Source organism: Podarcis bocagei (assembly GCF_964188305.1).
Source record: "Podarcis bocagei genome assembly, chromosome: 1".
In the NCBI taxonomy this organism is placed as follows: domain Eukaryota; kingdom Metazoa; phylum Chordata; class Lepidosauria; order Squamata; family Lacertidae; genus Podarcis; species Podarcis bocagei.
In genome coordinates this window covers 128600276-128836487 of record NC_138125.1, presented here as the reverse complement: position 1 = coordinate 128836487, position 236212 = coordinate 128600276, and the positions used below count along the sequence as shown (strand labels likewise).

At 44.0% G+C, this 236212-nt stretch overlaps 7 protein-coding genes and 1 long non-coding RNA gene across 14 annotated transcripts; 4 read left to right on the top strand and 4 right to left on the bottom strand.

The window, feature by feature from the left end:
- Nucleotides 1-1992: 1992 nt before the first annotated feature.
- On the top strand, nucleotides 1993-60757 carry AOX1 (aldehyde oxidase 1). The gene is made up of 36 exons (XM_081195568.1): nucleotides 1993-2171; nucleotides 3986-4043; nucleotides 6682-6778; nucleotides 8927-9035; nucleotides 10364-10490; nucleotides 10760-10821; nucleotides 11778-11864; nucleotides 13177-13257; nucleotides 14271-14415; nucleotides 15271-15363; nucleotides 15528-15679; nucleotides 15839-15932; nucleotides 17823-17932; nucleotides 18464-18648; nucleotides 20083-20245; nucleotides 21177-21269; nucleotides 23019-23188; nucleotides 24435-24561; nucleotides 25773-25895; nucleotides 26624-26720; nucleotides 27600-27724; nucleotides 28829-28962; nucleotides 31946-32033; nucleotides 33707-33793; nucleotides 35182-35373; nucleotides 36656-36883; nucleotides 38396-38491; nucleotides 40708-40836; nucleotides 42166-42240; nucleotides 49439-49491; nucleotides 50652-50766; nucleotides 52335-52400; nucleotides 52919-53107; nucleotides 56501-56668; nucleotides 56946-59461; nucleotides 59801-60757. Exons 1-35 carry the CDS (start codon nucleotides 2100-2102, stop codon nucleotides 56997-56999), a joined length of 4044 nt encoding a protein of 1347 aa, XP_081051694.1. The 5' UTR covers nucleotides 1993-2099; the 3' UTR covers nucleotides 57000-59461; nucleotides 59801-60757.
- A 4853-nt stretch (nucleotides 60758-65610) lies between these two features.
- Nucleotides 65611-143256, top strand: LOC308587852 (aldehyde oxidase 4-like). Of its 2 annotated transcripts, XM_081195682.1 has the most exons (36): nucleotides 65611-65777; nucleotides 67839-67896; nucleotides 70665-70761; nucleotides 75592-75700; nucleotides 77186-77312; nucleotides 78004-78065; nucleotides 79488-79566; nucleotides 79597-79634; nucleotides 82343-82423; nucleotides 83622-83766; nucleotides 85128-85220; nucleotides 87514-87665; nucleotides 89997-90090; nucleotides 91945-92054; nucleotides 94364-94548; nucleotides 95514-95676; nucleotides 97076-97168; nucleotides 99669-99838; nucleotides 101579-101693; nucleotides 103717-103836; nucleotides 106420-106516; nucleotides 109290-109414; nucleotides 112304-112437; nucleotides 113305-113392; nucleotides 113847-113933; nucleotides 117089-117280; nucleotides 122501-122728; nucleotides 125464-125559; nucleotides 125808-125936; nucleotides 127799-127873; nucleotides 129577-129629; nucleotides 130242-130356; nucleotides 132729-132794; nucleotides 133928-134116; nucleotides 134873-135040; nucleotides 142274-143256. In XM_081195682.1, the coding sequence occupies exons 1-36, from the start codon at nucleotides 65724-65726 to the stop codon at nucleotides 142325-142327; spliced, it is 4041 nt and encodes a 1346-aa protein (XP_081051808.1). In that variant the 5' UTR covers nucleotides 65611-65723; the 3' UTR covers nucleotides 142328-143256. The 2 variants fall into 2 exon arrangements, with proteins under 2 accessions (XP_081051808.1, XP_081051809.1); XM_081195683.1 differs by having other exon boundaries at nucleotides 65618-65777; nucleotides 79488-79634.
- LOC308582269 lies at nucleotides 106945-140410 on the bottom strand. The gene is made up of 2 exons (XR_014005592.1): nucleotides 140323-140410; nucleotides 106945-108569 (listed from the first exon to the last, which is right to left on the bottom strand). It is a non-coding gene; the product is annotated as an uncharacterized lncRNA (long non-coding RNA).
- A 1734-nt stretch (nucleotides 143257-144990) lies between the features above and the next one.
- Nucleotides 144991-161865, top strand: BZW1 (basic leucine zipper and W2 domains 1). 3 transcript variants are annotated; one of them, XM_081181599.1, is made up of 12 exons: nucleotides 144991-145150; nucleotides 148395-148468; nucleotides 152642-152818; nucleotides 154603-154697; nucleotides 155230-155295; nucleotides 155692-155827; nucleotides 156436-156545; nucleotides 156649-156819; nucleotides 158220-158366; nucleotides 160118-160256; nucleotides 161203-161325; nucleotides 161422-161865. In XM_081181599.1, the coding sequence occupies exons 2-12, from the start codon at nucleotides 148405-148407 to the stop codon at nucleotides 161451-161453; spliced, it is 1260 nt and encodes a 419-aa protein (XP_081037725.1). In that variant the 5' UTR covers nucleotides 144991-145150; nucleotides 148395-148404; the 3' UTR covers nucleotides 161454-161865. The 3 variants fall into 3 exon arrangements, with proteins under 3 accessions (XP_081037725.1, XP_081037724.1, XP_081037723.1); XM_081181598.1 differs by having other exon boundaries at nucleotides 145006-145146; XM_081181597.1 differs by lacking the exon at nucleotides 144991-145150 and adding an exon at nucleotides 145411-145566.
- A 1584-nt stretch (nucleotides 161866-163449) lies between these two features.
- On the bottom strand, nucleotides 163450-173906 carry CLK1 (CDC like kinase 1). The gene is made up of 13 exons (XM_081180978.1): nucleotides 173734-173906; nucleotides 170661-170818; nucleotides 170132-170357; nucleotides 168732-168822; nucleotides 168302-168368; nucleotides 167721-167837; nucleotides 167242-167408; nucleotides 166998-167092; nucleotides 166786-166915; nucleotides 166318-166400; nucleotides 165598-165677; nucleotides 163839-163929; nucleotides 163450-163744 (listed from the first exon to the last, which is right to left on the bottom strand). Exons 2-13 carry the CDS (start codon nucleotides 170816-170818, stop codon nucleotides 163601-163603), a joined length of 1449 nt encoding a protein of 482 aa, XP_081037104.1. The 5' UTR covers nucleotides 173734-173906; the 3' UTR covers nucleotides 163450-163600.
- A 2118-nt stretch (nucleotides 173907-176024) lies between these two features.
- Nucleotides 176025-187437, bottom strand: PPIL3 (peptidylprolyl isomerase like 3). Its single transcript, XM_081184006.1, has 7 exons — nucleotides 187328-187437; nucleotides 184777-184850; nucleotides 181862-181936; nucleotides 179857-179950; nucleotides 176945-177012; nucleotides 176575-176693; nucleotides 176025-176357 (listed from the first exon to the last, which is right to left on the bottom strand). The coding sequence occupies exons 2-7, from the start codon at nucleotides 184777-184779 to the stop codon at nucleotides 176231-176233; spliced, it is 486 nt and encodes a 161-aa protein (XP_081040132.1). The 5' UTR covers nucleotides 184780-184850; nucleotides 187328-187437; the 3' UTR covers nucleotides 176025-176230.
- NIF3L1 (NGG1 interacting factor 3 like 1) lies at nucleotides 187401-200797 on the top strand. 2 transcript variants are annotated; one of them, XM_081182195.1, is made up of 8 exons: nucleotides 187435-187523; nucleotides 188648-188723; nucleotides 189370-189813; nucleotides 192010-192175; nucleotides 194960-195086; nucleotides 197333-197471; nucleotides 199220-199303; nucleotides 200465-200797. In XM_081182195.1, the coding sequence occupies exons 3-8, from the start codon at nucleotides 189387-189389 to the stop codon at nucleotides 200647-200649; spliced, it is 1128 nt and encodes a 375-aa protein (XP_081038321.1). In that variant the 5' UTR covers nucleotides 187435-187523; nucleotides 188648-188723; nucleotides 189370-189386; the 3' UTR covers nucleotides 200650-200797. The 2 variants fall into 2 exon arrangements, with proteins under 2 accessions (XP_081038320.1, XP_081038321.1); XM_081182194.1 differs by lacking the exon at nucleotides 188648-188723 and having other exon boundaries at nucleotides 187401-187523.
- Nucleotides 200798-202248: 1451 nt separating this feature from the next.
- ORC2 (origin recognition complex subunit 2) lies at nucleotides 202249-223806 on the bottom strand. Of its 3 annotated transcripts, none has more exons than XM_081174297.1 (17): nucleotides 223669-223806; nucleotides 222070-222176; nucleotides 221124-221261; nucleotides 220775-220861; nucleotides 218564-218656; nucleotides 216570-216601; nucleotides 214961-215021; nucleotides 212232-212416; nucleotides 210766-210864; nucleotides 209260-209369; nucleotides 207549-207681; nucleotides 206897-206993; nucleotides 205463-205609; nucleotides 204854-205025; nucleotides 204118-204179; nucleotides 203443-203561; nucleotides 202249-203016 (listed from the first exon to the last, which is right to left on the bottom strand). In XM_081174297.1, the coding sequence occupies exons 2-17, from the start codon at nucleotides 222158-222160 to the stop codon at nucleotides 202933-202935; spliced, it is 1710 nt and encodes a 569-aa protein (XP_081030423.1). In that variant the 5' UTR covers nucleotides 222161-222176; nucleotides 223669-223806; the 3' UTR covers nucleotides 202249-202932. The 3 variants fall into 3 exon arrangements, with proteins under 3 accessions (XP_081030423.1, XP_081030425.1, XP_081030424.1); XM_081174299.1 differs by having other exon boundaries at nucleotides 214961-215018; XM_081174298.1 differs by having other exon boundaries at nucleotides 223689-223804.
- Between the last annotated feature and the right edge of the window lie 12406 nt (nucleotides 223807-236212).

The window sequence follows — 236212 nt, the reverse complement described above, 5'->3', positions numbered from 1 at the left end:
GTATAGATAATCCTGTATTCCTGTCCCCTACATAATAGCACGTGCCACTAGGTAAAGGTAAAGGACCACTGACAGTTAAGTCCAGTCGCAGACAACTCTGGGATTGTGGCGCTCATCTCGCTTTACAGGCTGAGGGAGCTGGCGTTTGTCCGCAGACAGTTTTTCCAGGTCATGTGGTCAGCATGACTAAGCTGCTTCTGGCGCAACGGAACACCGAAACTAGAGCAGTGCACGGAAACGCCGTTTGCCTTCCCGCCGGAGCGGTATCTATTTATCTGCTTGCACTTTTTGGCGTGCTTTTGAAGTGCTAGGTTGGCAGGAGCTGGGACCGAGCAACGGGAGCTCACCCCGTCGCGAGGATTCAAACTGCCGACCTTCTGATCAGCAAGCCCAAGAGGCTCAGTGGTTTAGACCACAGTGCCACAAAAAAACAAAAACAACAACAACAACAGAGGAATAAGAAGGCCAAAAAGTGTGCCTTAAGTGTCTCAAAATGGGGATCGGGAGGAAAATGTAGTGCTTATCATACTGATGTTTCAGGCACTATGCAATAGGTGTTCATAACACACTTGTTTTCTGAGAAAGCTTTGCTTTTAATTTCCCCCAACCCAGGAACGCTCCCAGTGAGCTTTTTACCATGGGAAAAGCTGTGGCCTGCAGTGATTGAGCCAGTGCCCAACATGAATATACACATGGAAATGAATGGCTGTATGGCAGGAATGTTGTTTCTAGGTAGCCTGGGGGCCTGAGCCCTGAGCCTTTTCTGCCAGACCCTAGATCTCCTGTCCCGTTAAACTTATTTTAGAAAACAAAAAACTTTGATGGCAGGGCGGTTGGACACACTGGAAACCACATAGCTGGGGATACCCATCCATGCACCATCTTAATTTATCCAGAGAAATATACAGTCCTGGGTGGAGTAGGGAAGAGATGTGTGTGAAAGTGGCTGAGAAACACAGAGAAGGCATGTTAAGAGGAGCAGCGCACATGTGATGCAGGGGTGATAGCAAAACACAGTAACCAATAAATCAGCATAAACTAGTCCGAGAAATTGTAGAGTTAAGGGGTCAGCCATATCACACCTGGGAGTGAGTATCATCACATGCGTTGCTCGTGATCATACTGGTTTTAAATAACTTAGTGTGGGTTGGCCTTCAGTTAACATAATTTAAGTCTGTGGGTTTCATTGGGTCTACTGTAGGATGACAAAAAGACATAGGCGCCGACTCCATGGGGCTTGAGGGGGCCCGAGCCCCCTCAAAAATTCGTTTGGGGGGGCTCCGCCCCCCAATAATCTCGGGCGCCCCTCCAGCAGAGCGCCATCGCCGCCCCTCCCCCAGCCCAAAATGCACAGGGTCGGGCTGCATGCCTCCTGCCCTCCCTCCGGAGCAAAAGCTCCACCCAATTTCCTTTGGAGCTGATTAATAGGCGCAGCACGCTCTCCCCTATTCGCTCACGAGGAGGCGGTGCCACTTTATTTGCATATTCATGAGCTTATTTATTATTCATGAGCTTTCCCGGCCCCCCCCCCCAATATTTTTTATAAGTCCGCGTCCCTGATAAAAGTTGAATATCACCCACTATCTTGAAGACAGATATTAAGAATATCATATCCCAGATAGAATTGCATGAGGCTTCTTGGATGGCTGAATTTATCAGGCTGTAATTTGGAGGAGGATTGGGGCATGCAACTAATTAGCAAGGAAGTGCCACGAAGCATGCGTTTATCCAGTGGTTTTCCCTCGTTACTGTGAAAAGGCAAAGACGATGTCGTCCCACATCCAGAGTTAAGGAGAAGGGCTGTTAGGAATTAAATTACAGGAAATTGAGCTTTTTCTTCCGAAACGAAGTGTTCTGCACCGGGATAACTGGAAGATCGGGGATGCTATGGCTAAGCGGCGACCAAAAAACTTTTCCTCTGCAAGAGAAAAATGTCCTTACCCCCCCCCTCTAAGGCGGAAGGGGGAGGCTAGGGCTGAAGCCTCAAAGCCACGCCTCGCACTCATGTTTCATGTTGTTGAATTCACAATCAGTCCTTACTCTCCTTCACGACCTGCTGCTCCTGTTTCCTCGCTCAGTTGCTATCCCTCTGTGCTGCGATGTCTGTCCCAGCAACAGAACGAGCAGAAAGGGCTTCAGACGATCTGATTTTCTACGTGAACGGCAAAAGGGTAAGTGGGAATCGAGCTCCCCGAGGACGCAGGAACAGCTGCTTGGGGGTATTTCCTGCTCTGACAGTGCAGCTTGAAGTGTAGCAAAAGGAAACTGCCTGTACTGTACTGCCCTCTGCTTCCGATTAGAGGGTCCCAGTATAGTAGATAAACCCCCTTTACCCCTCTTCTAACAAGACGTTTGCATTCTGCGTATTAACCCAAACGGCAGAATTGCTTCCCTGCCTCCGGCCCTAGGGAAAAACACAGCGGCAAATTACGTAAAAACCCTGGAAGGTTTGCATTTCACGTGCTTTGCAGGTTGAAACTATAGACACCTTTGCTCAGAAGTGAATTCCTCTGGCTACGGTAGGAGTTACTGCTAAGCAAGTGCGCAGCTTAAGAGTCTCGTTGATATTAAGAAAAGGGAGTCAAAACTCTCGGCAGTCAATCCTATTTATAAAATGCCAGACTATAATGTGTAGGGTATAGCTATACTGTACAAATATCCTTTCGAGTGTTGGAATATTGCAGGAAATTCACCCCCCATTCTCCAGCGCAATAAACTCACAGTGCCAAGGGTGTGCATATTTACTAACTGGAAACAAGCAAGGGCATTTAGATTTTTTTTAAACATACGGAGACTTTTAACATACTGGCTGATAGGCGTGCAATAAATAAATAAATGTTACACCTCCGCTGCCTCGGAATCCCAGATTTTTGGACTAAATCCCAGCTTTTGGGACTCTTGGGAGGGGAGAGTGCTGTTGTGCTCTTGTTCAGATTGCAGACTTCCCACGGGCAACTGGTCAGCCCCTGTGACCCAGATGGGCCATGGGCGTGATCCAGCAACTCTTAAGTTTCAAGAGCATTCTTGGATAATGCTCGTTGATGTTAGTTTCACCTCTATATCTTCCTTCCATTTTATTAACTTTGTCATTTTAATTTCGTTTTTTAAAAGGCCCTTCTATACACTTCTGCAACATACTACCACAGTGTGGACTAGTTTGCTGGTTTTAATTTTAAAAGCACTGCCTTTCGATCTTGATTTTTAAAAGCATTTCCTCACTGCCAATGCTGTTCTCTCAAGCCATCACTACTCATCTGATTTCCTTTACAAAAATTAAAAAAGCAGTTTAGCTACCCACTATGGAAAAAAAGGGATGTGGGTGGTGCTGTGGGTTAAACCACAGAGCCTAGGACTTGCCGATCAGAAGGTCGGCGGTTTGAATCCCCATGACGGGGTGAGCTCCCGTTGCTCTGTCCCAGCTCCTGCCCACCTAGCAGTTCGAAAGCATGTAAAAGTGCAAGTAGATAAATAGGTACCGCTTCGGTGGGAAGGTAAACGGCATTTCCGTGCGCTGCTCTGGTTCGCCAGAAGCGGTTTAGTCATGCTGGCCACATGACCCGGAAGCTGTACGCCGGCTCCCTCGGCCAATAAAGCGAGATGAGCGCCGCAACCCCAGAGCCGGCCACGACTGAACCTAATGGTCAGGGGTCCCTTTACCTTTTTATGGAAAACAAAACAAAAACAAAAAACCTAGCCCCTGTGTCAGGGAACCTTTGATACTGAACTACGATTCACATAATCCCTGACCCATTGATGGTGCTTCTTGGGACTTATGAAAGTTGTAGTTCAGCAACATCAGGAGCACTATAGGTTCTCCAACCTTGGTCCAGATCTGAGCCTACCTATACCTACATTTCCCAGAAGCCTTAACTAAACTACAGTTCCCAGGATTCTTTTGGAGTAGCCACATCTATTAAATGTGGTACAGGAGTGCTTTAAATGTGTGCTGTGGGTATGACTATCTGGTTTTCACCCCCCTCTGCAGGTAGTGGAGAAGAATGCCGACCCTGAGCAGACATTGCTGCCTTATCTACGGAAGATACGTATCCTTCTTCCGCTTGTGGCAGCCCAGAATCAAGTCAACTGTTTCTACCACGTTTTTCACTCATCTCCTGTTCTTTCTCACTCTCTCGCCAGTGTGGTGTAGTGGTTAAGAGCGGTAGTCTCGTAATCTGGGGAACCGGGTTCGCGTCTCCGCTCCTCCACATGCAGCTGCTGGGTGACCTTGGGCCAGTCACACTTCTCTGAAGTCTCTCAGCCCCACTCACCTCACAGAGTGTTTGTTGTGGGGGAGGAAGGGAAAGAAGATTGTTAGCCGCTTTGAGACTCCTGAAGGGGAGTGAAAGGCGGAATATCAAATCCAAACTTCTCTTCTTCTTCTTCTTCTCCTCACACTTCTTCACACACACCAAACAAATATGTCATTAAGCCTCCCAGTGCTTCCTTTTTTAAAACCAAAATGCAGGCTCAGGGAAAGGAGTCTGCATATTTGCTTTCCAAATATTTGTGTTGTTGAATGTTCACATTTAAAAGACATTCTAGTGGTTAGAGAGTCTAGCCAACACAGGAGTTCTAGTCACATGTTCCAATGCTTGTGAAGGGAACTATACCAAGTAATTTTGCTTCCCCACATCACGTGCCAAGTAACACGCCATCCTCTGTGCCTACAGTCAGAACATAGAGACATGATCTGGAACTCTGAGCACCTTGTGCACACAGCTGTAAACACAAAGGTCATGCGCTGAAGGCATGAGACAAGTGAGCAAAACATATTCACCTAGGACTATTGCATCGGCTGCACAGGGCTACTGGAACCAGCTTCATTTGGACACTGTCAACAACTTCATCTGCCTGTATATTTTGTAGTACCATATTAGAAGGGGAGGGGGAGAAAATGAGGGTTAATTCAGTTTTCCGAGGGTCTAGCATTTGGCAGCTTGAAAGAATAATGGAAGATTACTGTACATGCATTTAGATAATTTTGTATCCCAGTTCTTTGGCTTAATTCAGTTGATGTGGCATTAAATTTATGCGGTTTTGTACTGACTGACTGTAAAGTTTTATAGCTAGTCTGTGACCAGCCTGTGAACCACACGATAAACATAGAAAGGAAATGGAGGGAGGATGCTTTGTGTATTACATGAAATCCTTTCTATATCAAAAGTCAAGAACATGAAGCACTGAGCAATGCGCGTCTTGAAAAGAAGTTGTAATTTATAGTGCCTTCAGAATTTTTGTCAGTTATATAAATGTGAAAATTTCCATGTTATAACATTGCTCAATCACTTCAAATTAATCTAGATGTCTTCAAATTATGCACGGTTTATACTAGGAACCCAGTGTTATTTAACATAAACTTTCCTTTTGTTTTTAGTGCTGGAGAGATTGCACCCATTTTGGACTGCTGGTCATTTTCTTAAGTCTGATGATATGATTGGATTTTATGCTTGGATTAATGATTTCAAACAACATATAAGCCTCTGTTATGAAAATGGAATTGCTTCTTTTTGTTCTGTAGCGCTCATTGGTTTGTAGCCTACCGATAATCTTTCCTGCAACAAATCAACTTTTGCACTTCTATTATTTTAATTGTACCTCATTTAACTCTTTAGCACTGACTTTCCCAGAATAAACTCGAGGGAGGAATCCACTGAATCATCACTTTGGAAACACTTGTTTTCAGAAGTGATGGTCTCCATCTCTAACACAGTTTGAAAACCTTGCAGTCCAATGAAATGCGTGCTTACTCTGCAGTAAGTTTTTCTTAGTTCAGTGACACGTACTTCCAAGTAAGTGCATGATATTACATCCTTAGTTTGGAAAACACAAACTTCTGCTTGTCACAAAAGTAACCCATGAATTTCAGTGGGTTCCTTTGGACTGGTCATCATCTCTCAACCTAGCCTATGTGGCAAGTTTGTAATGAGAATAGCATTAGGACTGGGTCATATGACACCCTGAGCTTCTGGGAGGAATTGTGAAATAAAAGTGCAATCAACCAACCCAAAACAGATACAGTACCCTCTTTAGGCCCAGGAAAGGTCAGTATTGCAATCTGAGAGTGTGCCCCCAGGCTTCTAATCTTGAAATAATCTATGGGTGGGGATGTATGTAATCTGGATTTTAAAAATTCTGCTTCAAGGCAGAATTCCTGCACGAAAGAGAGCTAAATTATGCAGTTGCACAAATGAAATTTATAATTACTTTTATTGTGTTATTTATTCTGCTCTAGTCGTGGGAATATAGAGAACACTAAAGTCCCTCGCTGCTGACTACAATCCTACTGAGTCCCACATCCCAACTTTGGATAGTTAACTGGCTATTGCCCCCATTTTTTAAAGCAACCTCCCTTCATAGCCATAAGGGTTCCCAGATAATATGCTTGTACCTTTTAATGTGTATTGCCATAGGACAAGGATGGGGAAACTGACCCTCAGGATGTTGGTGGACTACAAGTCACATCAGCACCAGCCAGCATGGCCAGTGTTCAGGGCTGATGAGTGTTGTGTAGTCCAGGAACATCTGGAGGACCAATGGGTCCCTGTCCATGTCTTGTTATATGTAGATGGGGTAAGACAAGTTTGTCCCAGGAGCAATGGTGTTCCAGGTTAAAGCAGACAGAAAATTTGTGTAGTTGTGCTCCAGCACGAAACATTTCCTCCTTAACTGCAGCTTTTTCAGTCCGTCTTACAGGTACCAAGTATGGCTGTGGTGGAGGCGGATGTGGTGCATGCACTGTGATGATCTCAAGATATGAGCCTGTCGCTAAGAAGATTGTGTATCCTTTTGAGCCAAGAGACTGGTAAACTGCACATTGCAACCGTCTTCCTCAGATGAGGAATATTGTTGGTTAAGTATGTTTATAGCTGTGCCATGATCGCCATGTCAGGGACTTGAAACCTGTAGCCCTCCAGGTGTCATTGGGCTTCCAACTCCCATCAGCCCAGGCTAGTATTGTCAATGGAAAGTAAATGCTCATGACTCTATATAGGTGATCGTCAATTTCAGCTTCAGTGATCTTTACATACCGTATTTTTTGCCCCATAGGACGCACCGGCCCATAGGACGCATCAAGTTTTTTAGGGGGGAAATAAAGGGGGAAAAAATTATTTCCCCCCCAGGTGCTTGTGGGGCCGGCAGCGGGGAGAAGCTCTCTTCTCCCCGCAGCCCACCTTCAGATCAGGTCCAGGGACAGCGGGGAGACGCGCTGCGCCTCCCAGCTGTCCCTGGAGCTTGTGGGGCAGGCAGCGGGGAGAAGCACTCTTCTCCCCGCCGCCCGCCTTCAGATCAGGTCCGGGGACAGCGGGGAAAAGCGCTGCGCCTCCCAGCTGCCCCGGAGCTTGCGGGGCAGGCAGCGGGGAAAAGCGCTCTTCTCCCCGCCGCCCGCCTTGAGATCAGGTCCGGGGACAGCGGGGAGACGCGCTGCGCCTCCCAGCTGTCCCCAGAGCTTGTGGGGCAGGCAGCGGGGAGAAGCGCTCTTCTCCCCGCCGCCCACCTTCAGATCAGGTCCGGGGACAGCGGGGAGACGCGCTGCGCCTCCCAGCTGTCCCCGGAGCTTGCGGGGCAGGCAGCGGGGAGAAGCACTCTTCTCCCCGCCGCCCGCCTTCAGATCAGGTCCGGGGACAGCGGGGAGACGCTTATTTCCCCCCCAGGAATTATTTCCCCCCCAGGAATTATTCCCCCCCCCAGGTGCTTGTGGGGCCGGCAGCGGGGAGAAGCACTCTTCTCCCCGCCGCCCGCCTTCAGATCAGGTCCGGGGACAGCGGGGAGACGCTTATTTCCCCCCCAGGAATTATTTCCCCCCCAGGAATTATTTCCCCCCCAGGTGCTTGTGGGGCCGGCAGCGGGGAGAAGCTCTCTTCTCCCCGCAGCCCACCTTCAGATCAGGTCCAGGGACAGCGGGGAGACACGCTGCGCCTCCCAGCTGTCCCCGGAGCTTGCGGGGCAGGCAGCGGGGAGAAGCACTCTTCTCCCCGCCGCCCGCCTTCAGATCAGGTCCGGGGACAGCGGGGAGACGCGCTGCGCCTCCCAGCTGTCCCCGGAGCTTGCGGGGCAGGCGGCAGGGTCTCCCCGCCGTCAGCCTCCAAACCACTTCGGGAGACAGCGGGATGGCGGCGTTCCGCCTCCCTCTGTCCCCTGACCTTGTGGGGCTGGCGCTGGGGCTCTCCTGAAACCTGGAGAGCGAGAGGGGTTGGTGCGCACCGACCCCTCTCGCTCTCCAGGCTTTAGCGAAAGCCTGCATTCGCCCCATAGGACGCACACACATTTCCCCTTCACTTTTGGAGGGGGAAAAGTGCGTCCTATAGGGCGAAAAATACGGTACTACTTTTCCGTATTATGCTGGAGGATGTTTATGGGAAAGTGACAGAAGTATAATACAAAACAAACAAACCCAGAAACAATTGAGCTACAGTAGCTCAGTGCATAAATACAGGCGGTGACAATTTTAGGCAGTTCCAACCTAAATGTTTGAGGGACACGGGTGGCTCTGTGGGTTAAACCACAGAGCCTAGGACTTGCCAATCAGAAGGTCGGTGGTTCGAATCCCTGCGACGGGGTGAGCTCCCTGCTCCTACCAACCTAGCAGTTCGAAAGCATGTCAAAGTGCAAGTAGATAAATAGGTACCGCTCCAGCGGGAAAGTAAATGGTGTTTCCGTGCGCTGCTCTGGTTCACCAGAAGCGGCTTAGTCATGCAGGCCACATGACCCGGAAGCTGTCCGCCGGCTCCCTCGGCCAATAAAGCGAGATGAGCGCCGCAACCCCAGAGTCAGTCACGACTGGACCTAATGGTCAGGGTCCCCTTTACCTCTTAACCTAAGTGTTTAATTTTAAATATATTTGTAATTATAATGCACACAAATAATAGAGGCAAATAATATACTTATAATAAATGCTAAACATACCTATTTTCCTTTACAATCCAAGTCATTATTCAGCCAATGCATGCTTGATTCCCATATGTTCATTGCATGGCAGTGCAGTCATCACTGTAGAAGGAATTGGAAATACAGAAACCAGGATTCATCCAGTTCAGGTAAATGCATGCTGTAACTTGTGGGAGATTTTTTATTTACTCCTTGTACATTTCAGCAACCAGCAGTGCTGTGAATATTTATTGGGAACTGTCCAATTCATGAACACGGTTGCAGAGGGCCGAGTATGGTGCAGTTAAGCCTGCACCCAGACTATTAGAGCACATGCACATGTGAAAATGGCTACAGCCATTCCAGTTGTATCATAGCTAAGTACATTTTAATACATCAGTCCATGGCACCAATCCAGAAAAACATCCAGCTTTGCAGGTTACTCTTGTCCAGAATATACAGAAGCTCCAGCCATTCATTCACGAAGGAAAAGAAAACATTGTGTTTTATTACAATGTTGCAGTGAAGGCAAACATACCAATGAGAGATCCTCACAATATACAAGTCTCCCCTGAGAGTGCATGCCTGTGTACACGCATGTGCACACACATACATACATCATGGTCATTTTGCTAATTTAAAATAACTTGTGGCTGAACTTTTTGTCCTTCGAGAGATGGGTAAAAATGTTTTTGTTTTATTTTACTTTAATTTTGTTGAATCAGTCTCACGTTTTTTCCAACATGAAGCTCAAGGCAGCGTACATAAAGTTTCTCCAGGCAGCCTTCTCTACAGGCTCTGACCTGACCTACTTAAACTCAGTAAGGTGGCTGCAATCTTCCCCCTCAAACCATGCCCAGGGGCTTTCCTAAGACCAATGGTGGACGACTACGATCTTTGTATTTTAGCTCTTGCTTTGTGATTTTATTATGGGGTTGTTATTTTTTAATGTGGGATTTAAACTCTTGTTGCCTGTTTCAAATTGCTTTTCTGATGTTGTAGGCTGCCTTGAGGGGATTCTTGGGTCTGATGTTGCAAACTATAAGTCAAGTCCTAAGTATCAGACAGGACTACTCTCATGTGCAATACATATGCAGCACTCCTGAGCTTTCTGCTTTTTTCCACTTCATCTGCCACTTGAGGCCACTTGTTGGCTCCCTGTTTTAGAATAAACAAAGCTAATATGGTGCCTTCCAGATATCACTGGAACTACCAACTCGCATTAGCCCAGGCCAGCTTGGCCAGTAGTCAGGAATGATGGGAGCTGTAGTCCAACAAGGTCTGGAAGGTACCACATTGCCTACTCGTGTTTTACAACAGCAATCGACTCATGTGCTGTCGCAGCAACACATGCAGGTTCCATAAGCAATAAGCCAAGCTATGGTGACCTTTATAACATTTCAGGTTCAACTCCTGCATGAATCATGAGCAGGCATTCATTTAAAATATCTGAATAAGAGAATGTGGTAATCCTGCAGCAGGTTTTCCATTGTCCCAGGAACGGATTGCTAAAAGTCATGGCTCTCAGTGTGGCTTCTGCACCCCTGGAATGGTGATGTCGATCTACTCTTTGCTGCGCAACCAGATGGAACCCACGTCGGATGAAATGATGGAAGCTCTCGCTGGTAAATAGTTTGAAGATAATTTTAAACTCTGAATTGTTTTATGCTGCTTTTATCCTCTGCTTCTTAATTTGTATTTATATTAGATTTAAAAAAAATAATCTCAACATTTCATTGCTGCTGTTTCATGTGTAAGTTGCCCTGCAGATTTTTTTTTTTAAGGGTAGCATTAAAATTTGTTATGTGAGTTTTATTTTTTAAAAAAACTACAGTTGTGGTTTGGGTCTTCTTATCTTGAAGAAATAACCTTATCTGTTTTATTGTTTAATTAGGTAATTTATGTCGCTGCACAGGTTACAGACCTATTATTGACTGTTGTAAAACCTTCTGTAAGGTAAGTGTGTGTGTGTGTGTGTGAGAGAGAGAGAGAGAGAGAGAGAGAGAGAGAGAGAGGGAGAGGTGGTCTGTTCATCTGGTTCTCTTATTTCCATTTGGTATTGCTCTCTGTGACGTAATTCTGCATTCACAGATTTTGGGATAAAGGGCATAGCTTAGTGGTGAAGCATTTGCATTTTATGCAGAAGGTATCGGGTTTAATCCTCGGCATTGCTAGGTTGTGCTAGGAAGGACTCTTGTTCAAAATCCTGGAGAGATGCTGCCAGTTAGTGTAGAGTAGTGTTCTAAGATGGAACGATGATCTGACACAGCTTCCTATGATCTACAGAAAAAAGGCCATGCACGACTATGAGATGGATTGCTGATTATAAAACGAATGTATTGTTACATGCCTCCCCAATTTCCTAGTGGTGCAAGATTCCATGGGTTCCAGGCACTTACCCTGGATCCATGTTTCCTTTTGGAAATTAGGCACAGTGTAGACTGTGGGGTCTTTATGACATATGACATAAGGCATATTTACACATATATGCAACCTTGAGGCTACAGTGGAGGGGCTCCCAGCATTACACTTCAAGAAAGTCTTGCTTTTGAATTCAACCTGGGATTCGCACATGGTTCTGACCCTCTCTTTCAGTGGTTTCATTGTACATGCTTAAATTGCTCCCATTGACTGTTTAACTGAAAATGTATTGTGCCTTTTCTTTTTTCTTTATAAAAAGAAAAGAGAATTGAGGTGGTTGTGGGGCTGAATTCCATGCCCAATACCAAAATTGTTTCTGGCAATTCAGTTGCAGAACTATTAATATATACATAGATACATGAATACAATTTGGAGGGGCAGTTCCATTATTAGCTAAAATAAAAGTTCAGTCTAAGGCCTTTTTGGATTAATGGAAGCCATTCCACTTTTTGCTAATATCCATATTTCTCTTTACTGAATTTCGTATTTAGGAATCCTCTTGTTGCCAAAATAAAGTTTCTGGGGATTGTTGCTTGAATCAAAAAGATTATTTACCTTCACCAACTAATGAAAAAAAGGTAAGTTATTTGATTAACACACTCCCCCTTTCCTATTTTTGTTTGTTTGATTGTAACAATTGTTGGTGGCAAGAACAAAATCAGTATAAAAAGAGAATTCCTGTATGCCAAGATTCACGTTTGGGGCAGGTAGTATTTGGAGACAGAACCCCAGCAGAGACTGAAAATCACAAAATATGCAGCAAAGCGGGGAAATACATGGTGTTAGACCTTTAAAATATGCCCTTGTGAGTCCCTTCCATAGTTGCTCTCTTCCCCATCATAGAAAAAGACTACAAATTTGGTAAGTTAAATGGTTTACTTACAAACTCTCCAAAGATCAGGTTCATGTGCTTTTTCGTACATCTGTCAGAAAACACAGGAAGTGAAACTAGGCCTAGTTACAGTGGTGAAAGTTCCTTAATTATTGGTATAAGAACACAAAAAAGGCTTGTTAGAGCAGTGTTTCCCAACCTTTTTTGGGCAAAGGCACACTTGTTTGATGAAAAAAATCTCGAGGCACACCACCATTACAGCCCCGTGATGTCAGCGCGCAGCGTCACGCCGGGAGGGACGCACGAAAGTGTAAGTTTCAATTTTTTTTCCTCCCCCTTGCCGGGGAACCTCCAAGCTTTGGGGGTGGGGAGGAGGCAGCAAAGTGAGGCAGGAAGGAGAGCGCGGCTTGGCTGGGTGAGCTTTGGCAGGGAATGAGAGCCGCGAGGCGGGCGCTGCGGACGGAGGCGCTGCCCGCCGAGCTCGCAGGCAGCCAGGCAGGCAGACGGCGAGAGCCCCACGCTGGGCGGCCTCTCCTCGCCGCCCCGCCTCTCGCCGCCCGACTCGCCCGCCTCCCTCCAGGCAACATCTCGCGGCACACCAGGCAACATCTCGCGGCACACTAGTGTGCCGCGGAACAGTGGTTGGGAAACACTGTAGAGCCATGTAGCTAAGCTTCAGCAATTGTTAGCCTCTTCACGAGCTTCTCAGGTGGACTGGGCTAAACAAAGGCCACTGTTCACGTAGAAGAGAATGATTCAGGTTAAACCCAAGAGCCAGAGAAAGTAAGTAGATGGAATAGGCAAAGACCCATAGCACTTTTTCCTGCCACTGTATAATTGAATGAACCATAGCCACCCTAATATGAGATGATAGCCTTATGGTAATAAAGGCCAATAACAATATGAGATGATAGCATAACACAGTCACAGTGATAAATGCCAGTTCTTCGGGGCAAAGTCTGAAATCTACCCAACTTAATATTCAGTTTTGAAAATACACACTCTTGTTGATTTCAATGGAAATCCACACATTTGTGTACTGTCTTTCTCTTTTTAAGATTTGCACAGCACTATTTTCTGCAGAAGAATTCCAGCCATTGGATCCCACTCAAGAACTAATATTTCCACCAGAACTCATAGTAAGAAAAATTAGCATACATACAGCATGTTGTCTTGCAGCTTAGAGCCAATTTCCACTATCATTTTAATGTGGTGATATTTGGGCTACTGGGTGAGTCGTGAACACTGAATTTGTGAAGAAGCAACCTTGTTCTGTCCCACGGGTCCAAATACAGACTAGGGCGAAAGTTTGCCTGATGCCCCACAGCACCCTGTTGCAGGGATTCCAAAGAAAGATGCACAGAAGGCCAGAGCGATCGGCTCTAGTGCTTTAAATAAATCAAGAGACTTGCAGCAGTGCAATGCAAGGTTCCTTGCCACCGCACCTCAGGGCAGATGTTGTAGGGGCAAACACCATGGCATTGTCCATGACGGGCCATTTGTATATGAGTTACTTATACAAAAAGCAAGCTATGTAAGCTGGCAGCAATAGCCCAATTAACCATCCCTGGCTTAGAGACCTGTTCCCCACTTCCATCCATCTCTCAGATATGGGGGTGGCTGACAGGCAGGCAGAGTGAGGAGTCTCCCCTCTCCCAACTAACTGAACCAAAACTAAGGTTTCAGAGCTTCAAAACAAACAGAAAATCATGTGTGATTTCATTTTACAGCTCCCATCAATTAGTTATATTGACTACCAAGATCGTGTTTACAGGCCTTTGGGGACATTTGGTTCTATACACAACCAGCTCTGATAGCTTTACTGTGTGCCCTGATTGTAGAATGCCTTACTAATATAAAGCTGAAGTTAGGCTGAACTTAGCAACTGGTGAACCATCCTTTTGACCTGAGTTGGAGCAGCTGGCCAAACGCTTTGCCAACATTGGGGTTTCCCATCCAATAGCTTATCTACAACTCCCCATACCTAAAATTTGTCCTAAGGCTACCAGTGTGGTAGGGCAGCAGCGCTTAACTGACCTCCCACCATCCATGTTGCTGTAGTGTCCTGGGAAGGAGAGGGGCAAGGTCAGTGCAGTTCAAACGCACTCCAAAGCATATCAAACCTCTGAATCTGATACTGTTTTCCCTACAGAAAATGGCTGAAGATCAGACACCACAAACTCTTGTTTACCATGGAGAAAGGACTGCGTGGATTTCTCCTGTAAATCTAAATGAACTTCTGGAACTGAAAGCCGAGCACCCCCAGGCACCTCTTGTAGTAGGCAATACTGCTGTGGGTATGTAGATTCCATACATAAAGGAGCAGCTCCCCCACTATGAGCTATTGAAAGTCAGCTCCTGGTTAAAGTGAGATGATTTGTAGGTGATCTGTCTGTAGGCCATGGTTTCATGGAGCTGCTGTGATATATTCTTTCTGTAGAATTTCGGTATATCCTGTTACTGTAATACCAGTATATGTATCACTGCGCGCCTTGTTTTGTGGCCCTTCGTTTGCAGTGATCAAATCTGCGAACTCACATGGTGGGATTTTTTTCTGTGGGAACAGCTTTTCATTTAAAATAGTCTGCCAAGGAAATTCTGTTTGGCCCAGAATACACCCACACCTATACATACGCAACACCTTTTACCAGCAGTAAGTTTAGTCTCTGGTTACTGTGGTACATTTAATCTTATGGTGCATTAAAGTGCAGCATTTTTATGTTATTGGATTTTCTCTACAGTGGTACCTCGGGTTACATACGCTTTAGGTTACATATGCTTCAGGTTACAGCATCTGCTAACCCAGAAATATTACCTCGGGTTAAGAACTTTGCTTCAGGATGAGAATAGAAATCGTGCTTCAGCAGCGCAGCGGCAGCAGGAGGCCCCATTAGCTAAAGTGGTGCTTCAGGTTAAGAACAGTTTCAGGTTAAGAACAGACCTCCAGAACGAATTAAGTTCTTAACCCGAGGTACCACTGGACTTTTAAAACATTCTCTAGATTGTTACTAGCTTTAGAGTACTTCACATCCCATCTGTGAGTAGGAGAAGTGGCTCACAATTTTTATAAACAAATATTTTCAAAGGTTTAAATTGCAATCAAACAACATTCCCCTTCCTCCTCATTTTCACTGTTATCTTCTGCCCTTTAGGACCTGATATGAAATTTAAAGGTGTATTTCATCCGCTTATCATCTCGCCCACTAGAATATTGGATCTGTATGTTGTGGAACACACAGAAGATGGTCAGTAAACTTTGTTTTCTATCTTTGCGCCCTGCTATCAGTATTAAGAGCAGTGGGATCAGTTTGAAAGTGCACACTGCATTAAATGATTATTTTTCCCCCTTGATGAGCTCTGAAAAAGCAGTTCCAGCATGTGTTTTACTCCTGTGTTTTACTCTTTTCAGGACTAATTCTGGGAGCTGCGTGTAGCCTGACTGCAGTGAAAAACATCCTGACAGATGCAGTCTCAAAACTTTCAGCAGAGAAAACCAAGATATTCTCTGCTCTTTTGCAACAATTAAAAACTCTGGGTGGACAGCAGATCCGAAACGTGGCTGTATGTTTCCTTAATTGAAACATTTTTACAAATTTTATCTTGGATTACTGTTAACTGAGAAACAAATATTTTCCAGTTTAATTTGTTAACGTTGATATTTCAAGTGTTTCGTTTTTGTGTGTCGAAACTGCATTTTTCCTCCCCTTTTTTTGTTTTTAGTCCTTTGGAGGAAATATCATAAGCAGAAGTTCAACATCTGACATCAATCCCATTCTAGCAGTGAGCAACTGTATCCTCAATGTGGCATCGCAAGGTAGGACCAAATGCATTCTCAGTTTTCCATCACACTTGGTATTATCCAAACCTTCCAAATCTCTTTTATGTATTTGGAACACATTGTAGGTCCCTGGGAAGCCAGCTGCAGGCCTGTGCCCTTGAGGGAGCTAGGGTTAAGGCTGTGGCTATGATAGTTGCTTGTGAGGATATTTCTTTCTTTCTTTCATTGGCACAGGGAGTGTAAGCTGTGTAGCGCAATCCTATACATGTCTACTCAGAAGTAAGGCCCATTGAATTCAATGGGACTTTCCCCAGGTGAATTTGTATGGAGTTGCAGCCTTCATCATATTTTTGTTCTTTTCACTCTAAACCCTTTCTCAATAAGGAACTCTAAGGTGCCAGTGTATTCTTTTTACAAATAAGCAAATATCACAGTAAGGATTGGAATGAAGATCCTATTACAGTGGTACCTTTGGTTACGAACTTAATTCATTCCAGAGGTCCGTTGTTGTTTTTTTATAAAATATTTATTAAAGTTTCAGAAAAAGTCAGAGGTCCGTTCTTAACCCGAGGCACGCTTTCACTAATGGGGCCTCCTGCTGCCGCCGCGCCGCTGGCACATGACTTCCGCTCACATCCCGGGGCAAAGTTTGCTACTAGGAGCATCTACTTCCGGGTTAGCGGAGCTCGTTACCCAAAGCATTTGTAAGGAGGACAGTACGTAACCCAAGGTTCCACTGTATTTCACTCTAAGGCCTTTGATAAATTCATTCATTAACTAGCTGAGTTTCTTGCTGCCTGCTTATCCTACTAAGGGCATGTTTTTGATGCCCACATCAGCTTTCTTTTTAGGGTAAATAGCAGCATTTGTGGACAAGAGAGGTGATTTTCATCAGAACCATATCATGGCAGGGGATGGGGGTGGGACCCCTCCACCTGTAGTCCTAACCTGAATCAGGGTCTCCTGCGGTTGTGGTGCACACAACTGTGAAGGCCCATTTAATGCAATGTGTAGTTTGGCACAGCAATGCTTTGTATGTTACATTAAGAAAGGCGCAGTATGCTATCTTACAAACCAGGCTTAGTTGGAGAGCCAGTGTGGTGTAGTGGTTAAGAGCGGTAGACTCGTAATCTGGTGAACCGGATTCGCTTCCCCGCTCCCCCACATGCAGCTGCTGGGTGACCTTGGGCTAGTCACACGTCTCTGAAGTCTCTCAGCCTCACTCACCTCACAGAGTGCTTGTTGTGGGGGAGGAAGGGAAAGGAGATTGTGAGCCGCTTTGAGACTCCTTCGGGTAGTGGTAAAGTGCGATATCAAATCCAAGCTCCACTGTGCAAAATCTCATGGGCAAGGCACACTTCTGTTATGATGAGAAGACTTGTGTGGCAAGTATGCACACATGTTTCTGGTTGTTTGCATATGTTCTTTGCAAAGCAGTTTGTGGAACGTTGGAAGTTGCTGGACATTGGTCCAGCTAGCTCAGTGTTGCTAATACTGACAGGCAGTGACTCTTCAGGGTTTGGACAGGGGTCATTTGCAGCTCTACCAGGAGATGCCAGAGACAGAATCTGGGGCCTTCTGCAAGCAAAGCAGATGCTCTACTACTGAGCTATGGCCCTTACTGTGTAACATCCTTGCACCCTTACAAGTTTAGGTAGATATATTAAAATGCAAAGGTGTGAGACTCCCAAAAGCATTCCGACTTTGCTCTGGCACACTTCTTTAATAATTATAGGGGGGTGAAGAGAAAGTGATCGCTCCTGCCACCTAAGCAAGAAAGCCAACAGAATTGCTTTGAGTTTCTGCAACCTACATGCATAGCTAGTCCAGAATTTTCCATGTCAGCCAAGCCAAAATGATCACTCTGTGATCTCTTTACAGTGCTTAGTATTTATTTTCAATTTGTATGTTAATGTTCTCTGTTAGGGAGGCTGCGACAGATTCCTTTCAGTGACCTTTTTGCTGATGGACTTGGAAACAATACCCTGGAACCAGAGGAGATCCTAGTGTCTGTTAAAATCCCACATTCCAGGAAGGTCAGTGGTCTTTCCTTTTCCTTTAAGATTGGTAATTATTAAAAAAAGTTAGATGACAATCCACAACGTGCATACTTTGGCAAATGTCAGTGTTTTTGCCACATTCAGATTGGTTTGGGACTGGAACATGATACATTCATAAATACGTGAACAGTCGTAAATGGGGACCGCAAGGGCAAAGTTCTTTCTTAATGGGACTGCCAATCCTTGCCCAGAGGCTATGCCTCTTGCTTCAGGAGCTCCAGGGCTTTGAACCATCTGTAGTGCGGACCCTGCTCTCCCCATACTCTATTCAGCTTGCTGTGAAAAATAGGAATCAAACTGTATGTAGGGGAGAATATATAGCAGTAGCCTCCAAATTTAATCTAAGGCACAAAGGCGGTCTGCAACTGCTATAAGAGGAATACAGCCTTTTAAACTTAGATTTGAATACGATCCAGGGGAGAAATTAGGAAAAACAAAGGTGGCATTTCAAAAGGTTGTAGCCCAACTAATCTCTCTTTTTTTATTCTGATTCCTGTCCCTTTCCAGGGTGAGTTTGTCGCAGCGTTTCGACAAGCTCCGAGGCGGGAAAATGCTTTACCTATTGTTACAGCAGGGATGAGGGTTGCCTTTGAAGAAGACTGCAACATCATTAGGGACTTGCGCATCTGTTACGGAGGTGTTGGCTTCACTACAGTTGCCGCCAAGCAAACATGCCAGGCGCTCATTGGAAGGTACTATATGATTTCCTGTAACATTGACACCTTTTAGACTGAAAGTTCACCCCAATGGTAGCAATTTCCAAAGGAAGAGGAAATAGATAAACTGTGAGTTCTCAAATCCTAAAATCATATTGTTGCCGGATAAATGTTCGACATGCAGCAATTAAATGGCCAAATTACTGTTTATATAAAATAGGTTGTAAGAATATTTCAGACCTTATTGTTCTTCAGAATTCCTTTTGGATTAAGCAACACAATGGAACTATCTTTACTTTTCCATTCTGTTCGTCTTTGATCACACAAACTCACAAGTGGGCAAGCAGTTCAGTACCAAGAGTTAAACAAGTTCTGCCCTCTTGTGAAATCATTTTGTATTTTCTACACATTTTAAGCATTTTAAATTTATGATGTATTTTTTTAAAAATACATCATGCATGATGCATGCATGCAATGTTTAATGATTGTCAGTTGCCTTGAGTATGTTAGCAGCTATTTCTAAATTTACATCTGTGCATATAAGTTAGCATATGCCATTACTTCCTGTGCTCTTAGGGTAGATTCACAGAAATTAATGGACCTAACTTAGTCAAGTTCATTAATTTCAGTGGGTCTGCACTGAATAAAACAGTTGAATACCATACTTAGTTAATGAAGTTGTCACTGTTTGCATTAACTAGATTTGGTGGACAGGCTATACTTATTCTAGTCTAGTCTTATTTTGAAATGGAACCGAAGAAACAGTCATTAAAAGAGTTGAAAAACATATGCAGCCTGACTCCTTGGTTCTAGCCCTCTACGATTGTTCTGACCTCCAAATTTACCACAGTAGTCAGGAGGGCTAGCTACATAGGTCTTTAAAAAGTTAAACTGGAGTTCGTACAGTTTTAAACAGGAACACCTTGGGATGGGGGTCCTTTTTGTAAGCTGTATATTGTGCACATCTTCTTTAACCAAAATACAGAAATCAGATCCACTTACTTCCTAGCAAAGGAAGATACTCATAACTAAGGCACCCCAAAATATCAATCCACACTGGAATAGTGAATCTGTTTCCTTGATGTACAATAACAGTGTGCTGCAGAATGCATGTTTTAAGTCTTTCCCCCACTAAGAATCTAATTTTACTGAGATAGCCCGTTGGAATAAAAACTTCATGATCAAAACTCTGGGCACTATTTTTGTGCTAGTGTAAGGCGATTTTTCCTCCCATGTATGCTTTGCTCTGTCTCCAAATCTGTTCTGTGGGGTTGAGTGAAACCCTTCCCCCAGACAGATTTAGGGAAAGGGGAGAGATGTGCTATGCTGAATACAGTCCTGTGCATTTAGAGCTGTGTTCCTATAGGAAATGAATAGTAAGGATACAACTACTGTTGTTCTAATAGTAGATATGCAACTACTGTTTAGTTTGCCTGCTTACTGAGTATATATAATTATTTATTTTTCCAGACCTTGGGATGGGCAGATGCTGGATGAAGCTTGCAGAGCGGTCCTCAAAGAAATTATTCTCCCAAGTTCAGCTCCAGGTGGTAAAGTGGAGTACAGAAGAACTCTCATTGTTAGTTTCATCTTCAAATTCTACTTGGAGGTGTTGCAGTCACTGAAGATAATGGTAATTTTGATTTGCATTGATCCCTGTGACCAGCCTGATTCATAAACCGTTTAAAGCCAAAGTGTTGGGTAAATGACATTAGCATGCCTGGATGCCTACATAATTCAGTTCCATTTCTGGGTGGAATTGAAGGGAGCAGTCTCAGGGTGAGCAGCCTACCAAGTGATTTTAGAAGCTGCGTCTCAATCTGCCTAGTTCTTGTCTTGGGAGTATTTTTATTTATAATTTCTAGATGTTGGAAGGTGAATGTAATAGATGTTGAGCCTGGAATTCACTAAACTATATAATGCATTTGGTTTGTTTATATTCCATGCTGCATTTGCTTCTGATAGCATCTGGAGGAAGGGGAAGTCTTGAGACTATGTTTTGCCCCAGGTTACGTCTCTATGGCTCTGCTACTAGATCAGACCAAAGGTCCCTCTAAGTCTGACATCCTCTTCTCACAGTGAACCATGAGGTGCCTATAAAAAGAGGAGACCCACTATTCTTCCACACATGCTTGCACATATCCTTATTTTTGGATTCTGTCCCTTTTCGCAAGGAGCATGGTATAGTTTATTTTTAAACATTCAAAAACTTATTTAACTGAATTACATTTACAGTGGTATCTCGGGTTAAGTACTTAATTCATTCCGGAGATCCGTTCTTAACCTGAAACTGTTCTTAACCTGAAGCACCACTTTAGCTAATGGGGCCTCCTGCTGCTGCTGCGCCGCCGGAGCACAATTTCTGTTCTCATCCTGAAGCAAAGTTCTTAACCCGAGGTACTATTTCTGGGTTAGCAGAGTCTGTAACCTGAAGCGTATGTAACCCGAGGTACCACTGTTATTGTGTATGGGGAGGTGTGTGCCTGTGTGCATGTTAACTTTAGAATTGAGTTTTAATTAAATGTTTCCTTTTTTATAAAATGTGACAAATCATCTTCTTACAGTATCCTACTCAGTATCCTGATATCCCAGATAATTATGCAAGTGCCCTTGAAGGTTTCCATACAAAAATGCCGCAGAGCATGCAAAAGTATCAGGTGAGCAGAATTACTTTAGTACTACCTTATTACACAAAACACATTATTTAAAAACTGTGATTTTGAGGGGTTTTGTAATATCAGGCTTTGACTTCTCTAAGTGTTAAGCTATTGCTGCCTGCTTAGAATTCAATCATTATCTTAGCTTTCTTTGTCAGATCAGTGAGCTTTGTTAGATTACAGATAGGTAGCCGTGTTGGTCTGCCATAGTCAAAATAAAAAAATTCCTTCCAGTAGCACCTTAAAGACCAACTAAGTTAGTTCTTGGTATGAGCTTTCGTGTGCATGCACACTTCTTCAGATACACTGAAACAGAAGTTGCCAGATCCTTCTATATAGTGAGAAGGTGGGGAGGGGTATTACTCAGAAGGGTGGTGGGAATGGGAGATTGGCAGATAGTTGAGATGAGCCTGTTGACGACTCTTAACGACTGTAATAGGTCTTACAGGAAAAGGCAAGGGGTGAGAAGGTGAGAAATGGCTTAGTCATGTATAGTGAGATAAGAATCCAATGTCTTTGTTCAGACCAGGTCTCTCCATGGTTTTAAGTTTGGTAATGAGTTGCAATTCAGCAGCTTCTCTTTCCAGTCTATTTCTGAAATTCCTTTGTAGTAAAACAGCTACTTTGAGATCTTGTATAGAATGTCCTGGGAGATTGAAGTGTTCTCCTACTGGTTTCTCTGTTTTGTGATTCTTGATGTCAGATTTATGTCCGTTTATTCTTTGGCGTAAGGTTTGGCCTGTTTATCCAATATAGAGAGCTGAAGGACACTGTTGGCATTTGATGGCATACACAATGTTAGACGATGAGCAATTAAATAGTCCCGAGATGGTATGTGTGATGTTGTTGGGGCCAGTAATGGTGTTGTCCGGGTGTATGTGGCAGCAAAGTTGGCATCTGGGTTTGTTGCAGGCTCTGGTGCCAGTGTCCGTGTTAAGTCTGGTTGTAGTATTATTGTGGGTTAGGAGTTGTTTAAGATTGGGTGGCTGTCTGTAGGCAATGAAAGGTCTTCCTCCCAGAGCTTGAGAAAGAGAACTGTCATTGTCCAGGAGAGGTTGTAGATCTCTGATGATGCGTTGTACTGTTTTAACTTGGGAGCTGTATGTGATGACTAGAGGTGTTCTGTTATTTTCTTTTTTGGGTCTGTCTTGCAGCAGGTTCTCTCTGGGTATCAGTCTGGCTCTGTTGATCTGTTGTCTAACGACATCTGCTCGGTATTTTAGTTCTGAAAAGGTTTGCTGTAGATCTCTTAGGTGAGAGTCTCTGTCTGTAGAGTTGGAACAGATGCGGCTGTAACGTAGTGCCTGGCTATATACAATGGACTGTTTGGTATGTTAGATTAGTGAGCTATTTCCAAGGTGGAATGAGAGGTGTTCCAGAGAGTCATTGATTTCAGCTTTTTTAGTCTATACATTGAAGGACTATGGAAGCTAAGGGAAACACAGTCTGCTTTCATGCTAGGTAGAAGTCTTGTTCACATGAATGTTATGGTAAAAGTATTAGGTAAAAGTTTGGCACTAGCTTGACTGAAAGAGTTGAACTAAAACATAATGTGGATAAGCCCTGATTTCTCTTCCTTGCAGTTTAGGATGCAGTTTATCTCATTGTGATTGCAATTGGGGGTGGGATGGATTGTTGAAAGGAGAAATAGTTTGCATTAAAAAGGAAAGAAGTTAAAGCAAAGGGTCATCTTGACTTTTTTGTAGTTGATTTGTGGTTTCCTTTTCTTTCTTTCTTTTAATTAAAAAGGATGTGGAGCCAGGACAGCTTCCTCAAGATCCCGTAGGACGTCCAGTCATGCACCAGGCCGGTACTAAACATGCCACAGGGGAAGCTATTTATTGTGATGACATTCGCACCGTTGATGAAGAACTCTTCTTGGCTTTAGTAACCAGTTCTAAACCCCATGCAAAGATTGTGTATGTGCCGCAATATAGAAAATTATATATATATTGTGTGTGTGTGTGTGTGTGTGTGTGTGTGTGTGTGTCATCTGCCCCTTCATGGATCACTGCCTTGTCGTGGCGAAGGGGCTTTAATAACCCCAAGAAGCTAAGAGCTATGCCGTGCAGGGCCACCCAAGACGGACAGGTCATAGCCCAGAGTTTAGCCTAAATGTGATCCACCTGGAGAAGGAACTGGCAAACCACTCCAGTATTTTGCCAAGAAAACTCCACAGACATAAAAAATGGGAAGCTTTGAGAAGAAAGTGAGAGTTTCCAAGGCATGCTCTGGTTCATGGGGTCACGGAGAGCCGAACACAACTAAGACGGCTAAACAACAATATGCCACCTGATCTTATAAGATAAGAAGTTGTGGTGTATAACAATAAATTCAAGTACAATATAACAGAAAACACTGTAAAAACAATACAAAATAAGCATGATGTGGCATGTAATAGCTGCATGTAACCCAAATATAAGGGAGGTACATACTACTACTACTACTACTACTAGCAATAATAATAATAATAATAATAATAATAATAATAATAATAATAATAATAATAATAAATTATTTATTCCCCAGCCACTCTGGGCGGCTTCCAACAAAACACTAAAATACAATAACCTATTAAGCATTAAAAGCTTCCCTAAACAGGGCTGCCTTTAGATGTCTTCTAAAAGTTTGGTAGTTATTTTTCTCTTTGACATCTGGTGGGAGGGCGTTCCACAGGGCAGGTGCCACTACCGAGAAGGCCCTCTGCCTGGTTCCCTGTAACTTGGCTTCTCGCAGCGAGGGAACCGCCAGAAGGCCCTCGCCGCTGGACCTCAGTGTCCAGGCAGAACAATGGAGGTGGAGACGCTCCTTCAGGTATACTGGACCGAGGCCATTTCGGGCTTTAAAGGTCAGCACCAACACTTTGAATTGTGCTCAGAAACGTACTGGGAGCCAGTGTAGGTCTTCACCCCCTTCCCTTCCCTGCCCCCCCCCCCAGTTTCCTTACCAGCCCTGTCTCCATTTCAGTGTCGAAGCGACACATCCCACTGCTTCCCCACCCCAGTCCCATAGCCCCTTTAGTCTTTGCCAGCCCAATGTCTCCTTGGCACATCTCATCCTCATTCTGCCACGTACCTCCTTTTCTCCCCGCCCTTGTCCCAGCAACCTATGAATAATTGTTTCTGCTCTTATTGTTAGTTAACTTGCTTGCACTACTTCTTGCAGATCTATTGATTCTTCAGAAGCTCTCAAGGTGTCAGGGGTAGTTGATATCATTTCTGTTCAGGATGTCCCAGCGACTAATGAGTTCTACAACTATGATGTCCCAGATATTGTGTTTGCCAGAGAAAAGGTATGCCACGTTTAATCATCAACAGTTCATAGTTATTTAAACTATTTATTTTAATTTTGTTAATTTAAATAAGAATTGACTCATTCTCCATTGTATATATACTTTGTTTTTTGTTTGAATATTTCTTTCTGTTGCATTATTATTTAAGTGTTCACTGATTTGTCTCACTTTTTATCTCTCTAATATTCCCCTGCCAGGGACAGTGTGTGACAGTTTCTTGACTGGGCTTCATTCACAGAGTACTTTTTCACACTGTCTCTCAGTTCATGCCTGGCTAATGAAAGTAAAGTGTGGGACAATTGGGAAAAGTGCAGCTTTCAACTAGCTCTTGAAACTATGCAGATCCCACAGTTTGGTTTGTGCACCAAACCAGCAAACCACTGACTTGCTCCGTTAATTATACAAGTTAGTTGTGCATCAGTGTGGAGCCAATATTGAACCAACATATATATTTGTGCTGAGGTTTAGGATACACACTTTTTTATATAAAAAAAGAGATAACTTTGAATATGTATGTAGAGTAAGCCCACTATTTACACAGGGGTTAAATTCTGGGGATAACTACTAAAACCAAAATCATGTATAGTCTAACACGCTGGGGGACTCAGCTATACAGCTGCAAATAAAACTTTTAAGTGCAATATACAATGTGTTTGGATTGGATTTGGATTTGATATCCCGCCTTTCACTCCCCTTCAGGAGTCTCAAAGCGGCTAACAATCTCCTTTCCCTTCCTCCCCCACAACAAACACTCTGTGAGGTGAGTGGGGCTGAGAGACTTCAAAGAAGTGTGACTGGCCCAAGGTCACCCAGCAGCTGCATGTGGAGGAGCGGAGACGCGAACCCGGTTACCCAGATTACGTGACTACCGCTCTTAACCACTACACCACACTGGCTCTCATGTGACACTAGATGGCGATGGTGAGCCTTATGGAAAAATCAATATATTTTTAAAAACGCTTTTTTAAAAAGCATTTTCAGAATGGTTTTTATGTGTGTGTGGATTCCACCTGGGTTCAATGGCAGGTGGGGTCGTCAAAGCCATTTCTCCCAGAATTCTGCCCCCTTTTTATTTTTAAAATTACCACATGCATAAAGCTGAATACACACTAGTTAAATGTGTGTAAATTGTGGGCTTACTGCAGTTTCATCAGCTTTCTGTGGAACATGTGTGTCCAAAAGTTAAGACACTGGTTTTCTCTGGTTTTCAGGTGACTTGTGTGGGCCAGATTGTCTGTGCAGTGGTAGCAGATTCAGATGTTCATGCTAAACAAGCAGCTGCAAAAGTGAAAATACAGTATGAACTTCAAGAACCTGTGATCCTGACCATTGAGGTAAAGAACAGCCTTTTCTTAACTGCTGCTGTGATAAAAGCTATTTATTTGTACTACTAGTTATTTCTATTAAAATTCCAGGTGTCTGATTCAGTCCACAACCCAGTTAAATCAAATTACATTGATTTAAAATAATCTAGTCCCATTGTAGGGCTAAGTAGGCCTACAACCAGATATTCGGATTTTACTAATTTCCATATTGGCAGTCAGTCTGTTATAACAGAAGAACCAAAGAGTCCTGTGGCACTTTAAAAACCGGGACATCTTATGATGGTATAAGCTTATTGTGCCCTAAGCTTTGTTGCACTCTAGTAAACAGAAGCTTATGCCATAATTGACTTGGTTAATCTTTCTCTTTTTTTATTACTTTTATATTGATTTTCAAAAACAAAACAAATTTAAATAAAACTTTAACTTTAACATTCAACCTTTTTTATCTTCTTATTTACCCTGCGCAATTTTGCGCCCGGACTTCCCTCCTTCCCTGCTTTGGTTTTCCCAATTTAGACTTGGTTAATCTTTCAAGTGTCACAATACTCGTTGTTGCTTCTGATTTTACTGCTCCACAGCCTGCCCTGTAAATTGTGTATTTGGGCATGTCTATATTAAATATTCACAATGCATAAAAGTTTAAATATCATGGCTTTCCCTCAAGGGGTGCTGGCAGTTTGTTCAAAATAAACAGGTAGGGTTCTGAGCTTAGGTGTATGTCTCTTCTGTTGCTGCAGGAGGCAATAGAGCACAATTCATTCTTTGAACCACAGAGAAAACTGGAACGAGGAAATGTGGAGGAAGCATTTAAAGTCGTCGACCATGTACTTGAAGGTAAATCTCAGCCTGCTGATTCAAAACCTTACCGTGAAAGCCACAGAACAGACACCCCACCATTTGCAGCAGGTGTGGGGAACATTTGGCCCTCCAGATGTTGCTGAACTGAGACTTCCATCAGCCACAGCAAGCGCTGCCAGTGACGATGGGCGCTGGAAGCTCAGCAACACCTGGAAATCTAAAGTCTCCTTGTACCTGATCTACACCCCACTCATCAGTGCACTTGGACTGAACACAATACAAATCCATGCCTCCCAAACTTGCGAATATACAGTGGTACCTCGGGTTACATACGCTTCAGGTTACACACTCCACTAAGCCAGAAATAGTGCTTCAGGTTAAGAACTTTGCTTCAGGATAAGAACAGAAATCGGGCTCCGGCGGCCCGGCGGCAGCAGGAGGCCCCATTAGCTAAAGTGGTGCTTCAGGTTAAGAACAGTTTCAGGTTAAGTACGGACCTCCGAAACGAATTAAGTACTTAACCCGAGTTACCACTGTAGTTAATGCACCATACAATGTCAGAAACAGCTATTTGTTCGATTTGAATATATACCTTGTCAGAATGCAGGTGCTTAACCCTAATTCTCACACAGGCAATAATTTGTAACTTCTGCATACAGGCAGACTTTTAAAGATTAGTTGTGCCTCATAATTTCTGCCATACAGAAGTGCAACATCTGCATCCTTTCTTACTGGTGCCCTTTATTATACTAGGCGGTTTGAGGCTTGGCATTTCTAAGATTGCAAAAATGAACATTTGTCTACAGTTATGCACAATGCAGTGTGGTTTTTCATCCACTTTCTTCCCAGTCTCAAAGAAAGCCAGGCTGCACACTTTTGGATGTACTGATTTAAGATGTTCTCTTTTTGAAACAGGCGAGATCCATGTTGGCGGACAGGAGCACTTTTATATGGAGACTCAGAGCATTCTTGCTGTTCCAACAGGAGAGGATAAAGAAATGAACTTGTTTGTGTCCACCCAGCATCCAGCATTTGTACAGGTTAAGAGAGCTATCTCATAACATGTTGCACAAGTGACAGCCATGTTCTCTGTGTCTTAAAGCCCTACGTTTATTGGGCTCAGCATATCACTTCCTCTCTTATGGGCTCCCACTGATATTTTGCTGCTACCTGGAAATCAGGATGCTACCCTGGAGAGGAGCTCCAGAATGGGCTCTTTCTTACACCTGCCGCCCGGCGCGCGGGGCACCCTTAAGCAGAGCGCCCCTCGCGCTGGGCAGACATCCACAGCGTCGCGAGCCCTGCGGGAACTCCCACAGGGCTCCCCACGCTGCGGATAGCAGCCTGCCGCCCGGCGCACAGGCCGCCCTGAAACAGAGCGCCCCGCGCGCCGGGCAGACATCGGCTAGCCCCACAAGCTCGGGGGACAGCTGGGAGGCGCAGCGCCGCCATACTGCTGTTCCCCAACCTGGTTTTGGGGGGGAAATAAAGGGGGAAAAATTTCCTTTATTTCCCCCCCAAAAAACTAGATGCGTCCTATGGGACGGAGTGTCCTATGGGACGAAAAATACGGTAAATTGCTTTCCGCAGGTAGGAAACAATAGACTCACATAAGCCTTCAGCTATGATTAATTTGCACTTATCAATCAATCTTTATTTTTATTTTTTTTATAAAATATTTATTAAGATTTAAAAAAAAAATTACAAAATAGACAGAAAAAGGGAAAAAAGGAAAATACAAAATAAAAATGGTTAAAAACAATTCAGTCCTTCCATCACATATTATCATTTGCTTATTTCCCAGACCTCCTCACGCCTCCCATTTCTGTATTCCAATTCAAATTTTTAATTCAGCAAATCCCTTATCAATCATTCTTTATTACGGTCCAGAGACCCAAAAAAATTGCAATTTGATTGAATTTGCATTTATAGCAAAGCTGGTGCCTTACCTGATTCGGCTAATGTTCAACTACTTTTGGAGAAGATTTAGGAGAAAAACAACAACCAGCCTCTGAAGTATTTCTGTTGGTCCAATATTTAGAAAGGGGTTTTTTTTCCCCTTTTACTTTTTTAATCTATGTGTTATCCCAAATTTGAGACACCTCTGATTGTACCGGCATAATAAAATATTTGGTTTTGTGCAGGAAATGGTGGCCTCCTGTTTAGGCATCTCAAGCAACAGGATCATGTGTCATGTGAAACGAATCGGAGGGGCTTTTGGTGGAAAACTGTTGAAAACAAGTCTTCTGGCATGTGTTGTTGCTGTGGCAGCTAAGAAGTAAGTGTGTATGTGTGCGTATATATACGATAGCTCATGAAGTTGTCTGTCAAAGCAGTGGAATTGGAGGGGATGGGAAATGAAATAATGAATAAGGCGAGTGAAACATCCATCCCATTTTCAGATGCTAATTGGAACACAGTCAACAAGCTTTTAGAAATTGAACGTATCTATTTTGATATTTAAAGTAGTATTGGATGGATTTAAATGCCAGGAAGGAATTGTCATAAAACTCTTGGCAAATGTAGAGGAGGTGTATATGGTTTCCCATGCTGTGCTGAGACCAACAGAGCTTCTGTTGAGACTGTAGCATTGTGACTCATTGAAATAGATAATGACAGGATGTCTATTGCAGCCCAAAGCAATGGGCTGTTGTGCAAGTGGTTCCTATCTCGAAGAAAGGCTGTGTTTTGGATACAAAGCCACCATTTCAGATTTTAGTGGCAAGAGATATATTTCACTGGTGCTGGACATCCTCATCTAAGGATAAAACTAAATTTGAAAAAGCTGTGTATGTTAAGAGGTTTTGTTGTGATTACTTTTTTTGTACCTCATAAAATATAGCCGTGTTACCAAGGTGAGATCAATTGGCCTTACAGTGGTGCCTCGCAAGACGAAATTAATCTGTTCCGCGAGCCTCTTCGTCTAGCGGTTTTTTCGTCTTGCGAAGCAACCCTATTAGCGGCTTAGCGGATTAGCGCTATTAGCGGTTTAGCGGCTATTAAAGGCTTAGCGGCTATTAAAGGCTTAGCGGCTATTAAAGGCTTAGCGGATTAGCGGCTAAAAGGCTATTAGCGGCTATTAAAGGCTTAGCGGATTAGCGGCTAAAAGGCTATTAGCGGCTTAGCGGCTTAGAAAAAGGGGGGAAAGTGGAAAAAAATCGGAACACTTGCAAGACGTTTTCGTCTTGCAAAGCAAGCCCATAGGGAAAATTGTCTTGCGACGCAGCTCAAAAACGGAAAACCCTTTCGTCTAGCGGGTTTTCCATCTTGCGAAGCAGCTCAAAAACAGAAAACCCTTTCGTCTAGCGGGTTTTCCGTCTTGCGAAGCATTCGTCTTGCGGGGCACCACTGTATTCTTTTTTTAAACAAAGGGATTTATACTTTTTGCTGTAGCTGCTAACTACATAGGCCAGGGGTAGCCAGTGCGACGACTTCCAGAGGTTTTGGGCTACCATTCCCATCACCATAAATGATAGTTAATGTTGGGATTTCACATTGCAAGTCTGTTCATGTTTACTGAGAAGGAAGCCACATTAAGGGACTGGGGCTTGCTCCCTGATTAAGTTTTTCATTTTATTAAAAAAATAACATACTTATTCAGCTCATTTAATTTAAAGGTTTTGTCTCCTCTGGATTTCAGCCATGATAATAGCTATTCTCTGTGCGTGTGCGCTTGGTATGCGCGGGATCAGTACTGGAACTATTTCCTTAGATGGTAGCATGTGAATAAAATGCTGAAACATGCTCAGAGTTGGAAAGACAAGCATCCAAAGAATTGCTGAAGCATTTATTTGCTGCATTTATATTCCACACCAGAAGCACTATAGAGTTCCTGGGGCAGTTTACAATTTTTTTAAAAATGCAGTGTCATACAATATGATAGGAACGTTGCCAAATTAAAAAGAACAGCACAGTGAAAACAGCAAAAGACTCCAGTGAATACAACCTCAAAGGAGCACAGTAGCTTAAAAGCACAACACTTAGCAGTCTGAAAAGTTAAGTACTTGAACACTCTAGGCTATAATATGGTTTTCTTAGAGCAATACTAGATGGAATGTTAGACACATTGTCTGTCATGGGGTCCCTACACCCTTTTAAATAGCAGCTGGCAGGGAGTGAAGCTGCTGTTTCTTCCCCGGAGGTGCAAATCTGTAAATATTAGCTGGGCTGGTGGTGGAAAAAGCCATAGGGAAAGGGGTTAAGCCAAATCACCTCCACACACAATGGATACTATCAAAAAGAAAAGGGACCTACAGATGGCAGCAGGCAGATCCACACCATACATTAAAAGCACATAAAGTGCCCATTTAAAGCACGTGGCTCCCCCCCCCCAAAGAATCCTGGGAGATGTAGTTTGCTAAGGGCCCTGAGAGTTGTAGCTCTGTGATGGGGAAACTTCATTTCCCAGGGTTCTTTGGTGGAAGACATGTGCTTTAAATGTGTGTTGAATGTTCTTTAAATACAGTGGTACCTCGGGTTACAGACGCTTCAGGTTATAGACGCTTCAGGTTACAGACTCCCCCAGGTTACAGAGGCCCCATTAGCTAAAGTGGTACCTCAGGTTAAGAACAGTTTCAGGTTAAGAATGGACCTCTGGAACAAATTAAGTTCATAACCCAAGGTACCACTGTATATGGTATGGCTCTGCCCAACATGTTTAACATCACAACTAGTTTGGTGATAGTATAGCTCCCTTCCCGTTTGATCCATTGCCTATAGTTCAAGTATATGGTAGTAGTTTATGTGGTAGCAGTTATTATGAACATGGAGCAGGGGTTTGGTTATTCTAGATGAATAAACATGGATCACATGTGTCTGTCTGCCATATGATGTGCAGGAGGCTCCTAAGAAAATGTTAAGCTACATTATCATAAAAGTAGGCGTCAAAGGGGCGTTTTAGGCTTGGTTACATAGAATGCTTTTATTACAAACTTAGAAAATAAAACATGCTTCTCAAAGATCACAAATTACACTTTCACATCTGTGCAAAAAACTCTCTCTCTCTCTTCCTACTTCAGTTTCCATTCACAGCCACCACTGGTGTGAACAGCTTGTTTTGAACTTAAAGAGCTCTCTCCTTTTCCTTGCATCTTTCCTCTGATATCTCCCACATTCTACAGAAACCTGAAATCTGTTTGATGATTACATAAGTATTGCAGTGGCACTCAGTGAGTTTTGCCGCCCGAGGCAGTAGTTTGAATTGCCTAGTAGGTTGGGCCAACGTTCAGTCACTCTCTACTTAGCTATTTTTTTGTTTTCAGGACAGGCCATGCAGTTCGCTGTGTTCTAGACAGAAGCACTGACATGTTAATCACCGGAGGCCGTCACCCAACCATCGGCAAATATAAAGTAAGCAGCAGAATTAACCTGTGTGTCAGAATTTTTTTCTGCTTCTCATCTTGCAAATAAATGTGTACATAGAACAATGCACTTGCATCAATTGTGAATGCCACACATGTAGCATGATACCTCAGAGGCTGAGCTGTGAAAGTAGAAAGTCACAGGCTCACATTACTAGAGGTCCTTCAGTCCTCTTCAAACTTTGTTGGCATTCTTCGTTGCACTCAAGTTATGGGAAAGGTATCTACCCACATGTGTTCCCTCACTCATTTGCAACATTCTTCTGCAAATAGCATCTCTCCCATGCGGGCAAGAAACTGCAAAGGCATGCTTGTCAGTTGCCTGGAGAAGGGACTGCACATGTACAAGCATAGTCACATGTGGAGATGTGTGAAGTATCCAAACATGGCAGAGATTGACTCTGCTGCTGCTACATTCAGCTCACACATTCAGGAGCTCCCAGCAAGCCATTATGTCTCAGTTTTTGAAATGGTATGATGAGTAGTGTTCAAAGAGTGTTTGCAAAGAAGATAACTAAGACTTCTAGGTTTATTTGGTGGCTTCTATGAAGGGTTTCCATTCTGAAGGAAATCAGCCCTGATTGCTCACTGGAAAGACAGATAGTGAAGCTGAGGCTCCAATACTTTAGCCACCTCATGAGAAGAGAAGACTCCCTGGAAAAGACCCTGATGTTGGGAAAGATGGAGGACACAAGGAGAAGGGGACGACAGAGGAGATGGTTGGACAGTGTTCTCGAAGCTACCAGCATGAGTTTGACCAAACTGTGGGAGGCAGTGGAAGACAGAAGTGTCTGGCGTGCTCTGGTCCATGGGGTCACGAAGAGTCGGACACAACTAAACAACTAAACAACAACAACAACAACAATGAAGGGTTGGCAAAAGGCTGTTTCATATCTCATTCTTATCATCCAAACGCATTCAATGTATTTGAAGCACCCTGAACCTTATGAAGTGCTATGTAAATGCTTTAAATATTGCCCTATCTTAAAACATCATATTCCTCTTCTCACCTCTCAAAGCAACTTACAAAAGGATATACAGTGGTACCTCGGGTTACATACACTTCAGGTTACACACTCCACTAAGCCAGAAATAGTGCTTCAGGTTAAGAACTTTGCTTCAGGATAAGAACAGAAATCAGGCTCCGGCGGCCTGGCGGCAGCAGGAGGCCCCATTAGCTAAAGTGGTGCTTCAGGTTAAGAACAGTTTCAGGTTAAGAACGGACCTCCGGAACGAATTAAGTACTTAACCCAAGGTAGCACTGTAATTATAATGAAACGACTGGATCTGCCTGTGGTCAACATTGCAGTGAAAATAGGGAAAGATTTGGCCTCATCTTCTGTGTTTATTGCAGGGAAAGCTATCCTTTTAACTGATTGGTTGTTTGTACATACATAATTTTATTTGTATGCCGCCTTTCCACAGTTCAATCCATGCTCAAGGTGACTTACAACATGAAAAAATACATAACTATAAAACAACAAAAGTAAATCACAGGGTCTAAAATAAAGATACGAAAAAAGAACAGCCAGCCCCACTCAAAAACCCCGAACACCCCCCGCAAAGACTATATTTTGCTGCAGTACCATTTAAATAATAGCTAAGTGGAGAGTACCGGGCATTAAGCTCAAAGTAGCCTGTCCTTTCATTGATCCAATTTAGGTTGGCTTCATGAGTGATGGCAGAATCATGGCTTTGGATATCAATTTGTACTTGAATGGAGGATGCACCACTGATGATTCTGTTCTGGTGAGTATGTTTTAACCGGAATGATTTTTCATGTTGTACAATAGGAAAATGAACAAAACACCACCTTCCTATGAGAACAGAGGGGAAAAGGGCAGCTCTTATGAGGAGGAATGCAATTTACTTATGTAGGGTGGTTTTTAAAAAGCCGCTGTTCCCCTAGTTACTGATATTACCCTTGCTGGTACCTTTCCCAGGAAAATCAGAGGCTCACTATGTCAGGTTCCTATTGGAAGACCGGACAAACGCTAGAACATTATCAGTGGCAAAGTTTTTATCAGTGGTTGCAAGAACCAATGATCCCTATCTTTAAGTCTGAACAAAATGCTTGTTTAACCTTGAGGTAGGCTGTCTGAATTGTGCATTGCTTTGTAACGATTTGTTGGGTCTCTGGACCGTAATAAAGATTGATTAATTGATTTACTTATGTAGGGTGATTTTTAAAAAGCCGCTGTTCCCCTAGTTACTATATGTTACATTATCACCTGTCCAGTTGCAGGAGTTCAGTTTACAATGTTTCAACAATGAAATCAGGTTAGATAAAACAAGAAAGGTCAACAATTAAATCCAAAACAAATATACACACAAACCAGTGAAAATGTTCAACTTGCCCAACGGCTTTTTAATATAAATAAATGTATGGTATGGCATTCACCATAAATAGCTGAGCGCAGACAGACTTGGGATATTTTGGCAATGTGCATTTTCCAGAATACACATTAACTACAGCCACACACTACCTGATCTTCATAACAGAAGCTCTAGCATGCATACACCTGAAGGCATGTGGAGGGGCATGGCCCGAGACGTGTGCCATCATTGGGGCATGGCTGGTGCGGTCCGGTTCTCTCCCTGCCCCCCATTTGTAAAAAGAGGCTAGTGTTAATTAGGCCAGGGGAAGCCAACACGGTGCCCTCCACATTCTGTTGGGCTACAACTCCCATCGGCCCCAGCCTTGTGGTAAACACTCGGAGATGGTGGGTGTTGCAACCAAACAACCTCTGGGGAGCAACACGTTGGCTCCATTTAGCAATAGGCATTAGCTTTTATTTGCTTCAGTTGATTGTGGCACATGGAATCTGAACCTTAGCTTCTTTCTTGCCTGTTTGATCCCATTTTCATTTCTGTGCATTGTATTCAGTCCTTTTAACCTCTGCTCAACTTGTTTCAGCAAGAGACCTAGTAGCAGCACAGCACTAACCATCCCAGCTTTTCAGTGTTCTCCTTGCCAAAACAATAATGGAGGCAACAGCTTCAGGAGTTCCTGGAGAGGGGAGTGGGAGTGGTTAATGCCACTATTAGAAGAAGGTCACCCTATGTTGCGAACGGCCCAGTGTTCTCTCATATTGTTGTTATTCTCATGCTCAGCTATTAATGTTCCCCTAATGAAGGTTTCGGAGATAATACTGCTGAAACTGAATAATTCTTACAAGATTCCCAATATCCGAGCTCACGCCCGCGCTTGCAAGACAAACATGCCACCCAACACTGCTTTCCGTGGCTTCGGTTTCCCACAAGGAGGACTCATTACAGAAGCCTGGATAACGCGCGTTGCAGCCAGATGTGGATTATTACCAGAGGAGGTAGATTGGGGCCAGGGAGAAAGAGAAACTGCATGCCTATGGTTCTGAAATTTTAAGAGTGAATGAAAAAGTGCACCTGGTTGCAAAGGGCATTCTGGGAAGAGGTGTGAGAGTGAAGGCTGGGTGTAAGTAGCTTATGCACTCCCAGAAAGAAGAGACCCGAGTACACAGAGGAAATCCTTTTGAGGAGAAAGTGTTAACTTTTGAAGATTTCAGATAAACCAGGGACTGCAAGATACTTTTCACAGGACTTTTGGGAGACTGAACTTTCAGAAAGCCTATCAGAAAGGAGTGTTAGGCTGAGAGGAAATGTAGCTGCGTCAGTAGGAGATAAGAACTTGGCATCTAACATTGGTTTCAGTACCATGAATAGTTTAATTGCCCTCTTGCTTTCTAGTGGTGGGCAGGCTATCAACTCCCTGCTCCCCACTTTTGGGACCCTTTCAGCTGTAAAGGAGCATAAGAAATGGGCTTGTTTGGTTTCTGTATTAATAAGACCTAGATGAAACCCACTTTGAAAAGTTTGCTTTCTTAAATATATTGATCCTGGTCATATAATTAAGTACCCTTGTGTGACTGAATCCTGTTTTTGAGGTGTCCTGAATATTATTGTTACTTGCTTGTATAGATGCTAGCATTAATAATACTTTATGATCTGGTAATACAGTGGTGCCTCGCAAGACGAAAAGAATCCGTTCCGCGAGTCTCTTCGTCTTGCGGTTTTTTCGTCTTGCGAAGCAAGCCCATTAGCGGATTAGCGCTATTAGCGGCTTAGCGGGCTTAGCGGATCAGCTGATAAGCGGTTTAGCGGCTTAGCGGATCAGCTGATAAGTGGCTTAGTGGATCAGCTGTTAAGCAGCTTAGCGGATCAGCTGATAAGCGGCTTAGCGGATCAGCTGTTAAGCGGCTTAGCGGCTTAGGATCAGCTGATAAGCGGCTTAGCGGCTTGGGAAAGGGGGGGGGGAGGAAAAAAACCCCGCAGGAACTCGCAAGACATTTTCGTCTTGCGAAGCAAGCCCATAGGAAATTCGTTTTGCGAAGCACCTCCAAAACGGAAAACCCTTTCGTCTAGCGGGTTTTCCGTCTTCCAAGGCATTCGCCTTGCGGGGCACCACTGTAGTTCAAATGTGGATGTGTGTGTAAAATATAATTAGGCCCAATTCTACCTCTAGGCTGAGAAAAATCTATATAAGGTTTGGCTTTGGGTAAATGCATCTTAACTCCCAAAGCTCATTATGAATGTGGCACCATATTGCAGTTTGTTGAGATACTTGTCTTCCAGATTAGAGAAATAAATATGTACAAAGAAACCGGACAGACAGCTTATAAACAAGAGCTCAAGCCAGAGAACCTCCTCAGATGCTGGGAAGAATGCATGGAGAAGTCTATGTATCACACCAGGAAAGAAGCTGTGAATAAATTCAATAAGGAAAATTACTGGAAGAAAAAGGGGATTGCCATTATTCCCATGACGTTCCCTGTTGGATTTGGCTTACGCTCCCTAGGTCAGGTCAGTTTCTCTGGACACTGTACAAGAAGACAAGCATTGGTCACCTGCCTTTCTTGTTTTTATTTTATTATTATTATTGGCTGTTTTCTGTTTCGTTTTTGAAAAGTGCTCCCTTTCACTGCAGTTCCCACTTGCATGCCCCTTGCCACACAACTTGAAATCTGAGCTACCTTCCCTTACAAGGGCAGACATGCTCCTGATAGGTGTGCCATGGTTGGCAGCAGTGTCAGTTGTAATCCTTTACTGCACTTTGACTGTAGGAGGGCAATACATGGGAGTGGTTTTTATTTATGCCGTCTCCTTTGCAGCTTTCAGTGGTGTATTCTCAAGTTACGACTGACCCCCAAGCAGGCATGGAATTCCCACTAAGCACCATTCTTCCCCCACTGCAACCTTGACTTTCCTATCATCATCATCATCATCATCATCATCATCATCCTTGCATTGCTGGTGAACCATCAACATGGCAGTTTTACTAGCACTGTGTACCACCAGCAGAACAACAACACCGTGCTCAAGACTGCCCCGAGACATTTTGCTGTCCACAAGGACAGTGCGTTTCCAATTCCACATACAGAAATTTGGCAGTGGAAGGTCACTTCAGCACTTCTGAGCAGGCAATGCCCACCACCACACATGAGGACAGCAGACTGGTTTAGGGGTGCAGGCCAGGCTGTGTGTATCTCTGTCCTCCTATACCACTTCTCCCTACCACCCCAGCATCTGCTTGCCTGGGGCAGCTGTTTTCCTCTGCTTAATGCAAGGATGGGGAAATAATTTTTAGCCCTTCTGTCAACCTTCACGGGTGAAGAGGGCCAAAGGCAGAAGCTGACAGAGCAACAAGTGTGAATTTCATCTTTGGACCATTGGCTAGTTTCTACACACCCTTTTCTATCTTCCAAACGAGCAACAGCCAGCGTGGTGTAGTGGTTAAGAGCAGTGGACTCGTAATCTGGTGAACCGGGTTTGATTCCCTGCTCCTCCACATGCAGCTGCTGGGTGACCTTGGGCTAGTCACACTTCTCTGAAGTCTCTCAGCCTCACTCACCTCACAGAGTGTTTGTTGTGGGGGAGGAAGGGAAAGGAGATTGCTAGCCGCTTTGAGACTACTTAGGGTAGTGATAAAGCGGGATATCAATCCAAATCCAAACTCTTCTTATCAGTATTCAAGTGCATATTCCATCAAGGGAGAAGCACTTGTGGAGGGTGTGAAACATGGATGGCTAGGGACTTGTGTTTGGAGAGTGGATGTGGCTTGGGAAAAGTCAGGGCAAGTCCTGGAGGTTTGCATTTGACTCCTTGGCCTGAGGTTGCCAATCCCTGACCTAAGAATAGGGCTAACACTAGTGCAGCAGATTGTAGCAGCAATCCTAACCTTTCACTGCAGAGCGTCTCTTTAAAATATATATATAGCTCTTCACTTTTAGATTGATAAAGACAGCCCAAGTGAAAACATTTCTGCTCGTTTCATGCAGAGTGCAGAGCCAAACTGTTTGTTCTTATTTTATGCAGGCTGCTGCTCTGGTTCATTTGTATACCGATGGGTCCGTGCTTCTGACTTACGGTGGTGTAGAAATGGGGCAAGGGCTCCACACCAAAATGATCCAGGTACTAGGAATTGCTTATCTCTTGCTTATGTGTGCGAATAACAAATTGCTTTAATGAGATTTTCTGCTGATTGACATCTTTCATTTTCTGCTTTAAAAAGATGGCAGCAGTCCATGTTACTTCCTGGCATCTATTTATTAGTTTCAGTGAAGTTATGCCAGATGAAATATAGTGGTCTGATCTCAAGATAAGGGTAATTACAAACCCCAGTTTTAACTGAGGACCCAACCCCCCCGTGGTTTCCAGGAACTGGAAGCATTACTGCCTCTAGCTGTGGCTAATAATGACTGCTCCCCACTTCAAATGGGGGGCGCTTTTTGCGTGGCCACATGCAGCCCCCTGATCCCACACGATTCCGGCAGTTCGGCCTGGTTTCACCTCCCCGAGCTGGATACCTGGAGGTTCCCGCCCCACCTCAGACAGTAAACCAATCCCAGCTGGGGAGGTGTTGCCAGGGGAGTCGACCAGGTAGGGTTGGGACCGCCCTGCACACACAATAGAGGGTGGAACTTACCTGGGAGTCCTCAGTCCCCTGCCCTCCCTCAGTTTATGCCTTCATTTTGCAGGTTAACATCTTCTTTACAGGTATGCGGGCGCTGCTACGGTCATTGATGGTTGCTGTTGAAGGATCAGGAAGGAATTTCCCTGCATTGGCAGGTTTTGCCTTCCCCGTAGCAAAACGTCACAACTTTGGCAGTTTCAGGCCTTGGGCGGAATCCTTTCATCTATCTTCCCTAAATTGGGGGGGGGCGTGAAGCGGTGACCCATGCCCCCCCTGTGGCGGTGATCCCAGGGTTCCCCATTAAAGGGGTTGTTTTGGGGGGAGTCACTGGCCATACGCTGATAGGTTGTCAGTGCTCTCCCCTGCTTTGCAGCGAAATGGGGGGTGGGCTCTCTGGTTAAACATACATTCTCCAGAGCCAGCCCAATCCCCACACTGTTTGGACAACCCTGATGTTCCCCAGATCCCCGGCTGGGGACTGGGAGGGATAAATGCCCAATGCCTATGCCAAGGTCTCCCTACATCTGAAAGTTTAATAAAGTTGTGGCCAATTTTAATCCCATAACATGTCATGAGTCATTATTCCACCCGGGGTTCCGGGGGGGGGGGTCTCCGCCTGGCCACGCAATACTGCCTTTTATTTGCAGTTGGGAAGCCACATTGGGAACAATGAGCTAGTTATGCTTGATGAAAAGATGGACAAACCTGGCTGTTTCTGGTCCGCATTACTTTCACATGCTTTTAGCCATAATTTAATTCTGCTTCAACACTAATCTGCATTGGGGCAATAAGGTTAGTCAGAGAAGATGGTGCCAAGATGTGAAAGTTGCTGAACACTCCCTTAACTGTCTGCAGCATTAAAAGAGGAGGAAAAAAACCAACCCGTCCTGACATCTCTTCACCTACCTTCAGCGTTACTCTAGTTAATATGCAGAACAGCTGTGATTATACGCAAGCAGATTACCGTATTTTTCGCTCTATAAGACGCACCAGACCACAAGACGCACCTAGTTTTTGGAGGAGGAAAACAAGAAAAAAAATATTCTGAATCTCAGAAGCCAGAACAGAAAGAGGGATCGCTGCGCAGTGAAAGCAGCAATCCCTCTTGCTCTTCTGGCTTCTGGGATAGCTGCGCAGCCTGCATTCGCCCCATAAGACACACACACATTTCCCCTTACTTTTTAGGAGGGAAAAAAGTGAGTCTTATAGTGCAAAAAATACGGTAAATAGTTATCAGTTCCTGATACATGTACACGATAAAATAGGCTCTGGCTTCTTTGTATGGTCTATATACAGTAGACATTGTGGAGGAGCTAAACCTTAATCTGATTTCTCCAGCTATACCCCCTCCATGACCATGGGAGTATAATTATTCCATACAGTATTCAGCTGCTGAAAGTGAGGGAATTTGGGTCAATGGCATTTGTTGAGTGTCTTTGTGAATGCCACTGAACCCAAAAAGACCTTTTGCAAGCAGAACTATGAGGTGTAACCCTTTTGTGTGTGTGTGTAAAGGTCTAGGTCAGGCTTCCTCAACCTCGGCCTTCCAGATGTTTCGAGACTACAATTCCCATCATACCTGACCACTGGTCCTGCTAGCTAGGGATCAAGGGAGTTGTAGGCCAAAAACTTCTGGAGGGCCGAAGGTGAGGAAGCCTGGTCTAGGTTGCTGTACTTAAAACAGAATATTGTACGTATTCCTTTCTCATTCTAGGTTGCAAGCCGAGAATTAAAGATGCCAATGTCAAATATTCACTTCTGTGAAACAAGTACGCAGACAGTCCCTAATGCATGTGCTTCAGTTGGATCAATGGGAACGGATGTCAATGGGATGGCAGTGAAGGTAAAATAAGATATTAATCTTCTAGTTAATGCAAAATTCCAAGGTTCCAGCTTCTTGAAAGATATTCATAGGAGCTTACTTCTGTTAGATGATGATGAAATGTATTGATTTTTTTGAAAGACTTTCATACTAAGTGCACAAAAATGCTCAGAAGAAAGCACCACTGACTTCTTGAACACAGGTGCCTGGTTGTGTTTTAGGATTGCAACCTTAAATAACGTATAAACTATAATAATAATAATTTATTATTAAATAATAATGGTTTCCCCAGCCACTCTGGGCGGCTCCCAACTGAATATTAAAAACACAGTACAGCATTAAACATTAAAAACTTCCCTAAACAGGGTAGCCTTCAGATGTCTTTTAAAAGTAAGATAGTTGTTTATTTCCTTGACATCTCATGGTAGGGCATTCCACAGGGAGGGTGCCACTACCGAGAAGGCCCTCTGCCTGGTTCCCTGTAACCTTACTTCTCGCAGCAAGGGACCCAGCAGAAGGCCCTCGGAGCTGGACCTCAGTGTCCGGGCTGAAAGATGGGGGTGGAGACACACCTTCAGGATCTGAGTCCTACTTTCTCTTATTCCCCATACCTTGAGCAACATTGTGTTTTGCAGAGAAGATACACGCTGAGATGGGAAGTGCTGGGAGCTTCATAGATTCATAGAATTGTAAAGTTGAAGGGATCATGAGGGTCATCTAGTCCAACCCACTGCAATGCAATAATCTTGCACCCAATGTGGGGGTCGAACCCAAGGGTTAAGAGTCTCATGCTCTATCCTGCAATGGATTTCAAACAGCTAGGTGGGAATGTACGAATCACAGGAAAAGCATAGGAAACTGCCTTATACCAAGTAAGACATCTGGCCCATTTAACTTAGTTTTGTCTACACTGACCGGGAATGGTTCTCCGGTTTTTCAGGCAAGGCTCTTTATCAGACCTACCTGGCAATGCCAGGGATTGAACCTGGGATGTTCTGCATGCGAAGCAGATACTCCACCACTGAGCTATGGTCCTTACCTGGTGAGCTACAGCACAGAGCATGCAACATCTGGTTAGTGCAAATTTGCCCAATTGGTTGCAGTACAGAAGAAGCCTTAATGAGGTTTAACTGATGCCCTTCCCCTTCTGGGTTGCAAAATTTAAGCTGCTCAGGACTGAATGTGGAGGCTCTTGATTTTTTTGTTGAAATAACCTCTTGGCAATGCCATAGGCTAGTGTTCAATGACTCCTGTGGTGTGAGCAACAGCGCAGCAGCATGGCAAAAACAGAACCCTTTCAATGTCTTACATAGAAATTTTCTTTCTTTGTGCTCCTCCCAATGTCATCAGGATGCCTGCCAGACCCTCCGGAAACATCTTGAGCCCATCATTAGGCAGAACCCTAAGGGCACATGGAAAGAATGGGTAAGATTAGTTCTGTGGTTTCCATGGAAATTCCCAGGGCACATTTTATGTTTTTGCACTCCCTTCAGATCAGAAAGCATCAATTTCTTGCAGCATGGCTAATTATAGTGCTGCTGCATGTAAAACTTTAGCAACTTGTAATTTTGCTCTCTATTCCTGGTATTATATAGTATGATACAGTTACTAGTAATTTCGGCATTGTCAGTCTTTACTTTGTTTTGTTGGGGATCATTTTATATATTTGACATTTTATACATTTATCTATTTTGACCGCTGGCTATTGACCATAACAAAGGGGTTGATTGACTTACAGCAATTAAATAAGAAACACCACAACAGACATTTGACTTGTATTAAATGTTACATGACTTTAGAGCCAAGGCATAACCTCTTGTTTTAACTTGCCTAGCTTACCACAACATGATTAAAGAAAGAAAATGGAATATGAAGAATTTGTGTTTATGCAGGACTTTGCCCCTGCCTTTGGCAAGTTTCTTCATTCAGATTTGTTATTCACACTTTTATAAATGGGCTTGTTTTCTTTTCCACTGTCCCTTAAATTAATGCACTTAGTGCAGAGGAGAGGAATCTTTTTCACACCAAGAACTGCTTTCCCCTGTGGGAAGTGGTGTGCGCAGCAATTATTATAATAATAATAATAATAATAATAATTTATTATTTATACCCCGCCCATCTGGCTGGGCCTCCCCAGCCACTCTGGGCGGCTTCCATAAAAACCAAAAATAAAGTAAAATGTCACACGTTAAAAACTTCCCTGAACAGGGCTGCCTTAAGATGTCTCCTGAATGTCAGATAGTTGTTTATCGCTTTGACATCTGCTGGAAGGGCGTTCCACAGGGCGGGCGCCACTACTGAGAAGGCCCTCTGCCTGGTTCCCTGTAGCTTTGCTTCTCGCAGTGAGGGAACCGCCAGAAGGCCCTCGGCGCTGGACCTCAGCGTCCGGGCAGACTGATGGGGGTGGAGACGCTCCTTCAGGTATACTGGACCGAGGCCGTTTAGGGCTTTAAAGGTCAACACCAACACTTTGAATTGTGCTCGGAAACGTACTGGGAGCCAATGCAGGTCTTTCAAGACCGGTGTTATATGGTCTCGGCGGCCGCTCCCAGTCACCAGTCTAGCTGCCGCATTCTGGATTAGTTGTAGTTTCCGCGTCACCTTCAAAGGTAGCCCCATGTAGAGCGCATTGCAGTAGTCCAAGCGGGAGATAACCAGAGCATGCACCACTCTGGCGAGACAGTCCGCAGGCAGATAGGGTCTCAGCCTACGTACCAGATGGAGCTGGTAAACAGCTGCCCTGGACACAGATTTGACCTGTGCCTCCATGGACAGCTGTGAGTCCAAAATGACTCCCAGGCTGCGCACCTGGTCCTTCAGGGGCACAGTTACCCCATTCAGGACCAGGGAATCCTCCACACCTGCCCGCCTCCTGTCCCCCAAAAACAGTACTTCTGTCTTGTCAGGATTCAACCTCAATCTGTTAGCCGCCATCCATCCTCCAACCGCCTCCAGACACTCACACAGGACCTTCACCGCCTTCACTGGTTCTGATTTAAAAGAGAGGTAGAGCTGGGTGTCATCCGCATACTGATGAACACCCAGCCCAAACCTCCTGATGATCTCTCCCAGCGGCTTCATATAGATGTTAAAAAGCATGGGGGAGAGGACAGAACCCTGAGGCACCCCACAAGTGAGGGCCCAAGGGTCTGAACACTCATCCCCCACCACCACTTTCTGAACACGGCCCAGGAGGAAGGAGCGGAACCACTGTATAACAGTGCCCCCAGCTCCCAGCCCCTCAAGACGGTCCAGAAGGATGCTATGGTCGATGGTATCAAACGCCGCTGAGAGATCCAGCAGAACTAGGAAACAGCTCTCACCTTTGTCCCTAGCCCGCCGGAGATCATCAACCAGTGCGACCAAGGCAGTTTCAGTCCCATGATGAGGCCTGAATCCCGACTGGAAGGGATCCAAATGGTCCGCTTCTTCCAGGCGTGCCTGGAGTTGTTCAGCAACCACTCGCTCAATCACCTTGCCCAGGAATGGAAGATTTGAGACTGGGCGATAGTTGGCCATCGTGGCCGCATCTAAAGATGGTTTTTTAAGAAGCGGTTTAATAACCGCCTCTTTCAGCGGGTCTGGGAAGGCTCCCTCACGGAGGGAAGCATTCACCACCCCACGAAGCCCATCGCCCAGTCCTTCCCGGCTAGCTTTTATAAGCCAGGATGGGCAAGGATCCAGGAGACAGGTGGTTGGTTTCACTCGTCCAAGCAGCCTGTCCACATCCTCGGAGGTAACAGATTGAAATTGATCCCACTCAACTTGACTAGACAGAACTCTAGCACTCTCCCGCCCCGGCCCTGCTCCCACGGTGGAGTCTACTTCTTCCCGAATCTGGGCGATTTTATCTGCAAAAAACTTTGCAAAATCATTGCAGGAGAACATGTGGCCCGTACTGGGCCCCGATGTTGCAGGTGGTTCCGCTAAATTGTGAACCACCTGAAAAAGTCTCCTGCTGCTGTTTTCTGCAGATGCAATAGAGGCGGTGAAGAAATTCTTCTTCGCCGTCGCTATCGCCACTTGGTAGGCTCGACGTTGAGCTCTAACCTGTGTCCGGTCAGATTCGGAATGAGTTATCCGCCACCGGCGCTCTAGCCGTCTCAACGATTGTTTCATTGCCCTCAGATCCGTGGAAAACCACGGGGCTGTCCGGGCTCCATGCAATCGGAGAGGGCGCTTCGGAGCCAAACAGTCAATAGCCCTGGTTAACTCCACATTCCAGCGGGCCACCAGGGAATCGGCTGAAAGGCCATCAACATGGGATAAAGCATCCCCTACCACTCTCTGGAAACCATTTGGATCCATTAAGTGGCGGGGGCGGACCATCCGAATTGGTCCCACCTCCCTGCAGAGGGGATGGGTCGCAGAGAAGTCCAGTTGCACCAGGAAGTGATCTGACCATGGCACTTCTTTCATTTCGCTTTTACTTAGTGTCAGATCACCAACATCCATAGAGGTAAACACCAGGTCCAAGGCATGTCCACGGCTATGGGTTGGGCCAGACTTATTCAGGGACAGCCCCATGGAGGCCATGCTTTCCACGAAGTCCCGAGCGGCCCCTTGTAAGGTCGTGTCGGCATGGATGTTAAAATCCCCTAGGACGACCAGGCTAGGTGTCTCCAGGAGAACATCCGCCACGACCTGAAGCAGCTCGGGCAGGGAATCCTTGGTGCAGCGGGGAGGTCGGTACACCAAAAGGAATCCTGTACTGCCCCTATTGCCCAACTTCCAGAACATGCACTCAGAAAACTGGGTCTTCCCAATAGGACGCCTGGTGCAAACTAATGACTTCCTAAAAATCACTGCAACCCCCCCTCCCCGCCCACGTGACCTGGGTTGCTGTGCGTAAGAGAAACCTGGTGGACAAGCAGCGGCAAGGACAGGCCCATCTGCTTCATCCAACCAAGTCTCTGTTACACATGCCAGGTCAAATCCTCCATCCATGATCAAGTCATGGATGGCAGTGGTCTTACGAATCATTGACCTGGCATTGCACAGCAGCACCTTCAGGTCACGTGGGTATCCCTTGCTGATTCTAGTATCCATCCGGACAGGACCAGACCCGGAGGCAGGGATAGTCCTCAGACAACGACTAAACCTGCCTCCTCTGTAATGACATGGTCTGGTCTTAGCGTAACTCCTCCTCCTACCCGTGATCACTGAGATCGGTTGTCCCAGTGCATCCCCCCCTGTGGAACATGCCCCAGCCATTTTGTGGGCTGGGGCCCACTCCCCGGCAGCCCTGAACCCTCCCCCTAAAAACAAAATAACACCTTAAACAAACAAACAAAACCAATAAAACAATACAAGCAAAAAAATGTAAAAATTACAAAAACATCACAATAAAAAAATAATAATTCCCCAAGCCCAACCAAACATCCATCCCACCCCCACCCCCCACATACAAAAAATCCAAAGAAAATTTTTAAAAAACATTTTAAAAACACTCTGTGCCTCTCCGGCAGTAACAACTGTCCTAGTGAGGCCTGTCAGGCCCCGCCCCGGGCCAGGTGGTAAGTGGCAGGGAGGAGCAGGGCCCTCAGGCACTCACTCAGGGGAGTCTTCCTGGGCAGCAGGCCGCAAGCAGCACACAGTCCTTATGAGGCCCCAGGCCCCGCCCCAAGCCAGATGGTAAGTGGCAAAAGCAGGGCCCACAAGCACTCACTCAGGGAGTCTTCCTGGGCAGCAAGCAGCAAGCAGCACGCAGTCCTTATGAGGCCCCAGGCCCCGCCCCAAGCCAGATGGTAAGTGGCAAGAGCAGGGCCCACAAGCACTCACTCAGGGAGTCTTCCTGGGCAGCAGGCCGCAAGCAGCACGCAGTCCTTATGAGGCCCCAGGCCCCGCCCCAAGCCAGATGGTAAGTGGCAAAAGCAGGGCCCACAAGCACTCACTCAGGGAGTCTTCCTGGGCAGCAGGCCGCAAGCAGCACGCAGTCCTTGTGAGGCCCCAGGCCCCGCCCCAAGCCAGATGGTAAGTGGCAAAAGCAGGGCCCACAAGCACTCACTCAGGGGAGTCTTCCTGGGCAGCAGGCAGCAAGCAGCACGCAGTCCTTGTGAGGCCCCAGGCCCCGCCCCAAGCCAGATGGTAAGTGGCAAAAGCAGGGCCCACAAGCACTCACTCAGGGAGTCTTCCTGGGCAGCAAGCAGCAAGCAGCACGCAGTCCTTATGAGGCCCCAGGCCCCGCCCCAAGCCAGATGGTAAGTGGCAAGAGCAGGGCCCACAAGCACTCACTCAGGGAGTCTTCCTGGGCAGCAGGCCGCAAGCAGCACGCAGTCCTTATGAGGCCCCAGGCCCCGCCCCAAGCCAGATGGTAAGTGGCAAAAGCAGGGCCCACAAGCACTCACTCAGGGAGTCTTCCTGGGCAGCAGGCCGCAAGCAGCACGCAGTCCTTGTGAGGCCCCAGGCCCCGCCCCAAGCCAGATGGTAAGTGGCAAAAGCAGGGCCCACAAGCACTCACTCAGGGGAGTCTTCCTGGGCAGCAGGCAGCAAGCAGCACGCAGTCCTTGTGAGGCTTCAGGCCCCGCCCCAGGCCAGATGGTAAGTGGCAAAAGCAGGGCCCACAAGCACTCACTCAGGGAGTCTTCCTGGGCAGCAGGCCGCAAGCAGCACGCAGTCCTTATGAGGCCCCAGGCCCCGCCCCAAGCCAGATGGTAAGTGGCAAGAGCAGGGCCCACAAGCACTCACTCAGGGAGTCTTCCTGGGCAGCAGGCCGCAAGCAGCACGCAGTCCTTGTGAGGCCCCAGGCCCCGCCCCAAGCCAGATGGTAAGTGGCAAAAGCAGGGCCCACAAGCACTCACTCAGGGAGTCTTCCTGGGCAGCAGGCAGCAAGCAGCACGCAGTCCTTGTGAGGCTTCAGGCCCCGCCCCAAGCCAGATGGTAAGTGGCAAAAGCAGGGCCCACAAGCACTCACTCAGGGAGTCTTCCTGGGCAGCAGGCCGCAAGCAGCACGCAGTCCTTGTGAGGCCCCAGGCCCCGCCCCAAGCCAGATGGTAAGTGGCAAAAGCAGGGCCCACAAGCACTCACTCAGGGAGTCTTCCTGGGCAGCCAATTGGTGTCAATTGGAGTCAATTGGTGTGACTCTTACCTTTGTAAAGGAAACAACATTGCAGCTGCACAAAAGTCACAGGTTTCTGCATCCCCTCCCACCGTTCTGCATGCACAGTTCTCCGTACTTCATCTAGGCAAGCACAGGGTGTTACTACAGCTGAAGGACACATTCCAGGGGGGATATTAGTCTACGGTTTGAGTGGACAAATTAACATTTAAATTAAGAGCAGTGAGGAGGTGAAATGAAGTGCCATATTTTTCGTTCTATAGGACGCACCTGACCATACCTTGTTTTAGAGGGGCAGAACAAGAAAAAAAATTCTCCTCCTCTCTGCTCAGCGCCCCTTCAGTGAAGCAGCAGGAGAAACGGAGCCCCTTCCATTTCTCCTCCCGCTTCACTGAAGGGGCGCTGCACAGCTCCCCCTCTCTGCTGAAGCCGGCAGAGTCTTACTCTCCCAGCTTCAGCAAAAGGAACCGGAAGCCTTCGGAGCGCAGCGCAAGTTTCCACTGCGCTCCAAAGGCTTCAGGGATAGCCACCTGAAGCCTTTGGAGCGCAGCGGAAACTCGTGCTGCGGCTATCCCTGAAGCCTGGAGAGCGAGAGGGGTCAGTGCGCACCAACCCCTCTCGCTCTCCAGGCTTCAGCGAAAGCAACACATAGCCTCCGGAGTGCGGAGGGAGCGCTCCCTCTGCGCTTCGGAGGCTTCGCGTTGCTATCGCTGAAGCCAAGGAGCCTGCATTTGATCCATAGGACACACACACATTTCCCCTTAATTTTTGGAGGGGAAAAAGTGCGTCCTATAGAGCGAAAAATACGGTACTGTAGACACATTTCCAGAAGCTTTATGGCGCATATATAGAAAGCAACTTTTTCCACCACCAGGAAAAAGTTCTCTTTTGCTGGAGGAAAATATACGGCTACTAAGAATCAGGTACAATTTGACTCTTAACTAAGCTAATAAACCTGTGTGTGGTGCTAGTGTGAGCTCATGTACTGGGACGCCTCTCCATAGAAAAAACAACTTGCAACTATCATGTAAGAAAAAACAGCTTTCAATTATCATGTAAGGAAGAAGGCTAGGCCAAACTTCTCCCTGAAACACTAGTTTTCTGGATGGATGGGATTGTTTTATTTGGAGTATTCAGCTACCTGAGCTCCTACCAGCAGTCTTACATCCTCAGTGAAAGCCTCATTTCCACAGTTCTCATATGTGCAACATTCCATTTCAGTCAACTGGAAATACAAATTTTTTCGATTATATTTTAAGTTTCAACATTTTTAACATATACAATCAAAACACAATTTCGTCTTTTCTTTTTGTTGAGTTCCCACCCCATTTTCCATGGAGTTCTTTCTCCCCTTCTGCTGCCCCCTATAGTCTATCTATTAAATCATAACCACAATATTATTGCCTGATTACTTCTGTTACTCATAGCTCAAATCCTGCCCATGAGTTGATCGTCTAGCTGGAAATATTAATAGGAATGTCTTGGTTTTAGCATGGCCATGGTATCTTTTTTTATACAAGATTGCTTTTTGAAGGAATAAACTTACTATGCTTGCTTGTTTTACAGGCCAAAGAAGCTTTTGAGCAGAGTATCAATCTGTCAGCAATAGGATATTTCAGGTACTAGATATTAACTCATGACTTCAAGAAGTGACTGTCAAAAGAGAATTATTGTAATGACTTGCATAACAAGGTAGCTACTGCAGGGATTATGAATGACTTGAGCTGATGCTTTTAGTAGTTGCATATACTGCTTAGACATAAGCATACAGAGAAAAGGGCATGTCATGTCTAGTCTTGTACATGAAGGTCCTGAAGGAGAATGTTAGCAGCAGAGTTAAAGATACACGACTGTGGCCTACTGTTTTGCACTCTATAATGAACCATGCACACTGATGGCACTAAATCGATAAATATTTCAGGGAGGATTCAGAGGATCCTTCTGTGAGTGAAAGGCACTAAGATCCAGCAGATCGTCCTGCTGGAGAAAGATGCATTTTTTTTAACCAGTTGGATAAAGAGGAAGGCTGCCCTGTGCTGCTTCCCAGATGGTTCCACAGACACTCCCAACTCTCCAGAGCCACTTTTCAGGCAAAACTCACCTGTTCTCCCCCTCCCCAACCCACCTCATGGGCTTTCTCATGATCTGCATTCTGCTTACAGTAACAATGGATCCAACCCACTGATCAAGTGGAAGGAATTATTGGTCGCATTCAGAAATTTGTACATTTGGTTAAAAGTGCTGTCAGTGAGTCTGGAGGGGTTTTTTTATGTTTCTGTAAAGGAAAAGTCTTTCCGAATCAGAGAACTCAGGTCAGCGCTGCATTCTGACTGCATCAAGGGAGAATATAATGTGGCAACGATGAGTAGTAGATGATACAGCTTTAAATGAGGAAAAGCCAAATCCATAGATCTATTAACGGGTATTAGCCATTATAGTATTGACTGGCTTTGGGGGAGAAGAATGTTGGGGGCTTTTACCTACATCTCCTGTTGGTGGGGTTCCTGGAGGCCTGGCCACTTCCAGAAACAGAATGCTGAATTAGATGAACATTTGATCTGATCAGCAGGCCTGCTGCTATGTTCTTAAACAACATGATGCATCATCAGAGCAAACATCACATTGCTCCACTGTCATGACCAATTGTACCAACTGAGGGTCCAGCACATCACTGCGATTGTGAGGCTCTTTATTGCTATTTCCCCCTTGTCTCCTTTATTGTTGTTCCCATGCCTGCAAGCATCCCTTACTCTCCAACATACTTTGTTGCTTCTTGCAGAGGTTATGAAGCAAACATGGACTGGGAGAAAGGGGAAGGCCACCCATTTGAATATTTTGTTTTTGGAGCCGCCTGCGCAGAGGTTGAAATAGACTGTCTGACTGGAGACCACAAGGTAAACTGTCAGGTGTCACTTAACAGCTAGTGCAAAAAGCACAGCCAAGTTCCTGTGTAACTAATGAAAGGCTCTTGTGTTTTCTTTGTCGTATTCACTCTAAACAGTTGTTTGCAGTGGACAGCAATAAATCCTGCTGGTTTCTACAAAGCACAGCTACCGTATTTTTTGCTCTATAAGACGCACCAGACCAGTTTTTGGAGGAGGAAAACAAGATAAAAAATATTCTGAATCTCAGAAGCCAGAACAGCAAGAGGGATCGCTGCGCAGTGAAAGCAGCAATCCCTCTTGCTGTTCTGGCTTCTGGGATAGCTGTGCAGCCTGCATTCACTCCATAAGACGCACACACATTTCCCCTTACTTTTTAGGAGGGAAAAAGTGAGTCTTATAGGGCAAAAAATATGGTACATAGTGGTTTCTTGTGTGGATCGAGTTTAAACTCTCCTCCTTCCTCATGCGACTTCAGTAATCCATGATCTGCTGCTATGGCACACGCATGGCAGCTTTGAATGTGAATTCATCCGGGCACTTGTGTTGCAGTAGCCAACAGCCTCCACTTTGCCCTTTTCCCAGCTGTTTTCTTCCAAAGCTGACTGGGCAAAAGCAGGCAGTCATGTGCAGAACCAGACAGCTTTTTATTTAAGTCTTAAAATTTATGAATTCCATTTGCACATGAATTTTCCCAGGGAAGTGGTATAGTGTTTATTGCCACAGAAAGATAAAATTAATACATAGCATTTATATAGCACATAAATGAGTGTAGTCCACTTTGCATATATTGTGTAGTGGTACCTTGGGTTAAGTACTTAATTTGTTCCGGAGGTCTGTTCTTAACCTGAAACTGTTCTTAACCTGAAGCACCACTTTAGCTAATGGGGCCTCCTGCTGCCGCCGTGCCGCCGGAGCCCGATTTCTGTTCTTATCCTGAAGCAAAGTTCTTAACCTGAAGCACTATTTTTGGGCTAGTGGAGTCTGTAACCTGAAGCGTATGTAACCTGAGTTACCACTGTATCTCTAATTTTGGAGGATTCCTGCAGTATTATTCCTTTTTGGTATATGGGAATCTGGCTTTGAGGCTGAAAGGCTGCCCGGTACATTCATAGTTGAAGGAAAATTTTATTTAAAAAAACCAGAAACCTTTATTCAAAAGTTACAGTACATTTTCAATCAGTATATTGGGAGGATTCAAAAGCTGGTATTTGTTGGTTTCTTAGCCAAAGCTCTCTTTCTTAGCCAATACAATGCACCAGCTTTGCTGGCTACTGTTACTTTTTCATTAAAGTGATGTCCACTCTACCTACTTCTAAAAATGAAAGTAGCATCATTGACTTTAATATGGTTTTAGACTGGGGAAAGTATTACAAGATAAGGACTTCAGCCCTAAGCATACTTATAACAAATAAAGTATTGTTAAATTCATTGGGACTTATTTCCCAAAATGAGCCACAAATAGGTCATCTCACACTGGGTACAAATTCTCGATATCCTATCCATAATATTTGGCTCATCTCCTCATGCTTCAGTCCCCCGAATGTAATACAAAGTTACAACCTGTTTTTCATTAACAGAATGTCAAAACAGATATTGTTATGGACATTGGATGCAGCATCAATCCGGCAATGGATATAGGTCAGGTAAGTCCTGAGAATTTCTTCATTTTGCTATGAGGTACTAAATTCACTTCAATTAGAATCATATGATTTAGAAGGCGATCCAACTCCCTGTTCAGTGACAGATACAAAACCCAACAATACAGAAATTCACTGAGCACAGGGTTGGACCTCCTTCCAACTCTTATGATAGAAATGGGTAATTAAAATGTAGCATCTTGCAAAAATGCCCCCCCCCCATTTCAGCTTTGTTAGATGGTGAAATTTAAGAGGAGAGCAAAGAATTGAAATATTTGTGAAAGGCCAGCATTATTCATAGAATTCTGAAAGTCTAATTACAATATTAATGGTAAGGTGTCCAGTTGTCTTTCAGATGTTAGATTTTTCTGCTTGCTTTTATGGTTCATTTGTTCAATTTTAATAATAAATAAATATAATTTTAAAGCTAGCATCGCTTTCAGACAATGTAACAAGAGCTCGGATTAATTTAACACAACAAAGTATATGGAAATCTCACTATAAGCTATACTTCCTCTTGGCAGATTGAAGGTGCCTTTGTCCAGGGCCTTGGACTCTACACAACAGAGGAACTCAAATATTCCCCAGAGGGGGTCCTCTACACACGGGGCCCAGATCAGTATAAAATCCCTGCTGTTTGTGACATTCCAGAACAGATCAGTGTCTCCTTGTTGGCATCTAGCCAAAACCCAACAGCGATCTACTCATCCAAGGTAAGACGATTGAAATCCAAGGTGCAATTCTTCCGTTTCTTTCCTGCTAAACCTAAGTGACCCATATTACTGAAGGAAAAACTGCAGACTTGGAGGGTGGGATGGAAATGATATGAGAGAATAAGTTGTTTTCACTATGAATATCTTGTTACTGTATTATTAATCATGCGGCTGTCATCCATCCCACAGCCATTCAGGCATAAGTGCACTTGAAATCAACAGTGATTAAATGCGGTTGGGTTTATGCCCACATGGATATAATATCAGGAGTGTTTCATTCAGTTTTGTGACATGTTATTGAGCAAGTTGTCTCCCCTAAGACTGAAGTCCTCAACTTCACATTGGAATATTGATTGCAGACCACAATGCAGCAGAGCCAAAAGAAAAATACATGACATACTCCAGTGGGAACCCTTGCTAGGCAATTGTTTCACTGTAGCATGTCCCCCTATCAGGAGAAGAGCAGTCAGTTTTAAGGCATTCCAAGCCCTTCTTCTTCGCCGAAGAATCGATGCTTTTGAATTATGCTGCTGGAGGAGACTCTTGAGAGTCCCATGGACTGCAAGAAGATCAAACCTATCCATTCTTAAGGAAATCAGCCCTGAGTGCTCACTGGAAGGACAGATCCTGAAGCTGAGACTCCAATATTTTGGCCACCTCATGAGAAGAGAAGACTCCCTGGAAAAGACCCTGATGTTGGGAAAGATGGAGGGCACAAGGAGAAGGGGATGACAGGACAAGATGATTGGATAGTGTTCTCGAAGCTACCAGCATGAGTTTGACCAAACTGCGGGAGGCAGTGGAAGACAGAAGTGCCTGGCGTGCTCTGGTCCATGGGGTCATGAAGAGTCGGACACGTCTAAACGACTAAACAACAACAACAACAAAGCCCTTTTTGGAGACATGATAGCAGAACAGGCTATCAAACAATCGGAAATAAGGAATGCAATTTTTACAGTGGCCTAGCCTTCTCTCTGAACTACCCATCAAGGCAGTGGTAGCTAGAAAAACTGTGCCAACTAGCCGAAAACAGTCAGAGCACTGTTATCTACATGCAGCCAAACAGAACACAAGTTATGTCAAACTTCTAGCAAAACTGTCTGATATATGGCTACATTGCAAACAGTCTGCTTAAGAATAAATCAACAAGGAGTTTTAGAAGGAGGTTTCTCTCTGTTTCTTTGATAACACCTGGACAGGAAAGAGCAACGATTTGGGGGCTGCCAAAATAACAATTCTCAAAGAGGTGGACAGAACTTTGAAATTGAATGCAATTAAATGAAGCGGTGCAATGAAAAAACAAAAATAGCTGAAAGAGTACAATATATGGACAAATCTGCACTCCACAGAAAAAAAAGTATCTATTTTCTGACATGAATGAGGTTCGCAGAACCAGAGTCAAAACGTGGAGGGGAAAAACCGGATATGGAATTATGAAAAACATTGATGATGATGAGAGGCAGGACTATGATGTTGAAATCGCTTCGGAATTCAGACCGTGGGAAGCCAAAACAAAAATTATTACAATTTGGAAGACAATTGGACTTTTTTATTTTAGTTTTTTATTTTAATTGGATTTGATATGTTAATTAGATGTTTTTATTGCAAAATTAATAAACGCTTAAAAAAAAAAAACTTCTAGTAAAACAAGGCCAAAAAGCCTAATGGGGGATTAGGCCAGTTACTTGACGGAATGTGACTATAAGGCCTAAATTATCCCTTGCAGACCACACACTTGAGTATTATTATCTGTAGCTCTGCTGGCTGTGCTAACCACCTCTGCTTGTTGATTGGCATCCATCTGTTTTGAGAGACAATGGAGTGCACCTCCAGGGATGAATTCAAACCACTGTGTTAGCAGCACCAAAATGACCTCCCCTTGCACAGGCCTGGTCAGTATGTATGGAGGTCCTGAGCTACGCAGATGGCAAGAGCCTCCCCTTTCAGCCTCACTGATGTGTTCCACAGGAAAGTAGAGCAATACGTTTTGCACCAGCTTGACTGCAGGAGTTGCCGGAAAGAGGCATACTGTACATCCAACCGTTTTAGGGGCTCCACTCTGGATTTGTGCAGGGTTTACTCCTTAGCTTTTTCTTTTTCCAAAGATATCCCACGTGGCATCTTGAGGTCTAGGATCAGTGTTTTCCTTCTCCTAGATGGGCTCCCTTCCCAAGTTGACGAGCCCCTGGGAAAGCACTAATATCAGGTGACGCCAATTGTGTCCATCCACATCTTGATCTCATTGGGCTGACGTTCAAAGGGGCTTTTCACCTTTGGCCTTTTGGATGTAAAAACTGTGGCATGTAAAATGAAACACGTCGTTCCAGGGAACTGGACAGACGTTGCATCTTAGGATAAACACAGACGAGGGGGAGCTATATAGTGGCAACCCAAGCTCAGAAGAGAGGGGCAGAATAATAACAGTTACAGATTCCTAGCCTGTAACATCAGCCAGCTGCATGGGCAATTTGCTCTTCCCACTACCCTCAGCCCTCTAGCACCTGTGATAGGCCACAGTTGCGGCTGCCACCATTTTGGAATATGGTGAGCAATCTTTGTGAACCGACTAGGACACAAGAAAAATATGTTCTTGAATGGCAGCCATGCATTGCTAGCAGAGAGGTGTGGCCTCACATTGTTTGTTTTCATTTTGGTTAGTCTTTAAAAAGCTGCATGTGCACACATGTGGACATAAGCTCATGCTTTCACATATATTTTTAAAGCAACCACTCAGAATAGGTTAAAACCTTTCTAAAATAACCCAGAGTTTGCAGTCAGCATTCTCAGAAAGGCTGCCACAGGACCCTTGTTAGATATACAGCTGTCTCCTTCTCCACAGATGAGCAACAGGTGGGCACCATTGCAATTGTGACACTGTGGACATTGATAAGCCACCCAGTACTGATTTGAGGAGTGCTGTTACTTCTCCTACCATCACTACTCCTCCTTCTTCTCAAAAAGGCAGGGCCACCTACCACCCTTGGAGCTTAGTGGAAAATAAGTGGAAGGACAGAGAATGAGACTAGAACATCCACTCACCACATACCGAATCAGGAAGCCCACTAGTGGCTCCATCGTGAAGGCCCCCTCAAGCTTGGAGCCAGCCCTGAACACAGGGAGGTGTCATGTAGTAGGTTCCTATGGCTTCTCACATCAGCCACATGAAGGTGCTGGCTCATGTAAGGTCTGCCTGCTGGCCCAAGTGAGTCCACAAAGGCTGATGCCACCAAGCTCTTAAGAGTGTGTCAGATGCTGGGTCTTGTTCCCACACAGAGAAAACAAAACAAAACTCATTTCATGTGTGGACAGAGATGCTCCCTGAAAGGTTCTTGATGTGAAATATTTGCTAATGCCTCAACATGATTTCACTGCTTTTGTCTCTGCTTTTGGCAGGGCCTTGGTGAAGCGGCACTTTTCTTGGGGAGCTCTGTATTTTTTGCAATATGGGATGCAGTGGCTGCTGCCAGGAAGGAAAGAGGATTGCCAACAGACTTTGTGTTGAACAGCCCCTTGACTCCTGAACGAGTGCGAATGGCCTGTGGTGACCAATTTACGGAGATGGTAAAGATTTTTAATGCATCTGGTGCCTAATTCTTCTTTCTCTCGTGACTGTCAGGATGAGGAATAGGTTACTCTTAAATTAAAATCAGGACGTAGCATCTTCTGGTCTGTCTGTCCTTAATGGCACCCTAAATCTTTTGTGCCTCCAGTGGTTTCCTCTCGTTGCCTTCAGGTACTGTGAATCAGTTTCACAGAAATCCAAACTGATTTTGCAACAAGCCTTAGCAATGACTCTTTGAGACTGATTGTTCCGTTTACTATTTATTCATTTTTCTAGATCCCAAAGGATGAAAAAAGCAAGTCCACTGTTTCGTGGGAAATCTCCCTTTGAAGAAGAACCAGGAATGTGCAGAAAGTGCCATGAAGTGCTAACTTCTTCAAGTTGACATCTTCCAGTGCTTTATCAACAAATGCAGTTCATTTTAGTTCAGTAGTTGCTTTCTTGTGGGGAATTATATTATATTGCAGGCTTCATATTCATTTACATGAGAGTCTCCTACCATTTTCACACTTTTTGGTACTAGGCTGCTACACTTCAGGGCCTAACCATTTGGTGGTTGTTTCTATCTGCCTTGCTAGGTTCCTAGTGCTAACATACTCCGTCTCCTTCATGGAGCCCCCTCAGCAGATCCAGGGGTCTCCTGCCTCTCTTAACTCATTTGCCAGTCTACTCTCCCTCCTCTCCCAGGGTCCTATTTCACCATTCCCTCCTTTTTTTGGCTACTAAGTTTCCTACAACCTCTAACTACCTTTCCATCCGTCTTCTGCCTCTTTCACACCTCTTTCCCTCAGTTTTTCAAGGTATTACTAAACATTACAGAAAAACATGTGCCAGCCACTAGACATAGCAATCATGTACAGAGTTCCCCCAACTTCAGGCAATATCTAATTCAGCCTTCCCTGACATAGTGAGCCTGAGATGCTTTGGACTACATCTCCCATCATTCCTGACCATTGGTTATAAAATGGCTGGAGCTGAAGGGACTTGGGAGTCCAACAACATCTGGGTTGGCGAAGGCTGATGGTAGCCAAACTTGCCTTGCATCCTCCTCGTCTCATTATGCTGTGTTTTTCCCTGTTCCCACATGCCAGGATTGGCTGCCACTGAGCATCTGCCTACTGCTGCTGTTGTCTTTGAAGTGCGAATCTCAAATTGATCCACTTTATTTACTTTGAACAAGGTCCGTGTTAAAATAAATCTTGAGCTGGTTTTGGCTTTAGGAAACCTACTGTGCAGTGGTGCGCATGAAAGATTGCTCGGGGCATCAGACAACATCCTCAGGGTGTGAGACAGCATTGTTTAATGACTGCTGACTGTTAAAAGGTACAAGGTACATGCCAGGAAGAGTCCCTTTGTGCATCTTAGACGTCTGGTGCATGCATTAACTCCTGTGACGGTTATGTTGTGTAAGATAAGCTGTCTTTCCAGAATATCAAGTACTAGGCAATAAAAAATCTTGCACATTAAAAGATGCATATGCCACTTCCTAAAGCTAGCATGCAGATTATTTCTTGAAAGGCGAAGGAAATAATGTGAGGAGTGATCTGTTGTTTGATTATGTGCCTTGTTATCACACCTTTTTTAACTAGAGCATGGATTAAAATTGATTAAGTATGCAGGTGCACGAGTAATGAAGCCTACAAGTAATATTGCTTCACACTTACCCTGTTACTCTCTGGTGTGTAGCTTTGCCAGGAAGACTGAATCACTTGGCTTGCACTTCACCGAACTTTAATTTATTTTCAGAAGTTTCTCAACAAGTTTAATTAGAGATGTGCAATATATATATATAAATATTCCCTTCCATGCTCATGGGTGATAGAGTGGCAAAGAATTTAATGGGAGGAGGAGGAAGAGGAAGAAGACTAGTTGCACCCATTCCAGCTAAGAGAATTGCAGTTCCTGGGACTCCCAGAGATCCAGAGTTGGTACCCCTCCAAATGTTATTAGATTCCACATGCCACCATACCATATGGTTGGTCTTGGAGACCCCAGGTTCTCCATCTCTGCTGTCACTCACGGTCCTTGTCCTCACACTCTTTTTCCTGGGTTTTGCATTTCACTTAACCGATGCTGTGTATGTGCAGTTGCACCCACGCCCTTGCATGCACCTTGGATCAATATGAAAATGGCAGTGTTGTGAGTTTTCCCCTCTGCGCCATCTGGTACAACTTGTCCTGTATTTTGATGTCATTGAGCAGTGCCTTTCCTTGCTTCACAGGATTGGCTGGTGTGGGCCAGGAAGCACACAGTGTAACAATGTGAGGACGCTGGGCAAATTGTGCTATGCATTATAAAGCTGGAAGAAAGATTCTGTGTTTGGCGGCACCTCCCTTTTTTTGTCCGTTCACCCAAAACAGAACTAAATCTTACAGAGGGCTTCTGGGCGGGGACTTAATGTTGTAAGTAGGTTGTTCAGAAATTACAATTGGGTTGTTCTCAACAGTTTTGGTTTTTTTTAATAAGGAGCCCGCCCCCTGAAGGGTGAATGCAGGTTAAAGGGGGGAGAATATACAGTCTAGCATTTTGATGCCAATGAGATTGTGCAAAAAAACCACACAAGGAACACCCATCAATAAGTACCTGTCTGACAGCAGCCCAAGTACACAGGTGCAGTGATATAATTCCACATCTTTTTGAATCTTGTTTAGAAGAGCAGAAAAAACTGATGATGCGCAGGATGAGAGTTGGAGAAGGTTCAGAAAAGGCAATCAGAATGATCAAGGAGCTGCAGCAGCTTCCCTATGAGGAAAGCATTTTGGACTTTTTCATTTAGAGAGAAGGCAAGTACCGTATATTTCACTCTATTGGACGCAGTTTTCCCCCTCCAAAAATTGAGGGGAAATGTGTGTGCGTCCTATGGAGCAAATGCAGGCTTGTGCCATAGCCGCACGCAACCCCTCCGGCAGGGAGAGGTTGCATGGGGCTAAAGAGGAAGCCAAAGCAGTGAGCGGGATCCATCCCACTGGCTACCTTGGCTTGTGACATAGCCGCGTGCAACCCCTCCGGCAGGCTGTACACTGCTCTTTGGGGCTGGAGGAGGGAAAAGATTCTTTTTATTGATTTCCCCGTCTAAAAACTAGGTGCGCCCTATGGTCCGGTGCGCCCTATGGTGCGAAAAATACGGTAAGTGGTGACATGATAGGATTTTATAAGACTAGGCGTGGCATGGAGAAAGCGGATTGAGAAAATATTTTCTCCCTCATAACACTAGAAACATTCAACGATGCTTATTGAAGTACCTCACGCATAGTTAAGCTCTGGAACCCACTCCCATAAACGGCATGATAGCCACCAACTTGGAAGCCTTTAAAAGAGGATTAAACAAATGTAGAATGCTCTGTCTGTATGGTCAGAAGCAGTATTATTTTGAATACCCGTTGCAGAAGGAGTGAGGGCTTTTATGCTTGGATCCTGCTTGTGTGCTTCTCGCCGGTATCTGCTTGGCCTCTGTGAGAACCGGGTGCTGGACTAAGTGGGCCACTGGCCTCATCCAGCAGGCTCTTTAATGAGAGACTAGCAATTCTGTGCAAAGAAAAATTCAAGAAGTACAGTGCATATCATGCATTGTACTATTGTAATATTGGTAGAAAAATGCAAAAATCTGTTGGCCTGGTTGCATGTAAGGTATTCTACTTCCTGACTTGCTATTTTGCAGGGGGAATTAGACTGCATGTAGCAAATTTGGGTTACGAAATTAAAGTGTATTTGGCACTCTTATGCAACAAACCATACTCCCTCTAAATGACGCTTCTTGTAGTAAGGAAAGTGTAGGGAAGATGCACTGGAAAATGTAGGGTTACAATTGCTTGATGTGATGTACTAGAATTTCCACACAAATCAGTATCAACTAATAGTGTATAACCTCAAGAAATTTTGTGCAAACAAATCAAAATGAATGATAACCTGGTCATCTGTAAGTACCCTAAGTCTGGGAAACGTTTGCTGGTTTAATCAAGCTTGTTAAGGTGATGTGATCACTACAACTGTTGGTATTCATTTCTGCTGAACAAAAGGTCCCATTCTGTTTTAGTGTGGACAGATGTACCTCGGAGTCCTATTACCTAAATAAACTTTGTAAGCTTCCATTTTTTGATCTTTTACTTGAAACCGCCCACAAGTGCTGGGCGTGTTAAGCAGAGGGTGGTTATAGAGTCAAATGTTTCGGAGGAGGAATGAATTATGCACTGTTGATACCTTTTCCCATCTCTGTCAACCCTGATCCTACCGTGGGTATAATCCCAGGAACTACTCAACATGGATAGGTAGTTTCAAGTCACGGAATTGGGGAGGCTAGCTGTTCTGGACAGGGTTGCACTGCCTTTGAAGGGACAGCTGCATAACCTGGAGGTGCTCCTACAGCTGTCTTTGAAGGCTCAAGTGGCCTCCACAAGCAGTGCCTTTTACTATCTCCGGCCGATTTGCCAGCTATTGCCATCCCTGGACATGGAGAGCCATGCCACAGTGATCCAAACACTGCTGGTAACAGGGCCGTAGCTAGGGGGTGGCGAGGTGGGCCCCTGCCAGGGGCGCAGGTGAGGGGGGGCGCAAAATCAGCTGCCAAGACCCTCCGCCGGCCAGCACCCTCTCCAGCCAGTGCTCCCTGCCTGCGGCCAAGCAGGACAAGGAAAAGGGCCCGCACCAACTTCAAAGCCTGCCTACTCTGGAGTCACTCCCCCCTCCTTTCTCACACCCTCCCTCAAGGGTGCCAACTTGAATAAAATACATTGGGGGGGGCGGCAGGTAAGCACCACCCTGTATAATCGACCACAAGAGGGAGCACACAGACACTATTTGAATGGCAATGCCCATTAACTGGGGGGGGCTCCTCAAATATTTTAGGGGGGGTGAAGGAACCTTGGCCCCAAGGAATTGGCTCCCATGCCCTTCTCCCTATTAAAATGGGGTGCTCCCCACTTTATGCGATTTCACTGATGCAGGCAGGGGCCTAGAATGTAACCCGCGCGTAAGTGGGGAGACGCCTATATACCGTCGTCTAGGTCAGCCTTCCCCATCTTGGTGGCCTTCAATCAGAACTCATTACAAAAAAGAATTCACTACAAGGTGAAGTGCATGAGGAATTGAAGGGGGGTGTTGGAGGAGAGGCAGAAAGAAGAGCTAATTTGTTCGTGGCTGGGGGCGCAATCTGGACTGTTCTGCCAGGGGCGCAAGATCACCTAGCTATGGCTCTGGCTGGTAACCTTAGAAGTGGAAAATTGTAATGCACTCTGTGTGGACTGTCCTTGAAGTTCATCATCATCATCAGACCTTTTATTGGCATCACATACAAACATCCATAGCAAATCAACACAGAATTCCTGCCTTCCCAGTGACACAAAACGTTTCTCAAATGAAAGAGGCAAAGCAGTCTAACATTACATCTCTAGGTCTCCAGGGAGGTCAGACGTCTGCAATGTGTTTTGACGACAAAAAACCAGATAAAGATATTTAGCCACTAACTTGGTGAGCTCCTGATTATTCCCCAATAATAGAAAATGTATGACCTCTAACTCTGGTTTCCATTTGGGGATGCAGAGTTGATCTAGGAACTGCTGGCGGAGATCAACATATAGTTTACATTTAAGAACCATATGTGTAAGAGTTTCCACCTGATGGTCTTCACATGGGCAAATTCTTTCTCCTCCCACCATTCCCTATAGGAGGTTTGAAGGATTTGAATTAAACCTGGCCAGCGAAAATGCCCTTTCTTGAGGATTAAACAAAAATTCAAGATAATTGTGGTTAATTTCATATGCCCAAGAAAGTTGAAAGTTACGTGACCAAGGAAAAGAGACAGCGGAAGAAGAATGGAGAAAATTCAAAAGTTACCTTAAGGACTATTATAAACTCAATGAATGTTAGAGTGTTTTGGTTCTTAGGAACAAAGGGATACAGTGACATGAGGTTAGAATATAGAGATGATTAAGAAGACTGAGGCTGGAAGGTAACAACTGGGAGTTGCTATAAAATTATGGACATTGGGATGCAGAAAGGGGGGGTATGGGGAAGTCCCAGAAAAGAGGTTTATGAAAATATGTTACGAAATTATACGTGTATGTTTGTTTTCTTAAGTGTTTGTTTGTTTTTTAAAATTTGTAAAACCAATAAAAATCTTATAAAAAAAAAAAAGAAAGTTGAAAGTTAAGAGGGGAACATGTTTTCTCTGCTGCCGCTGTTAGTTCCTGGCGTTCAATGTCCCACAACCTAGTTTTTATTATAGCCTTGGCAGATGGTGGGGGCATCAATCGCAAAAATTCCACTGACAGCCCAAGTTGCTGTACCTTTATGTTAAACTGTTGTAGTCCTGGGGAAAGAAAGGGATCTAGCAAAACGTCACTAAGGAGAGGATCTTTATCTGTTGTGAGGCAGATGTTTAGCCAGCATGTAAGAAATCTCGCCCAGGCTATGGTCTCTACCCTGTGTTGACCTCCCTCTAGACACAAGGCTGCATAGGGTACACCACATGGGACAGCAAAAATCTTAATAAGGAAAGCTGCCTGCACTCGTTCTACCAGCTGGATAAATCCTGGCAGCCAGACTGGAATTCCGTAGAGCAATTGAGCTATAACTTTGGCGTTGAAGACCTTGAGGGCAGAGGGGATATGCGAATTACCTCCTTATAAAGAAACACATTATGGCTTGCATAGACATCTTATTGGCATTCACCGCCATGCAAGGACCATAGAAGCCTATGATGGAATGTGATTCCCAGGTAGTTGAATTCTAATACCTGCTGGATGGGTTTCCCACCAAATACCCAGCTATAGATTTTGCGTGAATTCCCCAAAACCATTATTTTGCTTTTATCAAAGTTCATGCACAATTTCATTCTGGACAGATAGTCAATACAGGAATTTAACAAACATTTTAGGCCAATTCTTGTCCGTGAAAGCAAAATCATATGTGCATATAGAAGGATGGGAATGCTTGATGCATTGAGTTTTGGGCTGTGGGTATCCACCTGTTTTAGTAAAGAAGCGAGGTCGTTAGGGAAAAGATTAAAAAGAGAGGGAGCGAGTACACAGCCCTGCTTTACTCCTCTGTTTATAATGACAGGATCTGTCATTACATTCCCTGGTGTTGTTCTTATGCGACAGGTGTTCTTTGTGTAAAGCTTTTTGATCAAGTAAAGTCATCTAAGTTCTAGGCCCATTGTCGCCAATTTGGACCATAACAGCCCCCTGTTGACAGTGTCAAAAGCAGCCTTGATATCAAGGAAGGCCACATAAAGACATTCTTTATGAAGCCGCGTGTACAGTGGTACCTCGGGTTAAGTACTTAATTCGTTCCGGAGGTCCGTACTTAACCTGAAACTGTTCTTAACCTGAAGCACCACTTTAGCTAATGGGGCCTCCTGCTGCTGCCGCACCACCGGAGCACAATTTCTGTTCTCATCCTGAAGCAAAGTTCTTAACCTGAAGCACTATTTCTGGGCTAGTGGAGTCTGTAACCTGAAGCATATGTAACCTGAGGTACCACTGTACTTAGTGGCTAAATGAGATAACACCAAACAGTTGCATAAAGTAGATTTCCCTGGTCCTTGAAGTTGATTCAGAAGCTGCAATTAGTGCAGAATGTAGCTGCTATACCTCAACTTGTAGTGGCCTGATGCAAACACACTTTTTAAAAAATGCACTAGCTACCTATATGCATACCAAGAGTGCTTGGTACTGGTTCTCCAGCTGTGGCCTTTCCTGGACAGTGATTCACAGATGGGTAACTTCAAGACTGATCTATTGTAATGTGCTCTGTGTGGAGGTACCACTGAAGTATGAAGAATGCAGATTAGCCACCCAGTACTGATTTGAGGAGTGCTGCTAACACCAATCGGTGTTAAAGAAGGATAGAACTTTTTTTATGTATGCTACAGCAGCAGCAAGAATTCTCATCGCAAAGCATTGGAAGACACAAGATCTACCCACCTTGGAAGATTGGCAGATGCAACTAATGGACTATATGGAGATGGCGGAAATGACTGGCAGAATCCGAGACCAGGGAGAGGAGACGGTGGAGGAAGATTGGAAGAAATTTAAAATTTATTTGCAGAAATACTGTAAAATTCATGAATGTTTAGGACATTGAAATGAACCGCAGGGGCTTTAGCAACAAAGCAAAATGTAAGATTGGACTAACAACAGATAAATTAACAGGATATGAATTTGCTGAATTAATTTTTAAAAAGGGATACAAGAACGGGAGACGTGAGGAAGTCGGGAAAATAAGCTAATTGAAAATGAGAAATTAAGAAAGAGGGAATTTTTGTTTTTTGTTACTATATGTGTTTTTATCTTTTTTCTTTTTCTTTTGATGTGTTTAATGTTTGTATTTTTGTATTGTATTGTTTTTTGTGATTTTGTATTTTCTTTGTCTATGTATGCTTGTCTATTGTGAAAACTTAATAAAATATTTATTAAAAAAAAAATGAAGTATGAAGAATGCAGCAGCTAGGCTTTTCCTGCTGCAAACAATGCTGAGAGAACTGCACTCAATGCTTGTTTGCTTCAAGTTACTTGCATTGGCTTAAAAAGCCTATACAGTTTGGGGCCAGGACACCTGACAGAACTCCTGTTCCTGTACTGACCTGCACATTTGTCATGATCGGCCAGTCTTGCCATCCTTAGGGAAAGCCCACTTCTATGGCAATGTTTGCTGGCATCTCCTCTTTTTGACCTTTCAGTGCCCTGTTCAGTTGAAAAGGGAGACCAGTACAGATAGGCATACTTGCTTAGGACAATCACAATGGTTTCTGTGTCAACCAGTTATTTTGCTTTTTTAAAACAAAACCTTAGGTATAAAAACATCTGCCACCTGCAAGAAACCTTAATTTATTACAGCCATGCATCAAATTTATGATTAGAGAGGAAGAAAAGCAACCCTACAGAGCTCTTCCAACCGATTGTACTCTGGCTCCTCCTCTTCGCCTATATAATTTGTCGCTCGGTTCTGGGCAACACAGACCAAAGCGGTGGTGGAAGCAACTGTAGAATCTGTATCCCCCCCCCCTCCTTTTGCTTAATATCTGACAGCTTTCAAGGTGTGCTTTCATACGGCAGAATGGCTAATCCCCAACAATCGGATGAGCTCATTTTTTTTGTGAATGGAAGGAAGGTAAGGATTTCTTTTAGTACTTTAGTGTGTTTTTAAAAGGGGGGGGGAGGACAAGGGGCACATTCTTGTATCTACAAAGAAGATTTAAAATGTTCTCTAGATGTTATTCATGACCTTACAAATTACACATCTTTCCCCTGCAATCTTCTGTCATTTCAACTTCATTGTTTAGAAGTTGGGAATTTCTTTCTCTATTTCATTGACCACCATTGACTGGGATTGTCAACTGTGTTTATTTCACGTTACTAAATTAAACTTTGCAGACACTTCCTCTAGTGTTTGAATGCCTAGTTCTTACGAAAATGAAAGGGGATGGAGCAACAGCTGTCAGAGCAATGCTGTTGGAAATGTATTAAGCTATTATTATAGCTATAAGCTATAGTAATCGGGTTGCAATACCGTATCACCAAACTTTTAAAAATGAAAATACGACATGAGTTCACTGTGAGTGCCCTACAACAATCTTAAGTAAAAAGTACATTCAGTGAAAGGTTCCCTAATGAAATATAATCAAATAACATTAATATCCCTTCCTGCTAAAAAAAAAAAGAGGTATGCATGCAATTTAACACTTAAAATGCACCCATGTGTTTACTTTCTCTTGTTTTCTCCACTTGAGAACAAAGACAATAAAACATCTCCACTTACAGATATTTCACCCAGAGAGGACGAGGAAATGATTAAAATACATGTGTCATGTTTCTTAGCAACTTGAATTCTGCATTTATAGGAAGAAAACTACTGCATGCACTAATTGTGCTTTGTATACTTTCAACTATAAGTCTAGTATGACATAACTATAAGAGAGGCACTTTGATTTCAGTGGGGGAGAGTTAAGCACATTTGAAACTGTCCTATTGAAATTGTCAGTGTTTAAAAGTGGTTACTTGGCTAAATTGTGCCCTAATTTTTTATTTTTTATTATCAGAAGAAAAGGAAAATAGTGGGTGGCATTGAACTAACATTTAAGTTCATTAATTTTAACATCTGGAAGGCCAAAGGTTCCCTTCAGCTGCTATAAAATATTGTTGCATGCCACCCCAATCTCTGAGCAGTGAGAGATTCCAGAGGTTCAAAGCACTTGCCCAGGGTTTGTGTTTCCTTTTGGAAATGAGGCACAACAGAGAATACGGTGTCTTTATGACATATGGTTTCTTTACACATATATACAACCTTAGCCTATGATGGAGGGGTTCACAACATTAACACCCCAAGAGTGTCCTACTACTCCCATAGCTGCAGCCTTGGATTCAAGCAGAAATCAAACAGAAATCTGCCTCTGGCTTTCGAACCTGCAGCTGTATTTCTAGTTTACATCACAGCTCCAAAAACTCTACATCAAACTCTGGCTTTGTATTCTAACTAACTCTGAGTTGCTATCATTTGCTATCTGGCACACAGCCCCTCTCCTTGCTTTCTTAATGGCCCATTACCTTTCCTTAGTTCTTTTAATGACCCATCACCTGGGCCTCATGAGGAAGTTTGCCTGGGTCCCAGGATTAAGAGTCTGGCACCCATTTTTACATTTCAAGCCTTGATTAAATTCTCACACTTCCTGGATCCAGGAATTACAGGTGCCTGGCACCCACAAATTCATAACAGTACTCATCCATTCATATATTTTATTACTCTTCTGCCTTGTTCTCTACAAATACATCATAGTTAAGCAGAACTTCCAAAAAAGAAAAAAAATATTACAAACCTTATATGTTGGATCCAAATAAAACTAAATGCAAATAAGGGAGAAGGATTTGGATTCCAAATCTTTTTAAAGTGTCTCCAGTATGCAAGTGCTCCCCAAAATGGTTCCCATCATAAATCAAGGCATAAATCAATATTTCAAAAGATGCAATGGGAGCACTCTAGATGCAGAGTAAATGCCTGGGATGCTGAACTCAAGTTCCAGTTTCCCTGTGGTTTGATAAGACCTGCATTGTTGTATCTGAATAAGAGAAACTGAAGAAAAGCGGCATGTGATATTAATTCCTCTCATCAAAAGCATAGGTAATCCTCTTAAGCAAGGCGTATTTTTTGGTTTCTCGACTCTCCTTTCTAATGCAGGTGATAGAGAAATCTGCTGATCCTGAAGAACTGCTGCTTAATTACCTGAGAAAGGGGCGTATCCTTTTAGAGCTCTTGTGTTACATAACTATTCTGTTACCGATTTGAAAAGTTTATTGAGACATATCCTGGGGCTCCCATGTTCAATCAAGTATGAGAGGTATGCAGAACAAGGTACAGGTATAGAACTAGTACTATAAAATACTGGTTGCGTTGCCATTTTTGTTGCCAACCTTCGACTCTGCAAACTGACTTACTTAGGGACTCTTCTAAATCCAGATGGTTCCACCTCTTACATAGCAAAATCAGATCTATTGGTATTGACTTGGAACCCTTGTATAATTCAAGTGAGCGATATATTTATCGCAATATTCAAACCAGATTAAGGGACATTGAAAAACAAAGCATCGAGTCAGCTGTAAATATAATTTACTCCCCCAAGTTCTGTGGTTTAAATACAACAGGTAACAGGGTCACCTATATCTCAAAATTAATAATTCCAGTCCAACACAGAGCCTTTATGTTAGCCCAACTGAACATTTTCCCCTCAGCTTTTGTCAAGGGCAGATATTTAAACATCCCCAGAAATGATAGCCATTGTGGATGCTCTTTGAATATGCTGGACACTGTAGAACATATCCTTTTCTACTCTCCATTGTACAACCAGCTATGCAAACATGTGCCAAAATTACATTTTCTGTGAAAAAATCTTATACTTTGGCAACAGGTTTCTTAAGGTGTTTTTTTACAAGTCCTAGTCTAGAAGCATCCTATTCCACAATTCAATTTTGCATGCATTGGAAAAATAAATAGATATTTTAGAACTAGAAACTTACTAAAACTTAGTGTTCCGGGGCCCGGATCGGGCCCAATCGCCTTCTCAATCTGGCCCGTGGACAGTCCGGGAATCAGCGTGTTTTTACATAAGTAGAATGTGTGCTTTTATTTAAAATGCATTTATTTAAATGCATCTCTGGGTTATTTGTAGGGCTTGCCTGGTGTTTTTACATGAGTAAAATCTGTGCTTTTATTTAAAATGCATCTCTGGGCTATTTGTGGGGCATAGGAATTCATTCACCCCCCCCCAAAAAAAAAATATGGTCCAGCCCCCCACAAGGTCTGAGGGACAGTGGACTGGCCCTCTGCTGAAAAAGTTTGCTGACCCTTGCTCTAGAGTCTACATAATTGAAAAGTTTGCAAATAATATTTTACCAGGACTTGGAAACACTCTGGGGCATAGGATATTGCAAAGCAAAAGTCAATTTATAAAGTGAGATTAATCTCTGCAGTCATACATTTTAATGGAGCAAGCCTGTTTTTCTTGTTAGGACAGTGGTTCACAGAAAATCAGCATGAAATTGAAGTAAGAATAAGCAGAAGTGTTACTTCCAGTAATTATCCCATGAATGGAAATAGTTCCAGACAGGAGCAGCATCCTTTTGCTCCCTCTCAGGTGAAATGGGAAGCTACTGTGTAGCCTCACTTACAAGGCTTGTGTGGTAGTGGTGGCTTCCAGAGAGCACTCGCAAGATTTCACAAGATCTTGCAGAACTCTTGCAGAGATCTCACAAGATCTCACCGGAAGCTACAGCCGCAACCACATGACCCCAGCAGGGACAGGCAGGGCACCTGCAGGGGTGCCAGTACATGGGATTCTGCCACCCAAAGCAGCTGCTTCAGTTTGCCTCATGGGAGGGCCGGCCCCAGTTCCAAGGGATGGGCTACTTGGGCAAAAGATCTGCAGTTTTCCTTCTGATATTGGTGCCCTGCTATGGATGCTTTCTCTAGCTAAAGTAAATTGGCATCCACAAGGAGGAACAGCATCTCTTTGGTGCTACATTCTCTACTGCACTACTGCATTATTCCTCTTGGCTTTTCAAAAGCAAGGACTTCGGGTTTGCACATAACATTAAACCGTGGTTTATTAAACTATGGTTTGTTGTTGACTTACAAACCTAGGTTTGTTTTGATTATGGTTTGACATTATGTGCGAACCAAGCACCCTTTCTCAAACGTGATTTGTTGATTACCTCAGTCCAGCCAGTCACTAAACTACAAAGGCACATGACATGCCACATGAAACAAAACAAGCCATACATAAATATGAATTTCAGAAGAAACTACAACAGAGCAATAGTTACAGCACAATTCTATGCATATGTACGCCTAAGTAAGTCCCACTCTCGGGTCAGTGCATATTACTTCAGTCTTAGGCTCCATTTGCACAATACATTTGAAGTAGGATCATGCCACTTTAACCAGTCATGACTTCCCCCAAAGAATCATGGGAACTGTAGTTTAAGAGTGCTGAGATCCCTATTTCTCTTAAGAAAAACCCTACAGTTCCCAGAGGGAACCCTATTTAAGGGACCTCTATTTCCCCTCAAAAAACTACAGTTCTCTGAGAAGAGGGGTTGTTAACCCACTCTGGGAACCGTAGTTTTCTGAGGGAAATAGGAGTCTCCTAACAACTCTCAGCACCCTTAACAAACTACAGTTCCCAGGATCCTATGGGGGAAGCCATGACAGTTTAAAGCGGTACAATACTGCTTTAAATGTATAGTGCAGATGGGGCCTTTGGCTACATAAAAAGTTAAATTAAAAATATTCATTAAAATGTAGGATTTTTTATTTAAAAAATGTCTTCTCAAACTTAGCTACCATCTTGATAAAGTGCCTTCTCTTTGTTTATTTTCTTTCTCCTCCACCCCATAAAGGATATAAAAAGTAATGTGAAAGACGTCATGCGGGGTGGGGTGGGGGGAATCCAGATATTAAACAAGGAGTCAGCACTTATTTTCCTTAACCCTCCACTGTAACTACAAGTCTGCCTCACAGGAACGAAGTATGGCTGTGGAATTGGAGGCTGCGGGGCTTGCACAGTGATGATATCAACATACAACCCAGACACCAAGAAGATACGGTATCCTTAAGGAAGAGAAAGATGCTTCATGGAGAGAACTGCATCAAAATTTGATGTCATTTTAAAAAAAAAATTCATTTGCCATATATAGCTTTCCCACAAATAATCCCAGGAAATGTTGTTTGATCTGATGGCTAAGAAGAGCATCTGCCACAAAGGTGCAAAAAAGACCTGCTGAATACTTAGAGGCTGTCTGCCTCCATTTTAACTTGCTTCAGACTCCATTTTGTCTCCATTTTAACTTGCTTCAGACTTGACAGTGGTACCGACAGGGGACAGAGAAGGGAGCAGGGGGTGATGAGGGGCAAACTCTGAGGGGAAGAGGAGCATTGGCGGCTGAAATATACTCAAAGTCGAGAGTGGATTTCATGCTCTTTATTCAGCTCCTAGTGGTGAGGAGGAATGAATGTCCCCTCAAAGTATCTGCTTTATATACATTATTTACAGAATGGGCTGCACGTGATTGGCCAATTCCGGAATTCTCCTGTAGGCCAATCAGGTTGTGGATTCACTTCCATCTGGAGCTGGATTGGGTGGCTCCTGCAGACCAATCATACCGCTGCATTGTTCTAGGACCAATCAGACTGCTGCATTTTGGATCCTATTCAACTCAGTACATAACAGCGGCCATGAAGGGTTAAGGGCCCTGCAGGGCGTAATTTTTCTCCTCAGAGCATCAAGGCCCTGCTCAACTAGGCTGCTGCCATGGACAGAATTTAACTTTGCTCCCCCATGCGAGTTTTTGAGGGGTGATTGCGGTCCTTCCTCAGCACTTTACCTGTGTACGTGCCATACCTTTAAAACCCATTCCAAGCACCTCGTTTCCCTCAAAGAATTCTGGGCCCTGTAGCTTGTTAAGGACGGTGGTGAATTGCAGCTCTGTGAGGGCCCAGAATCCTTTGAGGGAAACAATGTGTTTTGAATGCACTTCAAAGTTAAAGGGTGTACGTGGCTTCAGGGGTCCTCCGTTTGGGTGTTGGGCCCTCAGATGTTGTTGGACTAGAACAGGGGTCAGCAAGCTTTACCGGCCATGGGCTGGATCACTCCCACGGAGATCGTCGGTGCGCCGGACTGGAGCAGCGCGATTGCCGGAAATTGCATCTGCGCATGTCCATGGCGCCAGAAATCGCTTCTGCGCATGCCCAGATGCTGGAAATCGCGCCTGCGCAGGATTTGCCTGCAGACTTGCTGAGCAAGCGGCTCAGTTTGCGGGCAGCTTGTGGGCCGGCAAAATGGTCTTCGTGGGCTGCATCTGGCTCCTGGGCTGTCAACATTTCCCTTTTATAAAGGGAAATTCCCTTATTCCGAATAGGATTTTTCTTTCTGAAGTAGACAAGATGGCGGCGCGCATAGACGCTGCGGCTTAGTGCTCTCCCTTAGCGTTTTGCTTTGTTTTTATTATTTTATTATTTTATTTGGTCTGAGTATGTATGGCCGGGCAAGAAAGATTAACAGCAGGCAGATTTACAGCAGGCAAGAACTTCTGAAGGTCGGGTTGCAGTGTGAACAAGCTGTAAGAGCTGATTATTTTCGCCCAGATAACGTTCCTGTGGGAGTAGCCAGGCCGCCGGGCTCTCCATGGATTACTATGCCTCCAGGGAGGAGGCGAAGGCGGCGTAGAGACAGGAGGCAAAGGCGGGGTTGTCGGGCTGGTGTCCTGGTAAGATTACAGAGGAGTCCATCTAAGCCACCACTCCCTAGCATATTTCTTGCTAATGTGAGATCTCTTGCCAACAAGATGGATGAATTGAGGCTGCAGGCAGCAAAGAATAGCCTTGTAAAAGATTGCTGCGTTTTATTTGTCATTGAGACATGGCTTCAACCGTCCATACCAGACACAGCTATTCAGTTGGAAGGCTGTGCGGTACATCGTCAGGACCGAGGCATGGACTTCGGAAAAACCAAAGGAGGGGGGCTGTGTGTATATGTGAACAAATGCTGGTCCAATAATTCTAAGATTGTGGGTAGTCACTGTTCACCGGATTTGGAATATGTGGCTGTTAAATGTAGACCAGTCTATCTCCCTAGGGAGTTCACAGCTGTTATGCTAACTGGCGTGTACGTGCCACCAGATGCCAATGCCAACTTGGCTTTGGGATGCCTACAGAGCCTTATCAGCAGTCAGCAAGACAAGTACCCTGAAGCTGTGCACATCATTGCGGGAGACTTCAACCATGTTGAACTTAAAACAGTGCTTCCAACGCTCTATCAGTATGTGAAATGCCCCACAAGAGGGGATAAGACACTGGATAAAGTTTATTCGAATGTAAATCACGGCTATAGGGCTTTGCAGCTGCCACACTTGGGCCAGTCCGACCATATGTCTCTGTTCCTGGTACCAGCATATATCCCACTCAGGAAACGGGCTCCTAAAATATTAAAATCTGTTAAAATCTGGCCTGAAGGTGCTATTCACCAGCTGCAGGACTGTTTTGAGAGAACCAATTGGGATATTTTCGATCGTTCGGACCTGGAGGAGCACACGGCGTCAGTTCTGTGCTATATCAATCACTGCACAGACACTGTCACAGTAAATAAATCCATCCGGTTTTATCCTAATCAAAAACCCTGGATGAATGGAGAGGTCCAGTGCCTGCTGCGGGAAAGGAACAGGGCTTTCAGGTCGGGCGAGGTGCAGCTTTACAGTGTGGCAAGAGCAAACTTGAAGAGGGGTATTCGACGGGCAAAACTGGATTATAGGCAGAGGATTGAGGATAATTTAAGGAGCAACAACATAAGACAGATGTGGCAGGGGATTCAGCATATTGCCAACTACAAACCTAACCTTGGCGCTGTCGACGGCGACCCTTTGCTGGCGGAGGAGCTTAACCTCTTCTTTGCTCGCTTCGAGAAGGAGCCACCTGAGACGCCGGTATTACAGCCACCAGCCCATAGGGGCCCCTCATTCACTGTAGAGGAGCACGAGGTGAGACAAGTATTGAGGATGGTGAATCCGAGGAAGGCGGCTGGACCTGATGGCATCACTGGAAAGGTGTTGAAGGGCTGTGCGGATCAGCTGGCGAGGGTCTTTACTACGATCTTCAACAAGTCCCTACACCAGTCTATTGTCCCACCCTGCCTGAAGTCGTGAACTATTGTCCCTCTGCCTAAAAATCCACAATCAGTAGTTTGAATGACTACAGACCAGTTGCACTGACTCCAATCATCATGAAGTGTTTTGAGAAACTGGTGCGCCGTCATATTATTTCTTGTCTTCCATCAACTTTTGACAACTACCAGTTTGCATACAGGGCAAATAGATCCACAGAAGACGCTATCACCACCACTCTCCATGCTGCTCTGTCCCATCTGGAGCAGCCGGGGAATTATGTGAGGCTGCTGTTTGTGGATTTTAGCTCTGCTTTTAACACTATCCTCCCCCATAGACTGGTGTCCAAGCTAGAGACGATTGGACTCCCCAACTCCACCTGTCTCTGGGTTTTGGATTTTTTGTCAGAACGTTCTCAGAGGGTTAGAGTAGGGTCACATGTGTCCACAGCCCTTAGCCTTAACACCGGCTCACCACAGGGTTGCGTGTTGAGTCCCCTGCTCTATGCTCTCTATACGTATGACTGTACAGCCATCTACTCCAGCAACAAAATCATCAAGTTTGCTGATGATACTACGGTGGTGGGGCTCATTTCAGGAGGGGATGAGTCCGCCTATCGGGACGAGGTGGAGCGGCTCTGTGTTTGGTGTGGAGAGAACAATCTGGCTCTTAATACGGCTAAGACCAAGGAATTGGTGGTGGATTACAGGGGGGAAAAGGCGGACATTCAGCCCTTGTATATCAACGGGGAACGGGTGGAGAGGGTGGCGGAATTCAGGTTTTTGGGAGTGACTATGGATCAGGGCATGACTTGGAGCGCAAATACCACTGCTCTGGTGAAGAAGGCCCAGCAGAGAATTTATTTCCTCAGACTTTTAAAAAAGAACAATCTGAGTGAGAGACTGCTGGTGTCCTTCTACCGAGGCTCCATAGAGAGCATACTCACATACTGTATTTGTGCTTGGTTCTCCAGTTGTACAGCTAGAGAGAGGAAGGTGCTCCAGAAGGTCATAACCACAGCCCAAAGGATTATTGGTCACCCTCTCCCACCTTTGGAAGAACTGTACGGTTCCCGTTGCCTTAGGAAAGAAACAACATCCTGCAGGATCCATCTCACCCGGGATACAGTCTGTTTGCACTACTGCCTTCTGGCAGGAGGTATAGAAACATCAAGTCAAGGACAAATAGACTGAAAAACAGTTTCTATCCAAGAGCTGTGGCCTTTTTGAATGCTGTAACTCGATAGTGAGATCTGGGAGTTTTTGGGGGTGGGGGTGGGTGTGGTTGGAAGGTGGTTTGTTTGGTTGTTGTTGTTGTTTTGCTTTTACTGTTTTTAAGGGATGGCATCCAATTTCGTTGCACTTGTGCAATGTTGCACTAGTGTAATGACAATAAAGAATCTATCTATCTATCTATCTTTTTAAAAAAGGGAAAAGTTGACAGCTATTACATTGCTGACCCCTGGACTAGAACTTCCATCATCCATGCTGACTGAGGATGATGGAATTGTAGTCTACTAACACCCGGGGCACCCAAGGAAGGTTGAAGAAGACCAGCTCTACGTCACTGTCACACCTTTCAATTGATATACATAGGTTAATGGAGAATGCAGTTTGGGAAAGAATGGGTAGTTCTGGGGTGGGGAGCAACCATTTCGAGTTCTGGTGTCCAGTGCTGCATATTGGATTGTGCTAGCCCCGAGACCATCCGTGGCTAAAAATAGCCCTAGTGGGTTGGGAAAACGTGATTTAGTCTTCAAAATTCTCCTTTACATTTCAAAGACATTATCCAGCCAACTCGTGCCTACTTCCATTATGCCTGTTGTATGGTGCTGCAGTAACTACCGTGGAAGGAGTTGGAACTACAAAAACCAAGCTCCATCCCATTCAGGTGAGAGTAAAATAAGAGATGTTGTCCAAGTTCACTTTGCCCGAGTTTCAAAATATGTAAAAAGCCTGGTGGCCTGTATTGCTTGCCTCCGGTCCAAGGCAAGCACTGCAGCCCCATTGTTCTTCTTGGGCCAGTTTGGGTTTGGACAATCTGGAGAAGAGCTTCTAAATAATAATTATTATTATTTATATGATGCCCATCGGACTGGGTTTCTCCAGTCACTCTAGACGGGTTCCAACAAATTAAAGCACATCCCTACTGTCTCATCTCTCACCCATCCTCACTTTTCCCTCTCCGCTCCTCTTATCCAGCTGCTGGCATTACAGCCTTCCTTCCCTCCCACCCTCCTTCCGTTGGCATGTGTGCCAGCGACCCTGGGGAAATTGCATTTCCCTGCCAAAAAAGGGAAGGAAGAAGAATATCTGCCACAGCAACCAAAATAGAAAATAGGAGATGGAACTTGGGAAATAGTTGGGACCCTGTTATGGTATCAATGACTTCACCAAGAGTATGGCAGGATCTGAAACAGATTGCAACCAAGCTGCTTTCTTCTTCCTAGTAGTAGTAGTAACAGTAGTTGTCATGGTGTCAGTAGCAGAGCCAAATTATGAATCAAGCTTTTGAGAATGGACCACCCATTTCTAGAACTTTTTTCTTTTTCTTTTTGGCCTGTGACTGTCTGGGACTTTGCCAGCTTGGTCACTAGCCCTCCTCCAAAAATGTCGCCAGCTAGGGACGCGGGTGGCGCTGTGGGTTAAACCACAGAGCCTAGGACTTGCCAATCAGAAGGTTGGCGCTTCGAATCCCTGTGACGGGGTGAGCTCCCGTTGTTTGGTCCCTGCTCCTGCCAACCCAGCAGTTCGAAAGCATGTCAAAGAGCAAGTAGATAAATAGGTACCGCTCCGGCGGGAAGGTAAACGGCGTTTCCGTGCGCTGCTCTGGTTCACCAGAAGCGGCTTAGTCATGCTGGCCACATGACCTGGAAGCTGTACGCCGGCTCCCTCGGCCAATAAAGCAAGATGAGCACGCCACCCCAGAGTCGGCCATGACTAGACCTAATGGTCATGGGTCCCTTTACCTTTACCTTAGCTACAGGTAGCATGGATATAGAAGGATGGGGAAAGCTTTTGCTTAATCCTTGAATAGCAGGCTGCTGTCAAATGGTGCCACCCCCTTTAAATGAGACTTAATGCTTCTGATTCAGCAAATTTTAATGGGGTGGGGGGCAGAGTTTGTTAGCAGGAGCCAGGACAGAGTGCCCCATGTCAAAGAACAAAAGCTACAATTGACACTTCAAAACTTCTCCTGCCGCTTCTGTCCTTTGCTACAGCCATGAATTTGGGCACAGGATGCATTTTTTAGTAACTTTACTGAGTAATAGTAATAATAAGGGGGCAAAGGAGATCAGGAAAAGGTAGGATGATAGTCTAGAAGTTAACGTTTCTTTGTATGGACTATCCATTTAGATATGTATTATCATTCCAGGAAAGGCTTGCAAAGTGCCACGGCTCCCAGTGTGGCTTCTGCACTCCTGGGATGGTGATGTCTATGTATTCGCTCTTGAGAAATAACCCCGAACCTACCATGGATCAGATAACTGCATGTCTGGATGGTAGGCTGGCTTTCTCAAAATATCCCCCCCCCCCAAAAAAAACCTGATATGTAAAAATAGTTGTTGTTGTTTTTATTTGAATGTCTTGTAAAATTGCTTAGTTAAGAGTAGGGGTGGGGGAGAAAGTTAAATCAGTTCACATTTAAAGGAGAATTTACCTAATTCTCACTTTCTGAAACAATGCACAAACCGAAACGCAGCCATCTTTTGAAATTCACGCTTCTCTGAATTTTGGAATGCAGTTCTCCAGTCAAGTGGCGTGTACAAAAATGCATGTACAGGAGTAAAGTGTGCCTAGAAATGCAAATATAAGTGAAAATAACATTTAAAAATGCATTATATTCAATAAAATTTCTTTGCAAAAATGTATATATTTAGGAGAAATTCATGCTTAAGGACCGATGAATTTTCACAGGGACTTAACAAAATAATAATCACAAACTGATGCTTAAATGCAGAACACGGAAAAATGGGAAAATGAGAAAATGGGTGGGACTGAAATTGACAAGTTTACCCATCCCTAGTTAGTAGCAGAACACTTACCATATACTTTTGTGTTGCTCTGTTGTTTGGTGTCGTCTGGTGCCTATGTGCACTGAAGGACCATTTCTGAAATGCACATGCATTTTGCTGATGGCTCAGTAGGCTCAGCTTTGATCTATTTATCTCTGTGTCTGATCGTTCCTTCCAGGCAATTTGTGCCGTTGCACAGGATACAGACCTATAGTTGACAGCTTCAGTGCTTTCTCTCCGGTAAGGGAAACAAATAGAAAAAACAAATAATACTGTGTTAAAATTGCTATTTGTTGGTATACACAAAGGCATGGGGCACTTTTGACTCTTCGCCAAAGTGACGTGATAGAGGGTTATAAAATTTTGCTTGGTCTCAGTGGTCAGGGCTCTTTCTCTGTCTCCCAGAGTCATCCCCAAAAGCTGAATAGTGGAAGATTAAGGGAAAGTGTGTATTATTCCCTCTTCACTACCACAATATGTGGAGATGGATGCCAACTTGGATGGCCTTAAGAAGGAATTAGGTAAAGTCACAGAGGATAAGGTTACCAATAGCTGCTAGTCATGATGGCTGTCTATCACCTCCAATACCATGCCTCTGGATGGTATTTAGTGCATATCACGGGTGGCGCTGTGGTCTAAACCACAGAGCCTAGGGCTTGCTGATCAGAAGGTCAGTGGTTCAAATCCCCACAACAGGGTGAGTTTCCATTGCTTGGTCCCTGCTCCTGCCAACCTAGCAGTTCGAAAGCACGTCAAGTGCAAGTAGATAAATAGGTACAACTCCAGTGGGAAGGTAAACGGCGTTTCTGTGCATTGCTCTGGTTCGCCAGAAGCGGCTATCTGCGGACAAATGCCGGCTCCCTTGACCAGTAAAGCGAGATGAGAGCCGCAACCCCAGAGTCATCCGCGACTGGACTTAAGGGGTCTCTTTACCTTTACTTGTTGAAGAACATGAGTTGGAGGGTGCTTCCAGGGAGGGGTATATCTTGTAGAGCCTGTGCTCCTCACGCACACTTTTCAGAGTCTACCTAATGTCCTTGTCAGGCTCTCCTCATCCCTAGTTAATCTGGATTTACCCTTTCTGGGAGAAATCTGGCAATGACCTGTTGAGGGGGGGGGGGCATTCCAGGATATGGTCTAAGGCAGGCATAGGCAAATTCCGGCCCTCCAGATGTTTGGGACTACAATTCCCATCATCCCGGACCACTGGTCCTGTTAACTAGGGATGATGGGAATTGTAGTCCCAAACATCTAGAGGGCTGGCGTTTGCCTATGCCTGATCTAAAGGCACATGAAGCTACCATTTTACTGTAGCTAAGCAGTTCTGAATCTGTTCAGTGCTCGGTTGAGAGACTTCTTCAGAGCCATGTGGATGCCACTCGGGTTCCCTGATGGAAGAAAGGTAGGGTATTAATGTAAGAATATAAATACAACAAACAAGTGCAAACCTATGCATGTTTTCTCAAAAGTTCTCTTAGTATTTTCTAAGCCGCTTGATAGCCTTTGGGGCTAAAGGGCTGGGTGTAAATTCCACAAATGAAAATATAAAGGATCTGGCTGTGTTCCACAGGGCTTGCTTCACCTTGCAGCCTTAAAAACCCATATGCATTGCTTGGAATGGGATAACCCTCTGTAACACTACTGAATGAATTCTTTCTTTAGGAATCCTGCCCGCTGGCAGGGAGTGGGAAATGTTGCATGGATAAAGATGGGAAAGAGAAAGAAGGTAAAGAGAAAGAAGGTAAAGAGAAAGAAGGTAAAGAGAAAGAAGGTAAAGAGAAACACTCGTGTTCCAGAGAAGGAAACCGGGTAAGTGACCACTTTCTAACTCCCACATTTATCACACAATGATTGAACGTGTGTAATCTTTACACAAGTGCCAATGAGTTTATCTTGGTGTTTAAAACTTCCACTTGAAGAAAGCCTTCACACCCTAGTGGAACAGCCTTTCCTGACTTCAAACGGGGAATAGGAGAAACGAAGAATGGAAACAACACAACACAACAAACTAAAATGCTATAATTCAACAATGACAATTCATTGTTTGCAGTTACGTTTCAAAGGTATTCACTCAGTTAAGAATGGATACCAATTATTGGGGGTGGGCTAAGCTGCAGGGGGCCCCAACTCTGTGTACACTACGCTTATCTATAAATCTTCCATTACAGTTCCCCAGCCCTGCTTTACAGAGTCACGTGAAGTCCGAGGAACCAGCAACAATAGAGAGAGATTTTACAAACATCCCAGAATGTGACTGAGCTCAGAAATACGTAGATGCCGATCCATCCTTCAAAGCACCATCTTGCCAGATGGGAGCAAGCTTCAGAGCGATCCCAGCCCTACTCTGAAAGGGAACATAGTTTCCCAGAAAAATAGCAGTGTTTTGACAGAAAGTTGGCACCTGTCTGTCTCGAGCGACAATGGAGTGAGCCTCCGGGGGTGAAGTTAGTGGCACTGAAGTGATCTCCCCGGGGCACAAGCCTGAGCAGGGAGAATGCTGGGAAGTAATTAGTAGTAAATCTTTCTCCAACCCAGGAGTTTATTCAGGTCAACCCAGGATCACAGAGTTTCTACCCAGAGGAGAAACTGTAGTTCCACATTAAACAGTACAAAATACCAGTTCACTGGAACTCTGACGTTTAGTGAGAACTGGATCCATCTTTCAGAAGCAGTGCAAGCTTAATGCGATTTTGCAAAGTTGTGGCAGGGAGGGTTGATGGTATTGTGCTCAAATGTTCCATGGCTGTGGGGCACCACACAACCTCCCCTCCTCTGCCTACCTTTCCAGGTGACAATTAGGTTTGAAAAAAGTCCCGCAGTGGCTCCTTCCAACGGTTTCTAAGCTTAATTGTCACACAGGGGAGTACTAGGGGTTGGAGTCACAGTATGGGAGAGGAGGGTTAACGCTCCCTGTCTGCACTGATCAATACACCCCAAAATCCTATACACACAGGGAATGCAATTTTGCTTGCTAAATCATGCTTCAGAGGTCTAATGAGAGTCTCTGGAGCATTTGGTAATCCTAGAAGGGAGAAGCCAGATCTGTAAAACTTGGAGCGTAAAAACATCACTTTCAGAGGGTGAGGTGGCTTAGCTACCTTCTCATTCACCCAAGTTAAATCTTATTAGACTAGCTCTGACCTGCAGTGGGTATGTACACAGGACGTGTAACGTGATAGGTGAGTGGAAACATTTTCGGTTGTCAGCGTTTCCCTCTACTCTTCTAATACTGTTTTGCAATAAGGCAAGTTTTGGCAAAGAGGATTTATGCCATCTTCATAATCCTTTCATCAGCTTTGTGATGAGTGTGAAGGTCAAGAATGGTTTAAACGGAGCTTGTGTTTCTTACACAACAGTGAAATATAATCACCACACCCTTGTGCAACATTGCAGAGGAAGTTCTAAACCTGCTTAACTATCTGGGTGTTTGCTAAGCAAAATCTTCAATTGGCAGTGGACTACTCTGTAAAGAGCTTTGGTTATTTGTGTTTTAAAATAGGGATTAATGCAATTTGAGGAGAAATGCTTTTCTAATGCGTTTACAAAAAAGAAGAAGAAGAAGAGTAGAGCATGTTATGTTCCAAATAATTAAATGATGGTGACATTGTCCAAACAAAGGTCATCCACAATGTGATTTTATATCCTATCAATCCCAATTTGAGGCCCGCTGAACATATGCCTTGTTAAGTTGTGGGCGAACATATCAGACAACACAGCGATTCTTCAAACAGCTCTTGTTTATTCAGAGGCCAGAACAGAACAGAACTGAAGAGCTCAGTCAGCCTGCTTATATAGAGCTCCGGAACCTCGTAACTGTAGCAACTTTTTAAAACTATCCAATCACTGAACGTCACTTTCGATCCTTCGTTTGCATAACTATCTACAGTATCCCCCCTGTTGGCCCAGGGTGAGAACTTCAGTACATAACATGCCTGATCTGCATTGTCTATGGAGGTCTGCTTCACAAATGCAGGACAACCGAATTGCTCACTTTTCTGAATCATGCAAATCCTTGTAATGTTTACAAAGCATCCCCTCAAAACCATCACCGAAGCACAGATCACCTCTTATGGCCACAGATGTGTTTGGTGATTTGTTGGTGCTTTTGTTGTTCATGAGGATCTGTGCCTTGGATCAATGGTTTTGACTTGCTCGTAAGCACAAGATCTCTGTTGTTGTTGTTTTTTACTATGCTGCCTACCATTGTAAGCTTTAATTTGATGTTGCAAATTCAGGAAGATCCATTTTAATTCTCCTGGGCCTGGCTTTTGCCAATACTATTTTGAACAGCAAATATGTGTGTGACTGAGTTTTGTCTCCTTATGTCTGTATTTGGGTCCAAGGGGAGTGGGGAGAGAAGTAACCAGATGGGGGTGTCGCCTACAGCACTCCCTTAAAAAAACTTTAAATATGGGCTCATGGGCCCCACATTTTTGGCCACTGCTAGTGGTATATTATACCCTTCTTTTCCAGTTCCCATGCATGCTAATATTAAGCCTTCTTTTCTTTTCCTATAGATGTGCTCAGGTCTATGCAAGCCTGAAAGATTTCATCCCATTGACCCAACCCAGGATTATATATTTCCTCCTGAACTAATGGTAGGAGAAATGTGTTCGTGCCTGTTGTGAAGGAGTCTACAATAGACTGTATAAGAGTGTGTGTGTGTGTGTGTGTGTGTGTGTGTGTGTGTGTGTGTGTTTGCATATTGTTACAAAGTTTGCATGCCACCCCTAATATTTGCTGAGTGGTAGCAAGATTCCAGTGGGTTCTAAGCACTCACTCGGGGTTATGTTTCCCCATACAACCCTAACACACTTACCCGACCCTCACCTGCTTACCAGATCTGCCCTGAAAATGCATCCCTCCTTCACTGGGGTTGCCAGAAGGATGAATGGGTTATTTTCCACAATTGCCTGCTCATCATGGACTTCAGTCCTCTTTGTTGTTGTTGTTTAGTCGTTTAGTTGTGTCCGACTCTTCATGACCCCATGGACCAGAGCACGCCAGGCACTCCTGTCTTCCACTGCCTCACGCAGTTTGGTCAAACTCATGTTGGTAGCTTTGAGAACACTGTCCAACCATCTCTTCCTCTGTCGTCCCCTTCTCCTTGTGCGCTCCATCTTTACCAACATCAGGGTATTTTCCAGGGAGTTTTCTCTTCTCATGAGGTGGCCAAAGTATTGGAGCCTCAGCTTCAGGATCTGTCCTTCCAGGGAGCACTCAGGGCTGATTTCCCTAAGAATGGATAGTTTGATCTTGCAGTCCATGGGACTCTCAAGAGTCTCCTCCAGCACCATAATTCAAAAGCATCAATTCTTTGGCGATCAGCCTTCTTTATGGTCCAGCTTTCACTTCCATACATCACTACTGGGAAAACCATAGCTTTAACTATACGGACCTTTGTTGGCAAGGTGATGTCTCTACTCTAGTCCTCTTTACTAGAGTATAAAAAGACAGCTTCTCTGTGAAGTTTTTCTATCGCTGCCACTTCGTCCCCCTTATCAACACTGTTGAAAACTCTCTGAAAATATTTTCTGTTTCTTTCTTACACACTTCTTTTTAAAGCCAAAAATTCCTGTAATTTTTAATTTACCTTAAATCTAATCTCTATGTTGTGGATGCACAAAACAACACCAGCACCATAGTTTCCTACAAAGCTATCCTGGGAAGAGTGCTTAACACTTAACTGTAAGGTGTGGTTCAGGATTAAAGAGGGCTTGGTTCTCCCTGAAACAGCTATGTTTGCATTTTGTTCATCATTGTGCAATACTCTATCCATGTTGCTTTTCCTCACAGAGATTGGCCGAAGAGAGCAAAGGAAAAACTCTGGTTTTCAATGGAGAGAGAACCACCTGGATTTCTCCCGTGTCTCTGCAAGAGCTTGTCAACCTGAAAGCCAACTACCCAGATGCACCTCTTGTTGTAGGAAATACAAGTGTAGGTATGTAAATGCAGCCCTGCTAATCACCCAATCAGCCCAGAGGTCACACAAATCATAGAATTGTGAATGGCTGTGGGTTAAACCACAGAGCCTAGGACTTGCTGATCAGAAGGTCGGCGGTTCGAATCCCCATGATGGGGTAAGCTCCCGTTGCTCGGTCCCCGCTCCTGCCAACCTAGCAGTTCGAAAGCACGTCAAAGTGCAAGTAGATAAATAGGTACTGCCCCGGTGGGAAGGTAAACAGCGTTTCTGTCCGCTGCTCTGGTTCGCCAGAAGTGGCTTAGTCATGCTGGCCACATGACCCGGAAGCTGTACGCTGGCTCCCTTGGCCAATAAAGCGAGATGAGCGCCGCAACCCCAGAGTTGGTCACGACTGGAACTAATGGTCAGCGGTCCCTTTACCTTTACCTTCATGCCACTTTACTAGTCATGGTTTCCTCCAAATATTCTTTGGAACTGTAGAGCTGCAATTACCAGAACCATTAACAAACTACAGTCCCCAGCATTCTTTGGGAGAAGACATGTGCCTTGAAAATATAGTGCGGACGTGATCAAAGTGTGCATAGCATGAGGCAACATGTGCAAGGAAAGCTACTGAAAGGTTAAGATAAAATGAAGCTGCCAGCATGACACCAAAACTTGACATACATCTATATACATGCATATGACTATATCTAGAACAGGGGTCACCAACATGGTGCCCCCAGATGTATTATATGACCAATGACCAGGGATAATGGGAGCTGTATGCCAGCAAGCATCTGGAGGGTAATACATTGGCTATTCCTGGTCTAGGCAATTGACTGTATTAGTAATATCACTGGAAATAGAAGCCTGATGTAGCGGTTGTCAATGCATTGAGTTGTTCATGGATCATGCAGAACACTTCAGGCTAAATCTGGTGATATGAGGTGACTCTAATAGTGAGGAGACTGCTGTTTGCAGAAGAATGATGTAGCAGAATTCAGAACTGGTAGAATGGACTGTAATACTGTAGACGGCAGGTATGGAATCTGATTTTTGAATGCTTGCTGTGTAAAAAACAAAATCTCCCTGTACATAGAAAATTAGCTCATTGGGGAGAAACATTCAAGCTGCCGTGCTAGGTTTAAAGGGGTGTGTGTGTTGTTTTTAATGCATGAGGCTGTTAAAAATGTGATTCTAACCTAGTTTGAGGGACTGACTAGATGTGACAGATATAGAGTGTGCATTGATTGGAGCCAACTCCTAGAGGCTGAGGTCCCTTTGCCCCCCAAATAACATATTTGAGGGGGCTGGTGCCCCCAAAAGTTGTTTCTGCCATCTTGCTTATAGTCCTGCTTTATCTTTCTGATATCTCACTGTGATTTTGTCCCTTTTAGGACTTGACATGAAACTTCTTTCTGTCTATCATCCCGTTCTCCTTCATCCTACTAGGATCCCAGATCTGCATGTTACTGAAGTTGGAGACAACGGTACGTCTCTAAGCAGTCACTGGGGCCAATATTGGGGATTAGTGTTTTAGCTCTTTGGTTGGCAATAAACTGTACTGAAGACAGAGAGCCAGTGTGGTGTAGTGGTTAAGAGCGGTAGTCTCGTAATCTGGGGAACCGGGTTCGCGTCTCCGCTCCTCCACATGCAGCTGCTGGGTGACCTTGGGCCAGTCACACTTCTCTGAAGTCTCTCAGCCCCACTCACCTCACAGAGTGTTTGTTGTGGGGGAGGAAGGGAAAGGAGAATGTTAGCTGCTTTGAGACTCCTTCGGGTAGTGATAAAGTGGGATATCAAATCCAAACTCTTCTTCTTCTTCTGAATGTACTGTACTACACTGATAAATAGTGTATGCATTGCCAATGTGAATATAGGCAAGCGATAATTCTTAACTCGTGGGCTTCACTGAATAAGGTATTGCCTTCATACGTTGAAGGATAGACCTATTGTCCCATACCAATCATGGAACTACAGTGGTGCCTCGCAAGACGAAAAGAATCCGTTCTGTGATTCTCTTCGTCTAGCGGTTTTTTCGTCTTGTGAAGCAAGCCCATTGATGGATTAGCGGATTAGCGCTATTAGCGGCTTTTAGCGGCTTATCTGCTGATCGGATCAGCTGATAAGCGGCTTAGCGGCTTAGAAAAAGGGGGGGAAGGGAAAAAACCCAGCAGGAACTCACAAGACATTGTCGTCTTGCGAAGCAAGCCCATAGGAAATTCGTTTTGCGAAGCACCTCCAAAACGGAAAACTGTTTCGTCTAGCGAGTTTTCCGTCTTGCGAGGCATTCGTCTTGCGGGGCACCACTGTAGTTGTGGCTAGCTTTAAAACAATATGGATTTCAATAGGACTCTGCCCTTATTGACTTTGGCTAGACTGGGGCCATTGTGTCTGGATGGATGGATGCACACATCTTAGAGATACCATTTTCTCACCTATTATTTGCATACATATTTAGCAGGCAATGTTTCACCTGTTATTTTGACGTTATCTACATGGTTTATAAGGCAGGAGATAATACAAACCCAAGATTCACTAGGATGAGGGAGTTAGGATCCTGTTTAGTCAGCTGGTTCCTAGTGCAACCAGGCTATGCTGGTGTGAGCCCCAGATCCTGGGTCAGCTGGAGATCCCCTGGAATAAATCTCTCACCATGGATCAGCTAGCTCAGGTGAGACTGGTAGATCCTACTCTGGCAGAAACTATAAAAAATAGGTGTTATTGGGTAGTTGTGGGAGGATTAATGGTGGAGCCTAACTCCACTCAGTTCTGTCACATGACCTGGCAATCTATGCCAGAAAAAAGGGTGTTGCAAACAAAACTTTATTTTAAAGGCTTGTTTCCACTCTGCCCGGCTTGGGCTAGCTCAGCCAGCAGTAGAGCTGCTCCTGAACAGAGTTTGAAATAGGCGTAATTTACACTTGCCTAGCTTTAGCTGATGTACATTCCACTGGCTTAGTAAATTCCTCCAACTCTGTCTGGCTTCAACCCTATACATGCTCGCCTGGGGGCAAGCCCCACTTAACCCATTTGGATTTACTACTCAGTAAACACGTGGGTGGCGCTGTGGGTTAAACCACAGAGCCTAGGACTTGCCGATCAGAAGGTCGGTGGTTCGAATCCCCACGACGGGGTCAGCTCCCGTTGTTTGGTCCCTGCTCCTGCCAACCTAGCAGTTCGAAAGCACGTCAAAGTGCAAGTAGATAAATAGGTACCGCTCTGGCAGGAAGGTAAACGGCGTTTCCGTGCGCTGCTCTGGTTCGCCAGAAGCGGCTTAGTCATGCAGGCCACATGACCCGGAAGCTGTATGCCGGCTCCCTCGGCCAATAAAGCGAGATGAGCACCGCAACCCCAGAGTCAGTCATGACTGGACCTGATGGTCAGGGGTCCCTTTACCTTTACCTTTAGACATGCACTGGATTGCATATACAGTGGTACGTCGGGTTACAGACACTTCAGGTTACAGATGCTTCAGGTTACAGACTCCGCTAACCCCGAAATAGTACCTCGGGTTAAGAACTTTGCTTCAGGATGAGAACAGAAATCATGCTCCGGCGGCGCAGTGGCAGCATTAGCTAAAGTGGTGCTTCAGGTTAAGAACAGTTTCAAGTTAAGAATGGACCTCCAGAACAAATTAAGTTCTTAACCTGAGGTACCACTGTATCAGTTATTTGCTGCCCCTTATAATGACAAACACCAACTCTGCCTGCGGACTGTGTGGCTGTTTAAAAATGCCCATTTGTGCTCCCCATCCCCCTTGTGAAAATTGCTTGGTTCCAGGGATCTTGATCGGTGCAGCAGTCCATCTTGCCCAACTGAGGGACTTCCTATTAACCATCACCCCAGAACTCCCAATGGAAAAGTCAAAGATTTATGGTGTGCTGCTGAAGCAACTGAGGACCCTTGCTGGAGAACAAATTAGGAATTTGGCGGTAGGTTTCCCACCTTGCTTCCTTTGACCAGGTACAGATAACAACAACAACAGCAGCAGCAACAACAGCAACAACAACAATTTATTTATTGGGTCCCCCCAGCCACTCTGGGCGGCTTCCAACAAAACACTAAAATACAATAGCCTATTAAACATTAAAAGCTGCCCTAAACAGGGCTGCCTTTAGATGTCTTCTAAAAGTTTGGTAGTTATTTTTCTCTTTGACATCTGGTGGGAGGGCGTTCCACCGGGTGGGTGCCACTACCGAGAAGGCCCTCTGCCTGGTTCCCTGTAAGGTTCCCTGTAAGATTACTTCCAGCCATGGCTTCACAGTTCTGCCCTCCATTCTCTCATAAATATTGGCACCCTATCCAATGCTCTGTCTGTACTGCTAAGCCATGGGCTTCCTTCCCCGTTGCTCCAGAACTATCAGGTGGATCACTAAGGGTGAACATTTGGCAATAAAGGAACAGTTATGGGGTGGCGAAGGATGGATACACTTGTCTGTGTGAAGGACCCCACTCTGTCCCTACCATTGCCTGGGTCATTTTTGCTTTTACTCAGCCTTTGGAGGATAGACAACTGGCTGTGTGGTGCCCACTTCTAAACACACAAGATGTTGTCTTAGCGATTCACAAACCCACCTGCCAGTCCAAATCAAAAAGTCCCAACATTAAGGAAACCCAAAGGGAAAATATGAAGAACAGAGGTTCTGACGAACGGATTATTAAAAACGCGTGAGGCAAACAGTGGAAGTCTTTTTTTAAAAATACACTTTATTTGAGGTAGATAAGGACAAGAGGAAATTACACAATTGAATATAAATATAGATGGGAAATGGCTATGTATAGTGAATACTTATCTACTTTTAAAAATTTTCACCTATGATTTTTTTCTTTTACTTCTTTATTTTTTCTTTGTTCTTTTTTCCTTTTTTCTGATATCTTATCTTTCATTTCACTCCTTTATTGTGAATAGCATTTTATAGAGGTATAAATAACTGTAAATATGAAAAGAGACAAAGTATTCTCTAATTTTTTTCCTTGGTTATATGTGTTTTCTTTTTCTTTTGCATTTTCTTTTGTTGTAAATATGTATGTTTTCTAATTTGTACTTAATAAAATTTTAAAAATTTATAAAACAAAAAAAAGTCCCAACTCTCTTACTGACAAGTCAGTGGAGAGATTTGCAAGTCTCTCTTTTTTTAGGGACAAAGGGAAGCACTCAAATGCCTCATTAATACCAAGTCACACAGAGCGGTCAACTCCCATAAGATTTATATATCCCATTGATGTTGTCTCTACATCATTTTCCTCTGTTGTTAATCTCAGTTTTCCAAAGCTGGTTTTCATTTTAAAAAGTAAGGAAAACAAGACATGCATAGTTTGCCCCCCCCCCTCTCCTGTTTAAATAAATAATGATTTTTAAAACTTTGCTGGCTTAAGATCCAGGGCTTGAATCCAGCTGAGGCTGCATACACAATATACCGTATTTTTTGCTCTATAGGACGCACCGGACCATAGGACGCACCAGACCATAGGAGGGGGAAAAGAGGAGAGAAAAAAATCTCCCCCTCTCTGCTCAGCGCCCCTTCAGCGAAGCGGCAGGAGAAACGGAGCCCCTTCCATTTCTCCTCCCGCTTCGCTGAAGGGGCGCTGCGCAGAGAGGGAAAACTGTGCAGCGCCTCTCCAGCGAAGCGAAGCCTGGAGAGCAAGAGGGATCGGTGTGCACTGACCCCTCTCGCTCTCCAGGCTTCAGGCAGAACTCCTGCTGTGCTCGGAAGGCTTGCGGATAGCTGCCTGAAGCCCTTGGAGCGCAGCCTTTGAAGCCTCCGCAGAGCAGCGGGGTGAAGGCACCCCGCTGCCCTGCACAGGCTTTGTGCAGCCATCCCCAAGCTAGAACAGTGAGACGGAGCACTGCACAGCACTCCGTCTCCCCGTTCTGGCTTTGGGCTTAGCTGTGCAGCCTGCATTCACTCTATAGGATGCACACACATTTCCCCTTAATTTTTGGAGGGGAAAAAGTGCGTCCTATAGAGCGAAAAATACGATAACTCTAAAACACATGCTAAGCATATTTCCCTCTTCAAAGAATTCTGGGCACTGTAGTTTGTTAAGGGACACTGGGAATTGTAACTCTGTGACCAGCAAACTACAGCGCCCAGAATCCTTTGAGAGGGGAAATTGGGTTGTTGTTTTTTAACCATTTGAGGGTGTGTGTTTTTTTACAGTCAAGCAGTGTATAAATTTTAAGAAATAATAAATAAAGGATATAATGATAATATAGGTATACCCAATTTAGTAGTAGTAACAGTGATATCATTGTCCATTAGTCTTTAGGAGGACATATTGTGAGCAGAGGATCGACCTGGGATCTGAACCCCGTCCTGGCTGCTGGGAATGCGCTTCTCAATCTGGTATCAACAGGTAAAAGGCAATGTCTCCCATTGCATACATTTCTGCACTGGGTGTTGTTGTTTAGTCGTGTCCGACTCTTCGTGACCCCATGGACCAGAGCACGCCAGGCCCTCCTGTCTTCCACTGCCTCCCGCAGTTTGGTCAAACTCATGTTGGTAGCTTTGAGAACACTGTCCAGCCATCTCGTCCTCTGTCGTTCCCTTCTCCTTGTGCCCTCCATCATTCCCAACATCAGGGTCTTTTCCAGGGAGTCTTCTCTTCTCATGAGGTGGCCAAAGTATTGGAGCCTCAGCTTCAGGATCTGTCCTTCCAGTGACCACTCAGGGCTGATTTCCTTCAGAATGGATAGGTTTGATCTTCTTGCAGTCCATGGGACTCTCCAGAGTCTCCTCCAGCATCATAATTCAAAAGCATCAATTCTTCGGTGATCAGCCTTCTTTATGGTCCAGCTCTCACTTCCATACATCACTACTGCGAAAACCATGGCTTTAACTACACAGACCTTCCTAGTCAGTTGATTCGCTCACCATTTGTATTTGTAACTGTTATTTCATTGTGTACATTTTGATCAAACTATCTGCACTGGGTAGTTTGATCAAAATGTACACAATGAAATAACAGTTACAAATACAAATGGTGAGCGAATCAACTGACTAGGAACTTCTTCTGCTCTTATAAACTGTTAATAAGAAAGCTTTAGACACTTTGATCAACAGTAACATAGCATCTAGTACAGTAAGTTTTTTCCAATGATTTATTGGTAAACATAGATCCTATATTCTTTAAGCAGGGAGCCGGTCCACTGTCTCTCAGAACTTGTGGGGGGCCAGACTATTTTTTTGGGGGGGGGAGGAAATGAACAAATTCCTATGCCCCACAAATAACCCAGAGATGCATTTTAAATAAAAGGACACATTCTAGTCATGTAAAAACACGCTGATTCCTGGACCATCCATGGGCTGGATTTAGAAGGCGATTGGGCCGGATCCGGTCCCCGGGCCTTAGTTTACCTACCCATGCTCTAAGGACTGTGAACTATCTGTTTCTTGATTGAACTGAGAATTATTAGGAGACCCCTACCAGAGCTATAATAATATAATAATAATAATTTATTATTTGTACCCCGCCCATCTGGCTGGGTTTCCCCAGCCACTCTGGGTGGCTTCTACAGAAACCAAAAATACAGTAAAATCACACATTAAAAACTTCCCTGAACAGCTAGCACCTTTAACAAACTACAGCTCCCAGGATACTTTAGGGAAGCCGTGGCTGTAAAAGCGGTACAAGAATGCTTTAAACGGATGATGTGGATGTGATTCAATTTCATAATAGTGGGGAGGGGGCAGGAATAAAATAATATCCTAATAGCAGAAGTCATTTGGAGACTGCAGAATCCTTACTTTCCTTCCTGCTGTTTTGCTCTTACGACTATGATGAGAGAGAGAGGAAACTTACTAACTCATGTTCTGTTACAATGGCAAAATGCAGGGTGGTGTATTATTACATTAAGTCTATGATATATATCATATTGCCCAAGAAGACAATATATAATAATAAACAAGTGGAAGTCCATTGTATTTATCAACGACAAATGCCAACTGACAAGTGTGCAGGTTTGATCTTGCAAAGTTCTGAGCAATACTACCTTGGCTACAAATTGGAAGCATCTGAAATGGCTAGAATTATTTATAGCTGTCAGCACCCTTCATACAAATGTTTCTGTTGGGTAAATCAGCCGTTGAAGAGGGCCAGTTCTGCCTTAGAGCTTGAATAGATGCAGGGGTAATTTTCTCTTGCATGGGACAGATAAAATCAGTATCTGTTAAGAGCTCATTCTCTAAAGACTATTATTTCCTCTATCAGATGGATCACGACAGATTCCCTTGAATGATGAATTCCTTGCGGGCTTGCCACAGGCAGACCTTTCACCAAGAGAGGTCATAGTCTCTGTTTTTATCCCTTTCTCCAAGGAAGTAAGTTGTTTGTTTGTTTGTTTGTTTGTTTGTTTGTTTGTGTCTGTATGTTTTCCTCCCCACCCCTCCAAACACAAGATGCTTTCTGCACCGTGGAACACTTACGTTGGGCAAGACAATATTTGTATCAAAATCTCAACATAAATTAGTCCATGCAGGTACATAAATGACAGGTCAACACATTGCTGGAGAGAGAGGCAACATATTTCCAAATATTCATCTACCAGTAAAAAAATCACATGTAAATTACCTAGGGATCGGTGAAAGACACATTGCTCCCTGTTGCTCATTTATTTGTTTATTATATTTATCATCTGGTTTTCAGTTAGAAAATTGACACCTCAAATAGCCTACACCCTATAACAATTAAAATCCTACACAAATTTCGAAGACAGGACAAAATAGTCATACTTCACTAAATCAATATGCCAATACATAAAAAGCATGTATTGAAAACAGTCAATAAAGCTGCATTTAATAAAATGGGTGGTCTTCTCCAAATATATTCAGGGGTCTGGGAACAGAGAAACCAACATTTTTTAAAAAAATTGTAACTCTTGATTCCCTTTCACTCTCACTTGGATTCAACCTTCCGACTCTACAATTCTATGATTCCGTGATTCTATATTAGCTCTGGAAAGTTCAGATCAGTTTATTTCTTACTAGAATTTGCATATAACAAATTCCTCTAGCATGTCTCGATGTGCACACTCATTAACTTTTGTCCCACTGGGCACATAGGTATTGCAGGTTTCTGAAGAACTACAAAAATATGCTAAACCTGTGAGCAGTGTTGATTGCATATGTGCCATGGGTAGTAATATTGCCTTCACTAGTAAGCAGCCACAGTGCCGTCACCATCTCTGTAGAGCAGCTTTCCTCAACCTGATGCCCTTGAGATGTTGGGCTACAACTCTCATCCCTCACCAGGCTGGTGCTGATGGGAACTGTAGACCAAAACATCTGGAGACTGGGAAAGGCTGCTGTAGATGAATGATATCCAGATTTCTTGGATGGCTGAATGGCCCATGTGATGCCAGAGTTATCAACTCCCTTCTTTAATCCACTCCTATACAGCAAGAATAAAACAACCAAGTGAGGTTGAGTTTGATAGGAAGTATAGTTTATATCAGGCATCTCCAACTCCCAAGAGACAGTAAAAAAAAACAACTAAAAAAAAACTGGTAATGATCTACCCATTGTCATTGCCAAGAGTTGTTGATCTTTTTTTGGGAAGGGATGGTCAGAGTTGTTGAGCAATCTACCTGGAATACCCCTGCGATCTACCGGTAGATCGTAATCTACCATGCCTTTAAATACATGGATATTAACAACCAACCACATGTGCATTGGGACGCGGGTGGCGCTGTGGGTTAAACCACAGAGCCTAGGACTTGCTGATCAGAACGTCAGCGGTTCGAATCCCTGTGACGGAGTGTGAGCTCCCGTTGCTCGGTCCCTGCTCCTGCCAACCTAGCAGTTCGAAAGCATGTCAAAGTGCAAGTAGATAAATAGGTACCACTCCGGCAGGAAGGTAAACGGCGTTTCCGTGCGCTGCTCTGGTTTGCCAGAAGCGACTTAGTTTTGCTGGCCACCTGACCCGGAAGCTATACACCGGCTCCCTTGGCCAATAAAGCAAGATGAGCACCGCAACCCCAGAGTCGGTCACGACTGGACCTAATGGTCAGGGGTCCCTTTACCTTTTTACATGTGCATTGCCCTGTGTATACATGAGCTAGGATGGAAACATCTTCCCAGCGAGTTTATGATGTAGTCTATTGTTTGGCAGATATACGTATGATGACTGAAGGTGGCAATCTGTCAGGGTGAAATTACACATTACATTGTTCATATGCCTTTAAAAAGCACGACTACTTCCATTTTGAAAAAAATCAATTTTGGCACTCCAATCTGGAATAGGTCCTTGATCTAGATCAGGGCCCTGCAATGTCTCACAACAAAATTCTCCCCTGTCTGCTGTTTTACTCCTGAATATGTTTCTTGTAGTAAACTGTACGCATTTAAGGGCAAACAGTTGCTTGGGAAGAGAGCGGTTTTCAGAGGGAAACAGGAGCAGGGCCCAGACTGGGAACACATTCCAGACTGAAGCTTTGCACATGTTATTTCCTTCCAAAATAAAAGTGGCAAGGGTAATCACACTTTTTATAAAGACCACGAATAATGTAACATGTAATTTGACCCTTACTGACTGTTTCACGGAAGGCTCTTTACGTATAATGTCACCCTACAGCTACTAGTATGATGAGGGCAATAAAATAAACCCAATTTCTCCTCCTTGCATCTGCCAGGATGAATTTGTGTCAGCATTCCGGCAGGCTGAGCGACGAAAAAATGCATTGTCTGTGACAAATTCTTCAATGAGAGTCCTTTTCCAGCCAGGCACTGGTGTCATTGAGGACATGGCTATTTTATATGGTGGCATTGGTCCTACCACAGTGAGCGCAAGAAATACCTGTCAGAAGCTCATTGGAAGGTACATTGACTGTAACATTTGACATTATATAGGAATAGCTGTTTCTTGCTTTTGGAAGAGTTTGGGGCAGAATCTAGAAGCTAGGAAAATTAAACTCTCTCTGTACTTAAACCTTGTCTGCAAGTAGTAATGAAAAACTTTTGTTTTTTTAAAGGTGGGCAAATGTCTTCATTTCAAAATTGGTTTGTATCATGTCAGAATGCTGCTCTTAAAAACAAACAAGCAAAAGCACCTCTCCAACATTTCACCAAACCACACTGGAGTGGAAGTGGAGAAGAATTGCAATTTCTGTGAATATGAATTTGGGATAAAATTTCAGAGCACAATTATACATATCAGTTTTCTAGGAATTTTTTTCATTCTGTGGTTCCCGGGAATTGTGGGACTAGATGTCATGTAATTCAGTTCCCTGAACTGTGGCAAGATCATGCAATCATTTTTTCATTTATTACCCAACCTTCTCCCTAGGGTTCCAGGGCAGGTTACAACATGAAAACACCATGTTAAATAAAACAAAACCTTCCACACTCTTATGTATTTGGGTTAAGATTTAGGGAAGTTTTTAATATTTAATGCTGTATTGTTTTAAACACTCAATTGGGAGCTGCCTGGAGTGGCTGAGGAAACTCAGCCAGATGGGCGGGGTATAAATTATTATTATTATTATTATTATTATTATTATTATTATTATTATTATTAAGATGACACAAATCTTAACTGCATCGTTCCTTATTAGTCAAGTCATGACCTATGTACATCTTCATATCCTGCTTATCAGTTCCTGAGAAACCTGAAATGAAATCCCATCTGTTGAGTTTTCTTGTGGCAAAGTGTACTTCGTTATCAAAGTCACTTTAATAAACGCATTTGGAAACCTTTTTCTCCTCACCCCTTCAAAACTCTGCATATACATATCTATCGTTTGCTAAAATAAACTTATTTGGTTGTATTATTTCTCCCCCCAGCAACTGGGATGAAGAGATGCTGAATGAAGCTTGCAGGCTAATTCTTGAAGAAATTATCCTCTCTCCTTCAGCCCCGGGTGCAAAAGTGGAATACAGACGAACCCTGCTTGTCAGCTTCTTCTTCAGATTTTATCTGCAAGTGCTACAAGGTTTAAAGAACATGGTAAATAACACCCCAAAGAACAAAGCAGGCCAATAACTAAGAATGTCACAAAATGGCGCCCAAGCCTTCAGGCTTCTCCAGAGCTCTTCATCAGGCTGGGTATTAAGCAAAGGGGGGGGGAGAGAAAATAATAATCACCCTTCCTATTTGAGTAGAAAGCCTTATACCTTTCCACTCCAGTCTCCAGCAACTCTTCACTCAGTTCCCAAAAGCTATGTGGTATGGGAAATAGCTCTGCTGTAAATCAAGCCGATATTAAAGGCACAAGAGCAAGTCTGGCCTTATTTTGGGGGTAAGCAGTTAGTAACTGAGCTAGGTACATATTCACACGGTGCTTATGGCACACATGCATCTGAATACAAGTGGCTTGCAACACATATAAGAGGGTGCCATTGTCTTGCCTACTTTCCATAGGCACTCTGTTGACCACTATGAGAGCAGAATTCTGGACCAGATGGACCTTTCATCTGATCCAAGAAGGCTTCTCTTGTGTTCACTATAGGTGGATAAGAAATAAACTATCCCTCCTCTTAAAAACAATGTTCCTCCTACTTTCCTGCCTCTACCAAAGATCATTGTTTCCATTAACAATTTTTACACCCCGTTTGTCTTACGTACAGCAGGCTTTTCTTCCTATGTAGAAAAATTGTCTTACGTACAACAGGCTTTTCTTCCTATGTAACAGATGCCATGCTGTTTTCATTCAGCCAGTGCTTCATGTTGGCTCGAATACAACTTTTTACAAAAATTATAAAGTTTGTTAAAATGTTATAAGTGGAGATTTTGCTACATGACTGGAAACCTCCCCCCCCCCCCATGTGGAGAAAGGACACACCAGAAGTAGTTGTGCAAGTCATACAGTGGTGCCCCGCAAGACGAAATTAATTCGTTCCGCAATTTTTGTCGTCTAGCGAATTTTTCATCTTGTGAATCACGAAATCCCATAGGAATGCATTGAAAATCAATTAATGCGTTCCTATGGTCAAAAAAAGTCCAAACAAAGCCAAATTTGGTACAACAACAGTTTATTAACTGCTCTTTAAAGTCACACATACTGTAAAGAGCAGTTCAAAAATTGAAGGGAAAATAAATTAACTTTATAAACAAAACATGTCTTTGTTTTTAGACAAAGGAAACAAAGCCGCGAGACGTTTTCGTCTTGCGAAGCAAGCCCATAGGGAAATTTCATCTTGCGAGGCAAATCGAAAACGGAAAAACCTTTCGTCTAGCGAGTTTTTTGTCTTGCGAGGCATTCGTCTTGCGAGGTACCACTGTATCTTAATTTCAGCACCCTGGTAGTACATATTTGGGCAATGAATTACCATTATATGGTTGCTTGCCCCTGAATAATTTCTTGGGGAAAATTGATGTAATATATAATTAATTTGTCTTCCCACAGAATCCTTCTAAGTATCCTGACTTGCCAAAGAAATACGCCAGTGCTTTAGGCGAGTTCCGTGAGAAACCACCTCAGGGTATGCAAATATACCAGGTCAGTGAGATTGTTTTCATTGCTTTTCATCATCTAACATTAACATTCATGCCAATGCTATCATGTTAACCCACCCTTCTCTAAGTATAATGGGTTGTATTCAACTGAGATCTACCCAGAGTAGGCCCACTGAAATTAATGCTTCTAAGTTACTCATATCCATTAAGTTCAATGGGTCTAGTCTTAGTACTTAGCATGGCTTTCCACCCAGTGAAGGGACACGGGTGGCGCTGTGGGTTAAACCACAGAGCCTAGGACTTGCCGATCAGAAGGTTGGCGGTTCGAATCCCCACGACGGAATGAGCTCCCGTTGCTCAGTCCCTCCTCCTGCCAACCTAGTACTTCGAAAGCACGTCAAGGTGCAAGTAGATAAATAGGTACCGCTCTGGTGGGAAGGTAAACGGCGTTTCCGTGCACAGCTCTGGTTTGCCAGAAGCAGCTTAGTCATGCTGACCACATGACCCAGAAGCTGTACGCCGGCTCCCTCGGCCAATAAAGTGAGATGAGCGCCACAACCCCAGAGTCGGCCACGACTAAACCTAATGGTCAGGGGTCCCTTTACCACCCAGTGATCTGTGACTTAACTAATTGATTAAGTGGTTTACACCAATAAAAATATAAAACAAAGCAATAGAATACAAATCAGGTATAATGAAAACAATTCCTTGACTCCGACACACAGAAGGAAAATCATCATGAAATTGTTGTTCAATTCCATAAAATTCCAGCTGTGAAAAAGCAATAAACAAATCTTCAGCTCAGCCCACCTCCAAAAACTTGCCAGAAGAGGTGTTTCCTAAATGAGTATAGGGAAGCGGCCAGGTGCACCCCAGTGGGGAGTTACATAGATGCAAAGCCACCATTGAAAAGGCCCTTTCCCAGGACCCTGTGCTATGTACTTCTCCCTGCACAGGAACCACTGCAGATCTCAAGGCATGGGCAAGCTGGGATGGGAGCAGTCATTCTCTCAGCTACATGAGACCCGGGTCATTCAGGGATTTAAACAGAAGTGTAAGCACCTTGAATTGGGCCTGGAACTCAGTTGCCAACCAATGTAGCTGTTGTAAAATGGGGGTTAGATGCACTCAAGCCACGGCCCCAACCAGCAACTGGCTGTCGTATTTTGCTCTAATTGCAGTTTATGGACCTTTTTCAAGGGCAGCCCCACAAGAGAGTACAATACAGGCGTCTATGACCGAGAACAATACAGTGGTGCCTCTGGTTACGTACTTAATTCGTTCCAGAGGTCCGTTCTTAACCTGAAACTGTTCTTAACCTAATCCAGTAGTAAATTAGTATACATACAAATAAATAAATCAGATCACCAAAAAACCAGGATCTCAGCAACAAAATGTCAACATGGAACCAGAATATCACTCTAAGGCCAAAGGCCCAGTGAAACAATCCTTTTAAGGAGAGTCAGACAACCTGCAGTATGGAAGCCCATATGAATCTCTTGCAGGGAGAGTTCCACAATCTAGACACTACTGCTAAAAAGATCCTGCCTGATGTCTGTTGGTTTCTGCTTTCCTCACTGTGCAGCAAATGCTTGTCACAAGACAATGTTTACATTCCACAGTCAGAGTTACTGTTGGGTTCCCACATGAATGGGAGACTGGGTGTGACATACACTGGTTTCCTGTTTTTCTCAGTGTTCTCTCGGTTTCTTTGTGTCGAGAGTTGTTGCTTCTCTGCTCTCACAGAGGCAAGATGTATGTTTGTGTGCTCTCAGCATAGCTTGTAAATAAACTTCAGCATGTAGCACATTACCTGCTTATCCTTTCATCTGCGTGACTACGCTCTGCTTGGGCTCAAGATAAGACGAGCCTGTACCAGCTCCAGATGTGCCGGAGCTGGTCAAATCTCACAATGTCACCATTAATTGAACCACTGAAAGTGGTGGGACAGAGAGCAGGGTCTCCACTGGTTATCTTAAGAATTAGGCAGATTCATGAGGTAGAAAGTTGTCCTCCATAATACCAAGGATACTAATTGAAAATGTTTACATATACTAACAGAAAACGTATATTTGGCCAACATGATTTCATAGCTTGACTGGTCCTCCTATATAAGCCAATATGGAATTGAAGCTTTGGGTACAGATAGTAACATGGTACAAGTTCTGGGCCCAACGTTCAGCCTGTACAAATTGAAATACAACCATGTTGTCACCATATAATTTTCGTAGGATTTTCTGAGTAATACTCAGTAAACTAATGAACCGACTGTACAGTGGTACCTTGGGTTAAGTACTTAATTCGTTCTGGAGGTCCGTTCTTAACCTGAAACTGTTCTTAACCTGAAGCACCACGTTAGCTAATGGGGCCTCCTGCTGCCGCTGTGCCACCGGAGCACAATTTCTGTTCTCATCCTGAAGCAAAGTTCTTAACCTGAAGCACTATTTCTGGGTTAGTGGAGTGTGTAAGCTGAAGCATATGTAACTTGAAGCGTATGTAACCCGAGGTACCACTGTATAGTAAATGTCTCTACCATATGACAGGATGTAGACCCTCATCAGCCTCCTCAGGACCCAGTGGGGCGTCCCATCATGCACCAGTCTGGTATTAAACATACCACCGGTGAAGCAGACTATGTCGACGACATGCCTCCAGAGGAAGGGCAGCTCTACATGGCTGTGGTCACCAGCACATGCGCCCACGCAAAGATTCTGTAAGTAACAAGAAGGAATGCGCGTGAGGAAAGTGTGGGAGTAGAACATGGGAAGGAGGACATATTGTAACAGATGCTGACCATGCTTTGAATCTTGGTTTGGTTTACTTCAGGAGTGGGCTGGAATGCAAGTGTGCTTGCAAACGTAGGGGGAAAGAGGAGGGCTTGACATACAGCTCTTTTAAACAAGAGTGGAGTGCTCTGGAAGTGCTAATTCAGTGCATCCAACACACGAGGCTGATATCCACACCCAGTTCTACCATTAGGGACAGTGAGGCAGCTGCCTGAAGCAGCCAATTTGGAGTGTCATGAAAGGGTGGCAAATGGTTTGCTAGTTAATTTATTACAGTGGTACCTTGGGTTAAGTACTTAATTCGTTCTGGAGGTCCGTACTTAACCTGAAACTGTTCTTAACCTGAAGCACCACTTTAGCTAATGGGGCCTCCTGCTGCTGCCGCGCTGCCGGAGCACGATTTCTGTTCTCATCCTGAAGCAAAGCTCTTAACCCGAGGTACTATTTTTGGGTTAGCAGAGTCTGTAACCTGAAGCGTATGTAACCCGAGGTACCACTGTATTGTTGTGTTTAAACTCTCAGGGACAGGGTGCGGGGGGGAGGCGTGCTTGTGGTCTTTTCTGCCTCAAATTACTTGACCAGATGGGCACTCTTCAACTTTATTTGAGAGTGTGGGACAGCACCATTTATTGTCCTGCAAAATGTCTAGGGTAGGGTTACCAGACGTCCCCAGTTCCCTGGAACAGTCCCTGGATTTGCAAATCTATCCCCGGACAAATTCCGTCCCCGGAATGTCCCCAGATTTGCAAATCTGTCCCCGGGAAACGTGGCAGCGGCAGCCTCAGCAGCCCGGAGCCAGCCTGCTAGTGCAGTTGGCTCTGGCTGGCTTCAGGAGCTGCTTGCTGCTTGCTGCCATGGCGCCCACCATTTTTCCTCGCCAGAAGTCCCCATATGATGTGTTGCACACAAAACACATCCTATGGGGACTTATGGGAGGCAAACTGGCGGACGCCCTGGCAGTGAGCAGCTCCTGAAGCCAGCCAGAGCCAACTGCACTACCAGGCTGGCTCCAGGCTCTTGACTACCGCTGCCATTGCCACTGCTGAAGGGTAACCGGGGACGTCCGGCGGTACAGATCTCCTGCCCCCTTTGTTTTGACTGATCAGGGGAGGCTAGGTAGTTGCGGGCGCGCGGCCGTTGCCCACTTTTTAAAAAACTCTGCGGATTTATGTTTCACAGGGTGCAACAAAGGGGCTTTTTACCTTTATACAATATGCATGTGTGCTTAGGCCCAGGATCTTTTGTCTCACCATCCCCACTACTGACTCCCTGTTGCTACTCAGCTTCAAAAAAAAAAAAAAAAAAAAGAGAGAAGGGTTTCTGGATTAATTGAAAAAAATCTGGTAACCACAGGTGGACCCTGACCTGCACATATCAGCTGCCTGCCTGTATTGCAGTTAGGGGTGATTTCACACATATATAGGTACCAGTTAAGATAGTACAAAGAGGTTTTTAAGACTAAATACATTGGGTTGTTTCACTATCTGTTTCCAGCTGCAGAAATACTAGCTGTGCACAACTTAGACAGGTAGGGGGAAAGTGCATGTTTACTTTAGCCCCTGAATGTTTATTTCTTAAAACATTTATTTATTTAATTCATCTGGCCATCATGTTTGATCACTGCGACCCATGGGAACAAAAGTGTTCTATTTATCTCTCCTTTCCAGATCCATTGATGTGTCAGAGGCCTTAGAAGAACCAGGGGTGGTTGCCGTGGTAACAGCAGCTGATATTCCAGGGCATAATGGGGATGGAAAAGAGGAAATTTTTGCTAGCGAAGAGGTATTTTCTGAGCTTTTTGCCTTCCTATCCAACATCTACTCAGAGATAAGCAGGCCTAGAATTGTACCCTAAAAATATCAAAGGCAGACACAGTGGTGCCCCGCAAGACGAATGCCTCGCAAGACGGAAAACTCGCTAGACGAAAGAGTTTTCCGTTTTGGAGGTGCTTCGCAAAACGAATCTCCTATGGGCTTGCTTCGCAAGACGACAATGTCTTGCAAGTTCCTGCGATATTTTCCCCTTTCCCCCCCTTTTTCTAAGCCGCTAAGCCGCTTATCAGCTGATCCGATAAGCCGATAAGCCGCTAATAGCGCTAATAGCGCTAATCCGCTAATCCGCTAATAGGGTTGCTTCGCAAGACGAAAAAACCGCTAGACGAAGAGAATCATAGAACGGATTCTTTTCGTCTTGCGAGGCACCACTGCATTTACAATTCCTTGGGCATGACTAGACCACTAGAACCGAGTTGCTTTGGAGGAAAACGCTAACAAACTTTCAGAGGAAGGAAAGTAATTGCTAGCTGTAGCATCTTTCATCACCATAGCTCCTGGACAGGGAAAGTCAAATAGTGAAAATCTCAGTTCTAGGCAACCCTTAAATGTGCAAGACTCCCCACAGTGTCTGTGTCTGAATCATTGTTTGAAGGATCCATGAATGCAGGATTAAAACATAAATGTATTTTAAAGGCTTGTGTTCAACATAGCACTGAGGCTGAAACTCTGCAAACGTGAAGGTTTTCCTTGTGCAGCAGAAACTCTTCTCCCTCTGCATCCCCCTAAATCCGTCTGGGGACTCCCCCAACCCTCCAGAGCAAATTTGGGGATGGTATGGGGCACACATTGGGGAAGAAGAGGTGAATTCCCATTATGCTGGGACCTTTAGCATATGCACTCTATCATAGAGCTATAACCCTTGGAGATAAGATTCCGCAACTAGAACTCCTTAGACTAACCCTGTATGGTGGGTCAATATTATTAACCCATATATCAGATGGATGTACTGGGCTATTTAAGGCCACCTATTTGGGTATGTGGTAGAGATTACTTTTGAGTTGGGAATTTGAAATTCACTGCCTCTTAGCCACTATCCCATAAAGTTAGACACAAGCCCCAGTCTTCACCCCTTAATTGTCATGAATTTCAAAGGATTGTTTAAAAAAATCAAATGTTTATGTTGGTCCTCAGTCATTCTATATACTTTATATTTTTTGGTCTCCAATATGTATACCCTTTTTAAAAAACAACAACACCCTAGTTACTGAAAGCAAATTACCATATTTTTTGCTCTATAAGACTCACTTTTTCCCTCCTAAAAAGTAAGGGGAAATGTGTGTGCGTCTTCTGGAGCGAATGCAGGCTGCGCAGCTATCCCAGAAGCCAGAACAGCAAGAGGGATTGCTGCTTTCCTCTTGCTGTTCTGGCTTCTGAGATTCAGAATATTTTTTTTATGTTTTCCTCCTCCAAAAACTCGGTGCGTCTTGTGGTCTGGTGCGTCTTATAGAGTGAAAAATACAGTAATTTATCCACTCTTGTATGGAAGTCTTCTGCTTAAACAGATAAACTGGAAGCGCTACATGATGCATGCTAAATACTTCATATTTACTTAAGATAAATGCCACATATATATACTTTACCAGTGGCTTTCATTGGCAAACCTCTGACATATCCACTTGTCAGCTCGTCATTGCAGAGAATTCTGAGGAGTCTTCTAGGGTGGGCCCTCAGTTCAGTTGAGGTCAGAGATTACTAATGGCATGAGACATGCAAATTAGAATATTCCCACCCTTCCTCTGTGCCTGTACATTGAAGAGGAAGGTTGGTAGTGGTAAGCAAGCAATTCACCTTCTGTTACTAATATCCTCACTGTGCTTGAAAAGCTTCCAGAGAACCCGAGGATAGTCTCTGGAACATGGCTTGAAACCCAAAGCCTTAGCATGAAATCTATCGAAGTACATTAAACAACCATGTTGTTGTTGTTCTGTATAGTGAAGCCATTCCATTTCTGTTGGTCGGGTGTCATGCAGGTACTATATATCGGCCACATTATCTGCGGTGTGGTTGCAGAATCCTACGAGTGCGCAAAGCGAGCCAGAAGAAAAGTGAAGATAGAGTACCAAGAACTGGAACTGATCCTGACCATTGAGGTAAGAAATCAGCCTCTCATTTGTGAAGCTTCAAGATGTACATTACTTGCACTCTATCTTAACTATTGGAATAGATAAGAACAGTGCTTTTTTCTGGGGGGACGCATACCCCTAAACATTTTGTGAATCTTTGTACTTTTGTCCATTTACTGTATTCATTTCCCCCGATTTGAACTAGAAAATGGTGATTTTACTGAGTCAAAATGAGAGTACCCATAAACATTTTTTAAGGAAAAAAGCACTGGATAAGAACATTAGAAAAGCCAAGGCAATGCTCCAGCTACTCTAGCATCCTCTTTCCTCCTGCCAGATACAATGGTACCTTGGGTTAAGTACATAATTCGTTCCGGAGGTCCGTTCTTAACCTGAAACTGTTTCTTAACCTGAAGCACCACTTTAGCTAATGGGGCCTCCTGCTGCTGCTGTGCCACCGGAGCACGATTTCTGTTCTCATCCTGAAGCAAAGTTCTTAACCCGAGGTACTATTTCTGGGTTAGCAGAGTCTGTAACCTGAAGGGTATGTAACCTGAAGCATATGTAACCTGAGGTACCACCGTAAAGCCCAAAGTCAGGAATAAAAAAAGCAGCCCTCCATGGCTGATGGCTTCATAATATTCAAAGTTCTCCCAAAGGGCAAGAAAAGGCATCTTGTAAGGTAAAGGTAAAGGGACCCCTGACCATTAGGTCCAGTCGTGACCAACTCTGGGGTTGTGGCGCTCATCTCGCTTTATTGGCCGAGGGAGCCGGTGTACAGCTTCTGGGTCATGTGGCCAGCATGACTAAGCCGCTTCTGGCGAACCAGAGCAGCGCACAGAAACGCCGTTTACCTTCCCGCCAGAGTGGTACCTATTTATTTACTTGCACTTTGATGTGCTTTTGAACTGCTAGGTTGGCAGGAGCAGGGACCGAGCAACGGGAGCTCACCCCATCGCGGGGATTTGAACCGCCGACCTTCTGATCGGCAAGTCCTAGGCTCTGTGGTTTAACCCACAGCGCCACCCGCATCCCTTGAGGCATCTTGTACCTGAGGCAAATAAATAGGATGGCAAACGCACACCTGCATAGGATCTGCATGACCTTTCAGTCTTAAGGATGCTATTAGAACATGCAATACCCTGGTTTGACAGCCTATAGGTTAACACTGATAGCATTCAGATGACCATATCTTAATAAGCTGTGTCGCATTTTGGCTACACCCCTCCCCATCAACCACCCCAAACTCATGCCTCTGTGCAAGCGAACAAACAAGCCAGGAAGGATTTCACCAACTACAGTTCTCCATTTTGTCTGAACCAAGAAACTATGGCATCGGAACAAGTCAGGACATTAAGCCAAACTGTTGTACTGCTTCTTGTCCAGATGAGCTTGAATCATCCAAATATAGCCACTGTGTGCATGTATTTGATGGTTCTGAATTTCAAATTAAAAGGGCTTATTGGCTATGTCCATAAGTATACAGTAGTCTCCTTTCAGTAATGTCAGGATGACAGAGTACATACAAATGTACTTAGAACCAGTGTGGTGTAGTGTTTAAGAGTGGTGGACTCGTAATCTGGTGAACCGGGTTCGATTCCCCGCTCCTCCACATGCAGCTGCTGGGTGACCTTGGGCTAGTCACACTTCTTTGAAGTCTCTCAGCCCCACTCACCTCACAGAGTGTTTGTTGTGGGGGAGGAAGGAAAAGGAGATTGTTAGCTGCTTTGAGACTCCTTCGGGTAGTGATAAAGCGGGATATCAAATCCAAACTCCTCCTCCTCTTAGCATTTTTCGCGTACCTCAGACCGTTTAGTGCACTTTACGTACAGCAGGCGAGGGGAGCCTGTAGCCCTACAGATGTTGTTCGACTCCAACTCCCATCATCTGTAACCATTGGCCATATTGGCTGTTGGGAGTTGGAGCCTAGTGATATCTGAAGGGTCACAGTTCCCCACCCGTGGCATATAGTATCTCAGCAACCTTTAAAACAACCTATAAGATGTCAGTATCATTATCCACATGTGATAGATTGTGGGGTAAGGTGGTTGAGCGATATTGGTTCACTTGAAGACGCCTAGTAAATTCATGGCTGAGGCTCAAAGCTCAACATTCTGATTACTGTGCTACACCTCCAGCTGCTTTCTGGATGAAATATGTTCCCCATTCTCACAGGTACTACTCATGTAATAATACTCACTGTAGATACAACTGTCAAAGAACAATACGAGAATGGGGCTTGAACAGATGGACAAAGAACACCAAATGCCTTCACCATAACACGAAAAAGGGCGGATTTTGGGATGCCTGAGACAGACCAAGCATCTTTTTTAATGTATTTGTTTATTATTTATTTCTGGAGATAGTTCTTTCCCATACAGCACTTTGGACACAGATCTTTCAACAACAGGGATTTGATGAACAGGAAAAGAACCTATTGTTTAGTTTCTGACCAGGCATGAGCCAACTCCTTAGCTAGAGTAAAATCAGTGCAACTATACTGGGAAAGAATATCAGTGCATCTGAAAGAACTGTAAGATGGTAGTGATGAGGACGACACAGTGCTTTGTGTTCTGGGATTTGAATGCTGTGTTTCCTCCTATTTTTCAGGAAGCAGTTAAGCACAAGTCATTCTTGACAGAAGAAAAGAAAATAGAAAGAGGAAACATTACAGAATCGTTTAAGAATGTTGAGAACATCATTGAAGGTAGGGTGCTATCAGTAATGGATGGTGTTCTCGTGACATAGCAGCAAGCAGGTTCAGTCTATCTGTTTGTTGTTGTTTAGTCGTTTAGTCGTGTCCGACTCTTTGTGACCCCATGGACCAGAGCACGCCAGGACCTCCTGTCTTCCACTGCCTCCCGTAGTTTGGTCAAACTCATGCTCGTAGCTTTGAGAAGACTGTCCAACCATCTTGTCCTCTGTCGTCCCCTTCCCCTTGTGCCCTCCATCTTTCCCAACATCAGGGTCTTTTCCAGGGAGTCTTCTCTTCTCGTCTGTCTGTTTAAATTTCATTTAAATTGATCACAGATTGGTATGATTACTGGGTGACAACTGTGCCATGAGCACTCCTTATGCAGAAAACATAGCTGTGTGAATCAGAGATGGGGAAGACTTTCAATTCAGTTCTTCTTCTTCTTTTATTTTATTTTATTAATTACCTTCTAAGGCACCATCTCAAGGTGATTTACACATAAAATAATTTAAAACGGTAAAAACACAAAAACAACAAATACATTTAAAACAAGAGTAAAACCCTAACAAGTGGACACTCGTGGCAAAGATCCATTTATCCATGTCATAGACTGGTTGGATACAGAGGAGTGGTGAGATGAACCAGCTGGGAAGCCACCAAGGCAGGCATCCCCAAACTCCGCCCTCCAGATGTTTTGGGACTACAATTCCCATCATCCCTGACCACTGGTCCTGTTAGCTAGGGATGATGGGAGTTGTAGTCCCAAAACATCTGGAGGGCCGAGTTTGGGGATGCCTGCACCAAGGGAAGAAGGCTCAGAGCCTAGGAAGTGATGGTGGGACAACAACGAGTGGTCAGAGGGAGAAGACTGGGAAGAGGAGGTATTGGAAGCTGAAGAGTAACAGGGTTTAGTGAGTAGGAAGAGTCTGTAGCAGAGAGTCTCTGGCTTGCTGCCCCCCCCCCCCAGCAGCCTGGCTCTGCTGTCCAGGTAAAACACAATACACTTAGATATCTTCACAATAGGGGTGCATGGATCAGTCTACTTTTGGTCTGTGTTAATTCTGCACGTTTTCATTTTTTAAAAAACCCAGTTTTGTTCTTTTTTGTTGTAATCTCTGGTTTAAAAAAACCAACAAAGCAGCATGGAAACTTGTATTTCTGTATGCATTTTCTCACAAAATACACATTTCTAACGTATTTTTGCTCTAAATTCACATTTCTATACAGTGGTACCTCGGGTTAAGTACTTAATGCGTTCTGGAGGTCTGTACTTAACCTGAAACTGTTCTTAACCTGAAGCACCACTTTAGCTAATGGGGCCTCCTGCTGCTGCTGTGCCGCCGGAGCATGATTTCTGTTCTCATCCTGAAGCAAAGTTCTTAACCTGAAGCACTATTTCTGGGTTAGCGGAGTCTGTAACCTGAAGCGTATGTAACCCGAGGTACCACTGTATAGCCTAAAACACATCCACAAATTGCATCATAAAATTGGGAGGTCAAAACCCACAGGATAGCTGACCTTTGTAGGGAACCAATTCCTCAAGCACCCCAGCATTATAAACGGCTCCCTTATTATTCCCAGACATGAAAAACCACCACTCAGATGTAAGCCCTATTGAACTACCAGGAATGAGGATTGCAGCCTATTCTCCCCACTCCCAGTTTTGTAAAATATTTTTATTGTTATTTTCACACAGAAAGAGAAATACTGTAGCCTGAAAAGCTGCATAGCACACCACCTCACCTCCAAGAAGAAGGAGAATTAAAAGTACCGCAGATGCCTCGAAGAGAAAACAGAAACTCAAAGCCTTTCCTAAAGCTAGACAGACACACAGTCGTACCTTGGTTGTTGAACGCCTTGGTACTCAGACGTTTAGGCTCCTGAATACCGCAAACCCGGAAGTGAGTGTTCTGGTTTGTGAACCTTTTTTGGAAGCCAAATGTCCAACAGGGCTTCTGCAGCTTTCATTGAGTGCAGGAAGCTCCTCCAGTTTTTGAACCATTCCGGGAATCAAATGGACTCCCGGAACGGATTAAGTTCGACAACCAAGGTACGACTGTATAAACTCATCAGCTCCCCTCTTGTCCACACCAGTCTAGTCATCTGAGTAGTTTTTCATATTTTGTTTTGTATGGGTCTCTTCTTGGTTTCCCTTCAGTGCCTCTCTACCATCTGTTTCAATCTGTTGAAACATCTGTTGTCAGCTTCGCCTTTGAGCCAGTGCCACCGACTGGGCTCAACCTCTTCAGCCCCGACTGGGCCAGGTGAGCTGGGATAGCACTTCCAGAGAGCTTCCACGCAGGAATCAGGTCTAAGTGCTGTGGACTCACAACTCAGAGCTGTGAGCACCAAACTCACTTCCAAAAGTCAGCGGAGCACAGCAGAGCATGAACCACACGAACGACAGCTTCGAAGAATAACTTCTTTTATTCTCTACAGCTACTGTAAAACTAACTAGCAGACTAACAGGAGACGCTGGACTGCGTGAGTGTTACAGCTGCTTGAGCAGCGACCTTATCTATACACAGATAACACTCAGACTCCCTCTTTGAAGTCAGGCTGGAGCAGAATAAGTAATGAGCAAAATCCGCCCCCTCCTCTCTAAAACACTGTCAGGAGATTCTTGCAATGGGAAGGGGTGAAATATCCTCATCTGTTTGTTGTTCCTGCTTGTCTTAACCATCCCCTTTTATGAATCCTACAGGCTAAGACATGCGATGAAGTGCTGCATAGTATGGTGAGGTACAAATCTAATCAAATTAGCCATGCAATTGTTTTTTAACAGGCGAAATCCATGTCGGAGGGCAGGAGCATTTTTACCTGGAAACAGACAGTGTGTTTGTCGTTCCAAGAAAAGAGGATAAGGAAATGGATATATATACGTCTACCCAATATGGTTCGAAAGTCCAGGTGAGGCAACTCAAGTCCTTGACTGCTAGCGTGGGGAAACTCCACAACTATTTCAGCAGTACACATGAGATGGACCCCACTGGCACAAAAGAGTCTTAAACTGGATGTAATCAGTTGTTGATGTTTGTAATTAAAAACAACAGCATTTGTATTGATACAAAAGTTAGGTGCCACCCCCACTCTGCAAGATTCTGAGGATTCCAGGCACTCGCCCAGGGTCATTGTTCCTTTGGTAGCTGTCATCTTTTATTTCTACACACAAAAATACATATACACACATGCTGAATTTCTGTCTTTCAGCATGTGTATCCATTCTCCATAGACATGCTGCTGTTGTTTGACAGCACAGTGGTATCTCGGGTTAAGAACTTAATTCGTTCTGGAGGTCCATTCTTAACCTGAAACTGTTCTTAATCTGAAGCACCACTTTAGCTAATGGGGCCTCCTGCTGCCGCCACACCGCTGGAGCACGATTTCTTACCTCTCTCGCCCTGACCTAGCCACTGTGATCCACGCGACGGTCACCTCCAGACTGGATTATTGTAACTCGCTCTACGTGGGGCTGCCCTTGAGACTGACCCAGAAACTCCAGCGGGTGCAGAATGCTGCAGTGAGACTCCTTACGGGGGTCTTCGCTGTGAAACCACATTCACCCGGTGCTATACCAGCTGCACTGGCTCCCGGTGGAGTACAGGATCAGGTTTAAGGTGCTGGTTTTAACCTTTAAAGCCCTATACGGCTAGGACCCTCGTACCTACGGGACCGCCTCTCCTGGTATGCCCCACAGAGAAACGTACGGTCTTCAAATACAGTGGTACCTCGCAAGACGAATGCCTCGCAAGACGAAAAACGCGCAAGATGAAAGAGTTTTCCGTTTTTTGAGTCGTTCCGCAAGACGAATTTCCCTATGGGCTTGCTTCGCAAGACGAAACATCTTGCAAGTTCTTGCGAGTTTGTTTCCTTTTTCGTAAAGCCGCTAAGCCGTTAATAGCTGCTAAGCCGCTAATAGCCGCTAAGCCGCTAATAGCCGTGCTTTGCAAGACGAAAAAACCGCAAGACGAAGAGACTCACGGAACGGATTAATTTCGTCTTGCGAGGCACCACTGTGAAAACATCTTGAAGGTCCCAGGCCACAGAGAAGTTAGGCTGGCCTCAACTAGAGCCAGGGCTTTTTCGGCTGTGGCTCCGATCTGGTGGAACACTCTGTCACAAGAGACTAGGGCCCTGCGGGACTTGACATCTTTCCGCAGGGCCTGCAAGACAGAGCTGTTCCACCAGGCCTTTGGCCAGGGCACAGCCGGACTCCCTCCCTCGGCAATCTTTGCGGAGCTCTGGCCCAATGGTTGCCAGTGGCTTGATTTGAATTAATTTTATAATGAGTGATTTTAGAGTGTTGTTTGTGCTGTACTGTTGTACTGTTTTATTGTTGTTAGCCGCCCTGAGCCCGGCTTCAGCTGGGGAGGGCGGGATATAAATAAAAATTATTATTATTATTATTATTCTGTTCTTATCCTGAAGCAAAGTTCTTAACCTGAAGCACTATTTCTGGGTTAGTGGAGTCTGTAACCTGAAGCGTATGTAACCTGAGGTACCACTGTACAGTGGTACCTCAGGATGTGAAAAGGGTCTGTTCCGGAGTCCCGTTCGCATCCTGAACAGAACATAAGACGCGACTGCGCATCTGCACATGTGCGGGTCGTGTTTCGCCGCTTCCGCACATGCGCGTGACATCATTTTGATTGCGCATGCACGAGCAGTGAAACCCAGAAGTAACGCGCTCCGTTACTTCCGGGTCGCGCTCCGTTACTTCTGGGTCGCCATGTAGCGCAACCCGAAAATACTTATCCTGAAGCGTATTTTTCCCGAGGTATGACTGTAGTGGTTCTTTTTCTCCTATTTTGTTGTAACAGAATCTGTCTCCTGCACAAAGCCATCTCAATGATTCCCTACCAGCCAGACTTTTTTGGGGGGAGGCATGTTTTATCCAGAATATACTGGAAATCGTGCAGTGCTTTCAGTTAAAAGATTGGGCTGACAAAAGGTAGGTAAAGGGACCCCTGACCATTAGGTCCAGTCGCGGACGACTCTGGGGTTGCAGCGCTCATCTCGCTTTATTGGCCAAGCGAGCCGGCGTACAGCTTCCGGGTCATGTGGCCAGCATGACTAAGCCACTTCTGGCAAACCAGAGCAGCACACGGAAACGCCGTTTTCCTTCCTGCCGGAGCGGTACCTATTTATCTACTTGCACGTCGTGCTTTTGAACTGCTAGGTTGGCAGGAGCAGGGTTCGAGCAACGAGAGCTCATCCTGTTGCGGGGATTCAAACTGCCGACCTTCTGATCGGTAAGCCCTAGGCTCTGTGGTATGTACAGGAAGTGCAAGGAGATGAAATTAAATACAGTGGTACCTCGGGTTACATACGCTTCAGGTTACAGACTCCGCTATCCCAGAAATAGTACCTCGCATTTAGAACTTTGCTTCAGGATGAGAACAGAAATTGTGCTCCGGTGGCACTGCAGCAGTGGGAGGCCCCATTAGCTAAAGTGGTGCTTCAGGTTAAGAACAGTTTCAGGTTAAGTATGGATCTCTGGAATGAATTAAGTACGTAACCAGAGGTACCACTGCATGCAGTGGCGTAGCGTGGGGGTGCAGGGGGGCCGGCCGCACCGGGCGCAACATCTGGGGGGGCGCGCTTGCACTCGCAGCTCTCTGCCCCTACCTGGCTCACTCACTCTAGGGGGCGCAAATTACTTGCCTTGCCCCGGGTGCTGACAACCCACGCTACGCCACTGACTGTATGTACATCTGGAGTAAATATGCTATTAATGATCTAGGGAAATACTAGGCTTTTTTACAACCTGAAAATGCTTTTATTTTGCTTATTTTGCAGCAAACAGTGGCTTCAGCATTAAATGTTCAAGCCAATAGGATCATGACCCACACAAGGCGAGTTGGCGGAGCTTTTGGGGGAAAGAGTACAAAACCTTCATTTTTTGCCGCAGCTGCAGCAGTTGCTGCACACAAGTAAGTGTTGCAGTTGTCTGTGATTTTACTGAAAGCAACTAAAACGACAAGTGCCTTCTTGATATACAAAACCTCTTACCATAGAATTTTATAGACATTCTGTGTTTTCCAAAAAGCAAAGGCAATGCCCACACAGCTTATGACAGGGCGTGCATGTTTTATAACTCAAAAGCACCAGTCAGCATCTACCGTACTTATTGTTTGCCTCCAGGGGTCAGTATTTTGCAGGAGAGATTCAAGGACATACTAGAAATTAAAGTTAAAGGAACCCCTGACCATTAGGTCCAGTCGCGGACGACTCTGGGGTTGCAGCGCTCATCTTGCTTTATTGGCCGAGGGATCCGGCGTACATGTGGCCAACATGACTAAGCAGCTTCTGGTGAACCAGAGCAGCACATGGAAACGCCGTTTACCTTCCTGCCAGAGTGGTACCTATTTATCTACTTGCACTTTGACGTGCTTTTGAACTGCTAGGTTGGCAGGAGCTGGGACAGAGGAACATGAGCTCACCCCATTGCAGGGTTTCGAACCGCCGATCTTCTGATTGGCAAGTCCTAGACTCTGTGGTTTAGACCACAGCGCCACCCACGTGGTACATACTAGAAATTTGTACAATAAAAGCAGATTAAAGCACCCTGTTGCCCTGGTGCAACTTATGCACTGAAAAGTGTAGAATGAATGGATGCTTAACAGGAAGATGAATAAACACCGAGCAAGCAAATCAGCACGAGTGCTTATTGTCATATAACCTCACTGTAAACAGATCAAAATGCTAAATAAGAGCAGACAAACAGGATGTCTGTGGAGCTATTGGTTCTGCTAACAGCTTACCTTTAAGGTAGCCTAAGTCTTTGTTGTTTGGCTTAGAACTGGCCGCCCGGTCCGTTTTATCATGGAGCGAGATGATGACATGATAATACCTGGAGGTCGACATCCTCTTTGGGGGCAATATAAAGTAAGTAATACTGATTTTTACAAGCTTCAGTGACTTGCAAAACTTCCCCATGCTTTGAACTAGATTTTGCACGTCCACTGGGCTAAGTCCTTGAGGTATCGCTCCCTACTTTTCCCCAAGAGGATTATTTTGACCCAAAAGTATTCATTTATTTATTAAAACACTTTTGGCTTTCCCTTCATTGCAAAATGAGTAACTGTAATATCGACCCCAGACAAGGCACTAATACCTTGCAAAAGTCGGGGTGCATGGTATGGTCAAAAGGGAAATATGTGTGTTGGGCTGTACAGGATAGGTGGCAGGCATCAAGCATCTTTTTAGATTTATCCTTTCCAAGGAAACCTAGTAAGTTAAAAGAAACACCAGTGGTTTCCAAGATAAATTCACACAGTTCAGAGAATAAAGCATGAGTCTGATGTGTCTTAACTACTGCAATACGCTATTGAATTTTTAGGTGGGATTCACGAATGATGGCAAAATCAAAGCTGTTGATCTTTTGTTCTACATAAATGGCGGGTGTACACCTGATGAATCAGAACTGGTAAGTTTTTCCATGGCAGCCCGTTGAATTCGCAAGTGGAAAATGGAATGAGAAAGGGGTACTTCACGCATGACGGGATTTCAGAGTTTGGATCTCATTTCTGACATGAAGTTACTAGGCAGCCTTAAGCAAGACTTTCTCTCGCAGTCACAGCCCTCATTATCAATACAGTCATACCTTGGGTTAAATATGCATTGGGATGAATATTTTCAGGTTGCGCTCTGCAGCAACCCGGAAGTAACGGAGTGCATTACTTCCGGGTTTTGCCGCTCGCGCATGTGCAGACGCTCAAAATGACGTCGCCCGGAAGCGGCGAATTGCGGTACACGCAGATGCGTGGGCATGGGTTGCGTTCGCTTCAGGATGCGAACAGGGCTCCGAAACGGATCCAGTTCGCATCCAGAGGTACCACTGTATGGGATAACAACCAGATTTGAATCATTTTGGTCCATGGTCTCTCTCGGCTTCAGAGCTGCTGATGCATCTCCTTGCCAAGGTTGCAAAGGATGGGGAGCGCTGATACAGCTCTGTGCCAAGGGTGCAAGGGAGCCTAGATATGGCTCTGTACATAGCCTCAATTACAACCATAAGGTGGAATGTGAGGGGCGAGAGGAGTCATTCAACTGAGGCTCTTTTAGAGATTCTTTGGAAGTTTCGGAATGCATTAAGGATGCAGGGAAGGATAAATATATGATGACTGACCCCCCCTTTTTTTTTAGAATATGAAATCCAGCTGATTACCCAGATCTTTCTTCATCCTTAGAAGAAACACGCAGGTTTCTTGATGAGTGGGAAACAGGAACACAGAGAAGCTAGGCAGCTTTTACATTAACAATTTAGGTGGTGGAAAGGTAAAAGGACCCCTGACCATTAGGTCCAGTCGTGGCCGACTCTGGGGTTGCGGCGCTCATCTCGCTTTATTGGCCGAGGGAGCCAGCGTACAGCTTCCGGGTCATGTGGCCAGCATGACTAAGCCGCTTCTGGCAAACCAGAGCAGCACACGGAAACACCGTTTACCTTCCCGCTGGAGCAGTACCTATTTATCTACTTGCACTTTGAGGTGCTTTTGAACTGCTAGGTGGGCAGGAGTAGGGACTGAACAACGGGAGCTCACCCCATCGGGGGGATTCGAACCACCGACCTTTTGATTGGCAAGTCCTAGGCTCTGTGGTTTAACCCACAAGCGCCACCCACGTCCCTTGATTTAGGTGGTGTACTAGGTTCCAAAAAACAGCAACGTTTGAAGCCAGCTTGGGTAGCTTTTTCCTAGTAGCTGGAGAGAATGTCTCCTCACAGAATGAAGTGCCATCTACAGGTGTTTTGAATGTGACGCCCAGAATCAGAGCGTCTCTGCAAATGTAGTAAACAGGATCCTGATACTCTGGAGCATATTTCATTTTCTTGTGATTTTGACATTTATGCCAGAAGACAATTATTAGAGGCCTCACAACTCAATAGGCTGAATTCTATGATACCAACGATTCAGGACCTGCTTTCAGACAGGAATGATCAAATTACTTTAATAGTGGCTGAATGTTTGAGTGCTGTCCATGTAGAAAGACTGGGCCATTATAAAGAGATTTAGTGGTTCTTAATTGATCGGTGATGTGGTAGTGTTGTATTGTATTATTTATGCAAATTGATTTCCTCTGGAGTTAAAGATCTGACTGGACAAACCTTGTTATGCTGAGCTCGTATTTTGCACAATTTGTATATGGTGTCTGTTTGATAATATGTGGTTTGCTATGCCTAATAAAGGATATTTGTAAAGATAGATAGATGATAGATAGATGATAGATAGATAGATTTCCTAAGTACAAAGTCAAGTAACCCTGCTAACAAGACTTATAGTATGGTCTCATGCATATTTAAAATAAAGGTAAAGGGACCCCTGACCATTAGGTCCAGTTGTGGCCGACTCTGGGGTTGCGGCGCTCATCTCACTTTATTGGCCGAGGGAGCCGGCGTACAGCTTCCGGGTCATGTGGCCAGCATGACTAAGCTGCTTCTGGCAAACCAGAGCAGCGCACGGAAATGCCATTTACCTTCCCGCTCGAGCGGTACCTAATTATCTACTTGCACTTTGACGTGCTTTCGAACTGCTAGGTTGGCAGGAGCAGGGACCGAGAAACAGGAGCTCACCCCGTCGTGGGGATTTGAACCGCCGACCTTCTGATCGGCAAGTCCTAGGCTCTGTGGTTTAACCCACAGCGCCACCTGTGACCCTATTTACTGAGAAGTAAATTCCAATTTTGGTGCTGGTGCCCACTTGTGGAATGCCCTCCTCAGAGAGTCTTGCCAGCTGCTGCGCATTTTGTTGTCTTTTCAATGTCAGGTACAGAGCATTTGTTTATGCATTTTGAGCCAATAGCTTTATAACAAAATCCAGAGAAGTGAAAAATCCAAAGTATAATTATGTTGTACTCTGTGGCCAGGAATTGCAAATGAGATCAGTTTGCCTAAAATGCGGACCAAACAAAATTCTCCTCCATCTCTTCCTAGGGCCCTCCAGCTGTTGCTGGATTACAACTCCCCATCTTCCCTGGCCATTGATTTGTCCTTTGTCCATCCAGGGACAACAACATATGGGCAGCCACATGTTCTCCACCCTGCCTTAGAGTCAATAGAACCAGTTAGACCATGGGATAATTCAGACGTTCATCTCTAGGGGCTTGTCCACACTGACCCAAATACAGTAGATGTGAGGGTGAGTCTTTAGTCTTGGAGCTTGTGTTCACACTGGAATGAAAAATGTGAATTTGCACCTGCCTGTTTTGCCTACATTAATAAAGGGATAGCCACATGATGTCCTCCCCATCCCAGTGTTCTACTAAACTTTCCTTCTTTAAATGTGGGTTTATTCAATCCTTGGAAGGTTGGGAAATGGCCAGGATTGGGGGGGGGGGACCCACATTTAAAGTAGGGAAACAATACTGGGATGCAGAGGGTGTTTATGTGGACACCTATACATTAATGGCATGTGTACATTTTACTCCAGTGTAGACAAGCCATTGGATTGCTCTGTGGATAAAGAAATATGGAACCTGACTGTACATGCATCCAGGCGTACGCACAATTCAGTTATTTGCCACATTCAACTCCATAAGACGCAGTACTCGTGATTAACAGGTTTGTTATCTATCCCCATGCATTAGGTAATAGACTACGTTGTGCTAAAGAGTTGCAACGCATATGATATCCCCAACTTCCGAAGCCGTGGATGGGCCTGTAAGACTAACTTGCCGTCGAACACTGCTTTTCGAGGATTTGGATTCCCACAGGCAGCCCTTACTGCAGAAACATGGGTGGCAGCTGTGGCAGATCACCTTGGCTTGCCACATGACCAGGTAAATGAATGACCGATCAGAGGAAGTGCTGAGTGAGGAGCTCTGTACTGTGATTTGGGTACAATACCACGTTATCACGGCAAATCCATGTTCCCAACCCTGCATTTGCAAAAAAATAATAATTGTGAGTCTCCACTTGCAGGAGAGGATTGGCAGAAAGGAGGGGGGCTTAACCCTTACTGTGCCAGCAGATTCTTCCCTCTAAATGCCCCTTCAGGCCACCACCACCACAGCTTCTTTTCAGTTGGCTTATGAAATGTCAAAAAATTAACAAGCGTCTAAATTTTAGACCCCCTTTGAGGCTGTACCAAGCCAGCTGGATCTTCTGCCTCCTCCCCCTACCCCCTGCCACCGCCTGCAATTGTCTCTGGCCATAACCCCCAAACTCCTGACAAATATCAGCCAAGAATGAAAATAAGCTTCAGGTCACACCTGATTCAGTATTTGGATCGTTACTGTTCCTTCTTTGGGGATAAATTTATTCTAATCAGGGACTTTCCCAGATTGTTCCCATTTTGTGGGTGGGATTCAGTCACATACTGGCAAATTCAGGTTATGTGATTAAAGTAGATTTGTGTTTTGTGAACAAAACAAAACAAAAGCTACTCAACATGGGCATAGCCAGGGGTTTAGTTAGGGGAGGAGGCACAACCTGTTAGTTAACTATTTTTTTTAATTTATTTAATTTTTAATTTTTTTTATTTATTGATTTAGGGGAGGCAGCTGCCCCCCCCCCAGCTACACCCATGCTTCCCCCCAAAATTGACTTTTACTGGATGGGAAATTGCCGTGGAAACAATTGCTTGATGCGATGTCATATAACTTCCCTGCAAGCAAATCAGAACGAATGCTCAATAATCAGCCAACATCATATAACCTTGCTGAAAACTTTGTGCAAACAAATCATGGTGAATGCTCAATAAGCAAGTCATCTGCAAGTTACCTGGGATGTTTATTAGAAGAAACTAAATTGTCCATGGTTAAAGATTATACAAACACTCCCTCATGTGGTAAAACTATGGTTTGCAGGCTTTCAAGTCCTACATAAGCCATATCAGAATTAAACCATCCCCTCCCCCTGAAACACTCCAGATCTTTCTGACTCTGTCCTTTACTGAAGTCAACTATTTACTCGAATCTAATGTGCACCTTTTTTGGCCAAATTACATTGTGAAAATTAAGGTGTGCATTAGATTCAATGGCACATTTACAGTAGCCAGCAAATACGTTTTTTGGTTTCAAGGTTCTGAAAACTGAGGTGCTCATTAGATTTGATGGTGCATTAAAGGTAAAGGTAAAGGGACCCCTGACCATTAGGTCCAGTCATGACCGACTCTGGGGTTGCGGCGCTCATCTCGCTTTATTGGCCAAGGGAGTCGGTGTACAGCTTCCGGGTCATGTGGCCAGCATGACTAAGCAGCTTCTGGTGAACCAGAGCAGCACACGGAAATGCCGTTTACCTTCCTGCCGGAGTGGTACCTATTTATCTACTTGCACTTTGACGTGCTTTCAAACTGCTAAGCTGGCAAGAGCAGGGACCGAGCAACGGGAGCTCACCCCGTCACGGGGATTCGAACCGCCGACCTTCTGATCGGCAAGTCCTAGCCTCTGTGGTTTAACCCACAGTGCCATCCACGTCCCTGATGGTGCATTAGACTCGAGTAAATGCGGTAACTTTCTCAGGACTGTGGTAGTTTGGGCACAATTCACTTTGGGGAACAAAGGGATGGCAAAGACCATTACAGAAGCAGCAAATATTGTTCTACTCCTTCTGTAACACAATACTCTTCATAGTTACTTAAAGTACAGACTTGTGAGGCAATGCTGGTAGATTTCACCCCAAATTATCCTACTTCTGCTAACTTTGAGAGCAATCCTTACTTGATTGCTCTCAAGTAAGGGGGGGGGGAATTGTCATCACGCCACTCCTTGGTGTGTGGAGTGCCTCAGGGTGCAATTCTCTCCCCGATGCTTTTTAACATCTTTATGCGCCCCCTCGCCCAGCTTGTCCGGAGTTTTGGGCTGGGTTGCCATCAGTATGCTGATGACACCCAACTCTATCTGTTGATGGATGGCCATCCTGACTCGGCCCCAGACACACTGACCAGATGTCTGGAAGCTGTGGCTGGATGGTTACGTGGGAGCCGGTTGAAGTTAAATCCTTCGAAGACAGAGGTCCTCTGGCTGGGGCGGGACGATATGGGATCGAGGGGGCAACTCCCATCTCTTGCGGGGGTGCAATTAGTGCCAGCACCGGCCGTTAAGAGTTTGGGTGTAATCTTCGATACCTCCCTCTCTATGGAGGCGCAGATTACAGCTATAACAAAGGCGGCATTTTTTCATCTCCGCCAAGCTAAGCAGTTGGCCCCTTATCTCTCTCGTCCTGACCTAGCCACTGTGATCCATGCGACGGTCACCTCCAGACTGGATTATTGTAACTCGCTCTACGTGGGGCTGCCCTTGAGACTGACCCAGAAACTCCAGCGGGTGCAGAATGCCGCGGCGAGACTCCTTATGGGGTCTTCGCTGCGAGAGCACATTCATCCGGTATTATACCAGCTGCACTGGCTCCCGGTGGAGTACAGGATCAGGTTTAAGGTGCTGGTTTTAACCTTTAAAGCCCTATACGGCCTAGGACCCTCGTACCTACGGGACCGCCTCTCCTGGTATGCCCCACAGAGAAACCTACGGTCTGCAAATAATAACATCCTCAAGGTCCCAGGCCTCAGAGAGGTTAGGCTGGCCTCAACTAGAGCCAGGGCCTTCTCGGCTGCGGCTCCAAACTGGTGGAATGCTCTGTCACAAGAGACTAGGGCCCTGCGGGACCTGACATCTTTCCGCAGGGCCTGCAAGACAGAGTTGTTCCGCCAGGCTTTTGGTCAGGGCGCAGCCTGACTCCCTCCTCTGGCAACCTGCACAGAATTTTGCTTAATTGGTTGCCATCAATTTGATTTAATTAATTTTTATAATGAAATATTTTTAGATTGTGTGATTATTTGACTGATTATTTGATTGTTGTTAGCCGCCCTGAGCCCGGCTTCGGCTGGGGAGGGCGGGATATAAATAAAATTTATTATTATTATTATTATTATTATTATTATTATTATTATTATTATTTTGGAGTACTTACTTGCCTTTTGGGGGCACATGTTACGTGCTGAAAGGTTCTGAAATTGCCAGTGTGAAATATACTCAGAGTCAAGAGTGGATTTCATGCTCTTTATTCAGCTCATAGTGGTGAGGAGGAATGGAAGTTCCCCCACAATATCTGCTTTATATATATTATTTACACAATGGGCTGCACGTGATTGGCTAATTCCAGAATTCTCCTGTAGGCCAATCAGGTTGTGGATTCACTTCCATCTGGAGCTGGATTGGGTGGCTCCTGCAGACCAATCATACTGCTGCATTGTTCTAGGACCAATCAGACTGCTGCATTTTGGATCCAATTCAACTCAGTACATAACACAGTGACATCTTGCCATTTAAAACATAGACATTTTACTTTGAGATTGGGGGCTGGTTATGCAGACAGGCCTCTCTTACAGGCTTCTGTCTGTTGGCTATTTGCAGTATAGTAACGCTGCAGAGAGCTTGCTGGGGAGACCATGCATTAAAAAGGGACTCAAAAATAACTTAAACAAGGTTTTAATAACAAAAATAAAAACTCCTTATACACTAAATACATCAACATCAAACCAGACCCAACCACCAACCCATCCCCCAGGGTAATGGGAGAGCTAGGTGCTGCTCCTTATATACTACACCCAATTGCTGACACAGCTTAATCAATACAACTCAGCAGCACCTGCTATGTTTCACAGCTGTAAAGCTGGGTCTCGTTATCTTGCTCTGGCCCCTTAAAGACATACACATTGGGTGGAACAATGATGAACCTTTACATTTAAAGAAACCATTCAACACTGTCTGGATATTGTGAATGCAGCAAGAAGCTTTAAGCTTCAGTGGTGCCTTGTTCTCCTTGAGACTGGTAGGGCAGAGACAGTAGATAGAGGCAGAGCCAACTAATTCTAGTCTTGTCCACATCTGCCTCCCTGCTGGGTTCTATAAGGGAGCTCACTTAAGCGCTGGTTGCAGGCTGTTTTGTTAAAAGACCCATTAAAATGGGTGTGCTAATCCCTCATTAAAAATCCAGACTTGAAAGCTATGCTTTTGTTTTTGAAAGTCCTGATGCTGTTGTTTGCCTGCTATAACATTATCAGGGCCTGTCCTTCCATTAGGCCAGGGGTCAGCAACCTTTTTCAGCCATGGGCTGGTCCACTGTCCATCAGACCATGTGGGGGGGCGGACTATATTTTGAAGGGGGGGAAATGAACAAATTCCTATGCCCCACAAATACAGTGGTGCCTCGCAAGACGAAATTAATCCATTCCGCGAGTCTCTTCGTCTTGTGGTTTTTTCGTCTTGCGAAGCACGGCTATTAGTGGCTTAGCGGCTATTAGCGGCTTAGCGGCTATTAACGGCTTAGCGGCTTTAAGAAAAAGGAAACAAACTCGCAAGAACTCGCAAGATGTTTCGTCTTGCGAAGCAAGCCCATAGGGAAATTCGTCTTGCGGAACGACTCAAAAAACGGAAAACTCTTTCATCTAGCGAGTTTTTCGTCTTGCGAGGCATTCGTCTTGCGGGGCACCACTGTAAACCAGAGGTGCATTTTAAATAAAAGGACACATTCTACTCATGTAAAAACACGCTGATTCCCAGACTGTCTGCGGGTCAGATTTAGAAGGCGATTGGGCCGGATCCAGCCCCCGGGCCTTAGTTTGCCTACCCATGCACTAGGGCCAAGTGATTCAGATGGCTCAAGTAGCAGTTGCTAGGGGGGAGAAACAGCAAAGTGTTGGAGAAAGAACACTCTGTACTTCCTGGCCTGCCCCAGGCCTCCCAGGCTAGCTTACTATTCTCTGGTGTGTTGGTAGATGCTGTCTCATCAGATAAAAGCAGTGGGACAAGTGTGGATGAGTTGTTCCAGCCCAGGAGTAGGGTTGCCATCATTTTGATTTTGGGACAGGGCTTCTGTGTGTAAGTAACTGCAGCATGCAGTGACGGGGCGTTTCTGTTGCCTAGTAGTTATGGAATCAACACTTTTTTAATACAAAACCTCTTTATCAGGAAAACAACAGCTTTTGTAATGAACGTATAATGTTTTGGCTTATAAGAACTTGGAAGATATTAACAGTGTCGTGCATGTCTCCTTTAAAGGTCCGGTGGATGAACATGTACAAAGGAGTATCTGAGACTCCCTACAAAGAAGAGGTTGATGCTACAAATCTTGTCGCATGTTGGAAAGAGTGCCTGGAGAAGTCTGATTACTACAACAGGAGAAAAGCCGCAGAAGAATTTAACAAGCAAAACTACTGGAAGAAGAAAGGGATTGAGATCATTCCTATGCTGTTTTCGGTTGGATTTAATACCACATATTACCACCAGGCAAGCTTTTTGATACTCCAGAAATCTACCCATCTACAAAGTAAAGCAGAGTAACAACAGTCAAAGTTGTTAGAAACATACAGGGCAAACAGCAATTTGTGTGGGTACAATGGCACAGGGGGAAAGGGTTAAGCCTTCTCTCCTCTGGTGCCACATTCCCAATTCAAATGTCCATCTCTTCCTAGATCTCCACTTACCATTAAATAAACTGTGGGACACCCATCCACAGATCTCTTGCCAACTTGTCTAGCTGCAGGTCATTGCCCCACTCCCCCAGTGTATTGAGTCTCTGCCGTACAATGCATGATTCCAGGGGTCTTGGCAGGGTTTGTGTTTCCATTGGAAAATCAAGGCACAGCGGAGACTGTAGTGTCTTTAAGAAATATGGTTTATTTATACATATTCAAACCTGAGTCTGAATGAAGAGAGGGTTCTGAGCATCACATCTCAAGAGGGCACAGTGTTGGATTCTCAAGCCTATATCAGAGGAACTGGCCACTTTCCAGGCACCCGGCTTGATCTCCTTGTTGACCTCCCCGTCTGCGTCTCCCGGCAGGATACAGGCTAGGTCACTATCGGCGATCCTCCTCAAGCGTGAGAAGAACACACCACTCTTCCCTCCTCCCTGCCTCCCCCAGGGAGGGGAAAGAGATAGACAGAAATGTATTTACATGCCTTTATTTCTGTCTTTGCAGCAGTACAGAGAAACACGTCTGCACTCATCAGACTCCAACAGCAGAGAGACAAACTCCACCCCTGTACTTCCAGTACAGGTCAAATGACACTCTGAGCTAACATCCGGTGCTCAGCACAGTGAATAGACTGTCCCTTTGTTCCCATGGTACAGTCCCAAACAACAACATCCTGTTTTGCATTCCAGCCAACTGCAGCTCGCTGCTGCATTGCTCCTTTTCTGTAACACACAGCACTGGATTCAAAGGCAGCCCAAATGCCACCTCATTGTCTCCTCTACCAGCCCGCATGACATGTGGCCCCACGCTTCTTCCCCAAAACCCTTGCTAAACGCAGCCCAAGCTTCATGCAAAAAGGATACCTTTTTTTACATGTGGTGACATCATGCCCCTGCAACCCGGGCAACCTTCCCCTCCCAACTCTTCTGTCCACTACTCAGTGGTGGGTGGGGGGGACAGTATTTGCATTGTCAATCACTCTTAATGTCCCAGTACTCTGCTCTTTAAGACAGCATCTTAAAAAGCAGAGACATCACCTTGCCAACAAAGGTCCGTATAGTTAAAGCTATGGTTTTCCCAGTAGTGATGTATGGAAGTGAGAGCTGGACCATAAAGAAGGCTGATCACCGAAGAATTTATACTTTTGAATTATGGTGCTGGAGGAGACTCTTGAGAGTCCCATGGACTGCAAGAAGATCAAACCGATCCATTCTGAAGGAAATCAGCCCTGAGTGCTCACTGGAAGGACAGATCCTGAAGCTGAGGCTCCAATACTTTGGCCACCTCATGAGAAGAGAAGACTCCCTGGAAAAGACCCTGATGTTGGGAAAGATGGAGGGCACAAGGAGAAGGAGACGGCAGAGGACGAGATGGTTGGATAGTGTTCTCAAAGCTACCAGCATGAGTTTGACCAAACTGCAGGAGGCAGTGGAAGACAGGAGTGCCTAGCGTGCTCTGGTCCACGGGGTCACGAAGAGTCGGACACGACTAAACGACTAAACAACAACAACAACACTCTGCTCCCCTTCCTTTCTTAATGGCACCTCTATCAGCTCATATCCTGAACAGGAAAACAAGTATAGCCTGTATTTCTACATTGCGCTGGCATCTTCCCTTAATATTCCAAATATTAGCTAAATTGCAACATCTAAGAATTTAGGAGGATCTGCCCCCCCAACTCATAACAGTATCTATTTATTTGGAGTATTTCTATTCATTTTAAACATGGGTGGGACATAGCTTTAACAATAGCACAGGGGCAATTTCTCCCCCCCCCCAAACAGTTCGGAGATGGGAATTGTTTCAGCTTTTTGATGTGATCAAGGGTGCAATGTGCAGCCATTAAAAAGAATTGGAAATTTACTATTCACCTGAATTAAATAGAGACATGACAGATTTCTCAGTGCGCTCATCATCCTTGATTGTTGACTAAGCTGGCTGGGAATTGTAGTCCAACATTATCCAGGGACTCAAAGTTGAAGAATGTTGTTATAAGGAACAGTTCTCTTTATCCTGTTGGTAGGCTTCAAGAAGGCTCCTAAAATACCAGACCAAAATCTCATCTAGTCAGTACCATCACTGGCAACTGCTTTCCATCTGAGTTCTTTCCTAACCCTGCTAGTACCCCAAATTCTCATCAAGTGACTGAACCTGGGACCTTATCAACGTGTCGTTTTTTTCTGCCACTGTGGGATATACCATATTGTTTGCTTTATAGGACTCACTTTTTCCCTCCTAAAAAGTAAGGGGAAATGTGTGTGCGTCTTATGGAGCGAATGCAGGCTGCACAGCTATCCCAGAAGCCAGAACAGCAAGAGGGATCACTGCTTTCACTGCGCAGCGATCCCTCTTGCTGTTCTGGCTTCTCAGATTCAGAATTTTTTTTTTCTTGTTTTCCTCCTCCAAAAACTAGGTGCGTCTTGTGGTCTGGTGCGTCTTATAGAGTGAAAAATACGGCATCTTCTTTGCTCCTGAAATGTTTTTCTGTATCAAATCATAGTAGGATTTGATTTGATGGATAATCAGTTTGTTATTTTTCTGTAGGCTATAGCTCTGGTCCACATCTATCTGGATGGGTCTGTGCTGGTGTCCCATGGTGGAGTGGAAATGGGACAAGGAATATACACCAAGATGTTACAGGTAGTACGAAATATCAAACAAAGCTACTCACTCCTTTGCTAGTTAATTGTATATGATCCAGTTTACATCTGTGTTTTTAAAAATAGAGAAAAGTTTCAATGTTTATACTTTCTGAGCTAGATAACTAATTTTCCAACAAGTTTTGCTCCTGTATGTGTCTAACTGCAACTATAAATGTTATTTTCCCCTGTTGGTTTGAAGTTATGCTGTTAACCCCTGGTAAATATCTTTGTTTTCTAAACTAAAAGGTTGCCAGCCACGAATTGAAGATACCATTGTCTTACATACATCCTTATGAAACAACTTCAGTAACAATACCTAATGCGGTGGTCACTGCAGGATCAATTGGCACTGAAGTCAACGGGAAAGCAGTCCAGGTTAGATACTTATCTGTGGCTATTGCTTATCTGAGAATTTCCCTCTTTCTGTTGTTCAGGGTGCTTTTGATATTTTGATATTGTTATGGTTTGTTCAAAATACTTATGTTCTCTTCTTCTGGCACACTGTGGCTGCGTATACACTATACATTTTAAAAAAGCATAACTCCCCCCAAAGAATATTGGAAACTGTAGCTTACTCCCTCACAGAGCTACAATTCCCTAATATGCTATAATTCCCAGAATGCTTTGGGAGGAAGATGTGCATTGCATGTGCTTTAAATGTATGGTGTGTACTACGATGATAACTCAAGGCCCGTAAACTGGATCACTTAATAATACGGCTTTGTTTTGGTTTCCTAAACTGAATTTTCCCAGCGTAAACAGATGCCAGTGTTGAATGCTGTTAAGGTTGTAGCTTAGGAGTGAGGAACCTGCAGCAGTTCAGAGGTTCTTTGGACTCCAACTCCCATCAGTCCCAGCCACCATAGCCGGTGGTCAGAAGTGATGGGAGTTGTAGTCTTAAAAAATACACACTGAAGGTCCTGCTGTCATTCTGTGCCCACTTACCTAGAAATAAGATCTAGTGAACTCAGCAGGGCTTGCATCTGACCAGACGTGTATTGGTTGCACTATTAAAAAAAACCACTGAAATTGGAGAATTGGCTTCAGTGGGATTTAAACATTACAAACTTTATTTGAAATGGGGCCTCGTTTTCTAGCTGTTAGAGAGTTCAGACTTACGCCTGTACAGTGGTGCCTCGCAAGACGAAAAGAATCCGTTCTGTGATTCTCTTCGTCTAGCGGTTTTTTCGTCTTGCGAAGCAAGCCCATTGAAGGATTAGCGGATTAGCGCTATTAGAGCTATTAGCGGCTTTTAGCAGCTTTTAGCGGCTTATCTGCTGATCGGATCAGCTGATAAGCGGATTAGCGGCTTAGAAAAAGAGGGGGGGAGGGGAAAAACCAGCAGGAACTCGCAAGACATTGTCGTCTTGCGAAGCAAGCCCATAGGAAATTCGTTTTGCGAAGCACCTCCAAAACGGAAAACTCTTTCGTCTAGCGAGTTTTCCGTCTTGCGAGGCATTCGTCTTGCGGGGCACCACTGTACTCACTTATACCCTTACTAGGAAGGACCATAGTGTTCTAGAGGGCTTGGTGGTCCAGGTTCCTTAGCTTGCAGGCCTTAATGAGGCTTGCAGACCTCCCCATTTGGCCCTGAGGCTGTTTAGCCACATCCACTTGATATCAGGTGTGGGCAGGTAAAACTACTAAACTTGAAGGAACCAACTACCAGACTTGGTATAAAGCAGTTTCTTAATATCCATTCTTTTTTGTTTATCATATTTAAGGACAAATGCAATTCTCAAGATCTTAGCTGTACTTTCCTTCATGAATTCCACCCTAGCTTCCCATTATTTTGTAATCTGTTGCAATACTCTACAGTTGTTCTTTTAGAGTGCTCACTGCACATTATTTTCAGAGTGGTTATTTTATGCTGGGCTATAATACTCCAATCTGTGGTTATTGCTCCTGGCAATGAAATTTGTATTTCTTTGATTTTGCATTTGAAAATGTATTCTACCGGTAATTTCAGTATCCACCCAGAGAAGAATTTGTCAAAATCTTTTAAACAAATGAATAAAAATAAACAATGGCACTAAAAATTGTTTTTGACAAATTGCTCTCCTATGCTGAGGAAACTTTGCCTATTTAATTTATCCATGTTATAAAGAAGTTTAAGTCCAGAAAAAAGTGCCAATCCTAGAGTACAATACTAAAAATATATTTTTTTTTAAGTGAAACTTGGGTTTCATTATTGTTGACTAATTTGCCTTACCTTTCTTTGCCACCCTACTTCACAGAATGCCTGCCAGATTCTCCGGAAGCGGCTAGAACCAATAATGAAGAAAAACCCTCAGGGGAAATGGGAAGATTGGGTAAACATCATCTATATCTTAAAACTGAATTATGACCCAACTTGCATCGCATATTGTGATAGGAATTTTATGGTCTTAGATATATGGCAATGTTCATAACCGCACATACATAGATCAGCACAGAAGACCGACCTGAAGCCATTTTGATTCCTAAACTGAGCAAATGTTTTCTCAGTACTCAGAAAAAAACTATCCTTTTTCCATTTGCTACGAATCTAAATAACAAGCCTTCCCCAACCAGGTGTCCTGCTGCACTGCAGCTTACCAGATCTGAAGAGGAACAAAACTTTCACCCAAAATGCAACTAATTAAGCTAGACCAAAATTAAATCTAAGCATGTTGCCCAATCTCAGATCCTGCACTGGTTCCAGATTCAATGTAAAACATACACAGTATTTTTGGAGAGATGTCAAAATCACAGGGCTGTTCACAGTCTATCAGTAGAGCTCTAGCCCATTTCTGCAGGACTATTTAACACCTGTTTCGTTAATGGAATATTTGCAAAGAATGTAAGGTAAAAATAAAGGTAAAGGATCCCTGGACGGTTAAGTCCAGTCGAAGGCTACTACCTTGCTTCAGCTGAGGGAGCCTGCGTTTGTCCACAGCTTTCCAGGTCATGTGGCCAGCATGACTAAATCACTTCTGGAGCAATGGGACACCGTGAGGGAAAGCAGAGTGCACGGAAATGCCGTTTACTTCCCCGCCGCAGTGATACCTATTTATCTACTTGCACTGGTGTGCTTTCGAACTGCTAGGTTGGCAAAAGCTGGGACCGAGCAACGGGAGCTCACCCTGTTGCGTGGATTTGAACTGCCGACTTTGCGATCAGCAAGCCAAAGAGACTCCGTGGTTTAGACCACAGCGCCACCCGTGTCCCTTAATGCGAAGAATGTAGGCTTTGGCAAACCTTTGTCTGATCTTGTAAGGCACTTCTTACTAGCTTCAGTGAAACTGCATGCTCGGGATTACTTCATTCTGATTTGTTATGCCTTATTAATTCAGAGATCCTTACTTTAAATTGGACGATTCTTCTAGTTTAAAAAACAAGAGTAGTCCTCATAAGGCTTTTCCTGCTCATTTTCATCGTTGTGTTTTTAAATGGTTTTCAGTGTTCAAGAGTTTTAATAGGGTGCCTCATTTATTTATTTTTAAAAATTCATTGAGTGTTGTGTTCTGGTCATAGCTGCTTTAATTTGCATTGTGAGCTGCCTGGGGTCTTGTATTTGGAGCAAGGTAGGATATAAATAAAATTTTAAAAAGATCTTGCACCCGTAATGGACAAGCAACCTCAGCCGTCTCCATTTTAAACACAGAGGGACTTCAGCCTGTGGTGGGCTTTCCTACCCATCAGTGTAACACAGGCCACATTCAGACAATAATATCTCTGCCTGATAAGCTGAAACATGATCATCCAAACTGGTCTGGACTGTCGGACCCATGCAGGCAGCTGGTTGCAAGCTGTCAGTCAGCAAAGGAAAAAGAGACAACCCACCTTTTGCTGTGATGCTTAGAATGTTTATAGTTCTGTGGGGCTGAATGGATAGCATAGGAAGCCTCAGTGCAGGCAGTTGTAGCTCTGGAAGACAAATAATAAATCCGGCCTGTGTTGTGCAGAGATAGAAAGTTCATTCTGAATGTTCCTTGTTATTTTGCTGTGTACACATTTATTTTTGAAATCTGATTTAAAGGTATTCCTCTTGCAGATTACAGAAGCTTATGAGGAAAGCATCAACCTCTCAGCTACAGGCTACTTCAAGTAAGGCATCTATCGTCGTTTCCTAAACTGCTGTCTTTTGAAGTACCACTAAGACTGATTGGGGTTGGATAGTTAAAAGTTAAGTCTCAAGCTTTGGATGGTAGACTTGATGCCAACTATACTCACTGTATATGTTACAACAAGGGGCTGTACTGTTTTCCAGGAGACCACATCTTATGTCGGAGGAGCCAGTGTTAGATGTAAGGCTTTCTTTCAGCCAGAACTCACAGGAACTTAGTTCTGGCACCCTTCAGGTGGCCGCCATTGCCATTATAAGAAAACAATGAAGGCGTTTGTGGAGAGTTCCGGCACCTCTTTTTCTAGAAAAATAGCACTGGTTAGATGGCATCAAAGAAACCCCAGGATTCCGGAATTGGGGTGTGGACCAGTGTCTATTGCCATAATCAGAAAGGGTTCAACAGGAAAATACCCATTCTGTCATTGGGTAGTCCATCTCACAGCCAGTTTCTTTTTCTGCTTCCCACCCTGTGCTGGCAAAATACAGAGCGTTCAAGTAATTTGGCCTTTTTTTACATGATTTCTGTTGAGCATGCTGTAGTAAAACTGAAATCTAATATCTAAATGACTCTTTCCTTCCCCTCCACCCATCAGAGGATATGTCACCAATATGGACTGGAAGACAGGAGAAGGCCACGCATTTCCATACTACGTTTTTGGTACTGCTTGTTCAGAGGTTGAGATTGACTGCCTGACAGGTGATCATAAGGTAAAAATTGAGCACTACCTCCTCTTTGGCAATTCATAGGCCACTGGGTGGTTTGATGGGTCTCCTTCGCTCTCTGTTTGGATATGAACTGCTCTTTAACTGAGGGAACATTGTGCCACTAGAATTTTTCAAAAATAGCCAATATGACTGTGTATCAAAAAGGAATAAACAGCCAGCCACTGGAGATGGAAAACTTCAATTGCTGTTGGAATGGACAACTGGGTTGTGCTTAAGACGCCCATATATTTCAATGGCTAGAATACTCTTACTTGTGCCTTGGTAGTATTACAAACTGTATCTGGAACCAGGCCCTGTCATCACAGTCCAATTAAAACTGTGCATCTTGTCAAATATTTCATCCATGGAAACTCATGCCATAATACATTTGTTAGTGTTGAAGTTCTGTGCTGCCAAGTGACCCAGGCGCTTTTAGGATAACTTTTAACGCCCATCATGATTAGAGATGCATTTTCTAAAGTCAAATCCCTGCCGGAACTTACCCCCAATTCACTGTTTTTTGGAGGAGGACATAACTCAAGGGTACAACCCCTTATTTGCATAAAGTCCCAGATTTAATCCTTATAATTTCCAGTTGAAAGGATCAGGTAGCAGATTGTCTGGAGAACTACTGCCAGTGAGAGTATTTACCGTATTTTTCGCCCTATAGGACGCACCGGCCCATAGGATGCACCTAGATTTGGGGGGGGGGGATAAAGGATTTTTTTTTATTTCCCCCTCCCCCAGGCGAGGAACAGGACCCAGAGCGATGCCGAAGCTGCGTGCAGCTTTGGCATGGCTCTGGGAGCTTGCGGGGCTGGAGGAGGGGGAAGCCCCCCGCCAGCCTTCTAACCAAGTCGGGGGACAGCGGGAAAGGCGCACTGCGCCTCCCACTGTCCCCCAGTTTGCGGGGCTGGCGACGGAGAGGAGCAGGCTTCTCCCCCCCCCCCGCCAGCCTTCTAACCAAGTCGGGGGACAGCGGGAAAGGCGCGCTGCGCCTCCCGCTGTCTCCCGAGTTTGCGGGGCTGGCAACGGGGAAGAGCAGGCTTCTCCCCCCCGCCAGCCTTCTAACCAAGTCGGGGGACAGCTGGAAAGACGCGCTGCGCCTCCCGCTGTCTCCCGAGTTTGCGGGGCTGGCGAAGGGGAGAAGCAGGCTTCTCCCCCCCCCCAGCCTTCCAACCAAGTCGGGGGACAGCGAGAAAGGCGCGCTGTGCCTCCCTGCTGTCCCCCGAGCTTGTGGGTCTGGCGGTGGGGCTCTCCTGAAGCCTGGAGAGCGAGAGGGGTCGGTGCGCACCGACCCCTCTCGCTCTCCAGGCTTCAGCGAAAGCCTGCATTCGCCCCATAGGACGCACACACCTTCATTTTTGGAGGGGAAAAAGTGTGTCCTATAGGGCGAAAAATACGGTAGTACTGGGATAGTTGGATGAACTTTATAAGACAGCTTCATATGTTCTAGCGTAGACAGACCATTGGCTGCACTAGAGTATGGCCTCTCCTTACAAGATAATGCTTGGAATAGGATTCTTCCTTTGTCGGAACCCCGGACTATCTGGGACACAACAGTAAACCCCAAGTTTTCCAAATGCAAGAGAGAGGCCAAACATCAAAATGTCAGGTTTCTGGTTTCCATCCCTCTTCCTAGGACCCTCGTACCTACGGGACTGCCTCTCCCGGTATGCCCCACGGAGAGCCTCAAGGTGCATAAATAGCAACACCCTAGTGGTCCCGGGGGCCCAAAGGAAGTTAGATTAGCTTCAACCAGAGCCAGGGCCTTTTCAACACTGGCTCCGACCTGGTGGAACGCTCTGCCTCATGAGACCAGAGCCCTGCAGGATCTGATTTCTTTCCGCAGGGCCTGTAAGACAGAGTTGTTCCGCCTGGCCTTTGGCTTGGAGCCAATTTGATTCCCTCCCCCTCTTTCTTTTTCCTTTCTCCTCCTGTGATGAGGCTGCATTTTAATATTTTAATATTTCACTATTTTAATTGTTGTATTTTAATCTTGTTTTTAAGTTGTATTCATTCAACTTGTTTTTATTATTGCTTGTTAGCCGCCCTGAGCCCGGCCTTGGCTGGGGAGGGCGGGGTATAAATAAAAAATTATTATTATTATTATTATTATTATTACTCCTTGTTCTGGTCAGTGGGGGGAATCATCTGGTACTCATATTCCGGGACTTCTGCAAGCATAAGTTCAAAAGGGCGAGTCAGGGCTCAGGGCTTCAGAAATATTCTGATGTGCTAGAAATTCAATTTTGAGGCCCCTGATATTGTGTTCATGGTTACTGTACTTTCGAGTTGGGTGTCCTTTGTCTTCTAATTTTTCTTAAGGCTTTATAAAAAGATAATGTGCTGACAACAGCTTATTTGTCCAACAGAACATCCGAACAGACATTGTCATGGATGCCTGCTTCAGCATCAATCCAGCTGTTGACATAGGACAGGCATGTACCAAGAGCTTTGAACTTACACTTTATACTAGCTGTAAGCAAGTAGATTGGGGCCTTTCTGAATGGTAAAATAAATAAATAAATGCTCTGTTGCATTTTATTCTTGGAGTGCTTCTTCCTGTAAGCCTTGATCCAGTGCCAAAAGTGCAATTTTCCGCCTGCATCTAATGGATGGGTAGGAAGCCTTGCTGCTTGCTGGCCAAGGAAGCAGCCTTTCATTAATAAGTTTGGTGGGCAGTCCTTCTCCAAAGTGTACTGATTTGGTACTCCCCTGTGCATAGTGCATCTGATTCAAGGAAAAGTAACATTTAGAGAGAGGACTTGAAAGGGCACCACAGCAAAGGGTATAAATGAAATGTCTTTCATATTGGAACTATCATTCAGTAGCCATTTCTCCATTAGCAAGTGATCTGCCTACATTATACGGTATTTTATGAATAAATTTACACCAGCTTTATAGCTGACACATATACCGTATTTTTTGCCCTATAGGGCGCACCGGCCCATAGGGCGCACCTAGTTTTTTGGGGGGGCAGGGGGAAATAAAGAAAAAATATTATTCCCCCCCCCCAGGCGCGGGGCTGGGGCGGGGGAAGCCCGAGCTATCTGCAAGCCTAGGGAGCCCGCGGGAACTCCCGTCGGGCTCTCCAGGCTTGCGGATATCTGCCCGAAGCCTGGAGAGTGAGAGGGGTCGGTGCGCACCGACCCCTCTCGCTCTCCAGGCTTCAGTGAAAGCCTGCATTCGCCCCATAGGGGGAAAAGTGCGTCCTATAGAGCGAAAAATACGGTACTTGTTTTTGCTGCCACTGAAGTCCCTATATACCAAAATGGACTTCCTCTTTCAATGATCGCACAGTATATCCACCCTGCAGAATGAAAGCCCCGACAACTTCCTTGAAAACAGGCAGTACCTTTCCCCACCCCAACCATTCCCCAATTCATTTTTAGTGCATTTTTATTAAGGGGTTTAGCAATCAGCATGTCTGGAACTGCAGCACTGAACACAGAGGAGTGTCAGAGCAAATTCCCAGCCCTCGTGGCTGCACAGGGAAAAGAGTAAATACTTTTGAGCAAATCACAATCTATTTAAAATGAAAATCAGAATTTATGCATTTTTATTCTGTCAGATTGAAGGTGGCTTTATGCAGGGACTTGGACTTTATACGATGGAAGAAATATACTTCTCCCCAGAAGGACAGCAGTACACGCTGGGTCCAGACACATATAAAATTCCTGCTGTCTGTGATGTCCCAGAGCAGTTTAGAATCTACCTTTTGCCAAACTCAAGAAACCCAATTGCAATCTACTCCTCCAAGGTAAACAACTTAAAAGTGTGGTGATGGATAATACATAAGAGGGTGTTTGGTACAGATTACCATAGTTACTATTGCAATGAATCTCCAAGAGCCTCAGTTAAAGCATTCATCTCAAAGCAGATGCTCTAGAGATGGTTATCTCTAGAAACAAAGGAAGGCTTTTAAAGCCATTTTCTGATATTTTATTGCCAGTTTAGCCTCTTATGTTTCCCCATTCCAGTTAATGCCTAAATATCTTAAGTGGATGCTTTGCCAGTCTGGACATATTGTCTGCAATCTGCCAAACTCAGACTTGCACAACCACTCTTAATTTTAATGGGATTATGCAGAACAATTTATTTAAAAGTTTTTTAATTGAGTTTTAGCTGAGGTGTGGTGGTGACACCTTGCAACCATTTGTGAGGCAGGAGCTTGCATGCCCATCCAGAACAAGGTGACTATCAACTGGTGATTGGGGAAAAACATTGTCTAAACCAGGGTTGGCAACCTAAGGCCCGTGGGCCGGATGCGGCTGAATTGCCTTCTCAATCGGCCTGCGGACGGTCCGGGAATCAGCGTGTTTTTACATGAGTAGAATGTGTGCTTTTATTTAAAATGCATCTCTGGGTTATTTGTGGGGCATAGGAATTTGTTAATATATTTTTTTCAAAATATAGTCCGCCTCTTGCTGAAAAAGTTTGCTGACCCCTGGTCTAAACTTTATGGATCTTCCCTTATCTTTGTGTTCCATCGTTGGTTGTCTTCATCTTCCTGCAGGGTGTAGGTGAAGCTGGCGTATTCCAAGCATGCTCTGTGTTTTTTGCTATTCGGGATGCAGTGGCTGCTGCCCGGAAGGAAAGAGGATTGCACCGTGTTTTCACAATGGACAGTCCACTGAACATAGAAAGGATTCGCATGGCCTGTGTTGATGACTTTACAGAGATGGTAAATACTTCCTTAAAAACACCACCACCACCTTATATTCTATTCATTTTGTGCTTCCTTCCTGTTGGCATCAGCAAGACACAGAAAACTGAGGCAGAGAACTGAGCGGCCCAGTATGACTGAGCAGAGCAGAGAACCTAGAATAAAATGGCTGGAGGACCATCTAGTCTAGTGGGCGTAGCCGGGGGGGGGCAGCTGCCCCCCAAATAAGTAAAAATCAATACAAATCAATACATATCTGAGGTTCTGCCTCCCCTATGTTATAAGAAAACACTGCTCCCTTTCCCTTATGGGGTATCTAAGAGACTGTATAGAGTCCTTAAGTAGGTTCTCTAAATAACAGAGGCCAACCAGAGTATATTTAGAAGCAAGGCAACTAGTAAGCCTGATCTTTTTTAACTGTTGCAACAGGATAATAATAATAATAATAATAATAATAATAATAATAATAATAATAATAATAATAATTTTTTATTTATACCCCGCCCTCCCCAGCCAAGGCCGGGCTCAGAGCGGCTTACAAGCAATAATAAAAACAAGATGAGTGATTACAACTTAAAAACAAAAATAAAATACAACATTAAAATAAAGGAACATTAAAATATTAAAATGGAGCCTCATTGCAGGAGAAGGAAAAGAAAAAAGAAAAAGGGGGCGGAGGGAATCAAATTGGCTCCAATCCAAAGGCCAGGCGGAACAACTCTGTCTTACAGGCCCTGCGGAAAGAGATCAGATCCTGCAGGGCCCTGGTCTCATGAGACAGAGCCTTCCACCAAGTTGGGGCCAGTGCTGAAAAGGCCCTGGCTCTGGTTGAAGCCAATCTAACTTCCTTAGGGCCTGGGACCACTAGGGTGTTGTTATTTATGGACCTTGAGGCTCTCCGTGGGGCATACCAGGCGAGGCGGTCCCGTAGGTACGAGGGTCCTAGGCCGTGAAGGGCTTTAAAGGTCAAAAGCAGCACCTTAAATCTGACCCTGTACTCCACCGGGAGCCAGTGCAGCTTGAAAAGCACTGGATGAATATGCTCCCATGGCAGAGACCCTGTGAGGAGCCTCGCTGCAGCATTCTGTACCCGCTGGAGTTTCTGGGACAGCTTCAAGGGCAGCCCCGCGTAGAGCGAGTTACAGTAGTCAAGCCTGGAGATGACTGTTGCATGGATCACTGTGGTAGGATGCTCACTACCACATGCAGGAGGCAGAAGAGACCCAGAACAATGGTGCACAAGCCCTTATATAGACTTTTGAAGTTGCCCACCCTGTAGCCAGAGGACCCCCCCCCCTCAAAATCATACATACATCACAGAAGGAAGGAGACGGTCTCCAACAAAATTCCTGTTTGTCAAGATACCTGATAATGGCCACCGATTCCTCTACCTGGGCAGCCTGGGCATTTTTTTGTGATGGTAAATACTTAGTTCCTGAATCCAGGTCACAGGCTCACCCTATTCATACTCAAATACGTTCTTAAGACAGGATTTGAGCAAAGAGACAATGGGGAGGCTTTCCCATTTCCTTCCTCACTGCAGAGAAAAAATTGAGGTCAATTTGGGAGAGTCAAAATAGCTTCAGGATTGCTCTCCTGTACTATTTCAAACACGTGGTTTATATGCATGTGTTTGCCTTGTAGATTTATGAACATATGATTTATATATATGAGACCTTAGAATTCCTATAACACCTAACAAAAGCCTGCTCCCCTAACAAAAATCCTAGCTATGTCCATGCCCTGCCCCCGTTGTACTAGTAAAAAGGTAGCTATTTAAATGTTTTGTTTGTAAATAGAACATATTTTATTTATATTTTTAAAAATTTATACAAAATACAATTACATAAAACGATAGGAACATAATGAAATATTGTTGAAGCAGAAAAACATAGAATCATGTAATCAGAGCTGGAAGACACAGAAGGTAGTCTTTCTAGTGCAACCCCCTGCAATGTAGAAAACTCAGCTAAAGCATCCATGACAGGTGGTCACCCAACCTCTGCTTTTTGTTGTTGTTTAGTCGTGTCTGACTCTTCGTGACCCCATGGACCAGAGCACGCCAGGCCCTCCTGTCTTTCACTGCCTCCCGCAGTTTGGTCAAACTCATGCTGGTAGCTTCAAGAACACTATCCAACCATCTCATCCTCTGTCGTCCCCTTCTCCTTCTCCATCTTTCCCAACATCAGGGTCTTTTCCAGGGAGTCTTCTCTTCTCATGAGGTGGAGTCTCAGCTTCAGGATCTGTCCTTCCAGTGAGCACTCAGGGCTGATTTCCTTCAGAATGGATCGGTTTGATCTTCTTGCAGTCCATGGGACTCTCAAGAGTCTCCTCCAGCACCATAATTCAAAAGCATCCATTCTTCGGTGATCAGCCTTTTTTATGGTCCAGCTCTCACTTCCATACATCACTACTGGGAAACCATAGCTTTAACTATATGGACCTTTGTTGGCAAGCTGATGTCTCTACTTTTCAAGATGCTGTCTAGGTTTGTCACCTCTGCTTAGAAACCCCCAAGGAAGGAGAGTCCAGAACCTCCCGAGGGAGATCCATCTTCCATGTATCATAAAAAAAGTTATTTGATGCAGAGGGGAAAACTGTATATGGGAGAATTTTTAAAAGCAAGTGGTCCTCACTGACCTGGTGCAAAAAGTTCTTGTCATTCGGAGGAGCCCTGGTTGCCTAGATAGAACACCATAGTCTCCCACACACTTACCTGGGAGTAAGTCCCACTGAAATCACCGCAGCTTTCTTCTGAGTAGACGCCTAGTTATTTACTAGATGCAAGTCAGCAGCACCAGATAACCCCACTCAGCTCAGCTCGGCGCTGGAATGGATTTCACCCCAAGCCTTGCAGAACCCGGCCCCTCAGCAACATCCAAAGGCCCTGATCCACTAGGTGCTGGAGTGGATTGCACGCTGCGCCTTACAGAGTCAGGTCCAGGCTGCCACCGGGCCCAGACCAGGCGGTAGCAACAAGTAGCTGTGGCTCACTCACGCCTACCCATTGCAACCTCACCTCCGCCTGTACCTGACCTGGGAGTTCTGGATTGAGGCGCTACAGGAGCCTCAGCGATCGCCCTCTCCTGCCAGAAACAAACCAGGACTGCTCCAAGAAAAAGTGGGACAAAATGGAGCACTAGGCCCTGGTGAGCTGCCCTCTTACCTGCTTGAGATTGGCCAATAATCAGGATTTTATTTTTATTTTTTTTAAAAAAAGATTCCCCCCCCCCTTCATTGCTCACTTCCCTTTGTGGCTCCCTATTTATTTGTGGTCTCCTAGCCTCATACAAGAAGGCCTTCTTAAACGAGCAATGCAAACAAATAGAGGAAAACAACAGAATGGGAAGAACCAGAGATCTGTTCAAGAAAATTGGAGATATGAAAGGAACATTTCGTACAAAGATTACCATAATAAAGGACAAAAGTGGTAAGGACCTAACAGAAGCAGAAGACATCAAGAAGAGGTGGCAAGAATACACAGAGGAATTATACCAGGAAGATATGGATGTCTCGTACACCCCAGGTAGTGTGGCTGCTGACCTTGAGCCAGACATCCTGGAAAGTGAAGTCAAATGGGCCTTAGAAAGCACTGCAAATAACAAGGCCAGTGGAAGTGATGGTATTCCAGCTGAACTATTTAAAATTTTAAAAGATGATGCTGTTAAGGTGCTACACTCAATATGCCAGCAAATTTGGAAAACTCAGCAGTGGCCAGAAGATTGGAGAAGATCAGTCTACATCCCAATCCCAAAGAAGGGCAGTGCCAAAGAATGCTCCAACTACCGCACAATTGCACTCATTTCACACGCTAGCAAGGTTATGCTTAAAATTCTACAAGGAAGGCTCAAGCAGTATGTGGATCGAGAACTCCCAGAAGTGCAAGCTGGATTTAGAAGAGGCAGAGGAACCAGAGACCAAATTGCAAACATGCGCTGGATTATGGAGAAAGCTAGAGAGTTCCAGAAAGACATCTACTTCTGCTTCATTGACTATGCAAAAGCCTTTGACTGTGTCGACCACAGCAAACTATGGCAAGTTCTTAAAGAAATGGGAGTGCCTGATCACCTCATCTGTCTCCTGAGAAATCTCTATGTGGGACAAGAAGCTACAGTTAGAACTGGATATGGAACAACTGATTGGTTCAAAATTGGGAAAGGAGTACGACAAGGCTGTATTTTGTCTCCCTGCTTATTTAATTTATATGCAGAATACATAATGCGAAAGGCTGGGCTGGATGCATCCCAAGCTGGAATTAAGATTGCTGGAAGAAATATCAACAACCTCAGATATGCAGATGACACAACCTTGATGGCAGAAAGTGAGGAGGAATTAAAGAACCTTTTAATGAGGGTGAAAGAGGAGAGCGCAAAATATGGTCTGAAGCTCAACATCAAAAAAACCAAGATCATGGCCACTGGTCCCATCACCTCCTGGCAAATAGAAGGGGAAGAAATGGAGGTAGTGAGAGATTTTACTTTCTTGGGCTCCATGATCACTGCAGATGGTGACAGCAGCCACGAAATTAAAAGACGCCTGCTTCTTGGGAGAAGGGCAATGACAGGCCTAGACAGCATCTTGAGAAGTAGAGATGTCACCTTGCCAACAAAGGTCCGTATAGTTAAAGCCATGGTTTTCCCAGTAGTGATGTATGGAAGTGAGAGCTGGACCATAAAGAAGGCTGATCGCCGAAGAATTGATGCTTTTGAATTATGGTGCTGGAGGAGACTCTTGAGAGTCCCATGGACTGCAAGAAGATCAAACGCATCCATTCTTAAGGAAATCAGCCCTGAGTGCTCACTGGAAGGACAGATCCTGAAGCTGAGGCTCCAGTACTTTGGCCACCTCATGAGAAGAGAAGACTCCCTGGAGAAGACACTGATGCTGGGAAAGATGGAGGGCACAAGGAGAAGGGGGCGACAGAGGACAAGATGGTTGGATAGTGTTCTCGAGGTTACCAGCATGGGTTTGACCAAACTGCAGGAGGTAGTGGAGGACAGGGGTGCCTGGCGTGTTCTGGTCCATGGGGTCACGAAGAGTCGGACACGACTAAACGACTAAACAACAACAACAACAACAAAGCCTCATACTGTGCCCCCCCCCATTTATACATTTTTCACCTGTGGCCCCCTTGGAATATCCAGATGCCCACAACAATTGGACAGTAAGTGCTTCAAATACTTGAAAGGTGCTAAATAAAGCACTAGGGAGCAGTATTGTAAGTTAGAGTCCTGCTCCAAAAGATACAAACTTCAGTCCTGGGATATGACCAGAATCCTACCCTTGCCCTTGTTGTAAACAAAAATTGCCCTTTTCCCTTATGGGGTATCCAAGAGCCCATATAGAGTCCTTACATAGGTTCCCTATTGGTCGGAGAGAATAACAGAGCCAACCAGAGAATATTGAGAAGCAAAGCAGCTAGTAAGCTTGATCTTTATTGATCTGTTGCAACAGGGTGCTCCCCTCACACACAGAAGAGAGGAGGAACCCCGAAAAATGGCGCGCAAGGCCTTATAAAGACTTTTGAAATTGCCACCCTGTAGATCAAGACCACCCCCAGAAACATCATACATACATCACAGAAGGGGTGTAACCTAAGACCACCCCTCAGATACATCATACCTAAATCACAGAAAAGACGGCCTTAAAACAGAAATTTGAATGTTGTTTTTCTCCTGTCGTTGTTTATCTCTGGTCTGGCAGGTTACTTGATTGGATTGCCTGGGTAGCCTAGCCAGTCTTTTGTAATGATAAAAGGGGTGAGATGGTAAAATTCAGAAATAGACTGGAAAGAGAAGCTGCTGAATTGCAACTCATTACCAAACTTAAAACCATGGAGAGACCTGGTCTGAACAAAGACATTGGATTCTTATCTCATTATACATGACTAAGCCATTTCTCACCTTCTCACTCCTTGCCTTTTCCTGTAAGACCTATTACAGTCGTTAAGAGTCGTCAGCAGGCTCATTTCAGCTATCTGCCAATCTCCCATTCCCACCACCCTTCTGAGTAATACCCCTCCCCACCTTCTCACTATATAGAAGGATCTGGCAACTTCTGTTTCAGTGTATCTGAAGAAGTGTGCATGCACACGAAAGCTCATACCAAGAACTAACTTAGTTGGTCTTTAAGGTGCTACTGGAAGGAATTTTTTTATTTTGACCATAGAACTCAGTGAGATTTACTTCTGTTCTCAGTTTGTATAGGTATGTATGGGTTTGGGCCATAATATGCATAACAGTTTAATATATATATTTTTTAAAAAATAAAAATCCTTTTTTTATACCTCATAGTAATAGAGATATATGATCTCTGGTTTGAAAAAGGCATTGCAGGAAGTGTCTCCTCTCCTGCTTCTAATGGCTCCCCCCTCAAAGCCACTCCAAAACATTTTGCTGCTGAGGCAAAAGCCAAAATGGTGCTCTCCCCCAACCATGCCTCATTCAATAAATGAAATTGTGTGGTGTTTCCTGTGTGCCTGGTGCCAGAGCAGGCAAGCTCTGAGCATATTCAGAGTGCCTCACCACAAGAAAATAAATATGCAGTTATGAAGCTAACTACATCGCACAAGAATTGATGCTTTTGAATTATGGTGCTGGAGGAGACTCTTGAGAGTCCCATGGACTGCAAGAAGATCAAACCTCTCCATTCTGAAGGAAATCAGCCCTGAGTGCTCACTGGAAGGACAGATCCTGAAGCTGAGGCTCCAATACTTTGGCCACCTCATGAGAAGAGAAGACTCCCTGGAAAGACCCTGATGTTGGGAAAGATTGAGGGCACAAGGAGAAGGGGACGACAGGGGACGAGATGGTTGGATAGTGTTCTCGAAGCTACGAACATGAGTTTGACCAAACTGCGGGAGGCAGCGGAAGACAGGGGTGCCTGGTGTGCTCTGGTCCATGGAGTCACGAAGAGTCGGACACGACTAAACGACAACAACATTGCACAATGGAGGAAGCCTCTGGGTATCCTTTGCTCTTGGGCTTCCAGTATATCAATAAACTCACAGGAGGGAGAAAGAAGTATAATGGGGTATTTAAAAAGTTCTGTTAGAGAGGAAAAAAACTAAACTACAGTGATTCAATGGCTGAAGTATGTACAGAGCAATATAAACTCGTATCTCACATGTTTCAATGCACTGTAGCTTTCCTCTCATTAAAACAAGTTTTATATTGGTTGATTTTCTTTTATTTCCTAATATGAAATTACACATAAGAATAGCCCTTCTGTTTCTCTCTCTCTCATTTTTAGATTCCAAAGGACAAGCCGGGGACCTATAAACCATGGGCTATCGAAGTAGACTAACGTCTTGGTTTTCCGCCAAAGTTTTTCACTTTTGTATGTTCTTCCTCATCAGAAGAGCAGTCGCAGTCTAATCACACACAAGAAGGACAATGGTATTAATTTCAGCTGTGCAGGATTTTTAAAAATTATATTGATGTACGAAAACAAATCTGTGAATTTCAACAGGTGTATAATCAAGCATAGACGTCGTATAAGAAAATTAAATTCCAAACTGTGAGAATTAGCAACTTTATCTCTACATCTGTGATTTGTGTTCATATTGTATTGTAATGGCCATTGACATCTACATCTGTAACTGTAGGCATATAAAATGCTGTAATTAGGTGGCTGCCTACCAGGCACACAGATACACCTCAGCTTTTATTCAGAGGAGTTAGAGAGGGGTGAGATTGTTGGTTTGGGCTTTGAGGATCATATGGGTGTAGGGAGAATCATTTAGTAAATGTTAGGGCACAGGGGAGAGTGCTGAAGTACTCATTTGGCTTATACATTCTGTCCCTTGCCAGTTAAGCAGACCTTCTCCTGGAACTTGCCCAGACTTGGTATCCAATTAACTTTTACTCAGAGTAGAGCCACGTAGCAATATCTCTTGTTAAGGAAACTGAAAACTGTCATCAGCAGAAAGTGACCACGTGTTGCCAAGGTGCGCTGTGGAGGCGAGCAAATTTTACTTGCAAAATAGGAACAACTCTGGAGTACATTGCAAGGCAGTCACAAGCCGCTGGTCTGTTCCTCAGCCTGAACATACCTGTGCGGGTGGTATCAGGGAAGCAGTTAGCCGGTAAAATAATGGTCAAGTACTTTTAAAGCATTAACTTTAATCATTTATTATCCTGTTGATCATCACCTTTGCTCGCATGATGATTTGAGAACTATTGTTTTCAAGAGATTTGACACATGCTAATAAAAAAATTGTTATTATGAAACTGTATGAGTCACAATGAATTACTTATTTCATTTTTGTATTTTGCTGTCACCTCCACACACACCCCAGGTTTTTAATTTTCCCCTCACAGCACTCAAGAGTCAGGCTAGGCTAAGTGTATGAGATTCACCAGGTATTACCTAATGGGCTCCATGGCCAAGTGAGGCTGTGAACCAGAGCCTCCCTGTCTTTGACCTTGCCAGTCAACTTCCTAGTCAGTGCTTGTGTAGTTTATGGCTTTGCAGTCACTGCCATAGAATTTGCTACCCTGCAGAGTTTTCTCCCGAATGTTGCAGGCCTAGGGCACAAGCAGATCTCACTCTCTCTGACAAGTGATACCATAATGAAACAAAAAAGATAAGCTGCCACCTATTATGCAATTAATTAATTAATTAATTAATTAGTATACTGCCCATCAGCCGTATATCTTAGGGCAGTTCGCAACATAAAAACACAAGATTTTAAAAAAACAATAAAAGCGATAGCAAAGCAAAGCACTAACCCCCACTCGCCCTACACAGAAGTATTCTCAGAACATGAGAATTGCCACAATCAAGTACTGTAATAATGCATTTCAGCTTAACACAACTTGGCCAGGCCATTGGCTGGTGTGCCAACCGTAAGGATAGCACCACCTGACTACAGAGCAGGGTTGTTGTAACTCAATTTCGGCTCCAGCCCCTGTAATGAAGGCATGAGTGATATGTCTCGAATCCTGCACCCCACCTGCAACACGGGAATAATTATTGATGATGATGATGATGATGATGGACAGTGCCGGAAGTGCCATCAGGCAGCCCTGTTTAGGGAAGTTTTTAATATTTAATGCTGTATTGTTTTTAACACTTGATTGGAAGCCGCCCAGAGTGGCTGGGGAAACTCAGCCAGATGGGCGGGGTATAAAGAATAAATTATTATAATTATAATTATAATTATTATTATTATTAATTTTACAATTTCCTCGCACTAGAAAACCCGACTGCGTTTAAAAGCAAATGAACCTTTGCATATTTCCCCCTCCCCCTTTTTCCTTTGCCTGATGGAAACCGCTGCCACCAAATCACTGCAGAGTTGGAAGGGGTATCCAACCCCCCTGCAATGCAGGAATCTCAAGTAGACCATGCATATAGAAACGCGGAAACAATAAAAGTCATAAGCACCATTTATTTATTTTGCAAGCTCTCATTGTTGCGAGACAGACAGACAGAGGAAACTTCAAAAGCAAACCAGAAAGTCTGGGCTGCTTCCTCCTATGGTGATAACCACCTGGCCTCCTCCGCCGCTTAAGTCCCCCTACTTCGGCTCAATGGATTGCGCCACGAAGTATGCCGGGCCATTCCCGGAAAAGGACGAACCTGGACGCGTCCACTTAGGGAGGGGAGGGGGAAGCGGAGAGCAGAGTCTCGTTTCAAACCCCGCCCAAGGGAACGCAGCCCATTGCTACGTAACGTAGTTCGGGAGGGGGCGAGCTGGACGAGCCCATTTCCGAAATAAACGGGGGTAGGGTAAAACAAACACGCTTGCTTCATTTTTAACTTGAACTTCCTCTCTGTATGAGGAAATAACCAACCAACCCCCCACAATAAAAAAAAAACCCAGCCGGCGTCACGCACTCGACCCTCAGCACGACGCGCTTCTCTTCTCTCCCCCCCACTGTGTGACGGCTGTGAATAATAGTTCCTTCCCAGCAGGCCTCGCCTCCCTCCTGCCCGTCACCCGCGTGTTATCGCGTTGTTTCCTCTCCTCGCGGGGGAGGTTGTGTGGGGAGGGGGAGTAGAAGAGGAGGAAAAGGGGTGGAGACTTGAAGCCGCTTCAGACCGCCCGCCTTCTCCGTCCTCCGTCGCGCCGCTTAGTCAAGCTCGTGCTCCTTGGACGTTCCTTTCCTGCCTTAAAAGTCGGTGAGGCCCGAGGCGCGCGGCGGGATTGATAGCTCGCGGGGGGTGGGGAGAGAACGCGGCTTGGCGGGCGCTGATTGGGCGGGGAGCGCGGCGCGAGGCTGGCCCGTAACGGCCGCGCTGGCAGGGCCGGTTGCTGGGCCTGCTTCTCCCCTCCTCCTCCTCCCCCCTCCTTTCCCTTCAGTCGCCCGCGCCCTCTGGCCCGGCCCGGCCTGGCGGGTAACAAAGCGGCGGCCTCTGTTGGGCAGTGACGCCGCTGAGGGAGGGAGGGGACGCGGCTGTGGCGGCCGGGAGGGGCAGCAGCGCGGGACTCAAGCCTAGCCGGGGCGGCGGCGCTAGCGGGAGACTTCCCCCTTCCCTTCCTTTCCGGGGCCATCGCTTCCAGCTCCTGCAGCGGCCGCCTCCGCCCGGAGGGCTCGGTGGGTAGGCCGTGAGGGAGGAGGGCGCCTCGGGTCGGCTGAGGGAACAGCCTTCCGGGAAAAGGCCCGTTTCCGGCCCAGGCAGCGGCACGAGGCGGGGCAAACCCCCCCCCCCCAACTACACAAAAAATAATCACGGCCTGCCCGTGTCTGTAGATGGAGGGGGGGGATGTCTCTCCTGAGGGGGGTGAAGGGTGGGGACACCTCCCGGGGCCGAGTGGGTGGCGCCTGGTGGGGAAGGAGGAGGAGGGGACTCCAGGTTTGGCGATTGCATTTTGAAAAGAATTTCTCTTTTTTTATATAATAGTAATTTTTATTAAGTTTTCCATTTTAACAATCCAATCGCATCACATTGAATATTCAAAATTGTACAAATGCATATCATGAAGTCCAAATATTTTGCCAAATTATAATTTTTTTGTTGGGGGTTCCCGTGCTTCAAGTTCAGTAGGGTCCAATCATCTCATGTTTCTACTGCCTTGAGTGTCAGTATTTCTCAGTCTTTTTGCTTTGGTGCGAGATAATTAGCTGGCACGTTTTCCAAAATCTGTATGTGCTCGTGACTCTTGGTTGTTGGTTTTTTTCTGGGAGAGACCATGATGGGGAAAGGAGGAGATTTAAATACCACGAGGATGGGTGAAATAAGCCCTGTGGATAAAACAGGTTTTTGCATCCCTCCCCCCCCCCCCCCGCATTTTTTGCAAAAGCGTGAAGGGCGTCTTAAGTTATTTTCCTTCTTCTCCCTGGGCGCCCTAAATTGATACTCTGTCCTGATGTAACATTATTCCAGGGGGGAGGGCTTTCCCCTAGCTAAGCAGTAGCCATGGGGTTGCTGGTAAGTTGGGTCCCCTCAAAATCTAAGCCCTGCCATCCCCAAAACGTGAAAGAGGATAGCTAGTTTCACTCTGGTTATGCTATATGCTCCCGGAATGCATTCAGGAATTCTGAGAAATTTTGGCCCATCCCCAAAACATCATCCACACCCCAATACCTAGAAACATGCCGGAGGAATGTTAGCCCTGCCTTGTGTTTTATAGACAGCTATGATTTTTTGGAAGAGCAGGTACTGTAATCCTGAGCACACCTGCTCAAAATCATCCCATTTTGCTCAGGTGCAGTTAGTTCCAGGGAAGTGGTCATAGGACTACAGCCCTGTTGGGGTATACTGAGGACCACAAATTCCCCTTTAAAATACTCCTCTCGTTCTTGTTTACAGTTTAATCTGGAATGAATTCAAGAACAGGGCTTTAAACATTGTGATACTCTTGCTGCTCCGCCTGCCCCCCCAACCCCTCCCTTTTCCCTTGAAGCCTTAAATGCAGTTCATGCTTTTGTTTTTTGTGTTAAGGCTGGATTCTATACATACAATTAATATGTTTGGACTGAGAGCCTCTCTTTTTACATATAATTATGAAGTCGAGGTGTGAGGACATAGCCCTGTACCCCTTGGCTATCTTGATACTTTCATCTTATGATTCATCTCACTGCAGGCAGTGTCAGGCGACTGGATCTAACCAACTTAAAATCTATCACAGTGCCCCTAGCCTAGTGTTTCTGTGGGGCATTGCACTGAAATAAAAAGATTGCTGCACCATTCATCCAGCAGTGCTTGGAGCCCACTGACATAGGAAAGGGCCCACAAGAGAACGCTTTGTCAAGGAGCTTGTCCTGACTTAATTATGGCCTTGCTTAGTTTTAGGGAGAGTACTGGTAAAAATCATGAGGTTGGAAGTCCCCCGATTCCAAGTTAAGTTTGACCCCAAGTTCATTAATAGGCCTTGATAGCTATGAGTCTCTTGGTCATCCTCAGCGCTCTGATAATAATAATAATAATAATAATAATTTATTATTTGTACCCCGCCCATCTGGCTGGGTTTCCCCAGCCACTCTGGGCGGCTTCCACAGAAACCAAAAAACACTAAAATATCATACATTAAAAGCTTCCCTGAATAGGGCCGCCTTAAGATGTTTTCTGAATGTCAGGTAGTTGTCCATCACCTTGACATCCGATGGGAGGGCATTCCACAGGGCGGGCGCCACCACCGAAAAGGCCCTCTGCCTGGTTCCCTGTAGCTTCGCTTCTCGCAATGAGGGAACCGCCAGAAGGCCCTCGGCGCTGGACCTCAGTGTCCGGGCAGAACGATGGGGGTGGAGACGCTCCTTCAGGTATACTGGGCCGAAGCCGTTTAGGGCTTTAAAGGTCAACACCAACACTTTGAATTGTGCTCGGAAACGTACTGGGAGCCAATGTAGGTCTTTCAAGACCGGTGTTATGTGGTCTCGGCGGCCGCCCCCAGTCACCAGTCTAGCTGCCGCATTCTGGATTAGTTGTAGTGTTGATAACTGCTGGTCCAGTATCAACTACTCACCTCAGAAGTCAAAGTATTTGGTCTTCAAACCATAGATTCAGATCATGGTTTGAAGGCAATGCTTGATTTGTTCTAACCATACTGTAGTTGGTTCAGTTTAGATCTTGGGGAAAAGTGTGGTAAGAACCAACTGGGAAAGGGAGATGGGAATTCTTATGCAAGGGGGAAAGGAGGAAGAAAAACATCATGTTTCTAATCTCTCAGCCCAGATTTACTCAATTTAGGCATCATAGAACCCGAGGTCTGTTATGTATTTTGAAACATAGGAAAAGGTTTGTAAACACTTAATGTTTCCAAATGTTAAAGTAGAAAAAAATTACTTAAATAAAGTAGGAAATCATTAAGATGTATTTTTAGGATGTTGCCAATAGCTGGTAGATGCGTAACTGAAGTCTTCCCAAACACTTAGGGATCATCTGCTTAACTGATACATCTTGAAAATTTTGTTTCTTTCCATAGGGTGTCTTTTATGAATAATCAAAAGCAGCAAAAGCCAACGCTATCAGGCCAGCGTTTTAAAACTAGGAAAAGAGGTAAGCCTAATTATATGTATGATTAATTAAATTGTTTCTGTCTAATACAGTTGGACATCTGAGAGAAAGTTTGTTTGTGGTCTGTACTGTGTGTGTTTTTGCGCAAGCGCACGCACACACGGAAAGCTGCATTGACTGGTGGAAAGTCTTTAGGATTGATCCTTAATCAACTTTACCTTCTTTATATTAAGGCAGCTATATCTTACATATAATGCAAGAGTGAGAGTAGTATCAATATCTCTGTTGTTGTTTTCTTCACTTATCACCTGCTTTTAAAACAAACATATTTGTTTTAAACAAAAATATACTTTGACCTAAAATCTTAATTTTATTAAAGCCAGTGAACTAATGAACCCATTCTCCTTTGTCTCCCAGTGACAGGTTTTTAGTCTGTTTAAAAATCAGATTGCAGCCTTTGATTTATCTGACACATAAGTTCTCACATACTGAACCTGAACAAAATTATTCACTGCGAGTTGTATCCAGCAGCATCCGTGTTTGAGTGAATAGACTTCTGCCCATGTAGCAGGACTTCCCTCTCTGTCTAATCCTGTATGCACCCTCCGCACCTGCCCTTCACCCAAGGATCACAGGGGGGTTTACAATATCAGATAGTATAAAACCACGAAAATACATACCATAGTAACAAACAAAAAATAACAATCTACACACAGTTTAAAAGGCCATAGATTGGCTCATTAGTCAAAGGCCTGGGAAAAGCAGCAGCAATGGATGCAGAAGTAGCCCTAACCTGTGTATCTGTTCCTTCAGAGGGAATGTAACCCCATCAAGACCAGGCAACCTCCTATCCATCCAGTCAGGAGAACCACCCACTAACAGTGCCTCAATCTTATCTGGATTGAGTTTTAGTTTTTGGCTCTCATCCAGTCCATTATCGAGGCAAGACAATGGTCCAACACATCCACTGCCACAACTGCAGATGTAAAGGAGAAGAGCTGTGTTTCGTTAACATATTGCTGGCAAAATACTCTAAAACTCCGGGTGACCCCACTCAGCTGGTTCATGTAGATGTTAAACAGCAGGGGGAATACAATCGAACCCTGAGGAACCCTACATTGAAGGCTCGATGGGGCCATATGGTATTCGTACCCATGGATTCAAATTTTCATGGTACTTTAATGCCTGGCTTTAGGAGAGATGTTTGTTTTAGATGGGTAGGTGCTATATTTAACTTTTCTTCAAGCCGGTCAACTACGAGCTTTCAAAGGTGTTATGGCTAGGAAAGGGCCTTAATTTTGCCTCTGCACGGGGCATATATCTCTTGCTACTATGACATATAAATAGTCCAGCCAACTGGCTATGTGGCATGCCAGAAAGCACAGGAATACTAACTTGTGGGTAGTAATTATGTTAAGGAGTGTTTGTCTGTTGAGTGTTTCTTCAGTAAATGGAGAGAAAAGTGTAGCTTTAATGAATTCTAAAGTGAAATGTCGTTATTTTAAAGATTATTTTGGTATGGTTTCAGTTAAATGACTTGTGAAGGTGAAAGCAAATCTTGATCCTATGACTTGAAACATATAGCACATGAACTTCTGTGCCAGCAAAAAAAAAATCACAAAATTGATCATTGTCATTGAGCCAGAACCCTGAATCTAATATTCAGAGTCGTGATAGGTCCATGATACAAGGTCTTATTTGAACTCACTTCTGTAATCCACGTTCAACTTTATGGTGGACCTTCCAGCTTTTTTGTTTTGTTTTTGTTAAACCTTTGAAACTGAAGGAGCTGCACACTTCTTGTCAGGATGTTCTAGGGAAAAGAGTGTAATCTGCTGTTTAGTACTGCTCTGCTCAAATAAGTGAGAAAGAATGAAACTGAACTGAGTGGAAAAAGGTGGAATTCCAATAAACAAATTAGTAGGTGGGAGTGGGACCTGGAAGCAGAAATAGATAAATACTGTCTTGATCTGCTGAAACATGGTGGGTGAGCTGGAGTGCACACATGACATAATACTGTGGTATTAGTCTTTGGATAACAAATGCTCAGTATCTTGAGGATCAAAGAAAACTGATACCTGAGTTCTAAATGTCATACGTGAAAGAAGATCCTCTCATATTCATGGAATTTACTTCCATGTAATGATTTCAGATATTTCATTTATAATTTTCATTATTACCATCATGTAATGTTTTCAGAAGTGGAGTAGCAAGCAACTATAACAACTTTGAATTTCTGTGGGTGGTACTAAAATTTTAGCCCATTATAAATAGACTGGTAATACGTTAAAAGAGAAATTAAGATTTCAGGTGCAGCTGATATTTTGATTGCTTTTTACCAGAGATTCTTGGCTTAAGAGAGTGCTCAAACTGACAACACTAATGCCAAAAATGATTTTGCTGTGACTGTGGCCCTTAGTTTTCTGTCTGTTGTATACTTCTGGTATCTTACAGTGAGAGTATCTTGTGTTCTAGTACAGATAAGTGGCTTATTTGAAGCTGAGAAGCTGGCCATTCAAAGATCTTGAGGGATATAGCAAATTCATGAAGGCAAGCCCTTGAAGTTGTTTCTTGTAAATAGATGAGTTTAAAGAGAACTTCTGCAATGCATTCATATGAGGGTTTTTATAGAGAGAACCAGAATGTAATAAAATGGCGAGAGGTAGAAATAGCTCTTGGAACTGCAGGTGTGAGTTAGCTAGCTCAGTAATAAACTGATTTGTGTCAGAATCCCTATTTAAAGTGAAAGGGAATATCTATGTTTGTGGAAGATTGAAGCAGACCTTAACGGTTGCTCAGTCATGAACGCTGTACTCATGACTTCCACATCCTGAAAATTGGGCTGGATACTGGTTGATATTTCAGGTAATTATTGTCAATTTACTGGTGCCACGCCAGAAAAAGAAGGGTGTAACCATTTTATTTTGATCTATAGAACGTGGGTGCTAACTTTTTAAAGGTAACTTTTTTTTAATACACACTTCTTGACGGAAAAGGGTTTGTTTTGTATTTTGCTAATAATACCAAACCATGTATCATGCAAAAAAGGGGAAAGCATAGATCTTTAAAGGGCCTGGTGATGGGCCTCTCCAAAGTGTAATGGAAATCTCCATAATAAAAAAATTCCTTCCAGTAGCACCTTAAAGACCAACTAAGTTAGTTCTTGGTATGAGCTTTCGTGTGCATGCACACTTCTTCTTCAGCACACGAAAGCTCATACCAAGAACTAACTTAGTTGGTCTTTAAGGTGCTACTGGAAGGAATTTTTTTATTTTGACTATGGCAGACCAACACGGCTACCTATCTGTAACGGAAATCTCCAGTAACTTTTAAAGTGGGAAATGGTCATAATATGCTCCCCTGATGTGCAGTATATTAAATGCCAACCTTCTATTTCAGCAGTGTTCCATATAGTGTGATAGTTGTCCATATACAAAACTTGTTGTGTTTCTTTGTGTTGTGATTATTGAGATGTTTTGGACTACAACTTGCATTAGCCAAATAGATGTTGTAGTCGAGAACATCTGGAGGGCAGCTGGCTGGCAAAGGCTGATGTATCAGCAGTATGAACCTATACAACAAGAGTGAGAGATACTGGGGAACTGGGTTCGGGACTTCACATATACAGAGGCCGTGTCATGCCCCAGTCCTAGAAGGCTCTTTTACCCACTACTGTACTGTTCTCTAGTGAATTAGCATGATTTTAATGTCCTACTTCCTGGTCAACCCTGACTCTCAAAGGGTATTTCAAAGAAGAAAGGTTTCCAACCTTTCTGTTCCTCAGCATCTATTGAGGAGATTACAGAGTGGCCCCACAGTAGGGAATACTGCTTTAGAATCCGCTTTCTTTGTTCTTGACTCAAGTTTGCTGTCATCATTCACAATATCAGTAAAGAAAAATCCTTTTATCTTGTTCTGTGAACCACTCTGAGACTTCTGGGTATAGGGCGGTATATAAATTATAATAATAGTAATAGTAATAATAAATTTTATCTGGCTCCACTATTTTTTCCAACTGCCAGCCTGAATTTAACTGCCACTTTGTTGTGTGTGTGTTATTTGTACCCGCATAATTTGTTGTGATGAATTTCATTGATTAAATCGTGTACCTAAATTGGGGCCACTCTCTGTAATTTGATTTTGTATTAAAAACAATGTAATAAATAGTACTATGTTCGCAGAATATTTATTTATTTATTTATTTATTTATTGCAGATGAAAAAGAGAGGTTTGACCCCACTCAGTTTCAGGACTGTATTATTCAAGGTTTAAATGAAACTGGCAGTGATTTGGAAGCAGTAGCAAAATTCCTTGATGCTTCTGGAGCAAAACTTGATTATCGCCGCTATGCAGAGACACTCTTTGACATTCTGGTGGCTGGTGGAATGCTGGGTAAGTGACCTTAAGAGGGGCTTTTTGGTTTACAAGCGTGCCTGTGTATTTGTATGGTTGGATCTTAAAACTAACCAACCATTCGTTGCTCATGATCTCAGTTGCTACTGATTATGCAGCCTCTGTACCCTCCAGAATATAATACAGTGGTGCCCCGCAAGACGAAATTAATTCGTTCCGCAAGTTTTGTCGTCTAGCGAATTTTTCATCTTGCGAATCACGAAATCCCATAGGAATGCATTGAAAATCAATTAATGCGTTCCTATGGTCAAAAAAAGTCCAAACAAAGCCAAATTTGGTACAACAACAGTTTATTAACTGCTCTTTAAAGTCACACATACTGTAAAGAGCAGTTCAAAAATTGAAGGGAAAATAAATTAACTTTATAAACAAAACATGTCTTTGTTTTTAGACAAAGGAAACAAAGTCGCGAGACGTTTTCGTCTTGCGAAGCAAGCCCATAGGGAAATTCGTCTTGCGAGGCAAATCGAAAACGGAAAAACCTTTCGTCTAGCGAGTTTTTTGTCTTGCGCGGCATTCGTCTTGCGAGGTACCACTGTAATAATAATTAATAATAATTTTATTTGTACCCCGCCCTCCCCAGCCAAGACCAGGCTCAGGGCAGCTAACAACCAATAACGAAAACAAGTTTAAAATACAACATTAAAACATTAAAATGAAGCCTCATCACAGGAGGAGAAAGGAAAAAATAAAGAGGGGGATTCCAAGCCAAAGGCCAGGCAGAACAACTCTGTCTTACAGGCCAGGTGGAAAGAAATCAGATCCTGCAGGGCCCTGGTCTCATGAGACAGAGCATTCCACCAGGCCAGAGCCAGTGTCGAAAAGGCCCTGGCTCTGGTTGAAGCTAATCTAACTTCCTTAGGGCCTGGGACCACTAGGGTGTTGCTATTTATGGACCTTGAGGCTCTCCGTGGGGCATACTGGGAGAGGCGGTCCTGTAGGTATGAGGGTCCTAGGCTGTGAAGGGCTTTAAAGGTCAAAACCAGCACCTTAAATCTGACCCTGTACTCCACCGGGAGCCAGTGCAGCTTGAAAAGCACTGGGTGAATATGCTCCCATGGCAGAGACCCCGTGAGGAGCTTCACTGCAGCATTCTGCACCCGCTGGAGTTTCTGTGACAGCTTCAAGGGCAGCCCCACATAGAGCGAATTACAGTAGTCAAGCCTGGAGGTGATATACTAGCATTAGACCTCTTTTCTCTGTGAAGGGCTTCGCAAAACACAGAAGTGACGTAGTATCTTATGGTAGCTGTTGGCAACTGATGATCCAGTTCAAATTTAGGAAGATGAAAGCTTCTAGTCAGCCTTCAGGGTTTTCCTAAAAAACTAGCATCCCTGTAAAAAGGTGGGGCTCCTAATTCTTAGCAGTTGGAAAGATTTTTATCTTGCTCTGTTTGCCATTAAACTTTAAATACAGTGGTACCTCGGGTTACATACGCTTCAGGTTACAGACTCCGCTAACCCAGAAATAGTGCCTCAGGTTAAGAACTTTGCTTCAGAATGAGAACAGAAATCGTGCTCCGGCAGCAGTGGGAGGCCCCATTAGCTAAAGTGGTGCCTCAGGTTAAGAACAGTTTCAGGTGAAGTACGGACCTCCAGAATGAATTAAGTACTTAACCCGAGGTACCACTGTAGTTGGTTTTCACTTTCTGTTGATTTACTTCACATTGCATTGTATTAAACTTTAATGCTGTTCTAATTAGTGAAAGTGATCTTAGCCAATGTTAGCTTTTCTTGTAAAACTAAACACCAATTTCTCAATAGCCCCAGGTGGTACACTGGCAGATGACATGATGCACACAGATGTCTGTGTGTTTGCAGCACAGGAAGACCTAGAAACGATGCAAGCATTTGCTCAGGTTGGTTTTGTTGGTTTTGTAAAAATGGCTTTTCTTGATTCTACCTCCCTGCAATATAAACATCCACAAAAAAGCAAGATTGCATGTATTTGTTGAGGGCTTAATTAAGATTGTTGAGGGCTTAATTGCTGAGGGATACCTGGTGGCACTGACCAGAGCCGGAGCAGTGATGGGCATCCAGAGACAAAAGTGTTCTGGATTATTGGAGGGGTGGGATTTCCTTATCCTCAAGTCAAATAATAAGGAAAAAAGGTTTTTAAAAATCAGTTGATTTTATCAGGTAAAAATACTGCTTCTTCCAGTTGTTCTGAAATTACATAGAGAGGGGGAAAGCCTGACAAAATGAAGAAATTGATAGAAAGAAAGTTACTGCTGGGATGCAAAGATTCTGGGGAATCCCCTTGCTGGGGAAGATTCTGAAGGCGCTGGGGGAACATAAAATGAAAGCAGGACTGCATATGGCCCCTAGGTATAAGGTTGCCCACCTTTTCTATGAAAACTATAGTCTTAATTGCTAACATTTGTCTTTCAGGTCTTTAACAAGCTGATCAGGCGTTACAAATACCTGGAAAAAGGCTTTGAGGATGAAGTCAAAAAGGTATTGCAAGTTGAAACTATTTTTTGGACTATGGCCTTATAGATACTCCTGTATATTTGTGTGCTTGTTACTATTTAGCAAAACATTTAGTCTGCATGTGCACATATTCCTTGGCAAGTCACTTAGGGCCTTAAAGAAAAGAATAATTTCTGTCCCATTTATAAAAGTTCCATTTTCTGGTTACCTGGAGGGGTATAGTTCTCCATAGGCATCAGAGTAAGTGGCTTTGCAGAAACTTCGTGTAAGACTTTCAGTCATTATAATAAAAACTCTGCAAAAGGGAGTCCTTATCTTGTTTCCAGTGATACGTTCCTTTATATCTCATGGTAGCATTCATAAATGATTTCAGCACTTCGCTTGTTTCAGAGTGTTGACTATGCCTTTTACCCTTTGCAGTTGCTGCTATTCTTGAAAGGTTTTTCAGAGTCTGAGCGGAACAAACTGGCCATGCTGACGGGTATTCTTCTGGCCAATGGGACACTTAATGCGTCAATTCTCAACAGTCTTTATAATGAGAATCTAGTTAAAGAAGGTAATTGTGGTAAACTATTTTGGAAGTGTTCCCTGTCTGTTTTGATATTTAGAGGTGTATTCCTGCACAGTATCTTAGGTTTCTCTTCACCAGTGGAAGTCCTGTCCAACCCCAGTTCCTAGCATATGAGTATTTTTCTCAGAACTTTACACTGCAAGACCCAGATTTTTTTTAAGATTCACAGGTTGAAGTAGGTACTAGGTAACAGACTGTGCATTTTAGTTATAGTGAAGCAAAACCTTACCATTTAATCATCCAATGTGACCTTTGCACGTCCAGTGAGAGTGCTAGAAAACCTTTCATCATGCAGCCAGTCAGGAAGTGATACACAAAGAACGATTTCATTATCAAAATCTGCTGACAATTTGAGACAACAAAGCCACCTGAGTTTTTATATGCTAACCTGTGGCCTCTACAGATGTAGATGGACTACAACTCCCATCATTCTTGTCCATTGGCCGTGCTGTATGGGAGTTGGGAGTCCAGTCACGTCTGGAGGGCCAATGGTAAGTCACATCTGATAGTAGGACAGTATTAAGCAGGAGTAATAGAGTATTACTGTTAGTAATTCAAGAGTATTAAAAGTAACCATACAAATTCTCATGCAGGTGTTTCAGCAGCCTTTGCAGTAAAACTGTTCAAATCATGGATAAATGAAAAAGATATCAATGCAGTGGCTGCTAGCCTTCGTAAAGTCAACATGGACAACAGGCTGATGGTAAGTAAATAAGATAATCTACTTTTGGTGCTGAAAATGGAGTAATTTGAGATGTGCAACTTTTTTAAAAGTACACCGCAAATAATCAATATCAATGTTTCAGGAACTCTTTCCAGCCAACAAGCAAAGCCTTGAACACTTCACAAAATACTTCACTGATGCAGGATTAAAGGAACTCTCTGAATACGTCCGGAACCAGCAGTGCATAGGGGCTCGTAAAGAACTGCAGAAAGAACTTCAGGAGCAGATGTCACGTGGGGATCCCTTTAAGGATGTAAGTACATTGGTTTCCTCTGCTCATAGCTTATGAGCCTCTTTGGTCTCTAATACTCGTTTTTCGTAACTTTGGCATCTGCCATGGCAACCAAGGAAGGTGAAAGTAGCTTGGTTTTCTAGCTGTCTCAATTGCTGTAACAATTTTTGCTGTTAAAATATTTTCTTTCCAAGTGTGTTTGCCGAATTAACATTGCGCTAATGTCCGCACAATGTAAAATGCTGACACTCAGCAAGGTGGGAAGTATGAAACCTTGTTTAATAATTTTTGAAATAGCTGCTGATATTTATGAAAATAACGATAATGTTCAGGAACAGTTAAGCATGCTCACGTATACGTTTGTACCTGTTCAGGCTATAGCCTTTTCACCTGTGAATAATGCTATTGTGTTTATCACATTTGCATCCTACAAGGAGCCCAGGAAAGCATGCATTGGGTTATCTTGATCTATGCAGTAAGCCCTGTGAAGAAAGCTGGTCTGCAAGATGGTGACGTTCTCCAAGGCCACCGCCCAGGGAGCTCTGTGATTGAACAGGGATTTGATCCCTTTTCCTTGGCAAGGGTTTGGGACGCAGCTGGCTGGTTTCACCTTGCTTCCTAAGGACTGGCTGTTGCTACAGTGCACGAATCATAGATGTTTTAGGACTAGAGCTCCCACCATCCCCAGGCAGCAATTCCATTGATAGCTCATGGTAGCTGGGGATCCAAGCAATTTGGAGGGTGGAAAGCTACCATAGTTGGGTTGCCCAGTTTCTGTGCTTGGTTTCCATGATCAATGAGAAATGTATTAAGATTTTATATTCTAAAATGGGGGTGGGGAAGGAGAAGCAAGATGCCTGTGTCTACAGGCAGAAACTGTTGAAAGGAATGGGAAAGTGGCTGTTCCACCTTGAGCTGTGTCTTGAATTTCACATTCTGAGTCTTGACGGAAATGTCTTAAAAGGTGGTGCACAATGTACCCTCCCTGCGAGAAGTGAGGTTACAGGGAACCAGGCAGAGGGCCTTCTCGGTAGTGGTGCCCGCCCTGTGGAACGCCCTCCCATCAGATGTCAAGGAAATAAACAACTATCTGACTTTTAGACGACATCTGAAGGCAGCCCTGTTTAGGGAGGTTTTTAATGTTTGATGCTTCATTGTGCTTTTAATTCTGTTGGGAGCCGCCCAGAATGGCTGGAGTATAAATGATAAGTAGTAGTAGCAGCAGCAGCAGCAGTAGTAGTAGTAGTAGTAGTAGTTGTTGTTATTACTCAAGGGTGGTTCCAAGTATTGCAGCATTTACTGCTTGGGTAGAACAAAGTTAATCTCCAGGCCCAAGGAAATCTATATCTGAAAATCTAAGCAAAGCTTGTCAATACACGTGCAAGAATGTTATGTAACACTCCCTGGAATTGCTTGTCTAGATCATCTTGTATGTCAAGGAAGAGATGAAGAAAAACAATATATCAGAACAGACTGTGATAGGCATTATCTGGTCCAGTGTAATGAGCACTGTGGAATGGAACAAAAAAGAGGAGCTAGTAGCGGAACAAGCCATCAAGCACTTGAAGGTATTTGTATGTTCATTTTTTAAAAAGTACCGTATTTTTCGCCCTATAGGGGAAATGTGTGTGTGTCCTATGGGGCGGATGCAGGCTTTCGCTGAAGCCTGGAGAGTGAGAGGCGCGCCCCGCGCTTTGCGCAGATGTCCGCAAGCCTTGCGAGCTCGCCGGGAGTTCCCCCTGGGCTCGCAAGGCTTGCGGGCAATAGCCTGTTCTGGGGGCTGGTGTCGGGGGACGCTCGGGCTTTCCCCGGCCCCGCAAGCAACTCACCATCGTTCGGGCTTCCCCCAGCCCCGCAAGCTCCGGGAGCGATGGCGAGGTTGAGCGCCACCTCGCCTTTGATCCCGGACCCCCAGCCCCGAGGCTAAAAACAAAGCCAGGACAGCGAGCGGGATCCATCCCACTCGCTGTCATGGCTTCTTTGCTCTTTGGGGCTCAGGGGGGAAAATATATTTTTTTTCTTTATTCCCCCCCCCCCAAAAAAAAATAAGTGCGCCCTATGGGCTGGTGCACCCTATAGGGCGAAAAATACGGTATATCATATAAGCAAACTTCTGTGGGTCTGTTGCAGTGCAGGCATGGGTGCAAAGTCCACGTAATCATTCCCTCTGTATCCAGCTGAGTTTTCAGGTGCTCATGTTAGGGGTAACCCTGAGGTTTGCAGACAAATCAAATGATTTTTATTTTTATTTTTTGAAAAAAATGAACGTAGCTGGGGTTGTACGTAAATGTGTCTCCCACCACAACCCGCCCCCCCCCAAAAAAAATAGAGAGGGAAAGCCCCAAACAGGCCAATATGGGAGTGAACCTGCTCAGTGGGCACAAAATGTGCACTGGAAAGTAGGACAAGGCATGAAAGCTGGTGGTGGGAACCCTGAAAAAGAAATATTCTACGCTGCATAATGTTGTGCGGTCCCAGTCATAATACTGTATTGCCAATGCAGAGAATAGGCTGCATAAAAATGAGATTTTTCAAATGGATTCTCTTTATTTCTCCAGATTTAATATAAGCTTATTATCTCATTCAGTGTAATCCCATTCAAAATGTTCCCTGAATGCCACAATGTAGGGCTCACATTCTTCTTAAAATGTTGAATTCCTGAATTTTGAACAATTTTACTTTCTCCCGTCTGTAAAAGAAAATGGGAAATCACTAATAGCTAACTTGGCGGTGCATGGTTCTAAGACTGGGGTGGGGAATCTTGGGCCCTCCAGAAGTTGCTGGACTGTAACTCCCATGAGCGCCCGCAAATGTGGCCAGGAACAATAAGAAGCTGCAGTTCAGCAACAGCCAGAGGACAAAAGGTTCATTCAATGGTAGTCTATGGGAAGTCCTCTTAGAAGTTCCCAGACAGCTGGTTTTTGCTGTCACGATTTTTTCCCTTCATGAAAGAGGCATTTTCTGGCACCAGGGTTTGAAAATGTACATGTCCATTTTAGGACAAATTACGTGTTGATGATTTCTAATAAGCCCAATTTTAAGCAGTATTCTGGTGTACGCTAGCTTGTGCATAACAAGTAGGTGAAACATTATTATTATTTATTAAATTTGTGTACCACACTAGATTTGAAGATCACATGGTGGTTCACAACATAAAAAAACAAAATGAAAGCACAAAATATGTAATACAAAAAAGCACCCATAACTCCCTCTCCAACACATTTAAAAGGCACATTTATGGAGAAATGGGAAGCTGCTGATCAGAATAAAAGCGTGTGTGGGTTTTTTCTGTACATAACTGTTCTCATAATCTTCACAGCAATACAGCCCTCTTCTTGCTGCCTTTACAACCCAAGGTCAGTCTGAACTGACTCTGTTGCTCAAGATTCAGGAGTACTGTTATGACAACATCCACTTCATGAAAGCCTTCCAGAAAATAGTGGTGCTCTTCTACAAAGGTAATGGTTTAACACTCAGTCATGTGCAAAACTCAAGAGTTTAGCATTTTAACTCTCTGTAACTCATTTTAACTACTTAACCTGTAACTTCTGATGCTTATCAGTAAAGTCTTAATCTCAAAGAAGAAAGCTGCAGCCCATAATTCCATTATGCCAATTGAAAAGGGTCTTAGTCTTCTGGTGTTGCATCCGCTTAAGACTATTGTGGCTTGTCAGTAAATTGTGATGTCAAGTGACTTTTTTGAGATGTAGATGAGTATCCTGTTGGTGAAAATAGGGTGTCCTAATGAGGCTTCAAGGGACGCGGGTGGTGCTTTGGGTTAAACCACAGAGCCTAGGACTTGCCAATCAGGTCTGCGGTTGAATCCCCGCAACAGGGTGAGCTCCCGTTGCCCGGTCCCTGCTCCTGCCAACCTAGCAGTTCGAAAGCACGTCAAAGTGCAAGTAGATAAATAGGTAAATAGATAAATAGGTACCGCTCCGGCGGGAAGGTAAACGGCGTTTCCGTGTGCTGCTCTGGTTTGCCAGAAGCGGCTTAGTCATGCTGGCCACATGACCCAGAAGCTGCACTCCAGCACCCTTGGCCAATAAAGCTAGATGAGCGCCGCAACCCCAGAGTTGGCCATGACTGGACCTAACGGTCAGGGGTCCCTTTACCTTTTTAATGAGGCTTGAGTTCCAAAGATGTGATTGAGCAACATATAAAATGTATTGCTTGGTGAACTGGTCAAGTCTACTGGAAATTTACAGCCCAAACAATGCTAAGACCACAGAGCATGAAGAACGTGGCTTGGCAAACTTACTGGTGGTTATTTTTTGTAGAGGGTTTGCATTTAAGCACTTTGTGCTTTGAAAACACATGATGTGACTTGGCATTTGTTTTCTAAAGCTGTGCTGCATGAAGGGATAGACACTGCTTGCCCTAACCCCACTTTGTTTTCAACAGCTGAGGTGCTAAGTGAAGAACCCATCCTGAAATGGTATAAAGATGCACATGTTGCCAAAGGAAAGAGTGTCTTTCTGGAACAAATGAAAAAGTTTGTAGAATGGCTCAAGAATGCTGAGGAAGGTAAGCCTGATGCAATTCCGCTTTGCTTACTGTGCATCCATTTGAATAAGTTTACAAAGTGTTCTCATGCTGGAATGCTTGTTTGTTTTCTTTCAGAATCTGAGTCTGAAACTGAAGAAGGTGACTAAGTTGTCAAAAACAGTAAAGCAAACAGGAGCAGTAGATAAAACGTCATGTCTTTGTGTCCTGATTCTTACATCCTACCTCCCTGTATCAAGCATGATATAAGGGCTCTCATGGCAAATTTATGTTTGTGTTTTCTATGGTCATTAGAGAACACCAGATTTAGGTTTTTAAAACCATGTGTTAGTAGCTTACAGGAGCTATAGATTTGATTCTAACATTGCATTAGTTTTTTGAGTTACCTTCTACCTCCTGTATTTTCTACTGTAACATAATTTAAGGCCTTCCACAACTTAAAATTCATTTTATCCCTGGGTTTTCTATAAAAAAAGTTTACAAGTAGACATGATTTGGAAAAATGAAATTTGTTATAAAAATTCTGTTTGCAAATTAAACTGTACAAGTATCCAAAGTAAAGAGGCCACACTTGTGTAATTGTGTGTGAAATATAACTAGATCCAAGCAAGAGTGATGGCATTCCTAACATCACATCATTCCCTGTTCATAATACCACTGCAATTTGCAGTCACTAAGCTCAGTATTCAAACTACGCTCTTTGCCTTCAGCTTCCTGGTTCTGGTGTTCTTGCAGTCTTAAGCAGATCCTTGAACAATCTATATTCTCTTTGAAAAATGTATTTTTCCGCCTTGCTATTAGTTGGAAACAGAACGAAGTTTGCATTGACCATTTTTGAGCAATGTTGTATACTACTTTTTAGCTTGTAGTAAACAAAGTCCTCAAAAATTAATGAACGTGACTAGGTTATGTCTAGTGGGTCTAGATTATTATATGGGTCTACTTTTGAGTAGGATGAGTGTTGAATACCATCCTTTTAAAGGTTAAAAGGATTTGCATTTTAGATACTGAATGTGAAAGTGAAAAAGGTTCTGGAACCCCAATAATTTACATGGTTGGATAATGTATTCTTGCTAGCCAGGATCAGGAAGAGAAATATTGTGTGTGCTTCAATGCTGCTTTCACTGAAAAACGGAAGGAAACTAGGCAACTCTTCCATACTATCTGCATAAGCTATACTAGTTTCCTGTTACTAGCCCCAGACGCCCCATGCTTTCTGTATCCCTGAATCTGCAAGAGAAAAGGGAATTGTCTAAATTGCACCCAGTTGTTGATAGAGGAAAACTATTTCCTATAGGTTTCTTTGTTTCTTTAAGTGCATTAGGTGTTCCGAATATCCCCGGTCAGAATATATTCTGGTTACATTTAGCAAGATGTGATACAGCAGTTGTGACTCTAGTAGTGGGCCTACTGGCAGAGAATGGATGAGTCAGGCAGCTCAGAATAGCAGCCAGGGAGTGCTTCTTTCAGTGCAGAAATACATGGGTTTCTACGGACCCATCTGTTTTAGTACATGCAGGTCCTGCTTTCCCACCCTGAAATAACAAAGGAAAAACTTGTGTGTCTGATTGCTCTCCCTCTGTCCATTGTTTCTACCCAAAATGACTGCTTCTGACTAGTGAAATGCAAGTGGGCAAACTCCAGCAGTTTAGCTATGTGAATCAGCCACATGCGTTGAGAGGTCTTGGATGAGCATTCAGATAGCAAAGCCCTGTGTGTATACAGTTCCACCAAGATGCAGGTAAATACCTTTTTCCCTAACAAATTTTGCCAGTAAAAACTTGGAATAGGCTCCATTTACAGCAACTGTGCCTTTTCCCTGGTGCATTCACCCTGGGCCAGAAGACAGGATACTTCAGGGAGTTTTGTGAAAATGCAGGTTCTGTCCTTTTTAAAGGCTTTTTTAAGCTGGTGGGTTACATTCAGTTCTAGATAGCTTTCTAGGGGCTAGAGATTTTAATCAGCACACCTTGCAGAGCAGCTCTTTCAAACTGCAAAGGAGAGATTGCTGTTTCCACTACAATGTCAAAGTATATTCTCTTAACTTTGGAACAGATGTTGTTCCAACTGCAACAAGGCTGCATGTGTGGGCGGCAGCCATTTAACAAAACCGCAACATTAAAGACGGAAAAAGAAAAGGGCAAATTATTTTTGTCAAATGCTTTATTTCAAGTGGAAGGTTAACAGATGAACAAGACAATATGAAAAGAAATTTACAGATCTAATTACAAAATAAATACATAAAAAGTTGCTTTTTGACTGACACAGTCTATAATCGCCTAGGGAACTCTGTTGTTTATATCTTTTCCTTACACGGGGAAAAGAAAGGATGCTCCAAGGCTTCTGCAAGAGTAATTCTTTTGGCTGGATCATACTCCAACATCTTCCCGATGAGATCAAATAGATTTTCATGATCGGCATCATGGCACTGCATGAATTCCTAGGGGTAGGGGGAAAAGCAAGTTACCACCCTGACACTAAACAAATGAGGGGTAGGGGAAAGTATTGTATGGTTATGCAGTTACACCTCTTACCTTCAAGGGTTTACAGCGTCTTGAAACGTATCTTCCAGCAGAACTATGCTCATCCCAATCCAACTGGTCATGGTGGAAGTACTTGCGCTTTCTTGTTATGTAAAAAGAGAAGTAATACTTTTATGAGTGACAGGCTGCATTCAGTTGCTTGAGATTTCTCATGAAAAAGGAAGAATGACTTTGAGGGACACCATGAGGGGTTCTTAAACACATTAAGAGCAGAATTATCTTCCCATGGCAAAAGTTACCCCTTCCAGAAGGCATGAGTTGCATGTTTAGAAAACGAATACAGTCATACCAAGGGAAACGATCAAAAACCGATTCTGTTTGACCTCGAGGCATGGCTAAACTGTTCAAAGTGTAACTTGAGTAATCCATTTGACATGTCAACTTCATGTTAGTACCATTTCCCCTATACAGTCCTACCTCGGGCGAAAGTTGCTTCACGTTGAGCGTTTTTGGGTTACGCTCCGCGGTGACGGAATGTGTTACTTCCAGGTTTCGCCGCATGCGCTCAAAATGTCATGCGCAGAAACATTGCGTTCTTTTCAGGATGCGAACTGAGCTCCAGAACAGATCCCGTTCGCATCCAGAGGTACCACTGTACAATACTTTCGTAGTCCTGGATACTAAAACTAGCAGTGCACTGAGCACGAATACTACATTGAGCTTACCTTGAGTTATGTAAGCCATACTTCCTGCTACTATCCTCAAACAAAAAACAAGCAGTCAAGTAGTTCAAATAGTGACTCAGCAACTGATCTACACTGGCATTGGCAAGCCATTTTATACTCTACACTACCATATTCTTGAATATGCACACTGACGAGTGAGAGGTGGTCTATAAATATTAAAACAAGTAACTGCAACCAGAGCTGAAAATGCATGAGGTTTCAGTTCCTCTAGAATTATGCAACCAAATGCTGCAAGTAAAAACATTCTTCAAATTACAACTGCCTATAGAACAAGGAAGGACATTTCTCAAACCTACTTCCAGGTCAACCTAGTGAATACATTTAAATTTATAAGCACTTAGCAGTTATAACTCCTAAACCATGCTTAAAACAGGTAGATTTTGTATTTGTAGATGAATGCGTTCCCATCAGAAGTCGCTGCATGTTGTTAAAGAGCCTCAAACACAAAGCACTTTCATGCCCAACGTGTATGTTCACACACAGGTATCTGGTTACATTATGGAATTTAGGTAGTGATGGGCATCAACTTGGTTGGCTTTAATTTATGTAAGGACTATGTTCCATGTCCATAGTCTGAGGCCTCTGAACAGCAGGCAGACTATTTTTAAAATTGTTTTTTTCCATTCACGGCCAATTTACCATATAGCTTCCTCATGTGTTTATGTGCATCAGTGGAAGTATTGTCCACACCCATGCCAAGGTACACATGGACACTGTCACCAGTATAAACCAGCCTAAGTTGCACTAGGTCAATTGTTCTGTCAGGAAAAGCATTTCAGCGTGCCAGATTAAAAAACACCCCCTTTCCTCCCCTTGTTCTCTTGCCCCTGCAGGGGCCACAAGGAGAGGAGGGAAAGCCCAATTGTTGAAGCGTAAGTCATTAGCTATAGCCGGCCCAATATTCCAAAAAGGAGGGTCTGGACTGTATTCATTATAACATTTATTTGTGAAGCGGCTGCTATGACAACAATGACTACAAAGGGATCAAGGGAAACACAAAATAGAAATGGATGGCACTGCACTATGGGGCGGGAAATAGAAATGGAACCTTAAAAAAAGTTTACCTGGTTTTCTGGACCATATGAATTGGTAGTGGTCCCAGTATCTTTTCCATCATTGCCAGGTGCTCCTTACTGTCATGTGTCTGTTAATAAAGATGGAATATTGCCATATAAGTGTGTTTGAAAAACTCAAAAGGAAAGCTAGAACTATTCACAGTATATAAAGCCAACTACTATTGGAGTGTGGGTTCTCTGGCAGCTGCATAGCTTTGAGGATAGCAAGTTTGTTTTTGCATAATAGTACCTATATAAGGTAAGGTTAAGTAGTACCTAGCATGCTCCTAAACAGTCAGCTCTCCATAGCAGCTGCAACTTAGTAAGGCTCATGAAACTGATCAATGGCAGTAGGCACCCACTACACAAACTACTGCTATAAAGGGACACAGCACTGGGCTCTGAAACTGAAGAAACACCCAGCTAAGTCCATGTGAACAAGAAGGGTTTGTACTATTCCATTCCTCTCAACCCTTTTTGGAATTCAACTAGTCAGTGAATTTTGAAATGCAACATCAGAAGAGAGGCTGCCGGCCTATTGCAGAACTGAAGGTCAAATACTTCACACAAACTGGAGTTTATTCTGATTCATCAGGTAACATTAAAAAAAACCACAAAATTTGGCTCTTTGTTTTTATGATAGCATTTTCTGTAAAACATCTTATCACATGTTCCCAAGTAAGATTTGTCACCGCTGTCTCTATAGCCAACGTTTCTGCAGTTACGTACCGGAAATACAGTGAATCCAAGGTAATATTCAATAAGAATGCAGCCAATGCTCCAAACATCGCAAGGCTGTGACCATCCCAAGGCTGTGAGGAGAGAAAATAAAGGATTATGCTTATCTAATAACATAAAATCATGTAGCTTTTTCAAACCTAAGGTGTTACTGATCTGCAACTGAATTGCTTAAAGAGCTCTTCAAACAGGTTCATAATATTTTGTAAATGGGAAAGTCACAAAACAAGACTGCCTAAAAAAGAAACCCTAATTCTAATGTAAGTTCAAGATGAAACCAACATTTGCTACACTTAGAACTTAGAATTAGCATTTAGGTTGAAACTCCAAAATGCACAGGGTGCCAAGAAGGTAAACAGAAACTAGCAACTCCTAAAGCCGCCTCACTAAGCATGGTCTAAAAATGACTCACAAAAGTACTGCAAGAAAAGTAACTTTCTAGACTACTTTTCTACTCACCCAAAATAACTTCAGGAGCTCTGTAATGCCTTGTAGACACAAGAGTACTATGGTGTTCATAGTCGTATGTTGCACTTCCAAAATCCACAACTTTGATATCTGGATTTTTCAGTGTACGCTCATCACGTTTCTGAAATAATACCATAATTACTAAGCATACATGCAAAAGAGATCAATGGTGAGAGGAGCTTTTTAAGAAATGAGAGATTTACCAGTTTGGGATTGTATGCTTCTGTGTAGTCAGACTTCACAAACAGTATGTTTTCAGGCTTCAGATCTGTATGGGTTAGCTTGTTTGAATGCAAAACTGTAAAGAGAAGTCAGAAAATTATTACAAGAGATGTTAAACAGAACTCCTACATATACTGTGCAATTGTGCCTTTTCTTTTAACTACTAACTGCTTCAAGTCTTAAGAGACATTTTACAAACAGAAATAAAGTGCTATGTGTACTTACAGTTTACAGATTTGCAAATCTGGTAAGCCATTCGCCTAATGTGGTCAAGACTGAATGGCAGAAAACTGTTTTCTTTAATGAAGTCATATGTACTGAGTCCCAGCAGTTCAAACACAATGCAAACATGGCCATGATGTTCAAACCATTCCAACATCTGGACACAGCGACTGTAAATACAATAACAATGTCATTCACAAGATGCTACAAAATAGTCAGGATAATACTCAATGTTAGTTATACTAACAGTAGACCCACTTAGACCCCATTTATCTTAATAGGTGTACTCAAAATTCAGCTCAGCTAGAGATGATCCAGGGTTCTCAACTGAGCTTACAAACTTAAAATTTAACATAAACAAAAAAAATGTATTCAGTACACCAATGAAAGCCCCCATTATTTTCTTCTGAAAAGGAATCACACAAATAAACACAAAGCATGCAAGCATTTGTAAAAACTTCACATTTTTATAATATACTTACAATATGTTGTTAGGATCAGATTTATTTATGTGCTCCAGTACTTTTATTTCTGAACGAGCTGCTTCTGTGTATCTATCAACATTTTTGACTATTTTTACTGCTACATGTCTGCCTCCCCTAAAAAAAAAAGTTTTGAAAAGTCACAAGACTACTCCATGGCATAAAGCGAAGTTTAAACAAGTTTTGTTCAGTTAAATAACTATTCATATCAACACTTAAATTATTTCTAGCATATTATTTTGGTGGAAATGCATATTATTTTGACGGAAAATGACAAGCTGAATGAACAATGCTAACAGGGAAATGCTGAAGCACAAAAAGCTGGTGTATCCATTTTATTATCACTCTAATAGCACCATGGTGCCTTACACAGCAACAAACAAAAAGATCCCCTTTCTGAGGAGCTTACAACTTAGATTTAGACAATGAAAAGACAGAAGAATTGAGACCAGATGGGAAAGGGAGATGAGCATGTGTAAGTGCCATCTTAAGTACCTAGGTTTCTTTGTTTCATCTGGAGGGAAAGAACTATGTGTCACCATTTAGGTGTCAGGCTCTTACAAGAAAAAAGTTGAACTTACGTTTTGTTATCAATGCACTCCACGACTTTCCCAAAAGCACCTTCACCCAGAATACTGACAATTTCATCTAAAAACAGAGGGGAGAAATTAGTTATACAAACAGTGGTGTATTGTCATTATTCAAAATACCATGCTATGTTCTAGGTAGTGCCGCTATGTTAAAAAAAGTGTAACTAGACATCTTTAAAATATTTAATTGGACAACTCTTCAAGACAGTTATGTCTATCTCATTCTAAATTAACTTGCTCACTATATAAGAAGTTCCAATTAAAATTTAACTTCTATATAAAAATAATCTCCCCCCAAAGAAAAAAACAACACAGAACAAAAAACCAAAGAAAGGAAAGGACTTCCAAAGACTCCTGGCTTCTTATCTAAAAGAAATTATTCTATCTGAAAAGTGTATAAGTTTTGAAAAATATTCTATACATCTTGCACTTAGTACGTCTCCACTCTGACAGATCAGGTGACCCTCCTCATCATCCTCTACACTCCTCGATCTTTTCCTTCGGTGACTCCTCTGGTAACGGCAAGTGCGCGGCACCAAGATCATCCAGCCAATCAATAAACCCGAGTGAATTCAGGGCAGAATACGAAATTCATTCAGCAGGGAGATATTCAGGCATTCAGATACGCGCCAGGCCACAAACGGTTGGCAGGAACAATTTCAAATTCCCCAGAATTTCACAGGGCACATAGTTTAGGGTTACAGGAGAAAAACATGGCAAGGAACAGATTTTCAGATAAGGTACTTCAAGTGGCAAGGCAATAACACACAATATAAACGCTTTTAAAAATATGGTTCACTAGAAAAACTATATATTTTAAGATTTGCAAATAAAATGTCTTCTGTTTAATGCTGTAACATAACAAGCACTGGAATTTATACTGCATAATGTGCAGCCTTTTACTGGTAAATAAGGAGTGTCAACAAAATGTAAAGCGTTTAAAGTACATATTGTACAGTACACATAATTTGTTATAGGTGTTCTGTGAGTAATGTCAAAAATCACAAAACCTACTTAACTGCACACAGCCACCACTTCAGTTGAGGAGATATGTGCATTACACATATCCATCCTGAGCACTACACAGCACCCACTGCTATCCTTGTAGACTTCTCCCTCCCTCAGCCAATTATCAGCACCACTTCTGGCAGCACTGATCCACTACTGGATGGTTGGGAGTGGAGAAGAGAATTGTGTGGACCAAGTCCATCAGCTGATAACCCAACAGTACTAGCTGTACTAAACATGCAACTCCCATCCTTGGAGCACCTATGTGCTAGCTTGGTAAGATAGATCGGTGCAAAGAAACTTGTTTCCCTGCACCATCAACCTTCCTGATTTGGGATCACGGTCTTGCTTGGCTGTTCCACAAAGGTTATGAGAGATTACGTTAATCTAATAAATAGTGTTTAACATTTAAAACAAGCACATCAGTATCAGTTTACAAGGCATTTATTCCACTTTCATTTTTGTACTGTCCAATAAGACATTCAGAATGTAACTTGAAGCCACTGGTTCCACTGAATTTGCCTAACAGGGGAAACAATATTCATGGTGCATCTTAGCCATACTTCCAACAAATGCCTAATTCAGGTATTCAAACAGAAAAATGGAATACTGCCTGATAAACAAGAAATAGTAATAAAACTAGAAAATATTTGTCTACATGTTACAGAACTTTCCCATTTCAGGAACGTAAGATCTAGCAGAAAAAGCATACTTCTATGCTAAAATACATCTCCAACTCGCTTCATTTGTGTGATTATTCAAGTGAATAGTTATATGTATAATCACATTCAAGGTGCTCTAAATTATACATACCGCGTGTGAATGATGTGATTTACTATGATGAGTCTTGTGTTTTCTTTTGTAACTGCTTCCACCGCTATGCCCCGATGACTTGCTACTGTGGTTGTGATAACCATTTTCGTGGTCTCTGCAATGGTGCCTGGTTTCAGACAGTTGACTGTAGTTGTATCTGTATTCTTCCACATAACGGCGTTCATGATTATCTCTTTCATGGAAGGAGCTGGCATCTGAATAAAGGCTAGGAGAGAAACAAACAAAAGAATATAATGTGGAACATTAAACTAGCAGTTCTCATGCATGCAAGTTATGTCTGTTTACGTGTATTTCAAATTCAGACTGAGATTTAAGGTATTCATTGGAAATTTGAAGACAGAAATTGGGTGGCCATCTGTCATGGATGCTTTAGTTGAGATTTCTGCATCGCAGGGGGTTGGACTAGATGACCCTCCAGGTCCCTTCCAACTCAACAATACGATGATACATATTGGTAACTTTAGTAAGATACAGACTTGCCATATGGGGTGGGGGTGAACTAACTCACCTATCATAAGTTTGGGTTTGAGTATATCTGCAGCGCTTTTTCTCATGCGTACTGCTGTTTGATTCTCTTCTTCTCTTATGATGGCTGCTGCCTTTTTTAGGATCCAAACATTGTTTTTCTTCCCAATCAGAATAGTGTGTTTGCTTTGAATACCGCATCTGTAAATACATACAATTATGAGACAAAAAGTCAACAGTAACTTTTTCTGTATACACCAGTTTTAGAACTATTTCCAGTAAATCTCTCTCTTCCTATCAGTCTATTAAACAGTGCAATGAGATCAAACTTAAATATACAATTTAAATGGCTTCAATTCTACCACAGTCAAATGAGAATTCTTTTATTGGGGCCCTACACTTTGAAGCACAGAAATGCCTCAGACTCATATTAACAGTAATTATTTGAATAGGACCAATCCATATTCACAATGCAGTGTAAGCTTTTGAACTACAGAAATCTTGCATAAAAAACATATAAACAGAAAACAAAAACAAACTGATCAGAAGTACTGCCACAAAGTCACTATGCAAGCTTGCGTATTTTGTTTACCATTGGTTGCTCCTAATAAAGCATTTTACCAAGTAATTTCTTCGTCTGCTCATTTTAAACCCACATTTTAATTCTCAATGTATGTGCGAGTTCAGTACATTTTAGCAACACATTACTCTTAATGATTATACTCAAAACTGCTGCCACCTAAAACACATCAACGAGACTAAATACTATCAACGGCTTATGCAAATGACTAGCAGGGATTTCCAAAATACCGCAGTGACAGCAATCCCCATTCATGCACTGCAATATGAAGCCTAACATGGAAAAGAAAAGGCACTAATATTAATGGGAAAGCACAGCACTTTACACCCCACAGTACAGATCAAGTGCCGAAAATCGAAACCCCTTGAAATGCCCCAGCGTGAGAAGTCTTACCTTCCAGAGCCAGCACACCCTACGAGTCTAGGCAGAGTGTGCTTTTAAGCTCTCCACATTGCTTGCTGGGCTCTGAAAGGCTCCCAGCAAGATCTTGTGAGGTCATCTGAGATCTCAGGATAGCCTCCCAGAGCCCAGTAAGCAAGGAGAAGAGCTTAAAAGCTCTTTTTGTGCATTGTTAGTTTTTAAGCATACCAACTTCTGTGTGTTTAATTTCTGCAATTTCAACTGGCCAGCCAACAACCACATAAAAGTTGAAACTGTACAAGTTCAACGTGCCTCAGATATGAGTTACCTGTATAGCCAGTGGCAAAATGTGCCCACAAATTTGGGCAACTTGTATGCCAATACAGCATTACTATGCTAATAGAATTATATATTACTGGGCATTAACACCATAGGATTTCAACTTTTTAAAACCAGTCATCCCCTTTTGTATACAAACTATAGTAGCAACCCAACTGAAACTGACATAATCAATCACAATCACACAAAAACAAAAGGAACAAGTGACTGACACTGTATAGTTCAGCTACCCAATACCTAGCTCCTGTATACTATTCACAGTGTTTGACTGTATTTCAGTAAATGTTCTTTCACGGGAAGTGAGCAACAAGCCTTCTTGGAGACGGCATACCCTAGCTGGGGCGCCACCAGTTGCCAGCCCCCACATCTCTGATGGAAGGGAATACAGAAGGATCTCAGATGAAGAAGACCTGAGCATCCAGACAGGCACATATTCAGATAGGTGATGTGCCTACCGGTTTGCCTCCTCTTTTTCTCTCTCAATTGTTTTGAATTCGCTCCTTTTATTTATATACCTATACAGTGGTACCTCGGGTTAAGTATTTAATTCATTCCGGAGGTCCGTTCTTAACCTGAAACTGTCCTTAACCTGAAGCACCACTTTAGCTAATGGGGCCTCCTGCTGCTGCCGTGCCGCCGGAGCCCGATTTCTGTTCTCATCCTGAAGCAAAGTTCTTAACCTGAAGCACTATTTCTGGGTTAGTGGAGTCTGTAACCTGAAGCATATGTAACCTGAAGCGTATGTAACCCGAGGTACCACTGTACCTATAGATCTCTGGGCAGCTCCTTTCTTTCTCTTCCCCTCCCACCGTCATCCCAAGGAAACAAGCTCAATCGGGAATTACAACTAAGAGCAAGGCCTTTTCTGGTGGCGACGCTGCAGCTCAGACACCCTCTTCCCATGGGGCAGCAACAGCACCACAGGCTTTTCTTCTCTTGCCTGCTTTTAACCAGGCTACGCAAACTTCCTTTTCCTTATCAACAAGCAGTCCCTTTTTGCTATTTTAACCACCGCCCTTAGTTTTAGCAAGGCCAATACTCAGGGTTTGTTTACCGAGTACGGTTTGGAGGGGGAGGGGCAAACAAACAGAGAGAAAAAAAGGTACTTCGCTCTTGTGATTTTCCCCAACCGGATTTATTCTCTGGAGGGACCCATCTCCTTTCCGCCCACTTCATTCAGCCTTCGTAATTTTTGTGATTCCATTTGTTACTGCAAAAGGCATTTTTCGGCTACAGACCCCCCCCCCCCGGGTTGCCAGGTCATGTTGATGTTGTTGTTTGTCGTCGTTTTTACAACAACCCCCTTGATAGATATCCCTTCAGTCCTGCTCGCGGCTGTGCTAAAACCACCACACTTATTACTACGACGCCGGGGACGCACTGGGAAGTTATGTCGCTCGTCTTCGCCCTGCCTGGGGTTCCTCGGATCTCGGAGAAAACGACACAAAAAGCAGGTGGGTTCTGCCCCCGACATGTGTGAGCCGAGGAAGCGCCAAAAAAGCGGATAAATTTCACAAGAGGAGCTTGGACGGTTAGAAAGGGACGCGACGTGCCTCTCGCGTAGGCGACGCCAAAGCGAAGGCCTCGAAGCCATTTTAAGCTCGCCTTCCCTGAGGAGAACATGGCGGGAAGGGCTCGGCTTTGGAGGGAGGGAAACCATTCTCGACCAGCCAAGCCAACCCCATCCCCATCCCGGTGCGTTTCCCCCTGAGAGGGAAAAAAACCTGAGGTAAAAATAGGAGAGCCTCCCCCCCCCTCGAATATTTCCCCTCACGCGCCATTACGACCGGCCGTTCCGTGGCCCCGAGCCTTTCGCCGACCCGCACCCGACACTTACGGCTCTCCTTTTCGGAGTCGACTCCGCTTCTCAAAAGGCGCCTCTGGACACGACGAGCCTTCCTGTCTCTCCTCTCCGGCCTCAGCAACCGCCGCTGGAGAAAAAAAACAACAACCGTTCGCCTCGACAAAATGGCGCCGGCTGCGAGGAACCTTCTGGAAGTGGGAAGGTCGTCACAATAGCTGCGCATGCGCGGCTGCGTCACGGGCCTCGCTCCCCAGGGGTTTCGATTGGATGGAATAAGCCCCGCCCACCTGTTTCGCTGGTCGGTGTGTTAATCCCGATTGTGTTATTCTGTTCCTTGGCCCCAGGAGGCAACTCCTGGTGGAAGTCCCTTCGCCCCCACAATAAAATCTTTTTGAGTCTCTCTCCCCCCCCCCCCAAAAAAAAAAAGTTAATGGGCATAAGGCCCTAGGGTTGCCATATTTCAAGAAGTGAAAATCCAGACACAAAAGCTGAACTTTTTTGGGCCAAGCTGTTGAGCTGCTTTTGCAAACTCTTTTATTTTGCAGTGCTTTTTTTCGGGGGGGGGGCAGGGGTAAGTATACCCCTAAAGATTTTGTGAATCTTTGTACTTTTGTCCATTTACTGTATTTCCCCTAATTTGAGCTACAAAATGGTGATTTTCTTGAGTCAAAATGAAAGTACGCACCCCTAAACATTTTTTTAAAGAGAAAAAGCACTGAGTGTCAGCTATTTTGTGGATTTTTAATGCCCAAATGTATACTGCTGACAAGGGTTGCCGTATATCCGAATTTTGCCGTGCATTTTTTAGGCAAACCTAGATGTGGGGCAGGTTGTGAAGGAAGGTGAGGACAGGTGACCTCACCTAGGCCCAAAGTCACCCCCCACCAAAGCAGGCTGAAAGCTTTTCAAAATCATTTTCTCAGCAGCTAAGCATCAGAAACATTCCGCTTGCTGTAACTAAAAAGATTGCAACAAGGTAGAGAACAGAGCCCATTGTCTTCTCAGGCCTTTCTCAGAACCACATTGCAACTTGCTTTCTCTCCGGGAACCATGCCACAGCACAAGAATGAAACAACGGGAACACTTTGAAAACCCCCTCACCCCTTTTCCTGCCAAGAGTCCACAATAGTCCCAAGACAGCTTTCTGTACATGCTCAGGAACCTCAACATGGGGCAGGACTCCTGAGGGAGGAGAAAGGAGGAGGGAACTGGAAAGGGGTATGTATATATGCTTGTGCACATGACTGTGAACTTTGTGCATGCTTTTTGTGACTTATCACACTTGCTCCTTCTACCGGTTCATGGATGGTAGAAATAAAAGCCTTTTCTCCGAAACTATTCCTTGAGTGTCTGTTGACTCCCACTTCCCTTTCCCAGGCGCAATATTTTTCCCACCCGAGGGCAAAGCCTCATAAGGCTACATGTCTTGGTGCGTTGGCCGGGGAAAACAGATTCCCTGAGGATAAGGGATGTGGGTTCAAGGCGTCCCTGTGGTGAACAACTCGGTTCGTGTCAGCAGTTCCAGTGCACATCCTGCCAAGTTCGTGGGAGGAATTGCCACCCGTTCCTGAGTGGACACACTGCAAGGACCGGAGAAAAAGCAACGGCCGTGCAGAAAGAAGGTACCTCGAGGAGAAAGGTAAGCTCCACAGGGTTAGGTGGGAGCAAAGAGAGTTTGATCAGCTCCGCCAGCAGGGTAGAAGAAGTGCCACTGGTTTTGGTGTCGCCCATAAAAAGCAGCAAAAAGGGTGCTGCTGGGCCCCGGTCGAAGTCTAAGCGCTGCCGGTTGTGGTTGGTTGTTGGTTTTGTGCCCAGAAAATAAGGCTACAGTTGCAGTTTTGAGAGAGAGAGATAGAGATATTTAATGCTTTTTGTCTCCCCATCTAATCTTGCCCCTTTCAATAAATAGAAAGAGAGAGAAGAGAAAGAGGCAAGATTAGATGGGGACGCAAAAAGCATTACAAAAATAATCAAGATCCCTGCACCTGCTCAGTTCATGGGCCCGTTTGGAAAAGTTGTGTTTTGCTTCGCAAGAATGCAATGTCAATGTGGAGCAAGGAGGCTTCTTCTATGGGCTGCATTTTGGCTGGGCGTGAGGGAGTCCTGGAGAGAGGGAAATTAAACTACAAGCTGGCCACTGGGGTGTGTAGATGAGGCCTGCCATAAGGTTGTGGGACTATTACACTATTTGTCCCAATTGTTCAACCAACCTCGGCCTTGGAGACAAGAGTCCACATACAAAGCATTTTGAAAGAACAGCTGGTATAATCCAGATGGAATTTAACAGGAAAACGTGAGTTGATTAATATATATGTGTGTGTGTGTTTATTTATTTATTTTAAAAACATTAGCCCAGGTTTGTTAAATGTGTACAATTTCACACATCAAACAGTGGCCTTTCACCCTCATGAAATGCTGAAATTTGAACAGCTTGGGAAGTCCGTAATTCCAAGAGAAGGCACAAGCCCATGGGTCTTCAAAGACCCACCAGCAGTTTTTCAAGCCAGGAATCTGCATGGGCGCTTTGCAGCTACTGAGCAAAAGGGTTTGCGTGGATTGTAACATCTTTAACATGGACGTCGTTAAGGGGGCGGAATGTCTTCTCGTTCACTGGCAGTTTCTCTAGCTCATCCAGGGTATCCAAGCCATCAATGACCCTGTTTGAGCAGGCAAGAAATGAAAAATAGCAATGAGAACCTCCCTGCACAGAAAGGCGCAAACTTCTGATGACAATTTTTCAACCTCCCGGAATGATACGTCTTCTGATATACATAAAAACTTAAGGCTGGCATGACGCAGTTCATGTGGCCGCCAGCTCGAGTATGATGACAGAATTAAATCCTGCATTATATAATTCAATACTGTAATACTCACTTCCCAAACACGGTGTATTTCATGTCCAGGTGTGGCTGTTTGCCGTAGGTGATGAAGAATTGAGACCCATTTGTATTTGGACCATTATTTGCCATAGAAACAACTCCACGGACACTGTGCTGAGAGAGGAAGATGCAGTGGGAGTGGGGACCCAAAAACAAGGGTTTTTTTATTATTATTATAGCATTTTTCTCCTGCCTTTCACCAGATCGTCTTAAAATGTAACACACTAAAATGCAATAAATTATTATTATATGCTACTACATCTCTGGGTTTGTTTTGTTTCCTTCCAAGCAAAAAAAAGGTCAACTTCCCTGTTCACATAAACGTAAAGCAACAAGAAACTGTTAATGAACAAAGCAAAACATACTTTTAAGTATTCACTGTATTCATCTTCAAATTTTCTGCCCCAAATGCTATTTCCTCCTTTTCCGGAGCCTGAAAGAACAAGAGGGATGGGGGAAGTTGGGTAGATCGGTTAGCAGGATTCCTACAAATTCAGGCACCTTTTCCCCATGTCCACAACATACACATATCTCCCTTAAGTCCTTAGCAAATTGGTAATGACTAAGCAACGGGAGATGTCCTCTCTGGTTTGTGCTGCTGTTTGGGAAAAAGGCAAGAAATAACGAAAAGACTTTCTCAGCAGCATAACAGACTCAGGCCATTTCTCATCTCTCAAAAACCTCACTGCAGATCAGAGAACACCCCATACCTCTCCCTCAAGCTCCCCAAATATGCAAGAGGACAGTAAAGCAAACATACTGCAAGGCATTTACAGGGTAGAAAGAGCCAAAATTGGGAGGACTGTATTGTACCTCCATTTCAGAAGGAACCTATTTATGATGCTATTATCCTCCTGGGTAATATCATAGAACTCAAAGGAACTTAAATTGGATTTCCAAGCGGTCTTTCGTGCAATTCTGGTTAGATTCCGCAAGGTTCCTGAATCATGTACGTTCAGATGATGTCCAAGCCTAACCCCCTAGATTTCCACTTCTTAAGCACCTTTCAGATGATTTAGGACTTGCATAGTTATTAGGTAAAGGTAAAGGGACCCCTGACCATTAGGTCCAGTCGTGACCGACTCTGGGGTTTCAGCGCTCATCTCGCTTTATTGGCCAAGGGAGCCGGCGTACAGCTTCCGGGTCATGTGGCCAGCATGACTAAGCCGCTTCTGGCGAACCAGAGCAGCGCACGGAAACGCCGTTTACCTTCCCGCCAGAGCAGTATCTATTTATCTACTTGCACTTTGACATGCTTTCAAACTGCTAGGTTGGCAGGAGCAGGGACCGAGCAACGGGAGCTCACCCCATCGCGGGGATTCGAACCGCCGACCTTCTGATAGACAAGTACTAGGCTCTGTGGTTTAACCCACAGCGCCACCCATGTCCCAATAGTTATTAGGTACTAGGGTTAAATATTACCACCAATTTCAAAGGAAACAGACATTGATTTGACTGGCTCCAATCTCTATGTTGGCAAAGGATGATATTAACAGGGCAGCATGAAGGAACCAGGTAGATGCCATTGTTGCAAATAAAAATATGCCCTTTTCCCTTATGGGGTATCAAAGAGTCCATATAGAGTCCTTACATAGGTTCTCTATTGGTAGGAGAAAATAACAGAGGCCAACCAGAGAATATTGAGAAGCAAAGCAGCTAGTAAGCTTGATCTTTATGAATCTGTTGCAACAGGGTGCTCCCCTCACACGCAGGAGAGGAAGAGGACCCCCAAAATTGCTGTGCAAGGGCTTATAAAGACTTTTGAAATTCCCATCCTCTAGATCAAGACCACCCCCAGAAACATTATGCATACATCACAGAAGGGGTGTAACCTAAGACCACCCCTCAGATACATCCCACCTACATCACAGAAATTTTAATGTTGTTTTTCTCCTGTCACAGTTTATCTCCTGTCTGGCAAGTTACTTGATTGGATTGCCTGGGGAGCCTGGCCATTCTTTTGTAGTGGTAAAATACTTATTTCCTGGGCCAGGTCACAGGCTCACACCTTATTCAAACAGACATATCCTTAATAAAAAAATTCCTTCCAGTAGCACCTTAAAGACCAACTAAGTTAGTTCTTGGTATGAGCTTTCGTGTGCATGCACACTTCTTCAGATACACATATCCTTGTGTATCAAGACATATCCTTGAGACAGGATTTGTGAGGAAAGAGACAATGGGGAGGCTTTTCCAGTTTAACCTTGCAGAGAAAGGATTTGCTCAGTTTAGGAATCAAAATGGTTCCAGGTTGGTCTTCCTGTGTTGATCTATGTATGTGCAGTTATGAACATTACCATATATCTAAGACCATAAAATTCCTATCACACCATCAATATCTGAGCAGAATCCACTGATCTAAGAAAAGTCACAGCAGATTCCACTTGCAGCTGACCTTTTCTGACATATTTTGCACCTTCACTAAGGAGTGTTTTCTCAATTTCCTGTTGTATACAAGAACCAGCCATTTCACTAAGAGACTGAGCTGTGAATCAGGAGGTCGAATTGAGAATCTCCTGGTTTGCAGAGTTTCAATTCAATTCCACCACCGTGAACTTGCCACTCTTAGAAAGATCACTATTCTCCACATAGGCAACATGGGATATTAGAGTTGGCCTACATTATAAGATTGCTCTAATGGGGCTCTACAAACACAATAAGTATTATGATTGTGATGCACTGGATACTTTTTTTTAAATACCATCTATACAGCCTGTAGCCTTGACCATAGGCGCCGACTCCATGGGGCTTGAGGGGGCTCGAGCCCCCTCAAAAAATTTTTTGGGGGGGCTCAGCCCCCCCAATAATCTCGGGCGGGCGCCCTTTCAGCAGAGCGCCGCCGCCGTCTCCCGCCTCCTCCTCACCTGCTCCTTCGCCAGCCAGCCAGCCGCGCGCCCTAATCGGAGGCACTGCTGGAAATCCCGCGAGAACAGGGGAATCCCGACTGGCCACACCTCCCAGCCAGCCAATCGGCTGGCTGGGGGGCGTGGCTTGCCCTATTTAGGGCCGGAGCCACTTTATTTGCATATTCATGAGCTTATTTATTATTCATGAGCTTTCCCGGGGGGGCCCCCCCCAATATTTTTTCTAAGTCCGCGTCCCTGGCCTTGACTGGCCTTCCTTGCATATACAGTACTGCCTTTTAAAATTCAAAATTAGTATCTGTTTGTTTGAAAGAATTCAATAGCACAACAACTGTTCTTATGTTGACTGATGCTTCTCTCAGTGCTCCAAGAGAATGGTTTAAGACATATCTAACTTTAAAAAAAGGAATTACCTGTTGGATCTCCAGTCTGCACCATAAATCCTTTGATATTCCGGTGAAAAATACAGCCATTGTAGTAATTACTAGCGCAGAGTGCCAGAAAATTCTAGAAAAAGAACCAGAAGCCTAGTTAAGAAATAAACCAGCAGTAAAATGCAAAATGGTACGAGGATATAAAATTTTGTCCCCTTTGAATCACATGTTCCTTTCTTTTCCCTTTTCTTTCCAGCACTAACTGCTGTAACCTTTAAATTATTTAAACCATTATTTGGTCAATCTGATTTTTTGTGGTGTTAGAAAATCCAGATTAAAATGTAACAAAATTTTGGTAAAAACAACTGTGCGTAAAACTTGCACCGACAAGCTGCTGGCAATGCACAATAAACTCCTGCCTGGAAAAACCTTTCATCTAACCAGCATTCATTTTATATTAATATAGCTATAATGGAGAAAGTTCTGCATAATTTGAGATTTAGACAAGGTCTAAAACCCCCAGACAAATTTTATACAATTTGGCATCCCTTCGTTACATACACAGTGGAAGCATCTTTTTCAAGACAACCTTGACAAATCTGGAATGATACTTGGGAATCAAATAACATAGTCTTCCTTTATGTGTATACAACTTTTAGTCTTGCTTTTTTTCTTTCATTCTTTTTTCCCCTTTCCTTTTTTCCCTTTTTATTCTTGCTTGGTTTTTCCATCTTTTAATTTTCATCTGTTGTTATGAAATAACAAATCTTTACCCGAACACCACATTCATTTATGTTGCATTCTACTATTTGCAGCCGATGGAACGAACTGAAGACCGGCTTATCCTTATCTGGTGAAACTGTTTTGAAAACAGAACGTGCCTCAAAGGAAACTGGATCGGCGGGTGCAAAGGCGTCAGGGCGTAGCTCTGTTAATTACAGCAGACTGCCTACTAAGGAATGAAAGCACCTATTCTAACAGGAAACAAGGATGATTCACTATCCCTACCTACCTTTTCATGTTCGATTGTACCTTAATGAGAATTAAATTTAACTGAATTATTTTATTCCATTTTTATCCAACCCTTTCCTCCCAGGAGCTGAAGGTCGCATACATGATTCTCCCCCTCCCCATTTAATCCCTACAAAAACCCCATGGGGTTGTTGTTGTTGTTGTTGTTTAGTCGTGTCCGACTCTTCATGACACCATGAACCAGAGCACGCCAGGCCCTCCTGTCTTCCACTGCCTCCCGCAGTTTGGTCAAACTCATGCTGGTAGCTTCAAGAACACTATCCAACCATCTCGTCCTCTGTCGTCCCCTTCTCCTTGTGCCCTCAATCTTTCCCAAGATCAGGGTTTTCCCAGGGAGTATTCTCTTCTCATGAGGTGGCCAAAGTATTAGAGCCTCAGCTTCAGGATCTGTCCTTCCAGTGACCACTCAGGGCTGATTTCCTTCAGAATGGATAGGTTTGATCTTCTTGCAGTCCATGGGACTCTCAAGAGTCTCCTCCAGCACAATAATTCAAAAGCAATGGGGTAGGTTAGGCTAAGAGTGACCCAATGTCAGTGACTGACCCAATGACATCCAGTTAGCTTCATGGCAGAGTGGGGAATTTGAACCCTGGTCTCCCAGATACTAGTCCAACACACTCAACTAACTCATCGCACCGGCTCTCAATGTGATATATGAAATCTAAACATGGAAGGTGGCTGCTCATATTATTTAACAGACAGAGGTGGGCAGACCTGTGGTCCTTAGCCCAGTGGCGTAGCGTGGGGGGTGCAGGGGGGGCCGGCCGCACCGGGCGCAACACCTGGGGGTTAGGGTTAGGGGACGCAAATCCACGGGTTAGGGGGCGCAAATTACTTGCCTTGCCCCGGGTGCTGACAACCCACGCTACGCCACTGCCTTAGCCTAATTTCAACAGCTCTTTGCAAGCCATCAGTTCAGACCTCTGGAAAGAGCAATGTGTCCAGTCCCCCCCTCCTGTGGTGTGTGTGGGGGGGCAGGGGGGAAGGAAAGAGAAGGGGGGGCATCACTTACTTCACATGCCTTGGGTGCTCTTTCACAGAATAGCTCTATTTTAATTTCTCCCACATCGGTGTGTAGGGTCACAGCCTGGGGGGGGTGGGATGAGGAAAAATTATTGTTTATTCACAGCAGTCCAGGCAAACAGCAGCCAAATCAGCAATACAATTAAGCCGGGTTATCTCAGAGCAAGAGGAGCAGCACACACAAAAGTATCTTAAAATTATTTGCAGACAGCCAAAAAGTTTAATATTTATTCTTTTATTTTTATTTATTTATTTATTGCATTTATATACATTGGTACCTCGGGTTAAGTACTTAATTCGTCCCGGAGGTCCGTTCTTAACCTGAAATTGTTCTTAACCTGAAGCACCACTTTAGCTAATGGGGCCTCCTGCTGCCGCAGTGCCGCCGCTGCACAATTTCTGTTCTCATCCTGAAGCAAAGTTCTTAACCCGAGGTAATATTTCTGGGCTAGCAGAGTCTGCAACCTGAAGCATATGTAACCTGAAGCGTATGTAACCTGAGGTACCACTGTACTGCCCTATACCTGGAGGTCTCAGTGCGGTTCACAGAACAAAATCAAAATATAAAACCACTATATATATAATCAAAATAAAAACAACCCAATAACACACGCCGCCGCCAAATTCTATTTCGCTATCCTTTTGCAAGTAAAGTAATGCATTTCCACAACTCGTTAGCTTCGCCTCCGCCCTGGCCCAGGTGTCTGGCTCAGAATGCACACATAGAATATCAGGATGCAAACAAAACTCTCCCTTCAAACAGGCAGGTTTTCCGATTGTGGAAACTTGACCCCTCTTGCAGGAATTACAATGCAAGGAGGTATGGACATTCAACCAGCTTCCGCAAAGATGCTTCAGGAATGTTTAGGGGAAAGGCCTAAAGAACATTTGTGCTGAAGTCCTGATCAAGTCTGCAGCCCAGAGGAAAAAATAATTCAACTGCAAAGTATTTATGTAGGACGGATCCTATGCATATGACAGAGGAAGTACATGCAACTGAGTTAAAGGTCACAGTCTGGGAAGTGGGGAAGAATTAAAATCTTAAATCAAACATGCCCATCATTAGTTTTTAGTTAAAGCTATGCAATCCAGGCTTTATATGTTTTATATAATTATTACTGTATTGATTTTGTTCATTTGTTTCAATGTTTTTATTGTGTTTTATTGCATTTTACATGTACAGTAGACCCGCAACTTTGGCATATTTAACTTGTGTGCATTCGGCTTTAGGCACTTGGTAAAACAATAATAATGATAATTTAAAGGGAAGGCGGCAACTTTCGCAATCCCACCTGCCGCTGCACCCAATGTGTTTTCACTATGCTTGATTTTGGCTTTATGCACTATCCATGGAACGTTAACCACCGTGTCAGTTGCAGGTCTAGTGAAGAATTAAAATCTTAAATCAAGCATGCCCATCATTAGTTTTTAGTTAAAGCTATGCAATCCAGGCTTTATATGTTTTATATGATTATTACTGTATTGATTTTGTTCATTTGTTTCAATGTTTTTATTGTGTTTTATTGCTTTTTAATGTAAAGTGATATACAAGTCTAAGAAACAAAACCACTTTTTTAAAATTGAGAGGATTACCGAGATAATGTGTGAGAAGCACTTTATACTATCATTATTATTATTTATTATTATTATTAATAATAATAACAGAATCTATATGGTGCCCTATACAGTCATACTTCGGGTTGAATACGCTTCGAATTGAGCACATTCGAGTTGCGCTCTGCGGCAACCCGGAAGTAACAGAGCACATTACTTCCTTGTTTCGGCACTTGCGCATGCGCAGACGCTCAAAATGACGTCACGCGCATGCGCAGAAGCGGTGAAAAGCGACGTGTGCGTGCGCAGACGTGCCATCGCTAGTTACGTTTGCTTCTAGATGCGAACGGGGCTCCGGAATGGATCCCGTTCGTATCTAGAGGTATCACTGTACCCGGAAATCTCAGGGCAGTTCACAGAACAAAATCAAAATATAAGCCACAAAATATATAATCAAAATAAAAACAATTGGACTACTAAATAACTGTACAGTGGTGCCCCGCAAGACGAACGCCTCGCAAGACGGAAAACCCGCTAGACGAAAGGGTTTTCCGTTTTGGAGGCGCTTCGCAAAACGAATTTCCCTATGGGCTTCCTTCGCAAGATGAAAGCCCATAGGGAAATCTCCGGGACAGCGGGGAAGCGCAGCGCGTCTTCCCCACTGTCCTCGGACCTCCTCCGAAGGCTGGCGGTGGGGCAGAGAGACCTCCTCCCGCCGCCAGCCTTCGGAAGGCTGCTCCGAAGCCTGGCGGTGGGGCGGAGAGACCTCCTCCCGCCGCCAGGCTTTGGAAGGATGCTCCGAAGGCTGGCGGTGGGAGGAGGTCTCTCCGCCCCACCGCCAGCCTTCAGAAGGCTGCTCCGAAGCCTGGCGGTGGGGCGGAGAGACCTTCTCCCCGCGCCAGCCTTCGGATGGCTGTCCTGAAGACTTGCGGTGGGAGGAGGGTTTTCCTTCCCACCGCCAACATTCAGAATGCTGTTCTGAATGTTGGCGGTGGGGAGGAAAAACTCTCCTCCCACCGCAAGCCCCGGGAACAGAGGAGAAGCGCTGCGCCCCTTCCCCTCTGTTCCCGTACCTGTCCTGAAGGCTTGCGGTGGGGAGAAAAGCCCTTCTCCACACCGCCAGCCTGGCAAGCGGTTTCCATAGGAACGCATTAATTGATTTTCAGTGCATTCCTATGGGAAACGGTGCTTCGCAAGACGAAAAACTCACAAGAAGAAAAAACTTGCGGAACGATTTAATTTCGTCTTGCGAGGCACCACTGTATTATGAAACTAAACAGGAAGATTATTTATGGAAGTCTCCAATGGTTATCTTAAAAGCAGATAGGATACTGAAACAAGCAGTCTTACCATCTTTGCTGGCCAGGAATGCAAAGCGTATCAGAAGAGGCAACACCATCTGAACCTGTCAGGATTTCACAATTCTGCAGCAACAGAAGACAGAGCATCATGAATTGCCATGGGAGGTGGGAGAGAGAGAGCACGTAAATTCAGTTTGTTGCTTCTTCTTTTTTAAGAAGATTGCCAACAGCAACATCATAATAATCTTACCCATTTCGCCTTCACCCACTCCTTGCTATATAAAAAAAAAATGGCTGATATTTTTTCTAAGATAATAAGCTACCCAAAAGGAAAAAAGCAATCTCATCACCAGTGATGTAACAACAACCACATTTTGGGATCCCTTCCACATAGGCTGCCAGCAGATATATTTTGTTTTCCCTCTACATGGGAACCTTTAAATTTGAGAGATTCTGCATTTCCTGGAAATAATAAGTACATGTCTATCCTTAAGAATCAGGTGATCTGACCTTCAGGACAGCTCTATACATCATTCCCCACCCCTGTCTCTCACACTCCTGTCATTCTACATCACATCAATGTTAAAGCTATTTAATATTAGGTAAAGGGACCCCTGACCATTAGGTCCAATCGTGGCCGACTCTTGGGTTGCTGCCAGGACTCTTGGGATACTGCCAGGGAGACAAAGTCCATCATGGCCCCCACGTCGTCACCGGGCGATCCATCGATCTCCCGTAGATACAGTATCAGCAATTAGCGACACGAGTTTCCAGAAATAGCTTGCCACATTCCAGAGCTCATGCACACTCTATCAGCAGATAATTCACAGCAGAAGTTGCACGCAGGAGAGCATTATTTACAAGTTTTATTCAGCGTTGATCAGAACAAAGAAAAACATGACTGCCTGCATCAGTGTCTCCAGACACACAGAGAGAAACGAAAGCAACAGAAAACATAAACATCCTGTAAACAGGAAATGCGCAGACTCTGTGACTCACAAAGCCTGCTCCCTTTTAAGGTGGAACGGAAATATCCTAACAGAGCTCATCTCGCTTTATTGGCCAAGGGAGCCGGCGTACAGCTTCCGGGTTATGTGACCAGCATGACTAAGACACTTCTGGCGAACCACAGCAGCGCACGGAAACACCGTTTACCTTCCCGCCGGAGCGGTACCTATTTATCTACTTGCACCTTGACGTGCTTTCAAACTGCTAGGTGGGCAGGAGCAGGGACCGGGCAATGGGAGCTCACCCCATCGCGGGGATTCGAACCGCTGACCTTCTGATCAGCAAGTCCTAGGCTCAGCATTAAAGCTACGTTTAATATTGAGGTAGCACTGTGTGATAGGAATTTTATGGTCTTAGATATATGGTAATATTCATAAGTGTACTAACCAAGCACATACATAGATCAGCACAGGAAGACCAACCTGGAACCATTTTGATTCCTAAACTGAGCAAATGTTTTCTCTGCAAGGTCAAAGTGGGAAACCTCCCCATTGTCTCTTTCCTCACAAATCCTGTCTTAAGGGCACATTTAAGATATGAATAGGGTGTGAGCCTGTGACATGGCCCAGGAACTAAGTATTTATCATTACAAAAGACTGGCCAGGCTACCCAGGCAATCCAATCAAGTAACCTGCCAGACCAGAGATAAACGACGACAGGAGAAAAACAACATTCAAATTTCTGTTTTAAGGCTGCCTTTTCTGTGATGTAGGTATGATGTATCTGAGGGGTGGTCTTAGGTTACACCGCTTCTGTGATGTATGTATGATGTTTCTGGGGGTGGTCTTGATCTACAGGGTGGCAATTTCAAAAGTCTTTATAAGGCCCATTTTTCTGGGTTCCTTCTCTCCAGCGGGTGAGGGGAGCACCTTCTTGCAACAGATCAATAAAGATCAAGTTTACTCGCTGCTTTGCTTCTCAATATTCTCTGGTTGGCCTTTGTTATTCTCTCCTACCAATAGGGAACCTATGTAAGGACTCTATATGGGCTCTTGGATACCCCGTAAGGGAAAAGGGCAATTTTTTGTTTACAACAACTGTACACAAACACATAGTATTCTGGTTTGACCAAATCTACTGCTTTGTGCAAGCTGATCTAGGAATGCCAACTTGAATACAATATGGGGGGGGGGCCCTCGGCCCCTAGGAGTTGGCTCCTATGACCTGATCCTAAGCATGTTTACTCAGAAGTAAACACCACTGAACTGGGGTGGGACTTACATCCAAAGAGCAAAGATATAACCTGATCTGAAGAATACACGCTGAGTTCAGAAGCACTTTCTCCCAGGTAAGCCAAATAACAGGGACGCAGCATCCTTCATTATTATTATTTTGCTACTTTGTTTAGGTCAATTTTTGATGTTTTAGCATGTTTTTAATATTCTGTTGGGAGCCGCCCTGAGTGGCAGATGGGCGGGGTAAGAAAAAGAAGAAGGCCAGTGAAAACCAAGGCTGCTACTGCAGCTACGAACTCTTGTCTTATTGTTTATTGTTGCAGAAATACGTTTTGATCAACCCGCTTCGCCTCCACCCACCCCGCTGCAAATGGACAGATCCTGCACTGCTCTGATCCTGCGCCGCTCGCCGCTTACCTAAGAAGGGACGGCAACCGGGGCGCCGTTTGGCTCCTCGTGGGACCCGGGCAGGAAGTAGCGCTTCCCCGAACCTGGGAGCCCGCCGGGAGGGCAGGAGGCGGCGCCGGATTTGGGCCGCGGAGCGAAGGAGGAGCCGAGCAGAGTCAGGCCTGGGTGGGCTCGGGTTCATCCTGATCCGCGTCCTGCACGTTCTGTGAGTACCAAGAAAAATGCATGCAAGAAAATGCATGCAGGGTTTGGGTTTTTTAAATTATGATCGTCTCTTTGCACAGAATAACATCCGTCTCCCTGCCCTCTTCCTGTTCAACTCTTTATTCGCTCCCCCACACTTTCACTTTTGGGGCGCTCATATTAAAGCATATTCTCTACCCCTGAAATACTTAATAGAAGGATTTTATAAATGACAAACACAGGATTCTTGTGCTCCTTCTCCTTTCGATTTTTGGCCCACTAGGTTATTCTAACTGGAATGGAGGTGGGGTTTTTTGGTAACGTGTGGGGCTATCATTGAACTGCTTTTCTAGATTCACTTCTGTGAGAGTAGGTCTCTGAAGATCTTTCTTTATCTTGAGCTTTTGCCCTCTAGAGGGTTTTTTTTTTCTTTTAAAAGAGTAGCCCAGATAATTTCCACTGTGATGAGCTTTTTACCTTTACCTATGAGTTTGTAAAACCAGCTGTTCAAAAAAAGTGTGGATTGAGAATAAATGGGGAGAAGATTTATTTGCAGTGGAGGGGAAAAAACTCTCCCCCGCCAAAAGAAGCTGGGGAGACTTCGGCTTTTACCACATTGTTAGAGAAATGAAAGTTTGGATGAGGCCAGCAATTGTGTTGTTTGCAGCTACAGTGTATATTCCTTGGATGCAAAATTTCTTCAAAATCTAGTACACAGTAGTGCTCAAGATCAGCTATAGCACTGCAAAGAGGCGCACAATTTTTTCATCCCCATGGTTAACCATGTGAACAGTGGTTCTGAACCTTTTTGTCAAAACGCTTCACATTGGACAAAATTTTGGTGGAATCCTTGCTGCTAAAATCCTGCCCATGGTTAGGCAGTTGGCTCATGACAGATGTAACATTCCCAGAGAAGATGTTATGATTGGAAAAATTTCCTGTGAATTTATTTGCCATTCATTTTCAGTTCTGCATTAAACAAGAGTTGTTTTAAATTCTTAAGGGGTGTATTTCTTTAATATTCTATTGCATCTTACCCTACCCAGATGTTTAGGAAGCTTGTAGTCTTATTCTACTGCATGTTTTAGATTACGGTTGTACACTTTTAGTGATAATTTTATTGTTTTATCTTTTATTGTAAACCAGGGGTCAGCAAGGTTTACCTCGCCTGGGCCTGTTCACTACAGCAAAGATCACTCTGTGGGCCGGATTGTGTATGTGTGTGTGTGTGTGTGAGTGCGTGCGCCCGCAATTTCTGGCGTCTGTGTCTGTGCAGACATGATTTTGGTGCATGCGCATGGTGCTGCAGAAGCGAGTCCCCGTGCTGTGGGGACTTGCCAAGCGGGCGACTCGGTTTGAGGGCGGCTCGTAGGCCAGTTAAACAACCCCCGGCCCATGGGCCTTAGGTTGCCTAAAGGTAAAGGGACCCCTGACCATTAGGTCCAACTGGGGTTGCGGCGCTCATCTCGCTTTATTGGCTGAGGGAGCCGGCGTACAGCTTCCGGGTCATGTGGCCAGCATGACTTCTGGCGAACCAGAGCAGTGCACGGAAACGCCGTTTACCTTCCCACCAGAGTGGTACCTATTTATCTGCTTGCACTTTGATGTGCTTTCGAACTGCTAGGTTGGCAGGAGCAGGGATTGAGCAATGGGAGCTCACCCCGTCGCAGGGATTTGAACCGCCAACCTTCTGATCAGCAAGTCCTAGGCTCTGTGGTTTAGACCACAGCGCCACCTGCGTCCCTCTTTAGGTTGCCTACCCCTGTTGTAGACCTCTTTGAGGTTTTTCTACACCTGGTATATAAAGTTTATGAAATAAAATAAATATTGGTCGACCTACTGATTTTTTCTTCTTCCTCACCTTTCAGGTTCTTCAGGAACCTGTATGCAACTGAATCGGATTCCGAGGCAGTTCTTGCACGTACGGTCTTTGATCAATTTGACTGTGCGGTCCTTCATGGATCTGAAAGTTCTCGTTTCTTCCCTTAATGATTTTGCTTCGCTCTCTCTGGCCGAAAGTTGGGACAATGTGGGGCTCCTGGTTGAGCCAAGCCCTCCCCATTCTGTCCGCACCCTCTTCTTGACCAATGACCTCACGGAGGAAGTGATGGAAGAAGCCCTGCAGAAGAAGGCAGATCTCATTCTCTCTTACCACCCGCCTATTTTCCAACCACTGAAACGCGTAACGTGGAAAACGTGGAAGGAACGTCTTGTGATCCGAGCCTTGGAGAACCGAATGGGCATTTATTCTCCACATACCGCGTATGACGCTGTACCTCATGGAGTCAACAACTGGCTTGCAAAAGGACTTGGTGAGACATTACTGTTTTTAAATATAAAATGAATGTCAAAATTTATATACAGTGGTACCTCAGGTTACATACGCTTCAGGTTACAGACTCCGCTAACCCAGAAATAGTGCTTCAGGTTAAGAACTTTGCTTCAGGATGAGAACAGAAATCGTGCTCCGGCAGCGATTAGCTAAAGTGGTGCTTCAGGTTAAGAACAGTTTCAGGTTAAGTACCGACCTCCGGAACGAATTAAGTACTTAACCTGAGGTACCACTGTATTGGGATGGGCCATGCATGAAGAAAACCAACCATAACATATCAGCACTTTAAAAAAAAACCAACACTTAATGTTCCTCCTAACATTTAATGTTGATATTTTCTGCTCTTGGAAAGTGCTACACAATGGCTTGCAAAAGGATGGCTGTGTCAGTGAGTGTAGAAACTGCCCTGTTATACTGAAGCAGTACAGATGTGAGTTCACAGCCAATCTCTTCACCATGCTTAAGTAATAATAATAATAATAATAATAATAATAATAATAATAATAATAATAATAATAATAATAATAATTTATTATTTATACCCTGCCCATCTAGCTGAGTTTCCCCAACCACTCTGGGCGGCTTCCAATCAAATGTTAAAAACAATACAACATTAAATATTAAAAACTTCCCTAAACAGGGCTGCCTTCAGATGTATTTTAAAAAGAAGATAGCTGCTTATTTCCTTCACATCTGAAGGGAGGGCGTTCCACAAGGCGGGCGCCACTACCAAGAAGGCCCTCTGTCTGGTTCCCTGTAACCTCACTTCTCGCAATGAGGGAACCGCCAGAAGGCCCTTGGAGCTGGACCTCAGTGTCCGGGCTGAACGATGGGGGTGGAGACGCTCCTTCAGGTATACAGGACTGAGGCCGTTTAGGGCTTTAAAGGTCAGCACCAACACTTTGAATTGTGCTCGGAAACGTACTGGGAGCCAATGCAGATCTCTCAGGAATGGTGTTATGTGGTCCCAGCGGCCACTTCCAGTCTAGCTGCTGCATTCTGGATTAATTGCAGTTTCCAGGTCACCTTCAAAGGTAGCCCCACGTAGAGCGCATTGCAGTAGTCCAAGCGGGAGATAACTAGAGCATGCACCACTCTGGCAAGACAGTGCTTAGGAATGGACTGCGGGCTCACACACACACACTTATTCCTGACTTGTGGCACAAGTTTCATCAATTCAGCCTATTTTCTACTTTTGTTTGTGGAATCAGCAAGGTCTGCGTTCCAGTTCACCAGCTGAATCTGGATTGTATTTGCCATTCTGAAAAAATCTGACCCGGCTTTTTGATATCAACGTAGTCCGAAGACATCTAAATGTAGTCATTACAGTCACACTGCCGCAGTCTTGGTCTGAGCCTAGGCTAGGAGACAGTCTAGGATCTTCACACGTTCCACCCTGAGTTCCTCGGAATAAGGGAGGGATATAATTATAAATGAAGGGACACGGGTGGCACTGTGGGTTAAACTACAGAGCCTAGGACTTGCTGATCAGAAGGTCGGCGGTTCGAATCCCCGTGATGGGGTGAGCTCCCGTTGCTCAGTCCCTGCTCCTGCCAACCTAGCAGTTCGAAAGCACGTCAAAGTGCAAGTAGATAAATAGGTGCCGCTCCGGCGGGAAGGTAAACGGCGTTTCTGTGTGCTGCTCTGGTTCGCCAGAAGCGGCTTAGTCATGCTGGCCACATGACCCGGAAGCTGTACGCCGGCTCCCTCGGCCAATAAAGCGAGATGAGCGTTGCAACCCCAGAGTCGGTCACGACTGGACCTTATGGTCAGGGGTCCCTTTACCTTTTTATAATTATAAATAAACGCTGCCATGGAATCACGGCATAGTTATAGGAAGAGAGAGGTCTAACACGGACATGAATGGTGACTAGGGCTTTATGAAATGAACAGCCTTTCTAAAGCAGTGCAGAAGATTGTCTTTCTGTACACCCAATTTGCAGACAGATTTCCTAGAGAAGCCTTCCCAACCTGGTGCCTTCTAGATATTGTTGGACTTGAGCTCCCGTCGTGTGTCCAGTGGCCATGCTGGCTGAAGCTGATGGATGCTTGGAGACCTGGCTAAAATCTTACGATATCTACTTTCAGAAAATACGCCATCTGGTTGCAAGCAAGATAGAACTTTGTCATGTGTGTTGTACAAATCCTTTAACGTGGTACTTTTCTTTTTCCTCAGGTGCCTGCATCTCTGCTCCCTTGCAGCCTGCAACAGCTTCCAGTTACCCCACAGGGGGGTCTTTCCGCGTTGAGTTTACCACTTGCCCGGATGACCACCTAGACACAATTTTGACCCGTTTGCGTGGGGTGCCAGAGGTGTCGCTTATCACAACTGTTCCTGCCAGGTAATGTTGAAGGCTAGCCAAGGTGTTTCACTCTTGCTGTCAAACAGAAACCAACAATTCTGGCAGGTGGCCTTGCTGGCCCAGTCAGAAATTGTGGTTTGCCAACCCCTTTTTCTGCAGACAAGCCGATTCCCTAGATAATCTAATCCAAAAGTGACTAGACTATGGGACTTCCGGGTTGGCGCCATCGCCGAATGGCGGACTCCCTCTGAGCTCCGGAGGGAGTCTGCTCGGCAGGGGCTGGGTCCTACCGCGCCGGCGACGCGGGGACCCTTAAAAACCACGGGCACACGGGCACGGAGCCCGTGGACATGGGGACTCGGCTGGTACCGTTAGCGCCCTCCCGACTCGTGAAGGAGCCTTTTTAAAGGCTACGGATCGGGTGCCGGGGAGCGGCGTGGTGCTGTGAGTCTATCGCTTCCCCTGCCGAGCGCAGCCGCATGCCATTCGTCGAAGAGCGCTGGCTTCTTCCATTGGAAATTCGGCTATTTAACAACAACCCGTGAGTAATTGGGCAACCGGGTATAAAAGGAGGGGGAAAAAGGAATTTTTTTTCGGATTCGGCACGAGCGGGGGGGATCTAAAAAGGAAGTCAGTCCCCTCCCTGATTGTAAACATGCTAAAACAAGGACTGAGAAACCAAGATCGATTCAGAAGCTTATTGCTGACAAAAAATATCAATTCCACGATGGGATACTACAAGAATTGTGCTGGAGGAGAAAAGTCGAGGGTGAGAGGGAAAAGGCAACCCCCCCCTGGGAACCGGGGCGATTCGGAGAACCTGGCGGAGAGAGATGGAGAATTTGACAGCTGTCAAAGTAGCTGTCAAATCTTGAGAACATAAAGAGGACTTTGTTATAAGTATTATGCTGGTAAATTTTGTTATAATTGGACATAAATATGGATACAAAATGTCTGGGGAAAAAGAAACAACAACTTGACTTTTGGATTAGAGGATACAAAGTTATTGCAACCCCCCTAGAGGGGCTTTGGGACATTACAAGTGGCGTATGTGGAAAACTACTCCGGGATGTGCACAGGACTTATCTCCTGGGAAAGCAGCTAAACTGAAATATTGTTTTGTCTACAGAGGTGACAACACAATAGAATTTTTCTATTGAAGCAAGGTAGGAACTGGACGTAAGTTTTTGTTCCTGAATAACAAACCTCTGTAGAGATACTAGATTTCGGAATAAGAATGGTTTTGCAGCTGAACAAGATAGAAACCTGAGAAAGTAAGAAATAAAAGAGCAAAGGACCAACTACGCCATGGAAAGAATAATGGGAGGAGCAACTACGATCAAAGGAAATTAAAGGCCTCTATTAGACTGGACTTTTGAAGTTAAACAGCATCAAAACAAGCAAATTTAAAGAAAACCGGCAAGATGGATTGAGGAAAATTTGGCTGTGGACTTGAGACCTCCAGGCCGACAACATACAGACTGATGGACATGGGGAATCTAAACCGGGGAAGGGAGGGGGAATTCTAGAATCCAAAGGCTATGTAATCAACTTTTTGAATCTTCTTCTATCTTTTATCTTTTATCTTTCTATATAACTTTGGTATTTTGATTTAACATGTTTCAAAAAAAAGGGGGAATTCGTGGAAGGAAACGGGGTAGATCTTGGGGGAAATTTTTTTTTTTTTAATTTTGTTAAAGATGAGGAGTGATGTTAAGATTGTAATTTAAATTGGCTAATAGGCATAACATATTAGGTTTAAATTGGGAATGAGAACTTGTGGAACCAACTTAGGGAAAGGGGAATACAGTCGGGAGGGGAAGGAGGGAGTCCCAGAAAGAAGGTTATGAAAATAAGGGTTTAAAATTGGTCTTTCTTTTTCTTTCTTTTCTTTATCTTTTCTATTTTTTCTATTCTGTCATTATTGGAAATTTTAATAAATATGATTAAAAAAAAAACCACAAAAGTGACTAGACTATGAATAAGACCAGGCCCCGTTTTTCCAGGAGAGGGCTCAACTGGCATACAAGTGTAGGAGCAAATTGTGGAATGATGTGTTAAGAATCTTGGTTTGGTGTTAATGACTTTTAACGAATGTTTGGTATATTGGTTTACATTTAGAAAGTAACTTGCCCTGGGATTGCTGTGTGGTGAAAAGCAGGATAGAAAATTAATGTATGGATTAAATAAGATGTTGGTGGTAGAAGCCATTTCTGGCTACTTTGAGCACCCAGGAGCAGGGCTATATTCAGAAAACCCCAAACCTTAAGAGGGAAGGCAACTCTTTCCAGAACATGCAAAATTCCTCCTAAGATCACTAGATCCTCTAGTTCCCAGTATGTCCATCTTAACTGGATAAAGCTTCTGTTTCTTCATCCTCATCCAATCCATAACTGCCACCAGACACTACAACAGAATTTCTACTATAACCCCCAATATCATATTTTGGAGATGAGTGAGCATTGTGGATATGGGTGGTACCCTGCCTTGAACATTTGAGTGACCTGACCCAATCTATTCAAAGAGAGGTTGGCATGGAAGAGGAGATGGATCCTTGTAGTACACCTGTGGCCCTGCAGATGTTGTTGGACCCCAACTCTCATCAGTCCCATTTAGGAGCCAGTAATGAGGGATGACGGCAGAGAGTCCATCAACGTCTGGAGGGCCAAAGACCATGGATGGGGTAGAGAAGCAGCAGGAGCTTCTGAGCCTACTTTCAAGAGAGCATTGGAGTTAATGTTACTCACCCAAAGCATAATTAGTAGATCACAACTGATTTATTTTTTTAAAAAAAGAATATTAAAAAGTTACAATTTCCCCAAGGGTTGAAGGGGAAGAGCAGACACGAGTCGGCGTGAACTGCACCCAGCAAGCCTTGATGCAAGTGGTGGCCTTGCTCTCCCAGAACAGCCTTCTCTATCAAAAGACTGAAATCGTATCATTACAGAAGGTAAGTCACACGTGTGCATGGAAACAGAGAATTCTAAGAATTGGGAGGCATCGCGAGGATCATCTAAAGGTAAAGGACGCCTGACAGTTAAGTCCAGTCGCGAACGTCTCTGGGGTTGCGGCGCTCATCTCACTTTACTGGCTGAGGGAGCCGGCGTTTGTCCACAGTTTTCCCGGGTCATGTGGCCAGCATGACTAAGCCGCTTCTGGCGAACCAGAGCAGCACACGGAAACACCGTTTACCTTCCCGCCGGTGTGGTACCTATTTATCTACTTGCACTTTGACGTGCTTTGGAACTGCTAGGTGGGCAGGAGCAGGGTCTGAGCAACGGGAGCTCACCCCGTCACGGGGATTCGAACCACTGACCTTCTGATCGGCAAGCCCTAGGCTCTGTGGTTTAGACCACAGCGCCACCCGCGTCCCCGAGGATCATCTAGCCCTGCAGAAATACGCAGCTGCCTCAAAGAGGGATCGAGCTTGCAACCATGGCACCATGCTTTAAGCAACTGAGCCATCCAGGCTTGCTTTGAGGGGTCTGGCCTGAGGCTGCAAAATATACCGTGCTCTGATGGAAGAGTAGAAGACTTCTATCTTAGGAAGGAGGTGGAATGAATGGGTCAGCTACCTCAATGAGCTTAAAAGAGCCCCTCCCCTTCTCCATCAATAACCCTGTTGTGTACTTTGGCACCTTGAGCACAGCTTGTCTGCCCATATCTTTGTTGTTTAGTCGTGTCCGACTCTTCGTGACGCCATGGACCAAAGCATGCCAGGCACTCCTGTCTTCCACTGCCTCCCGCAGTTTGGTCAAACTCATGTTTGTATCTTAAAGAACACTGTCCAACCATCCCGTCCTCTGCCGTCCCCTTCTCCTTGTGCCCTCCATCTTTCCCAACATCAGGGTTTTTTCCAGGGAGTCTTCTCTTCTCATGAGGTGGCCAAAGTATTGGAGCCTCAGCTTCAGGATCTGTCCTTCCAGTGAGCACTCAGGGCTGATTTCCTTCAGAATGGAGAGGTTTGATCTTCTTGCAGTCCATGGGACTCTCAAGAGTCTCCTCCAGCACCAGAATTCAAAAGCACTGCCTATATCTACTTGACGTTATATTGCAAGTGTGGCGAACTTTGGGACTGCTGAACTACAACTCTGAGCAGCCCCAGCAAGCATGGCCCGTGACCAGGAATGATGGGAGCTGTAGTTCAGCAGCATCTGAAGCCCTGTTTTATTGGATGTGTGTGTGTCTCACACACCTTTTTGAAGCCTCTGGGTAACTGTTTCCCTGCACTGTTAGCTTGATTCTGTTTGGAGGGTTGCTCTGCCCTACCTCTAGGATAAGCATAAGCTTAAGAAGCCAAGAGAGGTCTTTCCTGGGCGTGAGAGAAAAGATTGGGAACTGACGAAGATGGGTAGAGGGCAAGATTTCAAAAGCTTATTTTATGCAGCAAATGTTAATGGCTTTCCTCTGCCCTGTAATCTCATGGAGGCTATAATGTGTTGGTTCAGATCTGGATGCAACCGCTGTTTCCTGGCAGTGCTTCCCACTAGGTTCGTTGCTGGTAGGGTGGGGTAGGATGAGCCGCTGCAATGACAGAAATGGTGACTAGGAAGTTGTGGCTGCATCCACTATTTGAAGACAGTTTGGGATCCATTTATGTCCTGAGACTCCAGTTACAGCCTGTTCCTTTTTGCTGAAGTCCATGGGGCCTGCTCCCAGGTAGGAATGCAAAGGCTCTCAAGTCTTTCTGTTGGCACATCAAAATTTAAAATAACTTATTAGAAAGAATAACAAATTATGTGAAATAGTCCAGGGGTTCCCAAACTGGTCTTCTGCAGTGTTTCTGTGGATCTGTGGTTGAAGATGGGAGCTGGCACATCCACTGCATAATATACGCGTATTGTTGTATTGCTTATATTGCATTTGGTATTATTGCAATTTGCATTGTATGGCATTCAAGTAATACGAAACGCAATGTATAAAAAAAGGAAAGGAGCAATAAAATTGCAATTATAAGTCCCACAAGTGCATTTACAATGGTTAAAACAGGCAGAAGAATCAGGAAGCAGCCTGCCCAGACTTTCAGTGGCCCATGAGGGGAAAACGTTTGGGAACAACTGATACAGTACAGTCCTTTAAGAGTATCACATGTCTTTGGAAACGTGCTTGTATTTAGGGAAACTGCCCCTTGTTGAAGTGGGCCGAGATGTGTGTAAGCCCTTCTAAAGGAACTCTTTAATTTTTGCTTCTCCTCAGCCTCTTCTTGAAGATACTGGCATGGGACGCTTGTGTGCACTGAAGGAGCCAGCTTCTATTTCCATCTTGGTTGAAAGAGTGAAAAGCCACTTAAGACTGTCTCATATTCGCCTAGCCCTTGGAGCTGGAAAATCATTGGGTATGGTACTTTTATTTCCTCATATGAAAAAACACTGGGCCACAGACATGCATTACTTTTTTCCTGTAAATGGTCTATTGTTCTGTATACAACAGGAGAATGTCCACTCGCTGCAGCAAAGAGAGCTAGTTAATTCTGAAGTGACTGTTTTTCTTCCTACTGTTAAACGGGGGCAGCCCATGTATCCTGGCCATGTAAGCAGCCTTCAGATCCTTGAAGGAAAGGCAGTTTATAAATATTATAAAACACTGCTTGAATGCCAGTCTTGGCCATACTCAATCTTAATGGGGCTTACGTCCAAGTAAATGTCTGTGAGTTCAGTGGGACTTCCTCTCTAGTAAGCGTGTTTAGAATTGCAGAAGTGACTAAAGCAAGTTCAGACAGTCTATAATTGGACCAGCTGGAACTTCTGGAAGTGGTTTAAAAACATGCACACAAAGAGAGAGGAGATTCAAACAAATGTCTTCTGAACAGAACATCTTTCTGAGGGTAGGTACCGTATTTTTCGCTCTATAGGACGCACCGGACCATAGGAGGGGGAGAAGAGGGGGAAAAATTTTTTTCTTGTTCTTCCCCTCAAAAACAAGGTGCGTTCAAGAGCAGGTTGGGGAACAGTGCAAAGGCTGCGTGCAGCCTTGCCATTGCCCCCCGAGCTTGTGGGGCTGGCGGTGGGGGGAAGCGCTGCTTTCCCCCACCGCCAACCTCAAAGATCCCTGAAGACTTTGGAGCGCAGCTTCGGGGACAGCCTTTCAAGCCTCACAGGGCGGCGAGGTGCCTTCACCCCGCCGCCTTGGGGAGGCTTTGCGCAGCCATCCCAAAGCTAGAACAGCGAGATGGAGGGCTGCTCAGCGCCCCGTCTCGCTGTTTTGGCTTCAGGGACAGCTTTCAAGCCTACGCAGGGCGGCGGGGTGCCTTCACCCCGCCGCCTTGGGGAGGCTTTGCGCAGCCATCCCGAAGCTAGAACAGCTTCGGGCTGCAGGCTGCTATCCGCAAGCCTTCGGAGCCCGGCGGGAGTTCCCGCCGGGCTCTGAAGGCTTGCGGAGAGCTGCCCAAAGCCCGGGGTGCGCAGCGACGCGCTCCCTGGACTTCAGGCTGCAGGCAGCTGTCCACAAGCCTGCAGAGCCTGGCAGGAACTCCCGCCGGGCTCCACAGGCTTGCGGATAGCTGCCTGAAGCCTGGAGAGCGCGAGGGGTCAGTGCACACCGACCCCTCTTGCTCTCCAGGCTTCAGCGAAAGCCTGCATTCGCTCCATAGGACACACACACTTTTCCCCTTCATTTTTGGAGGGGAAGTGCGTCCTATAGAGCAAAAAATACAGTAGTTCTGTCTCACAATGGGGAACATGGAACAATTGAAGTGGTGAAGCTCACTACAATTTGTGGAGGACTTAACTTGGTCTTGTAGCATTATATGGATCTAGGATGCAGGCTTTGACCGCTTGCTCACCTGGGCTGAGTGGCATCTTCCTGGCAGCACCTACTTATGGTCTTCGGTTGCTGGAGGTTTTTCAGGGTATGGTGACCAGGGTTTACTTACACTGGAGTTTGGTTGTGGGAACTGAACATGAGGCTTCCTGTAGGCAAAACTTTGGAAACTGCATAATGCTCCTTGGCACAGGGATGGGGAACCTGCTGCTGTCCGGACCAATGTTGTTGGACCTCAACTCTCATCAGACCCTTGGGAGAGCCACAGGTTCCCCAGCCTCCGAGAGGACCAACGGTGTAACAATGCGGTTTACCATTTTGTAGAATCCCAGGTGAAGGTGGTTGCCCTTTGCGCCGGCTCAGGAAGTAGTGTTCTGAAAGGCACAGAAAGTGATCTCTACCTTACAGGTAAGAACCTCTCATTAATAATGTAGTCGATTCAAAGAACCTGTTAGGTTGCTGTCAGGGAAGATCGGTGAAGAAGAGAAGAAGAGTTTGGATTTGATATCCTGCCTTTCACTCCCCTTCAGGAGTCTCAAAGCGGCTAACAATCTCCTTTCCCTTCCTCCCCCACAACAAACACTCTGTGAGGTGAGGGGGCTGAGAGACTTCAGAGAAGTGTGACTGGCCCAAGGTCACCCAGCAGCTGCATGTGGAGGAGCGGAGACACGAACCCGGTTACCCAGATTACGTGACTACCGCTCTTAACCACTACACCACACTGGCTCTAGTGCTAGCAGAGATAGGAGTCCGGGAATCCAGCCATATTTACAGGATTTATAGGTTTCTTCTTGCTATTTACAAAGAGCTCTGAGAGTCAGCCTGCATCATGGAGTGTCAGTTGCAGAGACTGAAGAAGCTTTCATTTTCTTCCAGCATATCCACTTCCTGAACCCACCCCCCTTCCTTCCTCTGTTACAAGAGTGGCTGGGCCCCGGAAGTGGCTCCTCCCTCTTTGATTCATTGCTTCCTGACAGTCACCCTCCTCCTCCGAGGAAGTACAGCTGCTAAGTAACGGAGGCTTATCTCTATAAGTCCCCATTCTCTCCCCCTTCTCTGCCTCCAATTCCCTGACAGTTGCCTAGGAATCGAGGTAGCGAAGACACCGGGTTTAACGGTTAAACCAAAGGGGCAGAGTGAAGAGCAGCAAGTATAACACACATGGAAATCTCGTGTCGCAGCTTGAATTAAGTCTTGGGGAGAAGGGAAAAGGTGAGATGCAGGAAACGTGCACAAAAGAAAGATGGCGCATTGGGTGGGGATGCAAGAGTCATGCACAGCCTTCAGTTCCCTGCAATGCATCCTCATGGTTCTATGGGAAATTGGGAAATGAAGCTTTTTGGTACCTATGAGGCCTCTTCCTCGGCACTGAACTTGCCTGGATTGAGCCCAGATCGATCTTTCTTGAAACCTGTTCACATCACTACATTTTTTTAAAGTGTGCATTGTACTCTGCTTTTCAGCCAATGCCTGTAAGATCACTAACCAACACGGCCATTGGCTCTTTTCTATCTTAATTACAAGTGCTCAAATCCTAATCAATAACCAGTATCTTAATTATATTGGTAGGAGAGATGTCCCACCATGACGTACTGGATGCTGTTTCCAAAGGGATAAGCGTGATCTTGTGCGAGCACAGCAACACTGAGCGAGGCTTTCTGCTGGAGCTGCAAAAAGAACTGGCTGTGCACCTTCAGAACAAGATCTGTATTGTAGTTTCTGAGAGAGACAGAGACCCCCTTCAAGTGGTATAGCAAAAGTATGAGGTCCAGAACATCAGACTGTATTCATCAGAGGCTTAACATACAAAAATATAAAGTGGGAGAGGCTCTGGTTAAAACCACAATATGGTTTTCAAAGTGCTAGGGATAACCTGCCTGGAAATAAATGGCTGACTGACAATCTGTTTGCAAAATGTGACTTTCTTTATCACAACTGAGAACTATGTGCCCTGCTATTTAATTTGTATTCCACATAATCAAATGCTTTGTATTTTTGGGCAGCTGATACTGTTATCTCATCTTACTGCATTTTACCTTGTGAGGTAGGCAGTTCTCAAGGGGAGCAGAGCTCTCTCTCTCTAAGGCGGGGTGCGATCAGTCAGGCAAAGGACTAAGCACTGGGAAGGTGAGAGAAGAATTTCAACAGCAGTTCCTCTTGGGTGATGTGAAGCTTCCCTCCATAGTAACATTTGCTTCCCAGAAGTGTAGAGAGGGGGGTACCTGATGGAGAACTATAAGGGCACCAAAGCAAAGAGGCACTAGCAAAGTAACACCATTTGTGGGGCCCCAAAGAGGACTTCCGGGTAGGTTCACAGGGTTGCAGCTAAAATCACTCTTTGATTGGTAGCCTTAGCACAAAAATTAATCGGGAATTTTAGGAAAAAACTATTTCTCAACTTCACTTTTGGAATTTTATGCTGTGCAAGGAATCTCCCCCCCCCCCAAGAAAGCACTTCTACCTGACAGCTAGCTTTTTTTATCTCGGAAAATGTAAGGCAAAAAATAAGCTAAACCAATGATTTATATAGTACAGTGGTGCCCCGCAAGACGAATGCTTCGCAAGATGAAAAACCCGCTAGATGAAAGGGTTTTCCGTTTTTGAGCTGCTTCGCAAGACGAATTTTCCTATGGGCTTGCTTCGCAAGACGAAAACGTCTTGCGAGTGTTCCGATTTTTTTTCTCTCCCCCCCCCCTTTTCTAATCCGCTAAGCCACTAATAGCCTTTTAGCCGCTAAGCCTTTAATAGCCGCTAAACCGCTAATAGCACTAATCGGGTTGCTTCGCAAGACGAAAAAACCGCTAGACGAAGAGACTCGCGGAACGGATTATTTTCGTCTTGCGAGGCACCACTGTACATGAAGATGCACATCTCAGAACTTTTTCAAACAAACTTTCAATGGTCTAATGGTCATTGAACTGTCAGGGGTTGATCACTTCGATGTCAGAACCAGCAGTATCTAATTTAGGCTGCAATCCCATGAACATTTATTTTGGAATAAGCTCCATTGAATTTAGTGGGATTTGAACTTCTGAGTAAGGGATCAGTCCAAACTCCAGCTGTTGATGGTATGGGCTTTATGCAGCAGTAGGGAGATGATGAATTCTGCCTTGATTGGGCCCCTACATTATCACACGTCGGAACTGGAAAGCGCTCGGGGACTAACAAATCCTGCCCCATTTCCGGATCTTCCACTGGCTCTACAGCAGCACTTCTGCCAGCTCACACAAGGGCTGCATGAATGTACTGACACCACCACCACCCCACTACCTGGCACAAGAAGGGACATTTGATCGCTCCACCCGCTCAACCCTCTTCTGCCATTTCAGTTGATGTTTTTTCAAATACAAGTCTTCGCCAGGACCATAAACTGTGTTTTATTTAGAACCATACAAAAAAATCTATTGCACAACTACACATCTTTATTCAGATTATTTTTTTTAAAAACCCAAATACTACCTCTCATTACTTCTGACATTATTAAGAAAGTTGGTTTGAAAAATCAGCATAGCTGCCATTTTCTTTACCTTGCAGAGACAGGTGCCAGCTTGTTCTTAACTTTACAATGGCTTGTATACCAATGAAGGCTAAAACGTCAACAAACTTGTCCAAAATAACCTGGGTCTCTGGTGTTTGTATTTTGCTTTGCCCAAGTACAGGCACCTCTCCATCTCACACGGCACATATTAGAAAACCAATAAGGTAGTCTGTAAATATGACATACTCATTCATTGTTGAAAAACTGAAGCTGCTAACAGCCAACAATGTGTATTATCAAGCACAAGTTACTTCATGAGCAGAAAGGCACATTCCTATGTCACACTTTCCTTGTAATGGAATACAAAGGAGGAAATCGTCATCCAAAGTGGAAAACCTAAGCAGTTTTAGATATATATATAAAAGTTGGCTTTGCACAAACAATGCTTTACTCAATTATTACAGGCAGATAAAAACTCCTGAGATCTGAAAATTGACTACACTGTAGGCAGTATTCCAGCAGCTCTTGAGAGCAATTGCTATTGCACATTTCAGAGCCTTCAAATGTCATTATCTTTCTGTAAAAAGTCAGTCAAGGTCCCAGCGTCCACAGGAATTAATAAATATTCAACTCCATCAGCACCCTGAAAACAAGCACACTATTTTGATTAGTTCCGAGGCATAAGAATAACAAAGAATTTTTGTTCAATCCAACTAGCAGTCATGCACTGATAGGGATATGCCCTCTCAAGTTATGCTGCGTGACTAGAACAAACTAAAGCACATTTCCTCCTCAAAAGGCACGATCCAATGTCCTACCAGAAATTTGTAGAAGACTGCTTCCACATTTTGGATGGCAACTTTCACAATAGTATAAGCAGCCTTTGGCTTGTTTCAATACCATGAACACACATGTGATTCTTCTGTCTATTAATAAACACCACAAATATTTAATTGTAGTTCTATTGTCATTCACCCTGTACCCAGAATCATACACTCCGATTTTTTCTGCAGCATAGGCACTGTTAAACAAATAGTCACATTAGCATGTCTATAGCAGCTTCACTCACCCTCTTAGTCCTAATGAGCTTGTGATCCCTGAATTCTGTGAGCTGAGCCCTGAGAGTTAGGTCACTATTGACCAGGAAGGCTTCCCGACATTGCTGGTAGAAATCTTGGAAGGAAAGTCCTAGCAGGGGAAAAGAAGCAATGGAACGCCTAGCATTAAAAGCGAGGTCTTGCTCAAATGAAGATCAATGTTGCTAACGAGATCTGTATGATGCTTGAAGGTTTTATTCAGAAGGTAGTATGAAAATTTTTCTTTGAGAAAGCCATGCACGAGAAGTATCTCCCCACCATTGTGTTCCCTCAAAATATCAATTCGAAAAATGGGGGAAGGGGTTGATTTCCTCAAAACTTTTCCTTTCTGGATCTTTTCCTACCTGAGATAGCACTGAAAGCAAGGCTTCAGTCCCTAGTCTGGTCCTCTCATTCAGTTCAAAGCAATGCTACTTTTCAGCGGCCAGTTTCATGACAACTGAAAGAGCTTACAATCTCACCCACTCAAATGAATTGCTGCAGCAAGTGTCCACATGCCCAGTACCAATTGATACTCACATAAAACAGAAGTTTCATCACATTTATATAGGCATTGTACTCAGAATCCATGACTTAGGCTAAAGCTCATGTCCTAGTGCTACCCTAGTTTGACCTCCAGAAAGAAGAATTCATGTCTGTTGAGTTACCTGGGTATGAGGTGTTATCCTTATTTTCCAACTGATATTCTGCCAAAAGTCTGAAAATCCCCCTGATAAGTAAAAGAAGTATCTTTAAACAAGACTAGAAACATAACTTACAATATGGGAGGGAATATGTTTTGAAAAGAAAAAGGGCTTAATTGTGCACGCGACCACTTTTAACATCCTATTTCTGTTCTTGGCTTTATACTTTCTGCAGTGATTCCACCCAGAACTGGAACAGCTCCCTCTGTTGTGTACTAAAGCATTTGCTCCCCCTCCCTTTACACCATTGCTGAAAATCCACATTTATTCCCAACTACAGACTTCCTTCTGAGGAAAACCTTTTTTTAAAATCTCCCGTCAGCTATACTAATTCTACTAATTATTTTGTGTGGGAAACATCATTTCTGCTGATACAGCACAACCCTTCTGTGAAAAAACAAAAGGGAAAATGAAGATCATCTGTAGGGCTATATTAGTCATGATCTACACTGTAGATTCTACAATATAGCAGGGAAAGATCTGGAGTCTCCCACTGTTGTGTATCTAGCAAATATTAGGCAACATGAACTCGAGGCACTACGAAAATAGCATTCAGGTCTTGTTTCCCTATTTGTAAAGCAGCTTTCCGTTCCCAACATTGAAGCTTTATTTAAAAACCACTCCTCCCACCCCCCCAAGAGTTAGCCCCCTAGTCGCAGCAAAGGTCCCTGACACTTGAACATCACAGAAGAGTTCTTACCTTGCATTAGGAGTGAGACTGCGCAGAACATGAGTGAGAGAGCTCAAAGCCAAAGACCCGGATTGCTGTATCAAGAGGGAGTTCTCAAAGGATGTTTCTTCTACATAAGGACTGTACGTGGTCGTTTCATACCACAACCAATTATACATGCTTTGCTTTGCTTGATCCCACACTACAAGAGCAGAAAAGAAAGAAAAAGTAAAAATTATGTAACTCCACTTTATGTGGAGATTTTTGGGAGGGGTGGGAGGATGCTCCCCAAATCTCGGGCTCTGTGTGGGAAAACACAGTGGGAACAAGGAGGAGAGGCTGGCGGTTCCCCACCCTTCCTGTAAACAGTTCAAGTCGGAACACCAGTGTGCCCAACACTACAAACTCAATTGGTCTAAGATGCCATGTGGACTCCATAACTATTAATGACTAACACCCGGGTACGTAATGCTAATACCTGGTTTGTGGGCAAGCTTGTGTTCAGCTATAATACCAAACCATGGTTAAGAAATGCATCTAAATACGGCCACAGAATGCATTACATATGTACCAAACAGATGTTCCCACTGACTAAGATGGATTTTTCAAGCTAGAGGGCTGAAAGGCCTAAGAACTTACTGAGTGGTGCATTAATGTGATCAATAGATGCTATGAGGTAGATATTAGAAAGAGATGACAATTGTGCTAGGATTTGTTGGTTTTTGTCTCCTCTCAATGTTGGACTGTCCAAGTTGTGGATGAGCAGGTAGAGCTCCAGCAAAGGATCTGGCAAATGAGAAGAAGTACAAGGGTTAAAAACAGGCTGTCAAGGAAGTAGGAAAGTCACCTAGCTGCCGCCAAATGCTGACAAGCTTTTTGTGCCTGCTCATCACCTCCAAAATTCACAGGACCAGTCATTCAGGTAAAAACCACCTATATTTATGTGTCCAAGAATCCAAGATTCATGGCTAGTAACGGAAACATGTATTCTGAATAAAAGAATTCCATTTTAACCCATGCTATTATATTTTGTAATCCAGATTCCCACCCAAAATTTTGTTTTAAAAACTTCTCTCAACACTTGCATTTTTTAGATTCAGTACCAGAGAGACGGGGAAATGAACTGAATGTGAAGAATTTTGCTTTTTAAAAAAAAACCCTGAGGGGGATGGTGAGATCATCTGGCAAGATGTTGGATTAACATGTTTCTCCAACCTTCTATTCCTCCTTTTAGTACTTCTAAGTACAGTGGTACCTCTGGTTAAGTAGTTAATTTGTTCCGGAGGTCCGTTCTTAACCTGAAATTGTTCTTAACCTGAAGCACCACTTTAGTTAATGGGGCCTCCTGCTGCCGCTGCGCCGCCACAGCACGATTTCTGTTCTCATCCTGAAGCAACGTTCTTAACCCGAGGTACTATTTCTGGGTTAGCGGAGTCTGTAACCTGAAGCGTATGTAACCCGAGGTACCACTGTATATATAATCAAAATAAAAACAGCAACCCAATAAGGCACGTCACCCCCAAATTCTGCTATCCTTTTGCAAGTAAAGTACTGTAATGCATTTCCACAACTAGTTAGCTTCCAAGCTAGTTTTTTTTTAAACAAAACTCAGATGGGGAAAACTCTTTTTAATTGTGTTTATTCACTGAAAATAAATAAAACTTCTTATTAAAAAAACTCCACTCATTTCATTTGATCACTGAGCAACATCCCCACTCAAATCTAGAAGTCTAGATCTGTGCTGATAATTGCATAAAATACTGTTGCACTATCAAGGTGGGACTGAACTGCCCAACTGTTTAGTTGAAACTAATGCCTAGTTATCAATAACAGCTATAATGAATGTGTAGATCCACAGCAATAACTCCAAGCCTACTGGAGCAAGTCCCATGTTTTACAAATTGGTATTGCGTCCTAGATGAATTGCCAGAATAAGCACCTTTATAATCACTGTATTTGAACAGTCAATAAATATATGAGTAAACCAAATCATTAGTTTCATCCAATCTTTTTTTTTTTTTTTTTAACTTAGGAAGACTCCGAACTTCTAATATATTGGCCCATCTGTATTACCTTCTTTAAATCTTTTCACAATCAAGTCCAGCTGATCCTGGGGGCTGCGAAAAGTGCCCATGTGATCCAGCACCTCCTCTGTTACGGAATTAAGAATCTGGCACAGAAAAACAGCAGGTCACCATTTTCCTTTGGACCTGTCTTGTTGTTTTTTAAGCATGGTTTTTCAAAGAGAGCTTAACTCAAGTTAAAAACAGCTGTCTCGATATTAAGACTATTTCACAGAATTCCTATATTGAAAGCAATATGTAGTAAAAACATCCACACATACAATACACAGAAGAGCCTTCCATATACAAACTTCGCAATATCTGAAACAATCCTTAGCAGTTTGCAGGTTTCTTAAGTATAAACTTAAAACACACATTAGGCAGGTTTTTCTACGTTCCAACCAGCACAACCTGCCCTTTCATATAAACAGCATTTGCAAATGAAGACCCATATAGGAAGTCAAAGCAAACCAAAACCATGGACTGCCTTTATGTATTGGAGGCTTTGTCTGCTAGAATTAAGAGATGAACCGAATGTAAACCAACTTCATTTGAGCTGTGCTCTAAATAACGGTAACCTATTAATAAACCATGCAGTTTGTATTGAAGCTTTTGTTTACTTCTCTGAATGCATGCATGCATATATGTCTCTTTTTTCTTACCGATTTCACAGTGATGCTGGGGAAGAACCCATTCACAACAATATGAACAGAATCTTGCAGAAGAGAAATGCGAAAATTCTCCAACAGAGCTTTCTTTGAACCTAATCCATATAGCACAATATTGAATCCTAGGCTGCAAGAAAGAAAACATCTCTGAAATTTACAATATAGCGCATAACCTATTGAAAGTGTTCTTATTGAGAACAGTATTTTACTTTTTGTTATTCTGACAGTTAGAACTGTATTTGTTTTTTCTTTGTAAACACTTATTCCGTCTTCATTCCCGAATAACAACAACAATTGAAGTTTGTTTAAATTTAGTATCTTTGAAGAAATCTCCGATCCTTTTCCAATCCTGAAAAGCAAAATTAAATGCTCAGCAGAAAGATGAGATTCCCACTGTCATGTTTGTTTGCTGCCTACTTGCAAAGCAGCAGAGGAAGAGGGAACAGAGACAATTCCAATTCTGAAGCAGAGTACAGTGGTACCTCGGGTTAAGAACTTAATTCGTTCCAGAGGTCCGTTCTTAACCTGAAACTGTTCTTAACCTGAAGCACCACTTTAGCTAATGGGGCCTCCGGCTGCCACTGCGCCGTTGCTGCACGATTTCTGTTCTCATCCTGAAGCAAAGTTCTGAACCCGAGGTAATATTTCTGGGTTGGCGGAGTCTGTAACCTGAAGCGTATGTAACCCGAGGTACCACTGTACAGTCATACTTTGTGTTGCCTCTGCTTCACGTTGCGCCTTTTCGCATTACGTCCCGTGGCAACCCGGAGGTCCCGGAACGGGTTACTTCCGGATTTTGCTACTCACGCCTGCGTAGAAGCGTCAAATCGCGCTGCGCGCCTGCGCAAACACAGCGCTTCAAGTTACGGGCATTTCACGTTACGGACGGGCCTCCAGCACGGATCCCGTCCGTAACACGAGGTACCACTGTATGCAACAAAACTACTGTGTGGGCCTACTTTTTTTTAACCTGCAAGAGATAAATATTGAAAGTTGATGTGACGTAGAGGTTACAGTGTCGCAGCGGAGAGATGTATATACATATCCCTACCCACCCATTAAGTTCACTAGGAGAAACCAACCTCACAGGGTTGTTGTGAAGGTAAAATGGTGGTGGTGAGAGCAATGAACAACTTGGAGAACAGAAATGTAATAAGGGCCCTACACGTCCTCATTTGGCTTCAGTTCTGCATCATAAATGCTAAAAGCAGCATCTATGCCTATTATCTGTTTATTTTCCTGATGCCAACTTGCAGTGGAATGGAAATAAGTTAAGGCATACTGTGAACAGCACCCAATCTGCACTTCTCTCCCATATATTCAATCTGGAAAGTGGCTATGACAATTAGCTAATAGACCTTTACAATCTAGGATCTATTTAAATCCCATGTACTTTTCTGTTATAGAAAACCAATAGCTATCACCCAGAAGATTTGTGACTGCTTTATATGAGATAGTTTCCTATCTGTTTAAGAAACTTGGTTGAAAGCATTTCCATCCCTCAAACATCATCCACATGAGGTTCCTTTTATAAAGACCTCAACTCCAGAAAATACATTAACTGTACCATGGGAAGTGAATGTGGTTTTATTCAATGAAAACTATTTCCGAGCCTAAGAAACAATTAGGCTTAATTACAACTTCAATTTGTTTTAAGAGAACATTGTATATTGCATGTTCTTACAGAAGCCCACCAGATACTTACTGCAGCTGCAACATCCATTTGTAAAAGAGAGATTCATGTTGCTTGGTTAATGCCTCACATTCAGAAGCAAAAGCAACAGGTACTTTATTCAAGATGTTTTGCAGGGACTCCTAGACCAGGAAGGGAAAAATAAGGCATTAGAACAGGTGCAGGGCTGAAAGATATGAAACAATATATTTCTAATTAAAACAGGGAGGGAGAAACTGCTGCAAAGGGTACCTGTTTTCAGCCAGGCCCCACTTTTCTGTCTCAGCAGGGAAAGAAGTGCCTGTTTCTTCAGCATTGCATGATGGAGCAGTATCTGCCAGAGCCAGTGTTAGAAACTGAGATATGAAGGCTAGAAGCTAAATGGCACCTTAAAGTTAAGTTATGGGCACAACAACGGAATGTCTAGGCACACTTTTTTACTAACAAGAATGCAAAGCTGAAAATGAACGAACTGCAGCTAAAATATTATATTCATTTTTCACACGATCTAGTCCTTCCCCTGCCTACCCCCCTAGTGTTCTTAAGAGGGTCTCTTCTCCAGTATTTAGAGAGTAGCTGGAAGTGGGGAGGCAGAAAAAGATCCTCCTTTCCTTACACTCTGCAGTTTTAATCAGAAATCTTAGGTGTGGTACTGCGCCCAGAGCTCAGAAACTGCTTGCGCTAATTAAATTCCCTGTCGCAAAATGCACCTAGAACAATGGGAGTTTCAAACACTGGTCAGAGCTGATTTCTACAGCAGACATTGGTTTCGGCAGGGACTGCTCCATTACAAAGCAATGAAGAAAAACCCCAGGTCTGCTTGCTTTTGCTGCACATGCAATGAAAGCAGGCTAGACAGCCTTCCCCATGTGGATTCTTTTTGGGGGTGGGTGGGATCAATGTGGGATGGCTGGGGGGGGGGCTTTCCGAAAAGGTCCTGCCCACCAGCTGACATTAATAGAGATGCAAGCTGACTGGCGGGTGGGCATGGTTTACGGAAAATGCCCTCGTGGGCCAAGGTGGCGAGGCAAGAATGGCCTGCAGGCCAGAAGTTCCACACCCCTCTTCTAGCTTAACCAAGCCCTTTTCACTGCAAAGCACCATATTTTTCGCTCTATAAGATGCACCAGACCACAAGGCGCACCTAGTTTTTGGAGAAGGAAAAAAAGAAAATATATATTCTGAATCTCAGAAGCCAGAACAGCAAGAGGGATAGCTGCGCAGTGAAAGCAGCAATCCCTCTTGCTGTTCTGGCTTCTGGGATAGCTGCGCAGCCTGCATTCGCTCCATAAGACGCACACACATTTCCCCTTACTTTTTAGGAGGGAAAAGGTGAGTCTTATAGAGCAAAAAATACGGTATTTCTCACTGTTTTCAGCATTACAACTCAAACTGTGCTACTACTAATAAGGTAAAATAAACCAACCAACCAACCACTGGGTCCATCCAAGAACAAGCACAGAGACAGTTGCTAGAAGTTTCTCTGAACAAAGACCTCAAAAGGAAATTCTAATACAAATAGTCCCTCATAGCACATACCTGATCCATTTTCTCTTTCTGTAGCTTCTGAAGTGTTCGGTCAGAAGTTAAAGCCTTGGAACTGCTATGTGCTTCAAAATACTCTTCCACCAAATTACTCTGCTGGAAGAGAGAAACACACAGTGGGAAGCTGCTTCAGTCATGGGGGAAGGGGAAGGGGAAAAGGGATAGCAGCAAATTGAGAAGAAAAGGAAAATTTCTAAACGCACATGTTATTTCATGCATAACTATCTCGCAGTCATTATCCCTTAGTCAAGAAGCTGCCTTCTATAATAAGGCAAAAAGTATACAACAAAGTTTATCATAGACTAAGGATGTAATCCTATGCAAACTTACTTGGGAGTAAATGCAAGACACTCATTTAAGGCTTCCAAGTAGACATGCAATAGCACTGGACTGTTAGGCTGCAATCCTAGAAACCCCTACCTGTGAATAAATTCCATTGCACATACAGGGACTTAAATCTAAGTAAAGAGGCACATTGTCTTCATTGTCATATGTAATTCCAGAGGGTTCTTAAAACAAAACAAAACAATAAAAATCTGTATCAACCCATTTAAATCACTATAAATTATAGAATACTGTAACAATGGGCTCAAAAATTAATGTCCATCATATGTCTTCAGCAGGTACCTAAAATACATGAGTCCGTGTTCACCACATTTCAGAGGGGAAGGAATGCTATAATTATGGCACCCCTCCCCCCAAGAAAGCCCTAATTCAGGGTACAGCATAAGCAACCTCCAATGAAATATGGGACCATCAGGAGGGCCTGCATCCCTGACCTCAACACAATATGGAGGCCTGTATGGGAGAATGCGCTCCTTGGACAGTGCAGGTCCCAAGCTGTATAAAACCTCATATATAACACTTAGGGGTCTTTATATGTAAATCTGGGACAGCATCTCCTGCCTTGACAAGCCCAAGGAAATAGGCAGAAAGGCTCCGATCTGGTGGAATGCTCTGCCACAAGAGACTAGGGCCCTGCGGGACTTGACATCTTTCCGCAGGGCCTGCAAGACAGAGCTGTTTCACCAGGCCTTTGGTCAGGGCACAGCCTGACTCCCTCCTTTGGCAATCTTCACAGAACTCTAGCCCAATGGTTGCCATCAATTTGATTTGAATTAATTTTATAATGAAATGATTTTATAATGTTGTATTATTTTATTGTTGTTAGCCACCCTGAGCCTGGCTTCTGCTGGGGAGGGACGGATATAAATAAAAATTTATTATTATTTATTATTATTTCCCGTGCACCTTCCAAAGTCATATGATGCGCCTTTCCGCAGAATTAAGCCTGTAAGATTCAAAACGAATTGGGATTAAACTGCCACTAAGCACATCCACAATGTTTCCTGCCAGAGACGGGCCCACATTTAATTCAATGTTTGAAATGTTTTGAGAAGCCCTTATTTCTATGGCCAATAGCCAATGTGATTAACAAACTGAAGTGAATCCACACTCACAGGAACTTCTCTCTTCAGCTTCTTAGCTGGCGTTTCTTTGTTAGCCGGAGCAGATGATGTCTGGGGTCTGGCCAGCATTTCTGGATCGACAGCATAATCTGTAGTTTCTTTACAGCTGTCATCTTCCTCTTCTTCAGAGCATGAAGTGGAATAATCACTTTCAGTATCAGAGCACATGTTTAAAGCTAAAAAGGAAACATTGGGCAAGAGATTTGTGAGTTTCCGTTCCTAACTCATCTTGTACAGTGGAAATTTTGTACTTCAACTTCATATTGCATATACTGGGTAGAAAAAAAGGCCACTTACAAGTGGTGCATAATTGATAGAGCACATAGCTGTTTCCTTACAGACAGTAAATGGAGTTCTCCCTTCACCTCACACACATACAGTGGTACCTTGGTTCTCGAACGGCTTAGTTGTCGAACAAATCAACTGCCGAATGCCGCAAACCCGGAAGTAAGTGCTTCGGTTTGCGAACGTTTTGCAGAAGCTGAACATCTGATGCGGCTTCCACTTGAGTGCAGGAAACTCCTGCAGCCAATCGGAAGCTGTGCCTTGGTTTTTGAACGGTTTCAGGAGTCGAATGGACTCCCAGAATGGATTAAGTTCGAAAACCAAAGTACCACTGTTTAAGCCACAGAGTCACCTTCTCAAATAACAGCAGAATCTCAACATAGTCTAGGTAGGGGGAAACTGGGTAAAGAACACAGTATGTGGCAAGAAAATAAGCCACTGCCTAACCCAGGGTTTCAGCAACCTTTTTCAGCCGTGGGCCGGTCCACTGTCCCTCAGACCATGTGGTAGGCCGGACTACATTTTTGTGGGGGGAGAGAGAATGAATTCCTATGCCCCACAAATAACCCAGAGATGCATTTTAAATAAAAGGACACCTTCTACTCATGTAAAAACACCAGGCAGGCCCCACAAATAACCCAGTAATGCATTTAAATAAAAGGACACATTCTACTCATGTAAAAACATGCTGATTCCCGGACTGTCCGCGGGCTGGATTGAGAAGGCGATTGGGCCTCATCCGGCCCATGGGCCTTAGGTTGCCCACCCCTGGCCTAACCCAAGGGTTCCCATTATCCATGTAGACTTGAAAGACACAACTGAAATGCTGCTGTGGAGTCCAGGCACTTCATTTCCTCCCCTGCTCCCGATCAGCCAGAACTTAATGGTCACCAAACACACTCTGTCATCATTTGGTCAGCTTTGGGCTGACCCCAATTCTTTGCTTTGCTTTTTGACCAACAATCTTTCTGAACTTCTGCAAAGCTTGGATTCCCCTGAACCTCTCAAAACCTGTCTTCCGCAGAGGTGGTGTTTTTTTAGTGGTGTACTTTGCAGCACTTTGAACACTGGAAATACAGGGAGCAATATCTACTGCACACCACACTTTGTATATGTCAATGTGGAAAAATGACTGCACAGATTTTAAAAAAACCCACAGAAATCTGCCATAATGTATTCAAACCCCCATCAGAACTGAAGCAGTTTCAATCTAAAAATAATGGGTGGACACTACAGAATTAAGACTACTTAACTGAAACCAACACATTAAAAAAAGCTTACATCCGGATCACCCTATGATCTGGGCAACAGCTTTCGGAATTGGTATTCGGAAAAATCTCTCTGTGTGTCACTGAAGCACACAGATGGAAGGAAGGCCCATACATTTCCTCCAAGTTTTGATGTGCTAATTCAAGTACGCTGTATCAATGAACCTCACTGGTAATCTATACAATAGAGCCAGTGAGGGTTAACAGTTCACCTGAGGTATGAAACATAAAACCTCACACAAAGTGGTACCTTCTTTAGGATACTGCTTTCCCACATATTGGGTGTTATTCAACTAAATTTTATTCACAGCAGACCCACTGAAATTAATGAACACATTTAAGTTAGGTCTATTAATTTCAATAGATCTAGTTTGAGTGAACCTTAAAGGTAAAGGGACCCTTGACCATTAGGTCCAGTCGTGGCCGACTCCATGGTTGCAGCACTCATCTCGCTTTATTGGCCGAGGGAGCCGGCGTACAGCTTCCGGGTCATGTGGAAAGCATGACTAAGCCGCTTCTGGCGAACCAGAGAAGGGCACGGAAACACCGTTTACCTTCCCACCGGAGTGGTACCTATTTATCTACTTGCACTTTGATGTGCTTTCGAACTGCTAGGTTGGCATGAGCAGGGCCCGAGCAATGGGAGTTCACCCCGCCGCAGGGATTCGAACCGCCGACCTTCTGATCGGCAAACACTAGGCTCTGTGGTTTAACCCACAGCACCACCCGCGTCCCTCTTGAGTGAACCTTAGTTGAATACTAAAGCACAAGGGAGAGAACAAAAAAAATTGAGGATGGAATTCAACATTACACTATGATGAACATTCTGTTTGAGCAAGCATTTCATCTTGCCAGGCAAAACCATCTGCCCCATCCTCCTCCGAACCTGCTCTTGAGGTTCTCCTAACCCCCACAGGTCAATTTTAGGGGTTGATAGGGGGGGGGCTCCTGCTGATTCAGCTCCTTAGGTGAATACCATCCCAAAAGCTTATGCAATGATAGTTTTATTCAACTCTAACGTGCTACAAGATTAGTTGCCGCAATACAGCTACTCCTCTGGAAATTGTTATACCATGTCAGAACTGAAGAGGCAGAGCACAAGAATGAAATCTCATCTTATAAAACACCACTGAACTATATTAGCTGGAATTTAATGCAAATGCTTACCCGTAATTCTTTTCCTGAGTCTGTAGGGTGTTTTTGACATGAATTCATTCTTTTTACTCTGCTAATAAAGCAAGCATATGAAGTATCTTCTAAATAAAATCTCATCTGTTTAGATGGTTTAGAAAGCCTTAAACACAAAAACTGAACGTAACCTGCAGAATCTAGTTCTGGAATCTCATTATTATTAGACCTAGAGACCAAGCAAAGTCAGTTAAGAACCCAGGTTGTACTTGTTTCTATTTCTGGGACAGTTTAGATTAGTTTCTTCCAAACCTACAAATTTACAGCTATCATGTACCAATTTCAGATCAATACATTAAGACTGAACTCATATTTGAAATAGACCTGGAAATGTCTTATGGATATTTGCAGAACACTAGGACCGCATGAAGCAGTTTTTTGTTTGTTTTTTAATACCCCGCCCATCTGGCTGAGTTTCCCCAGCTACTCTGGGCGGCTCCCAATCAAGTGTTAAAAACAATACAGCATTAAATATTAAAAATATTAAAAACTTCCCTAAACAGGGCTGCCTTCAGATGTCTTTTAAAGATAGGATAGCTACTTATTTCCTTCACATCTGAAGGGAGGGTGTTCCACAGGGTGGGCGCCACTACTGAGAAGGCCTTCAATCTATTCTCAAAGTTACTTCACACCCAGGAAGCCACGAGTTGATCTTTCAAGGAAGATCCATAAGCTATATTTTCAAGTTACTTAAACCCAACTTTTCAAAGCAGATTACAACTACAATTTGAAGAATATATATGATTAAATTAAAACGTAACAGTCACACAATCGGTAAAAACAAACATAATCAATACTAAAATGTCTTCTAGAACTAAAAAAAGTGGTCAATACTGATTAAAAAATGGGTAGAGGGAGAACTTGTCAGATCTTTCCAGGGATACAGCAGTGCTGTTACCAAGGTGGATCTATTTGCGATACCCACCAAGCCAGCATATTCTAGCAACAGGCCAGAGAGTACATGCTGATCTTAACACTTGAGAAGTTGGGTCATGAAAAATCCATGTAGGTGGCCATTTATGCTATTTTCCCTAAAACCTCCAGCTACTCAGTTCTCAACTAGTATGAAGGGCAAGCCCATTCTTCTGCTAGATGACTCGAATCTCTTGTCAACAGTACTATCCAGATAAAATGTTTATATATCACTCAGCTGACAGTAAGGTTCAATCAGCAGAATGGGGAGGGAAGCAATTTTCAGCTATATCCCTTCCTGCTGAAGCCTCGCCCCTTAAATCTGTTCCGGGGGTTTTGGAGCTCTCCTAGTCACATTTAGGGGAGGGGAAATCCCTGAAAATGTCTTCCCTCCAATACCATGGACAGGTGAATACCACTGCTGGATAAAACTTAACAAAAAACACATAGCTAAGCAGTACAGTTTTACCTAATACCAGCTTAGGATCAGTCAAAGGAAGCAACACTGCATGTAAATTCAAGCATTATACTGGATTACAAATGTTCAGAGCCGCCTCAGATAGTCCTGTATTTGGCCAAACTACTGAAGACAACACTTGGAGATTCTAAACGTAATGGAGAAAGGTCATTCTCCATCAATGACTGATGTTTTTAAACACCAAAAATTGCCACTCACCTCCACCTTGCCTTTGCTTGAAGCAGAATACTCTGGAAATTAAACAAAGACTGTCACAAATTACCAAGAAACATTAGCTCTTTTCTACTTCCTTAACTAAGCATCTTCAGATGCTCATACCAGAAAATACTTCAGATTGCAAATAATGTTGAACTTTGGACAATGCCCTCATCTCTATGCAGAATTAACGCAGGTGACAAATTCATCCAGTGCCTTCCCATGTAAAAAGGATGAACTAAGTTATATTGACTATTTTGTATCTGTTTAATTCTGTGCCTAGCACTGGGAGTTTTCTGCAAAGGCTTCTCCACTTCCCAAGTCTCTCCTAAATAAACTATTTCATATTCCCCAAATGCTTATTGCATCTTAACTAAATTCTCCTCTCAGATAACACATGATCCCCAAGTACCAGCATATTTTTACACTGGGACTCAACGTACATATAAGATTTTTGATTGTGTACGAGTAGTCACTGAATGATCATGCAGTCACAGAAACCGTGGCAGATTATGATCCTGCAATTTTAAAAGTGTGCTAGAATAGGAGTGAAATCCCTATAATCTGCATAGCAAAACGCATCCTATTAGTAGAAACTTGCATGCTAACTAGTTATGCATTCCTTAAACATTTTAGAATATGATTTAGGTATATTTTTTTATATGTAACTTGTTCTTAATGCTTGAATTTATCGCTATCTTAAATGAGTATTTTAGATTGTCATTTGTAAACCACTTACAGGTCTTTTGTTTAAGCAGTAAAACAAATTTGTTAATCAATAAATAAGTATAGTAGAAAGCTACACATACAAGATTCCAAAATCCACCTTTCATTTCAAATAACTAGACGTCTTGGCACATGGATGGCTATCATGAAAAGGTAAAAAGTGTGTTAAATATTTAGCAAAAATCAGCAATCTAGCCTGTCAGATTAAGGCTCACGTTAATCAAGAGCACATATTCATCTCCCTTTATTGTCAAGACATTCATACTCTAATTCTCCTTCCCTAGCTAAGAACCATTGTGTTAATCCTAGACACTACAAAATATAACCCACAAAGGAAATACCGTATTTTTCGCTCCATAGGGCGCACCGGACCATAGGGTGCACCTAGTTTTTAAAGGGGGAAATCAAGAGGGGGGAAAAACTTAATCCCCCCCCAGCCCCAAAGAGCAGCTGTTTTGGCTTCCTCTTTAGCTGCGCGCAACCTCTCCAGCCGAGAGAGGCTGCGCGGGGCTAAAGAAACCATAGCCCTGCGCAGCCTCTCCCTGCCAGAGAGGTTACACGGGTATGTCACAAACCAAGACAGCACACAACCTGTCCCTGCCGGAGGGGTTGCACGTGGCCATGGCACAAGCCAAGACAGCGAGCGGAGAAAAGGAGACCCTTCTGTTCCTCCTCTGGCTTCCAGGCAGGTGCGTGGCTGAAGGGGCGCTGCGCAGTTCTCCCTCTCTGCGCAGCGTCTCTCCACAGAAGAGGCACTGCGCAGAGAGGGAGAACTGTGCAGCGCCCCTTCAAGCGAAGCTGGAGGAGGAACTGAAGGAGACCCTTCTGTTCCTCCTCTAGCTTCGGACAGGCGCCTCGCTGCGAAGCTGGAGAAGGAGCAGAAGAAGACCCTTCTGTTCCTCCTCCGGCTTCCAGGCAGGTGCGTGGCTGAAGCCTTTGGAGCGCAGCGGGACCTTGCACTGCACTCCAAAGGCTTCGGGTTCCTTTGGCTGAAGCCAGGAGAGTCTTGCTCTCCCGGCTTCAGCTAAAGGAACCCGAAGCCTTCGGAGCGTAGCGCAAGGAGCCTGCATTCGCTCCATAGGATGCACACACATTTCCCCTTAATTTTTGGAGGGGAAAAAGTGCGTCCTAGAGAGCAAACAATATGGTAGTAAGTGTAAAAGCTACACATGAATTCTCCCCAAAGCAAAACCTTTTAAAAGCAGCTTTTACCAAACACAGCTCTTACTAAAGCGTTTGATAATTTAGTTTATTACTTCAATGGAACTTACTCTTGCTGCTTTGAGGAGTGCTTGCTCCCTTTTCAGGATCCTTCAGCTTCTCATGTTTTACATTGCTACCTGCTGTCTGAGCTAGCTCAGAGGCTTTGAACAAAGGAAAATGCCAGATTAAAGAAGCATGCACACAACATATTAATACAATTTAAAACACTTTCCTCAACCTAGTGCCCTCCAGATGTTTTGAACTGGGGCTAATGGGAGCTGCAGTTCGAAACATATGGAGGGAGCTACATTGGGGAAGGTTAGTGTAGGCCATTGTTGAAACATGAGGTTAAAGAAATAAACTGCTCATTAGTCATTATTTATTACAGTGCTAAAGGTGAGACCAAAATATTGTTACAAAGGTAATACAAGCAATATGATACAAATGCCCTGTGATCCTCGGATGAAAGGCGGTACAGTGGTGCCTCGCAAGACGAAATTAATCTGTTCCGCGAGCCTCTTCGTCTAGCGGTTTTTACGTCTTGCGAAGCAACCCTATTAGCGGCTTAGCGCTATTAGCGGTTTAGCGGCTATTAGCGGTTTAGCGGCTATTAAAGGCTTAGCGGCTATTAAAGGCTTAGCGGATTAGCGGCTAAAAGGCGATTAGCGACTATTAAAGGCTTAGCGGATTAGCGGCTAAAAGGCTATTAGCGGCTTAGAAAAGGGGGGGGGAGCGGAAAAAAATTGGAACACTTGCAAGACGTTTTCGTCTTGCAAAGCAAGCCCATAGGGAAAATCGTCTTGCGAAGCAGCTCAAAAACGGAAAACCCTTTCGTCTAGCGGGTTTTCCGTCTTGCGAGGCATTCGTCTTGCGGGGCACCACTGTATTACCACAAGAGTGTGACCACCAGCATTTTTAAAACAATAATGTTGCAGCTGCTTCAGAGGCACCAAGGCTTGCATGGACCAAATAGGATTTTTCTCTTGCAAACATTTGAACTTAAACAACTTCCATGCTGCTACGCAAACACTTTTTAAAACTCTCCCAGGTTCAGAAGCAAAAGAAAAAGGCTGTTCTGAAATAGAAGCCAAAAGCCTCAACAAGACCTACAAAGGTTACTCATGTGGTTCTCAGGAATGTGGCGAAAGTGAAGCTCATATACCAATATTTTGTTGCTCAGTAGCACTGACAAACACTAGATATATCAAAGCAGAGAGCATGGGCCTGCACTGTGAGGTGAGGAGGGAAGTGAAGCAGCTAAATTAATCTGCTCTGTGCTGCCTCACAAAAACAGCCCTATACCCTATGTAGCTTACTGGCCATGTTCGCATATAATACCCAGCTATGGCTTGCTTTACCCATGGTTTGCTCCACAAGTTACCAGTTGGCCTGGTTCACTTGACATACATGGTGAGGAGAGAGTTCAACCATCAGATCTGGCTCAGATGATGCATTAGATCAGGCATAGGCAAGCTGGTCCTGTTAGGGATGATGAGAGTTGTAGTCCCAAAACATCTGGAGGGCCAAGTTTGCCTATGCTTGCATTAGATCAAACTGTGGGTTAGTTTAACACAAATTCAAAAGGGCTGCACAGCAACAAAGCAGCCCAGGTTTGCATGGTCTTGCTATGTCAACATTTGGCTTAGCCAGCCATACAAATAAATTTGTTATCTTACAGTTGACAACACAAGCCATAATTTGTTTCTCCCAAGCTTGGTTTGTTTTCCAGCTGCTCTTGCCTTGAGCCTTTGTAGCCTGTCAAGCTTAGGGGGAAGGGTTCAAATTAACTATGGTTAAGAAAGTCTATTTGGTTTGGAGATAGTATCAAACAACAGTTAAAAACAAGCCAACAAGCTCATAAGCCAACAACAAACCATACCTGCACATGGTTAGCCTGATGGGCTGGATTCATTCAGACAAGCCACAGTTAGGCTAAGCAAACCATGGTTTAGCATTAAGTATGAACCAGGTCACTTACTGGTCCAGCCAACTCACTGCTTTGGGTAGTGTGGTGAGGCAATTAGTTGAGGAAGAAAATCAAGGAATCAGAACAGAGTTAAACAAACAATAAATTTCAATTTTACTAAAGGTTCTGAAAAGCAGCATGTATACAGTCATAATAGTTACAGAGAAAACCCCATTTTAAAGGGCTTAACCGTAAGAACAATTACAGAAAGTAAGCATTCTGTAACTGAACGATTGAACAGTTTTATTCCTTCACAGTTTCATTTCTAAGACTAGGACCAAAGAGTTAATTTGCTGAACAAAACAGTACCTACCCATTTCTGCCATCTTGTTAGAGCGTTTTGGAGTTTGGAATGGAAAGACATCCCCACCACCTGCACTGGAGCCATTTTTCAAAGAGCCTAAAACACACCAAAACAAACAAAAACCCTCAGAAGCAAACTTGTGGGAGGTGGGAAGAGAAATTATAACAATTATCTGCCAAACAGCAAAGGACTTGCATGTTGTTAAATAAGCAAACATTGTTTACAGTGAAAATGGGCGGGTCAACCCACATAACACTGTATTGATATCAATACTGAACACAGCCATTTCTTAGCCAACATTCACAAGGCTAATAGCTGGGTAAAGTTTTTCAAAGTGTTACCTTTTTCTCATAAATACCTTGGATGCCTAGGACAGAAACATATTCCTGTTCTTTAAAAGTTTCCTGAGACTCATTATCTGAGGTATCGTCTGTTTTCTTCACCCATCTTTTTGCATCAAGCGTTTGTGCAGCTTTGTTCTTTCGAACCTTATGACCTGGAAGAGAAGCAGTAAGGCTTTAATATCAAACAAACCAGACACAGTTAGCTGTTCTCCTGCTTCTGCCAAATCTTTCTCTGCATACACACTTACAACACAATCCTATGTATGTTTCCTCAGAAGTAACAGCCACTGTATTTAGTAAGTGTTAAGCACTACAGCCTTATACACTTTGCATGTAACATATATGTATATCCATTTAGAGTTCATTCAACTCAGACTGAGGAGCAGAACACTTTCTTACCAAAATACAAAGGGAGAAACATATTCTAGCAAACTGAATCCCTTAGCTAGTTTTTATTGAGAAAAGGCAAGCAAAAACAATTACTCCGCAAAAGATGGCAAGGATTCAACTGAAGGCAAGGCACCAAAACTAGTCCGTCTGCTTATTGTGGATAAGCGTACAAAGGCCTTGTGATAGTAATACCATTGCAGTTCTGAACATTATTAACTTGCAATCCTAAGATTTCTGAATGTGAATAAAAGGTCTGTCCTGATCTATAAGCAGATCATAATTGGTGGCGGGGGGAACTGTACAAAGAATAGTCACCTCCTTCAAGAAACAAGATGATGGATAAGAGTTTTGGTCTCTTAGAAAAACCTGGGTTTCCATTATGGCATACACTCAAAAGAAAATCTGTAAAAGCACCAGACATTCTCCTTTTTAAAAAATATGTAACTTTAAAGGCATTTAAAGATATCCAGAGTTTCTAATTACTTTTTTTAAAAACCCAGCAGAGAAATGTAGTACCCTATTTTATAATAATGTAAATAAGTTGTCCTTGCACTAACAAGCAATTCATACCTGTATCTTCAGAAATGTGCTTTAGGACATCTTCATCTGCCACAAACTTGACTTCTATCACATTGCTTTTCTTTAACTTCGGATTACTCATAGCAAGAAGCCTACAACGAAAAACAAAGTATGTGTCATGTTCCTATCCAGGCACAAGTACAATTAAACTATCCTTATTACCAATAGGAGATGTAACCAAGCCTGAAATGCACGGTATACAAGCAGAAGCGTAGAAAGATTAGTAGCAATAATAATCCTTTCTACTTTCAGAGAATCATAGAATTGTAGAGTTGGAAGAGACTGTGATGGTCACCTAGTCCAACCCACTGCAAAGCAGGAATCCTGTCCATAACCGTCCTAGGTAGACAGACTCGAACCACCAACTTTCTGGTTAACAGCCAGATGCACTGACCCATTTATACAAGAAGTATTGTTTTCCCCCGCCACAAGCATTAAGGCCTGCAATATTTAAACAGATGATGTTTTAAACAAGGTATTGGATTATCTCCCCAATGAAGTCCCTGCTAGAATTTCTTAGGATTTTGCACCACCATGTTGGCAGCCATCTTCAATTTTGGGCTGAACCCCCATTGTTAACCACATCTTAACCACATCACTGGTTATCTCTATGGCACAATCTTCCAAACTTGTATTTGATACAATGTATGTGGAGAGATGATTTCCAGAGCCCATGGGTAAAAAATTTACAACTGAAAATTACGGCAATGGGAATCTCCCCATCTAATTACTAGAGCAGGACATAGTTCCAGCTAAAAGAACAGTAACCTGTAAACTAGAGATGGACTTGCAGCAGAAAATGGTGTTGGGCAATGGTACCTGCTCACCTCAAAACCTTGGTTTATTACCCCTCTTAAGGCTCCCAAATTATTTGAATTCCTTAACTTCTTCGGCTCATAGATATGCCTTTATAAAGGCAAGATTCAACACCTTCCCATCGAACGTGCTGAGAAATAGATTTTCCAATGGACAGACATCGCTCTTATGTGATTGTAATTGTGGGGCACCGGAATCGTTGCATCACATAATCCTTGATTGTGCTTTTCACTCATCGGCCAGGAGCAAGTTTCTTGATCCATATCTAAAGGGAATCGCCGATGATTCGAATGAAGCCAAACTGAGATATCTACTAAATGATGAAGACCCCTTAAGATCACTCACGGTTGCCAGATTCTTGATCAGCGTCCTATCCCTAAAGAAGAAAAACGGACTCCTGTGCGGCTCGGATAACCCTTTTAAACCATGATCTATGTTTTAGGATGTAACTAGGTGATATCACCACTGATATCTTTTATTAATTTATGAGCAGAGGGCGATGTTTATGTTGTAAATTTATTGTAATGTATGTTGTTGATCTTTTGCTTATTTGCTTTGGTTCTTGTCTATTTTTTGTAAGTTTTTGGCTGTTTTAAATTTGGAGGTTTAAGTATATATATGTTGGTGGGAAACTGTCGTGTGACGGGCCAATGGCCGTAATAAATATCAATCAATCAATCAAAACCACATCTTAAGCAAAGCAAAATTAAGATTTCACACCTCAAAACACATAAAACCCAACCTTCAAAACGAATTTTACTCAAATGTACTTACAGAGATAAAAACAACCTTACATATCAGCATGAACAGCATGAACAGGAGAGAATACACTTCCACAAAGTCAGCCAGCTTAAGTGGATGAGCCTACATTGTCTAAGTTCCACACAGCATTTCTTTAATCTGAAATGAAAGGAAGAGCCAGAAACACCTTAAAATGGTCAGAAGGGTAGATATGGTACCCTACTGAAATTCCCCAACATTTAAAAAGCAATTTAAAAACAACAACTTGCAACCTATGGATAAGGAATCCAAGTATGTAATTTTTTACACAATGCCTCTGATTTGTTTTATCTGAGTTTTCCAGCCATTTTCTTCTTGCATAGATATCTTGGTGATTTTAAAGTCCTCAATCTCCCCTCCTCCCTGGCCAGCTGTCCTACCACAGGACCAACTGATCCTGTGGAATGAGAGGCAAGCAAAGAAAACATCAGGGGCAGCTGCAAGTACATTGTCTAAGGTCCTTCCCTGCCCTGGGCCAACTGACACCAATTGCCCTTCGACAGGAAAGAAAAGAGGGAGGGAGGCAGGCAAATTCAGGGCCTCTTCCAGTAGGATTGTTCTCTCCCTGACTCTCAAAGAGCCAACTTATAGCAACCACCCAATGGGAAGGAGCATTTAATGCCTAGTGTGCCTGGCTGTTTCATTTTTGAACATGAGCTTCTCGGTGAATCTGTTGCGTTTTATAAGTGTTGTTGGTCACTTTGAGGACTCAAGTTTCAAAGTGGGATGTAGTGGGATGCACAAACGTTCACAAAATTGAGACGGTGAAGATCAGTAAAGTACTGCAGAAACGAACAGTGCACAGTTAAACTACACTCTGAAACAAAATGGAGAGCCAATGAGAAGCACCAACACACTGTTCCTAAAATAAGTCTGCCATTAGAATTCTGGGAAGAATTCAACATAGTGTCATGGCAACACCACACCTCAGTTTACCAAACTCTCCTCTTCCCCCTGTGCTGTTCTGGGATTTCTCCTGACCACCACCCTGCAACCAATGTGAAGGTGTTGGTGTAAGGGGAGGAGAAAAACACCACTGCACCAGCAGGAGTCCTTTGTGTATGAACTATCATGTTCAATGTAATCCTAGCCATGCCTACTCGAAAATAAGTCCTACATTCCCCAGGTAAGTGGGGTTAAGATTGCAGCCTGACGTAGCCGGTGTTAGGACACAAGTGCCAGGATTCTTGTTATAAGACTAACAGCCATGACCCTCGCAACCTGATTCACGCAGCTCAAGGCTACAATCCTATGTACGGTAGGCACATCTACCTGGACTGGGAGTAAAGACAAAATGTAAAGGTAAATGACCCCTGAACAGTTAAGTCCAGTCGAAGGAGACTATGGGGTTGCAGCACCCATTTCGCTTTCAGGTCGAGGAAGCTGGGGTTTGTCCACAGACAGCTTTCCAGGTCATGTGGCGAACAGGACTAAACCGCTTCTGGCATAATGGAACACCATGATGAAAACCAAAGCGCACACAAATGCCGTTTACATTCCCGCCGCAGCGATACCTATTTATCTACTTGCACTGGTGTGCTTTCCAACTGCTAGGTTGGCTGGAGCTGGGACAGAGCAACTGGAGCTCTCCCAGTTGCAGTGATTTGAACCGCCGACCTTCTGATAGGCAAGCCTAAGAGGCTCAGTGGTTTAGACCACGGCGCCAGTAAATACTGCTGACCTCTGGGAGTTATTCTGCTTAAAAATGAATGGCAGGGAGTTATGAACACCAGAAATTAAGGGCCACAGGAGGGACGCGGGTGGTGCTGTGGGTTAAACCACAGAGCCTAGGACTTGCCGATCAGAAGGTCAACGGTTCGAATCCCCACGACGGGGTGAGCTCCAGTTGCTTGGTCCCTGCTCCTGCCAACCTAGCAGTTCGAAAGCACGTCAAAGTGCAAGTAGATAAATAGGTACCGCTCCGGCGGGAAGGTAAACGGCGTTTCTGTGCGCTGCTCTGGTTCGCCAGAAGCGGCTTAGTCATGCTGGCCACATGACCCGGAAGCTGTACGCCGGCACCTTTGGCCAATAAAGCGAGATGAGTGCCGCAACCCCAGAGTCGGTCATGAATGGACCTAATGGCCCCTTTACCTTTAACTCCACAGGATTTGTTTCCCAGCAGACATACAGTACCTCAGGTTACATACACTTCAGGTTAGACTCTGCTAACCCAGAAATAGTACTTCAGGTTAAGAACTTTGCTTCAGGATGAGAAGAGAAATCTGCTCCGGTGGCGCGGCAGCAGCAGGAGGCCCCATTAGCTAAAGTGGTGCTTCAGGTTAAGAACAGTTTCAGGTTAAGAACGGACCTCCGGAACGAATTAAGTACTTAACCCGACGTACCACTGTATTTACGATTACCTTGAAAGTGTATTACACCCCCCGCCCGCGCAACCAAATATTTAAACTCAATATACTGTGAAATAAACCCACAGGAACTAACGTAACCACTAAAAAGCCGCAGTCCTGAGGCAATTCACGAGGCCAGCTGAATTCAGCTGCGCTTGCGCTACATCCCCAGCGCCGGTCAACCTGACGATTTCGGGAAGACAAACCCTCCACCGGCCCATTGAGAGTTTAACAAAGCAAAGCAAAACACTAGTCCTCATGAACTCGAGGCTGCCTTCCTGCCCTCCCTTTGAGATACACAGAGCCATTCTGCCAAGGTCTACTCTACTCGGAAGCAAGGCTCGTTCGAATTCAAAGGGGCCGGGGCTTACTCTCAGGTAAAGTACACCAGTAACGTACACGCCATCCCCCTTCCACACGTGCTTTCTGTTGCCCCCTCAGAAGCCACGTGACCGAGCCCAACGCGCGGCGCATGCGGGGACTCGCCACCCACCGTTGGCCCCGCCCAGAGCCCCCCGTTAAAACTCACAGAGGCGAATGAACACGAACGGACCCGCGCGCCGCCGGAACTAGCGCTCTACTTCCCGCGACGTCCGCCGGGACAACGGCCCCGCCCATCCCCGTTCTGATAGGCCGGGGCCGGGCTGGCCGCTGCCTTCCCATAGGGGGAAACCTAACGCTCGGCTTTGCGATTGGGTTCCCGTTCTTTAGAGCCGATTGGCTCCCCTTCCCTTCCCTCCGCCCCGCGAGGAAAGGCGCTGTTGTGAGGCGAACGAAACGCGCAGGGAGTCTGCGCGGACTGGCGGCGCTCTGACCAGGCCTCTGGCGGAGTTCAGCCTCCGTGGCAGCTCGGTTCCCCTTCCCAAGGCCTGCAGTGACAAACTGCGAAGCGGGTTCGGGTCCAGCAAGCCTCTGGGCCTTTTTTTAAAATATCAAATTCACAAGGCGGCTTACAGTATAAAAGCGCAAAAATACACAACAAGAAGAAGAGTTTGGATTTGATATCCCGCCTTTCACTCCCTTTAAGGAGTCTCAAAGCGGCTAACATTCTCCTTTCCCTTCCTCCCCCACAACAAACACTCTGTGAGGTGAGTGGGGCTGAGAGACTTCAAAGAAGTGTGACTGGCCCAAGGTCACCCAGCAGCTGCATGTGGAGGAGCGGAGACGCGAACCCGGTTCCCCAGATTACGAGACTACCGCTCTTAATCACTACACCACACTGTAAAAATACACGCAAAAATACACAACGTAATAACAAAACAAACAACCCTCCCCCCACCTCGCCCCAGTTTAAAAGGCCATCGGTTTAAAAAGCCAAAAGCCTGATTATCAGGAAACGTTTTCGCCAGGCGCCTAAAATTGTGTCAGGAGGCCGCCAGGCGAGCCTCCCCCCGGGGAGCATGTGAAAAATGGGGGGCCAGTTTTCATCAGCAGCAGCAGCAGCCCTTGAAGTGTTTAAAGCAAAATCCTTAGCACAATGAAAGATTCCCCTTTACCTTGCATAGCATCTAAAGAACTTGAGAGCTTGCCAGACACTTGTGGCATTTGGGGTTGTTTAGTCGTTTAGTTGTGTCCGACTCTTCGTGACCCCATGGACCAGAGCACGCCAGGCACTCCTGTCTTCCACTGCCTCCCGCAGTTTGGTCAAACTCATGTTGGTAGCTTCGAGAACACTATCCAACCATCTCGTCCTCTGTCGTCACCTTCTCTTTCCCAACATCAGGGTCTTTTCCAAGGAGTCTTCTCTTCTCATGAGGTGGCCAAAGTACAGTCATACCTCGGGTTGAATACGCTTCGAGTTGAGCGCGTTCGAGTTACGCTCTGCGGAGCGTGTTACTTCCAGGTTTTGCCGCTTGTGCATGCACAGACGCTCAAAATGACGTCACACACATGCACAGAAGCGGTGGAAAGCGATGTGTGCGTGCGCAGACGTGCCGTCACTAGTTACGTTTACCTCTAGATGCGATCGGGGCTCCAGAACGGATCCCGTTTGTATCTAGAGGTACCACTGTATTGGAGCCTCAGCTTCAGGATCTGTCCTTCCAGTGAGCACTCAGAGCTGATTTCCTTCAGAATGGACAGGTTTGATTCTCTTGCAGTCCATGGGACTCTCAAGAGTCTCCTCCAGCACCACAATTCAAAAGCATCAATTCTTCAGCGATCAGCCTTCTTTATGGTCCAGCTCTCACTTCCATACATCGCTACTGGGAAAACCATAGCTTTAACTATACGGACCGTTGTCGGCAAGGTGATGTCTCTGCTTTTTAAGATGCTGTCTAGGTTTGTCATTGCTTTTCTCCCAAATGGATCACTGCCTTGCCGTGGCGAAGGGGCTTGAATAACTCAGAGAAGCTATGAGCTATGCCGTGCAGGGCCACCCAAGAAGGACAGGTCATAGTGGAGAGTTCTGACCAAACGTGATCCACCTGGAGCAGGAACTGGCAAGCCACTCCTGTATCCCTGCCAAGAAAACTCTATGGACAAAGACAACAGGCATACACAACGTAATAACAAAACAAACCCCCCCCCCACACACACACACCTTGCTCCAGTTTAAAAGCCAAAGGCCTGGTTATCAGGAAACGTTTTCGCCTGGTGCCTAAAATTGTGTCAGGAGGCCACCAGGCAAGCCTCCCTGGGGGAGCCAGTTTTCATCATCATCAGCAGCAGCAGGAGCAGCAGCCCTTGAAGTGTTTAAAGCAAAATCCTTAGCACAATGAAATATTCCCCTTTACCTTGCATAGCATCTAAAGAACTCAAGAGCTTGCCAGACATTTGTGGCATTTGGGGTTGAGGAGTATAGGAACTTACCTTCTTTCTTAGCATTTCCAGCCAAGCAAGTAAGAACCTGGGGAACTACATCAGCATTACAGTGGTGCCTCGCAAGACGAAAAGAATCCGTTCCGCGAGTCTCTTCGTCTTGTGGTTTTTTCATCTTGCGAAGCAAGCCCATTAGCGGCTTAGCGGATTAGCGCTATTAGCAGGCTTAGCGGATCAGCTGATAAGCGGCTTAGCGGATCAGCTGATAAGCGGTTTAGCGGATCAGCTGTTAAGCGGCTTAGCGGCTTGGGAAAAGGGGGGGGGAGGAAAAAAACCCCGCAGGAACTCGCAAGACATTTTCGTCTTGCGAAGCAAGCCCATAGGAAATTCGTTTTGCAAAGCACCTCCAAAACGGAAAACGCTTTCGTCTAGCGGGTTTTCCGTCTTGCGAGGCATTCGTCTTGCGGGGCACCACTGTATTGTGGGCTTCTTGTTCATTCAAAAGTGGCAATCTTTAAAGGAAGGTGCTGATTTGTGTTTCAGCACAAGGTGGCAGTGCTTACCAAGAACTATTTAAAAACTCGCTTGAATGACAAATAAGCGTTTTTAAAAAAATATTGTTGGTTGTTCACAGCGCTTTGATTTTCTGCTGGTTGCAATTATAGCAAATACAAGGCTGTCCAAAAAATGCTATTTGGAGCAAATATCTAATCTGGACAAAATTCAGCTAGGAAGCTTGAAATGTGGACCCATTTCCAATGTCCTTAAGAGATGCTTTCCCCACAGCTGCAAATCAGCACATTTTAAAAAAAAATGTCCAGTAGCACCTTAGAGACCAACTAAGTTTGTTCTGGCTATAAGCTTTCATGTGCATGCACACTTCTTCAGATACCAAGGTATACCTCAGATACTTCAGGTATCTGAAAAAGTGTGCATGCACATGAAAGCTTATAGCCAGAACAAACTTAGTTGGTCTCTAAGGTGTATATTGTCTCCCTGCTTATTTAACATATGCAGAATTCATCATGTGAAAGGCTGGGCTGGATGAATCCCTAGCTGGAATTAAGATTGCCGGAAGAAATATCAACAACCTCAGATATGCAGGTGACACAACCTTGATGGCAGAAAGTGAGGAGGAATTAAAGAACCATTTAATGAGGGTGAAAGAGGAGAGCGCAAAATATGGTTTGAAGCTCAACATCAAAAACCCGAAGATCATGGCCACTGGTCCCATCACCTCCTGGCAAATAGAAGAGGAAGAAATGGAGGCAGTGAGAGAGGACAAGTTGGTTGGACAGTGTTCTCGAAGCTACAAACATGAGTTTGACCAAACTGTGGGAGGCACTGGAAGACAGGAGTCCCTGGCGTGCTCTGGTCAATGGAGTCACAAAGAGTCGGGCACGACTAAGGGACTAAGCAACAACAAGGTGCTACTGGACAATTTTTTATTTCGACTGCATCAGACCAACACTGCTACCTACCTGAATCCACATTAAAAATAGTGAGCCTATTTATTAACTAGATGTTGCCTTCAAACTATGCAATTTTCACCATTTTATGATTCTGTTATATATATTAGATTATTCCCTGTGTAATTCCCTAAAGATAGGGGAATTCTTTTTTGAACAGCAGGGCAAAATCTACTAATTAGTGATAATGTAACTGACAAAAAAAATCACACAAAATGGGGTTAATGTGTCCAAGAAATCACCTATGTTGAAATCTATGTTTCAGGTGACCAATGGTTTTTAGTAGATAAAAATGTGACTGACAAGGGAAGCAATTTGTTATTTTCGGTTATGCAATCACCCCCTTAAGGCAGTAGACATCCTTACCTCACACCTCCAGGAAAAGCACCCAGATATTAGATATAGGCAATGACCGATTCACGTACATTCAATATGTGCATGACTGTGCACACACACATCATGGCGACCCAGAAATGGCCAGAAAAGGGGGCAGTACTGGCTTAGGCACGCTCTGCTGTCGCACAGAATGACCTAGAATGCAACCACACACAAATCAAGGGTTGCCTGTACAGTGGTACCTCAGGTTACATACGCTTCAGGTTACGTATGCTTCAGGTTACAGACTCCGCTAACCCAGAAATAGTACCTCGGGGTAAGAACTTTGCTTCAGGATGAGAACAGAAATTGCGTGGCGGCAGCGAGAGGCCCCATTAGCTAAAGTGGTGCTTCAGGTTAAGAACAGTTTCAGGTTAAGAACGGACATCCGGAACGAATTAAGTTCTTAACCCGAGGTACCACTGTACTTGCTTTGCAACTGGGAACAGCTGTTGACTGAGCAACAGTAGATAAAGGTGGCAGGCTGGAAAATGTGGATGTGGATTAATAGTATAACACATGGGATGGATCTACACACAAGAAAAAAAACTATCAATAAGTCAGAAATTATATCGTTGTAACAAAAGAAAAAAATGCTATGTAAACATTGCTTAGAATATTATTATTATTATTATTATTGGCAGCTATCTGGTGCCATCTCTGACAAAATTCCAGGGTTCTTGATAGCCCATACCTTTGGGACTCCCCCAGGAAGTACATATGGCCACGGAAATGATGACTTCTAAGCAAATTTTAATGCTACTTCTCCTAGCTTTTTAATTACGATTCCTGAGATTTATTTCTTTTTAATTTACTGGCTTCTTATTGTTTGATATATAAGCCACCTTACGAAGATCATGCCACAAGAAGGCAGGATATACATATATTTACTTCATGCTGTAGAGGACAAAATTCTGAGTGAAAGCCCTCTTGAGCAGGATAGAAATATGATTAGGCTGAAATTATAATTTGACATCTGAATTGCTCCTGTTAAAAACGTTGCTCTGATAAAAAGTGCCTTCTGGATTATGCATCAGTGTTTTTAAGCTCCCTGTCTTTCAGCTTGTCCGTTTTCATGATGGTTGAATGCAAATAGTCAAAATCCTCTAATCCTAAATGAAGGAAGGTGAGATACTAATACACTTATTTTTGACAGAGTATCTGAATTTCTCTAACTTGGTTAATTTTGTTTTTAAACCACAGAGTTCACATATATTTGAATTAGTTAAAGGAACTGGAATAAAGCACATTGTGAGATGAAAGTTTTACATACATTGTATGTCTGACTGTTACAATCTTTCCCTCTGCACATTACCTTTCCATGGATCAGGGAATTCTGCAGCAAGAGATAAAAATATACTTCTGTCACTGTGTCCCACCAGTTTTGAGGGGTAGGCTTAAGAGCAAAAAGTATTTCTGAATGGCCAATGAAAGACCTGGAGTTGCCATATGTCCGGAATTTCCCGGACATAACCAGAATATCACAGTCAAAAGCAGTGTTAGCGGAAATCCGATGTCGGTAGTGTCATTTTTGCCGGTTTTCCTTAAAATAGCTAAAAAAATGTCCAATTTATTTGCGCTTTTGCAAAAAAACCAACCACAAGAGCTTTGGGCAATTTTTTTTAATTAAAAAAAAGCCCAACAAAAGAAAAGCTCTCTTTGCAGCAGCTTCTCTTCATTCTAAGGGATGTAAAGCAAAATTGGGGAAGAAATACAACAGTGCCACGTTTTTCCAGAAACAGCACAATATTTATTTAAACATCTTTATATATTTATATATATATCTTTTCTGCATTGCAGATTTGTTTCAATTTTATACACCTCTATTTACAATGATTTAAAATATTCTCTCTCTGGCAGGTATTTACAAGATCAACATTTCACATTTTAACAACAGTCAACAGCATTAACCAGATTCAGTAGGACAGTTAAGATAATGGCTTACATGCACCAATATAATGATCTTAAAACATGTCATCTGAGTTCTGTTAATACAAGCTATTCACAGGTTCCAGTTTAGGGTCCCCAACACCGTAAAGACTGCATTTATTACATAACCCATTTTGATTAGCATTTCACCAGCACCAGATTCTGAACGTTTTGGGTGTTATACCAACATGCATGTTCATGTTGGTGGAACATTAACATAATTCAAGTCTTTCTGCCAAATAGATTTTGTTTACAGTAAGCAGGGTAATTGCTGCCTATGCTCCTTTTGCGAACGAGGTAAAACAGGTTACATAATGCCGAAAAAGTAAAAATCCTTCAAAAATCTTAGTTCAGAAGTAAACCTTTGTATGAGAGAAAATAAAGGGTGGGGGGTGCTTTCGATAGCTAAACATTATACAACAGCTTTAAAAATGATTGCAATTCCTGCAGGATAATAAGATTCAAACGGTTAATGGTAAATTGGGTGTTCCTATTACAAACATTAAAAATTCAGCGACAACTCCTTTCGCAACTTGTTAAATAATAATAGAAGTCCCACCCCAATTGAGACTTCCGTGTAACTTATAGTTTGGAAACTGCTTTCCAAATAATAGCCAGAACAAAATTACTAATGCCCTTCCCACAAATTTCTACACTAATGGTGAGACACTGTAAAAAGTATTTTTACAAGAGAACAGTTCTCTCCCTCCCTCCCTCTCACATACACACGTTCAAACACTCATGACTATTTTTCATGAACTCCCACCCCAGCAGGTTAAAAAAGATACACACTCACATTCATTATAAATAAAATTTCAAGTCAAAGAGAAAGTTGGGTAAACTCAGTGAAACACAGTATTTTTTTTACTTTCTCCAATTTCAAGTCCTGCTAAATTTTGTTTTATAAAGACTTGGAGTAATTGTTGAAGTAGGAGGGCTGTTAACTATAGATGTCCTTACTCAGGGCCAGAAAAGGAAGAATATTGGTCCCATCTGAATTAAAGCACCAAAGAGTGTTCTACTGTCATTTTATCTGGTACCAACATATAATTCAATGTATAATTATTTTAATTCTTCAACATCTAGCACATGAGATAACTGTTTTGAAGTCATCTTTTAAAACAAATGACAAAAGCAGAAATATACCAACATTCTACTGTGCTCACTAAAATATATCTACCTTGCAAATTAAGTTATGAAAATGAAACAGCTTATTAACACAACTGACTTTGTTAAGAAATATGCAAAATGATAAACTATTCCTAAGCACTTTGTCTAACATAATTTTTGGAAAAGGCCAGTAGGCAGTTCTGAGAACTCTGCTTTAAAAGTTAGTCTACTGAAGACTGGACACATTTTTAACACAAATTCTTCAGGAATTTACAAAAACACACACAAAAAGTTATACCCCCCAACCCTGCACCCATCCTAGATATTATATTTTCTACTTCTAAATATGACTACATAACCTATTGTGATTTATGCAATTCCAAGCCTCAGTCCTGATAACCAAAAGGAATTTCAGTAAATATATATTTAAAATGGCTATTATCTACATAGTTTGCTCCTGCATTTTTAAAAATTGTGATTCTGGAGTTAGCTTGGAATTTACAAATGATGAAAATGGCTAAACATACATACACAAACACCATGCTCTCTGGAATTCTTCCAAGTCTGATGAATACATTCTGCTCCACCAAACCTAGGCATTCCCCCCCCCCCCATTATTTTAGGGCAGAGCATTTATTACTCAATTTACTTGCTGCACATAAAGTTAAAATACTAAATAGAATTATAAACAGTGACTGCAATCCAACACCTGTAAAAATAATTCTGAGAGCTCAAGCAGAGTTTAGATTAGTTTGCTTCAAAACAGAACACAGTTGTAAAAGCTAAAGTTTCAAATGTGGCTTACTGGATGGCATCAGTTGGTGTCAGTTTTGAGTGTGGTATTTCTTAAGAGTTAGAAATTAAATTCGCAAGCACTTGAGTGATTCTAAATTATCTTTGGATCCCAAACAACAAAAAAGTAACAAGCTTCATATTAATAATCGCAGTAGGACAATCTAGACAATTTTCAAATCAGTAAGTGATCTAGTTCCATTGACTCAACAAGGTGCGAAGCACTGATCTTTCCTTGATGTCCATTAAATAAAAGAATGCTTTACTTTCTCTAGATTTATCTGTTTTAATATTTATCTGTATAAAACTAGGTAAGATTTGTTAAAACTGTTGGAATGAAGCAGATTAACTGGGAATTAACCCAAACAGAGGTTTGCAAAAATAAATTGAGCCTATGGGCATTAGTTTATTTAATGTATTTAATACTAGATAACACATCAACTCAACAGTATTTGGCATGGATTGAATTTTCCCAGCTTACACTTTGAGTACTAAAGACAGTTTATAATTGCAGCGTTTTCCATCTTCTTGTAAGATGTTAAGAAACAAAACATCTGAAATTTTTATCCAAATATTATTATTTTTAGGTTTGACCATTCTTTCAGTATGTTTTACAGGCTGTCTAATATCCTGAACTGTTTATTGTTGCTGTGTGTGAGTTCAGAAGGGGAAATCATCTTAGCTTGAAACCACGGCCAGAGGGGTAGCATTCCCACCCTAAAATGAGTACTTTCGAACCTAATTTTAATCAACCGTAAAAAATCTTTTAACTTACAGGTAAACACTGATAAAAATGAAAAGGCAAACCTTAACTTTTTTTGGAGGCAAGAAAATATTACGGTTATATTTACATATTGCATACAAACAACTGAGGCAATCGATTGTCAACCCATGACAAATGTACCTATTTGCATACACTCATCCAATAAGGGGGTGACCGGTCCTTCAACCCTGCAATTCTACTGTTCACAAAATAGTGCAAATAAAATTGTTTGAAAACATTGTGATTTTCCTTACTTCGATGGCAAAATATATAAACTTGCCAAGCTTAAATCTAGGAAGAGAAACATGATAATTAGAGCATCTACTACATGTATCAGACACTGACTGAATTTGAAAAACCTATGTTAATACATATCCGCTGTGATACGAATTCATCACTTCCATATGGAACTTTAGTTTCACGCTGATAATCACTTTAAGAACTGAACCGAAGTCCTGCCCTTAAGTTGCACACTTCAGATGTACAATAATACACTTTCATTCTCAATATAGTGCTTAATGCTGTTTGATAGCTAGCCACTACATCTCACACTGTTGCCTGCAGCATGAAACGATAGCTCCCTTACCCAATATCCAAACGTAACTAAAATAAGACCGCTTGCAATTGTATGTTCACCTTTCCTCATGTATAAATCCTGGGCAAAATTAAAAGCAGGATATTATTTAATTGTGGGACTGTTCAGAAGTAACATTATTCCACACTAGAGATTTGGAAGTGAAAATTGTTGCATTGAACTGTGATCCTAACATCTCCTGCTCACAGACTTTTCCTGCAAAATCTCACATGAGCATCACATTTTCAGCTAACATGTCCTGCTCATATTCCTCCACAAGGTTCCTTCAGTTTAAACACAAGATGTGAAAGTGTAAAACCACACTCTAAAAAGCAGAAGCTGTGACAATAACAGTAATTACGGGGAAAGGGCTTTAAATGCAAATACTGTTTGTGTCACGAGTTATCAGGAAGTGACT

Coding starts and splice junctions, on each gene's coding strand:
- AOX1 (XM_081195568.1), top strand. CDS start 2,100: ATGTCTGTCCCAGCAACAGAACGAGCAGAAAGGGCTTCAGACGATCTG. Junction 6,779..8,926: donor CCTGTCGCTAAGAAGATTGT/GTATCCTTTTGA, acceptor TTACAATCCAAG/TCATTATTCAGCCAATGCAT. Junction 23,189..24,434: donor AAACCCCATGCAAAGATTGT/GTATGTGCCGCA, acceptor TACTTCTTGCAG/ATCTATTGATTCTTCAGAAG.
- LOC308587852 (XM_081195683.1), top strand. CDS start 65,724: ATGGCTAATCCCCAACAATCGGATGAGCTCATTTTTTTTGTGAATGGA. Junction 77,313..78,003: donor GATAACTGCATGTCTGGATG/GTAGGCTGGCTT, acceptor CGTTCCTTCCAG/GCAATTTGTGCCGTTGCACA. Junction 99,839..101,578: donor TGCGCCCACGCAAAGATTCT/GTAAGTAACAAG, acceptor TCTCCTTTCCAG/ATCCATTGATGTGTCAGAGG.
- BZW1 (XM_081181599.1), top strand. CDS start 148,405: ATGAATAATCAAAAGCAGCAAAAGCCAACGCTATCAGGCCAGCGTTTT. Junction 154,698..155,229: donor CGATGCAAGCATTTGCTCAG/GTTGGTTTTGTT, acceptor TTTGTCTTTCAG/GTCTTTAACAAGCTGATCAG. Junction 156,546..156,648: donor ACATGGACAACAGGCTGATG/GTAAGTAAATAA, acceptor TCAATGTTTCAG/GAACTCTTTCCAGCCAACAA.
- CLK1 (XM_081180978.1), bottom strand. CDS start 170,818: ATGCGGTATTCAAAGCAAACACACTATTCTGATTGGGAAGAAAAACAA. Junction 167,838..168,301: donor GAGTGCATTGATAACAAAAC/GTAAGTTCAACT, acceptor TTTTTTTTTTAG/GGGAGGCAGACATGTAGCAG. Junction 165,678..166,317: donor TTGGATTCACTGTATTTCCG/GTACGTAACTGC, acceptor CTTTATTAACAG/ACACATGACAGTAAGGAGCA.
- PPIL3 (XM_081184006.1), bottom strand. Junction 179,951..181,861: donor GAGCACCCAAGGCATGTGAA/GTAAGTGATGCC, acceptor TTCTTTTTCTAG/AATTTTCTGGCACTCTGCGC. Junction 177,013..179,856: donor GCAGACTGGAGATCCAACAG/GTAATTCCTTTT, acceptor TTGTTCTTTCAG/GCTCCGGAAAAGGAGGAAAT.
- NIF3L1 (XM_081182194.1), top strand. CDS start 189,387: ATGCAACTGAATCGGATTCCGAGGCAGTTCTTGCACGTACGGTCTTTG. Junction 195,087..197,332: donor AAATCGTATCATTACAGAAG/GTAAGTCACACG, acceptor GCTTCTCCTCAG/CCTCTTCTTGAAGATACTGG. Junction 199,304..200,464: donor AAGTGATCTCTACCTTACAG/GTAAGAACCTCT, acceptor TTATATTGGTAG/GAGAGATGTCCCACCATGAC.
- ORC2 (XM_081174297.1), bottom strand. CDS start 222,160: ATGAGTAATCCGAAGTTAAAGAAAAGCAATGTGATAGAAGTCAAGTTT. Junction 218,657..220,774: donor TAACAAGATGGCAGAAATGG/GTAGGTACTGTT, acceptor CTTTGTTCAAAG/CCTCTGAGCTAGCTCAGACA. Junction 210,865..212,231: donor AGCTGAAGAGAGAAGTTCCT/GTGAGTGTGGAT, acceptor CTCTTCCAGCAG/AGTAATTTGGTGGAAGAGTA.